This window comes from Toxorhynchites rutilus, chromosome 2 (genome assembly GCF_029784135.1).
Source record: "Toxorhynchites rutilus septentrionalis strain SRP chromosome 2, ASM2978413v1, whole genome shotgun sequence".
In the NCBI taxonomy this organism is placed as follows: Eukaryota; Metazoa; Arthropoda; class Insecta; order Diptera; family Culicidae; genus Toxorhynchites; species Toxorhynchites rutilus.
Window position 1 is genome coordinate 137411410 of NC_073745.1, and position 247296 is coordinate 137658705.

The window sequence follows — 247296 nt, forward strand, 5'->3', positions numbered from 1 at the left end:
GAAAACAACACTCAAAGAATTAAAAGTTCACATGAATTATCACACACGCGAGAAGCAGCAGTTCGCATGTGATATTTGTGCGCAGACCTTCTCCAACATAGGTTAGTATAAATTCGTGCGTATAAATATTAATATTTTCTAATTTTGGCTGATGTCATTATAACAGCTAACAGGACTCGCCACATCGAAGTTGTGCATTACGGGGTAAAGGCATTTTCATGTTCATTTTGCGATCTTTCGTTTAGCAAATCCTATAATATGAAACGTCACGTAATGACCCACCACAAAGAAAAAACGCACGAATGTGAATTATGCGGCAAAAGCTTTATCGAGCTGGTATCACTGCAAATACATACGAAGACTCATCGGGAGTGCAAACAGCAGAAAAGCACCGAACATCAGGATGTGAATTCATGCATATCAATAAACCCTATTGCAAGATTTTCCTAACACTATCTTTTTTATGCAATCTGGACCACATCCATTAATCACAAGTTGTAGTTTTTAGCAAATGATACGCCGAATTAACCTGTATTGGCTCCAAGTTTTAATTGTAATTTTCCATTTGTTTTTTTCCATGTCGTAAACATGTGAGCATTCAGAACATCTCGCATCGCCATTAGAAATAAGTGTTTTTTATTTACTTTGGTTTAACGTCTTTCACAACGTAGCGTGATTCACAGTGCTTCTCAAATTAACTCGGTTCGTGACTATCTCTGTTTAATTCCGCGGGCACCCATTTGCTCGCCAGGTCCTGCTTTAGGTAGAAACAGCACCCAGATAAAATGAAACGTTCTACCACAGGACGCTCCAAGCGGACTTATGATGAAGTGCTAAAGGCCGCATCAGCCGCTCAAGATGAAAACCAATTTGTTTTTTTTCCTGCGGTTAAAGTGCGCACTTGCCGTTGCTGGTGTATGTGAATGCTTCAACAGGAATTGCATGGAAGAATAATTGATGCAACGTGACGTGACGGAACGTGAACGTGACGTGGATGTTGTATGTGAATCGCACTTAAACCTTGAAAAGGTATTGGCCCAGGCGGAAGTTACTGATCGGAAAATAGAAGTTGTAAAAAGGTTTGCTGTTTTTCTCGAAGCAATGGAGTGGGCGAAAATTATCAAGCAGACCAATTCGAACTATCAAGCATGATCGTTTTCCGTGAAGGCGTTGCTGCGGAGGGAGCTGCTCTGAAAGCATGTGGAACCAGGAACTCCTCCGGAACCGATGACGGACGCCTGGAATGACGGCGACGAGAAGACGTTGACCACGATTCAACTAATGGTTGATGAGAATCAATATTGACTGATTGTGTAACAGACATCGGATAATCAGGAATAAACCTACAATAAGTGTTCAGTTTATAAGCACTTTATTAATATAAATGCGTCCTCACAGGGTAAGCAACTATTATGAACCTATCACAATGTACACAGCAGCAGTAGTGAACATTTCAGCCGCTCCGTCAGCAACAGCAACAACAGTTTATTTCAAGTTTGATTTTGAGCAGATGATGAATCAAATCCTGCAACGGCAACAACAGAGCGAAGAGCAACAGCAAGTATTCATGCAGAACGTCGTATCGCCAATCGAGGTGCAAGTACCGCCGAATCCAGAGCACATTCTCGACTCGTTGGCGAATAACATCAAGGATTTTCGCTACGATGTCGAGAACAACATAACATTTGCTGCAGACTACCAAGATTTCTCTTTCAGTCAAACGATAGAGAAGTTGAAAATGCTGTTTGGTTCAAAAGAGTCGGTAGTGAACAGGCTTGCAGATTAGCAGAAATCCGACAGAAGATTTCATCTCCTTTGCCTGAACAAACACACAATAACTCCTTGTTTGTTTCGCGGCGTGTTTCATTTCGCGCTTGATTGCGGTTTCAAAAGCCACAAATGCTCTGATTGTGAACAGTTTCGATACCGTGAAGGGTACTGCAACAGCGCGAAAAAGGCACGGGGGAGTACGTGAAGGCGTAGGCGAAGACGAGTGTTCTGTACAGAAGCGAAGAAGATTCGTTCCCGTTTTACTCGGTGGGGTTCAAGTGCGTCTACCGCTTGATACTGCCTCCGATATCACCATCATCAGCAAGCAGCTTTGACGGAAGATTGGTAGTCTGCTTCTGGCAGTGCATTACCATTTGAAGGTGAATTCAGCTGCGATGTTACGATTGGTGGCAGAACCAACCGACAGCTCATCCGCGTTTCTGAGAAGCAGCTACGACTCACTGGGTCTGACGTAGTAGACAATTTCAGACTATGGTCAGTTCCGATGGACGCTTTCTGCGACCATTTTTCGAGTTCATCTAACTTGAATTCTTCGTTCGAGTCTGAGTTTTCGAGCGTTTTCAGCGACAAGCTGGGTTTATGTACGAAGACCAAAGTGAAATTGGAATTGAAAGAAAATTGCAAGCCGGTTTTCCGTCCAAAACGTCCGGTCGCGTATGCCATGGACAATGCTGTAGATTATGAACTAGATCGGTTGGAGCAGTTAAAGGTTATAACACCGGTAGATTACTCGGAATGGGCTGCTTCAATCGTCGTCGTCCTTAAATCGAATGGTACAGTTCGCATTTGTGGGGACTACTCTACGGGACTCAACGCCGTTCTCCGCTCTCACCAATATCCTCTCCCTTTACCTGAAGACATTTTTCAAAACTGACTAATTGCAAGGTCTTCAGTCAGATAGATCTTTCCGATGCGTTTTTGCAAGTGGAATTCGACGAATTTCGAAATCTTCTTACCATCAACACACATCGATCGTCTGCCGCCAGGTGTGAAAGTTGCCCCAGGGGCATTCCAGCAAATTATAGATGCCATGCTAGCTGGACTTGGGGGTTGTTCTGGCAACCTCGATGACGTAGTAGTAGGTGGTCAGAACGAGCAGGAACATAATCGCAATTTGAAAGCTGTTTTGCAGCGAATTCATGAGTTCAAGGCCGAGAAGTGTTTGTTTGGCCGGAATCAAACCCGGTATCTCGGTTATATCATCGTCTCTCGTGGGTCGCAACCAGATCCTGCCAAAATCGAAACTATTATCAAGCTAAAACCACCCACAGACGTTTCTGGTGTGCGCTTTTTTCTGAGGGGCAATAAATTATTATGGGAAATTTGTCCCGAACATGCGGAAGTGGCGACACCAGACACTAGAATGTCAAGCTGCATTCTACAACTACAGTCAACCAGATCGAGAGGGTCTGGCAATCATCTTCGCAGTAACGAAGTTCCATAAGATGATCTCCGGAAGACATTTTCGTCTGCAGACTCACCATGCCCCATTACTTAGAATTTTTGGTTCGAAAAATGGGATTCCGATTTATACGGCCAAACGGTTACAATGTTTTGCGCACACATTACTCCTCGTAATTTTAATTTTTACATCGAATACGTTCCAACAGCCAAGTTTGGGAATGCAGATGTTCTCTCTCGATTAATAGACCAGCACCACAAATCTGAAGAGAGGTAGCATTGGATTCAATGAGTGCGTTGCCTCTCAGTTTCAAAGTTGAAGCTCAGAGCACTCAAGCAGACGCAACGCTTCGCAAAGTTTGTCGATATCTGACGAACGGTTGGTCAAATGCAAAGCTCGACAATCCTAAACTAAAGCGTTTTCAGGACAGGCAGGATTCGCTCACAGTAGTGGATGGCTGCATTCTTTTTGCGGACAGGCTTGCAGGGTGTCGACTCAAATTCCGAAAAAAAATTCCCTGATATTCCCTGATTTTCCAGTACTTTTCCAGAAAAATTCCAGATATAGACTAGTGATCAAAATTTTTATTTTAGTTCTGTTTTTTAACAGCTAGTAAGTATCTATGAAGGCTAGAACAAGTAAATTTATGAGCGAATATAATCCAATAAATGAGTTTTTTGTATTTTTTTGTTTGAATTATACAAAGACTGAGAAACGGCGTAAAAGATAGAACATGATTTATTCATGCAGTTCATGAAAGATGCTTAAATACTAATACAGCAGAAAATTTTATTTATTTTGATTCGGATGAGTTTTACAAAACAGTTGATTTCAACAAAGCGATTTTTTCTTGCAAACTTTCGGCTTCCTTCTGTGCGTTTTCCAAAATTTTACTCCGTTTGATCTCTAAAGATTTCGCTTCTGCTTCTCGTTGACGTTTCATCATCTTTGACGCATTTGACGCAAGATCTTCTTTCTTACGGCGTTCCTTGTCTTCTATATAAAGGGAGTGAGAATTTCGAACTCGTTGAATTAGCTGGTTCGAAATTTGTATTGATGCTATCTCTCCAGCGTGAAATACAGCGTCATAAATTTGTCGCTTAGCAACAACCGATTCCTCACGCATGTTTTCAAAAAGACATTCAGCGTTAATGGAAAAGCCCCTCTCAAGGTTGGCGTTTCCATGCGAGAGACAGCAGATCATTTTTACGATGGTAAAAAGTTCCATAAACTCATCCCCCGATAGCAATCCCTTCCAGAAATGGTCCAGTCGTTCATTTTTCCGATCATAGTAGGCAAACTTGTTGCTTTTGTTGCTACCAACTAATTTTAAATATTGTTTCAGTGCCAAGTCTGCTGAAGCTCCACTGATACGACCAAAATCCATCAATATAGTTAAAAGCTTTTCGAATCGTTTTCCAGCCAATTTTGACGTAGGACTACGTCTTTCATTTCTATACCGGGGTGTAAAATCAAAGCTTCGAAACCGAAAGCGTTACGCCGGAGACCGAGATTTTGAGCGTTAATAGCTCCTAAACAACTGAACGAAATGGTATGATAAACACTTCATTCGAAAGATAAAATGTCTACGCGTTATATTTGTTACTTTTTGATCCAAAAACTTTTTTCAATAGTCTTAAAATTGCTTTCAAAACAGCCTATTGAAATCACCAATCGGTATATAAGCGAGCGGCGCTCGGAAATCCACTCAGTTCTAATTGAACAGCGATTGGAGCATGTTGTCGCTGTTGCGGTGAAGCTCTTTATTTATCATGAAAGCGCGGATGAACGGTGTCACCAAGAGCCTGTTTGTGCACCCTAGGCCAGAAGGGAATCTATCAGGAGGAGAGTGATGCCTCAAACGGATCCCTGGGAAGACATCGCTACACACACATACACGCGCGGCTATTAACAGGTGGTTATCGAGTTGGCATTAACCACTGGTGGGCTTCCAGTATCGAGGAAAATGTGGAAATATCTAATCTTTACTGAAAATAATCTGCCAGTTCCTCTGGGAATTTTCAAAATATATTCATGTGAAAGAGTTTAATTGAATGTTTTCTATCCATGTAACACTGTGACCAAATATGTTTCAATCAAGTGCTATTAACAGGTGGTTATCGAGTTGGCATTAACCACTGGTGGGCTTCCAGTATCGAGGAAAATGTGGAAATATCTAATCGTTACTGAAAATAATCTGCCAGTTCCTTTGGGAATTTTCAAAATATATTCATGTGAAAGAGTTTAATTGAATGTTTTCTATCCATGTAACACTGTGACCAAATATGTTTCAATCAAGTGCTATTAACAGGTGGTTATCGAGTTGGCATTAACCACTGGTGGGCTTCCAGTATCGAGGAAAATGTGGAAATATCTAATTGTTACTGAAAATAATCTGCCAGTTCCTTTGGGAATTTTCAAAATATATTCATGTGAAAGAGTTTAATTGAATGTTTTCTATCCATGTAACACTGTGACCAAATACATTTGGTTTTGTGGTTTTTCAATCAATCGCAATTAACAGGATAGCTTCAGAAGATTATTCTTCCCCATCAGTAGGATATTTCCGTATCCAATATTGTATGCGCCCGCAATCGATTATTGCTCAGTCGCCGAAAGTTCCGAGCTCAGAGAGTTCATTCCCCTCTAGTTTGCCTTCCAAATTGTCATCGTAAACCACACCATCTCTCGATTCAATCACACACAAAAAGCATACTTAAGCGATATTCTGGTGGTGAGACACATTCATTTTTCGTGAGGACATCGACAAGACAACATCGTTGCCTAACGTGCTGGAGGAGGTGGACGGCGAAGGATCGACACATACACGCGCAGAACTCTTTCCGTTAGGATGCCATTCAGCATCGAGAAAGTTCCGGAAAGATCTAATCATTGCTGGAAAATAATCTGCCAGTTCCTTTGGGAATTTTCAAAATATATTCATGTGAAAGAGTTTAATTGAATGTTTTCTATCCATGTAACACTGTGACCAAATATATTTCAATCAAGTGCTATTAACAGGTGAAAAAATCATGAAAGCGCGGATGAACGGTGTCACCAAGAGCCTGTTTGTGCACCCTAGGCCAGAAGGGAATCTATCAGGAGGAGAGTGATGCCTCAAACGGATCCCTGGGAAGACATCGCTACACACACATACACGCGCGGCTATTAACAGGTGGTTATCGAGTTGGCATTAACCACTGGTGGGCTTCCAGTATCGAGGAAAATGTGGAAATATCTAATCTTTACTGAAAATAATCTGCCAGTTCCTCTGGGAATTTTCAAAATATATTCATGTGAAAGAGTTTAATTGAATGTTTTCTATCCATGTAACACTGTGACCAAATATGTTTCAATCAAGTGCTATTAACAGGTGGTTATCGAGTTGGCATTAACCACTGGTGGGCTTCCAGTATCGAGGAAAATGTGGAAATATCTAATCGTTACTGAAAATAATCTGCCAGTTCCTTTGGGAATTTTCAAAATATATTCATGTGAAAGAGTTTAATTGAATGTTTTCTATCCATGTAACACTGTGACCAAATATGTTTCAATCAAGTGCTATTAACAGGTGGTTATCGAGTTGGCATTAACCACTGGTGGGCTTCCAGTATCGAGGAAAATGTGGAAATATCTAATTGTTACTGAAAATAATCTGCCAGTTCCTTTGGGAATTTTCAAAATATATTCATGTGAAAGAGTTTAATTGAATGTTTTCTATCCATGTAACACTGTGACCAAATACATTTGGTTTTGTGGTTTTTCAATCAATCGCAATTAACAGGATAGCTTCAGAAGATTATTCTTCCCCATCAGTAGGATATTTCCGTATCCAATATTGTATGCGCCCGCAATCGATTATTGCTCAGTCGCCGAAAGTTCCGAGCTCAGAGAGTTCATTCCCCTCTAGTTTGCCTTCCAAATTGTCATCGTAAACCACACCATCTCTCGATTCAATCACACACAAAAAGCATACTTAAGCGATATTCTGGTGGTGAGACATATTCATTTTTCGTGAGGACATCGACAAGACAACATCGTTGCCTAACGTGCTGGAGGAGGTGGACGGCGAAGGATCGACACATACACGCGCAGAACTCTTTCCGTTAGGATGCCATTCAGCATCGAGAAAGTTCCGGAAAGATCTAATCATTGCTGGAAAATAATCTGCCAGTTCCTTTGGGAATTTTCAAAATATATTCACGTGAAAGAGTTTAATTGAATGTTTTCTATCCATGTAACACTGTGACCAAATATATTTCAATCAAGTGCTATTAACAGGTGGTTATCGAGTTGGCATTAACCACTGGTGGGCTTCCAGTATCGAGGAAAATGTGGAAATAACTAATCGTTACTGAAAATAATCTGCCAGTTCCTCTGGGAATTTTCAAAATATATTCATGTGAAAGAGTTTAATTGAATGTTTTCTATCCATGTAACACTGTGACCAAATATGTTTCAATCTAGTGCTATTAACAGGTGGTTATCGAGTTGGTATTAACCACTGGTGGGCTTCCAGAGTTTAATTGAATGTTTTCTATCCATGTAACACTGTGACCAAATATGTTTCAATCAAGTGCTATTAACAGGTGGTTATCGAGTTGGCATTAACCACTGGTGGGCTTCCAGTATCGAGGAAAATGTGGAAATAACTAATCGTTACTGAAAATAATCTGCCAGTTCCTCTGGGAATTTTCAAAATATATTCATGTGAAAGAGTTTAATTGAATGTTTTCTATCCATGTAACACTGTGACCAAATACATTTGGTTTTGTGGTTTTTCAATCAATCGCAATTAACAGGATAGCTCCAGAAGATTATTCTTCCCCATCAGTAGGATATTTCCGTATCCAATATTGTATGCGCCCGCAATCGATTATTGCTCAGTCGCCGAAAGTTCCGAGCTCAGAGAGTTCATTCCCCTCTAGTTTGCCTTCCAAATTGCCATCGTAAACCACACCTTCTCTCGATTCAATCACACACAAAAAGCATACTTAAGCGATATTCTGGTGGTGAGATACATTCATTTTTCGTGAGGACATCGACAAGACAACATCGTTGCCTAACGTGCTGGAGGAGGTGGACGGCGAAGGATCGACACATACACGCGCAGAACTCTTTCCGTTAGGATGCCATTCAGCATCGGGAAAGTTCCGGAAAGATCTAATCAATGCTGGAAAATAATCTGCCAGTTCCTTTGGGAATTTTCAAAATATATTCATGTGAAAGAGTTTAATTGAATGTTTTCTATCCATGTAACACTGTGACCAAATATGTTTCAATCAAGTGCTATTAACAGGTGGTTATCGAGTTGGCATTAACCACTGGTGGGCTTCCAGTATCGAGGAAAATGTGGAAATAACTAATCGTTACTGAAAATAATCTGCCAGTTCCTCTGGGAATTTTCAAAATATATTCATGTGAAAGAGTTTAATTGAATGTTTTCTATCCATGTAACACTGTGACCAAATACATTTGGTTTTGTGGTTTTTCAATCAATCGCAATTAACAGGATAGCTTCAGAAGATTATTCTTCCCCATCAGTAGGATATTTCCGTATCCAATATTGTATGCGCCCGCAATCGATTATTGCTCAGTCGCCGAAAGTTCCGAGCTCAGAGAGTTCATTCCCCTCTAGTTTGCCTTCCAAATTGCCATCGTAAACCACACCTTCTCTCGATTCAATCACACACAAAAAGCATACTTAAGCGATATTCTGGTGGTGAGACACATTCATTTTTCGTGAGGACATCGACAAGACAACATCGTTGCCTAACGTGCTGGAGGAGGTGGACGGCGAAGGATCGACACATACACGCGCAGAACTCTTTTCGTTAGGATGCCATTCAGCATCGAGAAAGTTCTGGAAAGATCTAATCATTGCTGGAAAATAATCTGCCAGTTCCTTTGGGAATTTTCAAAATATATTCATGTGAAAGAGTTTAATTGAATGTTTTCTATCCATGTAACACTGTGACCAAATATGTTTCAATCAAGTGCTATTAACAGGTGGTTATCGAGTTGGTATTAACCACTGGTGGGCTTCCAGTATCGAGGAAAATGTGGAAATAACTAATCGTTACTGAAAATAATCTGCCAGTTCCTTTGGGAATTTTCAAAATATATTCATGTGAAAGAGTTTAATTGAATGTTTTCTATCCATGTAACACTGTGACCAAATATGTTTCAATCAAGTGCTATTAACAGGTGGTTATCGTGTTGGCATTAACCACTGGTGGGCTTCCAGTATCGAGGAAAATGTGGAAATATCTAATCGTTACTGAAAATAATCTACCAGTTCCTTTGGGAATTTTCAAAATATATTCATGTGAAAGAGTTTAATTGAATGTTTTCTATCCATGTAACACTGACCAAATACATTTGGTTTTGTGGTTTTTCAATCAATCGCAATTAACAGGATAGCTTCTGAAGATTATTCTTCCCCATCAGTAGGATATTTCCGTATCCAATATTGGATGCATAAAACCTTGTGCCTCCAACGTAACGCTCTCGTTTTCGAAGTTTTCCAAATATTCATTCATTCAGAATGAATTCAGATTCAACTTCATACAAATGATCTCTAAATCAACGATAGTCCTACGTCACCCTTGCGGTTATACCATAGATATAACCCACTTCCTGTTTTTGATCGGAATCAATGACTGAAGGGTCAAGAGAGGATGCGGCTTTCGTCACAGGATACGTCAATGGCGATCGCTTCATAAGCTTTAGAATCAGTGCTTTCAAAAATCCTTTGCATTCCAGACGAAATTGCAGAATTTGTTTTTGGGTCAATTTTGACGAGTTTTTTAAAACTTTTCTTGTTTCAAAACCCAATACAATCTCTTTCATTGGTAAATGATTCTTGGCTTCATTGATCTCTTCTATTGTTACCTGAAAGAAATGAAAACAGTAAATTTTATTCAAATAGCAATAAAATTGCTATTGGATCAATCATTTGATAGAATGAATTATCCACAAGAGATTAAATATACCTGAGTGATGTTCTTTAGCTGATCGATCTGCATGAATCTTCCCAATATACTTCTAGCCATTTGACTCAAATTGTTATACAAAAATGGCACCATGGGATTATCCGTTTGGAACTCGCGCAAAAATGGTTCTACTTCAGCGGCAACGGATTTGAAAAAGGTCAACTTAGCCAACAGTAGAGGATCTTTTAGACACTCAACTACATCGACGTACGAATCTGATTTTGGTTCAATTTTGTCATTCTGAACACCCTCAACGAACTTCCTTATATGAGGAGTAATCTCCACAGCTCTTTGTGCTACGTTAATGTTTTCCAACCATCTGTGAGCGCAAAACTTCAGTGGATACACAGCACTTCCCGAATACGATGTGAATAAAGCGCGTCGTGCTGGAACATCTTTGAAGATGTGATAGATGCCTCGCAGGTACTTCGTAACATTCCATCCAGAGCAGCGAACACCTTCCTTGAATGCACCGTGCAAAATATGCAATCCGCAGCTACCTAAATCCAAGAGCCTTTCTTCTCCATGTTCAAAGTCCATTTTCAGCTCGCGTAAAAATGACCAATTCACGTTGGGACCATCCATCGACACCTGAAGAAGCTTGTTTAAAGGGATATTTCCCAGGCCTTCTTTAAAAGCTGCATGTAAATCTGTTGCTCGAGATCGTCCCAAGAACATTGAGGTCATGTAACGAGTTACCACCTCCTTCTTTTCTTCATCCCAAAATCTGACATTTAGATCCATTTGCTGCTTTTTTGTAGTCTTATTTAAGGACTCGTCAAAACCAACGACAATGCAGTTTGTATTATGCAGAGTTTTATCGAGCTCAGATTTATAATAGGGGGCAATGCCAAACAGCATCATGTAGCTCATTTTATCACGGCCTAGTTGAACCTTCTCAGCAATCTGGCTATCATGAAACATTGTTCTCAATACTACCATGTCCTTTTCAGCTGTGCGGAGTGATTTGTGACACATAACTGTTTCCAAACACCACAGGATCTCAGCTTTGATGGTATCGTTTTTCAGCATGAATTTATCGATAGTTTTCGAAGGAGGTAGAATGCTCGCAGAGGAAACTGAAGGAATCGCAACAGTAGGTACTGATTCCACAGGTGGATGATCATTTCTAGCACAACTGAATCCGATATTCTTGGAAGTGCCTGGTTCGAACGTTTGGTGTGAATCACTCATTAGATATTTGAAAATATTTCCGGCTGTGGTTCGTTGACTATGCTTCTTTGATTTCATATGACTTTTGAGAGCCTGTTTGCCCATGTTGCTGAGAACTATTTCACAGGAACATACAGAACAGTATGCGCATCCTAGCTTAGTGTCAATTCGTTTCAACCATGATGAAAACTCCGGGTCATGCAACCAAACGCCTTGGAACGTGGTTTTGCTTGCCATTTCGAACTAAGTTCTACTGGATTTCCTATGATAAAGATAATAATTATCAGTAAAAAAGGTCACTGTAAATTGTCAGTACACTACACCTTCGCTTCAGTTGATAGTCGGGGAAGAATGCCAGACAACCTTATGATTTTATCGTACCTCTCTGCTAAAATAATGAATAAATTATTTTACTGTATTCACCGATTATAAAATTGGCTCACCCATCTCAACTTTAACACAAAGCGAGCATCAACAATCACTTCCATTAAATGAAATTCAAACTTAAATTTTTGCAGTTCTGTTTCTGCCTACGAGCACCAACAGTCGCTTCCGTTGAACGAAATTCAAACTTAAATTCTTGCAGTTCTATTTCTTCTTACGCAAACACATCTTTCAAATGGTCGAAAAAACAGCCCCGTGACATCGCCTATCTTACTGGCTGTGCTCGGAAAGCGCAAATATATCAGCTGTCAGTTGCATTCAACAATTGTCAAACTGGTGCTCGAGATGATGGTATCTGATAAATAACGGCTTAACACGGAGTTGGCAAAAACTGCACGAAAGTAAAAGACTTCTACTTTCGCGCCATTTTCACAGACAAAAACAAACAACATACACTGAAGTAAATGTACACATAAAACCTGGAAGGCTAAAAACTTTTATATTTTATATCCAACGAATTTCATTTTTCCCTGATTGTGGTAAAATTCCCTGATTTTCCCTGATTTTCCCTGACCATATTTGAATTCCCTGATATTCCCTGATTTTCAAGGATTTTCAAGGTAGTCGACACCCTGGCTTGTCATCGGCTTCCATCGCAACACCGGAAGCGGTGTCTCACTCAGCTACACCAAAGTCATCCAGGTATGTAGAGGATGAAAGCCATTGTCTATTGGCCCACCTTGGATAGTGAAATAGTTGGATACGTGAAAGCATGTCAATACTGCGCATCCGTAGCCAAATCAGCTCTACATAGCACTACGGTTCCATGGCCGAAAACATTGAAACCGTGACAGTGGATTCACGTAGACTACGCAGGGCCAATCGTAGGAGATTATTACCTTGTTTCCATAGACGCATTTTCTATGTGGCCAGAAATAATAAGAACTAGTCGCATTACTCCTGCTGCAACGATTGGCAATCTCCGGGGCCTTTTTGCTCGGCTTGGAATGCCAGAAACACAGGTTACCGACAACGGAACACAGTTTACAAGTGCCGAATTCTCCAATTTTTGCACAACGAATGGCATAGAACATCTCACGACAGCTCCGTTCCATCCTCAATCAAATGGGCAAGCGGAGGGATTTGTTGACACATTCAAGCGAGCCATAAAGAAGATTCGAGAGGGAAGATGCACAATCGCAGAAGCTTTAGATGTTTTTCTGCTCACCTATCGCAGTACGCCGAATCGTTCATTCCAGGAGGACAAATCACCGTCTGAGATGATGTGCGTGTAGGAACATCCACTCGCAGAGTCGGGGAAATACTCGGAAAAGAAGAGAAGCAAAAGAAATACTCTTGGAAAAACTAAAATGAAACTCGCGATTACTTTAAACGAAACAATCGTGCTTTATTGAGCGGTTACTAATAGGGAATGAAAAAAAAATATGACATTTTGAACATACGCTTCATGCGCCAAGGTTGTATGTACCACCAGGTATGTTAATTTTACTATGCTGAAGGTAGTCATTCTATTCCAACACTCCTCCTGAATGACTACAGGACACTAGTCCGATAGTCCTACTCGTTCCACGAACTTGTTGAGCATCGACGGGCCCAAAGGTTTCGTCAACGCGTCGGTCGCCATATCGCCAGATGGGCAGTAAATTAATTGCATCTCATTACGATCACACAGCTCACGAATAAAGTGACTTTTCGTGTCGATGTGCTTGACACGACCGCTTGCTCGTTCCGCTTTCGCAAAGGAGAGACATCCTTGATTGTCCTCAAAAACCGTTGTCGCAATAGTCTGTGGTTCATCCAGGTCTCCCAACAAACGACGTAACCAAATCACCTCCTGACAAGCCACTGTTAGTGCATTGTACTCTGCCTCGAGTGACGACAGGGCAACGCAATCTTGACCTTTGCTCATCCAAGTAATTGGTGCTCCACCAAAAAAGACGGGTGGGTAATGTCGGGGACATAACCGGAGTGACGTAGGACTATACAAAGGGGACAGCTTTTGTTAAATATATCTTTTAAATATATTGTTTTATTTTCTTCTCCTACGTGAATACCTACCTATCTACCTGAAAAATGGATTAGTTTACTGTTTACTCTTTATGAATATGTTGAGGGTTGAAAAGAACCTTTGGTGTTGTGTTTTTGTTATCACTCGATATTCCCATCTTGTTCGGTTAAACCTTCCTGTTTAGCTATTGCGTTTGCCACTCGCCACAGCATTCACAGTTGGAAAATTTCTTCGTATCCAGCTTGTGACATATTGTTCAGTAAATTACATTTAATGCGACGTGCCGGAGAAGCACTTTGCCACTCACTGAAACTAATTGTTGCCTTGATGAGCGCCGAACCGAAGCTGCTCTGTTCTTGAGGCGGGTTTTCTGATTGTCGTGAGCAGCTTTGCAAGCCAACTCGAGCACTCCGACGGCCGAAACTCTATAATCGCTGTTAGGTATACTGGTGCTCCGGCACCAATCCGTTCGGCCTAGTTACCCTTGCGGAGCAATCAGTGAATGCGACCAACAGAGAGCTGGAGACCTGCACGGTTCGAGTGAGACTTTGCCTTTCCCTTGACTTGTCCTCCTTTGTTACGTCCACGATGCCGATGCCGTACAACCACACGGGTTTACGGTTTGAAAGAAAATAAGATATTTTTTTGGGGTCCGCGTGTTTTATACTCTAGCGGTACACACTCACAGGATAGAGACAAATCGGCAGACTCAGCCAGAGGGGCGAGTCCAACGAGACGAACGAATGAGCGTTAAAAGGGAGCGATGGCAAAAAACTACATTCACATTCTTTGTGTGGACACCGACTGGACAACATCGTTGCTGGACGGGCTGGACGGCGAGGGATCGTGTGCCTTTCTCAAGGCAAGAGGGCGGAGGTGGTAGCGCTGAAGTAGAGTAGAGTAGAGTTTTCAAAGGCCCTTTCTCAAGGCTAGAGACGAATGAACTGCAAAAGTTTAAAGTCTCTATAATACAATACCATTACCAAACTACATTCATTACGATTTGTTCGCTCGTTGGATTCACATGCAGGCTAAAAAGGGTCCTTTTCAGGATCACAAAATCATCTTCAATCTAAAGAGTTTATTGTTTTGTTGTCACTCGATATCCCCATCTTGTTCGGCTAAACCTTTCTGTTTAGCGATTGCATTTGCCACTCGCCTCAGCTTTCACAGTTGGATAATTTCTTCCCATCCAGCTTGTGACATATTTTACAGTAAATTACATTCAATGCAACGTACCGAAGCGCCACTCAGTGTCGCATTGGAGGCGATTTTAACCTGTAATTGAACATTTGCGATGACAGTGGTACAGTGTCGACTTTCAATGTGCGGTCATAATTTGGATCTCTATGTTTACAAAAATGTCCAACTAAATAAGTCGCATTACATGTCCGTCCAATTAGCTAAATGTCGAACTAATTGTAAATTACTGTACCTTCAATCTGGAAACAATTTAAGAGTTGGTGAAAATTGAATAATCTTGAAAGTCCCCAACTATCAATAAGCTCAGAACTACTGCCAAATTCACATACTCATCAGATCCTGGCAAACAAATTATGAAAACATCAATTTGTGTTTTATTATTATTTTGGATAATGTTTTAGAGCGCATTGAACTTTATTTCCTAAACTCTTTTTTGGAAGGTTTAATGGCCCTGAAAAGCGCAAAACTTAGTACTCGTGGTTTTGAAAAAAAAACCATTTCGAACGCCCTCGATGCCGCCTTGTTCTGGATTTGCCACCAAAGCAGATTGTAAAAAGAACCAACTTTTTTCTTCTGCTACCTGCTGCCGTTTTGCGATTGCGTTTGCCACTCGCCACTCGCTGCAACTGCCTGTTGTTGTCTTGATGTGTTCTGTTCTGAATGCGGTTTTTCTTATCGTCGCGAGCAGCTCTACCAGCCAACTCGATCACTTCGGCGGCCGAAACTATATAACGGCGGCTAGGTGGACTGGTGCACTGGTACTAACGCGCTCGGCCTAGCTACCCTTGCGGGGAACTCCATATCAACACGGTTCGAGCGGGATTTTGCCTTTCCCTTCACTTTTCCTCCTTTACCATGTCCAGACATGGGTGCTTGGGTTGGTTTGTTGATGTGTTGTGATGCGAACCGATGTGGTGTACGGTTTGAATGAGAATGATCGTTACGGCAGCGGAGCGGGGATTTTTAAGCTGACTGGCTGGCTCGAGAATTACGCATGTGTGAGACTGCGACCAATGTTTCGTTCATTTTTTTCTTTTTCCTTTCCAATCGTGCTTCATTCTATTTCGCTGCTGCTCTGGTTGCCCGTTTTGGTCAGTACGATTTGAGGAGCACAAAATGGACCAATCAAAAATGGGCACATAGTGAATTTTGAGAATGCTTGATATTTCACAATTATTCAATTATTTATCTCAAGAAAAATGAAATGTTATTCGTTATGATAGATGCGTAGATATATTTCCTATCAATTGATGCAAAAACCTTTGCGATCTATTGAGAAATGCTCGAGTTATAAGCGTTCCAAATCTTGCATTTTTTCCTACTTGTTCAGTGCCTAGATTTCCATTTCACCCCCTATTTCTTCCGGTTAGACGTAGTCCTACGTCAAAAGAATAGCACTCCAGTCGTTGATCTACGAGTTCGAACGTCGCCGGCCCAGTCCGAATCTGAATAACCAATAAGGTTCCATCCATCCTTCGGACCAAACTTCAACTTGTAGTTCTTAGTCGCACTCAGGTACTGCAAAACTCTTTTAGCTGCACTCCAGTCACTGTTGTTGGGTCGGCGACTTTTCTTCCCAGCAGGCCTACGCTAATCGCTAGATCCGGCCTTGCGTTCACCGCCAGGTACAATAACGCTCCCACCAAGCTCCTGTACAAGGTTTTGTCCCCAAACAGCTTACTATTCTCATTCGCCGCAACGTATCCCGGGTCCATTGGTGTTCTTACAGGGTGCGCATCCATCATACCGAAGTTACTGATCAAACCCTGGATGTAGGTTGTCAGTCGCAGCGTGTAGTAATCACCTTCTCTCCGAATTTCGTGACCAAGAAAATGTCTCACTGGCCCAAGTGACGTAATGTCAAAACGCTCCCGCAATCTGCTGAACATCCCATCTATCTCCGCTTCATCTGTCGATCCCATCAGCAAAACATCTACGTACACGAGTAGGTAGATTTTGGCTGCTCCGCCTGGGCGGACGTAGAGACAAGGATCTGATTCGCATTGCGTAAATCCAACTTCCAGAAGAACCTTCAGCCTCAGATTGCCTTCAGCTTCAGATTGCTTCAGCCCGTAGATACTCTTGTATAGCTTGCATACCGCCTCCTCCTGTCCGGCCACTTCGAAGCCCGGGGGCTGCCGCATATATAGCTCCTCTTCGATGGTGCCGTTCAAGTACGCCGTCTTCACATCATAATGTTTCAGCGTCAAATTCTTCTTTCCGGCTACGGCTAACAACACCCGCAGTGTCGCCTGGCGAGTCACTGGAGCAAAAACTTCCGTGTAATCGATCCCAAACGCTTGGGTGTAGCCCTGAGCTACAATACGAGTCTTGTGCTTCACTATTCTGCCGGCTTCATCTCTCTTCAACTTATACACCCACTTCGACCCTACAATCTTCTTACCGGCAGGCAACTTCACAAGCTTCCACGTTTGATTAGTTTCGTGCGCCTTCATTTCCTCATGCATCGCATTCCTCCACTCAGGTAAAGCTAGTGCCTCTCTATAGTCACTCGGCTCTTCATCGTGCGATACCTGTCGCACAACATAGTCGTGTAATCTTCTAGGCAGCACTCCACGCGTACGACGATCTTCTCTTCTCAATTCTTCTTATTCGTATTCATAGTCCTCATAACCATAAAAGTCACTTTGGTTTGTGTCATTCGTATCTTCATACACTGTTTCGTCGGGCTCTTCAGGCTCTACTGCCACTTGCTCGCCTCGATCTCCCATCACAATCACTGTTTGATCTTCGCTGTCACTCTTCAGTTCAGCTGGATCTTCAGGAACAACCACCTTCTCCTCCTCCTGTTCAGAACCGTTTGCTAACTCTATGAACCGCGCATCCCGGCTAATAGTGATCCGATCCGTATCACAGTCCACGAAACGATACGTCTTATGGTTGTCGGAGTATCCCAGGAAAGTCAACTTCTTCGCTCTTGGCTCAAACTTTTTCCGCTTCACATCCGGGATATGCACGTAAGCTTGACAACCGAAAATTCGCAGCCTCGAAAGATCCGGTTTCGATCCAGTCCACAGCTCAAACGGAGTTCGGTCGACAGCCTTTGACGGTAGACGATTCTGGATGTGAGCAGCTGTTAAGACTGCCTCACCCCAATAGCGCTTAGGTAATCACGCGTCAAGCAGCATACAATTTGCCATTTCTTGAAGTGTCCTATTCTTCCGCTCGGCAACACCGTTGGACTGAGGTGAGTAGGGAGAACTGAACTGCGCCTTAATGCCCTCGGCCTTATAGAACTCCTGCAGATTCTCACCGGTATATTCCCCGCCACCATCAGATCTCACTACACGAACTTTACGCCCAAATGAGTTCTCCGTCCAGCGAACGAACTCCATTATCTTACTTGCCGCCTCACTCTTGGCCTTCAACAGAAACACCACACAGAAGCGACTATAATCATCGATCATAGTCATGAAATATTTGTTGCCGTTTGGTGTAGGGTTCTCCATGGGCCCGCAGAGGTCGGTGTGTATGAGGTCCAGGGACTGTTTCGATTGGCGTTCCGTTACCTTTAGAAACGGGTTCCTGGCTAGCTTTCCCTTGAGGCAACATTCGCACACAATCCGTTCACCTTACCGTCTACCAACTCCTTCGATTGGATTTCACCCATGATGTCCATGCTCCGGTGACCCATTCTTCGATGCCAAATGTGTTGACATTGCTCGAGGTGGTTCCCTGTTACCATCATGCACTGCTCGGCCACTTTTAATATGTATTGGTTTCCGTGCATCACACCAACCGCTACGACAACATCATCCGCGGACTTGATTTCACACTGGTTCGCTTTGAAAACAACGTCGAATCCTTTCAGTGCCAGCTTCCGGACGGATATGAGCCCCCCTTCCAAAGCAGGCACGTACAAAACGTACTCCAGCGTGATCGCAATACGTTTACCAGTTCCGTCCACACCGAACACCACACCACTTCCGCTTCCGGCTGATTTCGTCTTGGTTCCGTCTGCCAATGTCACTTCAACTACGACGCCTCTCTTGAAATCATTGAAGAAACTTCGATCATTAGTCATGTGGCACGTACAGCCACTATCTATGGTCCAAGCACCAGGGATCACATCACCTGCCATAAAACAAACTGCACCATACTGCACATCACCACCATCTGCTACTGGTTTCCGTGACGCAGATGCAACGTCCGCTTGCTTAGCTTGTTGCTCCGGAGTTGGCTTCTTGGATCCTTCCGAGTTATCTTCTTTCTTCGTTGCAAGGAATTTTCGGCAATTTCTCCTGAAATGACCCGGCTGGTTACAAAAGAAACACTTTTTCTTTTCACTTTTCGGCTTCGCATCCATCCTTAACGCTTTTTCTTCTTTATGACTCCCCGGCTGACTCTCGCGCTTTTGATGTTCATCCCGCAATCGTGTAACTACCAGGTCCATCGTCAGGTCCTCCTGCTGTCGATTCTCCAGTGAAGTAACGAAGCTGCTGTGTGATGGAGGCAAGCTGCGCAATAACATAATGATTCTTAGCAGCTCTCCCAGCTCAACACCAGCATTGTCGAGCCGCTCAAAAAGATTTTCCATTTGCTCAATGTGTCCTTCTATATCGCCACACTCACCAAGATTCAACGCGCACAACTGCTGGAGGAGTAACGCCTGGTTCCCAATCGTCGCTTTTTCGTGGTAGGCTTGAAGGTTCTCCCACATCTCTCGTGCAGTTTTCGCTTTCTTGACGAAGCGCAGCTGGCTGTCCTCTACGAAAAGAGCAATCGACGTACGAGCCCTCCGATCATCCTTTTTCCACTGCTGGAACCTATCGTCCACTTCCTCCGGCTTGGCCATCTCGATGACGTCCCAAACTTCCTCGCGTTCAAGCATCGTCTTCATCCGATACTTCCACGAACCGTAGTTTGTGTTGTTCAATTTGGCAAAAGAAAATTTAACGCTATCCACCATTTTGTTTCGTGTACTTTTTCACCGACGCACACAAAATCCTCGGAAAGTCTTCCGGCAACAGTTTTTCCGCGCAAAAAATACTCTTTCCTCTTTTCCGACACTGGGTCCGATAACCTGTAGGAACATCCACTCGCAGAGTCGGGGAAATACTCGGAAAAGAAGAGAAGCAAAAGAAATACTCTTGGAAAAACTAAAATGAAACTCGCGATTACTTTAAACGAAACAATCGTGCTTTATTGAGCGGTTACTAATAGGGAATGAAAAAAAAATGACATTTTGAACATACGCTTCATGCGCCAAGGTTGTATGTACCACCAGGTATGTTAATTTTACTATGCTGAAGGTAGTCATTCTATTCCAACAGTGCGGCCGTAAAATCCGGACGCGTTTGGATCTACTTCATCCTCCAGTTGTTCAAGTTCCAGACTCTTGAGTTGAGTTCTTGGGTTCCGAACGAACGCTGCAAAATATACCAGCGGGCGTGTTTCTTCAATTCCGCGGTATGATATGTCGCCTCCATTGGAGTCAAGTCCTGTTCCTTTGTCCTCGCCGTCGACATCATCAACGGAATCCAACGACTATGAATCGGCGATTTATAGTTTACTGTTTACAATTATTTACAAGTGAAATTCGTTCACAAGTGTGTGTATATTGGGTTGGGGAAAAAGAAATGTCGTATTTCTGATCGAAATTTGACGCTTTGTTTAACATATTTAAAATTATCCAAAGTGCACCCGTGGCCTAGTGGTTAGCGTCTCACATTATCATGCCGGGTGTTCGGGTTCGATTCCCGTTCTGGCCGGGGGATTTTTCGTCAGAATAATTTCCTTCGACTTGCACTGTGGTCACGCGTATTCTAAAGCTTGCCCCTCGGAATACATTCAAGGCGTGTTATTTGGCTTAAGAAATCTCAACTAAGTATTAATAAATGACGCTAGTTAATACATACGTTGAGACGGCAAAAGTTCCACAGGGAACGTTAACGCCATTCAAGAACAAGAAGAAAATTATCCAATTTAAGTCAAATATGCGCCGTTTTGTTCGCAAACTTGTTGCCATTTAGAAGGCAACTTCATTATCCCCCCCTTATAAAACATCCTTCTTATTTCCAAAAAACTCAGACAGCCAGTTTTCGCAAGCCTCTTTTGAGGCCAACTTAGTATCACCAAGAGCGTTTTGCGTGGACCGGAAGAGATGATAATCACTTGGAGCCAGGTCCGGACTATACGGTGGTGCAATAGGACATCCCATCAGAGCTCCCGTAGCTTCTGGCGGGTCATCAAAGATGTGTGAGGAGGCCGAGCGTTGTCCTGGTGGAAAACACACCATTCCTATTGATCATTTCTGGCCGCTTCTGATCGATCGCCTGCTTCAAACGGTCAAGCTGCTCACAGTAGAGAAACGAGTTGAGGGTCTGGCCATAGTTGAGCAGCTCATAGTGGATGATTCCCTTCCAATTCCACCAAACACACAGCAAAACCTTCCTGGCCGTCAATCAGGGCTTGGCGATGGTTTGGGCCGGCTCACCGCGCTTCGATCACGACTTTTTTCGCTTTAGGTTGTCGTACGTGATCCACTTTTCATCACCAGTCACCATCTTCTTCAAAAATGGGTCAAGTTCGTTCCGTTTCAGCAGTGCATCGCTGGCGTTGATTCGGTCTAAAAGATTTTTTTGCGTCACCTCGTGTGACACCCATACATCCAGCTTTTTTTGGAATCCAATCTTCTGCAAATGGCTCCAAACGGTTTTATGGTCTATACCCAGTTCCTGGCCAATCGAGCTAGTGCTCACATGCCGATTTTATCGATTTCCACGACGATTGGCCAGTACGGGGTGTATCTTCGACAGCCACTACACCAGAACGAAATCGATCAAACCAACGCTGTGCTGTGCGAATCGTTACAGTATCGGATCCATAAACTACACGAATTTTTTCGGCCGCCTTCATTGCAGTTTTATCTCGCAGGTAGTAAAAACGTAAAACATGGTGAATTTCTTGCTTGGTGGACTCCATCTTTGACGCGCTATAACTTGAGACTGAAAAGGACAATCACAACACTGTCAAAACTTGTAGTCACTTGTAGCACAGATTGTCATCTTTAAATAGCCGTATAGTATGATCCGATGCGATAAGTACAACACAAGATATGTTCAAGTGTTGCCATATATTGACGATATACGACATTTCTTTTTCCCCAATCCAATATACAGGGTTTTCCATTTCGGGCTTCCGAAAGTATACAGCCCTGCGCTGACAACCGTTTGACATAGCTGTCAACCAAAGCGTCATATCGTTAGTTGAATGTCTACCATTTTACAATATGGATCGTTTTGGCATCGCACAACGTGTTAATTTTGTTAAATTATACTATAAAAATGATGAAAAACCGGCAAATGTTTTTCGAGCATTACGGACGGATTTTGGTCGTCATGGACGGCCTACAGAGCACACAATCGCTAATGTAGTGCGTAAATTCGAACAAACTGGATCCGTATCGGATATTGTGAAACCTGTGCATCATCGTAATGTGCGTTCGGCCGAAAATATTGCTGCTGTTGCTGCCAGTGTGGAGGATGACCCGAATGTTTCGATTCCACGGCGTGCTCAGCAATTGGGCTTGTCAAACACATCATTGTGGCGAATTTTGCATTTGGACTTGCACCTACATCCATATAAAGTCCAATTGGTACAAAAATTAGAGCGTGGTGACCATGGAATGCGTCGGGCATACGTCGATTGGGTGAACGAACAACAGCAGCAAAATGCTGAATTTTAGCATCAAATTTTCTTCAGCGATGAGGCACATTTCGAGTTCGGTGGCTATGTGAACACCCAAAATTTCCGTATATGAGGCTCAAAAAATCCACACGTGATTGTTGAGAGGCCATTGCATCCGCCAAAAGTCACTGTTTGGTGCGCATTATGGTCTGGTGGAGTTATCGGGCCGTATTTCTTCGAAAATGAGGACGGCGAGACGGTAACTGTGAATGGTGAGCGCTATGGCCGCATGTTAACCGATTTTTTTTGCCACAAATTGAAGATATGGATACGGATGACATGTGGTTTCAGCAGGACGGCACCACGTGCCACACAACACGACCGAACATGACCATATTGCGAACGAAATTTGAGGGACGCATAATTTCGCGTTTTGGTGATGCCAATTTTTTTTGTGGGGTTATGCTTTTTTGTACTTTTTTTGTGGGGTTATGCGAAAGACCTTATCTATGCCAACTCTCCGCAAACTCTTGAACATTTGAAAGACAACATTCGTGAAGTTATGACCGAGATACCGCCCCATATGTGCCGAAAAGTCATCGAAAATTACCTGTTCCGGATCAAGGTGTGCGAGGAAGCCCTAGGCGGACATTTGAATGATGTTGTATTTCACACATAATGGCATAAACCAAACTTTAATTTGAAATAAAAGTTTCATCGAAATTCGAATTCTAAGTGTGTTTTATTTCAATTTACTTTTGGAATTTAAAGTTGGAAAACCTTGTATGTATGACCATTATATTTAGCGAATAACTATACGAAAGTCAAACATTTTGCTTTTGAACGTATGAATCTAACGACGAATATATCGACGAATAGTTAATATATGGATCCGTTCAATCCAGTTACAAAAGGGACTGACATCAAATAAGAATAGTTCGGTAATGATCTTATGCATTATCTCTATATACATAAAAATGTTCTGTTCGTTTGTGTATGCGTCAAAAACTTGAAAAGTGCGGAACCGATTGAACTTAAAGTTGGACACAATATACAACCCACTTCAAGGAGTGTTGTTACGGCATAAAAAAAAATGTAAAATTGGAAGAAAAATGATTTTATATATGACCAGAGTGCGTTTCTGAAATTGAGCTTCTAATGAAAATCGACTGTTCAGCAATGAATATGTGGTCTATGTGAAGGAAACATCTTTTTTCCACGTGTTTGACAAAATCATGAACTGGAATTGGGTTTCGAAGGGATTTAAAATTTATCGATTTCCCTCATCTATCTATCTATCTATCTATATATATATATATATATATATATATATATATATATATATATATATATATATATATATATATATATATATATATATATATATATATATATATATATATATATATATATATATATATATATATATATATATATATATATATATATATATATATATATATATATATATATATATATATATTAAACGCGTAAGATTCCGGCCCGCGAAACGTCCCGCAATTGGCAAAAGAAACGAAAACGTCCCACGATATCAATATATTTCAATATCACAATTTGATCATGTTGATTTTCTTAAATGGATGAACCTAAAAAAAACTTTTATTTGGCAGACTGTTCAAGAGCGCTTCTAATAATCGAAAGATTAATACGTTGAGCTGGTTTCATCGAACCGACATTGGGCTTTTTGTTTAGAGAGTGTCAACTGGAAGCGACAGCAACAAAATTGGAAAATGATTTTTATAAAAGTCCCCTATTGATCCGCAGGGTCCAACGTGGGTCAGACGAAAAGTTCATCTTTGGTCCGCTAGCTCGGTCAGGGCTTAATGTTTTAAATAAGCCGGAAAAACTCGTCAGGAAGAGGTAGGGTTGTTTAATGAAGATTCTTCTCCACCGTTTGGCCGCTTGCTTCGATCTCCCGGCTTAAGGAGCGGCAAAGAGATGATATTGTAAATACCAGATCGGCTATATCTGGCGGACACAAAGTACCTCAGGATGTCCAGGCGCACGTCCCCTTTGTACCAACACATGCGATACGCTAAACGATGACGAATAACGAAGCTAGAGAAAATCGCAAAGTCGTAGTGTTGATATTTTCTGAGAAATGAACGAATTATTGATTTCTCGGTCTGACAGACCAATGCGCGAGTATAGGAGTGTTAATCTGTTATTAAATATAGTTTGTATTCGTTAGTTCACGGCGTAACAGTAACTTTCCAGCCTCGATAACTTTTTCTATTTTGTGAAATATATTCAACTCTACTAGTCGTCTCAACTTTATTTTCTCCAATTGATTCCCTGCGGTTAAACCTCGAACACATGGGTGGATGTCTATTTTTTTTGTCGATTTTTCCATTATTTAAAAAAACTGAAGATTATGAAAACTTTTCGAACGACTTTGACTATGTATACAGATTATGCAATTTGTGTGCCACGCCTTATTTGCTTTGCAATAATACTCACTACTCTGCTCCCGTGGCCGAGTGGTTATCATCACACATTATCATGCCGGGGGTTCGGGTTCGATTCTCGTTCTGTCCGGGAAAATTTTCCTCAAAAAAAATGTCTTCCGACTTGCACTGTGGTCACGCATATTCTTACCGCTCCAGAATACATTCAAGGCGTGCTCTTCGGCATAAAAATCTCAATTGAATACTACTTATAAAAAATGACATAAGTTACACCTACGTTGAGAAGGCAAAAGTTCCACTGGGAACGTGAGTCCCATCCAAGAAGATGGTATGTCATAGTTCATTAATAAAACTGCAGGATGTGTAGTGATGTTTAATATTTACCACAATTATACATCTATTAATGCAATATGTCAAGCACACAATAAATTTATGATAACAGTTATATTGGCCACGATTGTGTGTATCGTTTGTAGAGGTCTAGACTATAGGGGTTTCTTACTTGAATAGTTGAGATTCACAATACTACATAATTAACGTCAATATCGGCAATACATTTGAGAAACACTTTTTCTTGAGTAAATTCTATCAAGGTACCGGGGTTTGACATTGATGTGCCTTCTAGAATATTGGATTGCAGGTCCGTAAAACCTCGCCGGGATTTTACTTTGCGCTGTCGCTTTGGATAATGATTTTGTTCTTCTCGCGAGTAACCTTAGTGAGCGACGGGCGGGACGATATTTGCAGCTGCTTCAAGTTTTGCTGCGGTATATCGGACTGGAAAATCTTGCGTTTGTCCCCGTGATAGCGTGTGAGTACTTGAAGTTTCGAGAACAGTTTGTTCTTGCGATCTTTCTCCACAAGTGGCTGAACGGTAGCTGCGGCAGCCGTTGCAACGCTGGCAGGTTTAAAATGTGCCAAATGTTTGCTGTGGGGGTGAGCGTGGTGGGAGTGACCAGGCTCACTATCCGAATCAAGCACGAGCGGATGGTGGTGATAGCGGCTGGAGCTTGCTGGAATGACGAACTCACCGTTCGGGTTGTAAGGTTGTAGAGCATTTTCCGGAACGGAGCTACCGATTGAGGCCGATGTATCGGCCGCGAAGTGTCGCAACATGATATTCAACTTGGTTTCATGTTGTTTCTGCAGCGCGATGATGGATCGTTCCTTCTCGAGACGAGTTTGGCGGATCGTGTTGGTGAGAATTTTCTCCTGCCATTCCCAAGCGTCTCTTTCACGCTCCAAACTGATAAATTGCATCTCCAGTTTGCGACTGCTTTCTTTGAGATCCACCACCTTCTGGAAGTATTTGTACAGCAAGGTTCTCATCTCGTCCGAGGATAGCTTATTGAGGCGTGCCATCAGCATTTGTTCCCCTTTCTCGCGTTGCAAACTCTCGTTTGTGTCGATACTTTTTCTTCCGCAGATCAGTTCGTTTTTCAGCTCGATAGCTGCGTCTATTGCCTCGATCGCTTCGTCGCACTCCACAAGCTTTCGCTCCTCAACGTATGATGGCATCTTATCCTCTCGGATTTTCTTATCCAGAATACATCGCTGATCCAGCAGATGATCACGAGTTCTGCGGAGATTCATAATCTCCTGTCTCAGGGAATCTTTTTCCGTTCCTTTTTTGTTAACGTATTTTTTCAAGTTGCTTGATTTTTCCTTAAGTACATGCTCAATGTGGGAAATTCTTTCGTTCATATTCTTAATTTTACTTCTTCCTTCGTTTATCTCCTGAATGGCATACATCTTTGAGCTTTTCTCCTTCCTCACAGTCTCGATTTCTTTATCAATCAGCTCTTTCTTGTCCAATTCCTTCTTGAGCATTTTCTGCAGAACTTCCAATTGTTTCTGCGACTCCTTCATGGATTGCTGCAGTTTTTTCTTCTTCTGGCCAGATTCCCCAGCGATGTATCGAATCTTTTCCAACGCTTCCATCCTTTGCTCTAACTGTGACGTCTTATTCTCAAGATGATTGACAATCTCTTCGCTTGCCCCATTCACAACAGCTTTGGCAAGCTGTTTCTTGGCTTTCTCATATTCATCCTCCAGATTGCGTTTCTTTTTGTTGAATCTCGACTTGGCAACGTACCGTGTTTCACTGTTCTCTATCAAATCGCTGATGTATTTTTGCTTCAGCGAAATTGTGCGGCGAACTTCCTCGATTTGGGCATGAAGCGATTCGATTCCTGCCACCGTAATGCGGAGGTTATTGTTGAGTGTGTCCACCCGTTTACAGCTGGCCGTCGGTGCCGGTGTTAGCGAAGTAAGCGAATCACTGCGCAGCTGTGACATCAGCGAAAGTTCGTTGCTACTAATCGAGTCCCCATCGTAGATGGACTTTCTGCGAGCAGGATTATGAGCTGGTGCCATTTGCTTCTTTTTCTCCTGCAGGCGAACATCCTCGTTGAGATCGTCTATCATTTTAGGATGGGCTCGGAAGAAATCCTTGTACTTTTCATTGATCAGATTATTGGTTTTAAGCTGAAAATTTTTAACGTATCCTTGAATGCGGTCAGTCATATCTGTCAGATGAGTTCCAATGTCGGACTCGCTTTCGTTGTCCGAATTGCACTGTTCGCTGGTGTTAATTTTTCCACTGCTTTGAAGTGCCTCATCGCCTTCGTCTATCTCTTCGATGGGTCCAAGACACACCCGGGCCGGTTGATTGCCCGCATTGATGCTCATCTCCGTAGAACTAAAACACTCATCGCACTCTGCCTTCAGGTAGAGCCATTCCTCAATTTGACTTCGTTCCTGCTGGGTGAGCTCGCAAGTGCTGAAAAGTTTGTTGAAAAGACTCTCAGCGTTTTTCAACAATTTAGCCCATTGCTGTGATGCGAAATACAATCCATCGCAGTTGGTTTGAGTTATTCCGCTGTGAATGTCTTCCGCCAACGCCACAAACGGTACGTTATTATCCGAGAAAGTGTTCATCACTACATGATTTATAATATTTTGAGCTTTGTCTGCAAACTCCAAATTCATAAGACTGTCCTCCCCATCGAGATGTTTAATACACAGCAAAATCATTGTTTGGGCTCTACCACCGAATGAATCCTTCAAGAAAGCCGTCAAAATAGATTCATTATAATCCTCGCTGCGTTTGTAGACAATATCTTCCAGCTTTCGCAAACCCGAATCTCGGAGTATACCTTTACCATCCACCATGTCCCTTTCGGTTCCGTTGAGATCACAAAAACTTATCGTTGATTGTCTGTGCTGATTCAACCCATTAAGCGCCGTCCACTGCTGCTCCAAAATCAAACTCAATATGTTGTGATTCTCCGGATTCTTGTTGTGCAACCCAAGGCTGAGCAAGCTGTAGATCTCCTCGATAGCGACACACTGCATTAGAGCGGCCCCCAACACATCGATAACATCTCCCTCGCTCGTAATCTCCGTCCAAGCGACCCCAATCGAGTATATCCGTTCCGGGTGGGAATTCAGCAAACAAAACAGATCCTTGATAAAATACAGCACCACCCCTTCGCAGGTGGCATTCCCGTACAGCGCATAACTTTTGCCACTTTCCCTCTCCCCGTACGATACAACGGAAAAATCATACCCTTCCAGCACCGATTCCGTGATTCCCGCGACAGACTCGCTGTAAATGTACTGCAGATCGGTCGTGCTCTGATAGACACGAGCAAAACGGAACGTTCGTCCATTCGAGACCAGCTCTTCATCGTCCCCAACCTTGCTAGTGTCGTCCTGCTCGTTGTTTGGCTCGAGATGCTCCGCTGTTGTTGCCTTTGATGTGTTCGATGGAAAAGAATTTTCGTTCGCTCCGACCGATGGAATCTGTTTTTCCGGTGAAGATATTCGTACCACCACCTTCAGGGGAATATCCATCGCAGTTTACGCTGTAAGTTAGATAAAAATAAGCTAAATTTGTCAGAAAAACATGCAAAAATAATACCATTTGAAAGAATGATATGTGCAGAATATGTGTTTTGTTGTGTCTCGGTTCCAGTCGTCAAGAGTTCGCTGTCATACACACAGAATGTCTTCCAGATCGACATATGTTGCATTCCACAAAAATGTTCGAAAATGTATCAAAACATTGGTTCACAGCCTTGGTGTGTAACAGGCCATTGAACAGGGTCGAATCGAATGTCACACATGAAATGCTGTTTAGGGGCTGCCCAAATACCACGTGGACAGATAAAGCGCGATTCCAGACACCCCCCTTCTCCTTCGTGGGCAAGCATGGACATCATGTATACCCTTCCCCTGTTGCCCACGTGGACATTTTTTTATTTTTGACGTAGGACTACGTCTTTCATTTCTATACCGGGGTGTAAAATCAAAGTTTCGAACACCTGAACGAAATGGTATGATAAACACTTCATTCGAAAGATAAAATGTCTACGCGTTCTATACTTGTTACTTTTTGATCCAAAAACTTGTTTCAATAGTCTTAAAATTGCTTTCAAAACAGGCTATTGAAGTCACCAATCGGTATATAAGCGAGCGCCACTCGGAAATCCACTCAGTTCTAATTCAACAGCGATTGGAGCATGTTATCGCTGTTGTGGTGAAGCTCTACGTTTATCATGAAAGCGCGGATGAACGGTGTCACCAAGAGCCTGTTTGTGCGCCCTAGGCCAGAAAGGAATCCACCAGGAGGAGAGTGATGCCACAAACGGTTCCCCGGGAAGACATCGCTACACACACATACACGCGCGGAATTCTTTCCGTTTGGATGCCATTCAGCATCGAGAAAGTTCCGGAAAGATCTAATCATTTCTGGAAAATAATCTGCCAGTTCCTCTGGGAATTTAAAAATACATTCATGTGAAAGAGTTTATTTTAATGTTTTCTAACCATATAACACAGCGATCAAATACATTTGATTTTGTAATTTTTCAACCAAGTGTAATTAGCAGGAAAGCTTCTGAAGATTATTCTTCCCCATCAGTAGGATATTTCCGTATCCAATATTGTATGCGTACGCAATCGATTATTGCTCAGTCGCCGAAAGTTTCGAGCTCAGAGAGTTCATTCCCCTCTAGTTTGCCTTCCAAATTGCCATCGTAAACCACACCTTCTCTCGATTCAATCACACACAAAAAGCATACTTAAGCGATATTCTGGTGGTAAGACACATTTTTCGTGAGGACATCGACTAGACAACATCGTTGCCTAACGTGCTGGAGGAGGTGGACGGCGAAGGATCGACACATACACGCGCAGAATTCTTTCCGTTTGGATGCCATTCAGCATCAAGAAAGTTCCGGAAAGATCTAATCATTGCTGAAAAATAATCTGCCAGTTCCTCTGGGAATTTAAAAATACATTCATGTGAAAGAGTTTATTTGAATGTTTCCTATCCATGTAACACTGTGACCAAATATGTTTCAATCAAGTGCTATTAACAGATGGTTATCGAATTAGCATTAACCACTGGTGGGCTTCCAGTATCGAGGAAAATGTGGAAATATCTAATCGTTACTGAAAATAATCTGCCAGTTCCTCTGGGAATTTAAAAATACATTCATGTGAAAGAGTATATTTGAATTTTTTCTATCCATGTAACACTGTGACCAAATATGTTTCAATCAAGTGCTATTAACAGGTGGTTATCGAATTAGTATTAACCACTGGTGGGCTTCCAGTATCGAGAAAATGTGGAAATATCTAATCTTTACTGAAAATAATCTGCCAGTTCCTGTGGGAATTTAAAAATAAATTCATGTGAAAGAGTTTATTTGAATGTTTTCTATCCATGTAACACTGTGACCAAATATGTTTCAATCAAGTGCTATTAACAGGTGGTTATCGAGTTGGCATTAACCCCTGGTGGGCTTCCAGTATCGAGGAAAATGTGGAAATATCTAATCGTTACTGAAAATAATCTGCCAGTTCATCTGGGAATTTAAAAATACATTCATGTGAAAGAGTTTATTTGAATGTTTTCTATCCATGTAACACTGTGACCAAATATGTTTCAATCAAGTGCTATTAACAGATGGTTATCGAGTTAGCATTAACCACTGGTGGGCTTCCAGTATCGAGAAAATGTGGAAATATCTAATCGTTACTGAAAATAATCTTCCAGTTCCTCAGGGAATTTAAAATTACATTCATGTGAAAGAGATTATTTGAATGTTTTCTATCCATGTAACACTGTGACCAAATACATTATGTTTTGTGATTTTTCAATCAATCGCAATCAACAGGATAGCTTCTGAAGATTATTCTTCCCCATCAGTAGGATATTTCCGTATCCAATATTGGATGCATAAAACCTTGTGCCTCCAACGTAACGCTCTCGTTTTCGAAGTTCTCCAAATATTCATTCATTCAGAATGAATTCAGATTCAACTTCATACAAATGATCTCTAAATCAACGATAGTCCTACGTCACCCTTGCGGTTATACCATAGATATAACCCACTTCCTGTTTTTGAAAAAAAAAATCGGGAGAATGATAAAATTCTTTTTTGCCATTTGCGAAGGAGAAGAAACATGGGTTAATTTCTTATTCAAATTTTGAAATACAAGTCGGTATCTTTTAGAAAACAAAGCAGTTTAGCAGTTCTTGAAGGGTCATCATCAATTATGTCATATGGTCGGTGTTAAGTCAAACCGAACCATGTGACATTTTTATGATTTCGAGAAAAACGAGTTTGAAGTTTGGCGCTATAATGTGTTTTCATAGAGCATTCAAAACAATTTCGATAAGTTATTCCTGCTGTACACGTGAATTTCCAAATCTTATAATTGTGGAATGTAGCTTACAAAATGTTCAACCTAATGCAATCAATAACTCGAAATTTTTAGTCTTGCGACTTGATCCGCTCTGACTTAACACCGACCATGCCCCCGTTGATCCCGTTAAATTTCCAGAGGTTCTTGTATTTTAGGCAAACACAAACGATGTGTTCCGTCGAATTGCGGACAGATCGCACAGATCGGAAAAAATAGCCAGCGGATCATTTTTTCGCCCAAAACGTTCTGAAGATATTGTTGATCCATAATTTGAAGCCGTCCAGTTGAACTTCACTCTTTAGAAGCTGTCTAAAGTGACCTATTGCGGCAAAATGATCGGCCGTTTTATTACCGCCTATGCCGCTATATTCGAGGATCCACATGAGGACTGCATCCGGCAACAGATACCTCCTGATGGCTTGTATCCATAGTTGACTAGACCCAGCCATGCCGTCGCCATCGATGGCGCTACCCAGCAAACATTGAATCGTATAATTTTGCACGTGCCAAGTCTTACAAGAAATCCGAATAAATCATAATCGCATATAATATCAATCAAAGTATGTATCGTGTATATTTGAAATCGCATTAAATGTAAAAACTCGATTTTAAATACCATTATCAAATTAAGTTGCAATTCGGTATAATAAACATCAATCTTATGATGCACATTGTCGTAAAATATATTTAATCCGCATCATATGCGTATATTACGCTGATGCAGCTTGTGTGTCGTATAAGCGTATAATTTAAATCGATTCAGTACTGTAGTGAATCGTGTTGCATGCTGAAGAAAATCATGAAACAGTGAATCATATTAGATCCTAATAAAGAACATATTACATCATATTGAAATGTCAATGAAATGCTGATGCACTCGAAAGTTTTAACCGCTGTTGAATTAAATTTCAGATAGCCGCGCGAAATAGCTGGTGGATGATAATCCAGACGACCGGAGTTCGAACCCACATCGGAGCAGTTTTCACCAAACATCAATCTGTGCCATTTTAAACATTCATATTCCACTCCCAACACAAGTCAATCAAACAATTATTATTTCTACAAACATAAAGACTCATATATAAAAATGGCGATTCGTGAGGCTATAATAAACATTTCACGAAAATATTTTGCGCCATTTTTTTTTCTATGTCTGTAATAAATCGTATATGAGTATGGCAGTCACTATTATACTATTAGTCACTATTATAGCCGGTCAAAGTTGCATATTCATCCAAACAAATTCGGTAAGCATTTGCCATGTATGTATATGGCCTCCACTTTTGCATGCATATGCCAGTTAGGCGCATTATATGCCAACCAAATTTTAGGGCATATGATGTTATATATACGCTTGTTATGCGATTTAATGTTTGCTGGGTGATTAATATTCCATTTCGCATGGTGCACTTACGAGGCAGAAACCATTCAGAGTAAGATCTATTGAAACAAACTTATAACCTCACGGAGTGCAGGGAGCTGCGGGTCTACGTAAGCAATACAGTTAAGTTGTGGTCTTGACTTGTTTCACAAAACGACGCACGAAAGGAAAGACATACTTTACGGTCATCCGATTCAGTACATTCAACGATCACGGATTACCAGAAGTATCAAATTGGCTACACTGAATGAATCCTTGTTGCATCACTCTTGCAACACAATTTACGTTGACGAAACATAAACATAACCATTCGAACAACATTATGCACAGGGCAAATAACTGTCCAGTCCCCCTGAAACTTTCCAGCCTTCACGCACACAGTCACGTGGAAAGTGTGTAATACACACCCGTTCTGACATTTGCTAGTCGCTTTCCTGCGAGTAAATAGATGCTGGAGCAGTCGAAGTGTTCGGAGGTATAATTCGCGTGTCCCGTTTCGATTAAAGTTTTAGTGTGAAAAATATCACTAAAATCCCCAAGAGGTATCAATTTTTTCGAACAAAGCTCGAACGAATCGTATTTTTAGTGATCCAACCGGTGAAAAGTAAGTTTTCTGGCAGAAAAACTCAATTTTCGGTAGCCTATTCATTCCTATTCCGCTGCTCGTCCTAGCGTGTATATGGTGAAAATTCTGAGACAGGGAGTGAAAAATTTTCCTCCTTCGATCAATAAATTAAGATGGGATTTTCCGAAAGGAAATCTACACTTAATGGACGGCATTTGGGATTCGTATCCGAAAAATTTGCCGAAAAATGACAAATGATGACTAATAGAATGTGTTTTCTGTATTTTCAGGCTTTCGAAAGCACCCCTTCCGGCTTTGGGGGGTGGCCCGCGGTAGCACCCTTATTTGTCAATAAGGATAAAAAGGAGAGCCTCGCGTTCTTTTTCCGGTCGCCCGTCGCGCCGTCGTATGTTTCGCGTAGCACCCGATTTTACTGTTTAGAGAAAGAAAACTGTAATCTTAAATCTCCCTCCGGGGGAGAGAAAAGGACCTGAAAAAGTGAAACCGACTGATTTAGTGTTGTGAGGATTCGCGTCAAGTGATTGATAATTTAATTGGACCAAACTCCCTAGTGAACCCGAGCGGGAGCGTTTCGCAATGACTTTTTGCCGTGCGGCGACAATGTTCGCGATATCGTGTGTAGTGCTGTTAAGTAGCTTCAATTGCTTAAATGGTGAGTTGATTCCAATTTGCCACTTTTGATCGAAAGACTGAGAGGATCATTCGAATGTCTCCTAAGGAAACACGCTTGTGTTGCATGGGGAGCATTTCGGGGTGCAATTTGGAATCAATTCTAATGCTTGCGAATATTTTTTCTCCAAAAGTGGTTGGAGCGGGCTCCAAAGTGGACGACTCGAAGGGGCCGGTTTTCCTGAAAGAACCCACCAATCGCATTGATTTTTCCAACTCGACCGGAGCCGTCGTGGAATGTAGTGCCACCGGAAATCCTCCGCCGGAAATGATCTGGATTCGTAGCGATGGAACGGCCGTAGGTGAAGTTCCCGGATTACGTCAAATTCTGTCCAACGGTAATCTGGTTTTCCCACCGTTCCGCGCCGAGGACTACCGCCAGGATGTGCACGCCCAGGTCTACGCTTGTATGGCCAGAAATCAGTTCGGATCGGTCATTTCGAGGGATGTGAATGTGCGCGCTGGTAAGTGTACTTGTTGCAGGTAGTTGGTGGCCCGCTATCGGGATCAACTATTTGAGATCGGATACGAAACATCTGTACTGTGGCGAACGAAGGAGCGTGTGAAAGGAATACGAAGATTTGTGGCTGGCTCAAGTGTTTGTGGAATGTATGGTGCCAATATTTGGGAAAAGATCAGCAGATGGAAATTCGATTATTGCACAGTGCATCGGTGCAGAAACGGAATTGATGGGAAGAAAAAAAAATGCATAGCCAAAGTTGCAATGCCGGTCCGTGTGTTGGTGATGTCTGGCCGGCCCTGAATAAGCAAGAGGAAGAGGAAAATGCATGTTAAAATAAAACAAGCTGAATGCTTCGCTGGATGCGATCCTAGTGGTGGTGAAGTGCAGCGAGGAAGCATAAAAATAAAACATCCAACCAATATATGGTGCAACGATGTCTGGCCAGAGGCTGACGAAGAATAGATTTTGTCTGCCAACAAGATCAGGAGTCGTGTCTTTTTGTCGCTGTGGAAAAAAAACGAAGCGGCAGTATGACAAGGTTGTTCCGCTGGAACAAACGGTTTGAAACGGGATGAAATGAGTGCATGTTTCAAATAAAAGAAAGGGTGTGATCCACACAGTTGGCTATGATTGAGGGGAGTGCTTAGATGAAGATAGCAAGTGTACGTTGAGCATGTCATGTGAGAGTAATCCCGCAGAATAGTGCGAGCGGCACGTTTTTGTCGGCATTAATTGCGTGTTTTTGGAAGCATAACGAAAGCAGTCTGCGGGAAGAAGGTGGAAATGGAAGCGAATCACAATGTGTTAAAACAACACCCAGTTCTATCCTCAACAGTACAGAGTGTTTCGTATCCATTCGACTACTAATTTTACAACCTTTTTCAGCGGTCTTGTTCGGGTCTACCTCTTCGTTGTTTGCGATCCGTTGCTTAGAACAAAATAAACCAAAGGCTTCGATTGGATAGCTCTAATCTCCAAATCTCAGAATCGGCTTATTTGAATCCCCCTTTTCACCGCTCGTTTCGTTTGTCCCAAAACAGTCGTTCAGCAGTACTACGAAGCGGATGTCAACAAAGAGCACGTAATTCTCGGCAATCCGGCGATTCTCAAGTGTCTCATTCCCTCGTTCGTGGCCGATTTTGTGGAAGTCGTTTCTTGGACCGACGGAGAAAACACTTACATTTACTCAGCGGAATATAACGGTTCGAGGGAATTTCGCGTAATACCTACTCCTACTTCCTTCCCCCTTTCATTTTTCAGTTTTCTGGGCGCACTTGAATGATACGAGTGCCGCGTATCTTATTGTTGAGCCAGGCTAAATGATGAATCAAAAAGGCTCGATCATCCTACCTTGGATTAAACTTTGTACATGCTTTCGGTATAGGGAACTAATCTTTCCCCGCGGGTGGAATGTCCATGCAGCATCTTGAGTCACTTTGGCATTCTTCTTCAATTCCGCTTGACAATTGCGCAATATTTTTCGATTGGGCGGAATTGGGGGCAATTTGGGGGATTGAGGTCTTTTTTCAACGTAATTGATCCCATAACCACTGAACCACTGTACCACCTCTCGATTTTGGTGGCCACTTGCCAAATCTGGCCAAAACTCCACCGGAAGCTTCTGCAGGCACTCTTGCTTATAAAGGGTGATTAATCATAAGGTATTTTTTTAATTGTCAAAAAAAACCACAAAAAAGTAAATGGAGCCATTTATTTTTTGAAAATAATTTCATTCAAATGTTGGCTGCAACTACGCTTCAGGAGGTCCATTCTGAAGGTCCAATTTTTAATCACTCGTTCAAGCATTTCGACCGGTATGGCGCGAATAACATGTGTAATGTTGGCTTCCAGAGCATCAATCGTAGCTGGTTTATCAGTGTAGACTTTGGACTTAACAATTCCCCGAAGAAAAAAGGCCAGCGGTGTGATATCACACGATCTTGGTGGCCACCTCACCGGTCCTAAACGTGAAATCAGCTGCTCTCCGAAATGACGTCTTAACAAATTCATTGTTTCACGAGCTGTATGGCAAGTGGCCGTGTCCTGTTGAAACCAAATGTCTCCGAGAGCTTCAATTTCAGCAAAAAGCAAAAGTAGCAAAAAAAACGCGATATCGTGGTGCGGTAGCGATTCGGCCATCGTCATTTTTGGAAAAATATGGACCGATGATTTCACCAGCCCATAAACCAGACCAGACCGTTGTTTCCTTTGGGTGTAATGGTAGTTCTTATCATGATTTTTGACGTTACCTTTGAGCCAGAAATGCGCCTCATCGCTGAACAAAATTTCGGTCGAGAACAGCGGATCTCCTTCGATCTTTTCATGCGCCCAATCAGCAAAACGGGGACGTGCAAGAAGGTCATTTGGCTTCAATTCTTGTACGAGCTGTATTTTGTATGCTTTCAATTGAAGATCCTTCCGTAAAATGGACCAAGTTGTTCCATACGACATGCCAAGTTGCTGATACCGGTGCCGAATCGATTCATCGCAGTTTCCATGTACACTCTCTGCTACTGCCGCTATGTTTTCAATACTTCTTGCTGGACGTGGTCTATTCGGTCGAGTATTATCCAATAACGAATATTTGGATTCAATTTTGTTTATGGTATGCCGAATAGTGGCGTCGGTAGGCCGATTATGTCGATCATAATGCGGTCTGAGCGCACGAATAACTTTTTTCACAGAGCGCTAATTTTGATAATACAGCTGAACAATTTTGAGCTTGTTGCGGTGTAAGTCTTTCCGTGATGAAATAGCAAATAATACTGAACAAAAACCCTGACAGTTTATCTGTCAAAAAACCCTATTGAAAAATATACCTTATGATTGATCACCCTTTACGTTTTCGAGTTCAATGTAATGTTTGTGACAAGAACATTGGTTTTCTGTCCACAGCTACAAATCCCTTGTCAAATCGAGAACTTCTTGACAAATTTGCTGAGATCGGTTCCTTTAGCAGCGGTTTATCACTTATTACGAAAACGTTTCAGCACATCATACATAGTAAATTTGGCCACTTTCAGCGATTTCGAAATCAAATTTCTTCTCTCGGCATCCATCCTGCACAACATTTTCAAAACAAAACGAATCAACTGAAATTTTCGGTGTCGTTTTTTACAGTTTACAGTTTTTTTTCCAAACAATTTGATGTCAAAAGATTTGAGATACGCCTACTACGACCGCTGCTATACAATTACTCCGCATTGGAATTTTAGTTAGATAGTTAGATAGTGTTGCGTGCGCCCTTTACGCGACGCCGCACCTACTACGGTATTGCATTAAAGGGAGACCTATTATAAACTATCACTAAAGGAGTGAAGTTACAGTAGGCAGGAAAATATCAACGCTGAGGAAGAGAAAAATCTATTTGAAATCAGTCTAGAAACATCGATCGAAAGAGTTGGTTCGAAATGAGTTAATTTTCCCAGATTTAATTAAATTTTCAAAAATCAGAATTAGAACAAAAAAGACTTTGTGAATTGATCGATCAGGTACGAATTCTTTTGTTTGAAGCTAAACAAGATTATTGGATAACGCTCGTTCTAGGAAATTGAGTTTGATTAACCAGGTTCCGAACATCCAGCCTCAGGATCGCGAATCTGAAATGATAAAAAAATAATTAATGGAATTCGATATAAAAGAAAGGTAAAATGATTGGAAATAATCTAAAAGAAATATTCAATTGATCATGAATTAAATTCAAACAGGCTCAGTAAAATTTAGAGCATAATTACAAATTTACGATTCGGATAGAACATTCGAGATGCCACGAAATGTTAGCAAATCTACTATGCATTTTATTGATATCTAATAGCGAATAATTGTTATTAATTATAGGAAATTTTAACCGTGCCATCAGAAATACACGCGTTTAAAATTCATAAACTTGTTTATCTCGTTGCAAAGCAACGGATAGATAGTTTAGTTAGAACTAAATCAAACCTTCAGGATAAATAGATAAAATGACGGGTTGCAGATTACTCACAATGCACAATATATAGATACTGTTCTTATGAGATTTCCAATGCTCCAATTGAAATTTGGGAACCTATACCCAGGCCACTGAGTGGCCTATGAGCAATTCCAAATGAAATCGTCCTAAATATGCAGATTTTAAAAACATGTATTTTTGATTCAAATGAAAGTTTGTATTCCATTTTGATTGGAGGAAACACGAGTTTTCCACAGCAATTGAATATGAGTTTCCCACAGCAATTTTTGACTCAAGTAGGGTGTATCGATTTTAATAAGAAAAACTTTGATAATTTATATTTTACTATGAGTCGTACCGGAATAGTGTCTTAGAAAGAGTTATAGAGTATTGATGCTCAAACGTGAAAAAAATATACACTTAGAAACAAAATTAGTACTCTTTTTACGTTGAAAAACATTGAGGTTAAAACCAACATGTCTTCAAATGTTTTTCAACTTAACTCCTAAACATATATTTTTACCATAATGATGCATTTGCAAAAGGTATTGAAAATTATAAGCAAATTCATAAAATTTCATGAACATGACGGTATAATACTACAAACATATTAAAAGAGCCTATTTACTATAAAAAACATAATAAATCTATATATATAAAAATGGAGTGATGTCTGTCTGTCTGTCTGATTCTTATAGACTCGGAAACTACTGAACCGATCGACATGAAAATTGGTATGTAGGGGTTTTTGGGGCCGGGGAAGGTTTTCGTGATATTTTGAGACCCCTCCCCCCTCTCTAAGGGGGGGCTGCCATACAAATGAAACACAAATTTCTGCATTACTCGGAAATTAACCAAGCAAACGAAACCAAAGTTGGCATGTGAAAGCTTTAGGGTGCAATAAATGTTTCTATGGTGTTAAGATACTCCTTCCCCCTCTCTTAGAGGGGGCTGCCGTATAAATGAAACACAAATTTTTGCATTACCCGAGAATTAATCAAGCAAATTAAACCAAATTAGGCATATGGAAACTTTAGGGTGCAATGAATGTTTCTATGGTGGTTATATACCCCTCCCCCCTCTCTTAGGGCTGGCTGCCATACAAATAAAACACATATTTCTGCATTACTCGAGAATTAATCAAGTAAATGGGCGGGACGAAGTTTGCCGGGTTAGCTAGTTAGATATAAATATCTCGAGAATGGCTGCATTTAGAAGGATATTGATAAAAAGCTTTTTTGTTTTAAATCACATCAGGATGGCTAAAAATGATTGTTAGCATACAGAAACTTGAAGTTTCGAAAATTCATAAAAATAAAATATATAAAAGTTTTTTTTCGTAAATTAAAAAAAGAGTACTATTTTATTTTCTTAATGTATATATTTTCCACGTTTTAACATCAATACTCTATAACTCTTCCTAAGACACTATTCCGGTACGACTCATAGCTTTTGAGATATAAATTATCAAAGATTTCTCTTACTAAAATCGATACTCCCTTTTCAGAAGTTACACTTGAGTCAAAAAATTCCCAATTGCTGTGGAAAACTCATATTGCCTCCAACCCAAACGGGATACAATCTTTCATTCGAATAAAAAATACTCATGTTTTGTCATTTGTCGATTTCATTTGGAATTATTGCTATGTTGACCCTGTGAGATTGACATGAAACTCTCAGTATCTATTCCGAACAGATTTTGTACACATTGAAAATGTGTACGTTATATCGAGTGACGTTATATCGAGGGTACGTTATATCGAATATCCCCTGTACAGGGTGAACTCGATTATATACAGTATCCAATTTCTTTTCGCTGTATATAATCGAATCCTGTATATAATCGAGTCAAAAAAAATGTTTTTATTTTGTTTTTTTTTGCATGTGTATGTATATGTATCTTCCGGTTTTTGAATATAAAAGAAAAAAATTATCTTTGATTCATCCCGTTAAGTCAGAAAACACTTTCTCAAAAAAATATCCAAATCCTCACTGAAGGGTGTAGATGATCATATTTGATAAAACAAATCCATCTTTCAAATGGAAGCAACAGTATCATTCTACGTAGCGTACTTTTTAAAGTAGAGCCAGTTTAAGCCAACAAAACTTTAAATGAAATAGAAGTTCAATAACTCTGTCATTTTTGAAATTCGCCCATATAAGTGGATTTAAAAAACATTTGGGAAGTGAAAAACTAGTGGTTTAGTGTGGTAGTGGTTTTGAAGGTGTTATTATTAATTTAAACTCAAAAATATATAAACTTGATTGTTTCTTTAAATCAAATTAAATCTCTCAAACCGCCCTACAATTTGTTCTTTAACACTCAGATTCTATCTTTCTTAATTTCGCTGCACTATCGTTATAAACAATTCCTGGTGAGAATTCAATCAAAATTATTTTATACGGCCCAGACCGAAAAGGATATGAATTCATGTTTATGCTGTCCTTCTTACTCTTAGAAAACACTTCCCAACTTCATTTTATAATGAGGTGTAATATTATCATGCATTCATGCGACATCACCATTTTTTTTTGGTACAATCCCAAGCTGACGTTCAGGCTGAGAGGAAGAGATACAAACATTTTGAAGCTTTTGAAAACGGTTTTATTTGTTCCCTAGCAGATGCGGTGGACTTCGTTCCGCCCAATTTTTTTTTAATATGAATTCTTCCGAACATTCACATTTTCTTACCGAACGAACGTTCGTGGGTTCAATCGCAGAACTCTCTATTGATTGATCTTCACAATTTCCCTTTACTTTAAATTTCCTATTACTTCTACCAAAACACACCACTATAATATAAATTTATTTTCAGACATGATTTTCGCTCAAAATTCTTGATTCACTTGCAAATAACATGTTTCTCCGTTACATGGAATACATGTTTGATATAGAAAAGTAAATTTTATTTTTTTATTTTTCACCTGAGAATAATTTTCGCTTCACACTAACGGAACACGAAGTTTAATTCCGCAATTGGACTAAAAACAATGTCATAGTGGAACTAATGAGAATTATTTTTTCAAACTTTCTCTCGAAGCTTTCCAAAAATTTCAAAACTTTTTCTCACCATAACATTAATCTACGGGCAGAGATGAATACAACAAAATGAAGACAGCTTAAATCGGACCACTCCTTTCATTTTTCTTTATATAGATAGAAGATGTAGCAGGGCGTTATTTTGCCTGAAAATCCATTTCCACCTTCAAGTAAAGTTCAATTAAGTTAGCACAAACATCGAATGGATTAACAACGCTCATCATGATGTTATTTTCGAACATATGGGAATTACATTTTTCGACCTCCCTTCACAGTTTTCCGATTTTTTTCTCCACTATATTGATCTATGGGTAGAGACGAATACAACAAAATGAATACAGCTCAAATCGGACCATTCCTTCTTCGGATTTTGCGCTTAGCAACACATTTGGCCTTCCATTTTTATTTATATTGATTTCATCCTTCAGTACACGAAAAAGCATTTTTTTGCCGAAGTTGAAATGTCTTCTGCCAACGCTAGTTTGGTTGTAGATCGGTCAAAGAACTTTAATTTGGTTCATATTGTTAAAGACCTGATTGGTGTTGGGATCTCCAATCACAAGTTCAAATTACCTGTATGTTATTATACCTCGGTTTACAGAACTTTCACGACTGAGTTAAACACGTACAGCTTTGTTTACTTCTTAACTAAGGACTTAAGTGCCAGTAAGATGTGTAACACAGTTATCTTGTTGAAGAATATGGTGCAAGGCGATTCATGTGAACATTTTTTTTATCACTTTTTCCTCGTCGAGCTTGTTTAACTTTCATTCGATTTGATACGAACTCTCCCAGTTGAATTAGAACTTTGGAGACCTACCCACACTGCGATTCGGGTTGTACATCCACACAAGCTGTCCCAGTCGTTTTGATTGGAACTTCGATTGTACCATTCCTTCAGGCTGTCTGCGGTTGATTTAAAATTTGTTTTGACGATATCGACTGTACGCATTTGCTTCAGTTCTGCTTGCTGACAATGATCAGTCTCCACTGTCTGAAGGTGGTGGCCCGCAAAGATCTATTGGTAGTCTGATCTGTCTTCTCGGGTTTAACAGAGCGGGATAGAATTTGGTGGAGTTAGTGCAGTTGTGTTCCATTGTAACGCAGCATTTTCGGTCCTGCGAAAAAATTATAGCCCATAAAGGTAATGATGGAATTGATTGACTGATTTCACAACAAAAGTCCTTTTCTGGTTCTTTTCTTTTTACTGTAGTGAGCGATTACTTTCTGTTTTGAACCTCCCAAACAAGGGTCCCCCATTAAAGTGTGAACGCTATAGATACCGGGTGGAGCATGAGCTTCAGATGATCTACGCCTCACTAAGCCGGCGAACAATTGTCTCAGTCCTGCAACTGATCGATTACTTTATTTCGCAAATCATTTACTGATGATGGTATTGACTCGAGCTTCTGTATAAGATTGACACAGCGGCTCTTATCTAACCCGAATTCCCTGCAGATGCAGATTCTGCTTTTGTCTTCGACAACCTGGATGCGTAGATTCTAAGACCGTCCATGTGAAGGTATGGGTAGTTTCTTTGTGAGTGTTGTCGCCATACTTTATCGTATAGCCCTGAACGTTTTTTTGAGGATCCTAATGAGAGGATTCAGTGCCAGACGAAACCAAAGCGGGCTGGTTCATTGTTGGGATCTTGTTGGCTTGCTCACCAGTAATCTTCCAATCCGTTCTCTTAGATTTACGCACCTCTTCGTTATAGTTTTTTAGTCAGTTTTTGTAATTTGCCTAATTAGAAGTAGTTTTTGCTTTGTTGAAAAGCTTTCTTAGATAATTTTTTGAACTATTGGTTACCAATGCTGACTATTTTAATGAATGAGTTTGTTTCGTTTCGAGAAGACTTAATTCTTTGGAATGTCTTTGGCTTTGGAATGTGTTTCATCAACAGCCGGAAGAAGCGAAACTTTCCAGGTAACTAGGGGAGAGATGGATGTTGGACAATTTAATCAATCACTCAAATGTAGTGTCATTGTAGCAGTTGTTAATCATATATCCTGGATTATAATCACAATTGGCGAATTTTGACATCAGTGGCTCTTTCCGCTGAAGTACTACTAGATAGATTTTAGGGGGTATTCCTACCTTAATACCACTGATTATATCACTGAAAGTGAGTTGGTTGGGTTTGCAAGATTTTCCGCGTCATTCATTAACTGGTTTTATTCATAATCATAATTACCTACATCATCAAAATATGTTAATTCTTGCAACTTGTGTTTTTAAAAAACACTAAAAGTGAGGTTTCAAGAAGGAATTGTCCAATTGTAACAAGAATTGAAGGTAAATTTCCAATTTTTAACTGGAACAATTTTAAAGAGTATATAGTAGAATCCCGATTATCTGCGGAATGGTCTGGCAAGGTCACCTCGAATAACGAAAATCGCGGATAACGCATTCAAGGATTTAACATTAGGTGCAAACATGAAAACACGATTTTTCAGAATGAAAACTATGCTTTATACAGAAATTATTAAACCATCATTCTATCATTCGCTCGAATAATCGGAACTCTACTGTATATTTCAGGCAAAGTTTTATTAATTAATTACAAATCGTTCTAAGATAGTTTTTCGAGCCAGAATCATCCAAAGGTTTTCAAGTTACTATTTTTAATTAATTTAGAATTTTTTAAAGTAAGAATTATCTTTCCACTCATGGAAAACGCTTAGTCACCCACACCGGAAGCATGTGCAAAGTTTCAGTCAATTCGACGACGGTCGGGCGAATATTCGTCTATTTTCGGTTCATTTTGTGAGAGAAAATGTTCTGTTCTACTTCAATTGAAGGTTTTCACTTTTCGATTCCAGTTATTGCCCAGTACTATGACGTCGATGTCAACAAAGAATATGTCATTCGTGGCAATTCCGTGCTGCTAAAGTGCCAAATTCCTTCCTATGTTGCGGACTTCATTCGAATTGAATCTTGGCACACCGATCAGAATGAAAGCTTTTACATAAATTCCACCGAAAACGACGAGGGTTTGTCAGATATACCATCCATTCAAAACGCCCATCCTTTCATCCGAAATTTTTCGTTAATCTGTCTAATTTTGCCGTTTCGCCCTCTGTTTGACAGTCGTTCAGCAACATTACGAGTCCGAGGTTAACAACGTTTACGTTATTCGTGGCAACGCGGCTATTCTGAAGTGCTCGATCCCTTCGTTCGTTTCGGATTTTGTCTCTGTAGTCTCGTGGAACGACGACTCGGGCAACGTGTACCGATATCTTGGCAACGATAGCCATTCGGACGAGCTTGAAATCGGTTCGCAATATACTGTATCTTTACGTTCCTTTCTTCCATTCCTATAAGTATTGTTTCATCCGAACTTGTATCATTTCTCTCTTACAACGCAATAGTTGTCAACCAATACTACGAATCGGAGGTCGTTTCGGAGTACGTTATCCGGGGTAACACCGCCGTCCTCAAGTGCAACATTCCGAGCTTCGTGACGGATTTTGTCAAAGTCGAGTCTTGGATCGGCAGCGATGGTTCCGTGTACAATGCGTCCACGTTTGAGATTGGTAGAGGAACACCTCACTCGACAACTACACCAAACCACGAAGATCCCCTCCACGATAATTTTTCGTTTGTTAGCCTTGATTTATCTTTCATGAGCCTACGTTTCTTGAACTCATTTATATTTTTCTTACAATTTCCCCGAATTCAGTGATTAACCAACACTATGGTGCTGATATTCTGATGGAATACGTTATCCGGGGAAATTCCGCTATACTGAAGTGCTCTATTCCGTCCTTTGTATCAGACTTCGTCCGCGTCGAAGCTTGGATTGACGAAGAGAACAACGAACTGCTCCCATCGGATGATTATGGTTATTGATTAGCTTCAATGTTTTTTTTGTACACATTTTCCTCTTCCACATATCCATCCGCATTTTCTGTTGTCTCATCAGAGATCTCATCTTTTTTTATTGCCAGTTATCAACCAGCACTACAAACCGGAAATTCTAACCGAGTACGTGATTCGTGGAAACTCTGCCATTCTAAAATGTTCGATTCCCTCCTTTGTGTCAGACTTTGTGCGCGTTGAGTCGTGGATTGATGAAGAAGGAATTGAGATGACCCATTCGGATGATTATGGTCAGATTCGAAACGAACAAAAAAAACTAGTCCTTCATTCCTTCATTTCCAAATTGTTTTATAATTTCCCTACATCTCGTTGTATCGGATTTTCAGTTGTCAATCAGTTCTATCAGACCGGATCGGAAGATGAATACATCATTCGGGGAAACTCGGCAGTCTTGAAGTGTAAGATTCCATCCTTTACCGCCGATTTCGTCTTCGTTGAGTCATGGCTAGATAGCGAAGGGAATGAGTACTACCATCAAACTGGAGAGGAAACCGGTGATTGTCATGCTTTTCGGGCATTGCTATTTGCTATCTCCATTATCCCAAAATTCCTTCAAGTTTATCTTTTCTCCCCTGTCATGAGTTTTGTTCTAATTTCAGTGGTGAATCAGTTCTACCAAACCGACGGTGAAAACGAGTATGTCATTCGAGGAAATTCGGCAATTCTAAAATGCAAAATTCCGTCCTTTATCGCTGATTTCGTAACCATAGAAGCTTGGATAGATAGTGACGGCAACGAGTATTATTACAACTTACAGGAATTCGGTTAGGATAGCTTACTTCTGTACAGCGTCTCCCCAAAATCCCCTCCTTTATATATACTTCAGTTGTTCAAGCCTTCCAATGTTATTTATATCTTACTTCGTTAGTCGTCAATCAACACTACATCACCGAGGCTGAGAACGAATACATTATCCGAGGAAATTCGGCAATCTTGAAGTGTAAAATACCCTCCTTCATCGCCGATTTCGTTTTTATTGAGTCCTGGATCGATGACTCGGGTGTGGAATATCGGTTATCCACAAACGAAGACGATGGTTAGCGTAGCCCTTGATCTGATTATCTTTACCTTGTCCCTAGTTCCCCTCCTGCTTTCATTCATTATACTTCTCATTCGATTTTTCTGTTACCTTTCACCATCTCCAGTTGTTATCCAAAGTTACGAAGCCGAAGCGGACAATGAGTACGTCATCCGTGGAAATTCCGCCATTATGAAGTGCGAAATACCATCTTTTGTGACGGATTTCGTCGCTGTTGACTTGTGGTCTGATACGGACGGCAATGAATACTATCCCGGGAACGACAGTAGCTTTGGTTAGATCTGTTATAGACCTGATACTAGACCATACCAGTACCATTTCCCGTACTCCTGAATGTTTGTGTTCTGAAGATTATTTTTCCCATTTTTTTTTCGTTGGGATTTAGTGGTTTACCAACTCTACCAAATCCGAGTGAACGACGAGTTCGTACTGAATGGGAACGCTGCTATTTTGAAATGTTTGGTTCCATCGTTCCTGCAGGATTTTATCACGATCGATTCATGGGAGATTGACGACGAAGTCGTCTCGGTTCAAATGGAATCGCTGGGTTCGTTCGATACCACAACTAGACGTCCTTTCCAAATCCATCCCAACCGGTTGCGTTTACTGTCCATTGATTATCTCACGATGTATTTGTTGGAGTAACCAAACTATTTCTCTTAGTTGTCCACCAGTTTTACCAGACCCGACTTACAGACGAATTTGTGCTAAACGGCAATTCTGCCCTTCTGAAGTGTCTGATTCCCTCCTTCATATCGGACTTCGTACACGTTGACGCATGGATCGCGGATGACGGTGAAGAGTACTACGCTAGCGACAGTGACATCGGTATTTTCGGAGCATCCTTGCCACTATTCAATCCTCTAATTCCCATCCATCTATCACTGATTCGGTTCACCAATCCCTACATTTTTAAATTGCTCTTTTCCCCTCTTCTGTCCGACACAGTGGTTCATCAGTTCTACAAAACCCGGGTTATCGACGAGTACGTTCTTAACGGAAACTCCGCCCTTCTAAAGTGCTTGATACCTTCGTTTATCGCGGACTTCATCGCCGTAACCTCTTGGGTCGCGGATGACGGAACAGAAATCGAGATGAATGACGATACCGGTACCTTCCACCTCATCGGTGGTCAAATCCAAATAATTCCTGCGCTTTCCTTTCCCCCCGAAGGTTTGAGTTCCTCACCTCCCTGGCTCTAGGTTTCTCTTTGTTGTATTTCCAGTTGTGGGTCAGTACTATGAGGCGCAAGTTTACGACGTATTCGTCATCAAAGGCAACACAGCTCTCTTCAAGTGTCAGCTCCCGTCGTTTGTAGCCGATCACTTAGAGGTCATCGAGTGGGTGACCACCGACGGGCAAACTTACGGACTCGAGGACGATTTCGGTACGCCGCGATTCCTTCTTTTCTTCACCACTTCCGTGCTTGTTTGTTCCACTCAGATCTGGGAATAGTTTTGCTAGTTGGTTTGGTTGTTTAAATAGCTTTTCTGTTCGTTTTGCTTTTTGTTTGAATCCCATCCCAAACGATCCTGTCTTTTATATATTATTTTGTTTGGTTTTAATCCCATCCGCACATTCCATGGGTCTAACGACCTACCTCTCCCGAAGCAATCCCTCTTCCTCTAGAATGTAAGTTAGGCTAAGATCTCACTAGAACTCGTTCAAAAACTGCTTGGATCGAAAATCTACCAACCATATGACGGCGTAAACATTGATCGAAATATACGCAGCAGGTGCGTCTTAAGCAGTCTTTCCGTTTTAAGTTTCGTTGCCAGCTATATGGCTAATTTGAAAACTGGTTCGCGATCCACATGGCATCGACTGCATGCCGCGGCGCTCCCGTTCTCTCTTTCTCTGTCTCTACCAATGTGCAGGAAAAAATTGTTCGGAGGAGTGGCGGAAAACAACACCGCGTGGTGCTCAAGCTGCATTCATTCGCACAGAGGTTGATGTAGATGATGATACTGCTGGTGATTGTCAGGAGTGCAATTTATCTACTGTTATTGAGACCAGGGGGAATTTCTCGATGGCAGCTGTGGCGAGTGTAACGGCTTTCCTGGCATAGTGGACTGGACTATGTTGATCATAAAAAATATTTTCAACGCAGATTGTTGATAGCAAATGAATTCAATCCTGATATATTTGTTGGAAATATTTTGTTTCATTGGATTTAGGTAATTAATTTACAGTGTTTCTAAAACGATTAAACAGGGCTGCATTCTCGGAATCACAAAACTGATGTCACTGATCTAATGAGTAAGAAGAATTTTTGAAAGAGTCAATCAAAATCTCGGAACTGCAAGAAATATTGTTTTTCTTGGATCAGTCAGAATTAGAGTCTTAAAAGACTGTTTTTCCAATAGCCATTTTTGAAAATGCGAATCACAACTTTTGAGCTGCTTAACCGATTTATGATTTCTTAAGTACAGTATGTTATTTTGTCAGCCACTTCTGCTCATTCGTTCCGAGACGTTTGGCAGCAGCATCTCAGATTGCAGTGGAACTTTGTGGGTGTAGATACAAAAGACAACTTTGAGTACATGAAATAAAAAAAAAACTTTTTCTTAAATTTTTACAAAAAATATCTAACTCAGAAACTATACGACTTTCAAATTTTTGGTAAGAAAATTTAGGAAATTATCATTAAATTAATAAAATTATCATTAAAAAATATCAAACAATTACAAAAAAAATACTTGCAAAAAATATTTTAAAAACTAAAACCCCCTTTGGCTTCAACGCAGCAAAATAGTTTTGCTTGTCCATAACGTCAGTTTTGTCCACCTTGGTGTCCAGAATCGCCCATAATTTCTCAATAGGATTCAAGTCGGGGCTTTTGGGGTGGCCACACCATTGCTCAATGGTTCAGGAGGTGCATTTGAGTGGAAATTAGCAGCTAGGGCTCGATATTTACTCTCTAGAAAAAAACTGTCTTCAACAATGTTGTTACATATGATAGAGCACTCATTTTCATGTTGTCAAAAATAGGGTGACCAAACTTTTGAATGAAATAAAACATCTAGCTTTCTTATCTTTATAGATAGAGGTAAACATAGTTCGACAATGTTGTAGCCTTAGTTATTTTAAGCAACTTTGTAGAACAACGTTTTTTTCTATCTGATGAAATAACCGATATAGCGATCTATTTCTAAGTTGCGTTTTTGGTCACCATGAAAAAAACGGTTTTTTACCCTAACTTTTATATTTCAAATTTTACATGCAAAAAGTCTTCAGAAGATTTTTAGAACTTACTAAGACAATTTGCGATGCAGAACTTATCAATTTCTCAATTCTACTTAGAGTTATTGATTGCAAACTCTTGTTGCAATCACAGATATCGACGACCCGCACAGCTCAGAGGTGATTTGCCTATTTGTGAGCATGCCTTGGATCCATTCGACTATACAATCATCGAAATGTCTTCTTCTCATGGCCTGTGCCAATGATACATAAGAAGCAAAAATCGAAAGCCCCTTCAATATCAAGAAACGCACATAATGCAGTTTCTTTGCACGAAAGAGATTTTTCAATTTTTGACACGAGTGTGTGTAACGCTGTGACTGTGGATTTGCCTGATTGGTAGACAAACTGGCATTTATTCAAAGGACATTTGGACATGAATATCGACTTTCTCCATATTTCCAACAGTATCGATGATAAACTAATTGATCTGAATGATTTTGGGAGTGATTTATCACGTTTCCCAGCTTTTGGAATGAAGACAACTTTAACAAGTTTCCATGTGGAAGAGATGTGCTCTAGTATCAGACTTGCCTTGAAAATTTCGATTAGAGATGGAATCAGCTTTGATTCTCCTTTTTGAATCAGGGTTGGAAAAATCCCATCTGCACCTGTAGACGTGTAATGGATCGTCTTAGTTCTCTGCTATATTCGTTTAGGGCGCTCCTGTATTGAGACCATTCCGAAGTAATGTTAGCTCTGTTGAACAGTTTCCGCGCTGTTTTGCGAAGCCGCTCGAGCCTTTTGTTCCACCAAAGAACGTTTCTGGTCGAAAAAACTCTCTTTAGTGGACAATTACTGTTAAAGACAGGAACTATCGTATCATTTAATTTTTTTGAAGTTGCTTCAAGCTGTTGAATCGATCTTATTCTTGTATTGAGAATTTTAGACTCAAGTTCAAGTGAATATCGTTCCCAGTTGTTTTTTTTTATCACGATATTCTCTCTGTACTGTCAAGCCACCATCCCATTCGAAAATAATGTGTCGGTGATCAGATAAAGACGCCTATCCCGAAACGTGCCAGTTGTGTATTTTTTCAGAAATTACCGGGCTACACAGTGTTAGGTCCAGGACTTCTTGACTGATGACTGAGCATTTGTAAACGTTCGTTCATTGCCTATATTGGCACCTCGACTGTTCATGTCAGAACTTCCACACAAAGTATGAAGAACGTTAGCATCACAGCCGATTATAAAATCTTTGTTGATTTCTCTGCCGTAATTTATGAACGCAGCAACCTCTTGGGGAGAAGCCTCAGGAACGTCGCCAGGAAAATAACTTGACGCGATTATTATGTAGGATCTTCCCTTGGCGGTTGAGATCTCAACTCTGATCGCGACGATGTCCGGCTTCATGAACTTTGTTATGGGGAAGCATTTAATATTTTCATTTGCTAAGGCAGCAGCTCTTGGAGAGTCATGTTTGTCATCGTAGAATAACTTACATGAACCTGCTTGAATACCTAGTATTCTTCCTTTGTGGACCCAAGGCTCTTGAATCAGAGCTAAATCTATAGCATCTTTGATGAACCACTTAAACAACACACTTGAGACTGCTTTAGCGTGATGAAGGCTTATTTACAGAACCTTAGTGTTCCGCATTAGTTTTGACTGTTCGTTTGGTACATTTGGGAGAGTTACTAAACCTATTGCGGTAGCCGCTGAGTCGGAACCGCTTGGCCTAGGAACTGCCAGATTGTACAGCTTCGCGGGTTTAAAAGATTCACCGTGTAGAATCTTCTCTTTACCAAAATCCCTAATGACGCCTCTTTGAACTTTATGTTGAACCACGAATTTGGCATTACTAGTTCCAGAAGACCTCAGATTTCCAAGGTTTTTGGAGTTTACAGATTCCGGGCTACCGGAACCCAAAAGTTTTGTTTGTTGGAATTGTTCATGAAGGTCCCACGAGTTGTGCGGTAAAGGAAGTACATTGCATCAGAGACCCGCCTCATGCAGCAAGGGCGCAATGTACTGAGGAGGGGGCCCTGGTACTTCGCAGGCTCCGTTAGTGGCAAAGCATTTGATTATGTTGAGATTTGCTTTACACCCATTTTCCGGGAGCTTCCTTAGCGTCAAAAACACGTCTTTACGCACGAAAAGAACAAATTTATGCAAGTGGATTTTGTTTATACCCTGAAAATACCCATTCAGGAACAAAGGTCAAAGGAATAATCGATTTTATAACAAACATCGTTCACCCATATTGTATCTATTCAGTATTCACCCGAACGGAAAAGAAAAAAAATAATAATGATCAAAACATTTATCATGCCACAATTAATCATTAAAATAATCAAATCGCTTTTAAACATGAGCTGTGCTTACGCCGCTATTTATTTCGTTCTAAATAATGGAGCAGAAAATTTGTCAAAAACCGAATTAAAAAAAATACCAAATCAAATTCTTTTCTTATCAAGCTGCTCTTTTGTGTATTCATGTGCTGAATTAAGGAGATATTCTAGTGTAGAGGTACGAGATTTGGACGTTTTTTCGAGCTCCGAAAAAACAAAACAAAGATTTTTTTTTCAAATATTTAGACTAGAATACTGTCTTAATCAACGTGAATTCCAGTTGTTAGCTTTTAAAATTATTTCCATTGCGATTAACTTTATTCTTATTTTTTTCCAATTCATTTATTTGTAAGGCTCAATCGCATAAGCTTTACGGGGTCTAATTCATGATTTGTTTATACAAAATTTCAACTTAATGCTATGTTTAGTATGATTCGACCGAATTCTCGCGGTTTACTCGAGGTTAAAAGGGCAACAATTTTTGTGCGACAGGACAGGTTAGAGATAAGGACAAGGGGTACCGTTGTCTCAACCGAGGGTTGCCACACGCACTGTAGCATTGTGCATAATGACCAGGGATAGCATCTGGTGTTCGACTGGCTGTCGAGGGTGGGCATTGCGCTCAATTGTTTTGCAACAGATGAGCAATCTGCATTTGATATTGTTGCCGATTCTCATTATTTTTAATACAAGCTTCGTTCAATGATTTTTGCAATTCCACGTCTTCTGTTTTTTGTGATTTTCATGTTCTCTCATTTCTCTTCTTTGAAATGGAATGAAGCAATTGAACTTAAACGATGATATTTATTCGGAATGAAATTCGGGATTTTTAATGCAATTAAAGAAATATTGCGAGACGTATTTCAGTTCGGGATGCTTTGATGCTTTCCATTTTTTTTTTGTATATACAGATCGATCAAACTAAAAAAGGATTCATGTTTGCTCTGTTTTTGCAGATTATTCCGGAAAATTAGATTAATAATTATGTTTGGCTGCTTTCCGTTAGTTCTTTTTGTTTTTTAAATTATCTGACCTACTGAGCGTATTGCCCGATAGCGTGATAGCATGATATCAAAAAACATAAGTCTAACTTTCCGAAAATTGCACGCTTTCGTGATACCACAAATCATTCGAAACGCCAAACGCAGCAAATGCGCGTCGGCGGCACCAAGCGCGTTTATTTAATCGAGGAGGTTAATTTACACAGATAGTCTCTCACAAACATTCACAAACGCCGCTGATGCCAAGTCGGGCCGCAAAACCTATGCACAAAATACAACTACTGGTCAAGATGCGAGCGATGCCATTTGGTAAACATATGGCATCTGTGATCCCTCCATCTGTGTATCGCGCTATAGATCACAGCATTCCCGAGTGATTTGTTTATTGGGAGAAATGCTGAGCAACGTGGTTACCAGCTTCGCTTTCGCGATATTTTTGCCGTTGACAATCGTTGGAACGACGGTTGAATTTTTAAACAAGCGGCTTCTTCTCCGAACTTAATTTAGTGGCTGGATGAAAACGTTTCCTTTTTTTGACGGTGCGCTGATGACAATGGCTGAGATTTGTAATCTCGGTGTTGATGCTTTAAAGTGGATTCGGGTTTTATCAACACGTTAATCATTTTCGAAATTATATGCAGTCGTTTCGAGCCGAGAGATTTTTACTTGTTCCCACGTTGTTGGGTGGGAATGACATAGGTTCTTGGTCAAGTATATCAACATGTAGCAGTGAATCGCGTCCCTGACATTCATTCAATGCGTTGTTCGCGTGCGGCGAAGAATGCCGAATGTTCACCGAACGGACATCGCACGAATTGAAGCCTGAAGCCCATTCATAGTTACAAGTTGTGAAACGAAAACTGGTTTTGTTGGGGTGAGTAATGCTCCTTTTTTGGGTTCGGACAGAAGAATGTTTCACCATTCGGAAGGTCCAGTTTCCCGCGAAAATAATTGTGATTCATTCCTACTGCGCATGAGAGAGGGGTGCGCAAAAAGGGAACCCCTTTTCGATGTCGTGCGAAATCATGGAGTAAATTGTATTGGAAACTTGAATAATTTTTCGCTTTTTTGTGGTAATTTTTTTTATATCAGGATGGCGTCTTTTTATTACGCTCATTGAAAAAAACATGTTTACATTTTTTTGAAAAGCTTTTAATTTTCGGTAGATCGTTTTTTCATGGAATTGCTGAGGTAATGCTCGAAAACTGGTAGAAAACTGGTTCAAATCATTCTCACCAAATAGGTCATGATCCGAGGAATCATTTATTGTGATCTATATATTCATCCTGTATTTTAATGGAATGATTAATCACATCCAATGATAAGGAAAATGGCTTGCGTAAGTTCAGAAACTCCTCCTTAGTGTCACAGTTTAGTCGATTAATTACTGCCAAAAATCGCATCTTTGAACATAACCGAAGCTCGTTTTTGCACGGTGTTGTTTAACAATAAGACTACAAATAGCATACCATGATGCCAGAAAAATGATTCTAATAGATGAACAGTGGGAGTTTTTTTTCTATTCACGAAGCTGTGTTAACACTAGGTTTACGGGATGCGTCATTTTGACGCATATCGAATTTAATAAGGAAAATCACGAAAACCGTTTACATTTTTATTTCATCTCTTGTAATGACTTTTATGCATTGATCGAGGTAAATATATATTCTATTTTCTTTAAAAACGTTGAAATATTGAAATTATCATGTGGTCTACCTATATATACGGATATACGTCAATTTGACGCGATCGTAATGTAGACAAAATTCTGCGTAAACATGCAAACATCACAACAATAATAAATAGGAATGTATCGACAATACTTCGATCCGTTATCTTCGTTTTCCGATATCGTTATCTCGAACAAGCGATAAACAACTGCTGCCGAGATGCAACAATAGAAAGAACGAAACACAGAATATCAATTGATGTCAGAGTGCAGATAGATTTAATAAATTTCAGTTGCTTAGTTTGAGTATTGAAAAATGAAATACTAGAATATTTTTTGATTCAGTATCAATTTTTATGTTATTGTGATCTTCAATTATACATATTTTCTTTTTTACTTATAGTATACTAAGTATTTTATGTGTGTTCGTTGAGATAGGTAGGGGAAAAGAGGGCAGTTTCGGACAAGGCTTTTTAAAAATAAGTGGTTCAATTTTCAACCAAATTAAAAATATAAGCATGTTAGTAGCCCTTCCACCAACAGATGTCATATAGTTTGAAAGCTCCTGGTCGTTTATCATTTACGAAAACAACACAGTGCCTTTTTTCATACACGTTTCGAAACTTTTGAGTTTGAAGTTGTAAGTACTTCCCCAATTCCTTTGTGAACGGTTTAGAAATTTAAGTACACCACCTCAATTAGTAAATAATATGAAATGAAAAAAACGTGCATACAACGGGGAAACAAAGGTCTATTTATTAGATAAAATTATGATTTGTCTTCGGATGGTGGTGAGGCACATTCGGACATCGTTCAGGGGGCACATTCGGACAATGTTTGATACCTCATCAAATTTGTGTTTGATTGTTGTTCACTAACAAATATCAATTTAGTCTGATTCTCAGGACCAATGATGTTTCGAAACTACAAAAAGAAAACCGATAGAACCAGCATCAACGGAGATGAGATGAAAAGCTATCGAATTAGTTTCGAACGGAACGTTTTCATGGTTCTATGCTCACAGGTTCATTGGTTTTGTCAATTGCCCAACTAGCGGTTGGATGAAGCGAAAACTGTTTCTCCATGTTCTGGAACATTTGAAAATGGTAGCAAAAAAGCAGCGTAAACGAATTAATTTTGCTATTGCCATTGCTCTTTGGAAACAATCTAATATTGTCGAGAAAATTTTGACTTATTTTTCATAGCAAGCAGATTCCGTTCAGGCAAATAGTATAAACAGAAGAATGCAGAAAATGCTGGAAATAAGAGGTAACGGGCGAAATTGTTGATAAACACAAAATTTTCATGAAGCTAGCTATGTTTTTTCCGTTGTCCGAAAGTGCCCCAGGAATTTCCGAAACTGCCCCACACATAGGGCGCATTCGGACAAGAAAGCAATTTTGAAAAATTCGAAAAAACCATTAGTAAACGCATCAACTCACACCTCTAGCACGCTCATATGATACTTCGATGTCTAAATAACAACCAGAATGAATTTAGGATTGGTTTTGAAGTTCACAAAAATATTAAAAATCAAGGAAAAAAAAAGTGTCTGAATGTGCGCCCCTCACCCCTATGTATAAAAACCTCCGTAAACGTAGTGTTAATATAATATAAAGGGAAAAGAAATTTATAATTGTCACGTAAATACTAAAAAAAATTAAAAAAAAGTGAAGTCTATGTATTGACACCATGCTACGTTTTGTTCGAAAATTTGTTGCCATTTTGAAAATGATTCCCTTATGCTTCTCTTCGTCTCTGTTGGTGCCTAAGCTTGAATAAGCGATTTTCACTATAGAGTCAAAAACATGCCCGAAATGATCTCAAGGAAATAGTATTCTTGGAAGAATATAATTAAGACGACGTTCTATAGGGCAATGTTTTTTTTCCACGTGATTGGTTACTACTGTATTAGAGCCATAAACATCTTTCACAGTTTCTCCAGCCTAGCTTGCGTTTTCATCTTTATCAAAAAAAGCTGCAAAATCTACCTTTTTTTTTGTTGACATCCCTTTTTTGTTGACTTTTTACTTATTCAACGAACAATGTACGATTCGTGGAAAAAATCGCGAAGTAAATAAGCGCAGGGAAGACGAACCATAAAGTAAATAAAGGGTGTGTCACATCAAATTGCATCACGGAAAAAGCGCTGTAGAAATTTAATTTTTAGGAATTATATCTTCAGCTTTCGCTTTAAAATCAGATAAGAGTGTATAGATCACGTTGGCCATGCTTCACTGTAAATTTTTCGTAAATTTGGAAAAATGTCGTCGAACGAGAAAGAGCGTCGTGAATTAATCCTGTGCACTCATTTCGAGAATCCGGAGTTGTCACATCGGGACATCGGTAAGATGCTGGGAATCGTCCAATCCACGGTCAACAGAGTACTAAAACGATACTTCGAGAACCTAACCATCGACCGGAAGGTGAAGAACGGCTAAAATGGATGCTCCGTCAGTGAAAAAGATCACAAGCGCGTAGTTAAGCAGTTTAGACGTGATCCGAGAAGTTCGGTCCGGGATGTCGCCAATAAGCTGAATTTGTCAAGTTCATTCGTCCAGCGGACCAAGCAGCGGGAGGGCCTGCGTACATACAAGGTTCAGAAGGCTTCTAACCGCGACGAAAGGCAAAACATGGTGGGGAAGACGCGAGCCCGGAAGCTGTACACCGAAATGCTGACGAAGCCGCATTGCCTGGTAATGGACGACGAAACCTACGTCAAAGCGGACTTTCGTCAGCTGCCGGGCCTGTTGTTCTTCTCCGCAGAGGACAAATTCAGCGTTCCGGAGGAGATTCGCATACAGAAACTATCCAAGTTTGCCAAACAGTACATGGTGTGGCAAGCGATCTGCTCTTGCAGAAAACGGAGCGCCCCCTTCGTGATGACCGGCACGGTAAACGGGCAGGTTTACCTTAAGGAGTGCCTACAGAAGCGCTTACTACCACTATTGAAGCAGCACGAGGGCCCGACCATCTTCTGGCCGGATCTCGCTTCGTGCCACTATTCAAAGGACGTGTTGGAGTGGTACGAAGCCAACGGGGTCACCTTCGTGCCAAAGGAAATGAACCCGCCCAACGCGCCGGAGCTTCGCCCAATAGAGAAATATTGGGCGATTATGAAGCAGGCCCTCCGGAAGAACCCAAAAGTTGTCAAACCGGCGGCGGACTTCAAGAGAAAATGGATTTCTGTTAAAAAAAAACTACAACCTGACGTTGTACAGAACCTTATGGACGGGGTAAAGAGGAAGGTACGACCATACGGGGGCTTGGGCTCGAAGTATGAAAAATGGAAAATGCCAAAAGTTGTTTAATAGTTTTTATTTTACTGTCTAAAATTTTCAAAAGAATCGGTCTACTGGGCGAATTTCTACAGCGTTTTTTCCGTGATGCAATTTGATGTGACACACCCTTTAGAGTAGAGAAACGCAAGGGAAGCCAGCGTTACAAATAAACTCTCTTTCCCTGAGTATCAAGCTAGCTGTTCGATCACCTAATGTAACACTTGTTGACACTCTATGGGTCGAGTTCAGTTGTGGCTCGAACGTTGCGTAGTTCGTATGATGCTGCTGCTTCGAGGTGCATGGGTTCGATTTGTAGCGAATGAGAGGCAAAATGTTATATAAACTTGCAGCACTGAAAACGATCATGACGTTTTGGTTCACAAGTTTGTGTATTATGAAGTGCTAACCGAAGCAGAGTTCTCTTGTTCTCGTTTACGTCATGTTTTGTAGCATGTAATAATAAACGAATGTCACTGAGAGAAATTCTGTGAAACTTTCAATCGGCAAGACGAAATTAACAGATTATTCTATACACAAAACTCAACTGGCCATTGGAAGCACCATCTCAGATTGCAGTGAAACGTTGTGGGTGTAAATACATTGATCATTTAACCAATTGCAACTTATGCAATTTAGTTTTCGAGTTAGAATTTTTGTCTCAGTTTTTTTTTTATATTATTATAAAACCTAAAACCTAAAAAATGTTGGTCAGAGGATGGAATGTAGCAAATTGTTTAAGTTTTCGTTTAAAAATATGAAACAAGTTTTTTAAATTTGCAATGACTTTTTTTAAATTAAAATATTTTTTTCTTAAAAAGGTATTTCTCTAAAATCCGGAAAATAATTATATGAATAGCTCATAAAATAACCTACAATTCATTCATACATCGGAAGAAGGACACTTCTACAGGAAAAAAAGTTTTTCTAACAATACCTTTCTCATATTTTCTTTGAAAAATGACTACTAATGACTTTTTTCTGTACCGGAGTGTAAGTTCAAAATTTCGAAAACGAGGGCGTGACGCTTGAAGTGCAAGGTTTTAAACGTTAATACCTCTTTGCCGGCTGAACGTAGAGGTATGATAATCACTCCATTCGAAAGACAAAATATCCTAGGGTAATATGATTGTTGATTATTGACCCGAAAAATTGTTTCAATTGGTTGAAAAATGCTTTGGAAACAGACTTTTGAAATCACACACATTTGTTCCTAAACCAATGCCCGCTCGGGAATCTACTCAGTTATGCTGGCGCAGCGGTAGATGTACGATCGCTGGAATTGGTGTGTTTCTCGAACACAGATTTCAAAACCAATGAGCCTGGAGAAATCGGCTTTGCAAAAGAGATGCCAGGTACGGGTACTTTTGTACTCGCATGCATTTTTGCAGACCGGGACGAGTTCCCATAACACAGATTTCAAAACCATTGAGCCTGGAGAAATCGCCGTTGCAAAATAGAAGTTCGTCTGAAGTTTGTCAAATCCAGCAAATTCGAACGTACGCTTGGGAGATGCTATAACTTCAAATAGAAATGTTAAATACATTGATCGTTTAGCCATTCTTCCGTTCACATATTTTGGAAGTAATCTCTCGCAATGCATGAATTAACCTAAATTGGGATCTGTTCACAATTGAATTCGGAAATTGTTAGATTCAATAACTGGTTCAAGCAACATTTTAATCAATACACTCGAATGATTACTAAGCCAACGGTAGTCCTAAGTCAACCTTGCGGTTATATCTTAGGTATAACCTACCCATAGTTTTATTTTCTATTTACAAACATCAATCCCGAGAAGTCACACTCAATAATTTTACGAGTAAAACATTAGTTTTTCAGGAGTCTTCATGCAAAAATGTCATATATGTCAAAAGCTATAAGTAATAAGTAATAATATTGACGTCTTCGACAAATTCCAGATTTTTATTTAATTCAAAGTTTTGTCAAAGCCAATATATCCGCAATACAAAGCGTTTCCGTATTTTTTTAAAGAAAACATGTTAACTTGTTGTTAGAAAACTTTTTCTCAGTAGAAGTGCCCTTCTTTAAAATGTGAAGATATCAATAATTTTTAATTACAACTGACACCTTCTCCCGGAAATATTCTGAGATTGTGGAGTCTTGGAACTGACCCATCTGGTCATAAGAACTATATGAAATTTCAAGAAATTTACGAAAATGGTCAAGTCATATGGCAACTACAACTACAGATAGAATTTTTAGCGTTATATTAGTGATTTCAGGCTGCTGCAATATAAACACATTTTTATTACTGCTGTGTTATTTTGATTTGTTTCCTCTCAGAGTCGATATTTCCTACTCGGTCAACGGTTTTTGCAAATAAAAATTTTGTGCATATTTAGCTACACATATACCACAGTTGTAGTCGTGTTTTTTTTTGTGTCCAATACTTCTTTTAGTTGTGTTGGATCAAACAAGTTACCCGACACGTAAGTCGGCTTAAGCTGACTTTTTTGCTATGAACGACTAATTTTTGAAGCCTCGATTCAAATTCAAAAAGGACTCCACCACCTCGGAATATTCTCGGGAGAAGGTGTCAGTTGTAATTAGAAGTTATTGGTATCTTCACCGACATGTCTTCCAATGTATGGATGACTTGTTGGTTATTTTATGGGCGATTCATACAATTTTATTAGAATTTTAATGTTCTGTCATTTATATTGTTGATATGAACGCGCAAAAAACTCAATAGAATAAACTATTCCCGGGCGTATTCCAACATGTTTATTTATCTCTTTTCCTTCCCTAACCTTCTTGAAAATGTACCACATCACGCTGTTTTGATGTTTTTGTAATATTTGTGTAATATGTATAATCTTATATCAACTTTTTGCGGTCGGAATTATTTTCCCACGAATGGAATCCTGTTATCTTTTCACGCTAATAATTTGTTTCCACCGAGTACCGTTTTCGATTATCTATAGAAACTGCGTATTAATTCCTGAACAAGATCACTAAACATTAAAATTCTTTTAGAAAAAGGGTTAACTATCAAATATGATTGAATTAAATACTTTATCCAATCATATTTGATAGTTTACCATTTTTATAAACGAATTCTAATGTTTAGTGATCTTGTTCAGGAATTAATACGCAGTTTCTATAGATACTCTAAAACGATTATGATTCCCTGGTGTAGTGGCTGAGAGCAGACATACGACCGCAAAGGGTTAAAACAGTCGAGGAATCTATAGATAACTATAGAACACTAGAGGTGTTCAAATGCTAAATCAGGGATTCGGGGTCGACAAGATACCATATAAGACTCCACCACTCCACAACTCTTATAAGAATGACTAATATTTTAATGGAATGTATTATTGTTGAAACTTGTATTAATAATTATTAATTACACTTGATATTGCTGAATTTTATGTATATTTATTGATGAGAAAATGGTATCAAGTTTACTCAGTTGACCAACCACAAACCTTTTGGGGGTCGATGGTATCACTTCATTCTGGAAAAGGGGTCTCTTGCCCAAAATGGTTTGAGAGTCCCTGTGCTAAATGGAGCGAAATTTATGAAATTTTTCAAATAGATGGCACGAATATCAGAATTTTTGATGTTCATTAAATTTTCTGTATCTTATATTTATTTTGAACAATTCAATCTACAAAAAAATATGTTTTGCTCATATTTAATTAAGAATAATTTTGATCTATTCGAACATGTGCTTTTGAGAATTTTTTAATGTAAACCGTTGATTGTTCAAAGCACGCTAACAGAAGTGAGCTTTTGTTGGGACACCCTCTATATAAGAAATGTAGGATAAAAATTATCGTAATTACAATTCCATTCGTAGATGGTCATTAGTTTGCGTTAATAGTTCAGTCCACTATTAATCGCATTACCATTACTCGAAATGAGTGCATTGAAATGAACACAAGCCACACACACACTCCCAGTCTGATCCCATTCATCGTTACATCAACAAATAGTTGTTTCCACCGCAACCACCCACCGAACAGGACGACGACTTCTTTACTACGTGATAATCAACCGATCACGAACGGAAATCAACAAGTGGCATACTTTCACATACATCCTGAGTATGCGCACAATGCGCATGGACACTCGCAATGAAATGCAGTTTCACTCATCGAGTATCATCCATATCCGAGCATAGTAAACGATACGCGATACGCGCACGTTGTATCTCCTCTGTGTTCGGGAAAAAAATCTCTCATCGGCGAGCGGCCGAAGCTATCCCTGTCTCTCTGGTTACTCTCCGCCGATGATTTAACGCGTGTATGGTTGTTGTCGTCTGCCCACGTGCTCTCTCCGTTCCGCTCGTGTATCGTGAATGTTGTATATTGAAGCGATAAACTAGTTGCCGCCATGCGCTCGTGACTAGCTCTGGTTCATTGAGTAGTCGATGTCGAACAAAAAAAAACAAATGGAAAAAAATATCGTGGTAGTAATACGACGAACGAGAGCCGCCGCTTGCTGTCAGTCGGCGCCCTCGCCGGTTGTGCACCAAAGCACAACATCAACTCCCGCCGCGTCCCGCCCTTTGCGGTTTGCATTGGTTTGTTTATAAACAAACACGTTGTGTTGGAAGATAGTTGAGCGGTTTGCAGCTCTGTCTATATTAGTTGGTGGGTTGGTAGATCTTCGAAAAAGCAAGTTTATTGAACGAGTCTAGAACAAGTGGTTTTGGAATATGCTATTTTGGAGTTTTGATGAAATATGCAACACTTTTACGACATAGTGGCTACGTATCAAAATAATTATTCATCTTTTTTTTTATTGTTTAAAAAAATACATGTATAATTGGACGATGAACATATTTTCGAAATAGATAGATAGTATAAAAAAGCCTTCCTTTTACAGCCAACCGCTACACTTAATTATCTGTTTATACTTGTTTCATTTCTTATATAAATTTGCATATAATATATGTATACGGAAAATCATAGCATACTTCATACTAATTGTAAATAATATTTCATCACATAAGCTTGAACATTTCTTGTAAAATAGTCATCGGTCGAAGTTTTATTTTCTTAAACCTCCGGAAATTCATTCAATCTCAACCTTTTTACAGCAACAAAAATGAACGAATTATCGCTTCCACTTTGGATTAGCTAAACGGGAGTGGGAGCGACATTTCCTCATTTCTTGTGTCGATTCTGAAAGAATGCAGAAACACCCGTATGTAAACGGTCTATACCGACAGTAAAAAAAATAAAGATCTCCAAAAGCAGGAAGAAATGCTGAAATGCTTATGTGATGACGCTTATGTCGGTCCTATTTTACATACAAGAGAAACTCCATTTGTGCTGACTGTGTGCACCTCAAAATGTCATCGTCTCGCGTTTGATAATAATTTTAAATGCTCGTCGTCGCGCCTCTCCAAATTGTTTGGGGGGATTCCAGAAAGGGAAACATTCCGAAAAAAGAAAACGAAAGAATTGCCATCCCGGTGCCGTCGTTAGAGCCAAATTGTGATGATAATAACTATAGGTGGTGTTCCTTTTTTCTTTCGACACGAACCACCTAGCCATTCATAATTAATTTCATAAAACCACACTACAGAACGAGGCTTTTCTTAATTCAACGCACGGTTTGGGACAACAAAGACCCCACCGGGAGGCGTGCACGTGAATGGAGCATCTCTCGTATTACCAACGTTAGGAATCGACAGAAGCGAGATATAATTTATTCAACGTGTTGATGTCGCTTTCCGATTATGCGGAGCATGGACGAATATTTATGAAATAAATTGTTTGTACGTTGCATTCGTGATTGGGAAGCAGCCGTTACGAGTGATCTATGGGAACTATAAATTCCGAGAAAATCAAATCTAGCTGCAGGTCACATACTTCTGTATGTTTCAACGGTACATGCATAAATTCATTATTCAAATAGACGGAATTGGTGACATCAACACGTGGATAAGATTATAGATTAAGTTCCTATCATTCCAGTTTGAATTAAATAATAATCGGTTTTTTTCGTCTCTTCCCAAACTCTAAATACCCAAAATTCGAAACACACAATCCGAAAATCGACACAGATGGCAAATACATGGTTCTCCCATCCGGTGAGCTGCACATCCGTGAAGTAGGCCCAGAAGATGGTTACAAGAGCTACCAGTGCCGAACTAAGCACCGGCTGACCGGTGAAACTCGCCTTTCGGCCACCAAAGGACGTCTCGTGATCACAGGTAATTTGAAGTTCTCGAACAGCGAATCTCACGCTTCATGGCGAGATGGATTTGCTGCAACGGTTGCGGTTGGTTATCATACGTCTTTTGCACACAGCTTTGGGGCTATTGAGACCCATACACGCGGGCACTTCATATTTCGATCTAGCATTTCTAGGGTTTTTGTGGTGATGGTCTCAAGGTCGCACTCTGTATGTAAAGTTGTTATGTAGTTTAATGTTATTCGAGCTCCGGTAAATCAGCGAACGAAAACGAAATGCAAGATTCAGCAGAACATTCTGGTGTTTTCTTACTTCACTGTAGATATAACGTTACACCTATTAAGGTTTCTTGTTTCCAATGTGTGGTGAAGTGGAAGATTGTTACGACGCAGTCAAACTATGGGGACAGAAACAATGATGATGATTACTGTAGCGAAACGATTAGCGAGTAAAGTGAATTCTAAAAATTTCAGCGATGATATAAGCGAAGGAAATTGTAATTGTTACGAATAATATAATTGCATATAGAGTAAATACAGGTCGAAATAGCCGAAGAACGGCCGGCTGTACCGATAGTATCCGATGTTTTAAACTTTGTACATATGATGGTGACAATCAAAACTACTGTTTCATTTCTCTTATGAAATAAGAAAAAGATTACACTGTTAAAAAACCTGTTCAGAAACTAAGTTTGATAATCAAACCATCGATATATTACGACTACAGGTGCCATGTCGTACTCACAAAAATGTAGATATTAATTTTGAAAAATTAATAAAATTTCGGAAATGTGAAATAGTAGCTTTAAGGAAAATAACACGAAAATAGATTCCACGCATAATTCTGCATGATGAATTACATTCTGTCAAATACTTTATTTGTCATCCAAATTTATATTATTGCCTTTAAAAAAGGCTCCTTCTGAAGCAATACACCTTTCCAACGAGCAATGTAGTCATCGAAACACTTTTCAGGAATTACCTTCAGTTTGCGTAGCGAATTCGTTTTCATATTTTCAATGCTGTCAAAAGAGTCCCACGATGATAACTTTTAACTCATTGCCATGTCATACTAGTAAATCCATGTCTCGTCGCCAGAAATTATGTGTTGGATGAACGTCAGATCAGAATTTGATCGTTCAAACATTTCTACGGCCATTTCATTGCGATGAAACTTTTGAAGAAAATCGAGCTTTTTTGGCACTACTCATGCTGGGGCTTTTCTCATGCCTAAAACTTCAACCAAAACATAATGAACGGTCTCGTGAGGGATATTGAACTCACGGGGTAGCTCTCTCAAACTTTAATGACGATTTTCGATCTCCAATTCTTTTATTTTATCGATGTTTCATAAGATGAAAGGATGGATGGTCTTCCTTGACGTGGCAGATTGATCATCTCGTCTTGGTCGTCTTCGAATGCTCTATACCATTCTATACGATTCGTCACAAGAACTTTTGTTTTCAACATAAAATTTCACACGATATCTTTGACCAATCCACACAATATCTTCAAGTTATCTTTAGAAAAAAACCGCCGAGTAAAAAAAATTAACTTGTTATTAATGTCGCTGTAAACAAGCTAAATGACAGATAGCGCTTAAAAATGACATTAAGACCACTGACAGTAGTTCTTCTTCTTCTTCAATGGCACTAACGTTCCTAGAGGAACTTCGCCGTCTCAACGTAGTATTACTTGCGTCATTTTTATTAGTACTTAGTTGAGATTTCTATGCCAAATAATACGCCTTGAATGCATTCTGAGTGACAAGCTCTAGAATACGCGTGATCACAGTGCAAGTCGGAGGAAATTTCTTTGACGAAAAATTCCCCCGACCAGAACGGGAATCGAACCCGAACACCCGGCATGTTAGTTATGACGCTAACCACTCGGCCAAGGGAGGCCCCAGTAGTACCAACATAAAAAAATTGAAAAATGTTCGGCGGAAAGATTTTAAATTCCAAACTCGACAAAAATTAAAGGAACAGAGTGCGAAGTCGAAAATTTTGAGTGATTTTTGACATGCTGCAAGTTCGTGCAAAAATCAACGCATATGAATGTACGAATATATATCATTTTAAAGCTCTAGCTTCCAGATATAAGAATATTTTTCCGTTTATGTTTTTCAAAGATTTTGTGAACTAACACTTCTTGATGCCGATAATGGTTTTTAACTTTTTCAGTAAAGCTGAAAACATGCGGTAGCATTGGGTTTCATCGTGAAGTGAACATGAGATGGGTTAATACTTCTACAATTCAGACACTATCCAAATGCAGGTCGTTTAGAGGCTGTCTTAACTGGCTAACGTTGGTAATGTTAGCTTTGATTTCCCGCTACTAAATGAGAGACAAAAAATCATTCTCGTTGAACTTCAGAGAGAGAGAGAGATTTTCCCACATCTCTTCATCTCTGAAAAAGAATATTCGGCGAAAAGGAAGAGACAAAAATTTTAACATTGCACAACTAATCGAAAACTAGATTGATTGACTGAATACTTAGCTCGCAGCTGAGCGAGAAGTTCAATCTCTAGTTGAAACCGTCCCAAAAGGAGTGTGCTTCGCGTGTAAGATTTAATCCTGTTTCGTATCTTTGGTTTCGTTTGATTTGATTTTGTGTGATGCGAATGAACGTGAAAGGTTTAAGCCTTCGTAATGTATAAATAGAATGTCCGAATGTGTCTAGAATTGAGTATTTGTGTTAATTTTCATGATAATTTACAGTTTCGCAAACCGTTCTGAATTTCATCTGTTTTTTATACTAATATCTGCGTTTTTGTGAGTTCGTCACGGCATCTCTAGTTGTCAATCTTTACAAATTTCCAATCAGTATTCAAATTAAAATGTTTAAAAATATATATGAAAGTTGGTTCTTGACTAAACTTTTCAAAAGTTTAATTAAATTTTGAACTGTAATGGTTGTAATGAAAAAAAAACTGTAATGGTTGTAATGAAGAATGAGTGACCAAAAAAAGATCACATAATGCAAAATTGTCATTGACATATGTACGTATGTACATTAGGATGCCAATGAATGTATGGGAAAAATCGACCCTCAAATTTCAAAAAGATACCCCGTACAAAATGTTTACACGTCGAAAAAACACCCTATGCAAAATTTCAACTCAATCGGACTAAGCCCTTCCCGTATTATTTAATACGTCACACATCAAGTGATACTCTGCTGAGCGTTCTAGCGCCCTATGTTATGCAAGTACACCACGAGTGAGACTTGATGTTGTGCGGGAAAGGGTTAAGGGAGAGTGGCGCAAAGCGGTCAAAGTTTGTTTTTTTTGAAAATCGAAAAGTCACCAAAAAGGGGAGTAGAGGAAATCCGGGTTTCTCAATAACAACAAAAAAATGATGCCAAATGTCTTAAAATTGTATGAAACGTCGAGATTTACTGTCATCTCTTTTTTTTTGTCAAAAATCTACACTCTGGGACTTAGTTTTTTGAGAATACAAGGCACAACGTATGATTTTGGGCGCCAATAAAAATAGTTATCTCGATTTTTCATTCGGAACTAGTTGTAAAATGTTGATTTGCACGATAATATACCCAATGCAAAATATTAGGCTGTCAAAAAAGTCCTGCGGTATTTTTTTTGAATTTTCATTTGTTCATAAAATTAGTTACAATCATCTGTTTTAAGTCAAATATGCGCCGTTTTGTTCGATGACTTGTTCCCAACGAGATGTCAACTTCATAATACCCCTGTTATAGAAGCTCGCTTCCTTATTGGCAAAAAACTCGGATAGCCAATTTTCACAGGCCTCTTTTGTGGCTAACTTCTGACTACCTAGCTCGTTCGCCATGGACAAAAACGGGTGGTAGTCACTTGGTGCAAGGTCCGGACTATACGGCGGATGCAAAAGAACCTCCCATCCGAGCTCCCAGAGCTTCTGGCGCGTCACCAAAGAAGTGTGTGGCCTGGCGTTGTCCTGATGGAAGACAATGCGGCCTCTGTTTATCAAAGATGGCCTCTTCTTCATGAGTGCTACCTTCAAGCGGTCCAGTTGTTGGCAGTACAGGTCCGAATTGAGCGTTTAGCCATAGGGAAGCAGCTCATAATAGATATTCCTTGACAATCCCACCAAACACACAGCAGAACCTTCCTGGCCGTTAATGAGGGCTTGGTCACCATCTGAGCCGCTTCAGCGGACTTCGACCACGACCGTTTGCGCTTCACGTTGTCGTAAGTGACCCACTTTTCATCGCCAGTCACCATCCGCTTCAGAAATGGGTCGATTTTGTTGCGATTCAGCAGCGATTCACATGCGTCGATACGGTCAAAGATGTTTTTTGCGTCAACGTGTATGGCACCCATACATCGAGCTTCTTTGTGAATCCAAGCTTCTTCAAATGGTTAATAACGGTTTGATGACTTATCCCCAGCTCTTGGCCGATGCTACGGCTGCTACTATGCCGGTCTTTCTCGGCTAATTCGGCGATTTTGTCGCAATTTTCGACGACAGGCCTTCCGGAGCGTGGCGCATCTTCGACGACCTCTACACCAGAACGAAAACGTTGAAACCATCGTTGTGCGGTGGAAATGGAAACTGTATCGGGTCCATAAACTGCACAAATTTTATTGGCAGCTTGAGATGCATTTTTGCCTTTGTCATAGTAGTACTGTAAAATATGTCGGGTTTTCTCTTTATTTTGCTCCATATTTGCGACACTATAACTCACGAACGACTTAATTAAACAAAACACTGTCAAGGACTATATTATAGTATGACTCGATACAATGAATACAACTAGAACTACGCGCTTACAACGACACCTCGCGGAAATACCGCAGGACTTTTTTGACAGCCTAATATTAGCTCAATCGGACTTCATTTACCAGTGTCGCAGACGTTAAAACTAGAGTTTTTTGAAAATCGAAAAATCACCAGAAATCGGGGTTTTCAATTTTTTATGCCATATGTCTTTAAATTGCATGACACGTCGAGATTTACAGTTATTTTTTTTTGTCAATCGACTTTTCAGATAAATGCGACCGAGCGCAAAAAAAAAATTTTTTTACAATTTTTTTTTCAGATAACAATAAATATCGACGTTTCGTGCAATTTTAAGACATTTGGCATCAATTTTTTTGAAAATCCCGATTTCCTTTACTCCTCCCTTGGGTGATTTCTCGATTTTCAATAAAACTCAAATTTTGACCGCTCTGCGTCACTCTCCCTTAAGTTCGATTGAGCTGATATTTTGCATAGGGTGTTTTTTCGAGGCGGTGAACATTTTTTATAGGGTAACTTTTTGAAATTCGAGATGACCATTTTAATTGGCACCCTAATGTACATGTTAAACTATACAAAAGTAAGCGAAAATGGATACAAAACAAAAATTGAGTTTATGGAAACGACAAGGGATTGTCACTCAATTGATGTTAAAAACATGAAAAATAAAACATAGCTCGATACAAGTAAAAAATGAAAATTTGTTTATTATATAAAATTTTAATGGTTTGAATACAATTCAACAAATTTGCCAAAAAAATACTATAAAAGAAAGCTTACACTCTGCAAGCCCAGATGTTTGATAAAAAGTTGTTTTTTTGTTTTTTAAATTGGCCGCTTAGACCGTGTTATTTGAAATCTCTTGACTACTTCTTGTGGGCTTGTGAAAATCATCTAGTCAATACGGATAAACCAGTCACAATTGAGGCCAACAACATAATACGGATCATTGATGAGATATCATCCGAAATACTCCAAAAAGTTTTGCTAACTTAGAACATTCACATTGACCACCTCAAAAGTTGTCGTGGTCAGTGTTTTCATGAAATTGTCTTTAAGTAGTAAATAGCAGACATCATTTTGTGTGTTTTAGAATGAAAAACCAACCTCGTAAAACTATTAGCTGATCGAATCTACAAATGGTTTGCGAAAAACTTCAGATTAAAGTATTATAAAGAGTTATCAAACAAATCGGAAACAACTAGTGATAAGTATAATTTTCACTCTAAAGGCTTCCTCTGAAAGTACTTACGCACCCATTTTTTAGTAAAAATAAAACAAAAATTTTTAAATTCATTTTTTTTTAGATAGACTGTTAAAATAAGATTAGCACATCAGTTCAGTGTTCTAAATTCTTGCTACATATATCGATTGCATGCAAGCCGACGCCCATTTGCAAACGTTCTTCTTAGCTTAGACTTAGACTTCTTAGCGACGGGTTTTGACACTTTTTTCCAATCTTTCTAAAATTGTTGATTGGCTTCTGCTGCAGAGACATGTTTCCTAAGATGTGCCTTTTTCAAAGCCCAAAATTCTTAAATTGGTCGAATTTGCGGATAATTAAGGGGGATTTATGTCCTTTAGAATGGGAACATCCTTGGAGGTACATCCCATTACCGTTGATTTGCGCGCGATCGCGAGACGCTGAATCTGACCAGAAGACAACGAGATGTGGCTACGAATCATAGGTAGAAGTCGTTTTTGTAAACGTTCCTTGACGTACATTATGCTTTTTATCGAAGCAGTTTTAATGACCGGTTATGAAATTTTACCGCAGTCACAAATAGCTTAACAGACCATAGACTTTTTATCGAATTTATCGACTTGTTTGAGTGTTTAAGAGTGGTCTAATACTTGCCCTTCTCGCACCGTATAATAATGTGGCCTTGGTAAGGATTTATAGTCGGATTTCACGTATGTTTCGTTGTCCATTATTACATACATCGAATTCCCATCAAACATCATATCGTACGGTGCTGATCGATGCTTCTTTTGAGGTTCGTTTTGGCTTAGTTTCTGCTTCTTTTAGATCTGCAGAATCGAACGTTTTTTTTGTGCGCTGAACGTTAGATTTCGACGGTTTAAACGATTTAAACTTTTCAAAACTTCTTCTTTGCTCGAACGCCTTCATTGTTCGCGGGTTGGCAGGGCCCTCTTTTCAATCCGTTTTCGGTTTATTCTCGAGCGAGTAAATCTCACTGAATTTCCTGATCGCTGTTCGCTCAGCTTTCTCTCTTACACCTTTCATTTTCGCCAACTTTCTTAGTTACAATCGGGGTTCTGCACGCCATTTAAGCACAATTTTTCGACGCCCGCTTTTTGACAAAATCTAAAAGAATGGAATAAATAAAAAGTTGATTCTGACTGCGTTCATACTTTCTAGTACAGTCTTTGCTGATAATCCCTGATAGTCAAAAATAATCTTACGATGGCTAATAGCATATATCAATAATATTGAACGAATTACGAATTACCAAACTAAAAAAAAGTTTTTTAAAAAATTAAAGGGGTCTGTATAAATTTTATCAAAGGATGGTCCGGTATATGTATAAAATGCAATGTATAAAAATATGAACAACGTTTCGTTAATTTTATTCATGCCATCAAACACAAAGTGGTCCACGGCAACTTGCCTCGTTAAAAACCAACGAAATTCGAAATATATTTATAATTTCACTATTCGAAAAAAAAAGAAATTCGAAAAAAGCATGTTACTATACCTTGTTACCTTGTTGTATCATTTAGTCCCTAAATATTAAATGTTAAGGATCGCGTAGACTAGTAATAGTCAACAATTAACACAGATAGGGCTATCTAAAACGAACTTGGTAATAGTGTGACATAAAATTTTGAATTTATAGATTTTTTTTATTGGAGATTCCAGATCATCATCAACACATCAGAAACAATCTTCATGCAAATATGAGTGTCTTATCATTTGCATCTTAGAAAAAAACAAATCAATTATATATTATAATAGATTGATTGAATACAATAGTCAATTTTTTGTGTAATTTTATGTACACATGATACATTTGTTTCCAGAAAAAAAACATGGTAAAACGGATGTACACTACCATCAATAGAACTTCGTTAAGCGTTTGATCTATACCCGAGCTCGAATACATTAAACGTATCTCCACCCGCCTACCGTATGTCGTAAGTGTGTGGAAGTGTGCCAAATCATCGCTACAGTCGCTGCTGGAATCTAAAATAGCACCATTCTAATAGCTTGCACAACTCATCTCGATTACATCTCGGTAAATAATCATTTGGCCTTCGCGTGTAACGGCCACTTCCTGTCACTTGCTAATCTAAAATCACACGCTGCATTAAAGTATCAAGAAACAATATTCTCGCCTCGGCTAGATGTATCTCAATAATCTTTAAATTGATCCAACAGCTATGAAAAAAAGTAAGATGAAAGAAATCAACTGTAACGGTCATTTTACGCGTCTATCTAACTCTCGGTCGCTTCCAATTGATAATGATGATGTCAGCTTTTCATAATTGAAAATAACTCAGAAACTATTCGCCTGCGAGTCGCACTGCTTCACGGAGACAATTCAGCGTCTAGCAGATAATTTATGGATTTTTTTAACGTTCTTTCATCACTACAAACATATGCTGTAATGCATAGATTTTTGCCCCGGTATAGCATCAATCACAGATGAAATACGAGTGTCGAGAATAGAACACAATCGGCCATAAGGGTGCCAACTCAGTTTATTTCTGGAGAAATTCAGATGACATACTACAGATGTATGTAAAGGCGGTTGAATGTTTTATGATGTGCTCAAGATTTCTGTTTGTTTTTTTATCATCAGTCTATTTGGAGAGTATCAACAGCGTTGTGCTTGCTCCGCAATAGATTGAACGTTTTGTTTAAACTATGAAATGTGATGAATTGAAACATGGATTGAGCACTCATTTGTTTCACATCACAATCCTGATTTGAAAAGTTGTAAGATGAAAAAGATCACGCCTCGGAAACATCGTGTTCTCCGTGTTTGTGGTATGTTTCGCATGATTCGTGAGAATATTTTTTCTTTTTCTTCCGATCCATATGCGAGTTTATTTGAATCTTAATTCTGAAAGAACAACGAATAAACGAATGTATTTTTGTATCAAAAATAAATGTTATTTCACTGAATCATGCAAGACACTCATGACAACCATGTCAAACCGATATAGTGGTCGTCAGATTTCCATGAAAAGTGGTAGTTTTGTTCTTTATCGTAAAATATTAGACCCGTTTTTTTTATTTTTTCGTTAGGGTGACCATTTCTATTTTAGGATGGTCCGAAAAATCTTTTTTCCCACTTTCCCAAAAATGACTTTTTTCAAAAAATCATAACTTTCGAACCACTGAACCGATTTAGATGATCGACATATCAAACTGAAGCCAATAAGCTAAAAAATTAAAAAAATTATTGATTGTAGTCGTTTTTTATTGTTTTCGTGTAAAATAAAATTCAATTCCTTTTCAGGTTCAATATTTTTTAATAAAAAGCTAGCTCATTGGTTTCAATTTGATTTGTCGATCATTTGAATCGGTTCAGTGGTTCAAAAGTTATGAATTTTTTAAAAATGTCATTTTTGGGAAAGTGGAAAAAATTATTTTTCGGATCACCCTAAAATGAAAATGGGCACCCTAACGAAAAAAACGTAAAAAATCGGGTCAAATATTTAGTGATAAAGAACAAAACTACCACTTTTCCACTATATCGGTTTGGCATGGAATGGATGTTTTCTAGTTCCTGGAATATAAGACATTTTTGTATGAAGATTCCTTAAGAAATGGTTTACTCGTAACATTTTTGTGTGTAAATTCTCGCGTCTTAAATGTTCTTGACGTGTTTCTACATAGAAAAAAGAATTTCAGAACATGTAAATCACGATAACTTATACGTAAAATGTTACGAGTTAAACATTCATAGTATTTTTTCGAAAAAAACATGAAAAGTTATTGTCAGAAAAACTTTTTCTTTGGTAAGGTGCCCATCTTCCGATATATGGGTGACTTCTTGGAAACTATGAGTGCTATTTATATCTATTTTTCCAGAATTTTCAAAATGCATGTTTCCGAGAAAAATGAATTTTAATTTTCAAATGTTTTTGATTAAATATTTTTATTTTTTAAAGAAAACTTAAATAATTTCCTACATTTAAATCTTCAACCTGCATTTTGTAGATCTCATAGTTTTAAAATTAAGATTTTTCGAAAAAAAGTTGAAAATTTTTTGAAATTAAAAAAAATCCAACCTGCAAAATATTTGTCAAAGAATGAATAAGAAATTATTCATGTTTTCATGAAAAAATATCAATTTTTTTTTTGAAAAAAATCATTGAAAAATACTTTGAAAATTAAAATTCATTTTTCTCGAAAACATGTTTTTCAAAAACATGTTTTTAAAAAATTCTGATAAAATAGATATGAATAGCCTATACAATTTTCAACAAGTCACCCGTACATTGGAAGATGAGCACTTTTACAGTAAGAAAGTTTTCCGAACAACAACTTTTTCATCGTTTCATGTTCACATCTCTTGAGAATTAAAAAAAAATGTTTTTGAGAAAAAATAATTGAAATTTAAAAAAAAAAATTTTCAGGAATTTTTTCTAAACTTTTTTTTATGAAAATCTGAATAATTTACTATATTCCATCCTTTGACCAGAATTTTCAAGCTAAAATGTCCCAGGTTCAGAAACTTCCCGTAAAATCATTTCGGCACTGTTGGCAAAGTAAAAAAAAAATATTTCAAAAATTTTGACTTGTAGCTGAAGTAAAAAAAACCATTTGGGTAAATATATTTTTACTATATTTTATATATTTTTTATATTTTTTACTAATAGAAAATATAGCTGTGTATTTTAGAAATAATGAAGTTTATTTAACACAATAATGTTGGCATCTAGTTAAATGATATCCAACCGAAATGGTTATCGGAAGGTATCAGAGACTAACAATATGAACTGAAATTCAAAAAAATTCATGAAAAGCTGACATCACAAATAACCGCGAATACTGTTGCACTTGAATACTTTTGCGCGGTGATTTTCGGAAACTTGAGGAAAACGAGCGACAACTGATCCAAAAGATTTTCCTCAACTTTCCAACAATTCTAGTAAATAACCTTTGAATATATAAACAAATTGCCTGAATGTTGGGATAGGGTACCCTGTGTTGCGTGTTTTCAAAATTAGTTTGTCCAATCGCGAATCGGTGCTGTTATTGTATAAGTAATTAAATTTCGAAAAAAAAACGCGCGCGGGAACTGTGCCTGATTGTAAAGTCATTAATTTTATTTCGGAGATTACCGCGAGCAAGTAACGATACTAATTGTGCGAGAGTTTGTTTTTAGAGTGTATTGTCCTTCAATCCGTTGGCTTGGTGTGATCTGGAAACCCCCTCTATTGACTAACCCCTGGAAAGTGCATCCTGTGTAATGGAAAGTAAGGTATCTAACAAATGCAAACTTGCGCCTTCACAGAGCATCATTGCACCAATTTCTGAAGTGTACAGCACACGAGGGCTTCTTAAGTATTGAGCATTGAGCACTATTGAGCACTAGTGCGAACGCCCAACAATCCTAGTTTGATAGATACACACACTCTTCTCCGATATTTTTTTCTAGAACCACTTGGTAGGGTGGCTCCCAAGCTATCTTCAACTTCCAAGATCCTTACGGTGGAATCGAGGATCGGAAAAACGATAGCGATGGTATGCCCCGCTCAGGCATTTCCGGTACCAGTGTTTAGGTAATGCTATGCTTAGTTACAACACCCAAATACATGGCGCTCTGTCCCAAAATCAAATAACAATATGAATATATTGGAATTCCACTAATTACATGCACGCCTTCGTGAACTCTCAGAACCGCTGGCAAGCATTGCGCCACGGCTGACATCTGGCGACAAAAGCCGCAACCTGGAGGGTAAAAGACAAGATAACGTTACTTTGCTCTGTCCGGCTCAATCCTATCCGGTGCCTGTGTTTAGGTGAGGCTACAATTCGCAAAATTATTCTAAAAATGTTTTCGTTTGTTTGTGTTTTTGCTTGTGTGGCAAAGCCCAGTCAGTAAAGTATCCTCCTCTCAACATTTATGCACTAACAAACTTGTGGAAGATGATCCAGTCGTTTGATATTCCCTCTTTAAGAACCTGTTGCTAGCGTTGCACCCCGGTTGACTTCTGGTGATGCCCTTCGCGTGTTGTTGGAAGGCCAAGCCGATAACATTACGCTGCTGTGCCCTGCACAGTCCTTCCCCATTCCGGCTTTTAGGTAGGCATAGATATTTTGCGTTTGAAGACTAGAACAAAAGTTTCACAAGAAGGATGAAATGAAAAAAAAATGGTTGTAAGGTTGTGAGATTGTCAGACTGATTAGTTTGAATAGATACTCATGACTATTTAGGATCTCGAATATTAATAGAGCAGCTCGACGACTCATGAATGTTTGATAGCTTTTTATCGAAAAAAAAGTGTTCGAATTCAACACCTTGAACGTTGTGTTGAACGTAGTGTCTAATGTCTTTCCCAGTTGAAACTGATTTCAGTATCCAAAATATATTAGGTACGCAATTAAGTTCTCATTGTTGTATTTTATGAAAATCCAACTTTATTGTGACGAAGTAGTGTTCCGTTCAAGGAAGAGAAAAACCTTAACGCTGCCCGAAAATCACCATTTTTCCACTGACCATCGTGACGAAAACATCGGAGGAAACAATAAACGAAGAAGAAGCAGCACATAGTCACAACGCATTATCTCTTCATCGACTTCCAAGCCCTATATGATTCAATAGCACGAAAAGAGCTATGGAGAATCATGTACGAAAACGGCTTCCCCGGAAAGCTGACAAGACTGATTAAGGCAACGATGGATAGAATACAGTGCTGTGTACGAATATCGGGTGGATTATCTGATTCATTCGAGTCTCGCAGTTGGCTTCGTCAAGGTGATGGTCTTGTCCTGCTATTCAACACTGCGCTAGAGGCTGTTATGAGACGAGCGGCGTTTAACTTGCGAGGTACGATTCTCAGTAAATCCAGTTTATCTGCTGTGCTGATGACGTAGACATTGTCGGCAGAACATTTGAGATGGCAGATGAACATTACACCAGACTTAAGCACGAAGCAGAGAGAATTGGACTGAAAATCAATGCGTCTAAAACCAAATACATGCTGGCTTCCGGATCTGAGCACGACAGGTCCCGATAAGGGTAGTAGTGTAATAATCGACGGCGATGAGTTCGGGGTAGTGGACCAATTTTTCTACCTTGTCTCAATGGTAACGTCTGACAATGATACCAGCCGCGAGATCCGGAGACGTACCTACTATGGTCTCCACAAACACTTAAGGTCAAACAGACTTAGCAGTTGTGCGAAATGTTCCCTGTATAAAACGCTAATAAGACCGGTTGTCCTCTACGGGCACGAAACTTGGACAATACTCGAAGAGGACCTGTGAGCACTCGGAGTCTTTGAACGATGGGTGTTAAGAACCATGTTCGGCGGCGTGCAGGAGGACGGCGTATGGACGCGAAGAATGAACCACTAGCTCACGCAACTCACCGGTGAACCCAGTATCCAGAGAGTGATCAAAGCGGGGAGGATACGTTGGGCAGGACATGTTGCAAGAATGTCGGACAACTATCCTGCCAAAAAGGGTGTTCATCGGGAATCCGGCTGGCAATTTCGTCTCGTCCGCCTATTCAAAATTCATTTGCGATTTCCAAATTATCCGCAATATCCTTATTTTGCAGTAATGACAACCGGGTTCAAACCTTTCATTTGAATCCGTCGTCATTCAAACATTTTTCTGCATCTTCAAGTGCCACAGGGCAAACGCAGTCAGCTGTGTATGAAGCGATCACTACTACCAATGACGAATTTCATGCCAACTCGTCTGGCCGTTGGCAGCATCATCTCAGATAGCAGTGAAACGTTGTGGGTATGACTCTTTTAAACAGCTTTGCACCCTTGAAAGATTCAAAAAATAATTAGAATACTTTTTGAAAACGGCCAAAACATTTTTGATTAAAAAAAATATAACTCAAAAACTGTAATACCTACAAAATTATGGTCAAAAGATGAAATGTAAAAAAAAAATAATTTCAAATTAAAAATCGTATTTTTTAAATTCTCAAAAAAATTATATGAATAGCCCTTTTAATTTTCCTACAAGTCGTTTATGCATCGGAAGATGGGCACTTTTACAGGAAAAAAGTTTTTCTAACAACAACTTTTTCATGTTTTGTTTGAAAAAATAACAACTAATTCTAATTTTGTTTAAAGTCAAAACAACGATATAGTGTATTCGACAAATTTTTAGATCTCTTTCAAATATTAATTTTCGTCGAAGGCGTCAACTTTATCTTTTATAGTTTCTGAAACATAAGGCATTTTTGTATAGAGACATCTGAATAAATAACATTTTTGTGTGTAAATCCTCGCGTTTTACATGTTCTTGACATGTTTCTAAATAGAAAAAAGTTAGCAGAGCATGTGAATCGCAATAATTTATACATAAAAAGATTACGGATTCAACAATAATAGTAATTTTTCAAAGAAAAACATTAAAAAATTGTTGTTCGGAAAAATTTTTCCGTGTAAAAGTGTCCATCTTCCGTTCTATAGACGGTTTGTTGAAAATTTATGAGCTATTCATATCTTAAATAGGAAATTTAGAGAATTATTTATGTTTTCATTGAAAAATATCAAACAAATTTTCGAAGAAAAATTTTGAAAATTAAAATTTATTTTTCACGAAAGCATGTGTTTTTAAACGATTTTATTTAGCTTCAGCCGTTTGTATGTACTTTTGTGGGTTTCAAATTAAAATAGCGCCATTTTTTTAATGAAAAGGTTTGAAGAGTAGAACAGATAACAAGGCGGACACAAAATGGCAAGTTACATATTTTATCAGAACCGCTCCATTGTAGGTATCAAATGAAAAGTCTCGACTAGTAGAGTTATTTATGCTCAATGCAAATCCGAAATGATCGCAACCACAAGATAGAGCCATGTGTACACCCAAAATTGATTTTTAGCTCATGTTTTGTCATCCAGATTTATGTCATTGAATGAGACATAACATAACAGAAAATGTCACGTGGAGGCGATCTGGCGTAGTGGTAACATCAACACCTCTCACGCTCAAGATCACAAGTTCAATTCTCACTCCCGATATTCTTCCAAAAATGGAAGCAAAACTGACGAACCAGCCAAAAGTGTTGAAAATTACTATAATACAAAAAAAAATGTCATGACTCACAAATACTGGTAAGCATTTGTATAGTATACATGGTACAGCATTATAAGATTACTACGAGCGAGCGAAACAAGAGACAAATAAGCTTTCCGCATACTTTGCCACATACACGGCCCAGACCGAAATATATATTGTTCTCCTTCATGCGCTCCTTTTTTACTCTTAGAAAACACTTTCCAACTTCATTATATAATCAGGTGCAATATTATCACGTATTTGCTGAACAACTGTTGAGGCATCATTAGCCATGTGGATAGCGTGGACGTGTAAAATAGCTTTGCATTCCAGCCGGCCTTGGTTCGATCCCCGTTGACATCGCATGGACTTTTTTTTGGCACAATCCCAAATGAAATGAGAAAAGAAAACAGAAAGAGATGTCTGCTCGCATACATACAAACCATTTTTAAGCTTTTAAAACAGCTCATTATTTGCGCATTTGACTCTCCAGCACACTAAATGGCATCATTTCTGCCAAAGATGTAATGTTTTCTGCCAACGCTAGTTTGGGTGTACAGTCAACTCGATATCCAAGGCATATCGAGGGGATCGTGGGGCACGTCGGATTTCCATGATCCACAGTTAGTTGCTTCATAATATGCCGGCACTTTTAATGAAAACAATCGTTTTTTGGGCAAAGCTGTATTTATTACTCAACGTAGTTTCCTTCGAGGGCAATACACTTGGTATAGCGAGTTTCCAAAATTTCGATTTCTTTTCTGTAGTACGAAACGTATAAGACTTCGAAATAGGCCTCAATGGCATGTTACAGACAGCCTATGTCTTGTGAAATGGATCCCACTAGTTCTTTTGAAATCCGTACGGCCTCAGCTAACTCACGTAACTTCACTTTATGATCGTTCAAAACAAGTGGATGCACTTGTTTTACGATTTCTAGATTCTAAGCCTCTTTTGGCTTTCCTGAGCGAGGTGCATCTGCTTGTACGGCCCATTTTTAATTCACTGAAGTACCGATAAACTGTTGTTCTCGAAGGAGTAGGAGTGTAATAACATTTGTTCAGGAGTTTTTCCCATCAATAAACAGTGTTTGATCTAAATATGATATTCCTCTTTTTACATTTTCTATACGAATGCTCAGCACTTAATCAACTGTAGTTTGTGAACAAATAAACGAAATTTCATGATACTTCACACATAAGCATAAGTGACAGAACCTCTCGAAAATGATCTTGTTCATATTTTTTGTGGCGCCATCTGTTGAATAATCTCGGTACTTTTCAGCCCATGTCCCAACATTCAACGGAAGGCTCTTTGAAGCAACATTTTGAAATCCATTGTCTGAACCTGAAATCTATACCATTGGCTTGAATTATTCCTAGAACCCGTCGGCAGCGTTGCGCCCCGCTTAACTTCGGGCGATGAAAGCCGTAAACAGGTAGTTCGATTACACCAAAATGTGACGATGCTTTGTCCGGCGCAATCCTTCCCGGTTCCCGTGTTCAGGTAAATTCATGCTATCCCAACATTCTGATGAATTTTACTCGAATCACCGACTGTTAGTTGTGTAAACGAGAAGAAGGATCTTACGCCATTCAGTGGCGTCGGCTTTCGGATTTGGTAAATTAATAAACACAAACGCTATTCGTACAAGCGTCGCCTCTCTACTGTATACTGTCAACTGGCATCTGTGTCCAAAGAAAAGACTCTCGGGGCTTAAATACTAGTTTACAAAAATAGGCTTAAACTCTACACAGAATATTTACAAATTATGCTGGGCGGAGCATCGCACCAGCAGTTAGAGTGGGCTGTGATGGCCTTGGTCAGACGCGTTCTTCGGAGAGAGAGAGAAAGCACTTCTTTGTGGGTCAAAGTAAATAGGAAAAGAAAGTGCTGAAACATGTGTGCCGGATGCGCGCCACATGTTTGGTTAAATTTCTGCTGCTAGCTAAACTCGCAGCGGGGCGGAAGGAAGACAAACTCGCCGCTGCCGTTGGTGCGCGTCGAGTTATACAATCATAAATAGTAAACGAACCCTTGGGCCAGATTGCTGGCTCGGGTATCGTATCACATTTTATGTTTATATCGCCCAGCGCCCTCGGGGGTGGTTTATTGCCTTAGAGGTCTTGAATATTGATGAGTTGGGTTTAAGCGTGATCATATTACACCTTTCCCCTTTCGGAGAATGACGTAACCTTGAGAAGTCATTCAAGTTAAATTAGGTGGAAAGATTCGTCTGACCTTACAATTTTAGTGTTTATTCAATGTTTGTGATATGTACATTTTTCGTGTATTCAGGTAAAAATTAAGTTTGTTTATAAAGATTATCCTTATAATATGATTATACGGATTGTCTTCGTTGGTTGTTCTATTTGCTTATAAATATATTTATTTTTAATATTTGTTTAATATATACATTTTACATTTGATAATAACTGTCGGAAGGATTAACTGCTAACTAGGTATCCCTTTTCCCTTAGGGTGGGGTTGCTCATATGGTATTATTCTGTTTTTATGTACAGTCTGGACTTTATTGGTTTGATCATCTCTTATTGTTACGTTAGGGTGTTTAATGTCAATTATTATATATGGTCCTACGTATACTTTGTCTAATTTGGATCTGTTTTCGTTTGATAGAAATACTAGATCATTAATGGCTACTTTTGATGGTCTAGCCATGGTTTTCTGTGTCTCATTTCTGGCTTTTCTTACCTTATCAATTATTTCCCTAGCGGTATTTGATGCTATTTGTAGTTTATATTTAAGTTCTTTGTAATATAAATCCATGTTGTAAATTGGTTCTACATATGTGCTTGTTGTGAGGTTTTGTGGTAATTTAGCATTCGTTCCAAAAACTAACTCGAATGGAGTGTATGAGAAATCTGTGTGTGGTGTTGTGTTGTAGCAGAATGTGTAGTAAGGCAACCATTCATCCCAGTCACTCTGTGCTTGGTTGACGAATTGCCTTACGTACTCGTTAAGACAACGATGGTTCCTTTCCAGGCTTCCTATTGATTGAGGGTGATATGGAGTGGAAAAATTTTGTTTAAGCTTCAGTAATGAAGCTATGTTTTCGAATAACTCGTTCTTATATTCAGTTCCTTGGTCTGTTTGGATGAGTTTTGGAATTCCATAGACCAGAATTAAGTTTTCTATGAAGGCTTTGGCTATGGTGGATGCTTGTTTGTCTATTGTGGGTTTAATAATGATGTATTTTGTTAAGTTGCATTGAATGGTCAGTGCGTATCGGTTTCCATTATTGGATCTGTTAAATGGTCCAATTGTGTCAATCGATACGCAGTCGAATGCTTTTTGGGGTGTTTTAATTTCGACGAAATTTTCGTTTGTTCGTATTGTGTGTTTATTTTGCTGGCATTTTATGCACTTCTTGATGTAGCTACTGATATCTTTTTTCATGCCACTCCAAGAATAGAGTCTGCTTAACTTTTTGTATAGTCTGGTGACTCCTGTATGTCCACCAGTGGGTGTATCGTGATTGTTTTTTATAATTTCGAACCTTTCGTTTTGGCTTTCTATCACACGCTTGGGTGTGTAGAGCACTATTTGCAAGTCTTTGAGCGTGTCATTACAAATCTTCTTAAAGGTTTGCACGCTGCATATTTGGAAAATTACGCTTGATAACGCTAGAGCTATCATGCTAATTTTCAAGTTTTTGGCCATATTTTCAACTTTCTTTACTAGTTTTCCCAGGGATTCTTTTGTGTTGCTTGCATTTTCAATTATTGTCGACGACTTTTCTTCGGTTCTTTTTTTATTCATTATTGCGCATTTCAAATTTTTGTTTCCGCTAGCGTTTGTTTCTTTATTCATTTCTAATGCGCGTCCGCATAGAAGTTTAGGTAGGTTTTGCCATTCTCGGGGTTCAAGAGCCTCGTACGCTCTGAGCTGATCAGACTCAGTATCGTCGGGGTTTGAATTATTGTCTGTAATTTCTGTGTCGTTATTCGTTTCGTTTAGTTTTCTAGTCATTGCTCTGGTTTGTATACCCAGGACTTTTATAGTTTTAAGTGCCTCGGAATTAATTGCTATTCGTGATAGCGCATCTGCAGTCACATTTAGCTTACCTTGAACGTATTTTACATCAAAATGGAATTCTTCAAGATCCAACCTCATTCTTGTGAGTTTTGATGAGGGATCTTTCATTGAAAATAAATATACTAACGGTCTGTGATCCGTTTTTACTGTGAATTTCCTCCCGTAGAGGTATGGTCTAAAGTACGTAATTGCCCAGTGAATTGCTGTCAATTCCTGTTCAATTGTCGATTTATTGGCTTCACCTTTTGTGAAGGCTTTGCTTGCGTATGCAATGGGTAGTTCTATACCGTCGTTTTCTTGGGCTAAGACGGCGCCGCATGCTATTTTTGAAGCATCGGTTATTAGGGTGAATTCTTGTGTGAAATCGGGGAATTTGAGAACTTTTGGTGAGATAAGTTCGTTTTTCAATTTATTGAATGCATTTTGGCATTCGGGAGACCAATCAAATTTTGCGTTTTTTCTGAGCAATTTGTTTAATGGGTACGCTATTTCTGCGAAATTTTGTATGAACCTCCGGTAATAGTTGCAAAAGGCAACAAAACGCCTCACTTCATCTGCTGATGATGGTGTGGGGTAGTTTGTTACCGCTGAAAACTTTGATTGGTCGGGCTGTATACCTGCCGCTGAAATGTTGTGACCTAGATATGTTACGTCTGGTCTGAAGAAGGAGCATTTTTTGGGATTTAATTTTAAGTTGTAGTTTTGTAATTGTTTGAAAACGTTTTCCAAGTTAATAAGGTGATGGTTTATTGAGCAGCCGACAACGATGATGTCGTCGATGTAAAGGAATGCACATTCAGGTGGGAGTCCGCTAAGTGCTATGGACATCATTCTCTGAAAGCTATTTGGTGATATATTTAGACCGAATGGTAACCTATTGAATTCGTAGTGACCGTTAGAGGTCGAAAATGCTGTGTACTTTTTTGATTTTTCGTCAAGTTCGATTTGGTGGAAACCTGACATTAAGTCTAGGGTTGTAAAATATTTGGCTCTGCCCAAATGATCGAGGATTTCGTCGATTCTTGGTAGGGGGAATTTATCTGGGGTTATCTTTTTATTTAGTTGTCGAAAGTCAACCACTAATCGCCATTTTTTATCTTGAGTATTTGATTTCTTTGGGACTAAGAGGATGGGAGAATTGTATGGTGAGGTGGAATTTTGGATTATTTTGTTATTTAGCATGTGGCTGATTTGGTTATTTATTTCTGAAATTTGTGCTTCCGGGGTTCGATAATTCTTTATGTAAACGGGTGTCTTGTCTTGAAGGTGAATGGTTTGCTTGTAGAAGTTGTTGGTTGTCAATATGTCGTCTTCTAGTGCAAAAATGTCGTTGTATTTAGTGCATAATTCTGTTAATTTCTCCTGGGCATGTTGGGGTGTATGATTCAAATTGAGTTCCTTAATCAGTTTCTCGTGTCTACCTTTTGGGTTTTCTCCTAATTCCGTTGTAATGTGATTTATGGTGTATTCTTTAAGGGGGATAGTGGTGGGGGCGAAGGTTTTTGGGATTGATGTTGGTGTGGTATTTGTGTTAATTATTGTAATGAATTGTGAGTTTGGGTTTATTATTGTGTTTGCGCAAAAAATGCCTGGTTTGATTTCTTGTGCGATCACAAGGGCATCATCGTTTAGGTTGAGTGACGGGAAGTGTTTTATAATTTGGCATCTAGGGGGAATAATGTAATTGTTTTCCCAGCTATCTTGAATCGGAATTTCAATTTTTGTGTTTTCATAGTTGAAGGTCATTAGCCATGTTTTGAGGCATAGGTTACATTCATATTTGGTGAGGAAATCTCTGCCTAAAATGCCATCTGCAATTATAGGAAACTTGTTGTTGACGATTTGAAATTGGTGTGGAATTTGGATATCGTCAAAAATGATATTTGTATTTGTGCTCGCTATGGATTCGGTCTTTCCCTCCGTAACTCCATTAATAATGCATCTATTTCCGGGGTGTATTAATTGTTTTCCGTTAATTTTTTCTTCTTTTACTATTGAGATGTCAGCGCCTGTATCAATTATTAATATACATGGTTTGCTTGACATTTGTAAGTATAGTGTAACGAACATTGAACAATTCACGTCGCATTTAAAAATATTTAATGTTGGTCTCCGTAATGTTTGTTTTCCTCCAATGTCAATGCCGGTTCGGACTGGAGGGCATCCGTCGGTTGTGACTCGTTTCCCGTTAGGCGGATGTATTGCTGAGGGCGGTTAAAATTTGTATTCCGCCTATTGTTGTTGTTGTTATTTCGCTGTGGGTTTATGTTTGAGAATTGGTCTCGAACTTGGTTTTGCTGGCCAAAACGGTTATAGTTATTACGCGGTTGGTTTTGGAAATTATTTTGGTTGAAATTGTTGCGGTTGAAATTGTTTTGGTTTCTACCGCGGTTATGGAAGTCGTTTGGCCTGCGCCTGTAATTATTATAATGTGTGTCAACGTTGTTGTTGAAACGGTTGGCGTTTCTGTTGGTTTGCGAGTATGCAAATACTGATGCGCTCGCATTATTTAAGTTTTCCTCCAACGCTTTAGTCATCGCGTCGGAGTATGAATTGAAATTCCCTGCTCTTATGATGAGCGAGGTTTTTTCGTTTTTTAACCCTCCGGCTAAATGTTTGACGCCTTCTTTGTTTGCCATAGATTTGGCAACTTGGGGCGGAATTTCTTTAGCGGTGTACGCTGTTTCCAAACTGAACACCAATTTTTCTAAATCCAGGCAAAATTGTTCGATTCCACCGTTTTGTTTCAAGTTAGCCATTTTAGCTAGAACTTGTTCCGGTGGGCTGGTCGTTATTTTAGCTTTTAAAATTTTGCTTATCTCGCTCACCGATGTCGGTGTTTCAGTGAATGCATTTCTCGCCCGTCCCTCTAGTTTGGTTAGTATGACGTTAATTATGGTTGCTTTGTTTTCCGGTGTTTCAAATGTTTTCACCAAGTTTAAAGCGTCAGCGAAGGCTTTCAGTTTGTCTATGTTTCCGTCGAATTGCGGAACTATAGACGATGTAGTCTTGATTATTTCGAGTATGCTAGCCATTTTCGGTTTTCTTTGTAACCTGAGGCAAAATAGGACGGCTAGCGCAATTTCCTTGAGTGTTCTTGGTCTACCCTTTTCGATTGACGCCTTAATTGCGTTCAAAAGTTGGTCCGCCTTTTCGGTTATTTTTATGATTTCTGAGCCGTGGGTTGTGTCTAGTAACGTAGACGACAATTTTTTAATCTGTTTCACAAGCGCTTCCGCTTCCGTGAGGCGTTTGGCTAAGGTACTTTTCCTTAGTTTTCTGACCAGTTCCTGTTGTATAGTCAGGTGTATATGTTTTAGTTTTTGTATATTCAATTGGATGAGCTTTGTTACTTCGTCCATTCAAGGAGACAAGGAAAAATGGTTATCGGTAAAGAATTTATTATGCTGAGGCTGCGTTCGAACGCATGTTTTAAAATTTTCGAATTCTTTTAGACGGTGTCGACTACGGCTGCGTGAGCTTTTGCCGCTTGCATAGCATGTGCATTCATGCATGCCTTATATGCTTTGTATATTTTCGAAATTAGTAGTATGGATATGAGGGCAAGTGTGACGCAGATAATCGCTCCTTGAGCTTCGTGCATTACACTGTGGTTCTCTAGGTGATTTAAAATTTGGATTTGAGCGTCGCCCGTGTTACTAACGGGTTTGGTATTAAATAACCCCATTTTCAACGGTACATATGTAAAACCAATTTTGTGGGTATTGTAATTGCTTTTTTTTTTCTAATTCCTACTACCTATTCCTACTGCCGCGTGAGTATTACGATAAAAAATATTTTGTGCCTCGACTATAAATTTATTACATGATATCCGTATATAAAAGGATTAGACTAACTCGAGTCTGACTTACGCCACGTTTTCTCCGCAAGTGTCCTCTTCTCGGGGGTGGGGGGGGGCGTGGGTGCCTCTGCGTCCGTCAGATCTCAGGGGTGTCCAGTTGGATCCAAATCGATGTTCATTTTTTTTTTTTGAAATACTGCTTGGCTTGTAACTGCTATTTATTCTGTTCCACTACTTCACTGTCCGCTGTACGATTGTGGTTCCACTTATGTTTTATGCTCGTACACTGGTCATTCGTCCTTCACTTCAACGTGGTTACAACCACTTTACACTAACGGTTTTTCGTGGGGTTCAATTTCTTCGCCTTCTTGGCGATTTTCACCGAATTTTTCTTTATTCAAATTACCCGCACTCACACTGCACCCGGGACGGTTCAAAAGTTCGTTTAACTTCTTTTTTTTTTTTTTGTAGAGAATTTTTCAGTAATAACCAGTCGGGTCCAAGGTCCGCATTTTAGGCTGACTTCAACACGCGATCACGGAATCGGTTCACTGATCGTAGAACTTGGTTAACTGATCGTGGAGCGCGGCTATTGGTTTCTGTAACGATAGCGATAACTGGCCATTTGCCACTTTGCCATCACGCGGGCCATTTGCACTTTTTCACTAGTTCCGAAGTGACTCGGTGTCACTGGTCGCCATGTAAACGAGAAGAAGGATCTTACGCCATTCAGTGGCGTCGGCTTTCGGATTTGGTAAATTAATAAACACAAACGCTATTCGTACAAGCGTCGCCTCTCTACTGTATACTGTCAACTGGCATCTGTGTCCAAAGAAAAGACTCTCGGGGCTTAAATACTAGTTTACAAAAATAGGCTTAAACTCTACACAGAATATTTACAAATTATGCTGGGCGGAGCATCGCACCAGCAGTTAGAGTGGGCTGTGATGGCCTTGGTCAGACGCGTTCTTCGGAGAGAGAGAGAAAGCACTTCTTTGTGGGTCAAAGTAAATAGGAAAAGAAAGTGCTGAAACATGTGTGCCGGATGCGCGCCACATGTTTGGTTAAATTTCTGCTGCTAGCTAAACTCGCAGCGGGGCGGAAGGAAGACAAACTCGCCGCTGCCGTTGGTGCGCGTCGAGTTATACAATCATAAATAGTAAACGAACCCTTGGGCCAGATTGCTGGCTCGGGTATCGTATCACATTTTATGTTTATATCGCCCAGCGCCCTCGGGGGTGGTTTATTGCCTTAGAGGTCTTGAATATTGATGAGTTGGGTTTAAGCGTGATCATATTACAGTTGTTAGGTTCTCGATAATCATTCAATGATCCAAATTTTCTAGAACCGATCTTTACTACACCGCCTAAAACGCCCTCGTTAACACAGAAGCCAATGTTCATCGACCCGCACACCGATCTGGCGTTGCTGTGTCTTGCACAGGGTTTTCCAGCTCCGAACTTTAGGTGAGCCACATTTACCACTTTGTTGGAGGCAACATTCAGACAATTTGGCACTTGCTAAAACACCAAACACTAGTAGTACAGAACGTTTCATTCGTTCTTTCAGAACCAATCGGTGCTAAACCGCCTGTCTTATCGATTGACAGTAAGAAGATCTGGATGGAGCGACGGGTCAACACCAGCATAGTGTTCTTTTGTCCAGCTCAATCCTATCCCGTGGCTTCATTCAGGTAACGTACTCAAACACAGGGTGCTCTCGTATCTCAAGATTAAGTTCAGAAACAATTTTGCTGTTTGGCTTTTGGGTAATTGAGGTATTTTTCTGTTCTACAATTCAGAACCGATTGGTAGTAAATCGCCTTCGTTCACGAGTGAGGCTCTCATGATGGGAGTTCGAACACCAGTCGGTTCCAGTACTGCGCTAACATGTCAAGCGCAGGCTTTCCCGATTCCTGTCTTCAGGTATGGTCTGACATTTTCATTTCTTATGGTATGTATTTAGATAAAATGAATCGAGTCAAAATTTATTTTATCTTGTGTTCACACCATGGTTCAAATTTTCATCTTCGAACACGCAATTTGGGATCCCTATCTCTTGTAAGGGCTCACACCCAACACCCAGCCGTTCATTGCTTCGTCGTTCTTCCAGAACCTATTGGCAGTAAATCTCCTTCGTTCTCCAACGACGCTGTGACAGTAGCGGTTCGCACCAAAGGCAACACGAGCACAGCTCTGACTTGCCAAGCCCAGGCTTATCCAGTTCCAGTGTTTAGGTATGAGGCGATCTTAATAAAGAATATTCATTGCTCACCTCCACTGTCATACTGTCATACGCATACAAAACGGGGACGTCTATCCCTAATTCAGAATTCCGTTGTCTGGAACAGTTCTTGGTAGATTATCAATCTCTTTACAGAACCCATCGGTAGTAAGGCGCCCTCTTTCTCGTCGGAGGCCATTGCAGTCCTGCGTGCTGGTTTCAATTCTACAATTGCTTTGACATGTCAGGCACAGGCCTATCCAATGCCGGTATTTAGGTAGGACTAGTTCTAGAAAGCCAGTGTTATTCAAGAAATAGTACCCGAGGCTCATCTATCCCAATGAAAACGGCTCTTTGGGTAAACGATCGTAACGATCAACTGGTGTTTTACTTTTCAGAACCTATTGGCAGTAAAGCGCCATCATTCTCAACGACCGTGATAACGATAATGGTTGCCCCATTGAACAGTACCATGGCTCTGCTTTGTCAGGCCCAGGGCTACCCCACGCCCGTCTTCAGGTATGTTTTGTTTGAAAGATTATATAGTACTGAATTCCCCAATTCAGTACTGTGTTTTTAAAATTAGTATCGCGATTCGGATTCGGGACGGAATCATTCATAAATTAACATAATTGAAAAAAAAACACACTATATTCAACGTTCAGGTTATTTGTGGAGAGACCTTAGCGATTGCTGCTCTCAACCAGTCAATTATCTTTTTGCCCCATCCCTCAGAACCAATCGGAAGTAAATCACCTTCGTTTTCCTCGGACTCGATGGCGTTTGTTAGGAGCATTTTGAACGGCACCTTAGCACTTCTCTGTCCGGCGCAGGCCTTCCCGGTTCCAATCTATAAGTAAGTGTTTTCGACTTCCAACATGGGTACCCGCTCAAACGTTTAGGCTTTTGTTGTATGGCGACGGTGGCAGTGTATTATATTATTTTCTCCACAACCCGAAACAGAACCAATTGGTAGCAAGGCACCGTCGTTCGGGTCCAACATTATGACTTTCTTGGATGTTGCTGTCGATTCTAGCATCGCACTGCTCTGTCAGGCTCAGGCTTATCCGGTTCCAGTCTTTAAGTGAGTTGACTTAGATGAAATGGCCTATGTTTTGTAGCTCGACCATTTTTGTACTGTGGGAACTTGTACGCTTGTACAATAGGAATAGCTCATATATGTCTTTATGGTATTGGGTCTTTCAAAACATACTTGCGGCTATTTGTCCCTAGGCGGTACTGGCGGTCATATAGCGTGATGTTTACAGCACGAATATTGTAAATAAAACAAGCAAACAAGTTACTAAAAAAGTCGATGAAATTTTGCAACTGGACGAGCAAGATCGATGGCTTGGCAGCTTGCAGCCAAGAGATAGCCGGTGCACTTAAAATCAACCATGTTACAGTATGGAATCATTTGAAAAAAAAACAACTACGCAAAGGAATTTTTGTTTTGATGTTTGCTGGATTCTCTTGACGTTGACATTGGCCGACAAAGAAGCTATCGAAAATCATTTGGAAAACATTTTCGCCGAGAAACCACAGTAGTTCTACACGCATTATAAAATTACCCAAAAAATGGCGCAAGGTTATGGATGATAATGTCCAATATACACATGATTCAAATTGATTTTCAATAGAAATAAATTAATAAATAAAATTATTAATAAAATTGATTTTTGATCACTCCGTAAAAAGTGGGTGGCTGAACCAGAACTGATCAGACAACGTAGACCCCAAAAGAAGATTCCAAAGGTTTACGATCTTCATCATGAGGATGAGCCATATTTTCGGATAGCTATCCTTCCAATATCTTGGAAAAAATCGATCGCCATTTTCTCTTGGAAAATTTTCCACGGTTCATTAGTTCGTCCATTTCTTTGCGCAACTAGATTGCTGGATGTCTATTCGGGTCGCCGTCAAACCTTGGTGATTCTATGATAGGAAGCTTCACACTGGAAACATGAACAATGACTGGAACATCTTGATCAAGTTCACTGGGATTGAATGAAGGAGAGGACACTTTACCCGTTTCCACTATCGTCAAATGCTTCGTAAGCACATCGGAGTATCCAATTCTGTCTCTGAAGCGTGGTGATGGTTCTCCAAAAAAAACAGAAAAACAGCTCTTTCAACGAATATGTTCGGACCATCCCCGTAATCAGCTCATGCTGACAAACCGATGAACGATGCAGAAGCGGTAAACGCTGCAACGAAAGTGGCTTGTTGAATACCCCAACGTCGCTCAAGTGTATCCAAAATTTTTGAATGACATGGCGGCAGGTTCTGCGGATCACGTCAAGGTAGATGTCTAAGCGCTCTACGGATTAAGCATTTTTAAATCGTGCTCCCGTGGCCGAGTGGTTAGCGTCAAACCTAACATGCCGGGGGTTCGGGTTCGATTCCCGTTCTGGTCGGAGGAATTTTTCGTCAAAGAAATTTTCTCCGTCTTGCACTGTGATCACGCGTATTCTAGAGCTTGCCACTCAGAATGCATTCAAGGCGTGTTATTTGGCATAGAAATCTCAACTAAATACTATAACGCAAGTAATACTAGGTTGAGACGGCGGAGTTCTCTAGGAACGTTAGGGACATTTAAGAAGAAGATCTGCTGAATCCTGATGCTTTTCTTGTGCTGGTAAGAGATCCATACTACTGGTGCGGTTTCGAGGGTTAGCCGAACAAGAGAACAATGAAGTGATTTCGATGAAGGGATCAATGAAGTCCCTAGTGATTCTTGAAATGAACCTAAGCTGACGACTGGCCTTAGTGGTCAGCGCAGAGCGGTGTTCGTCGGAGGTGAGCTTAGGACCGAGAACTACGCCCAAGTCGGTGATTCTCGCTAAGATCAAATCGTCGATCGTATTTTCAAATATAATTGTTTTTTTTGGATGAAAACTAATGACAACACACAATAACAATGATGGTCAGTTTAATCAGGTGACACCAAGTCACCAAGTCACTTCGTGACACCGAGTCACGAAGCAAGCCCTGTAACCGACGGTAATCCTTAAGAGTTTCGATGGCTAGATAAATCTTCACATCTTCTGCGTAAATTACAATACAGGCGGATGCTATTAAAAATGACACATCGTTATAAAGATATCGAATAACAGTGCGCTTAGATTGTTGTCATTCAGAGCTCCCAAAGAAACAGCAATCGGAGATGAAATGTGAAACTGAAATGATTGGTGCAAACCGAGCGTCCTGGCATAAAGGCATGATGGCATATTGGTGAGATCGCGATCAGTCCAAATACCTTACAGGCGGCAGATAAGCTGGTTATGCACGTTACACTTTTTTGATGATGGGAAACATGAAGGAGTGCTAGCACACGTCTTGAAAGATTTTTCGATCCAATGAAGCAGTGTATATGTAGATGCACGAGGAATGCAAATCGAAAGCTATAGCACAGCGGCCAAGAACTATTGTTAGAACGCCATCTGGAATGGGAACTGTTGAACGTTTTAACTTTTCAACACCTTTTACAACCACCTGTGGAACTACAGCGAATGACCACAAGTCTCAAGACGACTTCCAATCGCCCGAGAACACCTTGGATGGGATATCTGTAGTGTTCGGCTTGGAATTGACAAAATCTCAGAAACTTGTTGGATTGCTACGCATGTTTGTAAAAAGAAAATACGCAATATTTTACAGTTCGATTAAGTTGAAACACATGCCGAGCGGCTGTAATTTGAAGAGTGTTTCTGGAGTGTTTCTATCTCTCTTTATTCTGCTTTCAAGCGTAGCTGCACAAATTCATCCACCTCCTTACTCACACATCCATACACGCTCATATCAAAGCAACCGTCAAACCCTTCACTAGAAATTTCGAATGTGTTGAATGAACGTTTTAAGCGGTGAGCGTTCTCCGTGAACACTGTTGTTTAATTACAGAACGATGAACATCTAGTGAATAAAACGAAAAAAATGTCGAGATGTCATTGACGTTTTAAGTTCAACGCTCGTTTGAATGTTCATTTTATAATTTTCATACGACGGTGACCACAAGCAAGACTGATCATGAGCATCTACTTGGTCTTGTTGCATCATTCGTTATTAAAGAAAAACTACTAGTCCAAGTAAGTTTTTAGAGCCAAAATCGACTGAGTTGGAAAAATACCGGGTTTTGTAGCTGGAAACAATGGCATACACCAAAACCTTGTGGAAGTACCTCGTTGTTACCTCCCCGCATATCATATTGGCAGCTTTGATACACTTGACCTGCATATATTCATTGATGCCAGCGAAGAGATATTTGCAGCCTATATTTGATCAAAGACATGCTCCATGCACTTTAGTCATTTCTTAAACGAAAGTCAGAGCCGATGGCAGCTGTTATCGAAGCTGTTAAGGGGGGTATACAATTCCTGTTAAACGTATTTGTTTCTGGAGTGATACAACTACCGTTAGATCATGGATAAAATCTTATCTACGATGTTATCCATCGTGCATAGCTCTTAGAGTGAACGGAATACTAAGTCTATCAAGCGAGCACGAATGGGGATGAGCTCTGGCACAACAAAACCTCGCAGATGAAATCGTAAAATCGAGTAGAGACCGATAATGAATGCCATTGGTACAGAGGACTCAATAACAACGAGAAGAATGGCCAAAGTATTCTCGGGATATTCTTGAAACAGCAGAAGAATTACGTTCCGCGTATGTGTTTGCTCATTTCATTTCCTGAACCGAAGCATTGAATGGAGAATGAAGCATTCACCGATTGCGATGCGCTCTCAAAATCGAGAGAAAACTTGATGAAGAGTTTTTGGTAGCGCTGTTGGTCGAGGCACATAATAAACTCTCGTCGTATGACATTTATTCCTCTTGATTCAAAAGGTTCAGAATCATTCAGTCCTAACCATTTTTTCATGCTCGGTTCTAATGGCGTGTAAAAATCAGTAGAGAGTCCAGTCGATGAGGGTAAATGAATAAAAAATAAATAATGAAGGTCCCGCATCATTTCCCTACATAGGTTTGAGTTGATCGATTATCTTATTGATAATTTATTTAAAACATAATACATAGTGTGGCAGAAAACGAACTGATTTAATCTACAGATACGACATCTCCTCTTTGTGATATCGGACTTTCACTTTCATCCGTTCAAAAGTTTCTTCGAAATGCTTGTAAGAAGTAAACAACAAATCTTACAGTTTTATCAAGTCACATAAAGAAGCGTTTGCTGTCCCGTTTCTGAGTTCACTGAAACATGACTGCCAAATTTATCAGACAAACTGTTCTGATCTCCAGATTAATCAAACATTTGACCCGTTGGATGAATTTCAGTTTGTAGCCTTTCCGTTCAATTTGACGGTTGTCTGCTTGATCTTTCAGATATCGCTCATGGGTCTTCTTTACATGACAACATTCGCTCTCTCGATCTTCAACCAAACCTCAATCATAGCTGTGCTCCTTTGTATCAATTCCACTATGAGAACAAACTCTACTATGTTTTAATCGCTATCACAATTCAGATTTATCATGGCTGCAATAACGCGCGTGCTCAAACTAATGTAGACTACTTTCTATTTTTTTTTATTTCTGCAAACATTTAAAAATCCTTCATTATCATTGAGACGAAGATGGTAGTTCTTACTTGTAAATTAGTTCAAAAACTACTTCGTCGATTACAATCTCAACATTCATATTACATTTTTGACATGTGAAATGCACTGCCGTTTAAAATCAGCTATTGTAGTTGCTCTTTTAATGTGCTTAGGCATCGAATTGAAATAAGTAACACCTTTATAAAATAGGGAGTTCTGTGTCACTCTACTTAAACAGTTAGGTGTTCGTGCTACGCTAGCATTTCTGGTATTATATCGATGAAAATCATTTCCTCTTTTAATTCGATCACACAAATATCGAGGCAGCAATCCATTCATGATTTTAAAAACGAACACCACAACACAAGCCTTTGCTTCACAGATAGCCATTGAAGTGTGTTTAGCATAAGAGCTGAGGAAGTGAATCTGTTACAACACAAAATCAAACGCATTACTTTATTTTGTAAACGTTGTAACCACAACATTTGTGTTTCATTAGCAATGAAAAGAATGGATGAACAGAAGTCTATGTGTGGCGATATAATCAATTTATATAATTGAATTTTACTCGATATAGTCAAATCATTCCTTATACGGCATATGATACCGTATTTTTTGCAATTTTCTTGATGACATTATTTATGTGAGACTTAAAAAGCAGTTTGTCATCTATGGTAACACTGAGATTCTGTATCTCTCTAACGCGATCAAGTGTCTCACCATTTATTTGTACAACACATTCGGTGTTGTAATATCTCGAGGAAAATACCATGTGTTTGGTTTTTCCAACGTTTAATTTTAACTGCATATAGTGCTGCAGTTCGAAGAAGTTGAAGTATGACTCAACCCAACATACTTCAGATACGTTTTGGCAACAATTTAGAAGTGGTTCAACAACGTGCAACACTCCTACAGAACAAACAGGGAAAGCGGGTTCTTGTGGATGAATAAATTACGCACTCTCCCGAGACGAGATGGAGCTATGCCTCGTCTATGTAACCTATGCCTATCGTCGTGTGCAACCGTCATGTAAGCACAGTTTTGTCAATAGAGATGAAGGTTTCATAAGGCAGTCATAATGAATATTTCTTAAGTTTGCCTAAAACTAATAGGTTTCGTTTCCCGCAAACCTAATATCCTGTTAAATAAAAATGGGCCTCAAAATCATTTCAGCACAACGCTTCAGGGAATATTCCAACCATTCAGGCAGACACGATAGTAGAATAGTACACTGCGTTCCACAACTATAGAGCCACTCATTTTTTCTGAGTTTCCAGAGATATGTGAGAAGCCGGTTGAATTGAAGTATATAGTGTAGAATACAATAACTATCTTCATTTATAAGACTGGCCATTTCAACTTTATTGTTGTGTTTAGGCGCGAAACATTCAAAAAATTAAAATTCCAGTGTTTCATAACAATAGAACCAGATGTAAAAACTCTTATTTCTTTACAAAATTAATTCAAATTTAACATGAATTACGATAAGTTTCTAATTCGTAGGTCATCTTTACTTCGCAATCAGTTCAAATGACCCATTTGGGGTGGTTATGACCAAGCTGCGCTATGTTGTAGTGTGTATCTCGTTCTATGCAGAGGATACTGCTCATTTAAGCTCTTCAAATCACTGTTTTTGATGCAAAAACAGCAATAAACGATTCTGAAGTACTTAGTTGCACTTCTAACTGTTCATTCGTGTTGATGGTAAGCTATCTAAACCAGGCCGTTTTGAAAAAATTCTCCCCAAACCATCAAACTGCCGCCTGCAATGTTATGGGTTGAAAAATTCAATGACACGTTCCGTAAATTCTTCCTGTGTGAAGAAATTCTTTTTATCAGAGAAGTTCTCCTGAAATGTGAAACCCAAGGAATTAGCTTCCATATTAGTTTTTGGACCCGCAACTTTGGAGATGAGATTCTTATGGTTTGGGGAGAATTTTATCAAAAAGGCCTGGTTTAGATAGCTTACCATTAACACGAATGAATAGTCAGAAGTGCAACGAAGTACTTCAGAATCATTTACTGCTGTTTTTGCAGAAAAAAACAATGTGATAATTGGGTAATTTGGCATCAATTCATAGAACTCGGAAGGTTATGGCATAGTTTAATGAATAGAGGCTTCAGATTCTGGACCGGTCAGCTAATTTACCAGATCAAATCCCTATCAAGAACTTATAAGGAGTGATGGAACGAATAGTAGATGCAGCTTACAAGCAGTATGAGTAATTTGAAGAGCTTGAATGAGCAGTATCCTCTGCGTAGAACGAGATACACACTACAACATGGCGCAGCTTGGTCGTAAACACCCGAATGGGTCATTTGAGCTGATTGAGAACTAAAGATGATCCACGAATTAGAGACATATCGTCATTCATGTTATATTGGCGTTAATTTTGTAAAGGAGTGAGAGTTTTTTCATCTGATTCTATAGTTATGAAACACTAGATTTTAGTTTTTTGAATGTTTCGCGCCTGAACGTAACAATAAAGTTGAAATGGCCAGTCTTATAAATGAAGATAGTTATTGTATTCTACACTATATACTTCAATTCACTTTATGCATATCTCTGGAAATTCAGAAAAAATTAGTGGTTCTATAAGTGTGAAACGCAGTGTATTATCATCTTCGTTAAAACTCTTCTCCTAGAACCGATTGGAAGCAAGGCGCCATCTTTTGCCACCAATTCGATGAACTATGTCGATTCCGCGCTGCACAAAACTGTTGCCTTACTCTGTCAAGCCCAGGCGTATCCAGTTCCGGTATTTAGGTAATAGGTTTTGCATAATTCCACAATACAGGGTAACCTCCAGGATCCCAATGTTCATGTTTTGTTTTCAAATCTAAACGCTTGTATTGTTTTTTCGACACCAAACTCTTCAGAACCAATCGGATCGAAAGCTCCTGCTTTCAGCAACGACGCTACCCAATATGCCGCTGTCTGTGAACAATCGCAACACGTCACACTTCTCTGTAACGCTCAAGCTTATCCTGTTCCTGTGTACAGGTATTGTTGTTATTTGGTTACAGTCTGTTTAGTTGAAAAGTCATATGCTTGGCTTACTGTTTAGTTGATGTTATGCAACGCATAGATATCCCCGGTTTCCGTGTATCGGCAGAAATTGTTTTCCGACGAATTAATAATAACCGTAAATAGGGTACCCTTCCGGACTCAAGAATCATGACGTCCAAAGTTGATTCATATCGTAAAATTTATTTAGAACCCATTGGATCGAAAGCACCTACCTTTCCATCGGATGAAAACAGTAGATCCTACACAAAGGCAAGCAATACAAGTTTAGCTCTATTCTGTCAGGCTCAAGCTTTTCCGGTTCCGATTACTAGGTAAGACATAGCCAGTGTCCCTATTTTTCTCATCAATCTGGCATTTTTACTACATTCATCTGGAGGTGATCCAATGAAATTGATTTGTAGAGCCAATCGGATCCAAAGCACCAACTTTTCCTTCGGACGCTAGAAGTATTACGTATGATAAACAAAGCAATACCAGCTTAGCGCTGTTCTGTCAAGCACAGGCGTACCCAGTCCCAATTATAAGGTACCCTTGATAGTCCTCGATCAGGTTATTTTTTTTATCTAACATTTCTTCAATAAGAACCAATTGGATCCAAACCACCCACGTTCTCCAACGACGCAAGAAGTAGCACTTACGTAAAGCCCAGTGACCATAGTTTAGGATTGTTTTGTCAGGCACAGGCATTCCCCGTTCCAATTACAAGGTACATTTTAACGAACCCCTCCCATCCAACATTCGGTGCACTGTTCTGTCATTCAGGTACTATAGCGGAGCACATCTGTTCTTTGCAGAACCAATTGGTTCGAAAGCTCCGACATTCAACTTCGATTACAAAACGTTGTCGTTTGTGAAACCGAGTAACACAAGTCTCGCATTGTTCTGTCAGGCACAGGCATTTCCAGTCCCAATCACCAGGTAACATCGAGGTTTTTATGATCACCAACCCATGGTCTCAATTTTCCAACATTCAGGCTAGTTCAAATTATTGAAGTTTCCCCATTCGATTTCCACAGAACCGATTGGCTCGAAGGCGCCTACATTTAATTTTGATTCCAAAACGTTATCGTTCGTGAAACCGAGCAACACAAGCTTGGCTTTGTTTTGCCAAGCTCAGGCATTTCCAGTTCCAATTACGAGGTATGCCAAATTTTCCCAACGCTTTATCCTAACTACTCAGGCATTTTGTAACTTTTGACGTAGGGGATATCGTAGATCAATCAAACCACGGGTGCGTACACATACATGCCTTTCGTTCATTTCTAGAACCGATTGGATCGAAAGCACCGACGTTTCCTTCCGACTCGAGTACCAGTTCGTTCAAGAAGGCAAGCAATTCGACATTTGCACTTCTCTGCCAGGCTCAAGGTTTCCCTGTGCCGATAACTAGGTAAAACTTTTGGGAACTTGATTATACGAATAGTTTTATTTTGACTGTGTTATAACGCATCCTTCAATCAATTCATAGGATAACATGTAGATGGCGCCACGTGATATTCAAATGACACGTGTCTTTAATTCTTCTTCAAATATTTCAGTTTACTAATTACCGTATTGAAAACGTACATTACCAGAATCAGAAGTTTATGGTCCGTTCTCAACTAAGTTAACACGATAGAAGTTGTACTAATATCCGAGAAACTCTATCCAATGCGAAATCTTTATTAGAGCAACAAAAACAAAATTGACAAACACTCAACTCAGGCACTTTGTTCGATATTCAAAATCATGTAATCACTCATAAAATATAACCTCGCTTCTAGAACCCATTGGTTCGAAGGCGCCGAGTTTTTCGACTGCATCTAGAACTAGCTCATTCGTTGAACCAAGTAATTCCAACATCGTACTGCTATGCCAGGCACAAGGTTTTCCCGTTCCCTTAACAAGGTATGTTTTTGAAGCGTTCAATACAGAGAATGGTATGTCTCAACAATCAGGCAATCGCGATAATACTCGTATATCATGTTTCAACGAGTGCCTCTGTATGAATCTCATCTCCAGAACCGATAGGACTGAAGGCTCCCTCATTTCCGTCGGCATCTTCCAGTAGCACATTCAAGCTTCCAAGCTCAACCACAATAGCATTATTCTGTCAGGCACAGGCTTTCCCAGTTCCCATTACAAGGTAACACAGTGGTGAACACCTCTCGGCATTCAAAAGCAGTTTGATGTACTTATAACTATTTAATACAGCAAGAGTTTTCCATGTCATGAAAACATTTCAGAACCAATCGGGTTGAAGGCACCAACATTTCCATCAGCTCTGCTGAGCGGGTCGTTCAAAAACCCTAGCAACACTACGTTCGCCCTTTTTTGTCAGGCACAGGCATATCCGGTTCCGATAACGAGGTACACGCTATGGCTATACTTGTTCTGAAAATTCTGGCAGTTTGTTTGGTTAGTCATCAAACATAGTTAGGAAATAGTAGAAAACAGTATGTTCTACAAATTATTCACAGAACCAATCGGATTGAAGGCTCCATCATTCTCCTCAACCGCCCGTAGTAGCACTTTTGTGGAAGCTAGCAACAAAACTTTGGCCCTTTTCTGTCAAGCTCAGGCGTTCCCAGTTCCCATATTTAGGTAAATTTTTTGGCATCAACATTCAGGCAATTTCCCTAGTTTTTGATATATCAATCTTCAACTTTTTGACAAACAATTATCCACGCAGAACCGATTGGCTCGAAACCCCCGACATTTTCCACCGATTCCAAAGTCAGCATGTTTGTGAAGCCAAGCAAGGCAACCTTGGCGTTGTTCTGTCAGGCACAGGCTTTTCCGGTCCCTATAACAAGGTAAAGTTTGAGTGTAGCATCCCAACATAAAGGCAATTTGTCGTTCGTTCTCATATAATGTTTGTGACTATGGTGTTGATGAACAATTTGAACCATTAGAACCCATTGGATCCAAGGCCCCAACGTTTTCGTCCGACTCGATGGGTAGCATATTTCGACGACCCAGCCATGGTGCGTTTGCACTTCTCTGCCAGGCACAGGCTTTTCCAGTTCCAATAACCAGGTTAGTGCACAGCGTCACCGTTGCTCGTTGAGTGCCTGAAATAAGTGAGAATCCCTAATTTGTTTTGTCGTCGCTTGACGATAAACTGTTACCGATGTACTCAATTCGGCCAGAGAGCTATTCAGAACTCTTCATTGTAGACAACATTCTACTGTAGTGTACATGTAGTAGACATTTGCTTTTGTTGGTCAGCGCTGAATTTATACCTTCATTTTTAGAGGTATACATACTTCGACGAAGGACTGTATTTCATTTTATTGAAAGGAACTATTCCCTATTAAGTTAGAACACCATACACATCTCAACATTCTGGCAATCATTAAAAATTTTGGTTTCATCGTAAATTCTTCATTTACTCAACCATATACGAAAACACAGAACCGGTCGGCTCGAAGCCTCCAACGTTTTCCTCCGAGTCGAAGGGCAGTATTTTCGAGAAACCGGCCAACAGCAGCTTTGCATTGCTCTGTCAGGCGCAGGCGTTTCCCGTTCCAATAATGAGGTAAGCATCTCACACATCAGCTCATTTATTTCCAAATTCAGACAGACTCAAAATTTTAAGGAAAGAGGGAACATATCACCAAAGGCTCATTGGATAGGATATGTATCAGACAGACTTTCGTTTTTTTCCCGCCAATAATAACATGTACTTTTTCGCAGATCATCATTCCCATTTTGTGTCTCTACGTCGATTAACTTCATCCTAAAACCGTATTTCTTTCTCTTTTTCTTCTTTTTTATTAGAACCTGTCGGCAGTGTTTCACCGAAAATTTCCGGGGACCGCCTTCAGGAAATGAGTGTAACAAATGCACAGGATTTTGCCATGCTCTGTCTTGGTCAAGCCTATCCAACACCGGCCTTCAGGTGATTGTCGAATATGCTTCTTAAACTAAATTATTGAATCTGTTTTGAACGATCATGAAAATGTGACCCATTTGTACCACCAGGATGTCCTTGCTGCAACCTCAAACTGTAATATATCCCTGAGATCATTGAACAAAACATACCAACGGGACATCCTATTGGTGTTGGCGTCCAGCGTTCGATTATGGTTGATTTTGGACATTATTTCTGATTTAGTTCGCATAATTGGCTATTTTTGAGAACACGCACCACAACCAAGCTCACCTTAGTGACGTCCCAACAATCAGTGAACTTTTTAAGATAATAAAAAATCATATATTCACACCCCAAATCGGGACACGAATCTTACGCTACAGAACCGGTTGGTAGTGTAGGCCCAAGAGTTACCGGAAGTCGCCTACAAGAGCTGATTGTCAAGGCGAATGACAGTTTGTCGATTCTATGTCCGGCACAATCTTACCCGGTTCCCGTGTATAGGTAAACTTGATTTCCATTCTGTACATGGCAGACATTCAGGCAGTTTGTGTGCTACCCCACATGAGTTTTCGATTGTAAGAACGGTTTGAATTTCACAAACAGAACCAATCGGTAGCGTCGCTCCGAAAATTTCTGGACACCATCTGCAAGATTTAAACGTTGCGGCGGACGCAGATTTAGCAATTCTATGTCTTGCCCAGTCATATCCTACGCCAAACTTTAGGTAATACTCGTTACTTTCCAGCATTCAGGCAATCTTTGGGTATCGATTATACTATCAATCGTGTACGTAATCTTTTTTCTTGAAAACTTTGTAAATAATTAGAGCCAATCGGTAGCGTCGCTCCGAAGATATCCGGAGGTTTGCTACAAGAAATGAAAGTCAGGCTAGGTCACGATTTCGCCATTCTCTGCTTGGGACAATCGTACCCGATGCCAGTTTTTAGGTAATTCAAAAACAATTACAAGCACGTCCCTCGCCTGTTGTCCATGCATCCGGTTAAGATTTCGTTGCGAAGCAATGCTTCCTGATGGGTAGACTAGTTGGTTCGGTTAACCCCAGGGTGACCAGTAAATTTGATGTGAAGGAGGTTAACACTTATTCTACGTTTGTCGGTCAGGCCAGGCTGTTCCAATCTTTAGGTATTGCAGAGATCTAATCATAGGGTCCTTGTAAATCAATAATCTACATTTTGGTTTCAGGCTGGAAGGTAAGTAGATCACCACGCTGTGTGTATAACGTGAACTAATGAATCTAGAATCGTCTCTCTATGTTGGGATTCTGTTCTGTATGCTGTCTGAATTCTATATTAATGGATAATAAAACTTCTTTTGTTGTTCGTAACTTTACCTTATTAGTCGTATTTCTAGGGGTCTCCTTCAAAGCACTCGGGGCTTCCCTAATCCACGTTATTTTCGGACATGGGTAGTTTTGTTTGCATAGTGGGGCTAGTCTGTGCCGGTATTTGGTGTCGTGGAAGGTTTGATTGCTCCTTGTCGCTGCAGTTCCGCAACAGTCACCTGACGAGCCGTCAACATCCTGAAAGAAGACTGTTCTGATTTGCATGCAGTGAGACTAGATAGGTGCATTCATTTGGAATCGAATGAATAATTATCATCAGTCAAGTTTGACACCACTTCTATCCATCACAGATATCGCGCTCATTAGCTGATTAGACAAAAGGTCATGTTTGATTTATACGGATCTTTGCTCACTATATTACTTCCATTCGGTTGGATAATTGCTCCTTCTTACTAGCCGTCAAGCTGTTCTTTGAGATAAACTAATTGAAGTAATGACCAAGAACCCATTTGCTGCCGTTTGTCGTGATATTTTGATTTGTTTCATTGTTCGTCAGATCTCCGTCAGTCCGAGTATCGAACGGTGTGATAGACGTATTTGGTCCTTAAAATTGGGTTTCCTGGTCTCTAAAATTCTAGATTCCTTTCAACCCCTATCCAGGAATCTAGACAATATAGTACCTTTGTCAGCACACTCATCCATGTTTTCATAGACGTAAATGTAAATGGATCCCTACCAACGTTGTATTGTTTGTGAACTTCTTACGAAATCAGGAAATACGTCCCCGAATAATTTTATGGAATACTTTTAGTTTCAGGTCCATCGATACAGTTCGTTCTCTACATCATCATCTCTCCTTCGTCCTCTTCGTTAGCTTCTTGACTTGACATTTGTTAATAACCCTGGCCGCGTGAGTCTCGTCGATTACCCATCAGTGCTCCTCAAAGCCAGGGGTATGACTAAAACGTCAAATCCCTCATATTTCCAATGTACCCAATATTGCTGCGGTTCACTGACATTTTGGTTCTGTCAATTACAGTTGTTTACAACTCGGTCCGGTTATATAGTCGAATAGTGGCTGACTTTAAACTCCATGTTAAATGTGAACACCTCCATGTGAAACCGAAATATGAAAATCGCTCAGGCAGATAGAAATAAAGCAGCGCATTTTTCTTTATTTTTACTATCTCAGTGATTTCAACGATTTCAATCTTTGCCAAGGATATGTTGGTAAACAAATGACTCCATATTGATTTTGATTTTGGATAGCCTATATTCAATTGATGTCTAACCCCTGCTCAAAGCTGACGACCATCATAAGCCGCGGTCTTTAACTTTTAACTTTCTCACATGCTGTTGATCCCGCCACGTCCAGTGACCCGCCGAGCCCCAAGGTCCCCACTGCTGCTAATGTCTATGCATCCAAACGAGCACACCTGCGAGAGAAATCATGAGATGATGATCATTTTACAAACGTCAAAAAATCATAAGAATTGTGAACCGATAAAGTGGTTGCAAAATAATTATTTGAATTGCTAAACTGTTTTTTTTAATACCGCATAACTCAGTGGCAAATTACTCAAACTTACCTTATTATATACCCAAGAGTTGAGAATTATCAGGTAATTGCCATTTAATTTGTTCTAAATGCAGAAACTCCCATTCGAATTACATTTCATAAACATACCTTAATAACCTAGAATTGAAGACTAGGAAAACATCATAATCTCCCGCGAGATTTTATAGGCAACTAGATCAGTGGAACTACGCTAGATTGCACAAAAATATTTACACCCATACCTCACTTTACGGCCTAGATACGTTCCTGGGCTACTAAGAAAAAAGCCGTATAACGAATCAATTATTCCAATACAAATTCATACAAACTCTATCGGATCGGTTCCTAGCTTGTTCAACGAAAAGCCGTATAAAGAGTGGCCGTATAGCGAGGTATAGGTGTATTCAAAGCGGCAACGAAACAGTAAAAGTAAGATAAATTTATTTTAAATGCTCATGAAATAATGTTTCTCATTATATCTAGGATTTTGTAATTAACTACATTCTGCTGGAATAAATTCACAGAATCAACGATTCGTTTTTTTATCGCCCAACACATCCTTTAACTATATTTCTATCTCACATGGAAGACAATTCTTCTTCTCGCTCTGAGCTTGATTTTTCTCGCTGTGACCATGTTACAGTAAACATCAGAATTGCTTCTCTGGAATTTGAACAAAATTATAAGAGAAACAGTTCCGTTGAAGATCCGACCCTGGTGGACTCCACAGCTTCGGAATCTTCGCAATCGGCTGCGAAAAGCGAAAAAAACGATTTCTTCACAGGAAAAATCCAATGCGGAGACGGGAGAAATATACAAAAAGTTGCAGATTGAATGTTTCCGCAAGTACATAAATACTCTTCAAAACACATTCAAGCAAAATCCGTCATCTTTTTGAAGTTTCGTACGGAACCGGAAGAACTTGACACGGATTCCTGACAACCGTCTCAACCAACACGTCAGTACATTGACAGTCTGCCATCATACAATCTCTAGTTCCTAGCTAACCTGCTAAACTCATACCTCTCATCCCGCAAAAAAATTGTCAAGATCCACGGTGCCAAATCCAATGAATTTGTGATTCCATCTGGAGTGCCATAAGGAAGCATTCTCGGTCATCTGATTTTTGTACAATTTGTTTTTTTTCTTTGTTTTTAAGAGGCTTTAAACTTTGAAGTTCATTCGCCTCTAAAAATTTGTCTACGATCTGTGCGATAAGTTATGTTCGGAGAAAAAGATTTGAATTTTTTCCGAGTAATTGAATCAATTTTCGACTACTGCATATTGCAAGCTGACATCGAGCGATTAAATGTCTGGTACTAGTAAAATGGAATGCATGTAAATGCTATAAAATGCAAGGTCATCACATTTACGCGCTCTCGCTCTCCAATTGTACACGGCTATATGTTACTGCTCTGAAAGAGTCAGTCAAATTAAAGACTTGGGAGTCCTCCTTGACAGCAAGCAGTGCTTCCATGAGCACATCTCAGTAACAGTTTCGAGAGCGAGCGCAATTGTTGGATTTATGAGACGCAACACAGTTCATTTCGTCGACATCTACGTTCTGAAGTCGTTGTACTGTGCATTTGTCCGCAGCGTTTTGGAATCTGCCTACCAGTTTGGATCCCATATCACGCTGTAGATATTCAACGCATCGAACGTGTTCAGAAACGCTTCGTAAGGCTCTACGTGGTCTGCACTGGAATAACCCCATCAACCTACCACCTTATGAATAGCGCTGTGAACTTATTGGAATGCAAACCCTGGAAAACCGACGATTGGTGCTACAAAGATTTTTTTAATTTATTGGTGGATAAAATTGAGTGCAGCTATCTTTTAAACATTAGGCTACACGCGCCGTCCCGCAGCTACGTCATCATCGACTCCGGGCGATGCCTGGTCACCGTATCATTTATGGACAAAACAATCCGTTAGACGTTTGATGCCGAGTCTTCAACTCTCCATTAATGTATTGACGTTACACCGCGAGCATCTATTGTAAGCTTTCTCAAGCTCAAGCTTCAAGTAGAACTCTTCTTCTTCATCTTCGGTTCTTCCTTCGTGTGGGGTTTGAGCGTTGATGATGTTGTAGTTGAAAAATTGGTCCCTGATTTCCACCTGCACAAGCGATTGCTCATTGGATCCTACTGGATCACGCGTCGTTGTATTTTTCCCATCACCATAAAGCCGGTACCAAGCTCGTTGGTTGTGCCGCAGCTCTAGTAGAAAGTGACATCACATCTCCTGCCGTCTCCGTCTCACCTGTCCTTCCACTCGGCAAAGTTTCTGCAGTACCACGACTACAAAATTGCGAGGTTTTAGATGCTCGGCGTAGAGCATCGCACCCGAGAAATTTCGCGATCCACACTCCCACGTCCCGTGATTCCAATCGGTGTTCATTGTTCATTGTTTAGGTCTCTGCCGATTATTCCGAGTAGTATTAATCAATTGTGGGTTGTAGTGCCATCCTCCCACGTATAGAAGTTGTCCTGGCTTCTAACCTAAGCGTTCACATGGTACATTTTTTTCGGAGTCGCTGCGTTGCAAATTCAGGTCAATTAACAGATCAAAAAGCGTCATACCGATTCGAAACGATTCTTAGATTAATTAAAAAGATTATGCACACAGTATGGAAAACGATAAACAGTACGGAAGAACTATCAGTTTGGGATATAAGATGAAAGGAATCTTGGGATTATGTTGGAATTGGTTTCCATTTCTTTCCCATCTTTCCCACTTATCATAACTTCCGTACCGTTTGTTAACAGGTAAGAACTTTCTATCACATTTGACTAACGGTCCAACGAAAAGATTGATTGGGTTTTGATCATCTTTACTGTCATTCAATATATTCTGGTTTTGTATCGATTGTATCCATAATTTAATACGTCAACGTGTTCTATACCATCCAACTCATCTCCGCTTGTAAACATCATCTGTGTGATCACATTTTTCTTTCGATTTTTTCTAACAAAATTTTGCCTCGGGTATCGTTTGCGCTTCCTAAAGTTTTGTTCGATAGTTCACGGTCTGATTCATTAAACTATGGTACAAAAGAAATTGCCGGCGAAGTCCAATTCCATAACATGTCCATTCTCTTCATTTTTTCACAGATGGTACAAGTACATCGAGGGAACTACCCGAAAGCAGGCCGTAGTGCTGGACGAGCGCGTCAAGCAAGTCTCCGGAACACTGATCATTAAGGACGCCGTCGTAGATGACTCCGGAAAGTACCTGTGCGTTGTCAACAATTCGGTGGGAGGCGAAAGTGTGGAAACCGTGCTGACCGTTACCGCTCCGCTAGCGGCCAAGATTGAACCACGCACCCAAACGGTTGATTTCGGTCGTCCGGCAATGTTCACCTGTAAGTTCTCCGGCAATCCGATCAAAACCGTTTCCTGGATGAAGGATGGAAAATCTCTGGGTCACAGCGATGCCGTGCTGCGAATCGAGTCGGTGAAGAAAGAAGACAAGGGCATGTACCAGTGCTTCATCCGCAACGATCAGGAAAGTGCCCAGGCTAGTGCTGAATTGAAGCTGGGAGGACGATGTAAGCAAACGATATTTTCAATTATGGTTTTCCATTGCTTACAAAATTATTTCCTTCTAGTTGACCCACCCGTGATCCGTGAAGCATTCCCCGAGGAAACTCGTCACCCAGGACCATCCGTATTCCTGAAGTGTATTGCTGGAGGAAACCCAACACCGGAAATCTCCTGGGAACTCGACGGAAAGAAGATCACCAACAGCGAACGCTACCAGGTCGGACAGTACGTAACCGTGAACGGAGATGTTGTTTCGCATTTGAACATCAGCTCGATTCACTCGAACGATGGTGGTCTGTACAAGTGTACCGCTAGCAGCAAGGTTGGTGTGGCGGAACATTCGGCCAAGCTCAACGTGTACGGCTTACCTTACGTGCGCACTATGGAAAAGAAATCGATCGTTGCTGGGGAAACACTGATTGTAACCTGTCCCGTCGCTGGATATCCGATTGATTCGATCGTGTGGGAAAGAGGTTTGATGCGAACATGGTAATGCTATGAAACACGAGCACTGAATGGCGATTTTCATTGCAGACAACCGTCAGTTGCCGATCAACCGCAAGCAGAAAGTATTCCCCAATGGAACCCTTATCATCGAGAATGTTGAGCGAAATTCTGACCAAGCTACCTACACATGTGTGGCTAAAAATTCCGAAGGATACACCGCACGAGGAACGCTTGAAGTTGCTGTTATGGGTAAGTTGGGCTAGTTTTTACACTTGATAGATACAGAGCTTATGGTTGTTAATAAGTGGCAGTACCGGAAAAAATGTGGACAGAAGCGCCGATACAGAGACATTTTTTATCTTCAATGTTTTTGCCTATAAAGTTTGATTCATTTAGAATCCGGAATCACAAAACTAGTTGTATCTCAGGATTGGTTAAAGGTACAAGAACTGTTTTCTATCAAAATGCACTTATTGTCCATTTCATAAAAAAAATTGAAAAAATTGTTCCGTTATAGTTTTGATGAATTTTTGTACTTTTCTTCGGATATTCTCCATTAAAGTTTGGACTCTCTGTTGGTCAACCTCAGCGCCAAACAAATACTTTGACCGGAACCTACATTTTTGTTCCTGTAAGAGGTTCAATTCAATGGTTTTTTTCCTACGTCACAATGTGTGATCTTTTATCATAGTAATATTGTAGAAAAGTTTACATATTTTACAATTTTGTAAGGTTTTGTTTTTTGTTAGGTTATGTGAGGCACGTTCCGCACATAGTTGGTTTAAACCGATTTTTATGCTCGATAGAGTGATACAAATTTGAATGAAATTGATAGTAGGTGGTAGCTCATAGACTAAGCTATCATTTGATGCCAAAACCTTACCATATGGTTGCTTTCCAAAGTCATGAAAAATTATCGAAGTTGCTGTTCGATTTTTCGAACGCTTGGCATAAAACGGGTTAATAAACAGGATTGCATTGTCTTGTTTGGGATGGGAACTTCGTTTCTCTGTTCACAGCTGTAAGTCCCATTGTCAAATCAAGAACTTCCTGGAAAATTTATCAGCGAAAAGGAACTTAAATTTGCTACTTTGTCCAAAATCTATCTTCACATACAGTGGTGGAAAAATAATAGGTCCGAAGGAAATTTTTCATTAAATAATAAATAACAAAAAAAATTACAAATGATAAATATATAATAAATAAAAAATGGTAAATAAACGGCTTACTTTATAGTTTTACATATCAATTTTATTGTTTAAACGAAACTTAACAATAAGTTACAAAATTATTGGAATTATAAAAAAAGGCTCTAAAATATTCCGCCATATTCACATTTTTCGGTGGAAGATAAAATAGGCGCGAATCATGAATTAAAAAAGAAAACATATTCATTGTTTCAAATGAAAAGTAGTTATGTTCTATTGAGTGAACTTTTAGTATTTAGTCGGAAATCCATTACTTTTCAATACAGCTTCGCAACGTCTTGGCAGAGAGTCGAAAAGCTTCTAGCATGGCTTTTCCGGAATAGCATACCAAACTTTTTGAACCACGTTCCACAACTCGTTCCGATTTTTGTGTTTCATATCCGCGATATTTGTCTTCATCTCGTTCCAAAGATTTTCTATTGGGTTGAGGCTCTGGCCAGTCAAAAACGTTTTTTTAATGAATCATTGTTTCACCGAGGTGTGTTTAGGATTGCCAGTTTTTTTAATATTTCTTTTCGATATGAAAGGTGTTTTTCGAGCACGGTAATTTCAATCAATCAAGCGGTTTCGGATTGTTCTAGTTGTCACTTCCAGTTCAAGTTCCTTTTTGATGGCTGTAGATGTAAGGAAAGGATTTTTTTTACCAATTCCAGTATTTGGCGGTCTTCCCTAGGATTAGTTTTCCTTTCCGTCCACGTTAAAATTATGAATGAAAATTAGCTTTTCCATATCAAATAAGTATTCTATTTGAATGAAAAACATTTTTGTTTGCAGGTGGTGAAAAAGACTCAGGAAAATTGTTCATGAAGACAACTTTATATTATAATGAAAAAAAATCAGTAACAATGTTGGTATTGTATAGCCATATGCTTGAATGAAAGTCATAAATACGTGTTTCAAGTAATTAAATAACATGATAATTTTCATTCAAATTTTAAAATTTAAAAACCGGCTTCGTGTCGTCTAATCCGATAGTGATTATACTAACTTCTTCTTTCTTTGTTTTTAAGAGGCTTTAAACTTTGCAGTTCATTCGCCTCTGAGTGTTATACTAACGAGTTTGGGACCCAAATTATGGCCCTAATTTGAAATCGCCACCAGACGTCGACACCATGCGACTGTCATCGCGAATTACCAGTTTACCACCATCTGACATATCGTGATGTCGATGATAAACTTTTTCAGTAGAGTGATAGTGAGATAGGCGGTGACGGTAGGCAGAGTGAGATAACGATAATCGTGCCGTACACCTGAAGTTTACGTTCGCTCACGGTCAAAATAATATTAATTTTGACAGATTGTATTGTTCCATTAATTGTTCATAATATACGCAATCTCACACAGAGATGGCTTTTTAATATGCATTATATATTATAGGTTAAAATTCAGATGACTTTATAAGGAATGCTTACACCTATTATTTTTCCACCACTGTACGTTTCTTCATCCATCAGCATTGGGGTGCCAATGAAAATGGTCATCTCTAATTTCAAAAAGTTACCCCATAAAAAATGTTCACCTCGAAAAAACACCCTTTGCAAAATATCAGCTCAATCGGACTTAAAGGAGAGTGGCGCAAAGCGGTTAAAGTTTGAGTTTTTCGAATGTCGAAAAATCACCCAAGGGGGGAGTGTAGTGATCTTGACGTTTCATGCAATTTTAAGACATTTGGCATCAACAATTTTTTTTCGAAAACCCAGATTCTTTTTCGGTTTTCAAAAAACTCAAAATTTAACGTATGCGACAACACTAAATGAAGTCCGAATGAGCTAATGTTTTGCATAGGGTATATCATTGTGCGAATCATCAATTCACAGCAAGTTCCGAATGAAGAATCGAGATAACTATTTTTATTGGCACCCTAAACCATACTTTTCGTCTCGTATTCCGAAAGTCCCAGGGTGTCGATTAAATTTTCGAGATGCCACTTGATCTCGACGTTTCATGCAATTTTAAGACATTTGGCATCAAAAAAATTTTTCGAAACCTCCCATCCCCTTACCACCCCCTTTGGGTGATTTTTCGACTTTCAAAAAACTCAAACTTTGACCGCTTTGCGCCACTCTCCCTTAAGTCCGATTGAGCTGAAATTTGGCATAGGGTGTTTTTTCGAGGTGGTGAACATTTTGTATATGGTAACTTTTTGAAATTTTAGGGTTGATTTTTTCCCATACATTCATTGGAACTCTAATCAGCATGCATCCTTCGTACTTCGTACTTCGAGCGTGTCTTTTTACCACCAGATTTTGCTTTACGTCCTGTTTGGTTGATTTCAAGCACGGAAATTATTTTAACCTTTTCGCATACGGATACTCCGGATGGTACTGTTTGTCTCATATTCCGAACAGTCTCAAATGCCGAACACTTCGTTTTTAAATGTAAATTTACTAAACTTTTATGTTATAAATAATTGAACAATAAAAACACAGACATTTTTCGAGGTATTTTTGAGGCTTCATTTTGACATCATTTACAGGTATCGATACAGCCTATAATTTATAATATTAGACATTTGCAAAAAAAGTGACAGTCAAAACCTATGATAAAATGTTTGCGATAGCAAATTCCGTAAAAAACAAGCGTCGTTCATTTTTCAGTTTGTGTAGTTGTTTCAACTATTTTGTTCGTTTTTTTCATGTTAAGTGCTAGAGAATGTATGAACCTACAATAAATGGATGGAAAAAATGATATTTTATACAAAAATCTTCATTAAAATTAATATTGAAGTAGTGTTCGGAATATGAATCAAGTTTCTACGCATGATTCATATTCCGAAAACCTAATTTTCAAATGTAAATTTACTGAACTTTAATGTTATAAATAATTGAATGATCAAAACCCTGAAGTTTTTTGGGTTATGGTTTAATTTTAACCCTCCTGTACTCGCGTGCAAAATCATAACACGTATACTCGCGCACGGTGTCACAGACCGAAAATTGCACTTCTCTGTAATGTTGCCATTGTGTATTTTTCAGGCTTTACTGGCATTTATTTGAAGAAGAGGGTATGATTGAATGAAAAAATTCCAAAACATATGTTTTCTTCGTCTTTATTATGTTAGTCATCTAATTCAGCCTCCTCAAAATAGAGTATTTTTAATGCTCCCACACAAATTACTAAATTCGAATTTTTCACTGTTTTTAATTAAAAGTAAGCAAATGAATATAATTCATGGAAGTAAAAAGAGCTATAAAATAACATAAAAACGTATTAATCGATTGTGGTTTCATTGGAGTAAGAATCAGAACATAGTATAACTGCATGCTCGAAACAAACATATTTTTTACATTGCATGCAGTTGTTGCGTGTTTTTCGGGTTTTTGATTGAAGAGAAGAATGTATAATGACCTTCTAGATGATTACCAGATGCTAAAGGTTCTGGAATATAAAATTTGCATATTTCTAATATTCTTTGTCTCTGTTTTCTTGGTAAACTAAGAATTAATGCCTTTTTTAGATGGGGCATAAAAAGATGATATAAAAGGATTTCTAGGAACTTCTTTTTATTTTTCTTGTTGTGTAAAAAAATATCCCCGAAACTGTAACTGTTAAAAATTACCATAAGCTACCGATTAGTTTATAGTTTACTGTTTACAATTCTTCCACAAGTGAAATTCTTTCGCAAGTATGTCTATGTATGACCATTCTATTTAGCGAATAACTTTACAAAAGTCAAACATTTATATTTTGCTTTTGAACGTATGAATCTAATGACGAATAGTTAATATGTGGATCCGTTCAATCCAGTTACAAAATGGACTGAAATCAAATAAGAAATGTCCGGTAATGATCTCATGCATTATATTTAATAAATATTCCACGCCACTAACATTAATTTATACATTTCATTCAACAATATTCCAGAATATGAAAAAAGGCACTTGTCCAAAAAAGTTACTCCTATACTCGCGTCGGTGTGTCAGACCGAAAGTGTTAAAAAAGTGACATACGTACCATTTGTACCAACCCATGCGATACGCTAAACGCACGACGAACGACGAATAACGAAGCTAAAGAGAATCGCAAAGTCGTAGTGTTGATATTTTCTGAGGAATGAACGAATTATTGATTTGTCGGTCTGGCAGACTAATGCGCGAGTATAGGAGTGTTAACAACATTTAAAACCATCAGCTTATAATTTATAATATTAAGCATTTGCAAAAAAGTGACAGTCAAAACCAATGATAAAATGATTTAAAACCGTGTAAATTCCGAAATCCGCGTAAAAAAAGGCGCGTAATATAAAACCGCGTAAAAAGCGAATTCAGTGTATTTTGTTTGTTGTTTTCATGTTAAGTGATAGAAATGGTAAGAATCTACAATAAATGGAAATGATATTTTTTGCAGAAATCTTCATTAAAATTAGTGTTCGGAATATGAATCAAGTTTTTCTACGCATGATTCAAATAGCAAATTAAAAATAGCATTTTTAAATGTTACTTTACTGAATTTTAATGTTATAAATAATTTAATATTCAAAACCCTGACATTCTTTGGGTTATATTTTAACATCATTTACAGGTATTGATACCGATATAGCGCCCTTGGTCCCGAAACCATGTAAATCCATTTTTTTGTGTTTTAAAAGTTATGATTTTTTAATAAAACTTGCACTTTTGCTGTTCGGAATTTGAGACAAAAGCGTTCGGAATATGAGTCAGTGACAAAAATGGTGTTCCGAATTTGAGACAAAAGTGGTTAAACATAATTTTAGTTTTTCACCATGAATATGTATTTGTAAATCAATTTTATTGTAGTCAAATGAAAAAGAAGGCTCTACTGTATTCAAAAATCAAATTAAATTAAATTCAAATCAAATTATTGGCCATCAAAGCTTAGGTGTTCGGAATATGAGACAAAACGGTACTTTGGTTAGAGTTGTTGTTTTTGTTGATATCGTAGTTCGAGAATCCCGTATTTGCCGCAATTGTTCTCGATACCTTCAAACTCAGCTTCCTTATTCCGAGCGTAAGTTCCACTACGACGCGTCCTCTGTTCCATCCGATCGACAGGAATCAACAAACACGGAAACGTTTTTGCACATCGTACACGGTCGATTCCAGGGATTTCGCTATTTTAGTACCTGACCAAAATCAATTTTAGAGTTTAAAATCAAACGTTTCTCTCGGCTTCCATACTGCACAACTTTTTCAGAACAAAACAGATCATCATGAATTGTTTACCGTCGAAATATAAAGGTTTTCCAAACAATTTGCTGTCGAAGAATTTCAGATACGCCTACAACGACCACCGCTATAAAACGAACAGTGATTCCGCATTCTAACTGAATCGATCTTAATCATCAAAAACAAGTGTTGATTGTTGAATGAACTTATTTAGCGAAACAATCTTGAAAACATACAACACTGCCGTTTATCAATAACCATAATCGTACTAGCAAATAAGTATATTCAGGATACGAATAAGCGAAAAATGTGTGCGTCGAATGACGTGGGTCAACTTAGTGCTGCCACAGATAGTGCCGTTTAGCTTTGGCGATGAACAGGTCAATCAGTACGACATGGTATCGACTATGTGCACCGTAAACAAGGGTGATATGCCAATCGATGTAAGCTGGGAGTTTACTTCTCTGCTCGACCAGCGAACACCTCGGAGGCTGCATACAAGTGACGGAATTCTTATCAGTCGAAGTAGTTCACGGATCAGTACATTGAGCATTGATTCAGTCAGAGACCGTCACGGTGGGAACTACACTTGCCGAGCGAAAAATCAGGCTGGTTTCGTAGAGTTTACTGCTATTCTTTCTGTTAATGGTGATTGTTTTTCTTTCTGTTGATGATTAAGATTCCTATACCTTGATCCGTAAACTGTCTTCATAATCAAAAGTCTTTGGTACTCCGCAGTCCTACCGCAAATAGTTCCGTTCGATTTCGGGGACGATCCCATCAACGCTCTGGACATGATCTCGGCGTATTGTACTGTGAATAAAGGCGACTTCCCGCTGCAAATCCGCTGGAGCAGGAATCATCAACCAATAGATAGTGCCAATGAAGGAATCTCCATCAGTCGAACAAATCAACGGATTAGTGTGTTGAGCATAGAATCCGTAAGAGATTTCCACAGTGGAAACTACACCTGTACCGCAGAAAATAACGCTGGACGAGTTCAGCACTGTGCAACACTATCCGTCAACGGTTTGCAATGGCTTTAGAGCATGTCTTTAATACGCCCATTCCCTTTCAAGTTCCTCCTCAGATTGTTCCATTCGATTTTGGAGAGACCCCAGTGTTTGCCATGGACATGGTATCAGCTACCTGTACGATTAACAAGGGCGATCTCCCTATCGAGGTCACGTGGCTGCTCAATGGCAAACGTATATACTCTAACGATGGGATTTCCCTTAGCAGAGCAAATCAAAGATTAAGTACACTTAGTATTGAATCCGTCCGGGATAGACATAGCGGAAATTATAGCTGTCTGGCAACTAACCATGCTGGGAGAGCGGAGATCGTTGCTCCGCTACTAATTAATGGTTCGACTGCATGGGATTCACCATTTATTTTCGGGATCTTAGATTTTCTTTCTTTCTTTCTTTGTTTTTAAGAGGCTTTAAACTTTGCAGTTCATTCGCCTCTAATATCTTAGATTTTTCTTCTACCTTCCCCTCCATGTTTCTCCTCCATAACGACACTGGAAATGTACAGATAAAACACGCACACACGTAAATACAAACAAATTAAAACTTTATAATTGAACAGACTTAAAACATGACACATGTACATGGAACGATGACGGAATTACATTTTTTATTGTTTTGTTTATACAGTGAGTTCAGCGGTGTTAGAGTTGGTAACGATATTTAGGGATATCAACGTTCCCAACATTTCCCCTCTTAAAACAGTTGGTACAGGTCAAACTTTATCGGCGGTCTTCGCAGACGTGAAGAACGACGAGGTACAGGTACAGTTGTTTGAATTTTAGTAGTTCTGGGTGATAAGCCGTTGCAGAGGACAAACCTGTTGTTGTGGTTGGCTCGTCTTGTGCAGGTTCCATACTCGCAGCAAGATGTCCAGAGACAACTGACCTTGGGCGAAATCGAGCTAGAAGCAAAGTTGGTTGATATGCGAACGAATCATCCAGCTATTCTCAATCCATACGTTTAAAATCATCTGTTCAAGACGCTCCAGAACGTTCATCTCCACTCCACACATTAGTTTTTGGAATACATCTTGACGTAGCTCGCATCACCTTTCTTGAACGACATCAGAGAAGTTTGATTGATTGTTTCCCGAACAGCTGGTGGTAGGAGTAAGTCCAGGTCCGAAATCTGCGCCCAAACATACCTTCGGACGGAGATTTGCCTTCCGGTGCTGACACGTTCGGTGTTGTTCGATAAGTCAATAGAAAAGTATCCAAAGCGTTCTGGATCGCTCTCCCCTCTCGAATCTTCTTGATCGGTTGCTTGAAGACGTCTACGTACTGTTCGGTTTGCCGTTGGATTGCGGAACGAACGTTGCGGTTGTCACGTGTTCGACACCGCTTTCAAGACTCCCCCTTGATCACAACTTCACATAAACATTCGAATGACAGCTTCAAGGGTTTGCCCGAAGCTTTAGTAGCTTGAACTGTTTCAAGGCCTGTTGTTGGCGAGGCAGTGTCGAATTGAAGACTGATCTGCCGGACGTTTGCTTCCGTCTTCACAAATGGAGACTGGAGACTTTCTTGGCACTAAAGGGTGTGTCACATCAAATTGCATCACGGAAAAAACGCTGTAGAAATTCGCCCAGTAGACCGATCCTTTTGAAAATTTTAGACAGTAAAATAAAAACTATTAAACAACTTTTGGCATTTGCTTTTTATTCATACTTCGAGCCCAAGCCCGTATGCTCGCACCTTCCTCTTTACCCCGTCCATAAGGTTCTGTACAACGTCAGGTTGTAGTTTTTTTTTAACAGAAATCAATTTTCTCTTGAAGTCCGCCTTCGATTTCACAACTTTTGGGTTCTTCCGGAGGGCCTGCTTCATAATCGCTCAATATTTCTCTATTGGGCGAAGCTCCGGCGCGTTGGGCGGGTTCATTTCCTTTGGCACGAAGGTGACCCCGTTGGCTTCGTACCACTCCAACACGTCCTTGGAATAGTGGCACGAAGCGAGATCCGGCCAGAAGATGGTCGGGTCCTCGTGCTGCTTCAATAGTGGTAGTAAGCGCTTCTGTAGGCACTCCTTAAGGTAAACCTGCCCGTTTACCGTGTCGGTCATCACGAAGAGGGCGCTCCGCTTTCCGCAAGAGCAGATCGCTTGCCACACCATGTACTTTTTGGCAAACTTGGATAGTTTCTGCTTGCGAATCTCCTCCGGAACGCTGAATTTGTCCTCTTCGGAGAAGAACAATAGGTCCGGCAGCTGACGAAAGTCCGCTTTGACGTAGGTTTCGTCGTCCATTACCAGGCAATGCGACTTCGTCAGCATTTCGGTGTACAGCTTCCGGGTTCGCGTCTTCCCCACCATGTTTTGCCTTTCGTCGCGGTTAGTAGCTTTCTGAACCTTGTATGTACGCAGGCCCTCCCGCTGCTTGGTCCGCTGGACGAATGAACTTGACAAATTCAGCTTATTGGCGACATCCCGGACCGAACTTCTCGGATCACGTCTAAACTGCTTAACTACGCGCTTGTGATCTTTTTCACTGACGGAGCATCCATTTTTGACGTTCTTCACCTTCCGGTCGATGGTTAGGTTCTCGAAGTATCGTTTTAGTACTCTGCTGACCGTGGATTGGACGATTCCCAGCATCTTACCGATGTCCCGATGTGACAACTCCGGATTCTCGAAATGAGTGCACAGGATTAATTCACGACGCTCTTTTTCGTTCGACGACATTTTTCCAAATTTACGAAAAATTGACAGTGAAGCATGACCAACGTGATCTATACACTCTTATCTGATTATAAGCGAAAGCTGAAGATATAATTCCTAAAAATTAAATTTCTACAGCGTTTTTTCCGTGATGCAATTTGATGTGATACACCCTTTAGGCAGTACCAATCTTTATGGCACACTTGACCACAATCCTTGCACCGATGCTTGATGACTGGGAAAGTCTTTAAAATAGTGTATGGCACCACAGTTTCAACAAGGCGTTACTGGATCGGTACCTCGCTGATTTGGGGATCTTGATTCTGGCGATACCTGTCCTGAGTGGAAATGCTTCTTATCGAACTTCCCTTCTGCCTGAGTGCTTACACTACTTCCCTCTGCTGCCTGCTGCTGCTGCCTCTATCATCGCTCTATCGGGCCTGAGGTTCAATGGCATTCATTGGTTGGTATTCGTCGGAAATCTGCTCCAACGTAATGTCGTTCTGCTCCTCAATTCTGCTCAGCAATCTGGTCGTGACCTCTGCATCGCTTTTCGCCTTCAATCCACATTCAAACACGATACATTTGAGCTGATCCTTCAAACCTTCTCCAGTTCGAATTGGACACACAGTTTGTTCACCCGGCAGACGAACGTTTTATAGTCTTCGGTGGCTTGGTTTGTGATTTGCAAGCAACTGTACCGTTGGCTGATAACGGATTTTGGGATGCCAAATAAACTCTTCAGCTTCAGCTTACTCACCGTGTCGACGAACTTCACTACGTGGAAGCTCTTCGGTAGGATATAACTGGTGTATAATTTTCTTCTTCTCTCTTCTAGTAAAACATATTCACTCACTCGCGCAAAATGCGCAAAAATTTTCGTTCTTCCCGTCACCACTTTTACGTACGCAATGTCGGGATGACCGTGTAAAATAAAATACGCATGAACGTAAATACAAACAAACTTAGACTTTACAGACCAAAAACATACTGTACATGAAACGAAGACGAATTGAAAATTGTTATTGTTTTGTTTATATTGCTATTGCACGCTACTACGGGTGACAGCCTAGCTGTCACCAGTGAGCTTGGTGGCGATTAAAATGGTAAGGATCGTTAGGGATGTCCATGTTCCCAACAGGAAGATACAGTCAACAGGGGTAGATAGATGACCTGTGTTTCTCAAAAACACATTTGCCCTGATTTGAAACCATTTGCCTTTCCCCCTTCTGCATAGTTTTGCCCCAGATACTTCCGTTTGACTTCGGCAGCGATACAATATTCTCCAACGACATGGTTACATCGTCGTGCACCGTGAACAGAGGAGACTTCCCCATCGATATCTTCTGGAAATTCAACGGTAGACGGATCGTTTCCGAGAATGGAATCTCCGTGAGTCGCACCAATCAACGAATGAGTGTACTAACGATCGAAACAGTGCGGGATCTCCACTCTGGAAACTACACATGTGTGGCACATAATAAAGCGGGAAAAGTGGAACAGTCAGCAATGTTGGCCGTTAACGGTTAGCCCCTTTTTTATGTGTATTTTTATCAATTCCTTCTCTTCCATCCTGCCGCTAGTTCTGCCCCACATTTCCCCGTTCGACTTCGGCAGCGAATCCATCAACGCAATGGACACGGTTTCAGCGTATTGTACGGTCAGCAAGGGTGATCTACCGATTGAAATAGTGTGGTTCCTCAACGGGAGACGTTTGTTCACCAGTGATGGCATTTCGATAAACAGACTGAATCAACGACTGAGTGTAGTTAGCATCGAATCTGTTAAAGATCGGCACAGTGGCAATTTTACCTGTTCGGCCGTCAACGCAGCAGGAAGCGCACAACAATCGGCGGAACTATTGGTTAACGGTTAGAAGAGGTTTGAGTTCGTAACTAACATATTGTTTTGTTATAAATCTCCCATTCCCAAGTTCAACCATCTGTGTTTCCGTTCGACTTTGGGGAGGAACCCGTCGATCTTATGAATACGGTTTCAATCAACTGCGTCGTATCAAAAGGCGATACCCCGATAATGATCGAGTGGTTGTCCAACGGCAATCGAATAACTACGAACGATGGAGTTCTTATCACTAGAAATAGCCAGAAGATAAGCTTCCTATCTATAGAGTCCGTCCAATCGAGACACGCTGGGAACTATACCTGCGTAGCTCGCAACAAAGCCGGTGAATCTCAGCACACGTCTGAATTGAAAGTTATCGGTAACTGAAATAGATATTTGGCAAAGTTTTTATTCAACCCCGAGTAGTACCCACTAGTACCCATTCCGAGTACCTTCCTAATCCAACCGTTTTCATCTAGCACCTCCCGTGATCATGCCGTTCGAGTTTGGCGAAGAACCATTTGATCTCTACAGTACAACAATGATCAGTTGTGCCGTAACGAAGGGTGATCTTCCCATCCACATCAGCTGGCTTTTTAACAACGTTGAAATATTGGACTCTTCGAACGGAATTACAATCAGTAAAAGTGGCCCACGAATTAGCATGTTAACGATTGATTCTGTCCAGCCTTCGCACGCTGGGAACTACAGCTGCTTCGCCCAAAACAAGGCAGCGACAGCACAGCACTCCTCAGAACTTACAGTGATTGGTATATTTTTGACACTTAACTTCATATTTATCATACCCTTCCGCCACAATCCCAAGTTCTCCCACTGATCTTCCCCTTCGACTTCGGTGAGGATCCTGTTGATACGATGGATACCGTCTCGGTAAACTGCGTCATCTCCAAGGGAGACGTCCCAATCGAAATCATCTGGCTGTTCAACGAACAAAAGATTACCTCCAACGATGGAGTCACGATCAGTAAAATGGGTCCGAAGATGAGTACGCTCTACATTGAGTCCATACGACCACGCCACGCTGGCAACTACAGCTGCCTATCCAGGAACAAGGCAGGCCAGGTTGAGCATAGTGCTGAGCTCAAAGTGATCGGTAACAGATATCTTAATGTGGTTCGCTTCGCTTCGCTTTGTAGATATTCCCGCGCGCTTCGGTATGTCGTTACATATCCTTATTCCTTTTTGCCTAGTTCCACCCACAATTGCTCCGTTTGATTTCGGTAATGACCCAGTCGACACGATGAGCATGGCAACAGTTAACTGTGCGGTAGTTAAGGGCGATACACCGATGTCGATCGGTTGGTTGTTCAACGGAGCCTTTGTCCAGAATGGGTATGACGGTATAACGATGACAAAGAATGGCCAACGAATCAGCATGCTGGCCATCGAGGTCGTAGGACCACAACATGCTGGAAACTATAGCTGTATTGCTCGAAACAGGGCCGGAGAAGCACAACATTCGGCCGAATTGAAAGTTATCGGTATTTTGATATGTCCATAAGTCGTAGATTGTTATTAATCCCACAAATTCCCTGAATATTATCCTAATCCCAATGTTGTTGATCCCATTAGCTGCTCCGTTGATAATGCCTTTCGAATTCGGCGATGAGTCGTATGATTCGTCCAGCACGGTTTCAGTGCAGTGTGTTATAACGAAAGGTGATGTACCGATTGATATTGGTTGGTTGTTCAATAACCGTATGATTGATAGCAACGATGGAATCACCGTCTCCAAGATGGGTCAGAAGATGAGCACTTTGTATATAGAATCAATAAATTCATTGCATGCGGGTAATTACACTTGTCGTGCAAGTAATGCGGCAGGAACCTCTGAGCATAGCTCTGAATTGAAGGTTATTGGTAAATAATTATATAAACCTCTTATTTTAATACAAATCCCTCCTCAAGTACTTCCCATCATCCTTCCGTTCGAGTTTGGCGAAGAGGCATTCGACAGTGGAAGTACAGCTTCGGCAAGCTGTACTGTAACCAAAGGCGATTCGCCAGTCGATATTAGTTGGTTGTTCAACGGGAGGCGTATCGATTCAAACGATGGAATACTTATTACACGGGGAGGTGGTAAAATAAGTATGCTTTCCATCGAATCGGTTCACTCGAGTCATGCTGGAAACTACTCGTGCTACGCGCGAAACATCGCCGGCGCAGTCGAACATTCGGCTGAGCTACAGGTCATGGGTAATTAATCTACTGTCAGCAATTACTTTCCCCTTCCCACAGTCCTTCCAATAATACTTCCGTTCGAGTTCGGTGAGGAGGCATTCGATAGCGGAAGTACGGGCTCCATAAGTTGTATCGTTACCAAGGGGGACACACCGATTGATATCAGCTGGTTGTTCAACGGTCGTAGAATTGATGCAAATGATGGCATCTCGATCACTAAGAGTGGTCACAAAATATCAATTCTATCCATCGAATCCATTCATTCGAGTCATGCCGGCAACTACTCTTGCTTGGCAAGCAATCGTGCCGGCAAAACTGAACACTCCACTGCGCTACAAGTTATGGGTACATTGTATTTTATAATCTATTGTTTTTATTTCCCCAATCCCGGTTTCCAAAGTCATTCCCCTCATCCATCCGTTCGATTTCGGAGAAGAGCCTTATGACTCAGGCAGCACTGTGTCTGTCAGCTGTATTGTAACCAAAGGAGATACCCCCATAGACATCAGTTGGTCATTTGACGGGCGTCGATTGAGTACCAATGATGGTGTATTGATTTCCAAAAACGGTCAGAAGATATCAATTTTATCCATTGAATCCGCTCATTCACGACATGCCGGAAACTATACATGCCAGGCCCAAAACCGTGCTGGGAGTGTCGAACAAACATCCGAATTACAGATTATAGGTAACTGATGATAAGTTTTGCTTTTTTTTGTGTCTCCAAACCCATCCCAACCACAAAAGTTATCCCAATAATTCTCCCGTTCGAGTTCGGGGAAGAGGCCTTCGATACGGGCAGTACAGCTTCCGCAAGCTGTATTGTAACGAAAGGTGATACCCCGATCGATATCAGCTGGTTGTTCAATGGGCGTCGGATCTTCACTAGTGATGTGATCTTGATCACCAAGAGTGGTCACAAAGTGAGCATGCTGACGATCGAGTCAGTGCACTCACGACACGCCGGAAACTACACATGTTTCGCGGCCAATCATGCCGGTGCTGTGCAGCACAGTTCGGAGTTGAAAGTGATGGGTAGATGATAGTTAAGGTTCATGCATGTTTTTTCCCGTTATTTTCATTCCCGCATTCTATCCTAAAGTTCTTCCTGCGATACTAACGTTCGAATTTGGTGAGGAACCGCTGGATGAGTACAGTATGGCTACCGTTCAGTGTGGGGCAAACAAAGGGGACCTTCCGATTAGTTTCCAATGGTTGTTCAAAAGGAAGGAGCTGCCTGCGGATGAAAGTATTGTGCTCTCCAGGAATGGGCAGCGCATCAGTGTACTGACGATTGAATCGATTCGTGCCTACCACGCCGGGGAGTACACGTGTGTTGCTCGGAATAGAGCTGGGCAGACTAACCATACATCACAGTTGAAAGTTATCGGTACAACATAGTTGTTAATATATTATGACTTTAGTTTGCCTGTAGATATTTGTCAATTGCGTTGCGTCTTCAAGTTTTATTTGCCCCTCCTTTCAGTCGCTGATTTCGTGTTTTTCATAACTTTTCCTGTGCTCCATTTTCGTAAATGAACACAGAACTTGTTCAAACCAGTCTCGTTGCTCTACGTATATTATGAACTCGTTGGGTCTTGGATTGGAATGAATGCGAAAACTAGACTGGATTCCTACTGTGGGATTTCTTACCATTTCAGAAAATAATTATAGAAAGTAATGTAATCTTCAAAATTCAAATTGTTCTTTTCAAGGTAGCTCCCGTCGATAGCGATGCACTTCTGCCAGTGTCTGATCCACTCCTCAAAGGCTTTCTGGAATTTGATTTGATATACGCATGAATGCCCCCTTTTTATTTTATTTTGTTGTCTCTATTCCTTGCTAACTAACTGCCCATGTGAGAGGCAATCATGATGAACGACACATGGTTGTAATATTTGAATACCAATTGTTGTAGTTCAGTGGTCTACTCGATAAACGATGGAAATAAGAAAATGAACCAAGTTTGCTATAAAAACTTACCAGTCATATTCAATGAGTAGATTTGGTTTTTTAAATTGTACGTAACTTCATAGAAAAAGTCTAGAGATGCGAATTGAATTGTTCATCGAACGTGCACACAAAAGCGAACAAAAGCTTCTGTGTATTTGCTAAAAGAAGCGAAAATTGCTGCACTCAATGAAGAAGGTTTCATGCTAAGCAGCAGTCGTGCGCAAGTATACGAGGTCTGTTCAAAAATGAAAGGTAACCTTTGAGTTGTTAATGCGATGCTGTTTTTGCATAGCAGCTGTCAAAAATTAATTCAACATTCAAAATGGCCGAACTTATGAGCATAAGTGAGAGACATGAGTGCTAGCATAGCACCGCAAAAAAACAAATATACGTAAACCGTAGTCCTCAACCTCGTTATTTAACCTGTTTTTATGTGATTTTCTTATTATATCGGATCTTGTATTACACATAACAATCGTACATATAATAAAATCGAACAAAAAAGGTCACACAAAAACAGGTTTGCCTGTTTTGTATATACTGATTACTTGATGTTATGGCAACACTTCTACCTCTTCGGGTTGCTCGTCAACCCAAATACAGTTTCCGGTTACGATCTTGACGCATAAGTAAGCAACGAAACCATAAAATGCATGCCACAGTACGTGCCAACCTATCCCATTTAGATAAAAACGCCCGATGGACGACTGTATTGAAAGCTGCTGACGCAATGGGCAGCGTTTTTCTTTTTGAAACCCTTCTCCCGTCAGTAGCTTCCGTTTCGTCCAAAATCTCTGTAACCTGAAATGCTGCGAACAGAAAGAAGTGTAGTTTCTGTTGGGTTGAATGATTTTGGGCTCTTGTCCGCTGTTTTGTCGCTCCGGAAGTATCTCTATAATTTCCGTTTCGATTTCTCGATTCGTATAATCCTTCCGCTGGATGTTCTTCGATCATTTCGGAACTAAATAAATGAGAATATTTCCAACAGACAAGCCGAAACTGATTATGGCTCCTATTTTTTGGTCGTAATATCGATGTTGCGTACACTTCCGCTGACCAAAAGTATAAATAACTGCCTCCGGTCACCCATACGGAACTCGCAACGTGTTGATGATTTCCGGAATGTTATATGAATGAAGAAAAAAAGAACTACTACACACTGATTTACTCATCAAATATTAGATATTGGTGAAATCTCCAATATTATCACATTTAACAGATCCGAAATCGGTGGAAAATTTCCATATTTACTGACAGTGCGGTGAAAATTCAGTCTCAATCGAAAGAAATTGACGAATATGACAAAGAATACCATTCGTCACCAAAGAAAGCATTGCTCGATCGCTTGAATTTCGCTAACCTTGTCAACTGAGATCCTAAAGGGTTCATTGTCAAACGAACGCTATTCCTTCTCATTTGAATGTGATGAATGTATTTGGCCGAACGAAAACAAATAATTCATTCTCACATCCCCGGCTTTCCACATTGAAGCATGATTTCGGTTTATTCGCTGTCATATAAGCAGAGCATACACAAAGCAAATGATGTCAGAGCATTTTCTAATGCCTCTTACTCATGTGTTAGCATCACACTCTCACACTAATGCGAGAAGCGTAAGAATGAAAGCAATAGAAAATTCACTCTCGCCAGTAGTTCCTCTGTTTTTCTCTGAAAACAAACCAAAGCATCGTCGGGTGTCAATTGAGTGTCGGTAACTAGTTCAATTGATAGGGACAAAGGAAAATCTCAAATAACAGCATGACAAGCGGTTTGGATGAAGGTGTGGGTTTTCAATCGAATGGAAGAGATACAGTGAGAAGAGATCCGTATGATCCATTTCTAATTTCAAAAGGTTACTTCATAAAAAATGTTCACCACCTCGATAAAAACACTCAGCTCACACTTAGTTCACACTTAGCTCAGTCGGACTCAAGGGAGAGTGGTGCAAAGTTTGAGTTTTTTGAAAATTGAAAAATCACCCAAGTGAGGTGTAAAGGAAATCGGGGTTTTCGAAAAAAAATTGTTGATGCCAAATGTCTTAAAATTGCATGAAACGTCGAGATCTAGTGTCATCTCGAAAAATTTTCTTTTGCCAAAAATCGACACTCTGGGACTCTGGGTTTTTTTTCGGAATACGAAACGAAACGTATTGTTTTGGGTACCAATAAAAAAGTTGTTTGAACGAGAACCAGATAACAACAGAGAATATTAGAAGTGTGGATCGCGTTTGCAATCTATTACTATCTCACTGATACGCTCAGATTTTCACCGTCCGTTTCACTGCACGTATTCGGACTGGGAGTAGTACTTCTTTGCCGGTCAGCTGTTCTTTGTTGTAGAAAGTCAGTCGAAATAAACCATTGTGCAATACGGTTCGGATTACTGGTGTGATCAATTCACATATACGGAGTTTCAATAAACTGTTCATCTGCGGCAAATTAATTTATTTATTCATTTCGTCAAACAAATGTAGACTACATACTTGTACACTAATGTTACAATGACGTGTTTGTAGAACAATCGTCCGAATATAGTTACGCACGAACAAAAGTTATTTCGATTTTTCATTCGAAACTTGCTGCGAAATGTTGATTTGCACAATAATATACCCTTAATATTAGCTCAATCGAACTTCATTTATTAGTGTCACAGACGTAAAAACTCGAGTTTTTTTGAAAAACGAAAGATCGCTGAAAATCGGGGGTTTTAAAAAAAATGTTTAGTGCCAAATGTCTTAAAATTGCATTACTTGTCGAGATTTACTGTTATCTCGAAAAAAAAATTGTAAGGGGTTGTATCTAGGACACGACCGCATATTTTCGACGTAGAACTACGCAACTATATTATGCAATCCACTTGTTTACCACTTCGAATATTATTTTAGAATGCACCAAAATTTTTGTAATAGATTATGCTCTTCATTACAAGTAAATTTTATGAAGTCCTTTTACGTTTGATATGATGCCTAGAATTACCAAAATATGTGAACGGAAGAATTGTCAAACGATCATTGTATTTTACATTTCCCTCTGAAATTATTGCACATCTCATGTTTACGTAGTTCTCGAACCGCGAAAGTTCATTCACCTCTAGTATCTGAAATGACGATTTTCCCAGGCCTCTCAGTTTAAAAGTACATTTTAGGGAAACATATTCCGGTCTGCACAACGACAAGCGAGTACAAAAGTACTCGAAACCAAAAAATACCCCCGACTTGCATGTATTTGTAAAGCAGATTCTCCCAGGCACATTGATTTTGAAGTCCGTGTTAGGGAAACACAGCTCGATAGGAACAAAAATACCCCCGACTTGCATACGTTTCGTCTCGTACTTCGAAAAAAAAGTCCCAGAGTATCGATTTTTGACAAAAATTTTTTTTTTCGAGATGAAACTAGATCTCGACGTTTCATGCAATTTTAAAACATTTGGCATCAAATTTTTTTTTCGGAAATCCCGATTTCCTTTACTCCCCCCTTAGGTGATTTTTCTCTTTTCAAAAAACCCAAACTTTGACCGCTTTGCGCCACTCTTCCTTGAGTCCGATTGAGCTGATCTTTGGCATAGGTTGATTTTTCGAGGTGGTAAACATTTTGTATAGAGCAACTTTTTGGAATTTTAGGGTCGATTTTTTGCCATACATTCATTGGCCCGTACATCAAGCCAATGAGCCCGCGATATTGGTTTGTCGTTCGAATTCAATTGAATGAATTGATTATTTTCAGCATTGGTTACTGACACTTAAATCAGGTGAATCTCGTCGAGCACGTAAAGGGCTAGAACATTTAAGTGACTCCCTTGCTTTCATCCAAAAACCATTTCCAATACAAGTTTCGTTTGAACTCAATTTATGATGTCACTGAAATCCAGTTTTCTGCTTTGAAAAACATGAGGTATTTCACGATTTGAAATCTAAAAAAGTACCGGAGCTAGCATTATCTATTACACTATCGACCTCCATCAGGCGTCCGATCATTTCACATTTTCCTGTGGTACATTAGTAGGGCGGTACAGAACTTGCGAATCAGTGTTTCCAACCAGAAGCTGCTCTAAACTTGATGTACATATTCCTTCTAAACGAATCAAACTAGCAATGATTCCGATGATGGCGTAAATGAAGGCCAAAAACCATCGACGATCCTGAACAGAACGTATTGCTCGACAAGGTTTAGTACCACACACAAGAAGAGATCTGAAGAATTAGAAGAGTCAAAGGGCGTCACGGACGCCACGAAAACAGAGCAGAGGTGCGAATAGTGATTCTACAGAATAACAGCGCTCTGCCTCACGTTCCCAAACCCTACTCAACCCTACACCCTCCTTTCTGAGGTCCTATCCCGCCCGCATTATTCTCGAGATATTGCGCTGTCCGCTTATTTCTTGTTACGGAACATAATTTGGCTGACCAGCTGTTTCCCACTTAGGAGGACATCAAAAATGGATTAATTCGGGGATCAGGGCTCGGCATAGTCATAGTCAACTGAGGATAGTCAGCTGACTATCTGACTGACTATATCCGTATTCAGTTGTAAATGACTTTTGGCTTCTTCACGCAGTATTTCCGCCAAAATGTCGAAACAGTCAGTCGGGCGTTTAGTCGCTATCTCCCTCTACCGATTCGAGTATATCATTTCATTCTTCCTAGTCAAATTGTCTTCATTGCATTTTGAAGTGACTTCCCCCAAAACGAATTCGTTCCTCTCTCTCCCATGTACGTATGCATGCATCGCTGTTTAAGTTCAACGTGGTTTGACATACGCTACAGGTGAGCTAGATTTTTTTGTATCGTACACGAAAATTACTCAAACGTATAAAATAGCGTGCAGTGCGTGTGCGCTATTTTGAAGTCAGTTGAATGAAGAGGCAGATTTGTATTCAATAGTCGCTTAGTCAGTTAGAATAACCACTGACTGGTCTAGTTCATCAGTCATCCCCGCTAGTCAACGCTAGTCAATTCACTTTGTGTTGACGGCGACTGCCGAGGCTGTTCTAGTTGAATTGAAGCTACTAAGAGTAGAGTCGGTCTTCATTTTTCACCTTCGAAGATTTCGGGCACTGTCGGGGATAGCCTCAAAATGCGAAGACTTTTACTGTAACGGTATTCGAGCTCTACCGAAAAGATGTGTTTCCCCATGTGTTTTAGCTAGCGATGGGGAATATTTCGAATGACTCATTTGTAGTATATTGAGGATAATGGCTCTAGAATTGCCTGTTCTCAAAGTTTCCAATCTATTCTTCCTGTCACAGTTCCTCCGATCCTACTACCGTTTGATTTCGACGATGAACCTGCTGATATGGGAAGCACAACAATTGTTAGTTGTGCAGTAGCCAAAGGAGACACACCACTTGACATCAATTGGATGTTCAACGGCACAGTAATACATACCAACGACGGAATCCTAATAACAAAAAGTGGACAAAAAATTAGTATATTATCCATCGAATCCGTTCAACCACGTCACGCCGGCAACTATACCTGCGTGGCTCGTAATCGTGCTGGTTTTGTTGAACACACGTCCGAACTGAAAGTTATTGGTAAATGCAAACTTCTTAGAAATTTGTTGTTATGCTTTTTCTATCCTAATCCTGAGTCCAAAAGTTCGCCGAAATCCGTCACAGTAATTCTATCTACCACTCGATTTTGCTAATTTCTTACGATTTTAACTCTACATGCTATTAGTTATGACACATCTTAAAAGATAGATCGTGATTTTTTAAATTACTCTTGGGCCACATCAATAGTAGATCTCGGAACAGTGAAAAGTTGATTTACTCAGTTCAAGTTCGTCCACACCAGTTCCCCCAACACTATTACCGTTCGAATTTGGGGATGAGTCCATCGATATTCTCAGCACGATGACGGTTAGTTGTGCCGTCGCAAAGGGTGATTCTCCGATCGAGATCAACTGGATGTTCAATGGGGAAAAGCTACACTCGACGGAAGGGTTATCGATCACAAAGTCCGGCCAGAAGATGAGTATTCTGTACATCGAAAGTGTACAGCCACAGCACGCTGGCAATTATACTTGTGCCGCCTGGAACAAGGCCGGTTTCGCGGATCATAGCTCCGAACTGAAGGTTATAGGTTAGTTGGTGTTAAGGTTTGTGTATGGTTATATTTATTCCTTAAGCCAAATCCATCCCCTTCCGTTTTTATGTTCTTGAACGGGTGTAAGAGGTATCTGCGCTGGAAAATATCTAATATTCATGAGGGACATGGGGTAAAATTTAATTTGTTTTATTTCCGAAGTTTTTTAATCCATCCACACTATCCCAGTTCCCCCGATCCTACTGCCGTTCGAATTCGACGATGAACCTGCTGATATGGGAAGCACAACAATGGTAAGCTGTGTTGTAGCGAAGGGTGATACACCACTTGACATCAACTGGATGTTTAACGGCACTGTAGCTCATACCAACGACGGAATCTTGATATCGAAAGGTGGACAAAAGATTAGTATGTTGACTATCGAATCCGTTCAACCACGCCATGCCGGTAACTATACTTGCGTGGCCCGCAATCGTGCCGGTTTCAATGAACACACATCCGAACTGAAGGTTATTGGTAAATACCAACTCCATAGTGATTTAATATTATGTTTTCCCTTTCCAAATTCTGAGTCCCAGGGTTCGCAATCTGTCTTTCTAAGTGCCTCCAGTTACAATACATATTGGTTGGTTTTAGAGTTCATACGCATAAACTCATGTTTTGCCGGAGACGAAATTCGCTTTATTTTGTTTTCGACCTTTTCCAATCTATCCTCGCTATACTAGTTCCTCCGATTCTACTACCGTTCGATTTTGACGATGAGCCTGCTGATATGGGAAGCACAACCATGGTTAGCTGTGCAGTAGCTAAGGGAGATACACCCATTGAGATCAACTGGATGTTTAACGGTACTGTCATTCATACCAACGACGGAATCTTGATAACGAAGGGTGGGCAAAAAATCAGTATGTTGTCCATCGAATTCGTGCAACCACGCCATGCCGGCAACTATACTTGCGTAGCCCGTAATCGGGCCGGCTTCATTGAACACACATCCGAACTAAAAGTTATTGGTAAATGAAAACTCCCTAGAAATTCAATTAGTGTATGTTCCACCTATCCAAATCCTGAGTCCAAAACTTCACCTTTTTCCATCGCAGTGCCTCCAGTTCAACTATCGCATAGACCCATGTTTCTGAGGAGATCTAGTTCGTTGCAGACCCCATTCGGCATCTCTTGAACACTTTAATCTTATCAACTTTTGAACATCTATCTCGTAATCTCAGTTCCTCCGATCTTACTGCCGTTCGATTTCGGCGATGAACCTGCTGATATGGGAAGCACAACAACGGTTGTTTGTGCAGTAGCTAAAGGTGATACACCACTTGACATAAACTGGATGTTCAACGGTAGGGTCATTCACACCAACGACGGAATCTTGATAACAAAAGGTGGACAAAAAGTTAGTATGTTGTCCATCGAATCCGTTCAACCGCGCCACGTCGGCAATTACACCTGCGTAGCCCGTAATAGGGCCGGTTTTATTGAACACACATCTGAACTAAAAGTTATTGGTAAATTCTAACTTCATAGAAATTCGATTATGTTATGTCCTACCTATCCTGATCCCTAGTTCGAAGGTTCGCTTTGCTACCATTTTCAGTTTGAAAACTTGAAAAACGACCGTTTTTATGACTTATGGCCCATGAGGAAAAAGTTCTAGATCGTTGTTGACGCTATTCCGCAAGTCTTCAGTAGTTTTGACTTTATCAACTGTTGAACAATAGATCTATCTCGTCATGCCAGTTCCTCCGATCCTATTGCCGTTCGATTTCGACGATGAACCGGCCGATATGGGAAGCACAACAACGGTTACTTGTGCGGTAGCTAAGGGTGATACTCCACTTGACATCAACTGGATGTTCAACGGTACGGTCATTCATACCAACGACGGAATTTTGATAACAAAAGGTGGCCAGAAAGTTAGCATGCTGTCCATTGAATCCGTTCAACCACGCCACACCGGCAACTACACCTGCGTAGCCCGTAATCGGGCAGGTTTTATTGAACACACATCCGAACTTAAAGTTATTGGTAAATTCAAACTTCTTATGAATTCAATGTTATGTTCTTCCCATCCAAATCCTGAGTCCAGTACCTCCCGTTATCATTCCGTTCGAATTCGGCGAAGAACCGTACGATATGTACAACACGGTGACGGTAAGCTGTGCGGTAACGAAAGGTGACGCACCGATCAACATCGACTGGATGTTCAACGGGTCCAAGATAGCTTCAAATGACGGTATCGCGATAACGAAAAGTGGGCCTAAGATGAGCATCTTGTACATCGAATCAGTCCAGCCTAGACACGCTGGAAATTACTCTTGTGTTGCTCGGAATCGAGCCGGTTTTATAGAGCAGTCTTCTGAACTAAAAGTTATCGGTAGTTAAAACTTTTGTTTTGTTTCACAAACTCCTCTCATTCTATCCCTGTCAAGTAATCCCGGTTATGATTCCATTCGAATTTGGTGATGAGCCTTACGATAGTTGGAGTTCAACAATGATCAGCTGTGGGGTTACCAAGGGCGATACTCCGATCTCTATTTCCTGGTTGTTCAATGGGAATCCTGTGGAAACAAACGATGGCGTATTGATTACGAAGAGCGGACAAAAGATAAGTATGTTATCGATTGAATCTGTACAATCGAGACATGCCGGAAATTATACATGTGTCGCGAGGAATCGAGCCGGCCAGGTTCAGCATAGCAGCGAGTTGAAGGTTATCGGTAAGCGTACTGACGGTGTTTGTTTTATACCTTTCCTCCCCTACTCTCAGTTGTTCCAATCATTCATCCCTTCGAGTTTGGCGACGATCCTTTCGACATCTACAGTACTACTACCGTATCATGTGCGGTGACCAAGGGTGATTCTCCGATCGAATTGATCTGGTTATTCAACGATCACAGATTGAGAACTGGAGATGGCGTACTGATTAGCAATAGTAACCAAAGGCTGACTATGTTGTTCATAGAGTCGGTTCAGCCAAGACACGCGGGAAATTATACGTGCATAGCCAGGAACCGTGCAGGAGAAGCACAACACTCGTCTGATCTGAAAGTGATTGGTTAGCTTTAGTGTTCATAAGTGTAATTTTTGAAACCCATCATCCTTCCTGACAGTCATTCCACCCGTCTTACCTTTCTATTTCCGTATGGAACCGTTTGTTGTCTACAGTGTTACAACAACAATTCTGATTGGGAATACGGGGAGTAATATCCAAATGTCTTGGGGTTGTTAACGAGTCACGATATTTCGCCATAATAAGAATATTTTCTGGGTAAAAAAATGCAAAAAATTATGGAGGTCACTACATAATCTTTCTCTACGATCAGTCGTCCCAATCATACTACCATTCGAATTTGGCGAAGATCCGTTCGACATCTACAGTACAACTACGGCCAGTTGTGTCGTTACTAAAGGCGACGCTCCAATCCGAATCAATTGGTTGTTCAACGACCGCCAGCTCCAAACGGGCGACGGTGTTCTGATCACTAAGAGCGGACAACGCTTGAGTATGCTGTTGATTGAGTCAGTTCAACCAAGACACGCCGGAAACTACACTTGCAGCGCTGAAAATTCGGCGGGAGCCGCGGAGCATTCTGCCGAGCTGAGAGTGATGGGTGCATTGATTGATTATCCATCATATACAACAGTTTTGATTCCTACCTTCTTCCACTCTCTTCCAATTCGAACCAAGGGGGGCCCGACAATCGCTATTGAAGCGTGATATTCTACCTATAAAGACATTTCTTCTTTCCTCCATTACAATATTCCCGCTAAGTCCTACCGATCATCCATCCGTTCGACTTCGGTGAGGATCCGTTCGACATTTACAGTGCTACAACCGTTAGCTGCACGGTAACGAAAGGCGATACACCAATCGACATCTACTGGCTCTTCAACGATCGTCGAATCTTCACCAGCGATGGGGTTTTGATAACTAAGAGCGGACAGCGAACAAGCTTGCTGTCGATCGAGTCGCTGCAGCCACGCCATGCGGGAAACTATACTTGTGTCGCGAAGAATCGAGCTGGAAATGTCGAACATTTCTCTGCACTCAAAGTGATAGGTCTGAATAGAAGAATAATACTAGTTCCATAAGTTCTTGCATGCATCATTCGTTCGTAATTCTACCCACTATCATCATAATCCCACCAGTCATTCCATACATCATGCCGTTCGAATTTGGCCATGAACCGTTCGACACGTCCAGCATGACTACAGTTACCTGCGCGGTAACGAAGGGTGACATGCCGATAGACATTTTCTGGCTGTTCAACGGATATCCAGTGCAGCCAAACGAAGGGGTCACGATAACCAAAAGTGGTCGTCGTGTTGGTATGTTAACCATAGAGTCGGTTGGCCCTAGACATGCGGGAAATTTCAGTTGTGTAGCACGCAATAAAGCAGGGGAGGTGCGCTACACATCACAGCTCAAGGTTCTGGGTTAGTTCTAGCATTCTAGTAGTCATGTTTGTATGTTTCCCCACAACCCCACAATTTCTTTCCCTCGTCTGCGTTTGGTATCGTATGGCGCGGTTTAGGACCGGTATTAGCATAATAACCATGATACAAACGATGCTTACATTCAGATTCTCAACGTCCATCTCAGTACCTCCTTCGGTAACGCCATTCAGTTTCGGCGAGGAATCACTGAACTCAGGAGAGAGTACCGCTGTCCAATGTATGGTTTTCAAGGGTGATGCTTCGCTGGAAATAAAATGGTACTTCAACGGAAATTTGCTTCCCTCGCACGAAAATGGAATCATCATCTCGCGCATGACCGAACGCCTTAGTTCGTTGAGCATTGATCCTATCAACTACCGCCACCGAGGACTCTATGAGTGCAGAGCAAAAAATAAGGCCGGGGAATCGATCCAAACTTCAGAATTAGTCATCAATGGTGATATATCACACTGAGAATAGCTAGTGTTAACTCTATTCCTCTGTCATTTTTATCCACCTTAACCCAAATCCATACCCGCAGTCTCCCCGACGATTATGCAGTTCAGTTTCGGGGAAGAAATCCTTAACACCGGCGATAGCGTTGCCGTCAATTGCATGGTAGTAAAGGGCGATTCTCCGCTGGAAGTCCGGTGGTTTCTGAACGGGGCTCCGATTTCGTCCGAAAATGAAGGTATTCTGGTCACCAAACTAACCGAAAGATTAAGTTCGCTGAGCATCGAGGCGATACAACCCGTACATCGCGGAATTTTCGAGTGTAGAGTGAAGAACAACGCAGGAGAGGCTATTTCCTCCGCGGAACTTATCATTAATGGTACAAGAGAAAGTGTGGTTTATTCATAATGTTTTAACATCCTCTTACCTATTTTATATTGGTCTATACTACCATGATCAAGCCAATCCCTCTTCCACAATAGTAGTAGTGCGATCCTTGATCCTCGCATGAGTTTAAAGGATGTGTTTTTCCCTCATAGTTCTACCACGAATTCTGCTGTTCAACTTTGGCGAAGAGCCATCTTTTATCGACAACTTCGCAACTGTTCAGTGTGCGGTTAACATTGGCGATCTACCACTCACCATCGAGTGGCTTCACAACGGAATCGCCATCCCGAGGAATAACGATCGTGGTATAATCATTCAGCACTCTGGACGGCGCGTTAGTACACTCACACTGGAATCCATCCGGGCGTATAATTCAGGGAACTACACCTGCTTGGCGCGGAATCAAGCCGGAAGCACGGAACAAAGTGCTGAACTCATAGTTAACGGTCTGTTCGGTTGTTTTAGCTAGGTTCACTAACTGCACGTTTCCCCTGTACCTTGTATATCCTTGAACATGTTTCCATCCGGTCTAGAACGGAATGCCTCTTGATCTACACAAAAATATGGGGAATTAGAAGCTCTTTCAACATTATTTTAAAACATTAACTATTGAAAAATTTATACTGAAATAGATTGATGAAGAGTGTCTAAATCAATTGATGCAACAATGTTGTAGATCCATCATCAAATGATTGAGCAATACACGCTCAAAGTAAGACAAATTTCCGTGACCCTAGCGATATGTAGTTTTTTTTAATTTGTACCCTCAATATGTTCCCAAAAGATGTAATCCTACGTCAAAAACAAACTTGATTTTCGCTCCGCATGTACAATTGTCTTGCCAAATTATGAACTTCTGAACAAATTTAGCCCATCAACGCGAACTTAAATCTGTTCGAAATTTAGTCTCACGTAAGTTTCATCGTCAATAAACAGGTATACTCGGTACCTCAGGTTCTGAGTCCATGCAATCTTTGAGCGCGAGTTTTGGTCACTACATAATGTCCTGTTTGTTTGTTGTTCACGTCTTGCTCCTAATCATGTATGGTTGCTCGCTTGCTCTGTAAGAGAGAAGTTCTGCTCGCTGACGAGTTCTTCGAACGATAGTGTATTTTATCGAGGCTCCGTTATCCGACAGTCCAATGTTTCGATAATTCTCAACACTTTCCAATTCGGCTGACGATTGTCAGTTTCGCTATAACGCTTGGGTCATTCGGGCTACGCCTGTACTACTCGCGGAAACTTCTGAGCAGAGGTAGCTTTGGCGTAGCTACAGTTTCACGATTGTCGCATCTGATTATTTTTATCTCTCGTCTTCCTTCCGGAATATTTTCCGCCACACTGCACGAAAAGCGGGAAAACTTTTACCACCGCAAAAGGATTACAAGCAGAAAAAAAACAAAAAATGTTTGTAGCGGTCACTGAACGTGCCGCAGCAAAATATACAACACGTACGGTTTCTAAGTGGACAGAACCTTAGTCCTCCATGAGCACATTTAATGTCTCATAACTGTAAATAACAGCCAATCGAATCATGTTAAGGTATCTCTAGCAGCTATCGAAGATACAAAAATACGCAATTACTTCAACTATTGTAAACACCCGAAGACTACAGTCTTTTGGAAGAAGTATCTTGTCAGAGTTTCTACATTTTTGTACATGGTCTCCGTCGTGATTACGTCGGGACTTACCTATTACCCTGCCTTCAATCGATCAAACCTTTCCGTGGAACGAAAGAAACGGAGCATTTTTAACTCAAAATAGCTTCAAAGTATTCCGATAACATCTCTGAGGCTACATGAGTATCCACTGACCCATGATAGATGTTATCAATATAGTGAAGAAAAGATCACGCCGTTACGATTCATCTAAAACTTATAATCTTGAAATTGAAATTGTTACATCATATCAAATCTTTCATCCAAACCATCCCAGTGCTTCCCAAGATCACACCATTCTCGTTCGGCGATGAACCCTTGAATTACGGCGAATCAGCCTCGGTTCACTGTAGCATTGCTGCCGGCGATTTCCCGATCCTTATCGAGTGGTACTTCAACGGGCGGCTGGTAACGGAAGTGGAAACGCTCGAGCGAATCGCGGTTGCAAGTGTCGGCAAGCGCACGAAGGCACTTGCGATCGATGGGGTCAACGAGCAGTACGTAGGCAACTACACCTGCAAGGCATCTAATCGCGCCGGGTCGATATCGAACAGTGCAGCGTTGATAGTTAATGGTGATGCAAAGAATTTTTTGACCCCACTACATTGTCCCTATCCGAAGTTCCAACCTAGTATCCTACTTGTAGTTATACATCGATTGGCAGAATCTACGAATGTGACTTGACTATTGATCAAAAGATTCTATTGACAATCATTGATCGAAAAGTCAAAAATTACCATGTTGTCGCGAGGAAGGATGCGGTAATAATTCTCGATTTAAATCTTCTCCAAGTCCCTCCCAAGATTACGCCGTTTTCTTTCGGGGAAGAATCACTGAACTTTGGGGATTCCGCTTCGGTTTACTGCAGTGTAATATCCGGCGACATGCCAGTATTCATCGAGTGGATGTTCAACGGGATTCGCATCAATCGGCTATCGGCGATGGAAAAGATTTCCACGACGGACGTCGGTAGACGATCGAAGATTCTTTCAATAGACAGTGTAGACGCTAAGTATGTGGGGAACTACACCTGCAAAGCAACCAACGTAGCGAGCAGCGTCTACCACTCGGCTGAACTTGCTGTAAATGGTACAATTTGGTCATATTTCTGATGTTATCCTTTCCAGTTCCCCCCAAAATCGCTCCTTTTTCGTTCGGCGAAGAGCCGCTAAGCTACGGTGACTCGGCTCTCATCTACTGTAGTATTACCTCGGGTGATTTTCCCGTGAAAATCCAATGGTATCTGAACGAGGTATTGATCGATTATCTGGATCCGTTCTACAACATCAACCAAGCCAACTTCGGGAAGAAGGCCAAAGCTTTGTCGATCGATGGCGTCAACGAGAAATATGTCGGAAACTACACATGCCGCGCAACAAATCACGCCGAGACAAATTCCTACTCCGCTGAGCTATTAGTAAATGGTGAATTTTTTGCACGTTTTTGTTCACTTTCCAGTCCCTCCCAAAATAAGCCCCTTCACGTTCGGAGATGAGCCTCTTAACTGTGAAGAGTCCGTATCGATCTACTGTGGTATCACCTCGGGCGACTTCCCCATCTTGATCGAATGGTTTTTGAATGGAACCCCGATCGACCAAATGCTCCGTAAACTGGATCGAATCAGCGTAGCCACCATTAGCAAACGAACTGGATCCTTATCTATCGATGGGGTTAACGAGCACTACGCTGGAAATTACACTTGCCGCGCGTCGAATCTTGCAGACAGCACCAGCCACACTGCCGAATTAGTCGTTATCGGTATCAAATATTGATTACACTATTTTTTATTGACCTTTGTGTTCCGATGATCCCACTTCAAGTGCCAAAATTGCCCTCTTCGTTTTCCAGTTTAAATACAACCTAACTAATCATGCCCCAGTTCCTCCCAAAATTCTACCCTTCAGCTTCGGCGTTGATCCGATGAACTATGGCGACTCAGCTTCGATACAGTGTAGCGTAATTTCCGGTGATTACCCAATTAAAATTGAGTGGTTGCTGAATGGGAACGCTATCAGTGCCATAGACGCCCTGACAGGGCTAATCACCGCCGATTTTGGGAAACGTGCCAAAGCTCTCAGTATTGAGGGGATCAATTGGAACCATGTGGGAAACTATACCTGCCGGGCAACGAATCAAGCCGGTGCTACAGAACTTTCGGAAGAGCTTATCGTAAATGGTATCACGTCTGAAAACAACAATACAAAGCTTCACATGGATTTGTACTCCTTTTCCGTAATCTGTTCATTTCCCCCATCTTCTCCTTAGTCCCACCCAAGATATCCCTGATCAACACTGGTGACAATCCGACGTTTGTGGATGAGTTTTTCCAAATTATTTGCACGCTAATTCACGGTGACCTTCCCGTCAACCTCGAGTGGGTCAATGGAAACGTCGTTGAATCGCGAAACCTCAAGGGAATTAGAATTGAAACCAACAAACGCGGCAGTACATTAAGCATTGAAGCAGTACAAGGTTATCATGCTGGGAACTATACGTGTCAGGCGTCGAACCGTGCGGGCACAGTATCGGCTGCGACCGAGCTCGCGGTTAAGGGTTGGTCGTGATCCTCTATGTATATATTTTTGTTTTGCGAATCCATCCCCTTTGACGCGCATTTTGATTATCCCTCTATCCCTATTCCCTATTTCCAGAACTTCCCGAAATAGAACCCTTTTCCTTCAGCAGCCATGGATTCAACAGTGGTAGTTCGGCCAAAACGATGTGCATGATTACATCTGGCGATTCGCCGATGAACATCTACTGGCTGAAGAACGGCTTGAAGCTAGATGCTTCCAACATTCGGAGGCTAGATGAGTACTCATCGTATCTAACAATCAGATTGGTAACGATCTCCGACGCAGGAAACTACACTTGCGTGGCGGAGAACGCTGCCGGGAAGGCTGAATACACCAGTCAGCTGGTGGTGAAGGGTGGGTGGTTTAAGTTTATCAGCTCACAATTAAACAGAACAACCGAGTCCCGTCATCAATAATTAATTGAAGCTTCTTTACTCGTACGGTGTCTTTGAGTTAGGGAAACTCCCCTTCGCGATATAAAATTGTCCGCTGAGTAACGAAAGTGCTTTCGACTTCCTTCCCCACAATCCTAGATCCTAGTCCCACTGAAAGCACTTCTATCTGCCGAACAATCTTAGCACAGGTCGTTGATTGGGGGCTCTTACCCTTCCCCATTAACCCAAATCCCGATCCAAAAATTTTTAAGTTTGTAGATAATATGCCTCGTTTCGAATAAAACAATCCATCTGGGTGTTGGTTTATTCCAAACGGTGGAACCGTAGTGCATGCTAACTCATCTTCCCCATCGATTCTTTTGTTGTCCCCTTTATTAACAGCTAACAATGTGTGCAATTACTGTGAAATGATGGGCCTATTTGCATGACCAATAAAACAATTGTAACGATATTACCTTTGAAGGGCTCCAAATGTTCTGGTCTTTGGGGAATGATTCGAAAGATTTTGCAGAAATGTGTGTATATGTTCGTGTAAGTGTACTGTACATCGTTTATCGCTTGTTATTGTACTTCTAGTTTAATGATGTAAATAAAAATAAATAAACGTTCAAGGATCGATCAGACCATTTCTATAAAAAAAAAATTATATGTACACATTAATGCCATAGTTAAATTGAAATGCAAATATTTCTAAAAATTAAAATGATGGTGTCGATTACACGACCGCATGTATATCAATTAATATCTTATTCGAGAAAAACGGAATTTAATAACTAATAATTCAGTAGAAATCTTCTGTGGAGGCCAATTGTTTGCGTGATTTTATCACGTTTCTTTCGTACCTTTAAAAGGCTTGCTTGAAAATTTCTAAAATAACTCTCAATCTCAACAAATGATGTTGGCCGCTCGCTGGCTGGAGCGATAATAGAAAAAAGTCGCAAATGACATCTTTTATACTCTTGTTCGGCGCAACTGTTCTGTAAGTTGCCCCTTTCCATGATGTGCAGGTGCTGTGCGAGGCAAACAATCCGCACAGGGGCTAATCAACGAGGAGCAAATTTGGAAAGTGTGAAAAATAACTCTCAGCCTCAACATATGCTGTTGATTGCTCGCTGGCTACATGCGATATTTGAATTAAAATCGCAAATGAAATGTTCTATATTCTTGTCAGGTGAATTGTGGTCACCGTTTCATGATGCTCTCGCTTTCGACGCCTCGGCGGAGGAGCACAGATTGCTCGGGCCAATGAACCAATCAGACGAATAGATATGTATAAGCCTATGATATCTAGGAATGTGAATTCTACAGGTAAGCCTTCCACGATTGCCTCATTCGACGATAGTGTCCTTTCCCGCAGTACAGCGAATGTACTCTAAGGCCGTTTCTAATACATGTCTCTGCGCTTGAAACATATGTTATGTGATAGGCAGGAAAAGAATAAAATACAAATCGAACAAATTAAAATCAGAAACACTCTCAACCTCGTTATCGTTATCTCGATTTTGAGAAATTTGGACTCATCGTTAGAGTTCAGGGTCTGCCATTTTAATAAATTTATCTTTGAACATTTCAGCCGTGAGCAAACTTTCTGATATAGTCGAGTTTTTGAGGTGTAAACAATGAATTGTACTACGAATTTGGAATTTGTTCATCCATAACTCGTCCATTTCAGTTGCTTTTCAAATACCAGAAGACTAACAAGAAGCCTACAAAAATTTTGATTTAAATATTTGAAATGCGTTCCGTCGATAATAATGTTTTCTAAATAAAATACTGTTTTAGTTAGTGAACAATATTTTATTTAAAAAAATACTACGGAACGTATCGGTTCAAGCTTTTTTGAGAAAAATATCGCATACATACAATTTATCACTAAATTAAATATCTCACAATTCAACTATTTACAAAATGAAGACATGTTATCACATCTGGCATCCTTGTGCTGGGTTGTTCAGATATGAAAAGGAGTGGAATGAAACATCAAAAATCGCGCGATCTAAAGCAATCAGTATGTCATAGTACGCGATGAGCTCCAATTAATCACTCCGCATCGCATCGCACAGCACCGCGTTTACTATGTCCTCAGCCCTGGGGAATACATTTTTACATATTATAGCCTTTCAGCTAAATCACCCGTGTAGTTGAGATAAATGTTTTTTCCAGCGAAGCATCGACTTTTAGAGGGCACTTACGCTCACAACTACCAGTATTTCAAAACACAATATTTTTAGTTCCAAAATTATTCAAAAACATCTTCAAACATAAACGTAACACGCCGCAAGAGATTCAAGCACTTGACAAAATCTTAAATGACAAAATAAATCGTCAAAAAACAATGCTTTCCGAGACCCCGACATGAAAAGGTAAAAAGTTGACTGCTGGACCATTCAGATGATCGACATATCAAATCAAAGCCAATGAGCTAGTCTACTACACTAGAAAAAACTGATGATTTTTATACTTTTTTATACTTTTGGGAAAAAACATCAATAACTTTGAATAGGATTAAGATATTGACAAGTTCTGCATTGCAAAATGTTTGTCTTAATAAACTCTAATAGTCGTCCAAAGATAGTTTTGTGGTAGAATTTAAAACATGAAAGATAAAGCAGAAAACCGCAAGAAGAGTTAAAAACAACTTTGCAGAAGACAGTTATTCACTAGACAAAACTCCATCATATACAGTGTCGGACAAAACATTAAGACCACTGCTAAAGCAAAAAAAGAAAGTAACAAAACTTTGAGAAAAAATAATCCAATCAAGCGCTTCAATAAATTTATAATAATTTATTTGCATTGTTCGAATAAATTTACAACATCTGTAGTTAAAACAATAGTTATTCATAAAAAAAAAATTGACGCGACAAAAATTAGAACCGGTTTTAAAAATCATAATAAAAAGAATAAAAACATTAAAAGTCATACCGTGAAAAGCTTCTAGGGTTAGTACATGGTCGTGTAACCGGCACCCGGTTCGGCATGAATTCCACCAGCTTCTGGCTTGGATCCTATCCCACAACTGCTGCTTATTCTTCGACTTCTACGTGTACACCGACCTTTCCACTATCTCTCACAGGTCTTGGTGGTGTGCTTCGTTATCCTGCATGAACTGCCATTTCAGGAGCATCTCCCACTCGATGTGTGGCAGCATAACATACCTTAGGATTTAGGCGCAGAGGGGCCAATCCCGTACCAGGAGAAGCACCCCCGCACCATAATGTTCCCTTCTTCATTCTTGAATATCTTCGTGGTATACTGTGGCGCGTAAGCGCGGCCTATTGGGCCTTTATATTATATTCGTCTCATTCGACCATAGTATATTTCACTACTGCTTTTCCTTCTCCGGACCGATCTAATCGAAGTGGTCTTTCGGGAAGTTCAGCCGCGCTTTCAGATGCTTCGGTGTCAGTATCGGGACCTTCCGGGGGCTTTTACCGTCTAGCCCCTGCTTCACCAGCCGCCGCTGAACTGTCTGAGAACTCACGGTCAAGTTCAGTTCCTTCCGGATCTTTTTCGAGGACTTGAAGGGATCTTTCTTGGAGGCTCGCTTCATAACAAAGTCATCCTTCGCGGTCGTGGAGGGCGTTAAACACGAAGGTTTTGGATCGTCCCAAGTACTCAGCGATTTCGCGTTGGCTGCTGCATGCCTTGGACATTTTGCGGATGATCATCCGTCGTGTTTCCGTGCTGTTATGCGCGCGACCCATTTATCGTTGACTGCAACTGGAATTCGAGAATTAAAATCTCGCACATTTAGTGATCTTCCAGGCTTTCGGACAACGAGCAATCAGTTTCCCCGAGAGTTGTTCTCCGAGTCTTGTCCTTCGACAACTGACTCTGTTCGTCATTTTATTAACTCATTTTTCATACCTTAAATCTAGTACTACAATACAAATATATGGCAGAAGAAAGTGGGAGTTAGAAGCTTTAGTTATTTACTGCCCATCCAATCAGAAATGAATGGTAAGCAAAACATAGTTATACAATCAAACGCGCGAATGGTACGCCAGTTGCGAAACCATAAATAAATGAAAACATGCTTGCAAAATGCGCTGAGCGTTCTATGAAGTTTGCTGCGCACGCGGAAATGAGTTGACCTAGTAACGCTTGTAAACACAATTGTTCTGGTTGAAGTTTCAATATTTGGGCTACACAGTAAACATGTATGTTACTGTCGCTTCGTTATTTTTATTATGCCATTTGCGGAAGCATACAAATGAGTAAGCTAACGGGTTTTGAAATATGTGACGTTGAAAAATGAATTTCTAATTGAAAGGATTTGAAGATTTGATCTTTTGAGAGAAATTGGAATTTAAAATAGAATACATCATCGAAAATAGTTATAGTACACATACTTCTGTTTACATAATAAATACTTGCCAGGATCCGAAAAACACAAAATAACATCGAGAAACAAACAATTTTCTTAAAAAAATCGGTCGAAACAGCCGAAACGACGAACTGGTTCTAAATTTTGTCGCGTCATTTTAGTCAACACATTTTTTAATGAATGATTATTGTTTTAACTGCAGATGTTAAAAATTTCTCGAATTTCAATCTTATAAATTAGAAATAGATTGATTTTTTTTGCTTGAGCAATGGTCTTAATGTTTTGTACGACACTGTATAGCCAAGGCTTGACAATTTCGAATCTAAAAGATGGAAATGACTTCTTTACGTCTTTCTTTTCTTTTCTGCCAGAATTTCTCGAATTTCAATCTTATAAATAGATTGAAGATTAGAAATAGATTGATTTTTTTTTGCTTGAGCAATGGTCTTAATGTTTTGTACGACACTGTATAGCCAAGGCTTGACAATTTCGAATCTAAATGATGGAAATGACTTCTTTACTTCTTTCTTTTCTTTTCTGCCAGAATTTCTCGAATTTCAATCTTATAAATAGATTGATTTTTTTTTTGCTTGAGCAATGGTCTTAATGTTTTGTACGACACTGTATAGCCAAGGCTTGACAATTTCGAATCTGAAAGATTGAAATGACTTCTTTACTTCTTTCTTTTCTTTTCATGTTCGATTGTATGTTTTCTTTACGCACAGTGAAACATCGATTCTTCAATTTCGTTCTTTTCTCCTGTTTCCTTTGAATTGGAGTTCTACTTGACGATTGAAACTGCTCGAATGGGCTATATTAATTATCAGATTCATTTCAAATGTGAAAGGACGGTTGAAAATTTCATTCGTTATTTCCGTTATTTTGTCAAATCGCAAATCGTTGTTGAGAATCGGTATACAATCAACACCAGAACATTCTCGATTTCAAAGTGGTTTACCGTAAACTTTTAACCGTCATACAACTGTGCAATATGCTTACATAGTGCTTCTTGTTGGAGCGGCATTTTGAACAAGGCTGTCAAACCATAAACATCTCAGGCATGAACAAATCAAAACATACTGACACAAAGAAAAGAGGGAGAATTTCCATATAAACACTCTCATTTTTCTCTGGGCGCTCTTGTTGTTGAATTTTGGTCCTTGGAAAACCTCAAAAGCAAGTTGTCGCCAGTAGTGTGCCAAAAAAGAGTTCCCCCAAAGGCAGAAGCAGGGTTACAAACCTATTGATTGTACAAGAAAGTTTCAAAGCATATCTAACAGAAGGCTTCACAAATTTCAGCCTGCGAATACTGGTTTAGAATCGGGGTTTTCAAAACCAAAAAAATAGGTTGGTGCCAAATGCATTCACATTGCATGAAACGTCGGGATCTACTGTTGTCTATTTTTTTTTGTCTTTTTAGCACTGTCGTTTTTCAGTCTGAAAAATCAATTCTTCACAAACATTTTTTTCGGGATAACCGTAAATTTCAACGTTCTGGGCGGAGGATTTTTCGTCAAAAAAAAATTCTTCCAGCTTGCACTGTGGTTACGCGTATTCTACAGCTTGCCATTCAGAAAACATTTAAGGCGTGTTATTTTGCTTATGAAATCTCAACAAATACATACGATGAGACGGCGAAAGTTACACATAGATGCATCAAGAAGGCCATTTTCTTTGACACCCTAAGGGTGCTCATACACTGTTTGACCGAAGCCAAATATTTGACTCTTTTTGACAGATAAAATTTGGTCAACGTGTACTGATCAAATATTTTCTACACAAAACACGACAAGCAAATATTCGATTATTGGATGCCTAAAATATTTTTTCAGTCTGTTCTTCGAACCTGTCGGTACATGGTTAGGTTACCTTGAATATTTCAGTTGATTTTTTCCATGTTCGGTGTTTGATGTTGTTTACTACTGTTGAAAATTGAAGAGTGGCAAACAAAATAGTGTTTGTACAAATATCAAATCAAACCTTATCTGTCAAATAATATCAAATATTTGACCTCCGGGCAAACAGTGTACGGCCACCTTAAGCCATACGTTTTACCTTTTATTCCGAAATTCCAAGAGAGTCGATTATTGACAAAAAGAAATCGAAATGGCAGTAGATATCGACGTTTCATGTAATTTGAAGACATTTGGCATTAAAATATTTTTTCTTAAAAACCCCGAATTCATGTTACCGTCTAAATCAGTATATTTTCCGAAGAGTAATAACTTTTTGTACTAGTTTACTAGTCTCTTTGTAGTTGTTTTACTAGTCTCATTATTTTTGTCTATCTTCTGTATATAAACGATGATGCTACAATAAAAACATATTTCAAACGATTTCTTGCGGAATAGACCTCAGTTCTTCCCCAAACTGGCTTTTAAACCTTCAATGGACTGAAAATCATTTCCGTAGAAAGAATTATAATAAAGGAATAGAGTCAACCAGGACCACATCACGTGAAAACGGCTGGATATACGATAATTTTTGTTGAGTTTTTGGTCAGTAATTAGCTCTCAAAATATCCTTGTTTTCGAGAAAATTGAAATCTTTCGTAGATAGTCAAGATAAAACACGTTTCATGACCAAACAATCTTGTAAAATGATACGATTTGAATCGTTGGACACAAAAAGTTCGACGACTATCTCTCTCAAGTTCAAATGTCTATTTAAAGTCCTTCAGAGCCAACTCCATCACACATTTGACAGCGATGCAGCGGTCAAAATGTGGCTCTATAACGTTTGAACGTCTCGATCAGTGTTGCCACATTTAAATCTGTACCATCGAGAATATTCATTGTAGAGAAAAATCCATTTTATTAGCATAAAAATACTTATTAATTCACTACAAATATCACATTTACATTTCACTAGTCATTTGTGTGTTTGATGATGCTTAAACATAGTTTTTCTGAATCTAGATCAGTGCCGAAAATATTCACGTTCACAACATTCAAATTGGGCGAATTTCAGCCTGCCCTGTATTGATAACCTACTGCTCAAGCGAGAGTCGATAAATATGGAACAAGAATATCAATGAACATCAGTGGAATGAACAAGAACATCAGCTTGCCATGAAGTTCATTTTTCATTTGTATCTTCATTTTGGTCATGATATTCGTAACGTCGAAATTGAAGATCATTGCGTGTTAGTGAAAATCAAAGCATGAAATTCAACATCAACCAATTGAGAGTAAAATCAATAACACAAAATTCTTGTTTTTGGAGACTTCGGCAATGGAATGTATAGTATAACTCTTTTTATGTTTTATGAATCTAAATGGCATACACCCCCAATTAGATGGACAATGGGTAACAATAACAGACGAGCGGAAAACGAACATAATCTTGTTTTGATTTCCGGTTTAATGATACTGGCTCTAAATGACCAGCAATATTATAAAACCCCTACGATATGGGTATTGGATGAAAGGGCTTCAACAACAGAAGTCGAATATCGTATTCCGATGCCATTTTGGAAAAGAAGATGATGGCTTCCGGTTTATTAAAAACATTGAGCGAAATGGCGGTAGTAAAAGAGCATAGAAAGCAGAAACGGAAACAGAAACGGACCGTCACGCTAAAGGTAACGAGTTCAATTCTCACTCTCGACATTCTCCCAAAAATGGAAGTAAAGTGACGAACCAGCCAAAAAGTGTTGAAAGTCACTAAATTACAGTATAAAAAATGAACGGAACGCTCAACGCCGTTCAACGCAAAACCTCACTCAGCCGCTCAACACGGTACAACGGTCAACGCTCAACGAAAACTAATGTTGCCTTTTCCGGATTCCTGTTTCTTTATATTTTTCTAAATATGAAAATAAAACACGATTTCAATAAAAATTCACTGCAAGCGATGAAGACCAACTTACGTTTGTGATAATCACCTAAAATTATTGACAGTAATGAAAGTGCTTGAATGCAGGCTTTGCGAAATTCGTTCATGCTATTGTCGTTCAATATACCAGACAAGGTTCATGCGTCTCGACTCTTGTGTTATACTCATTATAACAGATATGGTGTTGAGTGTCAACAGAAGAGAATTCATCCGATACTGGGAAAAAGCTTATTTCTTCATTCGTGAATAAATTTTGATAATTTGTGGCACTGATCTAGATTGCATACTATCATTTATTCAATATTTCAAGCTGCCGCATCAAGCGATACTGCAGCGTAAAAGTAATCATGTACCTTAATGTAGCTTTGTTCAAATGTAACAAATTTTACCCGCGGAAAAAATCGGTACCACTCTGTACTTTTTTACGAATATCTGTACTTTGTACCGTACAGAATCTGCACCAAATATAACGAAAAAATCTGTACGTTTCCAGATAAATCTGTATGTGTGACAACACTGGTCTCGATCAGGGCTTTGCATAGTCAACTTAGGATAGTCAGCAGACTATCTGACTGAGTATACCCGTATTCAGTTAGTAATGACTTTTGGCTTCTTCACGCAGTCTCTTCGCCAAAACGACTGAACAGCCAGTCGGGCATTTAGTCGCTATCTCCCTCTACCGACTCGACTATATCATTCTTCCCAGTCAAATTGTCCTCATTGCATTTTGAATTGAACGAATTCGTTCCTCTCTTTCTCTCTCCCATGTACATGTGCATGCATCGATGTTTGAGTTCAACGTGGTTTGACATATGCTACAGGTTAGCTAGATACTTTTGTATCATACACGAAAATTGCTCACACGTATAAAATAGCGCCAGTGTGTATACCAAGGGATTTCTAAGATGGCCGCCTTTCTGTAGCCAGCATAGAAACTCTAAGCATAGAAATCATAACCTAAAATTAAAAATGAAGTGCTGTGTACTTAGGGAAGAGAACCTTTCAAATTAAATGACATTACGTGAGGTGATAATTCAAAAATGTGCGAATGGTGCACAATTGTCTTTCACAAGTACATAAAACACAAAGTCTGTTCCTTTTCAATGTACGTGCATTGTAACCATTTTAAAGCGATAATCGAAACTGCGAAATCTGTCGTAAATCTTTCAAACGTACCGAAAAGGTAATATCGTTATGATTGGGCCCATCACACAATAGAGTTCAGAATATTAATGAAGCATATTTCTATCCACAAAATAACTATAATAATAGTTCCACCAAGATGGATTCTCGAACCGACCGACAAGGCTTTCGCACAAGGCTCTAACGCAAAGGTCGAATGCAAAGCCGATGGGTTCCCGAAGCCTCAAGTCAGCTGGAAGAAGGCCATCGGTAGGTTACGCCACTCTTCAACTGAAATCTAGCCTACTAGAAGCACATATAATTCATTCACAGGTGATACCCCCGGAGAGTACAAAGATCTTCGTTCAAATGATTCGAGCATTCGCGTAGAAGAAGGTTCGCTGTTTATTAGCAACATTCAGAAATCGAACGAAGGCTACTATCTGTGCGAAGCGATTAACGGTATAGGATCGGGTCTCAGCGCGGTCATCCTCATCAGCGTCCAAGCTCCGCCAGAGTTTACCGAAAAACTTCGCAACCAAACCGCACGACGAGGTGAGCCAACTGTCCTGCAATGTGAAGCGAAGGGAGAGAAGCCCATTGGAATCCTGTGGAACATGAACAACATCCGATTGGACCCCAAATCAGACAACCGATACACTATTAGGTGAGATCTGGTTTGGCGCGGAATACCATCGAACTTGTAATGTGTCTAATCATGCCATTTGTTTCAGAGAGGAGATCCGTCCCGATGGAGTTATGTCGAGCCTTTCGATCAAGCGAACCGAACGTAGTGATTCTGCTTTGTTTACCTGTATGGCTACCAACGCGTTCGGAAGTGACGATGCCAGCATCAACATGATTATTCAGGAGGCACCCGAAATGCCCTACGCCCTTAAAGTTCTTGACAAATCCGGACGCACCGTGCAGTTGAGCTGGGCTAAACCATACGATGGACTCTCACCGTTGAAGCGATACATCATCGAATTCAAGCGATCGCGGGGCACCTGGGATAACGATGTAGACCGGTAAGAATAACATTCTCTTGTTTGTTTATAAAATTACCATTATTTTATTTTATTTTACCACAGCGTTATTGTTCCTGGTCATACCAACGAAGCTCAGGTCCAGAAACTCAGCCCCGCCACGACATACAACATTCGAATTGTTGCCGAAAACGAAATTGGAGTTTCAGACTCGTCGGAAGTTGTTACGATTATTACAGCCGAGGAAGCTCCTTCGGGTAAAACACAAGCGATTAAGGTTGACCCTATCAATCAAACCACTCTGCGTGTTAGCTGGAAGGCTCCTCCACGTGCCGAATGGAACGGTGACATTCTTGGTTATTATGTCGGATTCAAGCAGACATCCCAGAACTCGTCCTACATCTACGAAACGGTGAACTATTCTTTGGAAGGTGGCGAAGGAAAGGAACACAGCTTGGAAATCAACAACTTGAAGACATACACTCAGTACTCGATAGTGATACAAGCGTTCAACAAGGTCGGTGCTGGTCCAATGAGCGAAGAAGAGAAACAATATACTGCCGAAGGAACTCCGGATCAACCTCCAAGCGACACAAGCTGCACAACACTTACCTCACAGACAATTCGCGTATCCTGGGTTAGCCCTCCACTAGAATCGGCAAACGGCGTCATCAAGGGATACAAGGTTGTCTATGCCCCAAGCGAACTGTGGAATGATGACAAAAATAAAGACTACAAGAAAACTGCCTCCAGCGACACTGTTCTGCATGGACTCAAAAAGTACACCAACTACACCATGCAGGTTCTGGCCACTACATCAGGAGGTGACGGCGTTCGCAGTGCCCCAATCCATTGTCAAACTGAACAGGATGTTCCAGAAGCACCCACCGCTGTTAAGGCCCTAGTAATGTCGGAAGGATCCATTCTTGTTTCCTGGCAACCACCATCCCAACCTAACGGAGTCATTCTGCAATACACTGTGTACATCAAGGGAGGTGAACAAGATCCCAAGAGTCATAAAGTGCCATCCTACCAGATCAGCTACGAAGCATCCGGTTTGGAGAAAAATCAACAATACGAATTTTGGGTTACCGCAAGCACAACGATTGGTGAAGGTCAACAGTCCAAAACACTCTCCGCTATGCCAAGTGACAAAGTTCCTGCTAAGATTGCTTCATTTGATGATACCTTCACGGCTACCTTCAAGGAAGACGCCAAACTCCCATGTCTCGCTGTCGGATCTCCCACTCCAGATATCACGTGGAAGATCAAAGGTCAAGAATTCGTCCCCAATGAACGCATTCGTCAACTCCCCGAAGGTTCTCTCTTTATCAAGGATGTCATTCGACAAGATGCAGGAGATTACACTTGTACTGCGGAAAATTCAATCGCAAAGGACTCCATCACGCATCGATTGATCGTTCTCGCGCCGCCACAGTCCCCTCAATTAACGTTGACTGCCACTACCACCGATTCGTTGTCTGTGAAACTGAAGCCACATGAATCGGATACCGCTCCTCTGCAGGGTTACACGTTGCACTACAAACCCGAATTTGGCGAGTGGGAAACGATTGACGTTGCTCTGGAAGCGCCGAAATACACAATCGAAAACCTGTACTGCGGATCGAGATATCAGGTGTACTCTACAGGTTACAATAGCATCGGGGCTGGGGAACCATCAGACATCCTTAACACACGTACGAAGGGATCGAAACCTTTGCTGCCGGATCAATCACGCTTCATTGAAGTCTCCTCGAACTCGATCACACTGCATCTGCCGGCATGGAAAGATAGCGGCTGCCGAATGTCTCACTTTGTTGTCGAACACAAAAAGAAGTGAGTGGTTGCTATCATCTTAATCAGACCGAATCTAAATTTTGCATTTTTTAAAGGGACCAAATCGATTGGAATCAAATCTCGAACAATGTGAAGCCCGGCGGTAACTTTGTTGTGCTCGACCTCGAACCTGCCACATGGTACAACTTGCGTGTGACTGCCCACAACAATGCCGGATTCACTGTTGCCGAATATGAGTTTGCCACTCTCACCATCACCGGAGGTAGGTCTTACCGTGCTTTCTTCGATGCTTTTTTTTATCATCTCGTTCTTGTTATGTATTTTAATTTTCAAGTTTAAAAATCATTGGAACGTGAATACTTTATTTAGTTTCTTTTTGGAGTACATTTTCGACATTTGCCAATTACAAATAATCACTAATCAAAATTATTGCTTCATCTTCGGTTCGGAACGCGTTAGCCGTTAAATGTTTCTGTTCGAATCATCAACTCATCACACATCAACATATTATTGTTTGCATTGTCTTTTATCGTCAGGTATCGACTGTGTATCTTGTAAAATCGGGCTCTTGATTTGAAACTGTTTAGTTCCTCTTTGCGTTTGATTCTTCGAATTTTAAAAATTAATAGATATGTCACCGAAGTCTTGTCTCTGAAACAACCTGAAAGTAAAATGTTTTCCCCTCGAGAACAATGCTAATTGAAAGCAACGTAATCACCCAGCACTCCTTTAATATATACCGATTGAGCCACAAACCGTCAACGAAGAAAACTAAGCTCGAATCCCAAAAAGTTTTCACTGCACAGACACCATTGCTGACAAAAAATGCAAACACAATTTTCATGTTTGAAAAGTATGTTTGTCTAGCACCAAGCGCACTGAATGGCACTGTATATAATACACAACATACGTAAAACAAATGATCTGTTTTTATGCAAAAGAACAATCGACAAACGAAAACATAAACTTTCGAAGAATGAAGGGTGCAGTTCAGATAAATTATTAAAACGATCCTAATAGCGACTTGTGAAAAAGTATCATCCCCTTATTTCCACTTTTTATTTTCAATTAATCAACGTGTGCGGGAATAAGTTCATCGTTTGTATGTTTTATTTTGATAGTTATTTTACATTTGTTTTCAACAAACTCTAATCATTATCATCCGCTCCATTGGCACGCTCTTTGCACGCACTGAATTAGATTAGCAGATAATTGAAGCAGAAAACAGCATTGAGTGTACAAACTACGTGGTGTATTCCATTATAATAATTCAATCGACCATGAACGTCTATCGTTCGCAAAATCTATTCTCGAAATCTAGAGGTTTCCTTGCCAAACATTGTATTGGGTTGGGGAAAAAGAAATGTCGTATTTCTGATCGAAATTTGACGCTTTATTTAACATACCTAAATTTGTCCAATTTAAGTCAAATGTGCGCCGTTTTGTTCGCAAACTTGTTGCCATTTAGAAGGCAACTTCATTATCCACATACCACCACCTTATAAACACCCCCCCACCCCCCTTATTTGCAAAAAACTCAGACAGCCAGTTTTCGCAAGCCTTTTTTGAGACCAAATTAGTATCACCAAGACCGTTTTGCATGGACCGGAAGAGATGATAATCACTTGGAGCCAGGTCCGGACTCTACGGTGGGTGCAATAGGACATCCCAAGCTGATCACAGTAGAGAATCGAGTTGAGGGACTGGCCATAGTTGATCAGCTCATAGTGGATGATTCCCTTCCAATCCCATCAAACACACAGCAAAACCTTCCTGGCCGTCAATCCGGGCTTGGCGATGGTTTGGGCCGGCTCACCGCCCTTCGACCACGACTTTTTTCGCTTTAGGTTGTCGTACGTGATTCACTTTTCATCGCCAGTCACCATCTTCTTCAAAAATGGGTCGAGTTCGTTCCGTTTCAGCAGTGCATCGCAGGCGTTGATTCGGTCTAAAAGATTTTTTTTTGCGTCAACTCGTTTGGCACCCATACATCCAGCTTTTTTGGAATACAATCTTCTGCAAATGGTTCCAAACGGTTTTATGGTCTACGCCCAGTTCTTGGTCAATCGAGCGAGTGCTCACATGCCGGTCTACTTGGATGTTTTCAACGATTTTATCGGTTTCCACGACGATTAGCCTACCAGTACGGGGTGTATCTTCGACAGCCACTACACCAGAATGAAATCGATCAAACCAATCATCAAACTGTGCTGTGCGAATCGTTGCAGTATCGGGTCCATAAACTACACGAATTTTTTCGGCCGCCTTCGTTGCAGGTAATCGAGGCGAGGTAATAGCTGGTAGTAAAAACGTAAAATATGGCGAATTTCGTGCTTGGTGGACTTTGACGCGCTATAACTTGAGACTGAAAAGGACATTCACAACACACTTGTAGCACAGATTGTCGTCTTTAAATAGCCGTATAGTATGACCCGATGCGATAAGTACAACACAAGATATGTTTAAGTGTTGCCATATATTGATAATATACGACATTTCTTTTTCCCCAACCCAATATTTCTAGATCAAGATCGGGTTCAGACAGATATTTACAGTGTTTCACCCTCCCAATTCTCTGTCGTATCATCTAGGATTGGGCGATCTTTAAAAAAAGATCTATCTTGATGGATTTTCTGAATGGCGTAGGGATTCACTGATTTAATCGGTACTAAAGAATCGATCTTTGCTGATTCGATCTCTGGAAAATCGAATGCCTTTTTCCAATTTATTTACTTGTTCTATATAAGTGATGTATTTTCTTTAAACATGGAATAAATATTTAACATTTTCATTAGAACATCAAAGGCTTTTCATTTTGATTCTCAGGATGAATCAAAAACATGAAAGCCCAGAAAAAAAGTTTCCAGGGCATTCATCTAGAACCGTCGTGGAATTATTTAATTGAATAAATTAATTATTAGAAATTCAACAAATTCACCTAGAACTACGCTGACAATAATCCCGTTGAACCCATCCATGTCATACGTCTGACATTTATTCGAAATATTGGAAGTAGTCCCAGTTCAAGAAAATAACGCTTCAGCTGGACCTGATGTCACCATCCATCTCGTTACAACTTTCACTGTCAGTCTAGTAAGAGTGATTGTGTAAATATAACTTGTGACCACTTGTTTTGTAATGACCAAACTTACAAAACTGCTTCTTCTAAGTTTACGTCCACTAATTCGATAACCTTCAAAGGGATGTTTATGAAATTTGTCAAGTGGTTTTGGTGAGAATAAAATCAAAGTTCACTGAAAAACTAATTTACAAATTCTTTTCAAATATCAAAACGGTTGGATAGATTGAAAAAAGATCGATTTTCGCGATTTTTTTGGAATAGAAAGAATCGATCCGAAATCGAAATCGAAAATCGAAGAGGAAACGATCGATCTTCTGAATATCGACTTAAAATCTCCCATTCCTATTCACTATCGCTAATTTGACATTCTCCAAAGCTATCCAAATGTTGAAATTATGTTCATAAAATTTTTCAGGTGGTGAGATTAAAATCGATGTACACTGAAAAAAAACTCTGAGATCCATAAAATCGAAGGAAAAAGATCGATCTTCATGAATCGATTCAAAAAATCGAAAATCGAAAAGAAAAAGATCGATCTTCTAAAAATCGATCCAAGATCGCCCAATCCTAGAATCATCTCATGAGTCAGACACCTCTGCTCTTTGTCTCCAACAAACTCGATTTGAATAAATTTATTTCCGAACTGCTTCCAGCATTGATTTGATGACATCCTTGATGTGCCGATAGATAACAGTTTCACCTCAATGCTCATAAAGAACTGCCGGTCTGATTACGTAACGCTAAAAATTCGGATTTTGGACCCCCTCCCCCCCTACGTAACGCAATTTCCTATCTCTAATACACAGAAAGTAACGCAACCTCGACCCCCCCCCCTTATCGCGTTTCGTAATTTGTGCACGACGCCTAATGGATTTATACATGATGTATTTATTACGGGGACGAAGTTTGTTGATACTCGTGGCTCTGTGCAGCCCATAAAAGGCACAATTTCCGCGGACACTGCGTCTTCGAGTTTTACGTCGAGTTTGGCTTTTCACATGTTTGTAGTCATTCTCAGACATCTATGCGTTTTCACGGATCTCGTCACAGAGCCTCGTAGCGAGGAATACCTCGAAACTGCATTGTGCTTCTTTAGCAGATTGATGGATTCCCATGTTCACAAATCTTTAGACTCGTCATTGTTTACAGCACCAGTAAAGTCACGACTGAGTCGCGCCGTCTCAACCTCATGTTAGTTTATCATTCAGTTTTTCATCTTAGTGCATTTCGATTAAAGGAAGTTCTGTTGTGTTGGAAGGGCTCTTATCCTTAAGCACCTACGCGGTGTTGATCTCATACTCCGCCATGGTCTTTATTCCGCAGTAGCTAGATGCTAAATTTAACAGTTATTCGTTATTCGTTATTCCTGGTCCCGGTTGCAATGAAAATGTCGCTTTCCAAGCCACATGTACAGATAGCCTGCCAAACCAGATATTTTTTGGTTTCAGTCTCGGACTTCAACAGTTTAAACTGAAAATGTCTACCACTTTTACCATTCTGGTTGTCGTATGAAACCTTTGCCCTGGAAGCATTTTAAAATCAGTCTTGACCTAAGTTTCGTTGGCCATCTGCACGCGATCGAACTTCGTTAGCATAGTGGATTATGAGTTTGGGTTTTAGCCGTCTTGTTTCGTTCACCGTCTCGATATGGAGTTACAACCAGCCCGTTTCTTTTTGTCACAATCCTTCTAGACACTTTTTCGATGGAAGATATTTCCGCCACCGCCATTATTCCGTTTATGAGGTTCGAGGAATGCCGATTGCCTACGAAGACGTAGTCGTTTGTGTTTCCGTTCAGACGTAGGGGCATTGGAGATAATGTTCCGGGTAGAGTCACGTTCTTGGAGGCAGTAATGGCCCTAAGTCATATACCATTACTATTCGTTCTAAGATATTCCCAGTCTTCAACTTCTTGAAGGCATGAATGAGCGAAAATGATCAATCACCCCTTGGTGACCCCATATGATTGGTAGTGACTCACCACTTCTACGGTCACATGTTTTTTTTTTTATCCAAAATATATAGTTTATTAAGGCTCATATGGCGTCAGCCTAACGGGGCCGGGAGTTCAATATTTTGACAATGTTTGCTTAGACTATGTTAGTAATATGTAACCGATTACTCGCGGTTGACTCGAGGTTAGTATTACAATTGTTCTCATAATTGGTATGTCGCAGTCTTCGATGCTCTATACGTGTGCCCGACACGAGATACTTCCTATTGGGATGCAGCTGACCATTAATCAGCAACGCCCCCCTTGTCTGTACCCCATATCTAGCGTGATGCGTCTTTCTCGACTCGAGGAATCCAGGATAGAATGGTCACTAGCCGGCGCAATCATCAGCTCGTGTAGAGTTGTCATGAGCGGTACAACCTTTGACTCTTGTTGAATAATCAGTGGACTGCACAACCTTCGGCCCGTGCATCTGTAAAGAGTGTGTGTATGTATTGCCGCGACTAAGTAAAAGTTTATCGATCGGATAGGAGGGATATGAAACGGGGACACAACGAAGGAAACATCATTAAACGTTGACATCGGCGTTTCTGAGGAACAGGTATAGATGAAGCAGAAGATCAGGATCCCGGCTACCTAAGATATCCCGGACGGGGATATCCGATTGTCTGCCTTGTGCTCTCAGTGCTCTAGAGAGCTGAGAGCGAGCAGCATGGGACCGGATACACGACCAGACAACATGCTCGATGTCGTGGTAGCCATCGCCACAATCACAAAGATTGTTTGCTGCGAGCCTAATGCGATAGAGATGCGCATTTAGGTTGTAGTGATTGGACATAAGCCGAGATATCACGCGAATGAAATCACGACCTACATTCAATCCCTTGAACCATGCACTCGTCGAGACCTTACGGATAATCGTGTGTAACCAGCGACCGAACTCATCACCACTCCACATGCCCTGCCAACTTACGAGCGTATACTGATGAGGAATGTGGAAAAAATTCATTATAAGCAATTTGCCTTTCAAAAAGTGTGCCTTCTAAAGCGCCCACCTTAGCTAGCGAGTCCGCCTTCTCATTCCCCGGAATCGAGCAATGAGAGGGAACCCATGCTAAGGTGTTCTTGAATAATTTTTCGACCAAAACACTCAATAGTTGTCTTATTCTTGTTAGGAAATAAGATGAGCATTTATCAACTTTCATTGAGCGGATTGCCTCTATTGAGCTGAGACTGTCTGAAAAAATAAAATAGTGGTCGATGGGCAATGTTTCAATGATCCCTAATGCGTAATATATCGCACCCAGTTCAGCGACATACACGGAACAAGGATCTTTGAGTTTGAAAGAGGCACTGGAATTTTCATTGAAGATGCCGAAGCCAGTGGACCCGTTTATGAATGAACCGTCAGTAAAGAACATTTTATCAGATCTAACTCTCCCATATTCTGCCGAAAATATCGGCAGAATAGAATCGGAGCGTAGGTGATCTGGGATTCCATGGATTTTTTGTCGCATGGACAGATCAAAAATGACAGAGGAATTGCAGAAGTATGGGAAGCAAACTTGGTTGGAGATGCCTGGTGAAGGGTGCATGTCGTGAGTGAGGTACTCATGGTATAAAGACATAAAACTTGACTGAGGAGTCAGTTGGAGTAGATTTTCGAAGTTATCAATTACCAATGGATTCATGATCTTGCAACGGATGAGAAATCTGTAGGATAATTCTGTGAACCGAAGAGTAAGCGGGGGTACTCCTGCCAAAACTTCGAGACTCATCGTATGTGTCGAATGCAAACACCCCATGGCTATACGCAAGCAACGATATTGTATTCTCTCCAGCTTGAGAATATGAATCCTGGCAGCTGATCGGAAGCAAACACTGCCATATTCTAACACTGATAATATCGTTGTTTTGTACAACTGAATGAGGTCTCCTGGATGGGCACCCCACCATGTTCCGGTAATTGTTTGGAGAAAATTGATTCTTTGCTGGCATTTCTATTTCAAATACGCAATGTGTCTCCCCCAGGTACACTTAGAATCAAAATATACACCCAGGTATTTGAAAAACATAGAGTGTTGGATCGTTTTGCCGGATAGGTGAAGCTGGAATTGGGCGGGTTCGTGCTTCCTAGAAAAAACGACCATTTCAGTTTTCTCCGTAGAGAATTCGATACCCAGCTTGAGGGCCCACGTGAACAGATTGTTCAGGGTATCTTGCAACGACTTTTGCAGAGCGACGGGATTAGTACCCGTGATGGAAATAACTCCATCGTCTGCAAGTTGTCTCAGCGTGCAGTCTCTAGTTAGACAATCATCCATATCATTGACGTAAAAACTGTACAAGAGGGGGCTTAGGCAGGAGCCTTGTGGTAGGCCCATAAAACTGTAACGAGAAGATTTCGAGCTGCCATGAGAGAAAATCATGTGCTTTTCTGACAGTAAATTGTACAGTAAATTGTTAAGAATTGGTGAAAGTCCACGATTATGAAGCTTCTCTGAGAGAATTTCCATGGAAACTGAATCAAATGCCCCTTTGATATCGAGAAAAACGGAAGCCATTTGTTCTTTGCGAGCAAATGCGATTTGGATTTCAGAAGATAGCAGCGCGAGACAATCATTTGTCCCTCTACCTCGGCGGAAGCCAAACTGCGTATTTGACAGCAAATTGTTCGTTTCGACCCACTTGTCCAAACGAAGTAGAATCATTTTCTCTAACAATTTACGAATACAGGATAACATTGCAATCGGCCTATACGAGTTGTGATCGCAAGCCGGCTTGTTGGGTTTCCGTATGGCTATCACTCTCACTTGTCTCCAGTCATGCGGGACAATATTCAGCTCCAGAAACTTGTTGAACAAGTTCAGCAAACGCTGTTTTGCCAAGTCGGGAAGATTCTTCAACAAGTTGAATTTAATCTTGTCCGACCCCGGAGCTGAATTGTTACATGAGAGAAGGGCAATTGAGAATTCCACCATCGAAAAATTCTCATAATCGTTTTGAAGTGGAATATCGCGTACGACGTTTTGTGCAGGAACGGTGTCGGGGCAAACCTTCCTTGCAAAGTTAAAAATCCAACGGTCAGAGTATTCTTCACTTTCGTTTGTATGGTTCCAGCCACGCATTTTCCTAGCCGTATTCCAAAGAGTGCTCATAGCGGTCTCCCTTGACAAACCATTGACGAACTTCCGCCAATATCCACGCTTTTTTGCTTTAATCAAACCTTTTAGTTTGGCTTCTAGAGCTTGGTACTTTAGAAACCATTCCACTAATCCAGTTTTCCTGAATTTTTTGAAAGCGGATGATTTTTCAAGGTAGACTTTTGAACACTCCTTGTCCCACCAAAGTGATGGAGGACGACGTCGGAAAGTGGTAGCCGGTACACGTTTCTTTTGAGCTTGAAGTGCGCTTTCGTAAATCAAACTCGATATAAAGTTTTACTCTTCGAGCGGAGGAAGTTCATGCATTGAAACAATTGCTTCAGATATTATTTCCGCAAATGTTCTCCATTCAATATTCTTCGTGAGGTCATACGAAATATTGACTGACTCACGAGAGCTTGATTCATTAGCGATCGATAAAATTATTGGTAGGTGATCACTACCATGGGGATCTTGGATTACCTTCCACATGCAATCCAGGGATAACGAAGAAGAGCATAGAGATATGTCTAGCATGCTTGCCCGTGCAGGAGGGTTGGCTATTCTGGTTGCTTCCCCAGTATTCAAAACTGTCAATTTGAAGTTGTCGCACAGATCATAAATCAAAGTGGCACGGTTGTCATCGTAGAGTGATCCCCATGCTGTTCCATGGGAGTTAAAATCACCTAAGATTACCCGCGGCTCCGGCATTGCCTCGATAGTATCAAAGAACTGATGGCGGCCTACCGTAGTTCTGGGAGGGATATATATCGAAGCAATGCAGAGGTCTTTGCCATTGATTTGTGTCTGGCAAGCAACAACTTCAATGCCTGTCATCGATGGGAGAGTGACTCTATAGAAGGAGTGACATTTTTTAATCCCCAATAGTACGCCACCAAACGAGTCATTTCGATCGAGGCGAATAATGTTGAAATCGTGGAAATTCAGCTCAACGGCTGAAGAAAGCCATGTTTCACAGAGAGAAAATACATCACAGTTAGAGCTGTGAACTAAAAATTTAAACTGATCTAATTTGGGAATAATGCTTCTGCAATTCCACTGTATTACAGTGGTCAAATCCTTGACCTCTTGCACTGAATCAGGCATCGAGGGAAATGAACGCTGCCAAAAAACCACATTTTTCTTTCAAAAATGTTCTCACAATCGGAAGCAAACATAATACTATGCTTTTAAGAGGGTCGTTTATATTTAAAGCATTTAAAATGTTGTCCACCAGGTCAGAAAGCGCAAGCAAGCCAGATTGTGGCTGTTGCCTCGACCGCGAAAAAGGAGCAGACGTGTTGGGTGCTGCTCCGGGAAGTGCTGAGGACCCCTGGTGCGTAGAAGAACCGCTTAAACCAGGAGGTACTTGCTTCGGTCTATTCTCAGCACGTTCGATTCGAGTTTTCATTCCAACTTGGGAAGTTTCGGTTTTCTTTCTGGGGAGTGATGGAAAAGAAGTAATTTTTCTTTTCCTGATGGCACCCTGCGATGTACCGGAACTTCCTGCATTGGGAGCGTCAGCAACAGGCTCGTCGTTCTGCAGAATGGAGTAGGGATTGTCCTGAGTCGTTGGAACGGGACTCTTAAGCATTTCTGCATAAGTCCGCTTGGAACGTTCTTTTGAGGAACGCTTGATTTTTTCCCCTCGTTGTATGTACACCGGGCATTGAGTAAGATCATGAGGAGTCCCGCCGCAATGAAGACAGTTGCGCTCTTTCGGGCAAGGATTCTCATCATGGCTCTCTCCACAATCTGCGCAACGTTTTTTGTTGCAACAATAGGCGGCCGTGTGACCGAGTTGCATACATTTGTTGCATTTCATTACTCGGGGTACAAAAAAACCAAACAGGTAAACGAAGTGCACCTAACGTAGTTTGGAAGGGCGGAACCCTCAAATGTCAAACGAAAAGAGTTTGTCCGATTGAGGACTCTTTTGTCATTTTTAAGTGACACAGATTTCAGTCGATCGCATGCAAGAATCTTCACACTTTTAAGTGAAGAGTTCTTGAAGCGACCGACACCATCGAGTATCTCTTTTCGAGTCAAACCCTTTTCGTTTATTACACCGTCTATTTCAACGTTGCAACAGGGTACGTATACGCGATACTCAATCGCAAAGAGATCACAGCGCGTTATTGCATTCGCTTGGGTCCTGCTGGAGACGACAACTCGTAATTTGTCTGGCCTCATCCGAGTAATCTCGGTAACTTCGGAAAATTTCTGTGTTAACTCTTTTGAGATGCGAATGACGTTAAGAGGTTTGGATTTTCGTCTAAAGTATACGATAAATGGGCCTTTGGCGCCATCAGGGTATTCTTTTAGACGAAAATCCTGCTTCTCGTCTTTTTCCTCATCTTCAGAGCTTTCTATCTCGTAAACAGAATTTTCCTCCTCATCTTCTGTTTCATCCTCCTGCTCTTCAGGAGGAGGTTCATTATCTGATATATTCTTTGGCGTGGATGGGGGATCCTCCCCGCCCTCTGCCATATTAATAAAAACGAAGAAGTAGACAACTGTTCGATATGAACAGAATATAATAATTTGGAAAATATAAATTAGTAAAAGAAATTATATTTCTTTTATTGTTGAAAATTTTATTTATTTCAATTTTTGTTATTATGTGTAATTTGAAAATGAAAAAAGTTCCAATAATAGTTCAACGGTGATGTATCAAAATGGACACCCCTAATGCCAACGCTTGCCGATTTGGTAAACACAAAGTTTAAACAATGGTGTAAATCGTGCACAGAAGCTATACAGAATGATGGAAGAAGAAAGAGGAAAATAAACTTGATGATGTGTCTTGCTGCCGGATTGTCTCGATAGCGCACCACTTTTTATGAGCTTTACTTCGCTCGCAGCGCACCAGATGAAAAAATACACACTAGAAACGGATGTAAAAAAAACACTTGTATCGGATCAAATATAGGTTCGACCGATCTGCTTGCGAGTTGTCGAAGCAATCTAAGCAATCTAAGGACAACACATGGTTATCCACGACCAAACTCGCGCACAATCTCTCCATATGAAGGTTGAAAATTTTAAAACGTTGTTTATAAAGCTGTTGATAACGAATGACTTCTATTTCAGGTTTTGATATGTTCATGATGTTCTAAGTTTTGATGTGACGTTAAAACGAAATAGAAGAGATTCGAATTGCAATAAGTTGGCTTATCAGAATTGGATTGTACAATTGCGACGGTTCTCAACAGATACTTACGACAACAAAAGCCATCAGCATCTGTTGTACTTGAAGCGTCATACCAATTCCAATTGGTTTTGGATCAGTGGGTGAGCAAACCAGCACCCACTGTTTCATTCCTGTTGTAAGGTGTTTTCTCCACCATTATATCGAGCAGAATATAGGTGATTCATCAGTTCTTTCCAGAACTATTTATCAAAAAGAACTTTCTGCTGTAGACTTTAGAGTTCAAACGTCCAGAGGCACGTTTCCCTTCGTGCTATCAATCCATCAATGAAGTTCCAAGGATCAACATTGTCGGTCATACTGTTTCTTGTTACTATGTAACCCTTCTTGCCAACTTTTCGCAGTTGACAGAAAAATTCAGGGATTTTGTCGTAAACCGCATAGGGATTCATATATCGTCGATTAAACCCAGCCACCCAGCGACAATAAAATGATCTGGAACCGGAACCCGGGATATTAAACATTCTAATACGACGGATTTTGATGCTCGTCCTCTTTCCATTCGGTCAGCAACACTCACATGCTTTTGATACTTCAGAATAATATTCTGAACTGCTCCACGGCTTACTCTACAGGGTGTGGCAGGAGTTTGAGCAGTAATATCAACCTTCTCGAGTTCAGTTGTGTTTGTAAGGCCCTTCCAAACAAATTTACTCGATCACGATCACGATAACATTTTCAAGACGACACCGAAAGCTAGAACACACCTTCCGAACGTAGTCCTCCGACATCAACAGTCGTTATGACAGACTTCAGAGGCTTCAACATACGCCCAAATCGATCATACGAACGGGTTAAGGTCCGGACTGCTTCCATCAGCCATCGTTGGTTTTGATTTGACATGTGACATGGTGCTCCATCCTGTTGTACGACAGCGTGTTGATCCTCAAAAATGTTGGCTTTCGTCCAAGGAAGCACTTGGTCTTTCGAAATACCAATATATACTTCGGTACAGTGTTGCTACAAGCACGTCTATATCCGGAAAGGTACAGATTGTTTCGAATTTTCGGGCTCAAAACTATGAGCGCTTTGAGGTACGCCGAAATCGTGTCCGATTGAGCTGAAATTTGGCACATGTAATTTTTGGGCGAATAAATAGAATGTACATGGTCGATTCTCTAAATTCGACGATGATTTTTTTTCCATGCATTCATTGCCACTTATGCTAAGTCCAATTTCTAAGTCATTTGACATCGAAAAAAAAGTTCGATTTTCCTATTTTCATGTACAAAAAAAATCATTCCGGGGTTGATTTTTTCTTTGTGTCAATCACTGTAATAAAGCCGTATCTCGAACATGTCCAAAAACTAGACGTGGGTCATATCTGTGATATAGCCGCAAGGTTGATGTAGGACTAACGTTGACTTAGCAATCAATAACTAACAAGCATATAAATCTTAGACATTTCAACTTTCGAATAAAGTGATTATCATACCACTTCGTTTAAGCGGAAAAAATTATTAACGCTCAAATGGGGAATCGATTTCTCTTCCGAAATACCCAGCGCAAATAGTACCCCCTTCCCAAGCCCCGACAATTGGAATCATCGTTGATCCGGAGCAGGATTATTAACGCTTGAGAAGGTATGGATTCCTCCTCGAAACTACACAGCAAAAATAAGACCCCCTTCCCAACAATTCCAACTTCCCGATAACGACGATCCATTTGTAAACAAATAATTTGATAAGGTTGCTTTCATAAATGTGATTTCTTCGATGTGTAATATAATATCCACTTCGATAATGTCCACTACACATAGTCAAAGGCACCCGTCGGTATCGAATTATCATCGATACCTTGGATACCTGCAGAAGAGAAATGGATTGCAAAACGACAGACGGAAGAAAGAGATGTTGGAGGTTGAAAAGGGAACTGGCAGAAAACTTCTGCATTTTATCTTTCGAATAATGTGATTATCATACCACTTCGTTTTGCCAGAGAAAGATTAATAATGCTCTAATCGACTCCTCCGAGGAAATACCTAGTGAAAACTAGAATCGACGATGGATTGCGGCATTTGTACACAACTAACCTAACTAACCCCGCTTTCATCAAAGTGATTTCTTTGATATGGTGAAATACCCGCTACGCCACACCAAACATTTCGTATTCTTCATTACCAAATCCATAGTCAATGACACCCATCTGTATCGAATTATCATCGATACTTCGATTTTCGCTAAATGCTCCTTTCAGTTCGACCAGCAGAAAAAAAATGGAATCGAGAGAGATTGCGGCATTCTTATACAAATAATTGTATAACGCTGATTTCATCAATATGATTTCTTTGATACGGTCAAATATTCACTATACTATATCAAATATTTCATATTCATCACTGTCAAATCCATGGCACCCATCGGTATCGAATTATCATCGACACCACGATTGTCGCTAAATGATACTTTCAGTTCGGCCTTCTGAACTCTAATCCATCAAATCTGGTGCCCTGAAAAGGGCCATTGAGCATATGCTAAGGTACTCGGAATTCATTCCGAGCTGGTATACTTCGGTTTGGTTTGGTTCCTTCGGAGACAGCGTGTTTGCCCAATTCTTCTGGCAGCAGCAAACGGAAGCAAACGTCGAAACGTGTACTGTTCGCGAGAAAATAATGACGAAAGCACTTTTTTTTTCACTTAAATTCTTTTTATTTCTTAATTTGGTTTACATTATAATATAATACTACATTTTAAGTGATCAACCTAGGGTTCTACATTTTTAAGTTATGACGAAAGCAAAGGAAGCGTCATGTTTTATACTCAGACTGGGTGGAATGTATGCCCGACTCCTTTCGATAATATTCTTTTCATTATATTCGTTGCTCAGCCTGAGAGAGAAACCATCTCACATTCCAATAACGATTAATGGGTTTTCGAGCGGGCTCGTTAGTATACATACGGATACGGATGATTTCAATAACCTGTTTTCAAAGGTACTTTTAAGCTATTGAAACAATTTTTGGAGTCAATAAATAGCAATCATATAACTCTTGGACATTTTATCCTTTGTATGAAATGATTATCATATTATTTCATTGATCCGAAGCAGAATGATTAACGCTCAAAGAAGGGATGGATTCCTCCTTGGAATTACTCAGCAAAAAAATATAGCCTTTTCCCAACAATCAGAAACGACAATCGGTTGCGGCATTCATAAACAAATGATTTTTAATGTGATGTCTTTAATATGGTCAAATATCCACTACACCATATCAAACATGTCGTAGGCGTCTGAGTGCGACCGTCCACATATCACATCGTAATGCAATTGAATGGATTTCCGGAACGTGTGCTAGTTTATATACGGTTTCAATAACCTGTTTTCAAAGCAATTTTAAAGGTATTGAAACAAATTTCCGGCTCAATAATTAACAATCATATAACTCTTGGATATTTTGTCTTTCAAATAAAATTATTATCATACCACTCCGTTCAGCTGGAAAAGAGGTATTAACGTTCAGAACCTTGCACTCCAGCGTCACTCTCTCGTTTTCGAAACTTTGAACTTATACCCCGGTACAGAAATTAAAGACGTAATCCTACGTCAAAAAATCGCACCGTTTCCATACATGTTCCGTGAAGGACAAAGTTCGAAATTCAATTGAAAAGATCCACAGTTTGTTCTCCATCTCCTTTCATCATTTGTTCGTCCTGTGGAGATGTAATGAACTGATACTAAACAAACAAGGCATATATTCGACCAAATTCGGTATTCGACTGTAGATATAGATATTTATACACATTTCTATACGCACACGTCTTGAAAAATCTCGTATTCTAATTCTGCGAACCTCTCCTTGCGTGATTGAGCTGTGCAATGAGCGTCTAACTGCTTTTTTCATAGATTGTTTTTTGTTCGGATTCAAATCATATAATTCATCCTCATCCTTGCCGTCAATCTTATGTTATCTGTAGAACAAAACAATGTTGTTAAACGTGTTCATGTTACCGTAGATGCAACAGTAGAAATCCTTTGTTAGTAGCACTTTTTATATTGTTAAGATTCAACTTAGAATGTATTTTTAACGTGCTTATTACTGACTTCCGTAACTGTAAAACTGTTAACCATATCATTTGCTGTTTTCCTTTTTGTTTTAAATTCCTTGTTTCCACGTTTATTACAATACTTGTTCGACATTCTACTAACAGAGTTGAACCCGGAGTGACCATTTTCATATACTCGATATCTTAATGTCTCAATCGTATCTTTGAAGTCGAAAATTTTTAATTATTGTTGTGAACAATGGAATAGAAGTTTTCCGTAAGAAAATCACTCAAAAAAACTCTCTCACCAAGCACAGCTACGAAGCCAAAACGACTAACGAATAATATCCCTTCTCCACTTTTTCTCTCTTTCTGATTGGTTGTTTCAGGGACAATCGCACCCACTCGCGATATACCTGAGTTAACGGCCGAGGACACGATCCGTATCATCCTCTCTAATTTGAACTTAGTAGTACCAGTCGTAGCCGCTTTACTCGTTATTATCATAGCAATTATTGTTATTTGTGTGCTCCGTAACAAAGGCAACAATAATAAAGGTATAATTATTTTTTTCTTTCTTTCTTTCTATTCTCACAAAACTACTACCGGTATCGCGTGCAAATCACACACACGAACGAATAAAATGAATCGCAATCATGGCAATACGCAATTAAATGAACGTACATACACAAAAACGATCAAACAAACAAACAAACACAACAATCAGGTACGATCGCTCCAAATCTTAACTCGATCCAGCCGGGCGTCATGTATCCGCCATGGATTCCTCACTGGGTCGATCTGAACGTTATGGTACCCCTGATCGCGACCATAATTGTAGTGGGCGTAGGTGTCCTAGTGATTTGCGTAGCAATCTCACGCCGACGAGACGACGATCCACGCTGCGGACCCAAGGATGTTTATTGTAGGTGTTTTTGTTCCATGGTTTGGTATTTCTTTCTTCTGCTTAAGTATTATTAGTTCCCGGTTCGTTTTTGTTTTCAATCCTGGCATTGTTTATCGAAAATGTAATAAAGCCTACGACGAACGCGCGCGTGTATATTAACATCGTTATTCGTTATGAGCTGTTCATTAATTGGTTTTATCGTTTTATATATGTTTTTAATTCGTAAAATTATGAGTTAAATTAGTTCGAAACACATCGTATTACACACCGATCACGAATAGAATCAGAGTGAGGCACATTTATACGAGCACATGTACAAAAAATATTTTCCAAAAAAAAACGCAGAAATGATAAAACCAATTATGCTACCTGATACCGTGTGTGTGTGTGTTACCCAAACCATCGTAAATGATCGTGTAAAAAGTACAGAGAAATGGAGTATAAGCCGAAGAAGAATGTAAAAACTGTACAAATTAACTAAGCGATACCTAGTATTTTCTGTAGCAGTAGTTTGTAATGTTAAGTTCATTTCAGAGAAGCCATGCCTAGTAAGTAATTTCTAGACGATAGAAATCTCCATCAAATTTTACTCTCATCTTTTCGAGGAGGTTTCCGGGTGCTAGGAAGTGCTTATAACATATACCTATTCCGTTGCGTTTGACAATGATTTGATTAAACCCTAGAAACGTATAGAAACAAACCATCCAACCAACTGCTAGCTTCAACATACCTCATATTTCAATGTAATTGTAAGTGATAAAATTACCTTGTACAGTTTTGTTGTTATCCATAGTTGATACGAAACGAATCACTTCTTCAAATCTGACCGAACAACAGTGCGGTGAAAGTTGAGTACAGGAGACTTATACAAGACTGATATTTTTCTCGAGTAGGGAAGTTTACACTTATCCATTTTACCGACAGATTGAAGAAGTGGACGGTGTCAGTTAACCGATCGCACCAGCGGAAGGTATTTTCGAGACGCTGGAGTGACCAGATCGATAGTGGATTCCCAACGTGAAATTTTGGATTGGATCTCCCAGCATGAAATTTTGTTCTCCCGAATCATTAAGGTCTGAAATCGAAATAATTTTCTACGAGTTCACTGATTTCGAACAGCTTCAACAAAGTCCAGTGACCATCTTCTGCACGGAGAGTTCCGGAGAATCCGTCTTGTGGCTATTAAACTTCCAAATTTATTCGCCTCCGTTCTTTCATTCCAGGGAATCTATGAACTGGAAAAACGTTGGCAGCGGTTTATTGATGCCCAGGAGTCGTATTTGAAAGATTTTTGGTGCGCTATACAAAATTATTGCCATTTTGTTCTGCGACCTGTCTATGCTCCCTGTATTTCTTCTTTTCTTCTGTTTCTTTCTTCAATATCTAGACTGTTTTACTGTTTTGAGCAATTGTACAGCTTATAATAGATATTTCATTACCAACCCCATCAAACACACAGAAAAACCTGGACATCCAAAGCCGTAGAACCAGTCTTCGGAATGCAACGCGGTGCTGATGTGTGACAAGGTTTTTGTACTCAGTTGAGCTCTCACTCCTTGTATACACATGCGCTCTGGCGAATGAGCACGCTCCGAAACACAGATCAAATGTTTTGTTTGTCAGTCTCGTTTTTGCACTAAATTTTGCACCGAATTTGGCGCCGTATTTATATACCTGTTTTACACTGCGCTTGAATCTAGTTTGCTTTCTCTGTTGAGTTTACACAAGCGCATACGGTTGGTATGGAGGCGCGCTGTTGTTTTTATGCTTTGCTTAGAACGAGCGAAGACAAAACGGGCGCTAAAATTTGTGTGTGTATAAAATGAGGCGCGCATCGCACAAGTGAGAAGCGATGTTTAGTATCTGAATTCTGTTCGTGTTCATGATTTTTCTACACTTCCTACCAAGAGAGAATACTTGTTTGTTATGAACGCGCGCTGACGAAAATTAAACTCAAGATCTGCGTAGCTTATGTTTTCTGGAGACTGCGTAGAACAAATGGTACCCAGCTCACTGTTTTCCGCGCGACAAGGGCCTCATTGAAACGCGAAATAAAATGCTGACAAATCGAATTGCTAAAAACGCTGTGTCTTGCGATTCAAGAGTTTCCGAACATGTTTAGAGTGTGAATCGATTTCTGATCTACGAAACACCCATGGGACACAGATACATAAGGGAAGGACTCCCCCAAGACACCTTTCTTGGGCCAACGCTCTGGAACATAATGTAGGACGGTGTGTTAACGCTGTAGCTACTCAGAAATGCAGGAAACATTGGTTTCGCGGATGACGTCGTGTTAACAGAAATAGGCGAAACACCCGTAGAGGTGGAAATGTTAGCGACTACGGCGAACGACTTCGTTTGAAGCTGGATGCTGAGCGCAACGCTGTAGATAACCACAAAACCGAAATGCAAATAATGAGTAACTATAAAAGAGTGTAGCAGACAGAAACAACTGTCGGAGTCGAAAATATTTAGAAGGCTTTAAGTCGCCTGCTGAAGTACTAGGGCGTGATACGAACCCTCACGATGAAAATCAATTCAAGCTGGACGTGAACTGCAATTTTGGAAAGCAAGTGCAAACAAGGCGAAGACTGCGCTGATAGAGTCTGTATCAAATGCAGGTATCTGGTTTCGAATGGAGAGAAACTCTGAACGAACAGTTCGGACTGAGAGATGCTTCGCTAAATATCCCCCTTGTTGGGGACGCACCTAACAAGCCACCCTATAAAAACAAAAAGTTACAAATAACACCGATATACATACGGAACAGAACGATCGGCAAAGACCTAGCTGACGAAATAAGGACTACGATTGGAAACTTGAAACATGGAACTGTAAATTGCTATGCTTCGCAGGTTGTGTATACGACGAACTCCAACCCCGTAACTTCGGAGAACTTTGGAAAAGCGAGCATCGTGCGGCTACCTTCTACCAGAGTGGTGGTACAACCAGCGAGCTTGGAGCTGGCTTGTAGTGCTGGGTAGGGTGCGCGAACACATAATTGGCTGGCTGCCGATCAACGCAAGGATATGTAGACTGAGAATTAAGGACCATTTCTTCAGCTACAGTATCATCAACGTATATTCCCACACAAAGGGAGATCCGACGACGAAAATGAACCGTTTTACGCGCAGCTGGTACATGTGTATGACAATTGCCCACAGAAGGACGTGAAAATCGTCATCGGAGACATGAATGCTCAAGTAGGGCGGTGACCGGTGATTGGGCCGAATAGCCTGCATGCCGTATCAAATTCTAACGCCCAACGATGTATAAACTTTGCAGCCTCCCGTGGTCTGGTAGTTCGAAGTACTTCCTTCCCACGCAAGCATATCCATAAAGCCACTTGGAGACTACCTAACCAACAGACAGAAAATTAAATCGACTACGTACTAAACGACGGAAAATTCTTCTCCGACATCATCAATGTTCGAACGTATCGCAGTGCGAATACCGATGGTCAGAGTTTTGTAGTAACGTTTAATCACACGACTCACTGCTTTTCAGGTGACGCCATTTTTCCAATTTTCGAAAAACTGACAGCGATAAAAATACAGTGAAACAATACGCTCTAAACTACTTCTACCCAAATGTTCAAGGGAAAATACCCAAATGGGTAATTTTTTACAGCGTTTTTCCGTAATACAATTTGATACTCTAAATTTATATTCTAAGATACTACAACTCTTCAATCAGAAGAGAACGTTCACATATGGCAGACTTGAAATCAGTCAGAAATGTTTCTGTAAATAAATGGAACGAAAAAACTATTACCATGACCAAGAGCTCAACGATGGACCTTTGTCAACATTTTTGAAGTGCAGTTTTGTTCCAGTCATTTCATAGATAAATTCTACATTATAAAAAATGTCTAATGTACATAGTGAAACACACCGGTAATCCACCATTGCGAAGAAAGATCCTAGAGGATCCTAGAAAAGTGCCACTGTATGTTAGTGTAACGTCTACGCAACGGAATAGGTTTTATAGGCTCGTGCAGTATTGCGCAACGTTCTAACATTTATTTCTTTCAAACCGTGCCTCACCGTAATACAACGCTGTGGGACACACACAGACGATGTTGTGTACAACCAATCGATGGGACCAGCTGGAGCCGCAACGATGGACAAACGAAGACCCGATATCCGTGACGAACTGGGCTATATTGCACCACCGAACCGAAAACTTCCACCTGTACCCGGATCCAACTACAATACCTGCGACCGAGTTAAGCGAGGAACTGTGATAAGTGAGTATAACATTGTGTGACACCTTCAAATTTCGTTATTCGTACTATTTCACAGTATGTTTCAAGAAACTCCTTATTCACTACGTAAGTAACAGTGTATATGTTCAAGTTCGTGTTCCCTAGGTGGTTCAAATACGTCCGAATTCAGCTAGATGTGTTATGTAAATGTAGTAGATAGATGTATTCACAATTTCTATTTATCTACTCGACCACAACAATTGTCGAACCCTATTCATACACATATCTTAAGTCACTCGATACTCCATCATTTTATGTTGGTTACATTCAACCCTCATCTCATCCAAATTGCTTATTATTTGTACCATCGATCAGGCAATAATCCTACCAATAAATCCAATCACTCAACATGGGATCCCCGACGGCCACTGTATGAGGAACTGAAAAATGTTGGTCCAACTCTACCGAGGAGATGCAACCATCCACCGGCTTGTTACGGTAAAATGTTTCTGATTTTATTTAGGTTTGCACTAGAAAAGTAGTAGTCAAAATTTCTCCAATACTCCCAAAACTAACACTTTAATTGGGTTCCAAAACGCGTTTGCTCATAGATACTAATGGGTAAGATTGATACTAACAACAATCAAATATCGAGTGCTAATCTTCACCGCTTGACAGAAATCGATTCCACTAACATTCCCCTCTCTACACAACCCCCCATTTCCAGGCATGGAGGATGAGATCTGCCCGTACGCCACCTTCCATTTGCTTGGGTTCCGCGAAGAGATGGACCCCACCAAGGCGATGAACTTCCAGACCTTCCCCCATCAGAACGGCATGGGCGGTCCGGGCCACATGGGAACGATGGGATCCAGCATGGCCATGCAGGTGCCGAATCACGTGCACTCACGCTCCGGCTCACAGTCAATGGTACAGTATGGCGCGATCGCCGACATTTTCTTTTGCTCTCAAAGGAACCCCAAACAGAAGCCCCACAAGAAGAAGCGAAAAAGCGCGCCTGCCGTCGTTTTTGTATCATATAAGAATGATGATTCTTACCTATTTCTAGCCACGCCAGAACCGGTACGCACGCAAGAACAGCCAGGGAGGACAGAGCAGCATCTACACGCCGGCACCCGAGTACGATGATCCCGCAAACTGCGCAGAGGAGGATCAATACGTACGAGCCATTCTTTCACTAGCCACGACAATTTTTTTTTTCTTCACTAATTTTGATTCTTACGCAGAGACGGTACACTCGCATCAACTCTCAGGGAGGATCGCTGTACTGTGGACCTGGACCCGAATACGATGACCCGGCCAACTGCGCACCCGAGGAAGATCAGTACGGATCACAGTATGGTGGCAACTACGGTACCCCGTATGAGCACTACGGATCACGAGGATCGGTTGGGCGTCGCAGCATTGGTGAGTGGTTTTAATAGTTTTAGGGCATTTGTCATCCTCATGTAAAGACCGTACTCTAAAAAATGCAACAGACAAAATTGATCACCAAAAATTCATTCGAGGTCGGATATTTTCAAACCCTCAGGGAATAAATAAACACATATTAGCTATGTTTTTGCGAAGTTGGTTTATTCAACCTCCTCTGCTAGGCTAAATACCCGCACCTTTGTACGCTACTTCTCAAATCCATTGCAACACTTGCACCATCTTTCTTACACATTTTCATCCACCCTTCTTCAAATCCTGGTCGTTTTTTGTAGTTGGTCCGTTTTCCGGAACTTGTCTTCCATAATTTCCCAGAATTTTACTATTGGTCGAAATTCTGGCGTATCACTTCATCACCAGTTTCTCAGAATGACACGATGTCAGATCCGGTAAAAACAAAATGTCACCTTCGTGGAACCAGAGGAAGAGCCGCAGGCGCTTCTGGAGTCATTCTTCTTTATATATTTGGCCTTTGATGGTTAGGGATACCATCTGGTCGGAGTTAAAAATCAGGACACCTGTCACAGCTACGATTATGACTAAAGTGACCAGATGGTCAGAGGTCTAACGCGGGACACAAAAAACAAAACGTTATGTATATACGTTATGTGAACATAAACCATAGTTTAGCGAGTCTAAACTGATCAGTATTATTTCTTCCTGAGTATCGGCACTCAGTTGTGATTTTTCGGTGGTTTAGATTTTGTTTACGCCCGAAAATCACTCGTTCAATCAGAGCCTGGCAGGCACGATTCAAATTCTACAATTTTCTTCAAATTACCGAATGGAATGCTCGAAAATTTCGGTTCATTTTTCATCGATTTTAATGTTAACGTATGCATTCAAAAAATGGACTAATTTCGGATGGCGATGGAAGATAATTTTATTAAGTTTATTAAGTCTACAACAAAAATGATTCAAGGATGTTGATTCGCAGCAGCAGCACTGTCAAGCAACTTGATGATTTTTCCATACTGTAAGCTCCACCCCACAGCGAAAGAGTTGGGCATCCTGAGGTACTTTGTGTCCGCCAGATATAGCCGATCTGGTATTTACAATATCATCTCTTTGCCGCTCCTTAAGCCGGGAGATCGAAGCAAGCGGCCAAACGGTAGAGAAGAATCTGGCCAAAATGGACATTTTTATGCGGAAGCGTCCGGCCGTATCTGAGCAGCAGACAATCACCCAGAAGGAGTAGCTTGAGGTGCTGGTGAAAAACTTCTTTTCGTACTCATAATGAAAGACGAGACGTACTTGATGCTAGAATTCAACGAATGGCAGGGGACCGGGTACTTCACGTTCCCCAGGTAAGCGATGACGTAAAATATATCATTCACATCAAGTTCTCGAAGAAGGCCTTCTCCGACAGACGTGAAGGGAATGTCCAAGCCGCTCTTCTTTCGAGTCATATGATGAACGGGGAGATATATAGTACGAAGTGCTGCCGGAGTTGGGAGGGTGACGTGGTCTTTATGCCGAACCTGGGATAAACCCATTATGCCAAAAGATCACTGGAGGATGGATCGGGTGGAGATAAATATTGTCGCGAAGACCACCAACCTTCCCCAGCTGCGCCCGAAAGAAAACTTTTGGGCGAATGGCCAAAATAGAGAGACAGACGACCACCAAAGCCATGAAAAGGTAAAATAACACGCTGATATATATCTTTCCATCGGCCATGCTTCAGGTTCCGGCCAACTTCTGTAAGACTGCCCAGCGCTTCATTTGCGATACTTCATCAAACAACTTTGCCTCTTTTTGTCGAGTATACACTAGTTCTTCCGGCTTATTTAAAACGTTAAGCCCTGACCGAGTTAGGGGACCATAGATGAACTTTTCGTCTGACTCACGTTGGTCCCTGTGGATCAATAGGGGACTTTTATAAAAATCATTTTCCAATTTTGTTGCTGCCGCTTCCAGTTGACACTCTCTAAACAAAAAGCCCAATGTCGGTGCGATGGAACCAGCTCTAAGTATTGATTTTTGGATGCATTAGAAGCGAAGTCTGTCAAATAAAAGTTTTTTTGAGGTTCATCCATTTAAGAAAATCAACATGGTGAAATTGTGATATTGAAATGTATTGATATCGCGGGACATTTTCGTTCCTTCTGCCAAATGCGGGGCGTTTCGCGGGACGGAATCATGTTTAATTATGACCAAACCGTTATCATTCTTTTAAGATATAAATAAATATAAATACGTTGTGTGTGGTTTGAACTTCAAGAGACCAAAAAACTCAAATCTATTTACTCAATATATTTCACGGACGATCCATGTGGTGAAAATACTCCATAGATGAAGGCTTCTATTCTGCACGAGTACAGGAAATTTTTGGACGGCTTTTGAGTCATCAAACATCATGTGCAATAGTGTGTCACAGACAATCCATAGATTAGAAGCTTTTATGAATTATGAAACGCAAGAGCACCTTCTGAAATCCGAATCTTCTGAGCAATTTAATTTTTACACGACATGATTCAGCAGGGATTTGGAAGTGGATTCCAATTGAATTCTTGCAATGTTTCAGCGTTTGGATATAATTTTCCAAATCAAATTTACCTGTAATGGTTCATTGTAGGTTTCAAACTCCTGTTTCATCAAAAAGGCCAAATGCACATACCGCCATTGGTTACCAACTCTTATGAACCCCATATGCAGCACTTAATCTCATAGTCATTACCGTCTTTCTGTTATACAATGATACTTTCGACGTAATTCGTATAGACATTTGAAAATCCACCTAGTATCGAGACAAAACACAAAAATAACCCGGTGAAACGGAAACTCAGAATGAAACAGATGTAAGATCTCGTGGAAGATGCTACTGTCACTCTCTAAACGATAGCAAAATTTTAGTCACCAATTTAGAAGTTTTTACTCGAAAACAAAATACAGAAAAAAAATCAAATGAATTATGATTCGTAAACAAAATTGAATTCCTCATAAAAATCAGGACAAATGATAGAATATGAAAAATAAATCAGGACGCCCCAAAAGAATCTTAAAATCAGGACATATTCTGCTAAATCAGGACAGATGGTATCCCCATTGATGGTGCAGTTCGTTATGTACAACTTTCTGAATTTGCCGCACCAACAGATCGCCTGCCACACCAAGTACTTCTTTGCAAATTTGGCGATCTTCTTCTTCCGGAACTTCTCCGAGACATCCAAGCGGAACGACGAAAAACTCCAGGACGATGATCTACTTAGCGTCCACTTGAATGTACGTTTCGTCGTCTATTACGATGCATTTCGGCTGCACCAACCACTCGCGGTACAGCTTCCTGGGATGGGATTCGATCGACGTATTCTATTTATCGTTACAGTTAGGCGCCTTTCTTGCCTTGAAGACATGAATTCCGGCCCGCTCCATTGTCTGCTGGACTAACCAGACAGAAGAAGTGATCTTCTTGGCCACGTCCCGATTCGAAAGGTTCGGATTGCGATTGAAGAGATCCAACACCATTCTTGCCTTCACGGGGTCGTTCGTCTTCGCTTTTCTTCTGCTGTCAGCTCGTCGTCGCGCCGTCTTGGTCTCCTTGAACAATTTTACCACACGAGACACGGTCGAATGGACGATTTCCAACTGTCGCGATCCACCTGTGGGACTAGCCTGGATTTTCCACGACTATGCCCATAATTTATGTCGAAGTACTTCATGCTTGGAAGCCATCTCGATAACCACATGGCAGATTGTGACGAAATTTTGCACATGTAAACAATACACTCTAGACTTTTATTTTTTTATGCCAAATGCCAAAATTACCTTAAAAAAATTTTTTTTTCATCAACGCGCAGCTGTTTTTAGTCCACAGTCATCAAACACGGCACCCATCCCGCGGACAGCTTTTTCATGTCCAAAATGTCGTGCAAGATGTATCCCACTCGTTCTTTTGAAATGCCTACGGCTTCAGCTGACTCGCGTAATTCAACTTCACGATCCTCCAAAACGAGTCGATGCACTTGTTTTACGATTTCTGGATTCGTAGTCTTTTTTGGCCTTCCAGAGCGAGGTGCATCTGCGGTGTTTGTACGGCCCATTTTAAATTCAACTCTACTCAAAGTTATTGATATTTCTTCTCTAAAATACTCTCTTTTCATTCGTTTCCCTTCCTTCCTGGGGTAAATATGGAAAATGTTTATTGGCTACATTTGAAAGAGCATATTACATATACATAATGTGAGATTTTCAAAACCATGTTATTTTGACGTAGGACTACGTCTTTCATTCCTATACTGGGGTGTAAGTTTTTGTTTCGAAAACGAAAGCGTTACGCCGGAGAACGAGATTTTGAGCGTTAATAGATTTCAAAACCATGGAGCCTGAAGAAATCGACATTGCAAAATAGATGCAAGCTGCGAGTACCTTTGTATTCGCTTGCGTTTCTTGAAATCGGAATGTTTCCCTAACACAAACTTCAAGACCTGGAGCCTGTGGAAATCGGCATAGCATGTTAAATGCAAACAGCGGGAATTTTTGTTCTCGCTTGCGTTTTTGCAAATTGTAATGTTTCCCTACTACAGACTTCTAAAGCATGAAGCCTGTGGAAATCGACATTGCAAAATAGATGCAAGCTGCGATTACTTTTGTACTCGCTTGCGTTTGTGGAAATCGGAATGTTTCCCTAACACAGATTTCAAAACCATGGGTCCTGAGGAAATCGGCATTGCAAATTAGACGCAAGCAGCGGGTACTTTTGTACTCGTTTGCGTTTTTGCAAATTGGAATGTTTCCCTAACACAGATTTCAAAAACATGGAGCCTAGGGAAATTGGCATTGCAATATAGATGCAAATAGTGATGTCTAAATTTTTCATTTATTCGATTATCGATTGGGACATTTTTCAGTATTCGACTCATTCGAATAATTGTCTTTAAATATTCGATCAATCGAGCGAATATTTAGTTTTTGTAAAAATCACGTATCACGTTATCATTCTGGCCGCGTGGTCTATCGGGTTGTCGATGTTAGATGGCTGGATAAAAAATGTTGGGTAAAAAAAATCATGCTGCCAAATTCTTAACCCAAAAATGTATTAACATTGAGAAAGATTCCTTCTTTCATTAATCGCGATTACAGTGACAATTATTCGATGTATTCATATTTTGATTTCAAATTATTCGATACAAAATTACTCGATTATAATTTCAGATATTCGATTATTTGAATTAATCGAGCGATTAACCGACGTCTCTAGATGCAAACTTGCAAACTTTTGTACTTGCTTGCATTTTTGCAAACCCTAATTTTTCCCAATACAGATTCCGAAACCAACAAGTTGGGAAAATCAGGCATTGCAAATACATTCAAGTCGGCACAAACGGGTACAAACGCAACGCTTTGGCTCGATTATGCTAGACTTCATTGGAAGATATCTCTTCATGTCGCCAGCTCACTGAACATCTACGCATACCGCAAAAGGTAAAAAGTGGATAACTATTTGCTACGATAACTACTACCATAATGCATGAATTAACTTAAATTGGGATTTGTTTGCAATTGACTTCGTAAATAGTTTCATTCATTCACTAGTTTAATCAATGCACACAAAAGATAGCTATGCGCAGCGGCGATGTCGTACCCAATGAGGAACATCCGAGGTAGAATTATTGTTAATTGAAGAAATACAATTGATTACTAAACCAACGGCAGTCCTACGTCAACCTTGCGGTTCTACCATAAGTATAATCTATCCATAGTTTTTTGTGTTGGAATGAACTAAAACTGAAATCATGAGTTTTTGGAAGAAGAAACTTCTATAACTTTGAGTAGGATTAAAATACTGACAATCGCTGCATCGCAAAAGTTGGTCTTGATAAGCTTTACAAGTCGTCGAAGACAATTTTGATCTAGCATTTGAAACATGAAAGTTCATTTTTTCTTGGTCACTCTATTACAGCTTAGTTTGAAAGCGCTAAAAACAACTTTGTGGAACATCTTTATTCTCTAGACAAAAACTGTCTTCGACAAAGTTATTACATATGATAGAGCGTGAATGAATCCGTGATCGTTGCTGGATAGTTTTTTTTTAAATGGAACCATATAACGGCAGAACTACAAGTTCGAACATCTTTGTTCGATTTGTCTCCTTTCTTATATACCGGAAACATATACGCAATTTTCCAAAGGATAAAGAATTTGTCGTTAGACAACTATAGGCCAAATAAGTGGCGGAGCGGGGCGAGCAACGACCGGAGGCATTTTTTCTAGTACGAATGAAGGGATCCCATCGGAGCCAGCTGTCAATAGCCTTGAATAGCACTAACGTTCCCAGAGGAAATTTTGCCGTCTCAACGTAGGTATTACTAGCGTAATTTTTATTAATACTTAGTTGAGATTTCTTATGCCAAATAACACGTCTTGAATGTATTTGTGAGTGGCAAGCTCTAGAATACGCGTGATTACAGTGCAAGTCAGAAGAAATTTCTTTGAAGAAAAATCTCCCGGTCAGAACTAATTCGATCCCGATCGCCGGCATGATAATGTGTGACCTTAACCACTCGGCCACTGGAGCACCTGATATTTGCATCTTCGCACTTCGGATTTGATTTCAAATTTTGCTGGAGTCTTGTCTGATGTTTAGCAAAGCTGCGTCTACTTTGTAACTTATAAATTAGTTTACGATAGTGTTCTCTAAGCGATAGAACAACGTGATTCGGGATGCAACATGTTCTAGCCCTGGAATACTCTCTGAGTACTGCTATTTTTAGGGTCTTCAGTTGTTTAAGCTCTTTTGTCATCCACGGAAAACAGTTGTTGGATGAATACAGTTTTGGAACATGCTTGTCGATGCCTGTATCTCGAATACGATGCGGAGGAATGTAGACGGCACACCGGTACAGCTTACGATCGTTTAGTGCCAAAGAAATCCAGACTTGTTCCACACCAGTCTAACGAGCATTGTCGAGCATAAGCGTCGTCCAGCTTCGGCGAACTGCGATGGCAACGCCTCATACTGTCATCTTTCGACTATTCAAAGGATTCTGGAAGACATCATAGCCTGGACCAAACAGTTGATGTGAATGGTTGCGTTCGTCCAATCAGGTCTCAGAGAGGATAATGATATCGTAGACCTCACTCGAACACGCGAGACGGTAGTCAGCACTACACCATCACCGACGACTTGGTAATGGTGTAGATCTGGAGACCAAAGAAATATCAAGCATCGGGGGATTCTCGACTTCTGACCACAGGTCCGGGACGACTGTGTTGACTGGAAGCGCGACTGGATCAAAGCTGTGTTGTGAACGTCCCGGATAAGATTCGATGGACACTATGCCTTATGTGCGTGGTGCAGATGTTTCGCCAAATTGTTGGAAATTTCTGGAAGCGGAATGGCGATCAGCATATGAGAGTTCATCATAGCGAATGTACTAGCCTGAAAGAGCGAGTTGAAGGACCTCGACTACTTATTCGACAGTTGGGTCGCGACGACTGAAACGAACGTTGGCAGCAAGTGACCGGATTGTGTCGAGCAGAGCAGAGACCTCCACACAGTTCTCTAATGTGCGTCGCGGTATCCTTAGTCTTACATAACTGTTTCTTCAATGTGCTAATTCGGTCTCAGTTGAGGCTTCCAATAATTTGCATCAGTTCGATTGTCTTGGAATTAGCAGTAATAAACTCTCGGCCAAGTCGAAGAAGAGAGGGCTTTGGCTTTGACTTCTGCATTCAATCCGATTTCAAAGGAGTTTATCGATTGAGTGCTTATGCGTTCTTCATCCACCATTCGAGCAACTTCAACATGGTCAGTCCCATCGGGTAGTAACATCAGGAGAGATATGAGAGAGATAGAGTCAAAATCTTTGGCTGGAAACAGCGAACCTGATCACGAACGTCACGTCACGGTGAAAACGAAACGAAGCGCATATAACCTTGCATACAAATCATTTCGTTTTCAGCGTGAAGTGACGTTCGTGATCAGGCCCAGTAACAACGAAATGTCCAAGCGACGGTGACAGCGATCCGGGAGTGCCAAAAAAAAAGAGTCGGCGGCGGCGAGCAGTAACAATCCCTGTTGAAGTATACTTGGACGATCTAGGTGTCATCGAGCTGGAATTGATTAACGCTGCGACATTCGATTTGATTTCCTTCTTCAACTCGCAGAGTATCTCTTGGTCCATGCTTCTTAATATCTTGTGCGCATAAATCGCTTCCTCTTGGCCAGATTCGTTAGCCGCACGTACTGCCAACCTCACGCGCATATCATTTATTACTTGCATATCCAGAATATCTGATGATTTGATAATCTGAACTTTGTCGAATGCGGATTAGGGGATACCGCAGCAGGAAGGATGAAAATCCTCCTTTGGCTGGTCGAACTCATATTGAACAATTGTATCGCAAGATACACAAGTATTGGTTCTCCTTTTGTCCCGAAAATGTCGCTTCATGCGGAAAAATTGGCGTGGAGGGGATTTAGGTAGATGTTAACTAGTGTCAACCTAAGACAAGAATAGAGGCGAATGAACTGCAAAGATTAAAGCCTTTTAAAAACAAAGAATCGAATCGAATCTAAGACAAGACAAGCGAGCAACAGGGATGTCGAACCACTCGGGATGTCAAGTTACCAAATGGGATAAAGGTTCTGAAGATTATTTTTTCACATCCTTAACGTATGTTTTCGTATCATATATTCTATGAATAATTATATTTGGATGATGTTAAGCAAAATTGTTGCCTATTTCACAACAAATTGTATGTTTCTGTTATGCTTTATCATGACTGTGTTAGTAGGTATTTTCAAATATTATTGACAACCCTTCAAAATTGACCAATCAGCAGCTAGTCCGAAATCGACCCCCTATTGTTTCGTCTTGTCTTGGGTGTCAACAAAACAAAAATTGCACATTGTAACACGTTTCAAGCGCTCAAGGATACGGTTATCGAACGAATCAATAGAATATACGGATCACAATTAGAGGTTTACGCTAAAATACGAAACAAAACAAAATTATATATATATGATATATATGGTACGGCAATATAAGATTAGTTCGAGTGATCGAAACAAGAGACACGTTTCAAATAAGCACGCATTACTTTGCCACATATGTACACAGCCCAGACCGAGATGGATATAGATCTCCTTTATGCTGGAAAGTGTTTTCTAAGAGTGAAATTAGAAAACATTTTCCAACTTCAATTTTAAATGCGATGTAATATGAAATGCTTTCTGGCAACGATAGTTTGGGTGTATATTTATATGTATAATTATGTATAAATTTAAAAATATACGTTTTTTCCACAGGCTCTCCTGAACCTCCACCACCGCCACCACGCAATCACGACACGAGCAACTCGTCATTTAACGACTCCAAGGAAAGCAATGAGATTTCGGAGGCAGAGTGCGACCGAGATAACGGACCCCGAGGCAATTATGGCGGTAAGTCTATAACACCATTCTATCCACCCGATTATCCATAGTGTTCATAATCGTATCATCTCAAACTACGATCAGATTGGCATACCATACCACTATGACAAACAATTTCCCACAATCGATAAAACTATAAACACCAACGGACAAGTATCGAGATGTGTTTCTCATTGTCGACGTTTGTTTTTCTCTTTCACACAATATTTTGGATTTTGATCCACGTGTGCTTCTCAATCACAATAAATCAACCATTTCGCCAACCCAAAAGAACCAACCGAGGGTGAGTGCCGGCGAATGTCGTTTATGTCCTGAATGATACGTTTACTACCAACCAATGAGTTTTAACCATCTGAAATAGAAACTTAGCCATCCTAATTTCTACTCACAATTCATTCCCATTCATCTGTGTTTTCGGATAATCACAGTTTATGATGTCCCAACTAGAATAGAACTCATATAGACCCATAATGCTACCTCGAGTGACGACCGTTTCTCATCTTTTGTCACTATATTTAGAAAAAGTCTCACAATCATTGGATAGAATCATTATGTCCGAGTTATCTTAACGTGCTCTCGTTCTAATGAATGAATAAATTTTCCGCGTGTTCAATTTGTGTATTCTAATCTCTTACGTTTAGTGTGTGAATGTCAGATAATAGCACCTCAAATCAATCGCATGCTGTGTTTAATCACAATGTTTAGTTGTTCCGAGTTCAATCGCCCTTTTATGTGTGGATCCGTTTACGAGTTGTGGAAAATTGGGTATCGGATTATAACATCGGATGTTAACTCATCTCACACTTTCCATTTCACCATAATTTATCATTTCATTCTGTTTTCTTCTTCTGTTAAAAACAACTGTTTTTCTTTATAAACTCTCTCTTCTTTGGTCCGATAAAAATGAAAACATGTAACCCAACAGCAACGGCGAAATCCAACGACGCTCTGAACGGAGAGGAAACAGAAAAATTACTGAAAAGGTAACTATATCATCTTGCATGCATTCGAACTTTTAATATTAGAATCAGTAGATAGATTGATAGTTAGATATGTAGCGAAATTCCTCGGTGTGGCCTAACATAATCACCAACAACAGATCATTCAAACTCCCGTTGTCACGCGTAATGAAGAAGAAGCTTTTAGTGCTTTCCGTTCCCTGGCTTACTAACTCCAATAACTAAGTAAAAACGGATGTGATAACCAGCTAGAGAAAATAGGGGGTATGTAATTGCGATTTGCGTGGTTTGAAACTTAAATGCATGGGTGAAACAGATGTTTCTAACACGAGAGGAGCGAAAATTAATGGTTGGGGTATGTAAAACGTTTTGTCCCGAGTGAGTGATTTTGTGTGAATTTAGTCCATATTTATACTTATGTTTGAGTGCGTATTTTTTATTTCAATATGTATAAAGTTTTTAAATTGAGCATGATCGAAAAGGAATTATTTTCTTGTGAAAACGTTGCAATATTTGAAAAAATTCTGAAGAATTTAATTTCTATTGGTAATTACGAATTTACTATTAACTATATTAAGGGCATGTCAGATGTATTATTGGCTGTGATCGAACAATGAAAATCACTCAGTGAAGAATCTAATTTGTATAATTACATTTTGAAAAACAAAGTTCTACATGTTATTCAATAATATTATCCACCCTATGACAATGAATATTTTTCAGAGGTGGAAAAGGGAAAAAAACGAAAATCATAAATGATTCCGCATGTGAATGTAACTTTTGCGGCTTAAGTACTTTGAGTGGCTCAATTCCGAAATTTATTTCAATGGTGGTTATATTACGGTATGTTGAGTTACGTCAAAGGGATATTAGCATGTGTGTACACATTTGTTTGTGGAAAAATTAAATTATTGAAATAATTGTTCTTGTTACGTTACGCAATCTGCGTGCGCTCTCTACTCCAAAACAACGACTCGAGATGCTGCAAGAAAATTTATTATCAAGCTAGAGAGAAACAACAGAGATGAAAATAGAAATAGGGGATACAAGGTTCGATATCGATGAAAAGAAGATTGAACTGAAAGGAAAAAGTAAATTGAATCGCTATACGCTGTTATAAAATTAAGAGTTGAAAATTGAATCAAGTAAAATCGATTCAATTTAAATTTATTTGATCATCGTGATAGTTGAAGGTGAGATTGATGTAGGATCTATAGCATGAAATTCAAATCAAATTTATCCTTCGGAACAATAGGTTCAAATATTAGAAGCAGAAGGTGAAAAATAGACCGTGGAGGAGACTCAAAGTAGGATTTATTATAAAAATTTAATACGCGATTATAATAAAATCTTTGCAGGATTTTTTAACCATCCCACTATATGAAAAAAGTTGGTTCATTTTATTCAAAAATTCTATTAAAATTTATTAAAAAATTCTCGAAATGGACAGTGAAATATTAAGATCACATCCAATGCATGATGGAAAGCGATGGGAAGAGTAAGTTTTTATGACATAAAGTTAACGTTAATAACTATTCTTGCTGCGAATGGATTTTAACGATTTACACACCAATCGAATCGGAGATTTGTTTGATATTCTATACATTACAATCCTATAGTCTGCATATGGTTTAAATTGATGAAAATTGGAAGCATTCCCATTCCGCCATACATTTGTTTTGTCCATTTGTGTGCTTTCCCGAACAGAGCTGTCAATAACGGGCAACTTATGCAGCCGCTAGAACAGAAACGGAGACGAATGAATCACTAGATTTGAAGTCTCCGTAAAGAAAGGAGAAGAAGAAGAAAAAGAATAGAAACAACGAAGGGGGATAGCGAAAGGAGAATATTTGCGAAGTAAACTCCACGCTTGCATAGTAAGTTAGCTATCGATAGTGTATAAGTATTACATCTCATCTGAGAAAAATTCTCAGAATCTTTTCTTGCCCGAAAAAACAAAGGTCTGGATGCCTCTCGTTAAGCACTCAGTGCAATGCGTGCATTGCTATAAAGCAACAAATTGCGACATATAACCAAAGGCAAGAAAGAATCGTTGCTTCTCGAAATGATACTACAAAACCACGCAAGTCATTAATCCTTTTCAGGGTCTCCGGATTTTTTCACTAAAGAGTTATTTATGAAATTTCGACGTATTCGCAAATAATATCCGAAATGATAAACCAACAAATCAGAAAAAAAAGATTACGTAGTCCTACGTCCTAAGCGGTCGTGTCTCGGATACAACCCCTTGTTGTGCGGTCACAAACGAATCAATAAATTTGTTAATTTATTCTCACAACCGTGCAGTATACTTTCGAGTAATAAATTACAAATTTCCTGAGAATAACATGGGTTACTTAAGAATATGTTCTGTATAATTAATAAAGGAAACTGACTTTTGGTGATTCGTTATCGCACTAATTTGTTTAGCCAGTTTTTACTCGCGGTGAGATTATCGATCTCAATCAATCTGGAAACTCCTTTATGAGTAAATCATTGGTTTTAAGTTCTATTGTTATTAAACTTCAATGATGTACAATGAAAACTAGATATTTGAATTTTCAATTTCATCCGTTCATCACTTTTTTACACCCATCTATTGTTTTTATAATTGTTTATATTTATAACCGTTGACAACCCCATGTTCGACACATGGGCGGGATCGTGTTCACGCATTTCTGTCAACCGTAGTAGAAACGCTGGGGCTCGTCGGGTCACGTGGCGGGCTCAACAATCCCTCGAATTTTTTCTCTCGCTTTCTCTGTTTGTTCTATTTCAGTTTGCGGAACAGACAAAAGATGAGAGAATGCGAAATTATTCCTCTCGCAAGCGATAACTTCTGCGCTTCCTACATTGCACACCTGTCCATATTTCTCTCTAAAATACCTAAAATACCAACGACGATATATCGTTGCGCCTCCGTTGGGACCTTATTGTACTCATCACAAGAGATATGTGTTTCAAAATAACTTTATAGAATGTTAAAATGGTTCATATTCGACGCAACTCAAATGCAAAAATGGTTAATAGATTTAACTTTTTGTTATATTTTATGCTGATTAGTGCCGCGGGTCTGTATATGTTAAGACGCGTCCACATTACGCCAATCGGTAACCGGCCTTATGCGTCCGGTGAAGCCGAATAAGTGTGGACGTGCCGTCCGGGCTTGCCGACGTGCCGAAAACCGAATTAGTGGCCAGAAAACTAACTATAAATATCTATAATAACACTTATATTTTTTTTAGTGACGTACACTCTGTCCAACTTCTATAAGACTACCCTGATTCTATTTCGTTGCATCACAAACAGTTAGAATTTCAACAAGATACATTCATACATTGTTGAATACTTAGAATAAAGTATATTGACCGTCAATTTCGTTCAAAAGAGTTGTTTTTTTATTTGTTGTGCTCAAATACGATAATTTCAGCTGTCCAGTTTCTATAACACAATTTCCAAATTCATATGTATTATAAAAATTCAAAACGATCGGCTGATTTACATGTCAATAATTGGTAACCTTGCCATTTCGGGTCAAAACCTGGAAAATTCGTGTTGGAATACTATTTACAAAATTCTGCTGAACGGATTTCTCAATAGTTTTCCATGTTTCCGAAATTGCGATCATGAGCTCTTCAATCGTGGTGTACTGTTTTCCCTTAGTGTAGATTCTGCGTACAAGGATCCGCCTAAGATTTTCAGCAGGATTCAAGTTTGGAGAGCGAGCCGACCAGTCCAAAAAATTAAGTTTTTGGTCCTTAATCCATTGCTTACTTTCCTTGCTGGTATGAATAGTAGCATTATTTTGGTGGAATGTAAACTTTTTGTGACGATGTCCACGCAAAAACGGTGTGAGAGAGGATTCCAGAACATGAACATGAATGATGTGAAATCTATCTTGAGCTTTCGGTTTGCACAGAATCCCGCCCAAACCATGCACGAGCCTCCACCAAAACAAACCTCTGCAAATTCGCCGATTCGGCTCGGTATTCTTCGCTTAGGCATGTTCCTTTCGCCGGTACTAAAAGGGTTAAGTTTTGAAAAAAATGGGTTTTTATTCAATAACTGCGTACTGCGTACTCCATACTTTACAGATATTTTTCGTTGAGGTTCACTACGTTTGAAGTTACGTACAATAGAATTTCGAATCCACATTGAAATTTTGTGTCCGCCCATTTTTCATCGAATGATATACAGTATAAAAAGGAAGAATTGAATTTTTTCCCTGATCGGTGAAAAAATTCCCTGATTTTCAAGGCTTTTCCAGGTTGTCGACACCCTATACAAGTGAGATATGGAGGAAGAGTCTGATACACACAATACGGACACTAAATAGAAGGGGTGATTATCTGAGCAAAAAAATCAAGAATACTATTCCAGGCGCGCTCAATTTATAACAGAAGAGAAAATTTCAAATTAAATTTGAGACATCATTCTGCACTCACACGCCTACAAATTGAAGGGCACTCAGTTCTTTCAAATGCTCGATTTAAAAAAATCGTCAAGTTTGAATCGACCAAATCATAACCGTAACATCTTTTATTTCTTTTATATCTACCTATTTCCGTTTACAGCATTGCATTATTGAGAAATGACTCGACAAACCGAATATTAACTTGCGATGCCCTTGTTCAAATTATTGTTCCTAATGCCAATCTAATCTGTTCTGCGATTCTCAAACTGGAGGGATCGGGTTGACATTCCTAGATTGGGGTAGCCAATCCATTATCGTAATATTATTATTTTTGAGGTTTGAGCACAACACCGGTTTATTCGGGGGTTTTTATTTCATCAAAAAAAATATCTTATCGGCTTCCTCCATTCAGTAAGAAATAACGGTGTGTGCTGTCATTATTCGAGATGTTATTGTATTAGGTTGGGGAAAAATAAATCCGTTATTCTTGCATGAAATTCAAAACTTTATTTAAGATGTTTCGGATTGTCCGATTTGGATCAAATATGCACCGTTTTGATGATTATGTTGTTGCCATTTGAAAGATAAGATAAATGATGTTGGTTTGCAATAGAAAATATGATTTTGGTTTGTCCATTTTTTTCAATGCTCTACTTCAGCGCATTTGTGTCAAATCAGGTATTGAAATGTTTTCAAACATATAAAAAAAATTGTCTTTTTCATGCTTTACAGCAGTTTTATGTGATATTTTTACGGATTCGCGTTTTTTAAAGGTTTTAAAATTCATCTCCTATTGGTGTCAATACGCCTCTCATTTTAGCTAACTTGTATCAATCACCAGATGATTATTTGGTACGTATTCAGATTTGGCGCGCTGCTTTTTTTTTGTTTGTTTTGTTGTCCTTCCCACGAAGCAGAAATAAAGTTTCTCTGTGTTGAGTACTGTTCACCTTTTAACCCTTTCGCTACGAGCGTCGTTTATAGATGACATCCGCGACGAGCTGTGTGTACGAGCGTCTTCTTTAGACGACATGAGAGTGATACTGCACATCGATCACACCAGCGCGATGTGGATACTTTTCGGCATAGTGCTCCGTAAAGCGGTAGCATTCCGGCGGAGCACACTGCCGTATTGAAAGGGTTAAATGCCCACAAAAAAGCAACATTCTGAAGAAAGCCTGAATTACAGTTCTTGGATATTGCCGTGGGTATACAAAAATCGTGATACTTTTAGAACAGTGCTTGTAGATAGAGTGGTCGACTCTATCCCATTCCATTAAGCATTTCCATAGCCATAGCTGATTTTGCTTCGTACTACGAAGGGATTTCTCTAGAGATAGACAATAGGCAAAAATCGAAGATGAACCAAAACATGTGTAAGAAAACAATTGTCAAAAATTAACTGAACATTCAAAATAGCCGTACTTGTCAGCATAAGTGGGAGACATGAGTACCAACATAATGGGTCTGATCACGAACGTCACTTCACGGTGAAAACGGAATGAAATGCATACAAATCGCATACAAATCTTTTGTTTTTCACCGTGAAGTAACGTTCGTGATCAGGCCCAATGCAAAAAAAAATCCTGAATCGAAAATACGTAACCCGCGTAAATTCGAAAGTCGCGATACTTTTTGAACAGACCTCGTCAGAAAATACGTCATGTCGTCTCTATCATAAAATAACGCTTCTTCTTCTTCTTGAATGGCGTTAACGTTCCCTGTGGAACTTTTGCCGTCTCAACGTATGTATTAACTAGCGTCATTTATTAATACTTAGTTGAGATTTCTTAAGCCAAATAACACGCCTTGAATGTATTCCGAGGGGCAAGCTCTAGAATACGCGTGACCACAGTGCAAGTCGAAGGAATTTCTCTGACGAAAAATCCCCCGGCCAGAACGGGAATCGAACCCGAACACCCGGCATGATAATGTGAGACGCTAACCACTCGGCCACGGGTGCACTAAAATAACGCATTATCTTCGAATTATTACAGTTTTTAGGTAAGTTTGCCATAAGATGCGCTCTACTCACGTGAACACATTCCTCGTACAGCGAAATTTCACATCACACTATCTTTACGTAACTTCAAAGCCTGGGATAAGAAGCCTTTTGAATTGGCAATAAACTCAAACAACGAGAAATATAACATCTACTTGAAAATTCGATTTTTTGAAATGATAATTTCTAAAATCACACAAATCATAATCATTTTTCGGACAAACCATGAGCATAATTTCTCTTTGAGGAATATCGTTAAAAAAAACATGAAAATTTGGATAATTTGAACGCTTTTTAGTATTATTAGCAACTAGAGACATAGGGCTTTTCAACATACCTAAACTTGTCTCGATTATATGTGATTGTATGATACTCAGAATGCATTCAAGACGTGTTATGTTAGAAATCTCAATTAAGTACTAAGAAAAAATGACGCAAGTAATACTACGTTGAGACGACGAAGTTCCTCTAGGAACGTTAGTTAAGAAGATGAAGACCAAGCTATTACCATCCTTTTCTTACATTGCAAAACTGATATGAAACTGGGACCAAGAGAAGATTGTGAAAATCGATTACTATAGTTTTTCGTCAATAATGAGTAATGACCAATACTTCTATGAGAGAGACAATCTGCCTTTTAAATGGCAACAAATTCAACAACATAACGGCGCATATTTGATCTCAATTGGACAATCCGAAACATCTTAAATAAAGTTTTGAATTTCACGTTAAAATAATGGATTTCTTTTTTCTCAATCAGTATATAAGATGATCCATAATTTCCTTCACGAGAAGTCAAAAGTATAACTTGACTTAAACGGTACAGCTGTCGTCCTTGCTTAAAGGATAATAGAGCCATCTCTTAAGTCGATTGAGTGTGTCTTTCTCTTTAGTGAACAAGAATAATCTCCCCTGTCGAGTAGAAATTGAAACATTGCCTTGTTGTGATCAATTTCCATACCATAATTGTTATAAATTGTTAACGATTTTTGTTGCATTGTGGACCGAATCGTAACCCACAGTACGCACTCTCAATTTCAGAACATTGGAGTTGATTGACGCCTTTTATCGTTATTCCAAATCTGTTTCGTATGTTTTGTATAATACTAGGGCAAATGATGTTGGTTTGTTCAGTCGAAAATCTGATCTTGGTTTGTCCACTGTTTTGAATGCTCTAGTTCAGCGCACCTGTGTCAAATCAAGTGTTCAAATCGCCAAGAAAGCTTCCGGATGGGTATACGAACATCGCTTGCTAAAGGAAACTATCCAACGTAATCAAATATTAACATATATGACTCCAAACAGTAAACAATACGTGAACCCCCTTAGCGCGAGCCCTGCTTTATGCTGCCTACGCTTAATTTGCATTGATTGGGATAGGGTTTGCCAGAGCCCCGGTTTCAACGCGCTCCTAATCAAGGCGGCTAGAAGTATATCCTAAGGTGAGGTCGTTTCGTCACTAAGTTGGTTAGGGGAGCGGTATATGAAAACAATACGGAAGAAAGCAGAAGGGGAATTATTTGCATGAAGCGTGAAAGACACAGACTGATCCCGAGCGAGCTTGGACACAAGCGTATTGTGTTTTGTTTACAAACAAAACACAGTATTCCAAGATGGCTGAAGAGCGGTTTTAGCAAGTTGGCTCACCTTAGGATATACTTCTAGGCGCCTTACTCCTAATTTGGGCTTCCTAAAAGTAATCGACTCAACCATATTCTGCGCAGTTAAGACTTTCCAAAGTTTAAACCATTCTGTAATCAAAATGTGCAATGTGCAAAAAATGCATCATATCACAAAACAATTAATGTGGTCTTGAAACTATATCATTGTAACATTGGAAAACCATAAACAATGCTTCATCAAACTATTTAAAAAAAATTTTTGACGTAGAACTATGTCTTTCAGGAAGGGTGCCAAATCAGAAAACAGGTCATGTTTTTATGAAACAAAGTTAACGTTAATAACTATTTTCACTGTTAACGAATTCTCATGATTTGCATACCAATAGAATCGGAAATTTTCAAAGATTTGTTTGATATGCTATACATTACAATTCGCTAATCTCTAAACGGTTTAAATTCATGACAACTGGAAGAACTTCCTATTTTCCCACACTTTTGTTCTGCCGATTTGTGTGCTAACCCTACCCGTATTTCGAATACTTAACTCTAACATTTCTCAACAGATCGGAAAGATGTTTGCATCAATTGATAGGAAATATATATTTCTACGCGTCTATAACAATTAATAAAATGTTATTTTTCATGAGATAAACAGTTGAATAACTGTAAAATGTCAAGCGTTAACGCCCTAACTGCCAAGTTTTGATTGGCCCGATTTACGGTTTCCCCAACACAGACTTCAAAATCGATGTACATATGGAAATCCGCTTTGGAAATATACATGCAAGTAGGGGTTATTGTAGTTCCCACCGAGCTGAGTTTCCCTAACACGGACTTTAAAATTAAAGTGTCTGGGGGAATCCGCTTTGCAAGTACAGGGTGGGCCATTTAAAGTGGAAGGATTTGTTTTTGCAATAGCAAAGTAAAGAAGTGGAATTTAAATTTTTTTTTTTTGAAATTCATTTATTTTGGTCCAAGGAGATTTGTTCTAACTACTTTTTGATTATGATATCTCGTAAATGACCGCCTCTGGCCTTGACCGCAAAATGTGCCCTTTTTTCGGCATTTTCCATCACTTTGCCCAATGTTTCGGCCGATATGGCAGCAATTTCTTGTCGGATATTGTCTTTCAGCGCAGCCAGGGTCCTTGGTTTACCAGTGTATACCTTGGATTTTAAATATCCCCATAAAAAAAAGTCAGGAGGCGTCAAATCAGGTGATCTCGGTGGCCAGTCATAATCGCCGTTTTTCGATATAAATCTTCCGGGGAACGTTTCGCGCAATAATTTGGTCGTGGCAGCCGCTGTATGGCATGTAGCGCCGTCCTGTTGGAACCAGTAATTGTCCAATTCATTTTCACGAACAAATGGCAATAAAAAGATGCCTAACTCTTGCAAACGATGGCGACCTGATGTCGATGGAGTCTCTGCAACACTGGCTCGAACGGCATCAATATTCTTGTCGAAACGTCTTGGTCGTTGTCTGGACAGATGACTGGCATTACCAACACTACCAGACGATATAAATTTGGCATATAATCGACGTATAGTGTTGTCTCCAGGCGATGTTTTAACTTTATTTTTATTTTTCCACGCGCGTTTAGTTAACACAATTGAGAAGTTATTTTGAATGTACAGCTGAACAATTTCAGCGCGTTGTTTAGGTGTGTATTGTTCCATGGTTGAAATTGTACTGAAATGACGCTTCCAACGTGGTATGACATTTGTTAATCTGACATCTCTGTCAAAAGTTATGGGGTTGCCAGATGCTTCCACTTTAAATGGCCCACCCTGTACATGCAAGTCGGGGGTATTTTTTGGTGTTGAGTACTTTTGTACCTGCTTGTCGTTGTATTGTGACAGGAATATGGTTCCCTAAAACGAACTTTAAAACTGAGAAGTCTGGAAAATCGTCATTTCAGATACTAGCGGTGAATGAATTTTTGCGGTACGAGAACTACGTAAACATGAGATGTGAAATACTTTCAGAGGTAAATGTAAAATACAATGATCGTTTGACAATTCTTCCGTTCACATATTTTGGTAGTCCTAGACATCATATCAAACTCAAATTTATTAGTAACGAAAAACATAATCTACTACGAAAATTCCGATGCATTTTAAAATAATATCAAGTGGACTGCATAATATAGTTGCGTAGTTCTACATCGAAAATATGCGGTCGTGTCCTACATACAACCCCTTAATTTTTTTTTTTTTAAACATGATTCTAATAATGCACTGTAATATTCTTGACTCTACCCAAGTGTATTCCTAATTCTGTAAATTTGTTAATAAGGTTATTTTATTTATTCATTGGCAAACAAGTTTCACGTTTCATTCAGTCTGAGTCATTTCTACTCCCCATTGACCAACCATCGGGAGCGCTATTTGCAATTTCCGCAGGAAGGCATCGTTTTTACTGGAATATTACCAATGGCGGTGCTGATACACCAGCCGCACTAGATGAAAATAGCACTGTGTTGCATTTCTTCTCCGAATTCACGTTTGAAGTATGGACGAAGTTTTCACCAGCTGGTGCCAAAATCACTTCCTTTGTTGAAACAAGTCTTATGGGAGGATTCGTCCATGTTGGACACACGGGTAGAATCTTCTAAGACGTATCTGCTTGTCGGACGTAATCCTCTACCCCGTGGAACCACTTCCGGATTTTATGCTCCGTAACATAAGTTCGCTACTTAGAAGCACACTTGGAATTCTTGACTTGATGACGGGATGACGTCTTAGAAAACCTTCACCCACTTGTATAAAAATCGAACAAACCAACACCATTTACCTTATTTATATCCCGAAAACATTCGAAACGACGGCGATTCTAAGGAGGTATTTCAAACAGCGATATCGTGGACGTGAAAATAACAGCTTTGCTACCGCTTTAAAAGTGAAAGATGGCTTTAGAACAGAAAAGGAAATTTGTAAAAAATTTGGTTTCTGTAAATGGTCGGTGTTAATTCAGACCGGACCATGTGACATTTTTATGATTTCGAGAAAAACGAACATAAAGTTTAATGCTCTGTAATTTTCAAAGCATTTATTTTTTTCGTTCAATATTGTTCTCAGAAATGTTAGCTACTCTCTGGCAAAACTTTGACGTATGATAGTTGTAAAGAAACATCAAGTATCATGCCAAAAAATGCAGTTATTTGGCTGCCTATATGTACATGGTCCATTCTGACTGATTCAAATGAAGCATTTTTTTAAGAGTTGGTTCACTATGACTGAACAATTTCGAAATATTTCTCAATCAATTAATAGTTGTGAGTCAAAGTGTGCCATTCTGCTAAGGACCGTATCGTTAATTATGGGTACGCTCAAAACACAGCTTTATTTCAAATATTGCATTTATTTTTCAGTTCTGATATCAAAATATTGTATCTTATGAATGAAAGAAAGGAGTAACAGTAAAAAATAATCAAGATTCTGATTTTCGCGCCAATGATCGCACCTGCTTCTTGATGTCCCTCATTAGGTTCTGGACAACCGTCTCATCGACTTGTTTGCTCACATTTATCCAATCCTTTTTGAACTGCTCAAGGTCATCGGCTGCCTTGTCCTTCTTCCGCAGTCGTCCCTTCATCAAAGCCCAAAATTTTTCAATAGGTCTTATTTGCGGACAATTTGGAGGATTCATCTCCTTTTCCACAAAATCGACATTATTCTCGCGAAACCAATCCAAGGTCAAACGTGCATAGTGGCATGATGCCAAATCAGGCCAAAATAGTGTCGGACCAGTGTGCTTTCGGATGAGCGGTAACACACGCTTTTGGAGACATTCTTTCCGGTAAATTTCACCATTCATATTCCCGAGAGTGAAGAAAGGAGATGATTTCATGCCACATTGACAAACAGCTTGCCAAACCAGCACTTTCTTACCGAATTTTTCGCAAAAAATTGACTTCTCCGCGTTCGGGACATCTGTTCCTTGCTTTACAGTGTAAAACTGTGCCCCAGGAAGAGTTTTGTAGTCCAGTTTGACGTAGGTTTCATCATCCATGACGATGCACAGTTCGCGTTTGCTTAAAATCCCATCGTAAAGCTTACGGGCACGGGTTTTCACGGAACTTGCCTGAATTTGGCTGCGTTTGGGACATTTTTGCTTTCTATATGCCTTCAGTGAGTTACGTTCTTTGGCACGTTGAACCATACCGATTGATGTTCCACACTTTTTTGCGCAATCCCGTATCGATAATTCCTTTTTTCTTTCAAATTGCCTGCAAATCTTTTTATCCAAGTTTGGCTTGGATGGCCCAGGTTTTCTGCCGCGACCGGGTAGATCCTTCAATGTATTATACATACCAAATCGCTTGATAGCGTTTTGGACCGCATGGACGCTTACTCCTTCCGCCTTCGCCAATTTTCTCATTGATATTCCTGTTTCGGAGCAGTATCTGGTCACAATGGATTTTCGTTTTTCTTCTGTTAGCCCTCTCATGATTGCACTTTTAGGAAAAAACGATCTTTTAACAATGCTAACTGAACGCTAACTGTGTCAACAACAGGAGAAAAATAAACAGCTGTCAAAACAAGCTATAGTCTTTTTCAGACGGAGACTCTAAGGCGTACCCATAAATAACGATACGGTCCTTATGAAAATTAGAGCAGGAAGGATTGTGAGTTTGGCACTGCATAAACATTTGTGTGCGTTCAGCATAATAGTCTCTACCATCTACTGTTGGCATGAATATGATTGCACGGCAAACATGTTAAGCATAAACTTCCCATTTTCATCAATTCAATCGTCAAATTTGAATTTATTGTCATCGCTACAGCCTAAATCGCACTCTGAAATAGTACATTTTGCGACCATTTCCAATGAAGACCAGCATTTTTCACTGATCCGTTCGGAGTCGGAGTGGAACAAGTTTATTTTTTAATATACTCCGAAGTGCACATTTTACACTAACGGGTTCAAGCACATTTCGACAAGGTACCTATTAGCTTCAAGAAAATGTTTTGTTGGTTTGAATTCGGCGCTTGGATATTGTTTAAATTCAATATACAAACGATTGTCACATGGTCCACTCTGTCTGTACATGATATAGAGCCATTTCGCCATGGTAAATGGTACATGGTCCGCTCTGACTGCATACTATGAGGGGTTTTCGTTGATCAATCATAACAATTTCGATCCTTTATTCCTGCTGTATGCGTGATTTTCCAAATTTGATAAATGTGGTATTTAGCATACATAATGCTTAACCAAATGTAATCAGTAACTCGAAATTTTCAATTTTGCGATTTGGTCCACTCTGACTTAACACCGACCAAATGGTTCATGAAATGAGATTTTACTGGTTAGAAAGGTAATAACAGTATAACGAATGTACATATAGTTCTCAGACTTCTACGTGATATTAATGTGATACCATTTATACAAAACTACAGCAAGAACCTCAACTAAAGCAACGTCATAATTGTCTGAGGTTCCAAACGATTATTTTGTTCACCAATTTACTATGACTTCATTTTGTTTGTTCAAATCCAAATTTCAAAAATATACTTTTAATCTCTGAGCAATATAAACCAAAAACACTTCAAAATTGAAAATCTCCCCTATATACCCGCAATCACATATTCTCTGCAAACCCGCACGGAAACAAGTTATTAATCCATTGTAACAGCAACTATCTCCCTCACTTTTCAACAATCCTTAGAAGTGCGCATCCTTCCAGCAGTATTCCTACTAACCTGCGACCTGACCGATGACGACACTAGCTAGACCATGATCTAATGATTCATTTTCCTTCTCTTTTGCACCGTTTATCACACTCATTTCATTGTAGAAACGAAGTCAAACCCAAGTACGCCAAACAAGCAGCAGCCCCCGCCGGTTCAGGACTCACAGCCTACGATACTATGGCAGTGTAATCTATAAGCTGCTAAAACCGCTAAACGCTACAACTAGTAGTTCTACTAGAAAACAACCAATTTTCTCCTTTTAATCTGTAAGTTTTTGCTCCGACTGTGTATCGCCGACCCTATCATCATCATAACACACACACACATTGCCACTCATTTTTGAATCATAACTAAACTATAAGCACAAACATGTGACTCCTCCGAATCGATATCCTATCAAGCAACTCCATTGGGAGTAGCAAAAGAGTCCCGTCGCTTTTGCTGTGGGGAAAACGCCACCAGCTCAACAGCAGCAGCAGTGGTCAAATCCAAACAGATTATTAGATTTGTATAATTACTACGAAGCAACTCGTGTATGTTTTTACTCAGTGTCTATATATTGTATAAGATTTCAGTCTTCGTATTAAGTGTATGTTAACGTTTAATTATTTACCACTGTATTCGATCGATTCAAAACATTTTTTCGAGATTTGATCGCGCATTACCTAGGCGCAGGTAGCACAGACAAAGGCATAGAAAACCCTTTCTCAACCGATATGGAACATAGAAAACCTAATCAAAATCCATCAATCGCATCCAAAATCACATTTCTTCGCAGGCTAAACAAAATATGATACAGATATAACAAATTAGTCTTACACCTAACCAATTTTACTATCGACTAAAACTACGCGAAGTAAGAACCGCTGCAAAGCCATTGCTGAGTGCGAGCTATTTTCGAAGAGGAACCAGCCGCAATCAAATTTATTAAATTATTACGATGTAATAATGCCAAAAAAGAAGTGTTAGGAATCAGGATGCAGCCGCGACAGCAATCGGCGGAGCGCGAAAATATACATATAAACGCATAATTCAGGCAAGAGAATATCTAGGTTAGAATACGTAGGTGTGTAGCAAAGGTGAGGAGTGATGAGAGCGAATTTTGCGAGAATGTGGAATGAAACTAAACGTAAAAAAGTAAAAATAACTATCAATAACGAAATACAAATGAGTGTAATTCAAAATTTGTTACTCAGCCAGGTGCGAGGTGGATGATTATTTTCAGTCATCCACTATGCGATGGAGAATTGAATACGATATTGAGATGCCGATCATAATGGAGGATTGTCTCGAGATTTGCAACCCAATGACCTAATCACAAACTAATGTAATGTATAAGTTTTATATTTATCTTTTACGAGAAAAGCTTTAATTTGCTCCAAATAAGCATATTCCTAGGTAATAAGTTTTTTGATTTGATGTTTTTACTAATAAGCACAATTTACGCCAATGCCCAATATGATAGGCAGAGATTACTATACCAAAAATCCAACAATACAAGGAACCACTAGATGATTGCTCAACATTTTCTACTACGAGTCTGTCCCTTGAATTGGTAGTAATCCCGCAACACAACAAAAATACATCAGTTTTGAGTGTGGCTACGAAATTGAACCATTTAATTTGTCTAAGAATTGATATTAGTTACTTTATGGGTTGAAAATTTCAGTCTTGATTCAACGTTTTAACATTATGCAGTATCGATATTATAATCCGCGTTTCTACCCCTTTCACAAATATCTGAAAAAAAATGAATTTCGATCCCACAACCCTTTTATAGACTCTTACGGTTGTGAAAAGGGGAGCTTGAAGCTATCTTTGAACTGTATCTCCCTACAACCCTATAATTCCCTTTTTCTCGAGACATCCACCAATCGCAGCTCGCACAAGTTTGGATTAAGAAGGAAAGCAAATAAAAAAAAAAAATATATATATATATATATATAAATAATATCCATTTTGCTAGGTATGTTTACATTATACTAATAACTACAAAATACTGTAAACGATTATAGAAATCCTTATAACTAGTAACATTTTTCAGAAATTGTATGAACAGAAGAAGAGACAAAATTGGGACTCGGTTATTTACAAAATTAAATAAAACTCACTTTTGTAATTTATTGAATATAGCCAATTAAGTGATAGGAACAAATTTTTTATACTGTGTGATGAACTTTTTTGGCCCCACTATTGATTGGTTTGGTTTTTGGGTTCCTTGTATAAATTTTAAAACATTTCGAGCTGCACTCTACTTTCTGTCAAAGGATCTGAACAAAAAACCGTGATTGAGATATTTGTTTGAAAAAAAAACGAAAGACTATTTGGGATTAAAACCAACTATAAGAATAGTAAAATGAAATTTGTATCTTGATTGTAATGCAACTCATCCAATATAACATGCAAAAACATACGAAACTCTAAGAAAGCAAAATATTGCAATGTTTTTCCACCTATGGATAGTGAAGTTACTGGATTAACTATTACAAATACAGTGTTTATTAAGAGTAAAACGAAAATAATGAAAGAAAAAAAACATAAATTTAAACAAATGTTTCGACAAAACAAGTGAACAAGAAAATCAAATGTTGGAAGGTTTTGGTATTAAATCAGCTAGTAATACAAGATGTACTCAGCAACAGAGCTTATAATTTACACCACCTCATTGATTGAAGAACCACCAGAGGATTGAAAACCACAGAAATAATAATTTCCTCACAGGTCCGCGGCTATATCTTCTCTTCGTTGTTTGCCTTAACCAACTACAACAAGAACGAACAACTGTGCGCTTTCTAGTCAAAATTGCAGCTTTTTTTTTCTTAAGTCACAATGTTTGGAACAATGTTTTGCTTCATGTGCCATAATAATTATATGCTTTGTTGTTTTTCGAGAGCAACATCAGCATTCACACAAACACACTCGAAAAGCGTGATTTCAATTTGAAGAGAAAAAAAAACAAAGCAATCGGAGACAACATAGGTATGTCAATATTTTGCTGACAATGAAATGATGTTTATATAAATTGCCGCCGGTCCATGAAAAGATAGCATCACACACACAGTCATATATATACACAATACAAACGAAATTAATCAAAACACATGCAATTGTGTACAAAAAAACTAGAGTGTTTTGTTCTCCTTGATTGATGAGAAAATGCATCTTAGCGTCCATTTAGCAGGGGTTTGCTGTTCCATCGCATCCTCGAGTGGTGAAGGATATTCCTGAGCAATCATGATGTGATCCGAACGAAGACTAATCTTATGCGTTACGTTTCTTACTTCTACAGCATCATGTGTAGAATTTTGTGAAGATCTACGGACTTAATTACACGATTTACAAATGATTTGTTCGACTTGGTGGTTCACAGCTTGTCTGCTTCGGAATAGTCATCCCCAATCAAGGATCGTTCGACATCAACCATCGTTTTGTTACTATTCAAATTAGCCAAAAGTAATGCTAGAGAACTTTCTTTAACTCTGTGGAACAAAAAGAGAAAAAAATAATCAATTGCTCGACTATATATGGCATGTGAAACTAATAAAACAAAAGCTATATATGAAAACAAACACAAAAAAAACACAAATAATAATCCACAAATTCGATGTAGTTGTATTTGCTCGCTTTACTATGGAACAAAACAAAAACAAGATAAGTGAAAATCTTTAACAAACGCAACTAGTAATTACTATCAGGTAAAATTATTATCTTGAATACAAGATATTGATGAAGTGAAAAAAGCAACTAAATTTGGAAGTGTGGGATGCACGGGCGAAACTGAATTATTGATAAAAACTTGAAAAGTACTAATAAAAAAAATGTAAAATTCCAACATGTGTGTTTTTAGTTTTATCCGAAAGCCCGATGTCCCCCTTATAAGCACTCAACTCAACATAATATGTGTTACAAAGGCAAATAATTGCGTGAAATTCGAACCAGAAGTCAGCCTAACTCCACCAGAGAGATTTGTTGATGCAAATAATACTGAAAAGAGGTTAGCATTGGTCCAAAAAATGATGGAAATAATCCCAAACCGGGAATAGGTGGGCTGTGTGAAGGAGTCTGTTCAGTCGCATCAGACAATACTATCACATTCAGTGGCGCTGATGAACTGATTGAAGAATTGCACTTCTGCTAACGTTAACGCAGTGGTTCAGCAAAACTTAGACACAGTTAATTGACAGCACCTCATATTTTTGTCCATATATTTCATCAACCAATATCAACAACGAGAGTGCATGCTGAGGTTTGTATCTACGATAGTTTTACACATTCAAAACACAAACTTTTGGAATATTGCAGTTATGAGTGAAATATTTATCTATTCATCCAGTTTCAACAAAACAAAAAGTGTCGTACAGTCTGAAATTCAAATACAAATCCTTATGCCAAACACATGTCTAATCATATCAAACTCAAATAACAAGCATAATTCAAACATTGCGCTTGAACTTGGGTAGACGGTACATTTCGTAATTGCTCTCCGTGATGGACTTCATAAGCTCTTTCAACCCTTTGCGGTTGTATTAAATATGGGCATGGGTGTCGTACTGGTCGAAATTATTTTTCCTTGAAAAAGCAGTGATACATGCAATATAATGAAAAATTAATATTTTTTTTGACGTAGGACTACGTCTTTCATTTCTATACCGGGGTGTAAAATCAAAGTTTCGAAAACGAAAGCGTTACGCCGGAGACCGAGATTTTGAGCGTTAATAGCTCCTAAACAACTGAACGAAATGGTATGATAAACACTTCATTCGAAAGATAAAATGTCTACGCGTTATATACTTGTTACTTTTTGATCCAAAAACTTGTTTCAATAGTCTTAAAATTGCTTTCAAAACAGGCTATTGAAATCACCAATCGGTATATAAGCGAGCGGCGCTCGGAAATCCACTCAGTTCTAATTGAACAGCGATTGGAGCATGTTGTCGCTGTTGCGGTGAAGCTCTTTATTTATCATGAAAGCGCGGATGAACGGTGTCACCAAGAGCCTGTTTGTGCACCCTAGGCCAGAAGGGAATCTATCAGGAGGAGAGTGATGCCACAAACGGTTCCCTGGGAAGACATCGCTACACACACATACACGCGCGGCTATTAACAGGTGGTTATCGAGTTGGCATTAACCACTGGTGGGCTTCCAGTATCGAGGAAAATGTGGAAATAACTAATCGTTACTGAAAATAATCTGCCAGTTCCTCTGGGAATTTTCAAAATATATTCATTTGAAAGAGTTTAATTGAATGTTTTCTATCCATGTAACACTGTGACCAAATACATTAGATTTTGTGATTTTTTAATCAATCTCGTTTTCGAAGTTCTCCAAATATTCATTCATTCAGAATGAATTCAGATTCAACTTCATACAAATGATCTCTAAATCAACGATAGTCCTACGTCACCCTTGCGGTTATACCATAGATATAACCAACTTCCTGTTTTTTGTGAACTTTATATATGTATTAATTTAACAAATTATTTTAATGTGATGTTTGTTGTATAAAAAAATTGTCTCTTATGACACTTATGCGATTATTCAAATAACATGAGACATTTATGCAAACAGTAGGTCTGATACTTATGAACAATCTTTTCCATCACACCAAAGTGTTACAATGGCTAAATTCTGCTATTATGAGTTTTACCCCACATTCCTATGCATTCAACGCACTGTGCGTTGTCTTGCCCAAGGCGCGTAGAAGTATATCCTAAGGTGGGTCAACTTGCTAAAACCACTCTTCAGCCATCTTGGAAGTCTACTGTGTTTTGTTTGTAAACAAAACACAATACGCTAGTGCCGAAGCTCGCTCCTGATCAGTCTGTCTCTTTCACGCTTCAAGGAAATAATTCCCCTTCTGCTTTCTTCCGTACTGTTTTCATATACCGCTCCCCTAACCAACTTAGTGACGAAACGGCCTCACCTAGTCCCATAGACCCGTCTTGGTCTTGCCTAAGTGATTACTTTGTTTAATACTGAGTACCGTTATCTATTACTCCCATGAGAAGGATTTTTAGGTGGAGCAGATGGCAGAATTTGCGAGCGTAGTGTGCGTGATAGCATGCGCTGCCTTAGCTACTTTAACATTGTGACGTTAATATTTGTGTTTACCAGTGCTTTCATCATTCATTCAAATTTGAATGAACCAACCGTAATACAGTTCAGTTGCTCTAACAGGGTGTCGACTCAAAACTCGAAGAAAATTCCCTGTTTTCCAGTAATTTTTCAGAAAAATTCCAGATGCAGACTAGTAATAAAATTCTCTCCTTATACTTTAGCTATAGTTCCTAAAGGCGGAATTCCACCTATTCAACATGCTACATGCTACAAATCAATAATAAACAACAATGGATATTATACTTGCGCAATTTTTTATTTTGTTTCCACCTCTTCCACTACACAGTAATATGTGAACGCTCACTGCTCCAACATATCTGTTCTGATGTTATTGTTTTTATGATCAAACATTCTGTTGTTCCATTATTGGGGTGAGTTCCAGTTGCTTCAATATTGTCGTGCTACACAAGCCGCACCGATCCGCAGGCCATTGGATAAGCCCAACATTGCTCGACAAGACAAGATTTTAACGAAACACTTTTTCTTGCAATCTTTCGGGCTTCTGTGCGTTTACCAAAATTTTATTATTTCCTTCAACTTTCCTTGTTTTGACGTAGGACTACGTCTTTCATTTTTATACTGGGATGTAAGTTCAATGTTTCGAAAATGAAAGTGTTACGCCGGAGCAACGAGATTTTGAGCGATAATACCTCCTAAACAACTGAACGAAATGGTATGATAAACACTTCATTCGAGAGATAAAATGTCTACGCGTTATATGTTTGTTACTTTTTGATCCAAAATTTGTTTCTATAGACGTTAAATTGCTTTCAAAACAGGCTATAGAAATCACGCTAATCGGTATATAAGCGAAGGCCGCACGGAAATCCACTCAGTTATGATTGCGCAACGGTTGAGATACGATCGCTGGAATGAATGGATGTTTCCCTAACACATACTTCAAAACCATGGAGCCTGAAGAAATCAGCATTGCAAAACAGATACAAGCTGCAGATACTTTCGTACTCACTTGCGTTTTTTCCAAATTGGAATGTTTCCCTAACACAGACTTCAAAAGACTTCAAGCGGGTACTTTTGTACTCGCTTGCGTCTTTGCAATTGGAATGTTTCCCTAACACAGACTTCTAAACCATGGAGCCTGAGGAAATCGACATTGCATTGCGTTTTCGCAAATTGGAATGTTTCCTTAACACAGACCATGGAGCCTGGAGAAATCGGCATTGCAAAATAGGTGCAAGCTGCGGGTACTTTTGTACGCACTTGCGTTTTTGGAAATCGGAATGTTTCCCTAACACAGACTTCAAAACCATGGAGCCTGGAGAAATCGGCATTGCAAAATAGATGCAAACTGCGGGTACTTCTGCGTTTTCGCAAACCGGAATGTGTTTTCCCAACACAGATTCCGAAACCAAGAGGTTGGGAAAATCGGCATTGCAGATACTTGTAAGTCGGCGGAACTTTTTATATCCCCATGCATTTTTACACTCCGAAATTCGTTTTGCAAACACAGTCTACAAAAGCGGGTACAAATGCATCGCTTTGGCTCGGTTGTTCAAGACTGCTTCGGAAGACATCCTTTCATGTTGCCAACTCACTACACATACCGTTTAATGATTAGGCAAAATGTTGATAACTATTTGCTGCGATAACTACTACTATAATTTGGGATTTGTTTGCAATTGAATTCGTATGTTATTTCTTTCATTCACTACTTTAATCAATAATTTAAACAATACACACAAAAGATAGCTCTGCGCAGCGGCGATATCGTACACGATGACGAACATCCTAGGTGCGATTAATTGAAAAAATTGAAAATTGAAAAAAACAAAAATAATTACTAAGCCAACGGCAGTCCTACGACAACATTGTGGTTATATCATAGGCATAACCCATCCATAGTTTTTAGATAAAGAGAATGAAAATTTTGAATTCGTTGAATTAACTAGCTCAACATTTTTATTGAGGCTATCCTCCCAAAGTGAAGCATACCATCGTAAACTTGTCGCATAGCATAAACGTTTCCTCACAAATGTTTTCTTAAAACATTCGGTATTAATGGAAAAGCTCTTTCAACGTTGGAGTTTTCACACGAGAGACAGAAGACCATTTTGGTTAAAAAGCTCCGTAAACCTATCATTTCCAAAAATGCTCCAGTCGTTTATTTTCCGGATCATAGTGAGCAAACTTGTTGCTGTTTTTGCTATCAATATAGTTTTAGTGCTAAGTCTGCTGGAGCTACACTGATACGTCCAAAATCCGTCAAATATTAAAAAGGTCACTAGAGTCAACAGTCAAAAGTTTCTCGAATCGTTTTCCAGCAATTTTTTTTAATCGAAATCAATAACGGCAAGATCAAGAATATATCAATGCTTCGAAAGCTTTAAAACCAGAGCTCCGCATCCCAGACGAAATTTCAAGATTTGTCTGTCGTTAATTTTGGCGAGTTTTTTAAATCCATCAATCTATTGATGAATCCGGAGCTACCCAAATTCAAGAGTTTTTATTGTCATTTGTAAAAGTCCAGTTGCAGCTCGCGTAATATGACTAATTCACGTTGGTAGGTTTGTTCAAATATATAATTCCCAAACCTTCTTCAAAAGCTGCCACACGAAGATACGAAGATACCACACGAAGAATAAAAGTGAGAACGATTGTTTCCATGCATATGTGCTGAAGAATTTGTACTCATAACACTAAAAAGCCGTGAGAATATTTCGAGAGAGTCTAGCAATTCTCTTTTATCCCCTGAACGTAGGCTGTAAGCAGTATATTTGGTTCAGTAGCATATGGGATTCACGGTCCGGTTTGCCATGAATATTTCAGATTCATGGGTTGCTACTGAATTTGAATGCAAATAATTCCTCAAGCGTATTTCATTTGAGCAAGCTAGAACCTATATTTTAGAAATGCGCGCGACCGGTGTGTCGCACTTTTTCTATTCATATCGTCGACATTGTTTTGAAACAGATTCATAAGGCGCTTTATCATGTTTTGAATCTAAGTTTGTGTAAATATAATACGATGATCGCTCACCCACGATGCAATGTTTGATAAATTATAAGGTATTTTCATTCTCACTTGTATTCCCGTATAATTATCCTATATTTCATAACTTAACGTTCATACGTTATATACTGGATTGATAAGTAATATTACTCAATCCACCAGAAAGTTTATGCTATACAACACTGTACGTATTTTGCTGTACGAGGAATATATACACGTGAATAAAGCTCGTGGTAAACTTACCTCAAACTTTCTGAACTCGGAATTTAGGGATATCGTGTAACAAGAACGATATAATGTATTTTCTGGCAAACTTGTATGTCTTTCTGTAACTCCCATTATGTTTTTAATAAAAACGCGCTTCGATAATAACAAGTTTTATTAACAAGTCGTCTAAAGATTATATGTTTAGATAACAGATTTTTGTACTCTTGGAATTATTGCTTGAAAAAAAAATCAATTGTTTTGAAACTACTATGCGAAGAAGTATGTTGATCTGGATATCGCGTATAGCAGTTTCTACATAGTTTTCAACAGCGTTTGATACAGTTCCGAAATTACGCATATTACGCATATTGATGTCATCAATAATAGTTTCGAGCTAATGGGGATTATCATCCTCGTCGTGATTTTCAGCAGAAAAATCCCTGTTTTTTTTTCTAATTGACTTATTCGCTATTTTCGAGTAGTTTTTTAATTGTGTGTTTCATGTAGTTGACAAATTGTGAATTTCCAGCAGCGACTACGTTGTCTACAGTAGCGCAATATATTAGGCTGTCAAAAAAGTCCTGCGGTATTTTTTTTGAATTTTCATTTGTTCATAAAATTAGTTACAATCATCTGTTTTAAGTCAAATATGCGCCGTTTTATTCGATGACTTGTTCCCAACGAGATACCAACTTCATAATACCCCTGTTATAGAAGCTCGCTTCCTTATTGGCAAAAAACTCGGATAGCCAATTTTCACAGGCCTCTTTTGTGGCTAACTTCTGACTACCTAGCTCGTTCGCCATGGACAAAAACAGGTGGTAGTCACTTGGTGCAAGGTCCGGACTATACGGCTGATGCAAAAGAACCTCCCATCCGAGCTCCCGGAGCTTCTGGCGCGTCACCAAAGAAGTGTGTGGCCTGGCGTTGTCCTAATGGAAGACAATGCGGCCTCTGTTTATCAAAGATGGCCTCTTCTTCATGAGTGCTACCTTCAAGCGGTCCAGTTGTTGGCAGTACAGGTCCGAATTGAGCGTTTGGCCATAGGGAAGCAGCTCATAATAGATTATTCCTTGACAATCCCACCAAACACACAGCAGAACCTTCCTGGCCGTTAATGAGGGCTTGGCCACCGTCTGAGCCGCTTTAACGGGCTTCGACCACGACCGTTTGCGCTTCACGTTGTCGTAAGTGACCCATTTTTCATCGCCAGTCACCATCCGCTTCAGAAACGGGTCGATTTTGTTGCGATTCAGCAGCGATTCACATGCGTCGATACGGTCAAAGATGTTTTTTTGCGTCAACGTGTGTGGCACCCATACATCGAGCTTCTTTGTGAATCCAAGCTTCTTCAAATGGTTAATAACGGTTTGATAACTTATCCCCAGCTCTTGGCCGATGCTACTGCTGCTACTATGCCGGTCTTTCTCGGCTAATTCGGCGATTTTGTCGCAATTTTCGACGACAGGCCTTCCGGAGCGTGGCGCATCTTCGACGACCTCTACACCAGAACGAAAACGTTGAAACCATCGTTGTGCGGTGGAAATGGAAACTGTATCGGGTTCATAAACTGCACAAATTTTATTGGCAGCTTGAGATGCATTTTTGCCTTTTTCATAGTAGTACTGTAAAATATGTCGGATTTTCTCTTTATTTTGCTCCATATTTGCGTCAATATAACTCACGAACGACTTAACCAAACAAGATACTGTCAAGGACTATATTATAGCGCGCAAAAATACCTTTCCAACAAGCTATAGTATGACTCGATACAATGAATACAACTAGAACTACGCGCTTACAACGACACCTCGCGGAAATGCCGCAGGACTTTTTTGACAGCCTAATATTTAACAAAATAGCAAACCAACTGTTTTGGGTCAGGTTTGTCAAATTGTGCTTTTCATCAAACTCTACCATGCCTAAAAGAAGTATTAGTAGGAATGGTTTTGTTCTAATACAATATATATGTCGATACATGCAACACCAAAGGGCTCTGTCTTCATGTAGCAAATTGTTTATACTTTACATGAAATACAAACGAAACAAGCAATGTTCGCACTATTTTACGTAATATTTTATCTGGGAATTTATCATTGTGACAGCAATTTAAAAGTTTTTGCCAAATAAAATAATGATACGTGTTTTACAATCAGCCACACTGGTATACTACAGGTGCTATAAATATTTTTCCGGTTTCCAGTTGAAAAATCTAAGAAAATGTAATCCGTGATACATTTCTAGATCAAACAACATAGCCCAACTATTGAAGTTCAAAAATTATGATGATTTTCTGATAAACCTATTTTGGTGGAGATAATTCAAGTCTAAAACCCTTGTTAGGTAGATTAACTTGTTATAAATAGAAAACTCGAACTAACAGTAACCATTCGTCTTCCTAAGTTCGAAGCCGCCGGACGCATATATATATCGTTATTGAGCAAGGAAGTGATACCGTTATTCTCGTGGCTGATGAAGTGATCATCGCATCCTAACGGGATTCCCTATATTGCGAGTGGATTGTATCGAAGCAATCACAACAAGCGGGAAGAAGAAGGCCTGCACCGCGGGCGCTGTGTGCTGGTGAGTTTGTCGCCTCTCGTGATCGACACCATCATCGTGCTGTGTTGCGATACACCGGTTCAGCTGTACTGAACGATTGACACGCGATTCGAGTTGGAAACCATTGGATCCGCACTGGGTGCAAAATAAGTATTATTAATTTCATTAGGTTAAGGTTATTAGGTCAAGAACAAATAAAAATGAAATTGAAAAGATAAGTAAAACAGGAAGTGGGTTATATCTATGGTATAACCGCAAGGGTGACGTAGGACTATCGTTGATTTAGAGATCATTTGTTTGAAGTTGAATCTCAATCCATTCTGAATGAATGAATAAATGAATATTTGGGGGACTTCGAAAACGAGAGCGTTACGTTGGAGGCACAAGCTTTTATGCATCCAATATAGGATACGAAAAACCTTGTTCTGAAGAATAATCTTCAGAAGCTAACCTGCTAACTGTACTTGATTGATAAATCACAAACCCAAATGTATTATATGGATATTTTATGGATACAAAACATTAAAATAAACTCTTTCGCTTGAATGTAATTTTCAATTCCAAGGGGAACTGGCAGATTATTTTCCAGCAACCATTAGATATTTCCACATTTTCATCGATACTGGAAGCCCACCAGTGGTTAATGCTAATTCGATAACCATCTGTTAATAGCACTTGATTGAAACATATTTGGTCACAGTGTTACATGGATAGAAAACATTCAAATAAACTCTTTCACATGAATGTATTTTTAAATTCCCAGAGGAACTGGCAGATTATTTTCCAGCAATGCTTAGATCTTTCCGGAACTTTCTCGATGCTGAATGACATCCAAACGGAAAGAATTCTGCGCGTGTATGTGTCGATCCTTCGCCGTCCACCTCCTCCAGCACGTTAGGCAACGATGTTGTCTTGTCGATGTCCTCACGAAAAATGAATGTGTCTCACCACCAGAATATCGCTTAAGTATGCATTTTGTGTGTGATTGAATCGAGAGAAGGTGTGGTTTACGATGGCAATTTGGAAGGCAAACTAGAGGGGAATGAACTCTCTGAGCTCGGAACTTTCGGCGACTGAGCAATAATCGATTGCGGGCGCATACAATATTGGATACGGAAATATCCTACTGATGGGGAAGAATAATCTTCAGAAGCTATCCTGTTAATTGCGATTGATTGAAAAATCACAAAACCAAATGTATTTGGTCACAGTGTTACATGGATAGAAAACATTCGAATAAACTCTTTCACATGAATGTATTTTTAAATTCCCAGAGGAACTGACAGATTATTTTCAGTAACGATTAGATATTTCCACATTTTCCTCGATACTGGAAGCCCACCAGTGGTTGTTCAAACTTAGACTAGCCAGTTCATGAAGAAAGTGGCCACGGAAGAACTTGGAGAAAACACAAAACACTTAGTGCACAGAGCGAAAAAGTAAAACGACTGTTTCGGTCGGTGGTCCAGAACTAACTCATATTTATTTCTCCTTCATCTCGTACAATCTTTGTTAGGGAACTCATGAGAGCAATCTGATGATTACGCAGAATCTTGTTTTAAGCTCGTTTCATACTGAACATGCTCCCCCCATTGAAATAGGCAAATTTCAATCCTCCAACTGGTCGGTCGAATGATTCAGATGCTCATCTGGTTGTTCACAGTTGCCCTCTATCGGTAACAGGCACAGTTTAGTAACCGGTCGACGGATCACCTTGTTACCCATACGTAAATTCGCCACACGCACGAGACCGTCCTGGCCTGGAATGACATCTTGGATCCTTCCCAGTCTCCACTGCATTGTGGGTACGTTATCCTCACGGACAATTACCAACTGTCCTGGGGTTACTGGCAAGCGTTCATGCCATTTGTTGCGGTTTTGCAATGTCGTGATATAATCCTGTGACCATCTGGCCCAAAAATGTTGGACCATCAGTGTATGACGTTGCCATCGTGCCAGTTTGCTCTCCTTGCGGTCGCTTATGTCCGGTTCGGCGATGTCAGTCAACGGATGTCCCACCAGGAAGTGGCCAGGGGTGAGCGGGTTTAAGTCACTCGGGTCCTCAGATATAGGTGATATTGGTCTCGAGTTGAGAATGGCTTCAATGCGAGTAAGTACGGTGGTGTATTGCTCGAAGTTCATGTTCGCCGTTCCAGTGATGCGCTTCAGATGGTACTTCGCTGAACGGACTCCAGCCTCCCATAAACCACCGAAATGTGGTGAGCGTGGAGGAATGAGATGCCACTCAATTGCTGATTTTTCGCACCAATCATCTCGTAGTGCCTTCATCTTCTGGGTTTGGAACAGGTCGTGCAGCTCCTTCAGCTTATTTTTGCTGCCTACAAAATTAAGGCCATTATCTGAAAATAATCTGGCACATTTACCTCTCCTTGCAACGAAGCGCTGAAGTGCTGCAATGAAGGCATCTGCAGTCAAATCGCCGACTAACTCCATATGAATCGCCTTTGTCGCAAAGCAGACAAAAAGTGCTACGTATGCTTTGTATGTAACCGTTGATCGCTTGTTGTGCTGGCGGATGTACATTGGGCCGCAAAAGTCCACACCCGTGTTAAGAAAGGGATAAACTACCTCTAAACGCGATCTCGGAAGATCGCCCATCTTTTGTTGCATCAATATTGGCTTCGCTCGGAAGCAAATAACACATCTACGGATGATTTTGCGAACAACACTGCGCCCATGCAATACCCAGAATCGTCGTCGGAGAGCACTTAAAAGCATTTGTGGTGGAGCGTGAATCAGTTCCTCGTAAATCAACGCATGCGTAAATGGATGATCCGATGGAAGTACGATTGGATGCTTCTGACAAACGGGCAGTGCAGCATGACGGATCCTTCCGCCAACTCTAAGTACCGTGAACCTCGAAGTGTCGAGGAAAACATTGAATGGAATCAGCTTACTCTTCCGATGCAATTCTTGACCAACGGACAAACGATGGAAATCAACTGGGAAAGCTTCTTTCTGGACACTACTTGCAAGCGCCAGAGTAGCTTGTTCAAGTTCTTCGATTGAAAACGGACCGTATCGATGTTGCCTCTGTCCATTTGGACGAATATGGTTGATGAATCGTAGAATCAGAGCTGTCACTCGTTGCATTTTCCGGAACTTACTTTCCACGGTGAAGAGGATAAACATTGTTGGAGTATCGGAGACTGCGAGGTTTATTGATGAACTTTTCATCTCTGGAAGAGAATCTCCTGTTATGCTGTGGAACCTGCTAGGCCATTGTGTTTCATCTTGGTGTAAGAAAGCTGGTTCTGACCACCAGAGGGTTGATGTTGATATTTCGCTGGGAAGCAGACCGAGAGATATTAAGTCTGCAGGGTTGTCCTTCGTTCCAACGTGCCTCCATTCCATTCCCTGAGTTAGCTCTAACTCTGTTGCAGACGAACGTTTTCAGGTTGCCAGGATCGGTTTTTATCCAAGAAAGAACTGTGGTCGAATCGGACCAAAGAATGATTCTGGAAAAGGAAATTTGTAAATTGTTCTTTATGTTAGAAATTAATTGTGCAAGTACAAGTGCGCCACATAGTTCAAGACGTGGTATGGTTGGTCTGGCGTTCTTCAGTGGGGCGACTCTTGATCTAGAGGTCAGTAGAGTTACTGCGAAGTGACCATTGCTATCCATTACACGAATATAAACACATGCTCCATATCCCAAATTAGACGCATCACAGAAACCATGGAGCTCAATTGCGTGATGCGATATATGAGGAAGAACACCGCGCTTTATGGAAAGTTCTCCCATTTCGATGATTTGATTCCGGAAAGTAATCCATGGTTCAGCGACATTTTCAGCCAAGACTTCGTCCCACTCTACCTCAAGCTGCCACAGTCGTTGTAGGCATATTTTTGCGCTGAATATAAGAGGACCAAGCAGACCCAACGGATCGTACAGTTTCGCTATGTCAGAGTAAACTGTTCGTTTGGTACAATATCCTGAACTGAAGGTGATATCGTGGAGTTTTGTCAGAAACACGTCGGTACTAGGCTGCCAAGTTAGCCCTAAGGCACGGGTAGTTTTATCATCTTTGAAGAACGCTATCTGCTCAGAAGCTGCATTGGACACCCTTGTCAACAGCGCTGGATGGTTTGACGCCCATTTATACAAAGCAAATCCTCCTGTCGCCATCATATCAATGAATTCTCTCTGTAAAGCCAAAGCCTCGTTTAGCGTATCGGCTCCACTCAACAAATCGTCGACATACAGGTCTTCACTTCCTGCTTTCGATGCCAATGGAAAACGATCTCGTTCATCTCTGCACAATTGCTCTAACGTCCGCGTTGCCAAATATGGTGCACAGGCCGTTCCGTAGGTAACCGTTGCCAACTGGTATACTTCTAGCAAATCATTTTGATTCGATCGCCAGAATATTTGTTGGTATTTCCGGTCGTCTTGCTTGACACGAATTTGTCGAAACATTTGTGTGATGTCAGCTGTAAATACATATTGAGGAACACGGAATCTAAGCACTATGTCAGCGAGTTTTCGCTGAACGGTAGGACCTACCAGTAGGTGATCATTAAGTGACGTACCAGAAGTTGTATTTGCTGATGCATCGAACACGACACGCATTTTTGTCGTAGTGCTTGCTGGGTTGAGTACAGCGTGGTGAGGCATGAAGTATCCATCACGCGCAGCCGGATCCACCTTCATCATGTGCCCTTGATCCATATAATCATGCATAAATATTTTGTACTGCGCATAAAGATTATCGTTGTGAATAAGACGTCTTTCCAATTGCACAAATCTACGTAAAGCCATGTCGAAACTATCACCCAGTTCATTTATGCTCGTCGTCATTGGAAGTCCTAGTTCGTATCGGCCATCTGGAAGTCTACGATAGGTATTTACGAAACTATACTCAGCTGCCCTTTCGTCTTAGGTTAATTTACGTGGCTCGGATATAGCCTCCATTTCCCAAAACTGACTTATCTGTTTGCTCAAAGTATCGTTCGTTAACACTCCACAAAACTCGTTAGTTTTACACCTCGATTCTTCTCCGAAAACGGATCCGCCAACGACCCATCCAAATAAGCTTTCTTTGCACCACAGCTTGCAGTCATCTGTCAACGAAAACGATTTACCGGTGAATAACTCATTGAAAACTTCTATTCCCAATAACATGTCTATTTGTTGTGGTTGGTCAAATACAGGATCTGCTAGGTGTATGCCTTCTGGGATCCACTTTGGAGGTAACTGAACCTGTTTAACTGGAATATTCGTCGTGATCTTCTTCATAACCAGAAATTGTAGGTTGAACGAGACATTCGGTAGCACAATGGAGCGGATCGTTGCTCCTACTTTATGCTGGATCGATTGGGAAGCACCTGACACCCCTGATATGGTCATATTAATCTTTTTCTTGGTCAATCGTAGCGCTTGTACGATGCGTGATGTCACTATATTGTGCATTGAGCCACAATCCAGCAAAATGCGACATTGAACGTTATTTCCGTATTCATCCTCTATTGATCCGACAGCGGTATAGAGCACGAATTGTCTTGCTTTGTAACTTGTCGAGGCAATAGTTTGCACAACCGAGTTTATCGATGAGGTAGGTGGTAGAGGATCAGACTGTGTCTGTGAACTTCTTCGTAAATGTATTTCGGTTTGGGTGGAGAGATTTGACTCTTGTTCATGTAGCAACGTATGGTGTCTACGACCACACTTCCGACACGAGCTTGATTTACATTCGTGTACATGGTGTTTATTGCTGAAACAGTTCAGACATAATCCTAGCGCTTTTATCTTGCCGAGTCTGTTTGCGGAAGACAGCCCCAAGAACTGCTCACATCGATTCAAGAAATGACTCCCTTTGCAAACGAAACAAGTCACATTTCCACGATTGAACTTTGGAGAATTTGGTTTGATTATGAACGTTTTCGATATATGACCACTCCTTTCAAAGGCATTTGTTTTCCGAGTCACTTGATCTTGAGCACACAACACCTTTTTATCTTGCTCCATGCTCTCAAGACATCTGCATCTAGTCTGAAGAAAATCGAACAATTTATCCCAACTCGGCAATGTATTTGTAGTTAACTGAATCTCAAAGTCCTTTCTTGTACGAGCATCTAACCTCGTGCAGACAAGATTAACCAACATTTGTTCAGAGAGCGAATCAATCTTCAATTCTAAGTTGGCAAGTGATCGAATGCTACAGGTTACTTCGTTTATCAGACATCTTAGTAAAGTTCCCGATTCACGTGGAATTGGTTTTAGATGAATCAATTGTGCGATGTGTTTATCCACCAATAACCTTTTGTTTTCATATTCAGAACACAGTGCTTTCCAGAGAGACGAAAAAGTGTCCTCAGACGACTGAATATGACGGGCCGCGCCATTTTGGATAGCGGCTTTCAAATAAAAAAGTTTCTCACTTTCAGAAAGCAATTCACGACGACATATAAGCGCATTACACTGACTCTTAAAACAAACCCAGTCTTCCAAAAGACCGTTGAATCGAGGGAGGGGAATGTCTGGCAATTTGGAATGGCTTTGCTGCGAAGCAAACGTCGATGGCTGGGAACTAGCTGATACTGGAGGATCTATTTCGCGAAGTTTCTTACGAACGAGATGGCGAATCTGATCAAACTTGTCTTCTATTTCGTCACACGTCGGTTGCCATGTTTCAAACTCTTCATCTTTGATCACTCCGTAAAGTTTCATCTCCGTATCCTGGAGTAACGTACGCATTGAGTCGACCGAATCCAGTTTATCTTCTAACAGGTCTTTTTCTTGTTTTCTATGGTCGAAAGAGGTCACAAAAACTAAAATTTTCCCAACACGGGATTCAATCGATTCAATCATACGTGTATACGACGTCACCAAGGCCTTTTTTTCGGCCGCCATGGTTTATTAATATAGAACAAAGGTACTTGCACAATCTAACCAATTTTCTAACAATACCGATTTCACCTGGGCAACCTGAAAATCATCAAGAGCATGCATCTACCGGCAATCGATTCGAGCCGATCAAACCAGTATTTGATGATATAATATATATCACTGCGGGATTTCGTCACACTGCATATAATTCACCGCAAGTCTCCGCTTATTTTTCTCAATTTCTCGTTGATTCCAATCGCTTTCATCGTTTCAAATTTGTTCATTCATTATTTTATTAATTTTAAACACGAAACATACATTGTTCATTTTTCATAAATAATTCATTGTTCAATTGTTACACACAACTAACTGTTCATTTGTCACAAATCGTCCATTGTTCATTTGTCACATACATTGTTCATTGTTCAGTTGTTACACACAAATAATTGTTCATTTGTCACACACATTGTTCATTTTTTTTTTTTTTTCCCAAAATATATTTTTTATTAAGGTACATGTGGCGTTAGCCTGACGGGGCCGGGAGTCCAATATTTTGACATATTTTGTCTTACAACTATGTTAGTAATATGTAACCGATTACTCGCGGTTGGCTCGAGGTTAGTATTACAAGTGTTCTCATAATTGGTATGTTGCAGTCTTCGATGCTCTATACGTGTGCCCGACACGGGCTACTTCCTATTGGGATGCAGCTGACCATTAATCAGCAACGCTCCCTAGTCTGTACCCCATATCTAGCGTGGTGCGTCTTTCTCGACTCGAGGAATCCAGGATAGAATGGTCACTAGCCGGCGCAATCATCAGTTCGTGTAGAGTTGTCATGAGCGGTACAACCTTTGGCTCTTGTTGAATGATCAGTGGACTGCACAACCTTTGGCCCGTGCATCTGTAAAGAGTGTGTGTATGTATTGCCGCGACTAAGTAAAAGTTTATCGATCGCTAGGAGGGATATGAAACGGGGACACAACGAAGGAAACATCATTAAACGTTGACATCGGCGTTTCTGAGGAACAGGTATAGATGAAGCAGAAGATCAGGATCCCGGCTACCTAAGATATCCCGGACGGGGATATCCGATTGTCTGCCTTTTGCTCTCAGTGCTCTAGAGAGCTGAGAGCGAACAGCATGGAACCGGATACACGACCAGACAACATGCTCGATGTCGTGGTAGCCATCGCCACAATCACAAAGATTGTTTGCTGCGAGCCCAATGCGATAGAGATGCGCGTTTAGGTTGTAGTGATTGGACATAAGCCGAGATATCACGCGAATGAAATCACGACCTACATTCAATCCCTTAAACCATGCACTCGTCGAGACCTTAGGGATAATCGTGTGTAACCAACGACCGAACTCATCTTCACTCCACATGCGCTGCCAACTAACGAGTGTGTCCTGACGAGGAATGTGAAAAAATTCATTATAGGCAATTTGCCTTTCAAAAAGTGTGCCTTCTGAAGCGCCCACCTTAGCTAGCGAGTCCGCTTTCTCATTCCCCGGAATCGAGCAATGAGAGGGAACCCATGCTAAGGTAATCTTGAATAATTTTTCGACCAAAACACTCAATAGATGTCTTATTCTTGTTAGGAAATAAGATGAGCGTTTATCAACTTTCATTGAGCGGATTGCCTCTATTGAGCTGAGACTGTCTGAAAAAATAAAATAATGGTCGATGGGCAGTGTTTCAATGATCCCTAGAGCATAGTATATCGCACCCATTTCTGCGACATACACGGAACAAGGATCTTTGAGTTTGAAAGAGGCACTGGAATTTTCATTGAAGATGCCGAAGCCAGTGGACCCGTTTATGTATGAACCGTCAGTAAAGAACATTTTATCAGATCCAACTTTCCCATATTTTTCCGAAAATATCGACGGAATAACATTGGAGCGTAGGTGATCTGGTATTCCATGGATTTTTTGTCGCATGGACAGATCAAAAATAACAGAGGAATTGCAAAAGTATGGGAAGCAAACTTGGTTGGAGATGCCTGGTGAAGGGTGCACGTCGTGGGTAAGGTACTCATGGTATAAAGACATAAAACTTGACTGAGGAGTCAGCTGGAGTAGATTTTCGAAGTTATCAATCACCAATGGATTCATGATCTTGCAACGGATAAGAAATCTGTAGGATAATTCTGTGAACCGAAGAGAAAAGAGAACACACATTGTTCATTGTTCACGTTCATTTATTTAAAATTCGATACAAAACAAAACGTCCATCTCGTAGTTCTTCAGTGGTCACTTTATTACTGCACTTCCATCACCAGATGATCAAATCCGGCTCGAAGGACCACTTTTATATATTCAAACTTAGTGCACACTTAGTGCACAGAGCGAAAAAGTAAAACGACTGTTTCGGTCGGTGGTCCAGAACTAACTCATATTTATTTCTCCTTCATCTCGTACAATCTTTGTTAGGGAACTCATGAGAGCAATCTGATGATAACGCAGAATCTCGTTTTAAGCTCGTTTCATACTGAACAGTGGTTAATACTAATTCGATAACCATCTGTTAATAGCACTTGCTTGAAACATATTTGGTCACAGTGTTACATGGATAGAAAACATTCGAAAAAACTCTTTCACATGAATGTATTTTTAAATTCCCAGAGGAACTGGCAGATTATTTTCAGTAACGATTAGATATTTCCACATTTTCCTCGATACTGAAAGCCCACCAGTGGTTAATGCTAATTCGATAACCATCTGTTAATAGCTCTTGATTGAAACATATTTGGTCACAGTGTTACATGGATAGAAAACATTCAAATAAACTCTTTCACATGAATGTATTTTTAAATTCCCAGAGGAACTGGCAGATTATTTTCCAGCAATGATTAGATCTTTCCGGAACATTCTCGATGCTGAATGGCATCCAAACGGAAAGAATTCTGCGCGTGTATGTGTCGATCCTTCGTCGTCCACCTCCTCCAGCACGTTAGGCAACGATGTTGTCTTGTCGATGTCCTCACGAAAATTGAATGTGTCTCACCACCAGAATATCGCTTAAGTATGCTTTTTGTGTGTGATTGAATCGAGAGAAGGTGTGGTTTACGATGGCAATTTGGATGGCAAACTAGAGGGGAATGAACTCTCTGAGCTCGGAACTTTCGGCGACTGAGCAATAATCGATTGCGGGCGCATACAATATTGGATACGGAAATATCCTACTGATGGGAAAGAATAATCTTCAGAAGCTATCCTGTTAATTGCGATTGATTGAAAAATCACAAAACCAAATGTATTTGGTCACAGTGTTACATGGATAGAAAACATTCGAATAAACTCTTTCACATGAATGTATTTTTAAATTCCCAGAGGAACTGGCAGATTATTTTCAGTAACGATTAGATATTTCCACATTTTCCTCGATACTGGAAGCCCACCAGTGGTTCATGCTAATTCGATAACCATCTGTTAATAGCACTTGATTGAAACATATTTGGTCACAGTGTTACATGGATAGAAAACATTCAAATAAACTCTTTCACATGAATGTATTTTTAAATTCCCAGAGGAACTGGCAGATTATTTTCCAGAAATGATTAGATCTTTCCGAAATTTTCTCGATGCTGAATGGCATCCAAACGAAGAATTCCGCGCGTGTATGTGTGTGTGTGGCGGCTGCTCCGAACTCTTCCCGGGGAACCGTTTGTGGCATCACTCTCCTCCTGATGGATTCTCTTCTGGCCTAAGGTGCACAAACAGGCTCTTGGTGGCACCGTTCATCCGCGCTTTCATGATAAACGAAGAGCTTCACCACAACAGCGACAACATGCTCCAATCGCTGTCCAATTAGAACTGAGTGGATTTCCGAGCGGCGCTCGCTTATATACCGATTGGTGATTTCAATAGCCTGTTTTGAAAGCAATTTTAAGACTATTGAAACAAGTTTTTGGATCAAAAAGTAACAAGTATAGAACGCGTAGACATTTTATCTTTCGAATGAAGTGTTTATCATACCATTTAGTTCAGTTGTTTAGGAGCTATTAACGCTCAAAATCTCGGTCTCCGGCGTAACGCTTTCGTTTTCGAAACATTGATTTTACACCCCGGTATAGAAATGAAAGACGTAGTCCTACGCCAAAAAGTACATCTGCCACTTTAAATGGCAGATGAAGGAGGAACCGTTGACATGGAGATTGAATCCACTGTCTACCCCCCTACGGGAGCTGGAAAATCGCCTCAACGCGTTCCCCCCTCGGAAGATATCTCTTTAGAGGAAAAGTTAATCCACCTGAACAAGCCCCCCTCAAAATAATTTGCAAACCTTTCCTCTTCACCTCCTCAATCACCCGCTTCCGCTCAACTCCCGAACTTGCCTCCCAGCCCTACTGATCCCGCTCCCGCTCAACAATCGACAATCGTCCTCCCCCACAGTTGCTTCCTCTCCCCGTGTCAAGGTCTATCCAGAAGATGCACCTGAATCTGGCCCATGGATTGTTTTCTTCCGGCCCAAACCAAAGGGAAAATCCCTCAATGTCATCCAAATTTCGAAAGATCTGGCAAGATATTACTCTTCCGTGGTTGAAATTTCCAAGGTTAGACCGAACAAACTGCGTGTTGTCGTGGCTAATCGGAAGCACGCTAACGATATTGTTGTCGACAATAGATTTGTTATAGAATATCGCGCCTATGTGCCCTGCCATAACGTAGAAATTTCGGGGTGATTACGGAAACGGGTCTGACGAGCGAAATAATAAAAAAGGAAGATGGCAGATTTAAACAGCTCCCTTTAAAACAAATTAAAATTTTGGACTGCCATCAACTAGGAAAAGTTTCCCAGAATGGGGAAGAAAAAAAGTTCACGCCGTCCGACTCGTTTCGAGTAACTTTTGCTGGTTCCGCCCTCCTTGACTACGTTATGGTGGATAAATTAAGACTTCCAGTGCGACTCTTCGTGCCAAAGCCCATGACTTGCAACAAATGCAAGTCAGTTGGTCATACAGCAGACTATTGTGCCAACAAGGAGCGCTGTGCCACTTGCGGAGAGCAACATGACGGGAAATCCTGCAGTGCGACTGAGCATAAATGTCCATATTGCGGGGGATCCCCACACGAGCTCTTAGCTTGTGAAACTTATAAGAGTCGCTGGGATAAACAGAAGCGCTCTTTGAAGGAACGATCGAAGCGCACTTTTGCGGAAATTTTGAAGGGCGCTTCTCCACCGGCTCAAGAACAACAACCAATCAACACACAAAATGCCTTCGCCACGTTACCCGTTGACGAAATGGAAGCGGACACAGCTAACGGGGGCACACCGTTCATTTTCCAAGGGAATCCCCGGCGCAAAAATGTGACCACTCCCAAAGTTCAAGGACAAGTCCCTCCGGTGACAACCCCTGTTAGCTTGCCTAAAAAATCGAGTGCAGCGGACAAGCAAAATCAGGTTTCTCCTGGCTTCCGTGGCAATAGTTCGCCTTCGAACGACCCAGCACTCGAGGGGACATCAAAAACCCCAACTGTCCCTATTTTTCCGTACAGTTCAACTTCCCAATCGGGATTTATAAAGTTGTCTGACCTTTTGGATCAAATCTTCAAGTGTTTTAATGTTTCCGACACCATCAGAACCATTGTCATCTCAATGCTTCCAGTATTAAAGACAATTTTGCAACAATTGATGCAAACATGGCCCCTCCTTGCAATGATTATCTCTCTTGATGTCTAATTCAAATAGAGAGGTCGGAGATATCACTGTTTTACAGTGGAATTGTCGTAGTCTTATCCCTAAATTGGATACATACAAATTTTTAATTCATAAGTTCAATTGTGATGTTTTTGCTCTGTCCGAAACTTGGCTTTCTTCGCGAGATGATCTCTCTTTCCATGATTTCAATATTATACGCTTGGACCGTGATGACAGATACGGAGGGGTGCTATTGAGGATCAATAAGTGCCACTCATTTTTTCGAATTGACCTTCCACCTATTGGAGGGATTGAAGCTGTTGCTTGTCATGCAAACATCAGAGGAAAAGACCTCTGTATTGTCAGCTTGTATTGACCTCCGAGAGCTGCGGTTAGCCGCAAGCAACTTGTTGACATGTGCTCACTTCTTCCTGAGCCACGATTGATCTTGGGAGACCAGTACGACGACAATCGTTCATCGTTGATATATGACCTTTGTAACAGCTTCAATATGACCGTTTAAATCGAACGCATTCAAAGCTTTTCGGAAACGTGGAACCATTGAAAATTTTCAATCGTATTTGGACCTTGAAAATCAATTTAAAAACTTGATCAAAGGGAAAAAACGTGCTTATTGGCGAAATTTCGTGGGAGGTTTGTCACGAGAAACGTCAATGAAAAAATTATGGAAAATGGCTCGAAACATGAGAAATTGCTCTTCAACGAATGAAAGCGAAGAATATTCGATGGATTTTCAATTTTGCACGGAAGGTTTGTCCTGATTCCGCTCCTGTGCAAAAAATTGTTCGAGATATACCACAAGATAGGTGCGATCTTGATTCCGAGTTTTCGATGGTAGAATTCTCTCTTGCTCTCCTTTCTTGTAACAATTCGGCTCCAGGAACGGATAGAATTAAGTTCAACTTGTTGAAAAACCTCCCTGATGTGGCGAAATATCGCTTGTTGAATTTATTCAATCGGTTCATGGAGCATAATATTGTTCCAGATAATTGGAGACAAGTAAGAGTTATAGCTATTCAAAAACCCGGAAGGCCCGCGTCCGACTTCAATTCGTACCGCCCAATAGCAATGCTGTCTTGTATACGGAAATTGTTGGAGAAAATGATCTTGTTTCGCCTTGATCGATGGGTTGAAACGAATGGCCTACTCTCAGATACACAATATGGGTTCCGCAGGGGCAAGGGGACGAATGATTGTCTTGCGTTGCTTTCTTCAGAAATTCAAATGGCTTACGCCAAAAAAAAAACAAATGGCTTCAGTATTCTTGGACATAAAGGGGGCCTTTGATTCTGTTTCAATAGAGGTTTTGTCAGACAAACTACACTCTCGGGGTCTACCGCCTCTATTGAATAATGTGTTATATAACTTGCTTTGTGAGAAACATTTGAATTTTTCTCATGGGGATTCGACAGTAAGTCGAATCTCCTACATGGGAGTCCCCCAGGGCTCATGTTTAAGCCCCCTTTTGTACAACTTCTATGTAAGCGACATCGACAATTGCCTTACACAAAATTGCAACCTAAGACAACTTGCAGATGATGGAGTGGTGTCTGTCGTAGGATCAAACGAATCCGACCTGCAAGAACCCTTACAAGATACTTTGAAGAATTTTTCAACCTGGGCCATTGGGCTAGGGATCGAATTCTCCACGGAGAAAACAGAGATGGTGGTTTTTTCTAGGAAGCATAGACCAGCAAAACCAAAGCTTCAACTTTTGGGTAAACCGATCACTCATGCTATGTCATTCAAGTATCTTGGGGTCTGGTTCGACTCCAAATGTACTTGGGGCCCATATTAGGTATCTGAGTAAAAAATGCCAACAAAGAATAAACTTTCTCCGTACAATTACCGGCACCTGGTGGGGAGCCCATCCCGAAGATCTTATAATGTTGTATCGAACAACTATTCTCTCAGTGATGGGGTATGGCAGTTTCTGTTTTCAATCAGTTGCCAAAACACACCTCATTAAACTCGAGCGAATTCAGTATCTTTGTCTCCGTATTGCGTTGGGATGTATGCCCTAAACGCATACCATGAGTCTCGAGGTTTTGGCAGGCGTACTCCCACTAAAAGATCGCTTCAATTTATTATCTCTTCGGTTCTTCATCCGGTGTAAGGTTATGAATCCATTGGTGATCGGAAATTTTGAGCAGCTGATCGGGCTAAATTTTCATTCCGGATTCATGACTTCATATCATGAATTCATCTCCATGCAGGTTGATCCTTCTTCGTATATTCCCAACCGTGTTTGTTTTCCTGACTACATCAATTCCTCTGTATTTGTTGATCTGTTCATGAAGGAGAAAATCCATGGAATTCCAGATTATCATCGATCGTGGATCGTTCCTACGATCTTCAATGCAAAGTATGGGCGTATCAATTGTGATAATATGTACTTTACTGATGGGAATATGAATGAATATGAATGAGTCCACAGGATTTGGAGTGTTCAACGAATTTTTTAGCACCTCCCACAGTCTTCAGAATCCTGGCTCAGTGTATATTGCTGAATTGGCAGCAATACACTGGGTGCTGGACAGCGTCGCCTCACGACCTGTTGAACACTATTACATTGTAACGGATAGTCTTAGCTCTGTCGAAGCTATCCGTTCAGTGAGGCCGGAAAAGCACTCGCCGTACTTCCTTGAGAGAATACGAGAAATTTTGAGTGCTTTAACCAGACGCTGTTATGTCATTACCTTTGTCTGGGTCCCTTCACATTGCTCAATTCCGGGTAATGAGAGGGCTGACTCATTAACAAAGGTAGGTGCAATTGAAGGCGAAATTTATCAGCGTCAAATCGCCTTCAATGAATTTTATTCTTTAGTTCGTAAAAATACCATTGTTAACTGGCAACGCAAATGGAACGAAGATGAATTGGGCCGGTGGCTCCACTCAATTATCCCTAAGGTTAGCCTCAAACCATGGTTCAAAAGTCTGGACTTGAGTCGGGACTTTATTCGCACCTTCTCCCGACTCATGTCCCATCACTGTTCGTTAAACGCGCTACTCTTTCGTTTTGATCTCGCCGACAGCAATATCTGTGCCTGTGGCCAAGGTTACCACGACATCGAACACGTTGTTTGGTCATGCGAGGAGTATCTTGTTGCCAGATCGAATTTAGAAAACTCTCTTCGGGCTAGAGGAAGGCAGCCCAATGTGCCGGTGAGAGATGTGTTGGCTGGTTTAGACCTTGATTACATGTCCCAAATATATGTCTTCCTAAAAGTTATCGATCTTCGTGTCTGATTGTCCTTATATCCTTATATTCTCCTTTTCCTTTTCCTTCGCGAGAAATCAAATCCCTTCTCATTAACAATATAATAAGGTGAAATGTAAATACATATTAGATATAAGATAGGCTTAAGAATTGAGTGTAATGAATGTGAGTGTGAATGTGAGAGTGAACATTGTTAACATATCCTTTTATCCCTTCCTTTTCCTGAAGAAAATATGTCACCCTTCTAAACTCGAGTAGACCGCGAGTAATCGGTTTTCTACACTATTAACATTAGAATTAAGGAAACGATTTAATAAAAAAAAAACTAGCAGTAATAGTTAAAGTTTCATGTTATTACCTAATAAGATACGTAACGCTTAATCAAAACGTTATGACATTAAAAGTTTTATTAACTTCACGTTTAAGCCTAGTAGTTTGCTGTGAATAAAATAAATGCGAAACCAGAAAAATGCTTCAATTCAATTCTCCTCCCGTGTACCATACTTGCAGCCAAGACTCGTCCACAGCCCGCTAAGAGAGCACAAGCGCCTGTGGTGGATCACACCATTGAGGATAATGGCGGTTCCTTCGGCTGAAGGAGGCCAGGATGATAGCTCAGGATTATACACGGAATACACGGAATATGGCTTGCATTGGAGAATTAAACACTTGGAAAATTATCTAAACACGGGATTTATTACGCGATGGTTGACATTTGAAGGTTTGGTTTGGAATCAAAAACACTTGTGGAAACAATCTAAACAATCTTTCTCGGGTGAAGGTTGAATTTGGAATCGCAATTATTGGTAGGGATCTTCTCGTGCATTGTTCATTGGTGTTCGTTAAATTTCATGCTATATTTTGGCCTTAACTGCCAAATCGTGGGGAGTGAATTGGATGGAGATAAAGATAGGAATGGAGATAGAATTTGGAAATAGGAAACACTTCCTTTCTTTCGCGCTATCGGTCGCGAACAGCCTGTATTTAGTTAACAGTTGTGAGTGGATGACGTCCACAAGTAGGTATCATAACGAATAGAAGAAAGAATGAGCTTAGAATGCTCAAGCTCCTCGTTTCAAATTCAAGCTTCGAATGTTAATGGTTCACCGATGTCGATGGCAGTGAATCAAGGCAATTCGCCTGGCACCTCAGTGTTGGATTGTTCAAAAGGCACCGTTCATGAATGAGCAACGAATGAAGGGCATTGGCTCATATTCAGTTCATTCAAAATCCAAGCACTGGTGTTTACATTCAATTGTCTTCCACATCCATGTGAAAACGCTTTTTGACGTAGGGTTACGTCTTTCGGGAATATATTGGGGTACAAATTGAAAATCGAAAATCAAGGACATCGTGAAAATCGTCCAATTTCAAACTCAGTCATTTCATGATGGATTGATGAAATTTTTGCGTCAATCGATTTCTACACTACATAAATATTTTTTATATTGAAGAAAATAATATGTGTCATGAAACTAACTATCGAACAATTGAAAAATCTCAACCCCTATCCTAACGGAAATACCCACTTCTGATTGGTCGAAATTGACGACACATGCGGCGGGCCCCTAACAGAGACATCAAAACCAAGCTGCCATGGGGGAAATCGGCATTGCAAATACATGAAGTAGGGAGAGCTTTTGTTCCAACCAAAAAGTGTGGGTGATACGATTAATTCTAGCAAATAAAATTTAAATTTGGAACTTTAATGTTGGTTGCCTCGTGAAATTTCATATCAATGACCGATCGTGTTTTGTGAAAAATTTAGCACAAGAGTAAGTGTAAAATTGTATATGGTAGCAGTTGTGTTGAAAATGACTTTATATATAAAACGATTTATTTCAACTTTCATAAATAAAAACACAAAATAAAACATTTAAAATAAAAATAAAAACATGTATTTTAGATATTGCAAATTAAAGTTTTTTGTGAAATTATTTTTCTCAGTGTATATTTTTTTCACGTTTGGAGACATCAATACTCTATAACTTTTTCTAAAATACTATTTCGATAGGACTCATAGTTTTTGAGACATAAATTATCAACGATTTCTCTCTCTAAAATCGATACGTCTTTTTCAAAAGTTACATTTAAGTAAAAAAAAACCCAAATGCTGTGGAAAACTCATATTTCCTCCAACCCAAACGGAATAGAAGCTTTCATTCGAATCAAAAATACTCATGTTTTATCATTTGTCGATTTCAATTGGAATTGCTCTATAGCTCTTGGCTTTTGCACTCAACGTATAACATGAGCCTCGAGGTTCTGGCAGGAGTAACACCTTTACAGAACCAATTCTGAGAACTTTCTCTCAGAATACTGGTGAAATACGGTGAAATATACGTGGAATAGTCTGGCTAGCTCATCGCGAATAACGAAAATCGCGGATAACGCAATAAATGACTAAAAATGAGTGCGAAACACGAAAAAATATATATTTCAGCATGAAAGCTATATTTTATCAATACAGAAATCATTAAACTATCCATCTACAAGGTCGTGTACACCAGTAGTCAGATAATGTGAATACCATGAGCAAAACTAAAGTACATGAAACTATCACTCACTGACAAATTCCGGGAAGGCATATGGATTTACTATGGAACTCGTTGTCGCGCATAATCCGCACCGCGGATAATCGGGGTTCCACTGTATATAATTTCGGTTTATGAGAATTTATCACCACTATATTTCATCAGATATTTGTCTTTCATCGTTTACTCCAGACTCACTTAACCATCAGCAGTTCCTCAATTAAATACGATTGACGATGAAACAAGCAACTTTGTGGTTCCAGATTAGCTTAGTCCAATTTTCATTCTCCAAATTTTTAATCGAAAGTACCAAAAAGTCAATTGCATGAAAAGATACTTTACTGGTGGGTCTCGCCTCAATGGATCCACTGGCTTCGGTGTTCTCAATGAATATTCTTGCAGGAACCTTGTTCCGTTTATATTAGGCGGCGGTGACACTGGATGCCGAAAAGTGGTCGTACGAATTGTATGCAATAGTGAAAGTAAACAACCACATTGAGTTGTATTGGTGTGGTTACATTAGTTCCCCCTTGCTTCGTTCGAATTCGTCAGCTTCTATCGAACAAAATTGTTTGTTTCTATTCGTACAATCAAATTTTCGTGCGTACTCCGAGCCAATGTCACCTTACCCTTACTGAGCTGGCAGCAACCGACTTCTTGTTAGAGGCGAATGAACTGCAAAGTTTAAAACCTCTTAAAAACAAAGAACGAACGAACCGACTTCGCATTGGCCTGCAAACCATTACTTTATTTTCTCGGATAGTCTCAGTTCACTTGAGGCTATCCAGTCGATGAAAATTAGTAGGTACCCATCTTATTTTCTCACAAAAATGAAGCAGCAGATGAGTACATTGATCAATAGTTCTTATAAGGTAACCTTCGCATGGGTCCCATCTCATTGCTCAATTTCTGGCAATTAGAAGACGGACACTCTCGCAAAGGTGGATACCCAGGAAGGCGAATTGTTTGATAGACAGATTTCATACGATGAATTCTTCCAGTTATTGCCAATTATCGGTTCCCTATTGAGTTGGCAAACCGATGGCGGTGGTTAAATTCAATTATACCAAATATTCCTTCAAGAGCGTGGTTCAAAGGTTTGGACGTAAGTCGTGACTTCATTCGTGTAATGAGTAGACTTATGTCCAACCACTACTCGCTAGATGTGCATCTCCACAGCATAAATTTTGTTCAAAGCAATGTCGGTCTGTGGGGAAACGGTTACGATGATATGATCAAGCAGTTTGGCAATGTACGGATAATTACGCGGCCAGAGAGTACATTTTGAATACAGCTCAAGGAAGACAACCCTATGGTCCTATCAGAGACGTGTTGGGAACTCGCGACATCTCCGCGAAGCTTATACGATTGAGCTTACAAATAAAAGAATTGAAAAAAGGAAGTCTTTCCGAATTACCTTTTTCAAGGCCGAAAGTTAGTTTCAGTTTTCCTGATTGGCCTTTAAAATCTAATACTAATACTAACGGGTGATTTTTTTCTGTTTCATTTCATTTCAGATCACGCGTGATTCGTGCCATGTGTCAAAATCAAAATTGTATAGTTTTCATTGCCATTCCATTATAGAAAGACTTACGAAAACTTACAAATCATTGAATTGTATTACCAAAATCAATGCTCTGTTGAAAATGTGTTGCGTTTTCGGTGAATGGGCTTCAAAAAATTCGCTTTTTTATCAAAAAATTATCTTTAGCGATAAAGCATATTTTTGGTTGAACGGATTTTAATTAGCCAAATTACAGCATTTGGTCCGATAAGCAGCCACAAGCAACACAAGATCTACAAATGCATCCCAAAAATGTACTGTTTGGTACAGTATGTGGTTCAGAGGAGTCATCAGCTTGAATTCCAACTTGTCATTGGCCAAATTACACGAGTTAAATCTGGGTGACACCCGCTTTCAATCAGACGGTGCCACACAGCGCGACTTGACGCCGGTGGACTATTTTTTGAGGGGGTCTGTCCAATCTCTTGTTTATGCAGATAAACTCTTGTTAATGCATCGATTCAAAAAAGGGGTATTTCAATAGGGACGCTACAAAAGTAGACCGATAAGGACAGCAAACGACGCCATATTTTTCCCCGCTCTCTTGACATTTCTTTTCAGTAAGGTTTGCCATTTCATAATATACAATCTAACGAGTCGAGATTATTAAAATTTACTACCGAAATTCGGAGTCAATGGCCTCGACTTGAGGGGTGCTACGTCTAGTGGAAAAATTTGAATCAGCAGGCACAGTATAAAATGTTCCCGTGCTAGTGAGACGAAAAAGTGCCCGTAGTGTGGAGAATATTGCTGCCGCTAGAGCATCAATTGAGGAAGACCCAAATCCGTCTCTCACACGTCGTTCTTAAACGTTGGGCATGTCTGTGACGTCATTGTGGCGAATTTCGCGAAAAGATCTTGGCCTACATCCTTACAAGATCAAATTGACGCAAGAGCTGGAGCCGCTTGACCACCAGAAGCATGTTCGAGAATTGGGCTGAGCAACAACTTGAAAATGATCCGGATTTTCATCGAAAAATCATCTTCAGCGATGAGGCTCATTTCTGGCTGAATGGCTTCGTCAATAAGCAAAATATGCGTTATTGGTCAGGCAGCAATCCACACGTACTCCATGAGTCACCATTGCACTCCGAAAAAATTATGGTGATGCGGTTTGTGGTTCGGCGGCCCTATTGGGCCGTACTTCTTCCGTGATGATCAAGACCGGCACGTTACTGTGAATGGAAATCGCTACCGCTAAATGATAACCAAATATTTTTGGCCCGAATTGGATGATTTGGACTTGTACAATATGTGGCTTACAACAGGACGGCGCCACAAACCACACAGCGAATTTAACAATCGATTTATTGAAAACCAATAATAAAGAATTTCGTCGATATGTTTTTGTTTTATTTAAAAAAAAACTATTGTAGCGCTCTTGAAAAAACCCGTGGTTCAGGACAACATCATTCTTGTTATCGGTAGTAGTCACTCTAAGAAATACCCCCAGCTTTGTATTTTTGGTTACTACAGTTAGAGGGCCGTCATCAGGTACAAACAATAGAATATACGCTTGGATTATATAGTGAATTTATTCAAATAGAACTGATAATTCCGCCATGAACTGCTTTTTCCTGCAGTACGGTAATCATCAGTAACTATCTCGAAAGTATATTTTCTAAAAAGTATGTAATTTAATTGTGTTCGCTACTACTACGTCAAATTGAGTCCAATGTGTAGTTCTAAAATTAAGTTCATTTTATAAGTTGTTTTTTATACACATTTGTTTCATGGTTTATCACTGATTGCAAAATTTATTCCTTGACTCACGTGACATAAGATTCATTTTTTATTGGTAGGAAATTGAGAATTCAAAAACAGCATTGAACTGATAGAATTAACGCACGAGGAAAACAAAAACATTTTCACGAGAAACCCAATGGGGCGGTTTATGTTTAGCTGCTGTTTATGAGCCACAAACATCGGTATAAATATCTATGCTGTCTGTGCTTATTGGATACCAATAGATTTTCACCGAGTGCTCTTCAATTGTTCTTAAAATGTCTTATATATATTGCGCTTAAGATATACACTGCAACATGTTATAGTTAATAGTAGGGATGATTTAAACACACGGTACCTGTTGAATGTGTCCTGCGGGAGCAATTTGTCTGTCATTTTTTTTTTGATACGTGGACAGCGCCATGGTCGTATATGATTTACTGAGTTTGCACTATTATCGCAAACAGACTGTTCGCTATAAATCGGACTTGTGCTGTTTACGATATATGATATACGCGTGTGTGAGTGAATATACTTTACGACTCTACGAAACGTAACGCAATTTGATGTTAAAACCACTGCGGTGAAGGAAACAGCAATTCTGGAAAGAGCAAAAGCAAAACAAAACAAACGTGATAGAGATGCAGTAAGGGTAGTCAAATTTGTATGGATCCAATTCCAGCGTTGGTAACTTGACGAATGAATTGAAAAGTATTTACATGATCGCATAATTCTGCCGTCTTTTTTCACAGTGTTCGGCCGCCAAACACAATAAGTCAGACATGCATTTAGTCAGGGAACGAATCGAGTAAATGCAATACTTTTCTATCCATTTGCTTTTGCATTCGTGGATATATAAACATTGTTTAAAATAATACATGAACTGAAATGATTCTTATTAGTGCTTAATAAATACCTTTTGTCGAAGATAATGTTTCAATAAATGTTTTATTCTGACTCTGTCTTTCGTAACATGGAACGTGATTCGGTGAGTACGAGTATGGCAGTTTGCATTCACATTCGCGTTGAGCCTTACCAGCTATATATTTGTTATGTTTTATTTATTCTAAATACCTTTTACACGCGTACGATATAACAAACAGCGCCTCCAAGAAAGTGTCTGTAAACTTGCAGAGGGCACAGGATACACTTTTCAATAAGCAGCAATTCGATTCGACGTGTCAACGAATAATATAAAGAGAACGATTCATTTACCTCAGTTTCAGACTCAGCAGTAATTTAAAGACAAGCAACATGGTTTTAGCTCGGTACAGCCATTTGACCCTGAATGAAACGAACACAACAATGGATTTAAGGTACGATCAACAATTCAATTACCTCCGCTAATGACAATCAACTTTTGATGAATACGTGTCACATGGTCTATTACAATATTCTCTTCCAGGGATGCTTCCAATACACAACGAATGTTTCCTAATGCAGAGTGTTCAACCTGATAAAAACCCCAAAGGCAACCCAGAACCGATGTTTTACAGATTCATCGAGGCATCAGATTCGCCGATAAATTTAGAAATTACAAAAATGAAGAATACCTGTTTGTATCAAGTACCGCCTTGTGGTAAAACGGTGCAAACATGGACGTTGAATGAAGGAAGGCAGATATTCTTCCTTGATTGCGTACTTGTCAGTGGACCCGATGGCAAGTGGAAGTTTCTAAACAAAGTCTCATTATCTTAAACAATTTTTTCGTCAATGTACCTTTTGAACACATTCCTCATGTGGCAATCCCAAAAACATACGACCGTGCGATCAAATAAAATTCATCCAAACAGTTTATGGGGAAACTCGGCTCACTTTGCCCCAACAGTGGTTATACGAAAACTATAAGTTCAATAGTGAATGTCTACTGCAAAAGCTTACGACATTGTGAATACCTTGCCAAATGTTATCTTAGTTCGAACTGCCTTTATCAGCCGGAAATCTTCAGCGAAAACAAGAACTGAAAAATACTTTATTTTCGGGCTCTTTTTAGTCGACACAGATTCAAGGACTATACTAGAGAGTATACCTGCTTCGCGTATCGTCCTATTCTCCATCACGACATCGTCAGTGCGTGAATGTGTGCAATACATCGGGAAAATCATGTCGATATTGCCTTTGCAAACAGATTTGAAACATTTGCCTGCAAAATTATGCGGTTGTTTTTGTTTTACTTGAGAACACTGACCTGCCGATGACTAAGGTGACCAGTAAAAAACTGCAACCTCTCGCAAAATATTTTTTTAAAGTGTAATGCTTCGACTGGAGCAGATTTCAATTTTGTAACTTAACTCGTTATGTTATGACATGACACATTTGGTAATAAACTAAATAGAAAAATCGATTAAAATTTTGATATTGTACAAACCGACTTACCTCGAGAATGTCTGAATTATTAATATTGGATTCTAGTATTACTTGTGTAGCTTGGGATACCTCTTTCACAATCATTGATGAACATAAGCGGGAAGAGAAGGTTCTACTCTCAAGATGAATCGAACAGCTTAGCAATATATATTTTGAAAAGGTCTCAGAAGGTACGCCTTCAATGACTGCGGCTCCTACTACGGTGGCGTTCAGCTGAACGGATTAAAAAAAAGCGTTGGAGTAAATACGACTTTCTGTTTATGATTCAGACATCACTTACCGCGTTTATTATAATGCTCACGGTCACGGTCGCGTTCACGCTTCTCATACCGTTCATGATCCCGATCCTTGTAATCCCTTCTGTCACGACGTCTATCATCGCGCTTAAAACGATCATCACGCTCTCTAGAAAACAAAACGGTTTGAAATTGAGACTTATCTTGATGATGTTTTAATCAGTGGCGTCTCGTGAGTAAATTGACTAGTTGTGCACCAACACGGCGACCCAAAACTTTTACTCAAAATTGCAAAATGGGAGTTAATAAGTGCTCGAATATTGTTTTCTTTATGCAATAATTTTAATGGATTGGCTGAACTATCTCGTTTTTCATCGTATCTCAAGCATTTCTGGGTCTAATTTTAAATTTGAGCTATTTTTCATAGTCGTGCGTAGTTGATATATGTTGTATATAAATTCAATATAACATTGCATAAGTTTAGATGCGCAATGGAGTATGATAGGATGTTTCTCAAATATAATATTACATTGTTTTACATTGTTGGACAAATTATTTTTTAAATTAAATTTCTTCTAACGATACAGTAATGAAATTATTCGTTCTGTGCGATGGGCAAATCGGTCAATTATGTTTTCAAGAAGCATTTTGTTTTCAATAGCCACAAGTATTAGCCTTCCAATTCGTTTCTCTCTCATCGTTGATCTTAAGTAGGTCTTCAGTCTACGAAGACCAGAAAACCTTAGTTCGACCGATGCTGTGGTTGATGGAAGCGTTAGTATTACCTGCGTGAAAATAATTTCCAAAAAATTATCGTCAAGATTGCTATCGATTAGTGTTTTTATAATCTCCTAAATTTTCTTCTTGTCAAATTCTAACTTTGTATATAACACTCGCAGTTCATTTCTTTATTACACTTTGTCAAAATTAGAGAATCGGCAACAAAGATCATCTATCAGCTGTTTGGGGAACTCCGAGTTGAAGAACTCAAATTCCAAATAAAATGCTTTACTTGTTAGAATAAGCTAATCGCATTTTCAGTTCGTCTCGGATGCGGTCGATATTTGACATGTCAATTTCTTCGACTCGCAATCGCGCTTTGGGAAAAAAACATTTCCTTGTTTTTGAATTATTCGTACAAGAGTGCAGCAAAACAATATTGAGAACATGCGCCTTACAATGAATATAATCAGCGTTTGGAAACGACTTCTTTGCGATCGCCTGGATTCCGCCTTTATCTACTGACATCACTCAAACTCCATCATATATTTGCGCAACCAGCTTAGCAGGTGATACGCCAAATTGCTGTAGTAAACTAACGACATGATTAGCTAAAACTGTACCGGACTTTTCACTACTAACCTCTCTCAATAACACAAATCTTTCGACGGGAATACTTGTAAAAGTTTAATTCATGACTAATGTCAAAGGGTCATGCGTTTTTGAACTTATATTTTATCATTACTACTCACCATCGTTCGAGCAATATCGTAGTGTTGTAGCCAACTGAGATTTCCTAGAGATATCAGTGATTTCGTCGATCATTACTGCAACGAAATCAGCTTGTTTTATTTCCTGCACGATCTGCTCTTGCATGGTGAATCCAACAATTTCCACCAACACATTCTGAATTGTTGCCGATCTTCCAGAAAATACTGCCGTGGCATTTTGAAGTCAGAAAACGACATACCTTTCGTAGCCAAAAAGTTACACATGTCCTTATAGTTTCCTCTATTTACAGACGATATGGTTTCATCGTGTCCTCGGAAGCTCAACCCATGTGAACTGAGAAGACAAACTAATTCAATGAGGGTTTTCATGTCTTCTTCGCAATTGAGTTATGTTTGTTTCTTGCGACTTCAACAGTATATTCTAACGCATCACAACGAGTTTTCTCAAACGTGCGGCATATTATGCTGTGTTCTTTGATAGCTAAGTGAGATTTTATAGCGAAAGATAGATGATTCAAATCTGCATATCCTACTCTGTTCCACACACTGTCTTCTGCTGGGTTCTGAAACAGCAAACAAGGCCAACAAAATAGCTTTACTTTAGTCTCTGAAACACATAGCCACTCCGCGTTGTAAGCTGTAGCATTAAAGTTCCGTGTAACTTTTTAACCATTTTCAACACAAGTCGTTTCAAACTTAGGACGGCTAGGTTAGGACGGCATACATTTGCCCGGTTAATTTTTGCACTGAAATATAAATGATATATTTCAAAGCAATAATTGGGCAAACGTATGCCTAACTAAAGGATCGTCTCCTATGTTTCAAAATAACCGGGCAATCGATGGAACACAGGTTTGTTTGCGAAAGGCCGCCGCTTCCGACGGCGGGTCGGCAAATGACAAAACACTGCATACAACAAGGCAACAACAATACAAATAATATTTGAATGCCAGTGCGAACATTAAAAATGCTATCTATTGTATTTCGGCTCCGGTGACGCTAATACGAAAGCACCTGATTTTTTAGTTTTTTCAGAGTAGAACGAATGTTTAAAACCGCGAAATTTGGAGAAAAAATCTGTTTTTTTTTAATTCAAACGAATTCCGAACAAAAACAAACAAACATCATAATTTTACTCGCTGGGCCACCTGGTTGTAAATCTAACGTAGATTCGTCGATTGAGAAACTGAAGCAAGAATCTCCTACACGTGCAAGCAAAAATATGCACGAAACAGACACTAATGTATTGGTCCATGATTGAACCCACAACCGTTCTCTTCTCTTGTGCACAACTTCCACTGCACGAAATTGTTGCCAACTCATTGGCAGTTTAGTTAACCAGAGCTTCAACACAATTTCATCAATCCGCGTGTAGAGATACGTAATTCTCGTGCACAAATGAAAGTGCGCGAGCTGGGAGAGCGTAGAATAAGTGATAGAAATAGAAACCAATGTTTTGCATCCTCGTTTCATGCCGTTCGTTTCCTTGACAATCAAGAACGCTTTGTTTTTCATACTTTCCACACGTTTTTTAATTGAATTATAGTCTGGGCTAATAAGCATAGTAGGGGCGCTTCATTTTTTTTTCAATTTGAAATATAGGTCGGACTCGATTATCCGGAGACTCGATTATCCGGGATTCGATTATCCGGAATTTTAGACTCGATTATCCGGAGAATTTTATTTTTGATTTTCGGAAATTTTGAATAATTTATATAATAATTCCATATTGAATAGCCAATATGGGTATCAAATGAAAGGGCTTGACTAGTAGAATACAGTTACAGGTAAACTTCGATATAACGTACATTCCACTTTCAAAATTGTACGTTATATCGAAGCATAATAAAGAACTCATAAACGTAGTCTATAATACATTATTGTGTTGCTGCTTAAGTAAAGTTAATGAATAACTTCAATCAGAAGACGAAGCCAGCCTTTCTCATGATGTTTCCCTTCGTACTGTTGATTACTGTTACTGTTAGCTTGATTCATTTAGAATCCGAAATCACAAAACCAGCTGTATTTCGGGATTGATTGAAGGTACAAAACTTGTTTTAGCATCACAATACAGATAATTCATTGTTCTATCAGGAAAAAAATATTGAATTTTTTTTTCCTCTACACTTTGGAAATGTGTACGTTATATCGAGGTAAAATGTACGTTCTATCGAGTGACGTTATATCGAGGGTACGTTATAACGAGGGTACGTTATGTCGAAGTTTCCCTGTATTTATGAAAAATACAAATCCAAGAAGGCCGCCACCACAAGATGGCGCCATATATATTTTTTCAAAACCCCATCAATATGGGTATCAAATGAAAGGGCTTGACTAGTAGAACACAGTTATTTATAGAAAATGCAAATCCAAGATGGCGGCCACAACAAAATGGTGGATTACATATTTTGTCAGAACCCCATCAATATGGGTATCAAATGAAAGGGCTTGACTAGTAGAATACAGTTATGTATGAAAAATGCAAATCCAAGATGGACGTCACCACAAGATGTGGTGCCATTTTTTTCCGCAATCCCTTCAATATGGGTATCAAATGAAAGGGCTTGACTAGTAGAACACAGTAGATCATGAGAAATATAAATCCAAGATGGCCGCAATTCCCAAATAACTGATTACTTTTTAATGGTTTCATTCAGCTTACCCTGTTTGTATGTATGTTTGAGTGTTCGTAGGATTTGCCCACATTAATTGAAATTTGACCCCGTTCCTGATCACTGATTGATCTGAAATTTGGAACATACCTTAAATTCTATTGCCATTATAAAACTGCGTATTCCATGATCTTGAAAAATTCAATTTGGCCGCCGCTAAAAAATGGCTGAATCGCTTGACTTGGAGAATACACTACATTATCAACAACACAAACATGAATGGAGGAACGGATGTGATAACTACTAACTGTTACTTGTCTAATTATTTTCTAGCTTTTAGTACATTAATCCGTATAACCTCAAAAGCTGTTTTAAGTAAATTATCTGTACCATTAGCATACTACAATGGTATCTCTACAATAAAACCATTCAATTTTTTTTAAATTTTTATTTCTTACCTAACTTTCTTCGGAAAATTTTAATTATTTACTGTTTTATATTAGTCAAATCATTTTATTTGATAACAATACTTAATTTCGATATAACGTACATTTTACTTTCAAAATTGTACTTTGTATCGAATTGTACGTTATATCGAAACATAATAAAAAACTCAGAAACGTAGCTTATATTACTTTATTGTGTTGCTGTTTGAGTAAGGTTAATGGATAAATTCAATTGAAAAACGAAGCCAACCTTTCTCATGATGTTTCTCTTCGTACTGTTGATTAAAATTTTAATCATTTAGAAAACAATCACAAAACAGTTGTAAAAAAAACTATTCAAAAAATTATTCCTTTGGACTTTGAAAATGTGTACGTTATAAAGAGGGTACGCTATATCGAAGTTTCCCTGTATTGCATAGAATGCATAGAATACATAGTCGACTATTTAGTGGTAGTTACCTTTTCTAATTTATGTTGTTCATAATGTAGTCTATTCTCCAAGTCAAGCCATTCAGCCATTTTTTAGGGGCGGCCAAATCGAATTTTCAAGCAGTTTTATAATGGCAGTATAATTGAAAGTATGTTCCAAATTTCAGAACAATCAGTGATCAGGAACGGGGTCAAATTTCAATTAATGTGGGGCAATCCTACAAACTCTCAAACATACATACAAACAGGGCAAGCTGAATGAAATCATTAAAAAGTAATCAGTTATTTGCGGACTGTGGCCATCTTGGATTTGAATTTTTCACGATCTGCTATGTTCTACTAGTCGAGCACTTTCATTTGATACCCATATTGATGTGGTTTTGAAAAAAAATATATATTTGGCGCCACTTTGTGGTGGCGGCCATTTTGGATTTGCATTTTTAATAAATAACTGTGTTCTACTAGTCAATCCCTTTCATTTGATACAGGTCAGACTCGATTATATACAGTATGGAAAAAAAAATATTTTTTTTATATTTCAAATATGACTTATTTCAAGAAGAAATGTAACCATTCAACGTTAAGGTGAAATTAGAGTGGCTATTACATGTACAGTGGGGTGAAAATAGTGATTTTTGGAGATTTTGCTTAATTTTTTACCAGGAGTTCTTTATATCGATATTGCCGCCAAATTAAGAAAGATAGAATTTGGGTGTCAAAAAACAAATTGTAGAGTTTGAGAGCTTCAATTTAATTGATAGGAACAATCCAATTAGTACAATTTTCAGGATAAAAGTAATAATAACACATTAAAAATTATTAACTTTTAAATTTTTCACTTCCAAAATGTTATTAAAATACACTAATTTAGATGTTCCACTACTACATCCTATACTAAATTTTCTCATCTTTCAAATGAAGGCAACATAGTTGTCCTCCGTAGCGTACGTTTTAGTGTAGAGCCAGTTTGAGGCAACAGAGTCCGAAACAGAAAAAAAGTTCTATAACTCTGTCATTGTTGAAATTCGAACATGTGCGTAGGATTTTTTTCATCAAATATGATCGCCTATCACCTTCTGAGAGAATCTGGATAAATTTATTTTTTTCATGTGAGAAAGGTGTTTTCTGACTTTAAGGGGATGAATCAAAAATCAAATTCCTCTTTTATATTCAAAAAACAAAAAATACTTTTTTGACTCGATTATCCGGAGAATTCGATTATCTGGAGTGAAAAAAAAAAAATCAATACTCCGGATAATCGAGTCCGACCTGTGCAGGCTGTGCAGTGCACGAGGTACACATATGGACAAGACGCCACTAGTTTTAATGAAAACCTACCTCGATCTGCGATCATCACGTTTTTTCTCCCGTCTGCGATCATCGTCTCGTCGCCTTTCATCAACTCTGGATGTTCCTTTCTTTCTAGCCTCTATCATTTCTTCCACAGCTTGTCGAAGTTTGGAATAACTGTAAATAAGGTTTCGTCAATTTCGAAGCGCACGTACAAATCACAACGAGCTTACCCTAAATGTTGTTTGCCAGTAAGATGATCATCAATTCGCTGCTGTGCATCACCTACAATGAGAAATGCACCGCATACCTTGCAAACCTCCATCTGCTTTTCCTGGGCTGCAGCAATTTCTGCGGTTACAGACCAACCGTTTGATTCGTGTTGTTTTATCAGAGAATCTTTTTCCTCCTTCAGCTGATCGCACATTTGCATGAGGCCCTGAGATCAAATAAATAAAGCAAACGTTATTTTGAATAATTAACGGATTATAGATGACAAATGACACTCTTACCTGTGCTTGCTCGACATCCCCGCGAATTCCAGCTTCCTCAGCCTCACGTACTAGCTTGTTTATCTTTTCGGTCAGCGTATTAATTTGATCCTGTTGCTTGGAAACTGGCCGACCTTCCAACTTACTATTCATCAGGAGCAATCTTTGTTTTCCTTTGACTATCTTGCGATCAACTTCGTTGATCATGTTACTGCAAAACCGCAAAAAATCCTCTTCGTACTGGGTTTTCTTTCGAGATGGCTTAGCGTTTTCAAACAGCTTCTTCGCCTCTTCGTCGTGCAATTTACCACACTGACCCAAATCGGCCCTCGTATTGACAAACAAATCATGGGGACAGAATTTTACCATGAAATATGTGCAAAACTGTAAGTACGGAACAAAAGCTCACAAAATTCATCCTCCCCTAGCCTTCTCAATATTGAACTTACCTCCTCATCCTCCCAATTCAATTCTTTGTTTTTAACCGATGGATCAAGATTTCGATTTCTTCCCATCAGCTCGTCCAGCAACTGTCTGGCAACGTCCACCATGATTGATATTCACTCGAATTGTCAATTTTTTGGCTTCCCACTATCTCTACTTTTTGCTTCGCGACGAAACGCCGAAATAAAAACTCGTATTTTCTCTACAATATTACACCTATTCAGTGAAAAAATAACTGAGAAATGTAGCTCCAAGAAAAACGATCTATTTAGAAAATCTTTCACGACCCCTCTGTAACTATTCAGGATAAATTATGAATTTTTCTTCACTATTCGAAGAACTATCAAGTGAATTGCGACGTGATTTTTACCCTTTGTCTCAAAGTTATCAAAATCGTTCCTTCCAAGGTGAATAGAAACAATCTAATTGATGGCAGTGCCACAGTTGATTAGCACTCAGAGAAATTGTGACATTTTTTTAGATCATCAATGCGGTCGTTCGATAATTGGGAGTTTATTGAATTTTTTTATTCCAATATTTTGGAAGAAATTAACATCTTTGAAATGTTTTGAATGGCCGATGAATAAATTCTTGCGCATTTTTTTATTTTTAATGATATTTTTTATTAAAATTTATAAACTAGTTTATCTTAAATATAAAATAATATAAAATCTACCAATGTTCTAATTTTATAATGACGATTTTTTATAATCATTGTATGTTTAGATTAGATTGCATATTTGAGTAGTTTCTATTTGCAGATAAAACGAAAAATACACTATTCAATGGGTATTGAACCAAAAGAACAGGAAAAAACATGGATTTACTTATTTCCTTAATAATTAAATCCAATTCCATCTAATATTCGTGGAGAATAATTTCGCTAACAAACCGTCCTGAGGGTCTTCCTAATGCCTAATTGCTTGCATATCCGCTACTAAGCGAATGATCATGAGATCATCACTCAGGGCCCTCAATTGTGTGCTACTAGTCCAAATGAAATAATCAGATGGAATGGATTCTATACATGATCTATGCGTCCTGTCCGTTGCGCTACTCGTCGTTTGACGTCAAGTGTTTTGTGAAGGCCAGAATAAGTACTCATTGAAAATGCGTCTTCAAATCAGGCGGTACACAAATAAGTACTGTAATTATGTAATCGTGGAGACAAAAAGCGTTACACAAGAAGATAATAAATATTTTTATTAACGCGTTAAGTATCTTTATTTCTCTGGACATTACATTGGTGATGAGAAAGGGATCCGAAAACACCGTGAAACAACGAAAGTTACAATCTGGAAGCAATATCACCAGGATTTAAAAAAAAACAAAAGCAGCACGTATTTGTCTGTCCACTGACATCTTTCTTCAATAACTTATATATCGGACTTATAAAATTAGGTAAATTTTCTATGAATTTGGCGTAGTAGTTCGTTGACCCTGCAGATGCTCTGACCTCAGTAACATTCTTCGGTTCAGGCGCATTTCGAATTGCGAAAACTCAGGAAACCTGCAATTCGAGATGCGCCTGAAGTTCGAAGATTGTTAGTGAAGAGCAACTAGTTGTCTTCCTTGAAAATGGGCAATCGATACCATCCTTCCACTCCTCGGGTAGCTGTTCTGTTTTCCAAATTCTGGCAATCTGTCGATGCAGAGAATTGACTTTTCCGGGCGACTGTTTATACCATTTTTTCCAGTCGATCTGTTGTTCTTCACTTCACTTCAGATTTATTGTTAGATATCGTTCTCAACTTCACCTACCCAAGATGTATAGAAGTATTACTACTGTATTGCTCTCGAATTTCCTTTTTTGATTCAACCATTGTCAATATTTATACAATTGTCACTACTGAAAGAGGTAAGAAAATAACATGTTATGTATAAAATTGCACAGAATTAAATTTATTCCAAACTCATCCCAATCAAATAATATTTTATGACTATAACATTGTGATTTATGGAAAGAACTACAAACCTTCCATAAACTCACATTGCAAAATTTAAAACTTACTATAGAGCAAAGCTAATTCAATGTTTATTTAAATTGGTATTTTTATACAGCGCATTTTATTAAATTTACTTTCAGGTTTTGAAGTTTATTTCAATAAATGTGAACAAAGAATATATTGCGCAACTGCGAACTAAATTTTATTAGTTTAGAAATGATAATTGGCTTGATAAACCGTTCATTGAGGTAATACAGACCCAGTTCTTCCGCAAAAACGGAACTGTGACAACTCAGTTTGTTTATTTTAGCTTTGAAGTTTTGGTTGTAACTTAAGTAAAAGTCGCTTTGTTGTTTAATTCATTCTATATGCATGTGGATTTTCTGCTTGAAAAAGTTTGAAAAAGGCAAGTTAATAACCCCAAGACAAAAGTCTCCGTTGATTACTAAGGACAAAAGTGAACAAGTGACAATGATAAAAAAGCGAACAAAAGACAAAAGCCCTACTTCCTTTGAAGATATTTTCGGCCGATAGTTAGAATTTCATGGAAATAATATCACTCAATAACCCACATAAAGTCTGCTTCATTTAATATTGGAACACAAAAAATTGCGTGTAGTTCAGTCATTTATTAACGAATTCATAATTTGTTTTTCATACAAATGTAGCATTTTCTTTACTCTTTCATAAAAAAAAATTAAAAAAATTATTCATTGCTGTTTCGAAGAAATTCTCGTACTTTTCCCGTAATACGGCACATTAGGCGGCGCACACCCTTTTCGTCCACCGTTTTGGCGATTTGATTTCACCAGTTCTTCATTTGAGTCATGTTCCTAACAAGTTTTCCCTTTGCCTTAAGCCTCCGCTTCGTGATTGCCCAGTATTTCTCTATCGGCCGGAACTGGGGGCAGTTTGGGGGGTTGAGGTCCTTCGGTATTACGCTGACCCCATTCGTTGCGCACCATTCCATAACCGTTTAGCTGTAATGGCAGCTTGCGAGGTCCGGCCAAAACATTACTGGACGGTCGTGGGCACGAATAAACGGCAGAATCCGTTTCTGTAGGCACTCTTTTTTGTAGACTTCTGATGTCATTGTCTTGTCAGTGAGAAAGACTTTGGTTTTCTGTCCACAACTGCATATCCCCTGCCAAATCATGTACTTGCGGGCGAATTTATCCGCAAACACGAACTTAAATTTTGCAGGTACATCCCCCCGAGCCGTCGCCAAATAAAATTTTTGACCTGGGATTTGCCCAAAGTCCGCCTTCACGTAGGTCTCATCGTCCATCAGAATACATCCGTCGAACTTGGTCAGCACTTGGTCGTACAGCTTTCGAGCACGGAATCTGACCACATTGTTCTGCTTCAGCGTCCGATTTGGCTGTTTGCTGGCTCGGAATGACCTTATTTCTTCCCGGAGACGAATTCGTCGCACCGTACTGTGAGCGGCCTGGAACTTATTGGCCAAATCGCGGTCTGAAAGATTGGGATTTCTCTTGACGGCCTTGATGACTTTCCCACGCAGTTTCCGGTCGACAGTTCCACTCCGACGCTTCGAATGCGGCTTCCGAGCCGTCGTCAATGTTTCCTTGTACTGCTTGATAACACGCCATACGGCATTTCTGGGCATTTTAAGCTGTTTAGCTAGCTTAGATACCGACAACAATGGATTTTCAAGAAAACTGCACAATTTTATCTCTCCGTTCGGCTTCCATGGCGGTTGTTTACAAAATGCTATCGTTTGGTGTTATGACATAAATACATGGTGAAAGGTAATAAATTTCCCGACACGTGGGTGAAAAAAGTTTCCAAATCCGTCTACTAGGAGCGCCACAATGAGCAAAAGAATTTGTTCCAATATTAAATGAAGCAGACTTTACGCTATCTTACTGAAATGTCTTCACATATTTCATATTGTCTTCAAAATGTCTTCACATATCAAATGTCTTCACAGTAGGTCAAATGTCTTCAAACCTGGCATCCCTGGTTAGATCGCCAATACCGTTCACCCAATGAGGTACATATAGAGGTGGAGCAGTAGGCAAAGTTTATCTGAATTGGCAAGCGAAATATCGTGTCAAAATTATTTGCATTCAATATGGAATGTATATGGAAGAAACAAAACAATGTTGAAAGTTCTCACGGTTGCATGATAATTTGAGCGAAATTCTCATGAAATCATTCAACTGTTTGTTTTTTAACAGATGGCAATTGTATCGTTGCTTATTACGATTATTTATGTGGTAAAAAGGTTCAGAGAGCAATCGTATGCTTAGTTCTTGAAATCAGTAACATTTTTGATGAAATTTTGATTAATTGGCGAATATTCTCTCACAACATATACACCGACACGTCATAACGCTAATTAATGAAACTTCGTTCATTTTTATGAACGTGGGGGAGTGAAAAAAGCACATGGAAATATCACTTTTATCCGTCTTTTTCGACGTGATTTCACAAATATTCACTGCACACTATCACATTAGCCTCATATTCAGCGGGAACTCTAAAAAAACGCATGTTTTTAATTAATAAATTACTTCCTGGCAATAGTATTTTCACATGGATGCGGTGGGCAATCAAAGATGAACACAACGACTGACGTAATATTTGAGAAATATTTATGGCAGCGCATGCTATGTCGCTCGAAACTCTACCATCTTCATTACCTTTTTTCCAAGACTTGCCGTTCACCTTAATGTGCGATTCACATAGCACGTTACGGAGAAGAACGTCTACGTTCCGTCAATGTCTCCACCAATTCACACATGCAGTCAATGCTTCCACCAGCACCGTCACGTCAAATGCCAAACGAATGATTCAATTAATTTTATTCATGGTGTCGCCACCTACAACAATTTTGAATTGCAATGCACTCTTTCAAATCAGCATGCCTAAAATCAGTTTCGAATTTTGGAAAATTCAATGGGAATCATTGAATTCAATTATTTAAATGCTTAAACCCCGTAGTCCGACCCTTATTCAACAATAATAATAAATAGAATAATTCTCTCAACTAGTCGCGAATGATTTTCACTCCGAAATTTGGAGCTAAGCGATATGTTGGCATAAAAAGTACAGTAAGTTACTTATAATGCGATATGCTGAGGCACCACTCAGTGTCGTATTGGAGTCGATTTTGATCAGTAATCGGCCATTCGCGACTGTTAGCGACTTTCAATGTGGGGCCATAATTTGGGCCCCGAATTCAATATTTACAAAAATGTCCAATTAGAGGTAAAAATGTCTAATTTAACGTGTTGCATCACAGATCGGTTAAATTAGCTTAATGTCGATTTAAATGTAAATTACTGTACAAC

At 39.8% G+C, this 247296-nt stretch overlaps 7 protein-coding genes across 60 annotated transcripts in view; 2 read left to right on the top strand and 5 right to left on the bottom strand.

Annotated features, from left to right (window-relative positions):
- LOC129766158 (gastrula zinc finger protein XlCGF57.1-like) overlaps positions 1-450 on the top strand; it is a 2462-nt gene extending 2012 nt beyond the window's left edge. The window contains exons 5-6 of the mRNA XM_055766626.1: positions 1-101; positions 167-450. The exon at positions 1-101 is cut by the window's left edge and continues 38 nt beyond it. Coding sequence (XP_055622601.1) covers positions 1-101; positions 167-450 — 385 coding nt within the window. The remainder of the gene's footprint in view (positions 102-166) is intronic.
- Positions 451-2824: 2374 nt separating this feature from the next.
- LOC129766159 (uncharacterized) lies at positions 2825-11801 on the bottom strand. Its single transcript, XM_055766627.1, has 3 exons — positions 10189-11801; positions 9830-10087; positions 2825-3046 (listed from the first exon to the last, which is right to left on the bottom strand). Exons 1-3 carry the CDS (start codon positions 11596-11598, stop codon positions 2825-2827), a joined length of 1890 nt encoding a protein of 629 aa, XP_055622602.1. The 5' UTR covers positions 11599-11801.
- A 13624-nt stretch (positions 11802-25425) lies between these two features.
- Positions 25426-29100, bottom strand: LOC129765259 (kinesin-like protein costa). Its single transcript, XM_055765370.1, has 2 exons — positions 28982-29100; positions 25426-28925 (listed from the first exon to the last, which is right to left on the bottom strand). Exon 2 carries the CDS (start codon positions 28912-28914, stop codon positions 25720-25722), a length of 3195 nt encoding a protein of 1064 aa, XP_055621345.1. The 5' UTR covers positions 28915-28925; positions 28982-29100; the 3' UTR covers positions 25426-25719.
- Positions 29101-33606: 4506 nt separating this feature from the next.
- LOC129767373 (cell adhesion molecule Dscam2) lies at positions 33607-202678 on the top strand. Of its 50 annotated transcripts, none has more exons than XM_055768229.1 (24): positions 33607-33761; positions 34013-34395; positions 34547-34876; positions 35916-36077; positions 64298-64447; positions 88826-88949; positions 107899-108335; positions 108396-108803; positions 108865-109026; positions 138579-138875; positions 150197-150316; positions 150380-150713; positions 150781-151074; positions 151138-152868; positions 152925-153091; positions 168592-168759; positions 173188-173361; positions 173695-173817; positions 174047-174249; positions 174389-174499; positions 174567-174747; positions 184025-184159; positions 185076-185133; positions 198951-202678. In XM_055768229.1, exons 2-24 carry the CDS (start codon positions 34320-34322, stop codon positions 199033-199035), a joined length of 6030 nt encoding a protein of 2009 aa, XP_055624204.1. In that variant the 5' UTR covers positions 33607-33761; positions 34013-34319; the 3' UTR covers positions 199036-202678. The 50 variants fall into 50 exon arrangements, with proteins under 50 accessions (XP_055624204.1, XP_055624205.1, XP_055624192.1 ...); XM_055768230.1 differs by lacking the exon at positions 88826-88949 and adding an exon at positions 99082-99205; XM_055768217.1 differs by lacking the exons at positions 35916-36077; positions 88826-88949; positions 138579-138875; positions 168592-168759 and adding exons at positions 44669-44839; positions 75809-75932; positions 115850-116140; positions 168930-169127.
- A 9633-nt stretch (positions 202679-212311) lies between these two features.
- Positions 212312-213856, bottom strand: LOC129766160 (uncharacterized). The gene has a single exon (XM_055766628.1). It carries the CDS (start codon positions 213854-213856, stop codon positions 212312-212314), a length of 1545 nt encoding a protein of 514 aa, XP_055622603.1.
- A 236-nt stretch (positions 213857-214092) lies between these two features.
- LOC129766161 (uncharacterized) lies at positions 214093-217577 on the bottom strand. Its single transcript, XM_055766629.1, has 6 exons — positions 217538-217577; positions 217164-217495; positions 215618-216575; positions 215258-215551; positions 214239-215158; positions 214093-214182 (listed from the first exon to the last, which is right to left on the bottom strand). The coding sequence occupies exons 1-6, from the start codon at positions 217575-217577 to the stop codon at positions 214093-214095; spliced, it is 2634 nt and encodes an 877-aa protein (XP_055622604.1).
- A 14478-nt stretch (positions 217578-232055) lies between these two features.
- On the bottom strand, positions 232056-242406 carry LOC129768912 (luc7-like protein 3). 5 transcript variants are annotated; one of them, XR_008741764.1, is made up of 8 exons: positions 242036-242406; positions 241608-241970; positions 241329-241534; positions 241144-241272; positions 234912-235036; positions 234294-234844; positions 234160-234234; positions 232056-234106 (listed from the first exon to the last, which is right to left on the bottom strand). XR_008741764.1 is itself a non-coding variant. In XM_055770855.1 (6 exons), the coding sequence occupies exons 1-6, from the start codon at positions 242135-242137 to the stop codon at positions 234810-234812; spliced, it is 960 nt and encodes a 319-aa protein (XP_055626830.1). In that variant the 5' UTR covers positions 242138-242406; the 3' UTR covers positions 232056-234809. The 5 variants fall into 5 exon arrangements, 1 of the variants encoding a protein (XP_055626830.1); XR_008741765.1 differs by lacking the exon at positions 234160-234234 and having other exon boundaries at positions 232056-232865; positions 234641-234844; XR_008741762.1 differs by having other exon boundaries at positions 232056-234234.
- Between the last annotated feature and the right edge of the window lie 4890 nt (positions 242407-247296).

What these genes read in the sequence shown, in the direction of transcription:
- LOC129766159 (XM_055766627.1), bottom strand. Translation starts at nt 11,598, where the DNA reads ATGGCAAGCAAAACCACGTTCCAAGGCGTTTGGTTGCATGACCCGGAG. An exon ending in AGCTAAAGAACATCACTCAG is followed by an intron (nt 10,088 to 10,188) that starts GTATATTTAATC and finishes CATTTCTTTCAG; the next exon opens with GTAACAATAGAAGAGATCAA. An exon ending in ATTCCGATCAAAAACAGGAA is followed by an intron (nt 3,047 to 9,829) that starts GTGGGTTATATC and finishes GGGTGGTTTTAG; the next exon opens with CTTGATAATAGTTTCGATTT.
- LOC129765259 (XM_055765370.1), bottom strand. Translation starts at nt 28,914, where the DNA reads ATGGATATTCCCCTGAAGGTGGTGGTACGAATATCTTCACCGGAAAAA.
- LOC129767373 (XM_055768181.1), top strand. Translation starts at nt 34,320, where the DNA reads ATGACTTTTTGCCGTGCGGCGACAATGTTCGCGATATCGTGTGTAGTG. An exon ending in AGGACGTCTCGTGATCACAG is followed by an intron (nt 64,448 to 75,808) that starts GTAATTTGAAGT and finishes ATTTTTTTCTAG; the next exon opens with AACCACTTGGTAGGGTGGCT. An exon ending in GGTTGGGCGTCGCAGCATTG is followed by an intron (nt 174,748 to 184,024) that starts GTGAGTGGTTTT and finishes TTTTTTCCACAG; the next exon opens with GCTCTCCTGAACCTCCACCA.
- LOC129766160 (XM_055766628.1), bottom strand. Translation starts at nt 213,856, where the DNA reads ATGTTTATCCTCTTCACCGTGGAAAGTAAGTTCCGGAAAATGCAACGA.
- LOC129766161 (XM_055766629.1), bottom strand. Translation starts at nt 217,577, where the DNA reads ATGGCGGCCGAAAAAAAGGCCTTGGTGACGTCGTATACAC. An exon ending in ACGGTCTTTTGGAAGACTGG is followed by an intron (nt 216,576 to 217,163) that starts GTTTGTTTTAAG and finishes AATTCTCCAAAG; the next exon opens with TTCAATCGTGGAAATGTGAC. An exon ending in GGAGGCTATATCCGAGCCAC is followed by an intron (nt 215,552 to 215,617) that starts GTAAATTAACCT and finishes GTAGACTTCCAG; the next exon opens with ATGGCCGATACGAACTAGGA.
- LOC129768912 (XM_055770855.1), bottom strand. Translation starts at nt 242,137, where the DNA reads ATGGTGGACGTTGCCAGACAGTTGCTGGACGAGCTGATGGGAAGAAAT. An exon ending in GGGATGTCGAGCAAGCACAG is followed by an intron (nt 241,535 to 241,607) that starts GTAAGAGTGTCA and finishes ATTTGATCTCAG; the next exon opens with GGCCTCATGCAAATGTGCGA. An exon ending in TGAGCATTATAATAAACGCG is followed by an intron (nt 234,845 to 234,911) that starts GTAAGTGATGTC and finishes TAATCCGTTCAG; the next exon opens with CTGAACGCCACCGTAGTAGG.